The sequence below is a fragment of the Panicum virgatum genome, chromosome 9K, assembly GCF_016808335.1.
Source record: "Panicum virgatum strain AP13 chromosome 9K, P.virgatum_v5, whole genome shotgun sequence".
NCBI lineage: Eukaryota > Viridiplantae > Streptophyta > Magnoliopsida > Poales > Poaceae > Panicum > Panicum virgatum.
In genome coordinates this window covers 52,226,956-52,505,179 of record NC_053144.1, presented here as the reverse complement: position 1 = coordinate 52,505,179, position 278,224 = coordinate 52,226,956, and the positions used below count along the sequence as shown (strand labels likewise).

Here is a 278,224-nt window from a genome sequence, read left to right as displayed (position 1 = left end):
AGCTCTACCCTCCCCCTAACTCTGTGGCTCCCCCTAACACCTCTCCCCCTTTGGCATCAAAGCACCAAAAGGCGAGCTACGGGTCGTGCTGTCTTGGTACGGCGAGGAAGCGGTCTGGGTCGTCGTCGTCGTCGGACGGAGAGCTCTCACCCTCGGTGACAGACGGAAGCTGCTGGTCTGGGTCTGAGCTCACTGGGGGAGTAACTGTCGTGGAGGCTCTCGTGCTGGCACTGCCTGGTAGAGGATCCGTAGAAGTCGTAACCGGGTCAGCAGAAGAAGTACCAATATCTGAAGAGGTGACTGCTGAGGCTGCCGGCTGTGTCGACTGTGGAAGCAGGGACTCCTCTACTGCTCCTCCCCCTGAAGGTGCTGCCTGAAGTGAGGAGGGGAGGGCGACCGACTGAACCGCTGGCGGTGAGTCCTGAAAGAGTGTGGTCGCCGGCAGTGGTGAAAAGAGCGGACGACCGGCAGACCCAAAGAGTGCTGACATCGAGAACGTGGTCTCCGGTGTCGCTGAGGTAGCTGGAGCTGCAGTAGGAGCTGGAGGAGGAGGAGCTGGTGTGACGGCAAGCTGAGGTGCTCCAACACCCTGAAGGCCTGACTGTCCTGGCTGCTGCGGGGCGAGTCCGGTGTGAGAGTAAAGCTGTGAGATCATCCCGAACATCGCCATCATCCCCTGCTGCATCTGCTGAAACTGAGCGTCTGTCCTCTGTGAAACTCTGTCGATAAGCCCGACAAAACGCTCCTCGGTCGCAGCCCGCTCTCGGGCGGCCTCTCTCTGTATAGCAGCAATCTGGGCCTCATGGGCTCTCCTGGCCTCCTCCTGAGCAAGCCTGTCCTCTCTCTGCTGGGTCACGAGCTGCTGTAGCAGTGAAGTGAGCTCGGACGGCTGAGTCACCTGAGACTCAGAGACTGTAGCAGCTGCTGAAGTCGGAGGTGCTGGCTGTCCTGAACCTCCTGCCTCGTGATCGTGACTGGCTGGGGCAGCTGAAGGAAAGTACTCAACGTCGTCGGAGGAGTCTGACTCAAGCTCAGACCAGTGAATCTCATCATCTCCCCCGGGAAGCTGTGCCTCTGCTGCTAGGAGTGCCTCATCCTCCTCTGCCACTCGTGCCTGAACCTCCGGTGACAGTCGAGCCATCGCTGCTCTATCTGCGTGTCTGCCCCTCCTCCTGTCCTGTGGAGCCGTGGGTCGGTAGACAGGGAACCTGGGAGCCTCGTCGTGACGGTAAGGGGCACTGATGGGTGACTCTGCTGGCACTATCATAGAGCATATGTAACTGATCCAGTGCGCATAGGGAAACTGTCGCACCACACCCATCCCATCAGTGATCACATCCTCGATCTCAGCCAAAATAAAGTCAACTATATCAAATGGCTCATGAGTGAGGATGTGTAGGAGCAAGAGCTGCTGCAAACCTGTGAACCCCTCTGGGTAGCCACTCCTCGGTAGCAAAGTCCTCCGGAGGGCCATGTGTACTGCGTAAGCCTCTGGGGTCAGCAAGCTCGGCACTCTGGCGTAAGAGGCTGGGAACGGCTGGCGGAAGCACTGAGTGATCGCCTCGTGAGAAGGAGCAATCCCGCCAACCATCGCCCTGCGGGGTGGATCTGAGTCCCCGTAAACCCTCTCGTGCAGCGAGACGTCGACCAGGTCAACTCCAAGAATACCAGCAATGGTCGCCCTCGACAAACCAAAGTCCTGCCCTCCAAACATGAAGTGTACAGCTCTGCGCTCGGGGGCTATCCAAGCTGTAGCGTAGAACACTCTGACCCAGTCCTCGATATAACGGTTCTGCTCCATCTCTAGCAGTCTAGGCAGACCTCTGAAGTGAGCAAAGTGTGCTCTCACATCTGCTCCCCCTGCGGCTGTCCTCAGTGAGACCCAGTCAAGAACCCTGTGCTGAAAGATCCGGTGGCCCCGCCTCTGGTAGGTCTCGTAGAAACTGGCCTGTAGCAAAGTCCAGAACCTCCTGTCGACTCTGCTGTCTCGGGTCACCGGGAACCAGACCTCCTCGTCAACACTCCACCTGAGTCTCTTGACCTTGGCCGCATTGGATCGGGTCAAGTTCTGGAGCAGCACACCTGGCTCCAGACGCACAACAGTGTCCATACGGAACACTGCGCGCTCGGCCTCTAGGGCCTCGGCTCTACGAGCTGCTGCTGCTGCAGCTGTGGACCTGCGAGGCTCCTGTGGTTGGTGACCTCCTCGCGTCCTCGGTCCAGTGCGACGCTCGGTCGCTGGTGAAGTCTCTGCTGCTGGGGATGTCTGCCGAGTGCGGCCAGACCGTCGTAGAGTCGGTGACTCCTGTGTGCTCTGCCCCTGAGACTGCTCGGACTGCTCTGCCTCTGAATCTGAATCTGCAGCTGTATCTGACTGATCTGACTCTGCTGCTGCTGCCGTCGCGGCTCTGGTGGCCTTGGCACCTCTGACTCTACCCATGCCCCTGCCTCTGCCTCTGCCTCTGCCTCTGGGGTCCTCCCTGATCTGGAACGGACGAGCACGGCCTGATGCCTGCTCCTCGGCGGCCTTGGCCACCATCTCGGCCCTCTCGGCCTCCTTCTCTGCACGAGTCCGCTTGCGAGCGGGCTTCTCGACCACGACCTCCTTTCCCTTTCTCTTCTCGCGACCCATCTCGAACAAGCAAATTGTCGAGCACCTGGTGAGCGCTGATCGGGTGCTGCTGCGGCGTTGCTACGGCTGCGGCGTGGGGCTGCGGCTGCGGCGTGGTGCTGCGGCTGCAGCGTGGAAGGCGTGGAGCACGGCGGCGCTTGGAGCACGGAGGCGCCCGCGGCTGGCGTGATGGCGGCGGCGGCGGCTACGCGCGCAGGCGGCAGCGCAGAGCGTTTGCGCGAGCGGCGCAGGCGCGCATGGGCGGCGCTGGGCGAGCGCGAGGGCGCGGCGGCGGCGACTCGACGTGCAGGCGAGCGGCGGCGAGTGGTGGCGGCGCGGAGGGAAGGCGGCGACGCGAGAGGAGCGAGTCGGGCGAAACAGGGGCCGGCAGCGCGGGCAAGAGACATATATGACAGGCGGGCCCACGATTTTTCTTAACGCCGGTCGATCCGACGCCTAGGTTTTGGTCACCGGTTGATTGCGTCGGTGTAGTTCACCCGAGGCTTCTGCAGATCTGAAACTGAACGCCGGTTGAACCGATGCTGCCAAAAGTGTCCTCGTCGGTTGATTGATCAAAACACCGGTTGATTGCTAGGTCTGATTTGCATTTACTATCATCGGTTGATCCGATGCTCTGACTTTTGTATACGCCGGTTGAACGTCTGAAACTTGACTGAGCTGAGACAAACTTAGTAACGCCGGTTAAACCGATGAAGATGCTCCATTGAACGTCGGTTTAACCGGTGAACCCGAAAACCCTCTCTCAGCTCACTCTTCTATGCTAAGTCCAATTAACTTATAAGATTCAAATAAACTCAAGTTAATGGACTTGTATAGGCGACTTTACCCCTCAAAATAGAATAGCACACTTGCTTAAATAAATTTCTTTTCAAACACAAGGAAAAGCAGCAAGAGAGATAAAGCGCCAAATAAAATGTATGAGCCATGTCATAGGAATATTGAAGATAGAAAACTTCAAACTCATCATGACATTGCTCACTAGGTAATAACGCACCTAACACTTTGCTCTTTTCACTTTTCATGAATTAAGATCTTGTATATGAAAACAAGTCTCATTTTCATCACGTGATCTCCTTTGTGACCCTTACGCATGCAATGATGATGCAAACTACAACCACATGCGAAAGTAGTAAACATGAAGTGCACATCTATATGACAAGAAATGCATAACAAGAAATTAAGATCTACTTGTCAAGTTTGAACCCACGGGAAGCTTCTTCATGATGAGCCTTTCTACAAGCCTAGAGGAAAACTAGTGGACCACCACCTCTAGCTAAACCCTTGCTCATCACTATCTTACCATGGTTAGACAAGTGTCCTATATGTATGCATTTTTCTATATGACATGGCAACTTACATGACGTTTGCCGCATCTAACACATTAAGCTCATTCCTTAGCCTAACAAAGGTACTCTCGTCTAAAGGTTTTGTGAATATATCCGCCAATTGCTCCTCGGATCTCACACCTTGAAGAGAAATGTCCCCCTTGGCTTCGTGATCACGCAAGAAATGATGGCGAATATCAATGTGCTTTGTGCGAGAGTGTTGAACTGGATTCTTGGCAATTTTTACGGCACTTTCATTGTCACAAAGGAGTGGGATCCTATCTAGTTTCACACCAAAGTCCAAAAGGGTTTGCTTCATATATAGGATTTGGGCACAACATGCACCGGCCGCTATATATTCCGCTTCCGCGGTGGACAAAGCCACGGAATTTTGCTTCTTACTCGACCAAGAAACTAGAGAACGCCCAAGCAAGTGGCAACCCCCGGAGGTACTCTTGCGATCCACACGGCTTCCGGCAAAATCCGAATCCGAGTATCCCAAGAGATCTAAACTAGCGCCTTTGGGGTACCACAAGCCTATGCTAGGAGTGTGCTTGAGATACCGAAGGATCCTATTCACAGCCGAAAGGTGTGACTCCTTTGGGTTAGCTTGAAAGCGGGCACACAAGCACACACTAAACATTATATCGGGCCTAGATGCGGTAAGGTAAAGCAAAGACCCTATCATAGAACGATAGAGGGATTGATCAATCGGTTTACCGTCCACATCCAAGTCGAGATGCCCATTGGTTGCCATGGGTGTCTTGATTGGCTTGCACTCATCCATCTTGAACTTCTTCAAGATATCTTTGGTATACTTTTCTTGATGGATGAATGTCCCTTCCTTCATTTGTTTGACTTGAAAACCAAGGAAGAAGGTCAATTCGCCAATCATGGACATCTCGAATTCCCTAGACATCATGGTAGCAAACTCATGGCTTAGCAAATCATTAGTTGAGCCAAAGATAATATCGTCAACATAAATTTGACAAATAAAAAGATCCCCGTTGACGTCTTTTGTGAACAACGTGGTGTCCACCCTCCCGATCTTGAAGCCTTGCATGATTAGGAAGTCACGAAGCCTCTCATACCAAGCCCTTGGAGCTTGTTTGAGCCCATAGAGTGCCTTGTGCAACCTATAAACATGGTTAGGATTCCTCGGATCTTCAAACCCGGGAGGTTGCTCAACATAAACAAGTTCGTTAATAACACCATTTAAGAATGCACTTTTCACATCCATTTGATACAACTTAATGTTATGATGTGAAGAGTAAGCAAGAAGGATACGGATAGCTTCAAGTCTTGCGACCGGAGCAAAAGTTTCACCAAAATCCAAACCTTCGACTTGAGAAAACCCTTTTGCCACAAGTCTTGCTTTGTTGCGTATCACCACCCCATGTTCATCTTGCTTGTTTCGAAAGACCCACTTGGTGCCGATGATGTTCTTGTCTTTCGGAGGAGCTTCGAGGACCCAAACTTCATTGCGGGTGAAGTTGTTCAACTCATCTTGCATGGCCATCACCCAATCCGAGTCCTCAAGCGCTTCCTCTATGCTAGTGGGTTCAATACAAGAAACAAACGAGTGATGTTCGCAAAATGAAGCATGTTTAGAGCGAGTTCTTACTCCGTTGGAAGGACTACCAATGATTTGACCAATTGGATGATCCTTGGAGATCCGACCATGCTTCACTAGCGGTACTTGCGTTGATACTTGTTGGGGTGGATCATGAGTGACTTGTGCTTGTGGTGGAACAATTTGCTCTTCTTGTTCTTGAACTTGGGGTGTTGGCGTTGGCACATCTTCTTGAGGTTGTGTATCATCTTTTTCTTGATCTTCATCCACTTGGGGCGCCGTGGAGGTGCTTGGTGTAGATGAGGAAGGTCCTCCCCCTTGATCATTGTCTTCATGCACCTCTTCCGGCTTGATATCCCCAATGGACATATTCTTCAAAGCTTCATCAATCTCCTCATCACCTACATTCTCATAGCCAACAACCTCCTCTTGGGAGCCATTAGATTCATCAAACTCCACATCACATGTTTCTTCAACTAACCCGGAGGTTTGATTGAATACTCTATATGCTTTGGAGTTTGATGCATAACCAAGAAAGAAACCTTCATCACATCTACTTTCAAACTTACCGAGCCTTTTCTTCTTATAGATGAAGCATTTGCAACCAAAGACTCGAAAGTATGATATATTTGGTTTCTTCCCGGTGATGAGCTCATATGGAGTTTTCTTGAGGAGTCGGTGAGGATATACTCGGTTGGATGCATGACACGCCGTGTTGATTGCTTCCGCCCAAAACTTCTCGGACGTGCCATAATCATCCAACATTGCTCTAGCTAGGGTGATGAGAGTCTTGTTCTTTCTTTCCACCACTCCATTTTGTTGAGGCGTGTAGGTGGCGGAAAACTCATGCTTGATGCCCTCTTCATCGCACCATTCTTCAATCTTCATGTTCTTGAACTCGGTGCCGTTGTCACTCCGGATCTTCACAATTGGGGAGTTGTACTCCCTTTGAGCTCTTCTTGCAAAGGTCTTGAAGATTTCCGGAGTTTCACCCTTATCGCCTAGAAACATAACCCAAGTGTAACGTGAAAAATCATCAACAATTACTAGGCAATAGAGGTTACCACCAATGCTCTTGTATGTAGTTGGACCAAAGAGATCCATGTGAAGTAGCTCGAGCGGCTTGGAGGTAGACAACATCGTCTTGATGGGATGATGTGTTGCAACTTGCTTCCCGGCTTGACATGCTTTACATAGCTTGTTCTTGTCAAAGGTGACGTCCTTCAAGCCGGTGATCATCCCTCTCTTGTGGGCTTTCTTGAGGTTGCTCATGCCAATATGAGCAATTCTTCTATGCCAAAGCCACCCAAGAGAAGACTTGGTGAAGAGGCATGTCATAGTACTTGTTTGCTTTGAAGAGAAATCCACCAAGTAAATGTTGCCATGCCTAAACCCCGTGAATACCAATGACTTGTCTTTTTCATGAGTTACTACAACACCATTCTTGTCAAAGGCACACGTTAGTCCAAGATCACACAATTGAGCAATTGAAATAAGATTAAAATTAAGTGCTTCTACAAACAAGACATTAGAAATAGATAAATCTTTAGAGATTGCTATTCTACCCAAACCTAAAACCTTTCCCCTTGAGTTATCACCATAGGTGACATGTTCATGATCGTCGGGGTCTTCAAGGGAGGTGAACATGCTATCATTGCTGGTCATGTGTTGAGAGCAACCGCTATCAAGTACCCAATGTTTTCCACCGGCTTTGTAGTTCACCTACACACATGAGAATTCACTTTTGAGTTTTAGGAACCCAAACAAGCTTTGGGCCTTGCACATGTGTGACAAGAGCTTTTGGGACCCAAAGTTGCTTGGGGAGCTTCTTCTTTGACTCCTTAGTGAGTTTGCCAATGAATTTGGCCTTCACCTTGCCCTTCACTTTACTCAAGAGAAAATGGTTATTTTCAAACATTGAAGAGTAATTCTTGGGTAATTTAGGAAGAGGACGTGATGGTGAAGTGCACTCCCTAGTGTGGTGCCCGGTGACTTGGCAATGTTGGCAATATGATCCAACTTCCTTGATGAAGCTAATCTTGATCTCCGGAGAAGGAGTAGTAGCTATGTTTGGCTCCGGAAATGAACCAAGACCTCTCTTGCCATAGTCACGGGCATTGTTGAAGAGAATTTCCTTGTGGATGTATTCTCCTTTTGAGAGCTTCTCCACACTACTCTTGAGGCTTGCAACTTGATCCATCAATTCCTTTTCCCTAGAAGGTGCAAGCTTGGGCAAAGCATTAGTAGCATTTGCATTAATGAGTAGGTCATCACATGAAGTAGAAGCATTGACCTTCTCAATAGTTTCATGAGCAAAGTTTTCAAGACTTGGGTCAATTGCTTCATAGGCAAATTCAAGTTCTTGATACTTGTGAGCCAACTCCCTATGCTCTTGTTTAAGCTTTTTGTGGCTCTCTTCAACTTGCTTAGCAAGTACAAGTGACTCATTGTGCTTTTTGAGCAAGTCATTGTACTTGCCAAGCAAATCGGAGTGGGCAAGCTCTAACTTTGCACGAGTGCTCTCAAGAATCTTGACTTTGCCCTTTTCCCTCTTGATGACGGATGTATACTCATTAATGAGGTTAGCAAACTCATTAGGGTCAAGCTCATCATCACTATCATCTTCACTCTCACATACCTTAGAGTTACCTTTGGCCATGAGGCACATTGGAGGTGGAGGTAGTGATGGTTCTTCATTTGTGAGGGCGATGGTGACTATGTCTTCTTCATCACTTGAATCTTCGCTTGATGAGACATCGGTCACCCACTCTTGTTTTTCCACCAAGAAGCTTCTCTTGGTGTGCCCTTTCTTCTTTGGGAAGAGCTTGGTCTTCTTGTCATGGCTCTTTTTCTTCCCAAGTCTCTTGTATTTGTTCTTCCTTTCTTCTTCTTCATCATCGCTTGAATCATGGCGATGCTTGCTCTTGTGATCCTTGTTTCTTTTGTCCGGCTTGGGGCAATTTGGACGGATGTGACCTTTTTCTCCACAATTGTAGCAAATTTTGTTCTTGACATCCATTGGCCGGAACATTCCCTTCTTAGAGTCAAAGTTGAACCCCTTCTTGTTGATCTTGTCATTCAAGCGGGTGAACTTTCTCATCATAAGAGCAAGCTCTCCATCATCTTCAACATCGGATGAGCTTTCATGATGATCATCTTCTTCATTGCTTGAGCTAGAATCTTGCTTGATCATCTTGAGCTTGCGGGCTTTGTTTGCCTTGGTCTTTAGAGCAATTGATTTGCTTGAAGTTGGCTCTTCGGACATACCAAGGATACTCATCTCATGAGCGCGAATTTCGCCCACAAGTTCTCCTACTTCCATTGTGTCAAGATTCTCCTTTTGAAGCATAGCATTGATGATGTTATACTTGGGCTTCGGGAGGAGCATGAGAATCTTGCGATTGATGGAGGCACTGTCAATTTTGGATATTTCAAGTGCATTAATGTCCTTGACAATGACATTCAAGCGAGAGTACATATCATTGCAATTTTCATGAGCTAGCATTTTAAAAGAATCATACTTAGCTCTAAACAAGTGATATTTTTGTTCACGGACTTTTGTGGAGCCTTCATGAATTTCAATTAGTTCTTTCCATATATCACTTGCTAAGTCCATGCCATTAACTCTAGCAAAGACTTCCTCACTAATGGCTTCGAAAATTGCATTTCTAGCCTTAGCATTCCATTTTAATTGTTCGGTGGTGGGAGTTCCGGTGAACCCGGTCTTAGTCGCCAACCATACTTCGGGGGCAATCGCATCAAGGTATGCGGCCATGCGAACTTTCCAATAGGCAAAGTTCTTGCCCTCGAAGTGAGGCGGCGAACCACCCATCTTGGCCATAGCTCTAGGCGGTGAAGCCTAATGATCCAAATGAGCAACGAGGCTCTGATACCAATTGTAAGGATCGATGGACCAAGAGGGGGGGTGAATTGGGCCTTTTTCAAATTCTAAAACAAAGTAAAGCAACCTTATCCTATGCAATGCTAGTAGGGCACCAATTCACCAACCGGATAACTAAGCTACTAACACAAGCTAAGAGAGCTAAAACAAAGTAAAGCCTAGCAAGGTAGAGCTAAGTTATGATCTCTAAGTCAAGCACATGAGTAAATTGCATGAAAGAAAATGCTTGAATAAAAGGAATGGACAAGAGACAACCGGATTTTTTTCCGTGGTATCGATGTGTTGGCACACACCCCTAATCCACGTTGTGACACTCACAAAGAGTATTGTCACCTCCCAAGTCACCGAGACGAGGGCGCTCACTAAGAGTCTCCGTTCACCATCCCGGCGTGGTGGAGATCAAGCCACGTACAATCTTCTTCTCCGGGCTCCCACAATCCTTGGCAAGCTCCGCGAGAAACACCTCGATCACCAAGATCGCCTAGGTGATGCCAATCACCAAGAGTAACAAGCTAAGGCCTTCACTTGAGCAAGAACCGATCACCAAGAACGGATGCACACTAGCTTCTCTCTACTCAAGTCCTTAATCTTGCTTCTTGATTGATTGAATGCACAAGTATGTGAATGATGAAGCTCAAGGTGGCTCTTGACTATGGTATGAGTGTTTGGATGTTGCCTGGTGTCAAGAGTGGGCGAAATGACCCATTGGAGGGGTATATATAGGCAGCTCACACAAATAGAGCCGTTGGAGAAAAGCTGCCAGAAAACTGCGTAGCGCCGGTTAATCCGACGTACCCCCCATTGTCATCGTCGGTTTAACCGGTGAATGTAAACTGCCTCTTCTGAAAACTAGCCGTTACAACTGGGGCAGATTAACCGACGTAGCATCGGTTTAACCGGTGAGTGTAGTTGTCCACTGAACCACTGAAAAAACAAGTCTCTGGACAACTGCACCGACGTTAACTCAAACCTATCGTCGGTTTAACCGGTGAGTACAATTTTTAAATTCCTCTGAAAAACCATCTCACTGGTCAATTGCACCGACGTCTTGATTCAAACAGCGTCGGTTAATCCGGTGAATAGAACTTGAATTTCCCTGGAAAAACCAACTCTGGACCAATGCACCGACGTTAACTTCAGACACGTCGGTTTAACCGGTGTATTGAATTTGTCCAGACTCTGCTGACTTCGTTTAACCGACGTATAGAAAATTGAGAGCGTCGGTTAAACCGGTGTATAGACTTTTTCTGATTTTGTCTTTTCTGATTTGAGTCTTGAATGAAATCCAAATATTCTTGAGATATAGTTTGAGAACCACTTATTTGAACTTCTAGAAACCTGAGTGACCATAGTGTGCATCCATTTTCAAATGATCATGTCCATGCTCAAGTTACTAAGCCTTAACCCCTCTTAATAGTGCGATCACTACAAAACTATAAAACCTATACTAACCTAAGTGTCCTTCTCAACCTTGTGACACTTAGGACTAGAAAGATCCTTAGCCTTGACATATAAAAGTTGAAAACCGAGATCGCCTTTTAGAATAACCGAAATTGAGGGGCCTCTTTTGACATATGACCAAATGAGCGATAATGATCTATTAAGCTGCACAAACTCATTAGTCACAATAATGGTTGTCATTAATCACCGAAACATACCTTGAGGGCCTAGATGCTTACAAAGGATCTTTTCATTTCTTAGAATCTCAAATGATGAACCAGTACCGATTGTGGTTTATTATTCTCTGAGTTTGGAACCATATCATCTTTGAATTTAGAATCATATTTGCTTTTCCGCAGTCTTTTTAAAGCTTTATTTGAGAAGGTCTTTTGCAAGTTAGTGGCTTTGGATTGTGTATAAACCTTACCATTGATCTTAGCTTGTTCATCAATCCATCCCTTGATCAATGTCTTGAATCTATTCCTATCAAAACCATTATTCCTTTTCCTTCATGGCTCCCTGGTTAAGCCATGATGTTTGTTAACAAAACCCCGTCAATAGTCATTCTATTCCTCTTGGTGTTATGCCGGATCTTACTGGCTATTTTGATATCTAAATTCTATATTTTCATTCTTGCTCAGTTAATTTTGGTTAAATTAAAAAGTTTCTTGATAATACAATGCATAGTGTTGACTTTTGAATCTGTAGTAAACTTTTGAAATACAGTCCTTGATGCAATAATCATGCATCACATCATGTTCATGTCATTCGTCAATGCATAGTGTTGCATCATGATAGGGAATCTATAGACTGACTAATGGGTATACGTTTGAGTACCACTTTGTGGGTTGTCTTCGGTTCCTATCTTATCGTTGCTGGCGCTATTGGGTTGCCACTCTTGTTTTCTTTTGTGGTGGAGTTTAGTCATATAACCTTGATGCCGCGACAAAACCTAGACTCTCGTGTGTGCTGCCGCCACATGATTGAGCTACTAGGAGCGCGCTGGTGTCAAGGTATGTGTGACGTAACTCACTGCAATCCCCTTCTATGCAACCTTACTAGTGTCCTAACCCCTGATCCTTCCTCAAGTGTATAGGGCTAACGAGTTTTAGCCGGGGGAATATGGGTACGATATGCGCATTGCGCTGTGTGCATCATCAACTCACCCTTGTGGGCATCATGCTTATGCATTTTCATACATGCATCCATCAAGAGCATCATCAGAGTGTATGCAAATTTAGGTCCGCATCGTGGCAATTACATTGTGTCATAAGCACCGTTTCAATTGTGTATAAAATATTTCGTTATTGCATTGCACCAGCATTGCAATCATATATCTCGAGGATGCATCATTCTCATGGTCATCGAGCATATGCATCTCGCATCATATTGTTTAATCTAATCAACAGTTTGAGCAAAAATATCCTTGAGCAAAAACTCCCCTTGATATCTATTTTATCTAGATTCACCACCAGGTTGAGACCTTGATTCTTCCAGAACTTAGGTCCTCTCTTCTTTACAAAAATCCTACTATATGTTAGTACGAGAATAATCCACCGGTCTTTTCCAGCCGACTTTGATGGTGATTGTGATCTCATGTTTTATCCACCGACTTTTGCTGCAAAGAATGAAATCCTAGAGCCTTTAGTGTGGAAAAAACAATTGATTAGTTCACACAATCGCACAGTTTTTCCCCTCGCTCATAAATTCCTACCTTGTTTCTTGAACTTTCTCTAAGTTCTCAATCCTTATCTACAAAAGATCATATCGTCAACATCAACCTTCTTTATTGTGACTTTGTTCTGTTGGCTTTGATGGTTAGTCTACTCCTCTCTTGAGAGTTTTTCGTTCGGAATCTCGGGACGAGATTCTTTTTAAGGGGGGTAGGCTGTAACAGCCCAGAGTTTTAAATAGCCAATTTAGGGTAATTAGAATCAAATTATGCATCATGTGCTTGAATTGCTTGAAAAAGGATCTTTTTGTAAATATAAAGGTTATATGTGTAATTATGATTTTATGCAAGGTCCTTTCTATAGTTATTTTGAATGGGGTGTGCAATTATCGCTTTTGTGGAGGGTGTTTTTGTAAAATTTCAGTGCATTTATTGCATGGCAGCACATTTTGCTTGTAAGTCTATATTTGAAGTGAAATTTCTTTGAAAAAGACAAATTCCTTGAAATTCCAAATCCCTTCAATGTTTTTAATTTTAGCTCTTGAATCTTTGGTCAAATAAATTTTTGCACAACATCAAAGTTGTAGATCTTGAAAAGTTGAACAACTTTCATGTTGGGCACTTTTTCTTTTGAGCTTTAGTTTAAAAGTTATTGCTTGTTTACAGAGAGGTCCCTGGAACTTTTGGTAATTGCAAAACGGCCCTTTTCTTCCACCTCCACCCCCTGCTCTGCTTCTCGCCGCCGACGCCACCGACAGCGCCGCCGCCGACGCCTTCCCGGCTTTCCCGGCCATTACTCCGCCGTGCGCTGGCGCCCACGCGTCGCGGACGACCTCCTCCCCCTCCTGTTGCTTCGCGCTGGAGCCTCCCGGCCGAGCCACGCGCCCCCGCCGCTTCCAGAACCGCCCCGACGGCCGCCACCGCGACGCCGCCGTGGAGCGCCCCCTGCAGAGCCCGCCGCTCTCTTCTAGCGAGCGCCCGCGCACTACAAGAGTCCCAGAACTCGATTTCGCGCATCCCTTCGCTCTCTCCTCGCTCCCACACCGCAGAACACCGCCACCGCCCCGCTTGAACCCCGGCGAGCTCCACCCCGCCGTGGAGCCGCCACCCCAGACCCGCTCCACCCCTACATCCCCCACCATTAGCCGCGCCTCGTCCTAGCGCAGCTCCCAGGCCATTTTCCCCTCGCCCAAACCTACCGGAGCTACCTCGCCGCCGTGCTCCGAGCCCGCAAGCCGCCGCTCGCCGTCGACCCGCTATCTCCGGCCCTGCTCTCGAGCTCCAAAGCCACCCAGAGGTGCGCCTTGGCCTTCTTAACCTCCCACGACCCTCCACCCTCGCCGCCGGCGCTCACCGTCGCCGGATTTGGCCGGCCATCCTCCCTCTGTTCTTTTCCCCACGGCCAGGGACCCCGAGTTTGAATTTGAAAAACCCCAGGGGGTTGTCTGCGATGTCAGTGACTCAGGGAAATAGTGCTATAAGGACTTGTTTGAAATAGTTTGTTGTGATCTTTGAAATTCAATATCAATTCATAGAAAATTCGTAAAATATCAAATCTAGATGTTTTGGAATCCTCTTGAAGAGCTCTATGCAGTAGAACCATAATATGTTAGGCTTTAGTTACAAGTTTTTGCTGTAGATTTTGTTTTGTGTTATTAGGTAAATAAATACTTGTTCTTTAATCTTTTTCTTATCTGATGCTTGAAAGCTTGTATTGCTCTGAAATTTTTGTGGAGGTTGAATCATGTTACACTAGTTTTGCTATAAAAATTTCATGATCAGTTCTTTGTTGTAGCTATTTATTTGATTTAATCCTTGTTTAGTATACTTTATTTATGATAAATAGTTTATGTTCTTGTTAAATCCTGAAAATATTCCTGAGTGTTCATCTGGAGAATATTAGTTTGTCCAGGAAGTTTGAGCCTTAGTTCATGACTAGAACAGGAGATAAAATTGAATCTTGCTAAACTGATTCTGTGTAGGTAAAATCATGAAAAATTCACGGTAGATAAATCATCCCTGTATAGATCTTCTGTTAAATTTTGAGCCTCTTCTTGGCTCCAGTTTGATCTGTATAATTCAAGCTTGTGCTAGGTGTTGCCTGCATAAATGATTTGTTCTGATTAAATGGCTATATGTCTTGGCATGATTTTTACAGGGTAGCTTAGTATATTCATGTTCTGTTTAGTGTAATTTTGGTAGAATTTTATTAATATTTGTACTCTGAGTTGTTGATTTATTTACAAACCATGACTTAGTTGTATAGGAAATCACCACCACTCATTTTATGAAGTTAGTTAACTTCTTTTGTGCTGTTGATCATGATGCCTTGTGTAGTTAAATGTGTTATTTAACTACTCAATAAACAATTGCCCATGTGTGCTTATAATGTTGTTTTTGCATTACATATAGACACGACTGCCTTATCGGACGGGACGTACGAGCTGATCCCGGAATCTGACGGAGGTGATCTCGAAGCTCAAGCGAACACTGCGGAACTAACTGAAGCCCCGGACCAAAGTTCGGAAGAGCCTAGGGCTGAAATAGTTAGCAACTACCGAGAAGGCAAGCCCCGGACATAACCTATACTTCAAATTAATATCATTTACTGTATTATTTTACTTGTGCATTTACAGTTCATAGGAGTTGAATTGAAACCCTAGATGCATGATCCTAGGAACCTATGTACTGAACACTAGACCTGAGTTCGACTACTTGCTAAGCTTATAGGACCGGTAAAAGTCGAGTGATTGCCTGTCACTCGCGAGCTTTATAGGAATTGATTGTTTACTTTCTGTCATCAATATAAGGACGACGGACGGGGTTGTGTTCGATTTCATGATCTTATGTGAGACCCCGTCTGTGTTGATGAACTTGCTAAGGTCGCGGTGTGTGGTAGTGCCGGTTAAGTTTTTGAAAGTACTAGTCACATGCCGTAAATATGGTACGCGGCAAGCCTAGTAGCCGATTGGACCGGGGAGTGGATATACCTCCCACTCTCTCTTAGGAGTAGGTTTTATTTTTATGTTGCGCAACACTACGACTTCTAGGGACAAGGTTCGGCCTTGGAGCCCTGTAGTCGGGGAGAGTGGCACTATCCACAAGCCGGAAAGAAAGGTCAACGGTTGTTTGGGAATGACCCGACGGTGTTCCAGATGTGTGTGCTAGGTTGTCCTTGCAAGGTTGAATTTCGATTCAGAATCGTCCGCCTCTCACGATGAAATGAGACTGCTTGATTGATCTGCCACACAGAGTAATAAGAGCAACAATATTATGATCAATCTTGATGTTTGCTTAGATTTCTACCATGATTGGTTAGTAGCTGCTTACATAGAATGGTTAATCAACTAGAATCTTGAAGCTAAAACCTGAAAGTAAGGACATACTCTTATTGCTTTTCAGCAAAAAGGAATACCAGAGCCTCACAAAACCTTGCATAGTCTAGTTAAAGTGGGCTACTTATACCCGTTGACGGTTAAGTCTTGCTGAGTATTAGAATACTCAGCCTTGCTGTTGAAACCCTTTTTCAGGTATGAGTTTTGAGGATCAGATCGCTAGCTTGACCTATCCTTGCTCGTTGCCTCCTGGCTGGTCCGTAGAATGGGATACGTCTTCGGCCGGCAATGACTATGACGAGTGATACCATGCTTGGGCTAGCTTGGTATACTTTTGCGACGCGTTGTAGTCATCGTGTTTCATCTTCCGCTGTTTAGACTCTGAACTTATAACCATAGCTTGTTTAACTGTTATTTAAGTTGGCTTTGTAATAATGTGTTTAACTGGTTTGTAATCGTTATTATGCCTGAGTTGTAAAATTGTGGTTGTAATATCTCTGAACTCGCCTTCGTGCGGGGTATGCTTGTTCGATCCGAGAATCGGTGGTTGTATCGGGACGTTACCCGACAGACCAAAAATTGTTCCGTTTGAAGTGCGTTTAAGCTAATGTTGCCTTTATGGTGATGGTTTACGCACTTGAGCCGGGATAATTTAGGCGGTTCTGCCACAGCTGGTATCAGAGCTGCAAGCGTACATCAGAGGTGTTGGAACCTTAAAAACTGGTTTTCTTATAAAATTGAAATAACAAGATATTTCGGAAAACTACGTTGGATTCGTTAAGAGTTGTGCTTAGAACGTAAAGTCCTAGGGAATTTATGGGAATTACTAGGTGGTTATTTCTGTGTGGTTTATGTTATCTGACTTCCAGCACTTTACATCTTGTCAAACCATACTCACAAGCAACTCTTAATTCCTGTAACGACGCACCTACATTGAGGTAAGATGGTAAGGATCCTCAGTCAGCTGAGAGAGTCTGACCTTCCTGTCGGTGATGCGAGCCGAATGCTGCCCTCAAGCAGTGGCTTACTTGAGGTGCTTCCAATATACCGACTGTTAGTTGACTATATTGGAAGTAAAGTGTACTCAGTCAGCTGAGAGAGTCTGACCTTCCCGTCGGCGATGCGAACCGAACGCTGTGCTCAAGCAGTGGCCTACTTGAGCTGCTGCCAATATATCGATCTCGGTCGACTATATTGGGAGTAAAGGAACTTGTGAATACGCCTCTGGGTAGCGTATGTTAACGTTGGCCATACGGCGGAAATTGTATGGCTGCCGCTTCTATAGTGAGCGGTAATGTTTGGGAACGCTTTCATGAGTGCTGGCATGAAAGGTTCATTAGATATATATATATGTTCTGTCAATCTTCTGCAGGAACACTAACCGCGATTCGATAAGATAAGAACGGTTAGAATGTATCGACTAGCTATATAGGGAGAGCCGTATTTATGTATACCACCGTGCTACCCACGTAAGCCCAACCTTAGTTGGCAATTGTTTATCTTGTGAGGACGGTCAGGACGTGCATACATATCTGGTTGATGTTTGATTGGTTTATAATATTTGAAGTTGCTACATGAGCTTGTTAAGGAATTTCTAGTATGAATCCTTATAAGATAAGTGTTAGTGTGCTTAAAACATGAGTGAGGGAAACTCTGATTTTAGTAGCATGCTTGTTAAATGCTTAGGTTTCCTTAGATGCAAAATATGGTTTTGAGTCATGCCTTCCTCCTAAGCCCCATCTTGTTGTTGTAAGGATCTTTTCATTTCTTAGAATCTCAAATGATGAAACAGTACCGATTGTGGTTTATTATTCTCTGAGTTTGGAACCATATCATCTTTGAATTTAGAATCATATTTGCTTTTCCGCAGTCTTTTTAAAGCTTTATTTGAGAAGGTCTTTTGCAAGTTAGTGGCTTTGGATTGTGTATAAACCTTACCATTGATCTTAGCTTGTTCATCAATCCATCCCTTGATCAATGTCTTGAATCTATTCCTATCAAAACCATTATTCCTTTTCCTTCATGGCTCCCTGGTTAAGCCATGATGTTTGTTAACAAAACCCCGTCAATAGTCATTCTATTCCTCTTGGTGTTATGCCGGATCTTACTGGCTATTTTGATATCTAAATTCTATATTTTCATTCTTGCTCAGTTAATTTTGGTTAAATTAAAAAGTTTCTTGATAATACAATGCATAGTGTTGACTTTTGAATCTGTAGTAAACTTTTGAAATACAGTCCTTGATGCAATAATCATGCATCACATCATGTTCATGTCATTCGTCAATGCATAGTGTTGCATCATGATAGGGAATCTATAGACTGACTAATGGGTATACGTTTGAGTACCACTTTGTGGGTTGTCTTCGGTTCCTATCTTATCGTTGCTGGCGCTATTGGGTTGCCACTCTTGTTTTCTTTTGTGGTGGAGTTTAGTCATATAATCTTCATTTAAAGAGTATTTTCTCTGTCTGGTGATCGGCCCGAAGATCCCAACAATGTGCGACTGACAGGCGGGCCACCTATTATGGTGTCCTGCTGGCTAGTGGAGAGAGGCTGGTCTAGACTCTAGAGTGGAGACAGATGGAAGGAAGGCACGCATAATCGCTGGCCCGTACCAAGGTGCCACTACTAGTCTACCTGGCAGAGCTACGCACATGCCCGTGCGTGGCAGCTCGCTCGCTCTCATGGACCGGACCGGGTCCGGGTCCGGGTCCGGCCGCAGTAGCTGCTGGCCGGGCTGGCATGATCGGCCTTCATGATGAGCCAATGCATCATCCGCCGAATCGATCGAGAGCATCGGAGACGAGACGACGCGACGGCCCACCTCCGAGACCCGCCGGACCATCCCCCTGCCCTCTAGCCATCATTCCTGCCAGGACCGGATCGGATGCCCCCACGCACACGTCCTGAATTGCTCTCTCTCTCTCTCTCTCTCTCTCTCTCTCTCTCATCCGTACAGTACGAACTTTTGAAGATCTGGTAAAAACTCCAAAATCTTTCTTGAACAAAGGAACCAATGCAAAAGGCCCCGGCGAGGGTGTGCACAGAAATCTGATATGGATTATGATGATGAGGAGATGCATGCATTCTGCAAACTGATTACTGGCAATGATATGGCACGCACATACTCTGATTCCAATAATAATGCTGCCCATGCTAGCTTAGGCTACCCCATCCATCGTCCATGCATGCATCGTTTCGTAGGTGCAACCAACGGGTACGTGGTTGAACCAACTTACACCTTCCAGTTCCAAGGCCCAAATGAGCTAGCAGCAGCAGCAGCTAGGTGGGAATTAATGAGCTCCCATCAGGGCTCATCCACCCCGTACGTCCGTGCTGCGTCTAAATTAGCGATTATTATTAGCCATTTGTTAATTTGAGCCCATCACCTTCCAATCACTCCGCTCGGCAGCCAGCTCCAGCTCCAGCCAGCTCAACAGAATTTTCCTCTCACACCACTTCAGCCACCAGCTCCAGCCTCTAGCTCCAGCCTGCCGAATGGAGTGAATATATACTGGACACGTGCGCATGATCGATGATCGAGTTCCATCAATAAGAGAGTGATCGACAAGCTAATTAAGCTTTTAGCTCCACTGCATGCTCGAGCTAGAAAGTTGATGATGCGAGCTGTTAATTAAATTGGCCGTTCAGATCTTAATTATATCTGCCTCTGATCTGAGATGGCAAAAAAGGTTTACATGACCTTATTAAGTGTACGTACTATATATGCAGTATATGTTTACACGAAGCTGATAAACATGAGCTAGTGTTCTTCCTTTTTTAATAGAAGCTGATAAACATGAGCTAGTGTTCTTCCTTTTTTAATACAACAGACAGTTCTCCTGCCGTTTCAAAAAAGAAAAAGATGAACATGAGCTAGCTAGATAGCTAGCTTGCCACTAATGGGATATATATATACACAGAGGCGAAGCCACATGCATTTTACTTGGTGCACGTGCACCAGGGTTCAAATGCAAAATCTAAAGGTACTTAGTGAAACATTACTTGATAATTATAGGATTACTATAGACATGAAGGAGTGCACCAGGGTACTTTTGGGTTTAGCTTCGCCTCTGTATATACATCCCCAGCACTCAATTTCTTTCCCCAAATTAAGAGAAGCTCATCATGCTGACCCATCAATTCTATGAATGAACTATCGCGATCGGCTTCTCTCTTTGGAAAACTGCCTTACTTTACCCGGCCCCTTTCTTAGTTACTACGTTTTCACACTTTGCCTTTTTTTTTCTTAAAACCGTACGTCATTAATCTTTTACGAGCCTACCCACAGAAAATCTTTTACGAGCCTTGTTATTTTTTTTCATTTCAACTATAGTTTTTTTATTTATATATACGCAAGGTTTTCTATTAGCTCTGTGTCGCAACCTTTTTTTTGAGAAAAAAGTCCAACTTGTACTTGCTTCAATTTATAGGTTACCTAATATATCATAAATTTTCTGGATGGACATCCAATATAAAGGAACACGTTTATATTTGTAATTAATAATATTCCCAAAAAAATAAAAACGAAAGAGTGATTTCCAGCCATGCAAGAGTCTAATAATGTCCTACCATAAACTAATATATCAAGGGCGTTTTATTTTGAAATACTGTGCCGGTATTAAAGAGTTTGTGCGCCATCTGAACTATTGCCACCTACTTTATAAATGGTGATTTCAATATATTGGGAGTACACAGCATGCCATCTATTTCGAAACCGTACCATTGATCATAAGAGTATTTGAAACACACACATAGCACGTACGAATTAAGGACCGGCGTGTATCTGTTGACTACACGGTCGAGTACAGAAAAAGGAAAAAAATACATTTGAAGAGGAGAACCCTCCCAAGAAAACATTGTAGAAAAGTAGCCACCTGTTAGCTTTACGCAGAGGAGGATGCTGGTTCGTTGCATTGGAAAAAGAAAATTTTACAGAGGTTGGCTGGCTGCTAGGTGCTCGTCGGACGTCTGCATAATGCGGTCACTGTCACTGATGCTGTGCAGCTATAGCCAGTGAATTAACGATCATCATATCTTTCAAAAAAAAAAGAATTAACTGATCATCATGAGGCATACAGATCGAGAGCCAATGCAATACACTGCGCTACAGAGATCATATATAGAGAGGCCTCCAATCCCGTCAGATATATATAGGTGATTACCCGCAAAAAAAAAAGATGTATATAGGTGATTGTTCACACTTGAGAGCGTATAGTAATCAAGCTTATTTTTTTCCTGACGTAACCCTCGCTTTTATGATCGATCTTATAGGCACTGGCCTGGTACGTAATAGACGCCTACGGCTACAAAGCCTTGTCCAAAGCAGTACTACTAGCTATAGGGCCTGGGTCACTACCGAAAAGTCAATTAACTTGTGCTTTGTTGGAAAAATGAGCATCTGATTGATAGGTCATCTGAAGTTCTGAACCACAATTATATACCTACCAGGTAAGCAAAATATAATTATAATTGTTCAGCACAGTTTATCTTAGATCATAGTCCCTCTAAAATTCAATGAACAACTCAAGAAAGTAAGGTGTTTGGCAATAGGGTTTAATTTTGCTGAAAGTAAGGTGTTCGTCCCTCTAGGCTCGAGAGAGATCTACGGAGGAGAAAAAATATATGGAGCTACCTTCCATCCTATGAATGTGTTCTCTGTACGTAGTGAATGAAACGATAGCCCTAGACTGTCTGTTTGAAACCTTGGAAGTATTTCGACAGCAGCTACATGCATGCGTGTCCCGTTCTTCATGGAGAATCTCCAGGAGTATACTGCTGACACTCCTGCAAGCTGCAAATAAAAAATTCAAGGAGTAGTCGCATTGGTTATGCATCGGGCCGGCTAGAGAAAGTATTTCCCTCAAATTGAAGAGGAATAGCTAGCAGAGAACCTTGTTTAATATCATTGATTGTCTCTATACTTTAAATTTATTTCTTGATTTGTACCCTACGCTTATTTCTTTTTTATATTTATATAAAGCATAATCAATAGGGGGGCAACCACTCCTGTTTCATAAAAAAAGTTTAATTTGTTTGGATGGTATTTATCGACATATATAATTTGCAGACACTCTATATATGAAATTTTTGACATGCACATTTTTTGCAACGACGACCGAAGCACATCTGCCCTAATCAAGGAGAAATTTGGACGAAAATGATTCACTGATAACTGAGCCCCTAGCTAAGCTAGTAGTGAGAAAACATACGGTGAGCAAATTAAAGGTACGGTATTAATGTATTATGGACATCTAAATACTTACTGCCGGTACTCGTCAAAACTAGTATATTTATGATCCATTAAAATTTAAAACCCATCATCAACACAACCAATCGATGCGCCGTTAGCTTGTTCATCAGCCCATATCTCCAATCCACCTGCATCATCAAGATCCCCATTTCCCTCAACTAGTGTAGAGCTTCCCCACACCAAACCCTATCTGTCCCTTTATCAGGAGCTCCCACCATTCCACGCCTTCTCTTCGACTCTTCCTAGCTCCCCGGCCTCACCTCCACCGATCCAGCGCCGTCGTCCGCCCGCTGCCCATGGCGTCCACCACCAGCGACAGCCTCCCCTCCTCCCCCTCCCTGCCCACCACCGCAGCGCTCGACGGCGCCGCCGACCAGGAGTTCTCTTCCCAGCACCAGCACCACCATCACCAAAGCCTCTTCCTCCCGTCCTCCTCCCACGCCAGCCTGTACCTCGACTCCTCCTTCCACGGCCTCCTCCGGCCCGCTTCCTCCACGGCCATGTCGTCGCCTTCCCCTCCACCGCCGGTGCCACCGCCGCTCCCTCCCGCCCCGGCGCCCGCCGCCAAGCCGGCCAAGAAGCGCCCCAGGGCCTCCCGCCGCCCGCCCACCACGGTGCTCACCACCGACACCTCCAACTTCCGCGCCATGGTGCAGGAGTTCACCGGCTTCCCGGCGCCGCCCTTCGCCCCAGCGCCGCCCCCCGCCGTACGCCCGCGCCTCCTCGGCGGCACGCCGCCGTTCCTCTTGCGCCCGTCGCCTCTCAAGTACCCCGTGCTGCTGCCCCCCAGCGCTTGCACCACCACCCTAGCTAACACCACCATTAACGCAAGCGGTAGCAATAATAATGTTACTGCCAGTACCAGCTCCCTCGTGGACGCGCTCGCGCTGTTCGCCAAGAGCAACGCGATGCCGAGCGGCGGCGCCGGCGCAGCTACAGCGGCGGCGGCGACGTCCGGCGGATCATCAGGCGCGGCGGCTGATCACTACCACGGAATCGGCATGGGAGGGTTCAGCTTCAACTCGTTCGATGATTTCGATCCACCGGCGGCGGCGGCGGAAGCCGAGAGAGGGGACCCCGGTGGCGGCCATGGTTTCTTCTCCTCTTTCACCGCCGGAGACAAGTACGGCCGGCACTAGCAGTACGTAAGCGATCTCTCCCTCTCTGTTAAATCGGTGTGCTCATCGAGAGAGCGAGTTCGATCTGTGTGGAGGATGGAGAGAAGCAAAGCTAATTCTTGGCTACTAGCTTCTACTACTTGGCCACTACAAATGTTTAATTTTTTTGCATTGGGCAAGCTGCATAATTGTGAGTCTTGATTTCTTGGTTTTGGCATATGATGCGTATGTACATACATAAATCTGGGCCTTTTTGACTTGTTCCTCCAAGTTAATAATTTTGGATTTTTGATGTTGAAATTTTGTTGGTGCAAAATGGAAGGAAAATATATAAGACGCGTAACCGCCGTGACGAAACTTGTAATGGGGGTGAAAGCCAGTTTGTTCGGCTTCCATCGCTATTACTAGCTAGCAAGTGTGTCCTTGTCGAGATGGGATGAAATGATCAAACTCCTTTTAACTTTTCTTTCCTTTCGGTTCTGCGTGTAAATGCCGTACAGTGAAAGATATGGCTCCTTTTTTATGGCTCTTTGCTGATTGAATCTGCTTATTGGAGTTTGATTTTTGGAGGATATGCTTGCAAAACTCATCTCTAAGCTGTTGGTGCAACAGAGAAGCTAGCTTGCTAGCAGGTAGGTTTATCTTTTGCTGCTTGCAGATCGATATGAATTCATGCTTGATCCTGATTTTTTTGTGGAAACCTTTTTTTATTGTAAATCTTATACTACATATTACTAATAACTTCAAAAATTAGGGAGGGATATATAAGTCATATATATACTTGTATTAATCATTCATATATTGTCTTGGTGAGGGACCGAACCTGCCGACCAGAGGGGGTGAATGGGAGCCGATCAAAATTTCCTCCGAAATTTGAAACGTTGGCTTATGTCCCAAAATCACCACAACCCTTCCAACCTAGGTCAGCGAGAATAGCTATGGACAAGCTATCTCGAAGCAGAATACCCAGGTCGCAGCGCGGAAGCACAGCGAGTCGAAACGCAGAACTGGACTGCAGAGATCGGTCAGACCGGTTGCACAGACCGGTCGGGCTGGGAATTCAAACTGCAGACCGGTTGCACAGACCGGTCAGACCGGTCGCTCCCAGACAGCCCGCCAACAAAGTTCCAAATGTCAAATCTCGAGCAAACGAAGTCCAAATCCAACGAAACTTGGAGGAAAGCTTCGCATCTACCCCATGAACATATTCCCAAAAGATCTTTCCCAAAAGATTAACAGATCGTGAGAAATTAAGGGAAGACCAAAGAGAATTGGGGTTTTCTCAAGAACCCAAAAATCTCAATCCGTGAGAACTCGCAATTCCTGCAGGTTTGGCACTAGGCTAGATAGATTAGAATCGTCACAACGAGTCCATCAAACCACGAATCGAAGAACTTAACTCCTCCAAACACAAAACACCTCAAAGGAGGAAAATCAAGTCCAAAACACAAAGGGGAGGGGAGGACGAAAAGCTCAGCACACATGGGTGAATCTCAACACAATTTTATTCATAATTCACGGAGGAATTCACCTATACAAAGGCTAGAGCCGACCACACCATCATCCACCCTCTAAATCGGAGAGATTAGCTATAACCTAACCTCCCTTTGCGTTGGAGACCTTGGCCCTAACCTAGAGCAGGGGCAGGGAGAAGGAAAAACGAAGAGAAAATAAAAGGCTCAAGAGACTCAACCAGCCACGGACTGGTGGGGGGTATTTATACCCGGCTGCTGCGGCCAGACCGGTCAGACCAGTCGGGTCAGCAGCACCCTGCTGTACAGCCTCGATCGACGGCGGAGCTTTTTTCTTCAACTCGAAGTCTTTGCTGCGATGCCGCCACGTCGACGAAGATCCGGTCCGCGGTTTTGGAGGGTCCGCGAAACCCGGGTAGGTGGCCGGTTTTGAGAAAACCCTCTAAACCTCACGCGCGGGAAGATTCCCGCCTCCACGCCGTGGCCCTAGACGCCGTTCCCGCCTCGGCCTCCTGACGGCCCTAGACGCCGCCCGACGCCCGTCACCTCCTCGCCCGCAGCGAGGCCCTATATGCCGTCGACGCCCGTCGCCTCCGTCAGTCCCGAGACCGACGCCCGTGCCTCCACGACTTGGCGTCTTCAACCGCCGTCCGTCTCCTTGGTTTTGTGGCGCAAACCAAGAAACCCGTCTTCCGTCGCCGCTTGCCCCCTTGATCCAGGAGTGGACGCCACAGCTGCCGCCCGGTCCGAGCTCCGGTCCCGGCTGCCCTTCACCGCCATCCACCGCACGGTCCATCGGCTACAGCATCTTCACGGCAGCTCCCCGCCGACACTCGACGCCCGTGTACCTGCAATCCAAAGACCAAGCGCACGATCACACCGCACGGTTGACAATTCACTCATCACAAGCAAGATAGAGTACTCAACATTCCTCACTTGCCATTTTACACAATATTGCTCGACCGCCAGTTTGGGCACATGGTCGATCATCAGTATGCCAAACAGCATCCTGATGTAGTAAAATGGCATATATTGTGCACATAATAATTAGCGCTCAATCCAAGCATACATATACTCTTCACCACAGTTGCCAAGGCAACCAGCTTAAACCAAACGGAGGTTGAACTTTTACCTCAAAGTTGCACAAACTAATTAGTTGAACCAATTACTCTTTTCTAGTTAATCAACAACATCTTTATTCTTCGATTTTTTGGGGTGTTTTATTAACACAGTGCCAACAATGCCTATCAATGTGGCATTAATTTAAAGAGTGATCCAGAACAAGTGACTGCTAAGTAAATCGTGGGTATCTCTTATCGTATTATTAGTAATAGGCAGCCATTTATCATCTCATATGTACTTGAAAGATCATGAAATACTGATGTAGTGCTGGATGCGCATTGGGATCGACGACATTAACATAGTACCATTTGTACCTCTGTCGTCACGTGTGCATACGCGAGACTATTTAGGAGTTGGTGTACACATAGATATAAATATACATATAAATAGTATAGTGCACTAGTACTTGCTTGTTCGATCAGTCTTTTCTTTCTGATCGATCACAGAGTGCGCTACAATGCAAGAAACCAAAACATTAAACTCTGTTTTGCTGCAACAAGCTAATAGTGTTTTTCTCTCACACCAAATTAGCACCAGCCAACAGCACTAGCCAGCCAGCCATACTTTTTCTTACAATAAATCGGCATCAGCCACAAATCACAGCCAGCCGAATAGAGTGATTAAAAATCTAAACGAGTCTTGAACATTCCTAGCCATACTATATTAAAGCCGCTTGGGATCATACACAGTACCGTATCACTTCCATGAGCGCGTGCTGCAACGAGCCAAATGGTGACTGGTGAGATGATATGTTGTACTCTGGAATGATGAGCGCCGTGTTGTCATCATCTGAGCAATTGGAGCCTTCTCTTTTACATAGAGAGGTAATACATCAAAGGTGTACTGTCAACTCAATTGTTTGCACATGTATGTGTCTGTGTGTGGGAACTTCCGGATAATAACAATAGTGCATGTGAAACAGAAAAAAAGGTCGCTGTCTAAATATTAATTAGCCACATGCTCCCAGAGCCAAACATAATTTATTAAAATATATTCATACCAACTAATTAGGCCCAATATTATTGACATGCCTATTCAAAAATATATAATGGACTAGAAGTGTAATAATGTGACCAATATATTAATTACTTGACATTTAAATGCATGGTTTGTAAACTTGAGCCGGTATATTAATTGTAAGCAGTGTGTGCTGCTTGGCTAATTAAAATGGTGTTTACAAGAGAAGTGAGAGCTAGCCTACTTGTCCAATAATCCAAATTTGTAGGAAAAAATTGTGGAATAAACATAACTTCGTGATGTTTTTATTTGATAGACTACTTTTTTAGTTTTGCTTCCAGCATGCGCGCCGGCCCTTTTTTTTCCTACTGTCTTCTCAGATTAATTAACTGATTGACATATATATGATGTTTTTTCTTGTGACATATTTTGGAGGTTGCTTGCTGGATCCATAAGTTACCAAGACTATATTAGTAAAAAATAGAGGGCATGTATAGCATAGGGGGATGCCAGTTTACGGTAGAAAAAATAGTTTTGTTTATATAATATATGATGAGCTTCAGCGCCCAAGGTCAAGATGGTCTTATGTATGCAACATAGCAATTCCGACAGGATAAATATGTCACACTGGAGTAGCTCTTAACAGATATCTTAAGGGTTTCTTAGCTCTATTTATATTATTATTAGCTAGCAGCTAGCTTTATTACCTTTAATAAGAGTCATCATACATGCATGATTCTCCATGGAATAGTGTCTTATATATGTCCCTAGAAAGGCATCATCATCGGCTAGACAACGTACAGATGTGCATGATGGTTACATCATCTTCTTACACATATATAATAATAGGTCATGCCTGCAATGCATACATACGCATGGTCAGATGGTCTCCCCTACCAGACCAACTGATCTCTACTCGTCAAAAGCTAGGGTGGTAATACGAAATCACACAAGGAGATCAGATCATCCGTTGTAAACAACATAGCAGGGACACATAGCAAGGAGATGGATATACCGGGCCACTATCTTCTTTGACATTGTAATAGTAGTCGCCTGATGAAAGGTCGACGTAATAATGGTACAGATAGCAGTTTATAACTAATAATAGCTAGGAAATTAACAGCACAAACCCTAGCTTAATGTAGAGAGAGAAGAGAGAGAAGTTGTAGGGCCCGTACGTGCAGAGCTTATCTATAGCTGTTTAGTTCCAAAATTTCTCTCACCAAACTTCACTATTCACCTATTACATCAAATTTTTTGCCTCATGCATGAAGCATTAAATGTAGGTAAATAAAAAAAATAATTGTATAGTTTTGATGTACACGACGAGACGAATCTTTTGAGCCTAGTTAGATCATAGTAGGATAATAATTACAACAAACAAACGAAAAGTGTTGCAGTGTGCTATAGTGTCCGATGTGACTCTTTTTACCACTATTTTACGGATCTAAACACAACAGATCTAAACACAACCTATATGTAACCATGCATCTAGCTATAGCTAGGCTGTACATGCATAGCTCTGGTAGGCTGGTGGCGCGCGCGGCGGCCATGGTGTAATTTACACGTTGGCAAGGATGATGATGCGGAGCCGAGAAAGTAGAAAGGAGCCGCTGGGAGCGGCCGATCGATCCGACAGATAGAGCTGGGTCGATGGAGGGTTGTCAGGCAGGACAACAAGATCGATCGGAAAGCAGCGCACCTAAAAACTCTTTAGAAAGGCCGGAGCCTTTTCCATCCATCCACGCACAAAGCTAAGGGTTACACCAACCAAAGAAAATCTCTCTCTCTCTCTGCAAAGAGCTAGCTAGCGAGCTCTCTCTAGACTTTGTGTCACCGACTGACTGTGTGATGATGGCCTACTACTACTCCTGAACCCCCCACTACCATACACATGCATGCACAGCCAGCAACTAGCTAAGCCACAGCGAGCGCCGGCCGGCCGGCCAGCAGCATCATATCTTTTGCCTGCCTCTCTCATGCATCCATCTCTTTATTAGATCGATGGAGATCCATGGAAATGAATCCATCTCTGTTAGTTGGGCTGGAGTTGGAGCTGCTGGTTGGAGTGATATGAGAAAAAAAATACTGTTGACTGACTGGTGGCTGGAAGCTGGTGCTGGAGCGGTGTGAGAAGAAAATACTGTTGGGTTGGAGACTGCTGGAGCTGCCGAACACAGTGGATGATGCCCCACGCGCGCCTTGGTAGCACATACATTTGTGCCATCATTTCACCATTTTTTAGACTTGCTCAGCACTAATCAAGTATGATTATTATTGTTTGTGCGCGCCTCGGCGCTCCAGAACAATCCATTCAGTGAATGCAGCAATGCGAAAATTTATTCGGGCTAAACGATAGTTGAAACGGATTAAAACAAGTATTAATAAACAGGTTAAAAATGGTTGATTAAACAAACGTAACGTGTCACAGCGCTTGAACAGCAGGCTATAAACAGCCATTTAGGTGAACAGTGCTTCTCACATTAACCGTCGCCCTTAACTCTTAGGGATTCCTTATTCAATTTGGCCGTAAGAAAGCAATGTGTTCTTAGGCATGCATGTGTTAGAAACTGCACCGACGATGTGCTTTCCCGTGCATCGCCATTCTTGTAATCGAGAAGTTGGGCAATCCAAAACGCGTTTTTTTTTATCTCAAATAGCTAGTGTTATAGAAAGAAAAGAATCGACGTGAAGCATTACATTGTAGAACTAGCAAAAGCTCAAGAAGGCAATATTATATTGTACTGATTTTTTTTATATTCCATGGCACCATCCCTATCACCACACGGTTTGCACTTTGCAGCAGCTAGCTATACTATGGTGCGGTCAAGACAATAGTGCCCGGCAGTGGTTGACGGGCACTACTACAGATCGGGCCATTTGTCTCGGTTCCAAAGGGCTATTTGTCCCGGTTTTGGAACCGGGACAAGGCCGCCGGGACAAAAGCGCTGGAGGCTTTTGTCCCGGGTGGTAGAACCGGGACAAAATGTCTCTCGTGCTAAAAAATATTTGCGCCCTGCGGGATTGGAACCCAAGACCTATTGCCTAGCGCATGGCTTCCTTGCCAACTCAACTAAGTAGTACATGTGACTCAGTAAAGAATAACTCCTTTTTGAACTATCACGTGGAGGGGCCTTTTGTCCGGGTTAGTAACACCAACCGGGACAAAAGGGTCCTTTTGTCCCGGTTGGTACCACCAACCGGGATAAAAGGGTCACCCTTTTGTCCGGGTTGGTGTTACCAACCGGGATAAAAGGGGTTGGACCTTTTGTCCCGGGTGGAGCCACCAACCGGGACAAAAGGGGGGCCTTTTGTCCGGGTTGGTGGCTCCACCCGGGACAAAAGGCCCATGTCCCCCGCTGGCCCGGCTAGCCTTTGGACCCGGGACAAAAGACACCTTTTTGTCCCGGGCCCAAAGATAACCGGAATAAATGATCTGGAACAAAGGCTATTCTGTAGTAGTGGGGTGGGCCCCGGCGCACGCTCTATATTCGCCTGTCAGCCACCCCGGGCGCACGGCTGGTGACACATGTGCCCTCTACGTACTGGCTACACTACTACCTAGAGCTAGTTCGAGCCCCAACATGCCGGCCCGCAAAGCTCTTTGTTCCATTTAGCTATTGCTCTTTTCAGTGAGAGGGGCCCGGACGGAGCACTACAAAAGGATATACATGTGTGGTCGGCTGGGTCGTGGCATTGGTTGCCTTCTCGAACAACATGACGGCACGAGGGATCCACTGAGCGTTCGTCATTTTGTTTCGTTCTTATTATTAGTAGGTTTGTGCACAGTTAAGAGATTGTTTGGAAGGGCTCCTCCAAAACGGCTTCACCTGAGAAGCCGAATCGGGTGAAGTTTTAAAAAAATGGCTGCCTTCACCTAGCTTCTAGTCCATTTTTATCCAAGATTACAAGACGGCTTCAGGGTACAACGTGCTTTGATTTGCGCGAAATAGGTAGAACTCAAGCCGTTAAGAGCCCTCCCAAAAGGGCCATAAGTAAGAACAACTTTTCAAAAGATAAATTGGACTTGAGCGAGCTCGTCTTTTTTCTAGCTGATTGTACAGTTTGCAGTCGGCTTCCCCCCACCCCATGCACTCCCATTCTCTCTCTTCTAAGTTCTAACAAAGATTACAGTAAAGGTTTAATGAGATCGAGATGTTATCCCTTTAATAATGGTTGCATTAAGTGCATGCTTTATCCGGATGAGATGCTAGAAAAATAAAATTATCCTATATATGAATCTACGATATGTTGATTCTTTTTACGTAGCCTTACTGTAGCAGTTTACCTTGTTTTGGCTGATGAGTCATTCGATCGGACAACGACGCCACGAGTGCCATAGCTAGGTAGGCACGTAGGACCTAGTCGAACCCCTAGGGAACGGTTTTCAGAAATCTAAACATTTTTTTGAAATAAAAAGAAATCTAAATCTGAAGAGTGGCTCCCCTCTGGGCTGGGCCTTGTGGACGAAAGCCCTAGCCGCGAGCACTCGTCCACCCGCTGCTGTCCACGAGGAAGCACGCGAACCGCTCGCCGGCTCCGCCCCCGGATCTGACGGCGGCAGCGGCAGGTCACGACGTCACGTCGTCGGGTGCGCGCGGACCAGCAGCAGAGCCGACAGGCGGCCGCCGGGATCTCCGTCCACGGCGCGGCCGTCCCCGTCGGCCCCCAACCGCCCCGCGCCAGCAGGGCACGCGTGCGGTCGGACCAGCAGAGCCGGCAGAGGAGGCGGCCGGGACCCCCCACCCTCCGGCGCGGGGGCCGGGTCTCCGTCGGGCCCCAACCGCCCGCGCCCCGCCAGCGGCAGAGCACGACGCGTACTACGTGTGGTCCGGTGCGTGGTGGCGCGCGACGCGCCGTGCCGTGCCGGCGTGCCTCTCCCCGCGCACGTGATCCGGCGGCGACGGCGATCCCCCACCGCCCGTGTCAACCGTCCGCGCGGCCGCCGCCGGGCTGCTGGTTGGTTCGGACTTTGGGCACGCCACTGTTCCGCGGCGAAGGGCAACATGCCACCGCCACTGTTTTTGTCGCTTGCTTGCTTCAAATCGGATTGGGATTGGAAGCTACTCGCGTTGCATTCTGTCGCATGACAAGGAAGATGGCCACACGGGATCCTGTGATCCCTCGCATCGTTTTATCATGTGAAATGTGATACGTGCACTCTTCCTCGTATTCAATATCAATATCTTTGGGCTTCACAGCAATTAGACGAATTTGACTACGTTGACAACTGTTTGATTGGGAACTAATCTTAAGCAAGATTATTTTAGGTTCCACAAGTCACGTAGAGCGAAAGAAATGATAAGATTTCCGTAGACACGGCAAAAATTCAGCAGGGCTGAACGTAGAAATACAATTGTATTAGTCTAGCAGTCCAACCATATTCCTCTTCCACAAGCTCCTCGGCTCCTCCTACTCAAACACACACACACACCAAATAGGGATGCATGTCGTGCATGTTGTTAATATTTTAGGTTATTAGGTCTATCCAATAAGTTAATAAAATAAACTACATTGATACCCTATGCAATCAATTTAGGAAGAGAAATGTAACACCCCGGGTGTTTACACAGTAATTAAATAGGTGTCTGCACAGTAATTGTGTTTGTTGCTATGCATCTTGTGCTTGAAATGCGTAAAAAGGATCTTTTTGTAATTATGAAAGGTTATATGTGCAATTATGATTCTATGCAAGGTCCTTTTTGCAGTTGTGTTGAATGGGTTGTGTAATTATAGTTTTAGTGGAGGGTGTTTGTGCAAAATTTCAGTGCATTTAATGCATGGTAGTCATTTTGCTTGTAAGTCTACATTTGAAGTGATTTTGCTTTGAAAAAGACAAATTTCCTAGAATTCAAAATCCCTTCAATGATTTTAATTTTAGCTCTTGAGTCTTTGGTCAAATAAATTTTTGCACAACATCAAAGTTGTAGATCTTAAAAAGTTGAACAACTTTCATGTTGGGCACTTTTTCATTTGAGCTTTGGTTTAAAAGTTATTGCTTGTTTACAGAAAGGTCCCTGGAACTATTTGGAAATTGCAAAATCGCCCTTATGACCATCTCCCCCTCCCTGCTCTGCTTCTCGCCGCCGGCCACCGACAGCGCCGCCGTGGAGCGCCTTCCCGGCTTTCCCGGCCATTACTTCGCCGTGCGCTGGCTTCCACGCGTCGCCGGCGAGCTCCTCCCCCTCCTGTTGCCTTGCGCTGGAGCCTCCACCCCTCGCCACGCACCCCCGCCGAGCCCAGAACCTCCCCGGCGGCCGCCACCGCGACGCCGCCGTGGAGAGCCCAAACCAGAGGCCCAGCTCTCGATCTTTCGCGCGCCTGAGCACTGCAAGAACCCCAGGATTCGATTTCACTCGCTCCTTTGCTCTCTCCTCGCTCCCACGCTGCAGAACACCATCGCCGCCCCGCTTGAACCCCGGCGAGCTCCACCCCACCGCGGAGCCGCCAACCCAGACCCGCTCCACCCCTACATCCCCCACCATTAGCACCGCCTCGACCTCGCGCAGCTCCTAGGCCATTTCCCCTCACCCGAACACCACCGGAGCCACCCCGCCGCCGTGCTCCGAGCCCGCAAGCCGCCGCTCGCCGTCGACACCCCCTCTCCGACCGCCCTAGCCTCGATTCCAAGCACCCAGAGGTGCGCCTTGAACCCGTGAGGCTCACGCACCCCTCCACCCTCGCCGCCGGTGAGCCCCTCGCCGGGAAACCGCCGGTCAAACCTCGCCTCCCCCTCTGACCCGACCCGAGGACCTCGGTTTTGAATTTGAGAAAGCTCAGGGGGTTGTCTGCGATGTCAGTGACTCAGAGGAATAGTGCTCTAAGGACTTGTTTGAAATAGTTTGCTGTGATCTTTGAAATTCAATATCAATTTGTAGAAAATTCTTAAAATAGCAAATCTTGATGTTTTGGAATCCTCTTGAAGATCTCTATGCAGTAGAACCATAATATGTTAGGCTTTAGTTGCAAACTTTTGCTGTATAAATGGTTTTGTGTTAATAGGTATATAAATACTTGTTCTTTAATCTTTTTCTTATCTGATGCTTAAAAGCTTGTATTGCTCTGAAATTTTTGTGGTAGTTGAATCATGTTACACTAGCTTTGCTATAAAAATTTCATGATCAGTTCTCTTGTGTAGCTATTTATTTGATTTAATCTTGTTTAGTAGACTTTAATCATGATAAATAGTTTCTATTCTTGTTAAATCCTGAAAATATTCCTGAGTGTTCATCTAGAATATCTTAACTTTTCCAGGAAGTTTGAGCATCAGTTAATGGCTAGAACAGGAGCTAAAATTTAATCTTTCTAAACTGATATCTGTTTTGTTTATTTTCTCAGAATTATTTCTGTATAGATAAAATCGTGAGAAATTCAAAGTAGATAAATCATCCCTGTGTAGATCTCCTGTTAAATTTTGAGCTTCTACTTTGCTATATTTTAGTCTGTATAATTCAAGCTTGTGCTAGGTGTTGCCTGCATAAATGATTTATTGTGATTAAATGGTTACATGTCTTCATATGATTTTTGCAGGGTAGCTTAGTATGTTCATGTTCTGTTTAGTGTAATTTTGGTATAATTTATTTCTATTTGTACTCTGAGTTGTTGATTTATTTGTAAACCGTGACTTAATTGTATAGGAAATCACCCCCACTTGTTTATGAAGTTAGTCAACTTCATTTGTGCTGTTGATCATGATGCCTTGTGTAGTTAAATTTGTTATTTAACTACTCTATAAACGATTGCCCATGTTTGTTTATAATGTTGTTCTTGCATTACATATAGATACGACTACTTTGTCAGACAGGACGTACGAGTTGATTCCGGAGTCTGACGGAGGTGATCTCGAAGCTCAAGTGAACACTGCGGAACTAACTGAAGCCCTGAACCAAAGTTCGGAAGAGCCTAGCGCTGAAATAGTTAGCAACTACCGAGAAGGCAAGCCCCGGACATAACCTATACTTCAAATTAATTTCATTTACTGTATTATTTTACTTGTGCATTTACAGTTCATAGGAGTTGAATTGAAACTCTAGATGCATGATCCTAGGAACCTATGTACTGAACACTAGACTTGAGTTCGAATAATTGCTAAGCTTATAGGACCGGTAAAAGTCGAGTGATTGCCTGTCACTCGCGAGCTTTATAGGAATTTCCTGTTTACTTTCTGTTATCAATATAAGGACTACGGACGGGGTTGTGTTCGATATCATGACCTTATGTGATACCCCGTCTGTGTTGATGAACTTGCTAAGGTCGCGGTGTGTGGTAGTGCTGGTTAAGTTTTTGAAAGTACTAGTCACATGCCGTAAATATGATACGCGGCAAGCCTAGTAGCCGATTGGACCGGGCAGTGGATATACCTGACACTCTCTCTTAGAGATAGGTTTTATTTTATGTTGCGCAACACCACGACTTCTAGGGACAAGGGTGGACCGAGCACGGTTGGACCTTGGAGCCCTGTAGTCGGGGAGAGTGTTCCTATCCACAAGCCGGAAAGAAAGGTCAACGGTTGTTTGGGAATGACCCGACGGTATTCCAGACGTGTGTGCTAGGTTACCCTTGCAAGGTTGAATTTCGATTCAGAATCGTCTGCCTCTCACGATGAAATGAGACTGCTTGATCTCTTTGCCACACAGAGTAATAAGAGCAACAATATCCTTATTAATCTTGATGTTTGCTTAGAAGTTCCACCATGTTTGGTTAGTAGATGCTTACATAGAATGGTTAATCAACTAGAATCTTGAAGCTTAAACTTGAAAGTAAGGACCTACTCTTTATTGCTTTTCAGCAAAGGAAAAACCAGAGCCTTACAAAGCCTTGCATAGTCTAGCTAAGGTGGGCTTCTTATACCCGTTGTCGGTCAAGTCTTGCTGAGTGTTAGAATACTCAGCCTTGCTGTTGAAACCCTTTTTCAGGTATGACTTTTGAGGATCAGATCGCTAGCTTGACCTATCCTTGCTCGTTGCCTCCTGGCTGGTCCGTAGAGTGGGATACGTCTTCGGCCGGCAATGACTATGACGAGTGATACCATGCCTGGGCTAGCCTGGTATCCTTTTTGCGACGTGTTGTAGCCGTCGTGTTTTATCTTCCGCTGTTTTAAACTCTGATTCTACACTTATGTTTTGTATAACTGTTTTACTTAATTTGGTGTTGTAATAATCTTTTGAACTGGTTTGTAATCTTTAATATGCCTGTGTTGTAAAATTGTGATTGTAATATCTCTGGACTCGCCTTCGTGCGGGGTATGCTTGTTCGATCCGAGAATCGGTGGTTGTATCGGGACGTTACCCGACAGACCAAAAATTGTTCCGTTTGAAGTGCGTTTAAGCTAATGTTGCCTTTATGGTGATGGTTTACGCACTTGAGCCGGGATAATTTAGGCGGTTCTGCCACAGCTGGCAACAGAGCTACAAGCATATACCAGAGGTGTTGGAACCTTAAAAATCGCTTTCCATATAAAATTGGAACCATAAAGAATTTCGGAAAACTACGTTGGATTCGTTAAGAGTTGTGTTTAGAACGTAAAGTCCTAGGGAATTTATGGGAATTACTAGGTGGTTATTTTTGTATGGTTTATGTTATCTGACTTCCAGCACTTTATATTTTGTCAAACCATACTCACAAGCAACTCTTAATTCTTGTAACGACGCACCTACGTGAGGTAAGATGGTAAGGATCCTCAGTCAGCTGAGGGAGTCTGACCTTCCCGTCGGTGATGCGAGCCGAACGCTGCCCTCAAGCAGTGGCTTACTTGAGGTGCTTCCAATATATCGACTATTAGTTGACTATATTGGAAGTAAAGTGTGCTCAGTCAGCTGAGGGAGTCTGACCTTCCCGTCGGCGATGCGAACCGAACGCTGTGCTCAAGCAGTGGCCTACTTGAGCTGCTACCAATATACCGACCTCGGTCGACTATATTGGGAGTAAAGAAATTTGTGAATACGCCTCTGAGTAGCGTATGCTAACGTTGGCCATACGGCGGAAATTGTATGGCTGCCGCTTCTATAGTGAGCGGTAATGTTTGGGAACGCTTTCATGAGTGCTGGCATGAAAGGTTCATTGGGGTTATATATTTATGTTCTGTCAATCTTATGCAGGTACGCTAACCACGATTCGATAAGATAAGAACGGTTAGAATGTATCGACTAGCTATATAGGGAGAGCCGTATTTATGTATGCCACCGTGCTAACCACGTAAGCCCAACGATAGTTGGCAATTGTTTATCTTGTGAGGAACGAACAGGACGTGCATGCATATCTAGTTGATGTTTGATTTGTTCCTATTACTTGAAGTTGCTACATGAGCTTGTTAAGGAATTTCTAGTATGAATCCTTATAAGATAAGGGTTAGTGTGCTTAAAACATGAGTGAGTGAAACTCTGATATTAGTAGCATGCTTGTAAAATGCTTAGGTTTCCTTAGATGAAAAATATGGTTTCGAGTCATGCCTTCCTCCTAAGCCCCATCTTGTTGTTATAAGGATCTTTTCATTCCTTAGAATCTCAAATGATGAACCAGTACCGATTGTGGTTTATTATTCTTTGAGTTTGGAATCATATCATCTTGTGAATTAGAATCACATTTGTTTTACCGCAGTCTTCTTAAAGCTTTATTTGAGAAGTCTTGAGATAATTGTATTACTCACATTTGAATCCTTTTTGATTCAGATGGCGACTTGTTCCCAGATCTTTTGGGATGAGGAGGGAAATGCTCATACCGATTGTCTGTACTGGGAGGGTTTTCCGAGGATTCTTTGGGATTCACTTCGTATCTTCCACTACCCAGATCCACCCCAGTACACGGGACGCCAGTTTTCAGAGGATGGAATTAAGAAGAACAGAGTTAAGATGATCATTCCTCAGCACCCCACCTTGGAGTGGCCACCAATTGAGATTGAGGTGATTGGGTATCGTCTTGTGGATGCGTTTGAGAAAGCAGCTCTCAACGCTATCACCACTTTTTGTGAGCACCATCCCGAGGAGGTAGCAGCATATCCTATTGGTTTGTTTCCAGCAGTCAGTTCTGGCAATGCAGAGTGGCTGTTCAGGGTCACACACTTTGGGCACTTGATTGGTGATGTAGCGGATGAGACTATCGAGGCAGTAGTCAGATATATGAATGCCCAGTCTCACTACCAGATACTTCAGCAGCGACACATGGACCAGGTGATAGACTTGGCCCAGAGTTTTCAGCGAGGCCTTCGTTTGAAGGATATTCAGATTGAGGGACTTCAGGATGCCGTTGCTGGGAGGGACACTGCTATTGCACAGTTTGAGCATCAGGATATGGAGTATGATGCTGAGATAGAGCAGCGCAACACAGTTATCGGTTTTCTTCAGGCGCAGGTGAATGAGCTGCAAGCAGATTGGGCTGATGCTTTAGCACATGTTGGTATGCTCCAGGAGCAACTAGATGCCCCAGCTGAGCCGGCAGCAGCAGAGGAGGACCCAGAGGAGATTGAGGGAGTATCTGACTTAGATTCAGAGCACGCACTTGCTGAGCCTAACCCTCAGCCGGACGACTCTTCTTCCGGTAGTGCCTCTTCTGTGGGCAACCTCGACGACTTCTAGGCGACTTAGACTTGTCCTAGATAGTTGTGTTCTCTTGTTGTAGCATATGTATATAGGGAAGATGTTATTGTAAAATAGCCTTAGGAAGGAGTACCACTTGCTGTATTATATGTGGTAAGGTTAAGCGATGTTAGGTTGTAAGAACAAGGCTGCTTTGGATGTAATATAAGTAGCGACTACCAGTTTGGAAATCATAATCTTTCTACTTAACAAATCTCTTTATTTGTGCATCTTCACGCCGTTTGATGAATACAAGAGGTTGCAAATTTTTGTGGCATATGTGCTCATCAAATGTTAGCATGTTGAATCTGTGAGACTAAATTTTAGTCCAACCCCTTCTATGATCTCTGTTGTTTAGCAACATAGTACATAGCGATGAAGAGCGAATTGATAGATTATTTTCTTTACTCTTTGCTCTCAGCATTGAGTCTCTATACGATGAAGCATGAAGCTATCTAGCCGCTGACCAGTTTTGAATTTTTGCGGGTTGCACATTTATGTGTTGTGCACATTGTGCTACACCGCATCTAGTTACATTTTTGCTGATTTTGTTTTATCCAAATGTATGATCATTATACGTACCATTGATTTTGGAAGCGAGAAATATGTATCTAATGGATGTCTTCCATGATTACAGATGGTTGGTCATACACGCGGAACTCCTGATGGCTTCGGTTGTGAAAATGGCAGTGGATCTCAGCAACCACCGCCACCCCCGTCGAATCTGGCCGAGTTAATGGCCATGCAAACAGAGCTGCTTCGCCAGCTAGTCCATGGGCAACAAAATCAGCCACGCCAACAGTATGGAGGAAGGGAGGCACAACCAGCGGGTTACCAGGAATTCTTTGGTACCCAACCTCCACTTTTCAGCAAAGCTGATGACCCATTGGATGCCGATGCTTGGCTTCGTACAATCAATTCCAAGTTTGCTTTGTTAGCGGTACCATGTATTGATGCGAACAAGGCCCCCTTTGCCGCCCAACAGCTTTGCGGTCCTGCACGTATATGGTGGGATAATTATTGTGAAATGCAGCCTGCTGAACATATCATATCTTGGGAGGAATTCAGAACTGCATTCAGATCACATCATATTCCGGAAGGACTAATTGAAAGAAAGTTGAATGAATTCTTGGCTCTAGATCAGGGAACCCGCACTGTTCTTCAATATGCACAGACCTTCAATCATCTGTGCCAATATGCGGGCCATCATGCTGATACTGATGCCAAGAAACGTGATCGTTTCCGTCGTGGCCTCAATACTAAGCTCAAAGAACGTTTAAACTTGGTTCAGCCCAATACCTATAATGAGCTGGTTAATATGGCCATTACACAGGAAGATTGTATTGCTGCACATCGTGCTGAGAAAAAGCGGAAGGCACCAACGGGACCCTCGAGTGCCCAGCCACCGAGGTATCGCCTGGTGCAGAATACTCCACCTAGGCCTCCACAAAGAAATGCCCCAGTGGGTAGGTTTGTCTTTAGGCCGCCTCAGCAACAAGGAGGATTCAGACCTCTAGTGCCTCAGCAACAGCAACAGCAGCAGTTTAGCCCAAGGTCGAATGCCCCACAGTTCAATAGTGGGAATAGTAATAATCGATGTTTCAACTGCGGCAGTGTTTCTCATTTTGCCAAGAATTGTCCACAACCCAGAAGGAATAATCCAGGGCAAAACTCTAATCAGAACAACAACAACAACAACAACAACAACAAGTGCAAGGGCAAGAGGCAAATGGTGCAAGTCCGGCAAGGGCGAGTTAATTTCACTACTCTTACAGACCTTCCAGCAGGAGCACCAGTTATGACGGGTACTTTCTCTATCCACAATAAACCCACAGTCATATTATTTGATTCTGGTGCAACGCATAGTTTTATAAGTGCCAAATTTGGAGCCAGATTAGGATTGGATTTTTGTCATACTAAGGGATCTTTTATGATAACAACCCCTGGTGGGAGGATAGCTTCCAATCAAATCACTACACATGTACCCCTTAAGTTGGGTAGTAAAGTGATAAAGACAGATTTGATTTTGTTGAATTTAGAAGGCATGGATGTTATTTTGGGCATGGATTAGATGACTAAACATAAAGTACTGTTAGATATCTCTTCCCGAGCTATCGAGATAGATTCACCACATCAAGGAGCCACCATACTCTATCTGCCGCAACGAGAGTGCATTAACTCTTGTGCTTATGCCACAAAAAAAATTAAACTTGAAGATATCCCTATCGTGTGGGAGTATGCGGATGTATTTCCAGAGGATTTACCTGAAATGCCTCCTGATAGGGACATCGAGTTTGTTATCGAACTTCAACCCGGTACCGCCCCTATTTCTAAGAGGTCGTACCGAATGCCTCCAAATGAATTAGCAGAATTGAAAGTCCAACTCCAAGACCTTCTTGACAAAGGTTTTATACGTCCAAGTTCTTCACCCTGGGGATGTCCAGCCCTGTTTGTGAAGAAGAAAGACAATAGTTTGAGGCTATGTGTTGATTATCGACCACTCAATGCGGTCACTATTAAAAACAAGTATCCTCTTCCCCGCATTGATATTCTGTTTGATCAGTTAGCTGGAGCTAAGGTTTTCTCTAAGATTGATCTTCGTTCTGGCTACCATCAAATAAAGATCAAGCCTTGTGATATTCCAAAGACTGCTTTCTCTACCAGATATGGACTATATGAATATTTGGTTATGTCTTTTGGTCTTACCAATGCCCCTGCATATTTTATGTACTTGATGAATTCAGTCTTCATGCCGGAGCTGGATAAATTCGTCGTGGTTTTCATTGACGATATCTTGATCTACTCCAAGAATGAAGAAGATCATGCTGAACATTTGCGTATCGTTCTCCAACGATTACGAGATCATCATCTTTATGCCAAATTCTCCAAGTGTGAATTTTGGTTGGACAGTGTGAAATTCTTAGGTCACACTATCTCCAGTGATGGTATATCTGTTGATCCAACTAAAGTACAAGAAGTGATGGATTGGGAATCTCCTATTTCAGTTCATCAAATTCGCAGTTTTCTTGGTTTAGCTGGATATTATCGTCGATTCATTACTGATTTCTCCAGAATAGCCAAGCCTATGACGGAGTTATTGAAGAAGGGAGTGAAGTTTGTTTGGAATGATAAGTGTGAAGGAGCTTTCCAAACTCTCAAAGCAAGATTAACTACCGCTCCAGTATTGTCTACACCGGACAGTACTAAACCTTTTGATGTCTATTGTGATGCGTCGGGTACGGGACTTGGTTGTGTGCTTATGCAGGACAACCGGGTTATCTCTTATGCATCAAGAGCTCTCCGGGATCATGAGAAGAATTATCCAACCCATGATCTGGAATTAGCAGCTGTCATTCACGCTCTTAAGATGTGGAGACATCATCTTATGGGAACTCACTGTAATGTTTACACTGACCATAAGAGCCTCAAATATATCTTCACTCAAGCTGATCTCAACATGAGACAGAGACGCTGGCTGGAGTTGATAAAGGATTATGATCTAGAAGTGCACTATCATCCAGGAAAGGCTAATGTGGTTGCGGATGCACTCAGCCGCAAGTCACAATGCCATTGTCTATCTGTAGAACCATTCAATGAAACTCTATGCCAGGAAATGATGAAGTTAAATCTAGAAATGGTACCCCAAGGAAGTTTGAACCATATATCCCTTGAGCCTACACTTCATGATAGCATCATCATGGGACAATTACATGATGAGGGTATCAAGGTCATCAAGGAAAAGTTATCACAGGGAGAAGCAAAGTATAAATGTTTCAGAGTGGATCATAGGGGAGTTCTATGGTTTGAATCCCGACTGGTGGTACCTAAGGATCATCAGCTTAGAAAGCAAATCCTTGATGAAGCACATCTTTCGAAATTTTCGATTCATCCCGGTGGTACCAAGATGTACCATGATCTCAAACAAAATTTCTGGTGGACTCGAATGAAAAGAGAGATCGCCAGATATGTTTCTGAGTGTGATGTCTGTCAAAGAGTTAAAGCTAGTCATTTGAAAGTAGCTGGTACTCTCCAACCTTTATCTATTCCATCCTGGAAATGGGAGGACATCAGTATGGATTTTATCGTTGGTTTACCCACTACTCCTCATAAGCATGACTCTGTTTGGGTAATCGTTGATAGACTCACCAAGACCGCTCATTTTATTCCTGTACACACCACTTATCCTGCCAAGAGGTACGCAGAGATTTATCTCGATCAGATTGTTCGTTTATATGGAATTCCAAAGACGATTATTTCTGATCGCGGGCCTCAGTTTATAGCACGTTTCTAGGAGCAAATGCAGGAATCCCTTGGAACAAAATTGATTCGTAGTTCAGCTTATCATCCACAAACAGATGGGCAAACTGAACGAATCAATCAAATCCTTGAAGACATGTTGAGGGCATGTGTTATTCAATATGGCAAGAATTGGGTTAAATGCCTAGCACTGGCAGAGTTTTCATACAATAATAGCTATCAATCCAGCTTGCAAATGGCACCATTTGAAGCATTATACGGTCGAAGGTGTCGAACTCCTTTGAATTGGTCACAAGCTGGAGAACGCAAAATTTTTGGGCCAGATTTAGTTTCGGAGGCAGAGGAGCAAGTCAGAATTATCCAGGTTAATCTTAAAGCAGCTCAATCAAGACAGAAAAGTTATGCAGACAAAAGGAGAGATCCTTTACAGTTCGAGGTAGGAGACTTTGTATATTTGCGAGTATCTCCTACTAAAGGTGTTCAACGCTTTGGCTTAAAAGGGAAATTAGCACCCCGATACATCGGACCATTTGAAATTATCGAAACTTGTGGACCCGTTGCCTACCGACTTCGTCTTCCCTCTCAGTTGGCCGCCGTTCATGATGTCTTCCATGTATCACAACTTCGGAAGTGCACCAGGGTACATACTGAAATCCTTGAACCACAGGATATCGAGATTGAATCCGATCTATCTTATACGGAGTATCCAATCAAGATTCTTGACACAAAAGAAAGAAGTACTAGAAGGGAGAAAGTTAAAATGTACAAAATCCAGTGGAATCAGCATACTGTAGAAGAAGCTACTTGGGAAACTGAAAATTTTCTCCAAAGAAACTTTCCCGACTTTCTTAGAACCAGTCCAGGTACCAAGTCGTTGCACCCTTTTCTTACTATAATCTCGGGACGAGATTCCTGTTAGGGGGGAAGGCTGTAACACCCCGGGTGTTTACACAGTAATTAAATAGGTGTCTGCACAGTAATTGTGTTTGTTGCTATGCATCTTGTGCTTGAAATGCGTAAAAAGGATCTTTTTGTAATTATGAAAGGTTATATGTGCAATTATGATTCTATGCAAGGTCCTTTTTGCAGTTGTGTTGAATGGGTTGTGTAATTATAGTTTTAGTGGAGGGTGTTTGTGCAAAATTTCAGTGCATTTAATGCATGGTAGTCATTTTGCTTGTAAGTCTACATTTGAAGTGATTTTGCTTTGAAAAAGACAAATTTCCTAGAATTCAAAATCCCTTCAATGATTTTAATTTTAGCTCTTGAGTCTTTGGTCAAATAATTTTTTGCACAACATCAAAGTTGTAGATCTTGAAAAGTTGAACAACTTTCATGTTGGGCACTTTTTCATTTGAGCTTTGGTTTAAAAGTTATTGCTTGTTTACAGAAAGGTCCCTGGAACTTTTGGAAATTGCAAAATCGCCCTTATGACCATCTCCCCCTCCCTGCTCTGCTTCTCGCCGCCGGCCACCGACAGCGCCGCCGTGGAGCGCCTTCCCGGCTTTCCCGGCCATTACTTCGCCGTGCGCTGGCTTCCACGCGTCGCCGGCGAGCTCCTCCCCCTCCTGTTGCCTTGCGCTGGAGCCTCCACCCCTCGCCACGCACCCCCGCCGAGCCCAGAACCTCCCCGGCGGCCGCCACCGCGACGCCGCCGTGGAGAGCCCAAACCAGAGGCCCAGCTCTCGATCTTTCGCGCGCCTGAGTACTACAAGAACCCCAGGATTCGATTTCACTCGCTCCTTTGCTCTCTCCTCGCTCCCACGCTGCAGAACACCATCGCCGCCCCGCTTGAACCCCGGCGAGCTCCACCCCACCGCGGAGCCGCCAACCCAGACCCGCTCCACCCCTACATCCCCCACCATTAGCACCGCCTCGACCTCGCGCAGCTCCTAGGCCATTTCCCCTCACCCGAACACCACCGGAGCCACCCCGCCGCCGTGCTCCGAGCCCGCAAGCCGCCGCTCGCCGTCGACACCCCCTCTCCGACCGCCCTAGCCTCGATTCCAAGCACCCAGAGGTGCGCCTTGAACCCGTGAGGCTCACGCACCCCTCCACCCTCGCCGCCGGTGAGCCCCTCGCCGGGAAACCGCCGGTCAAACCTCGCCTCCCCCTCTGACCCGACCCGAGGACCTCGGTTTTGAATTTGAGAAAGCTCAGGGGGTTGTCTGCGATGTCAGTGACTCAGAGGAATAGTGCTCTAAGGACTTGTTTGAAATAGTTTGCTGTGATCTTTGAAATTCAATATCAATTTGTAGAAAATTCTTAAAATAGCAAATCTTGATGTTTTGGAATCCTCTTGAAGATCTCTATGCAGTAGAACCATAATATGTTAGGCTTTAGTTGCAAACTTTTGCTGTATAAATGGTTTTGTGTTAATAGGTATATAAATACTTGTTCTTTAATCTTTTTCTTATCTGATGCTTAAAAGCTTGTATTGCTCTGAAATTTTTGTGGTAGTTGAATCATGTTACACTAGCTTTGCTATAAAAATTTCATGATCAGTTCTCTTGTGTAGCTATTTATTTGATTTAATCTTGTTTAGTAGACTTTAATCATGATAAATAGTTTCTATTCTTGTTAAATCCTGAAAATATTCCTGAGTGTTCATCTAGAATATCTTAACTTGTCCAGGAAGTTTGAGCATCAGTTAATGGCTAGAACAGGAGCTAAAATTTAATCTTTCTAAACTGATATCTGTTTTGTTTATTTTCTCAGAATTATTTCTGTATAGATAAAATCGTGAGAAATTCAAAGTAGATAAATCATCCCTGTGTAGATCTCCTGTTAAATTTTGAGCTTCTACTTTGCTATATTTTAGTCTGTATAATTCAAGCTTGTGCTAGGTGTTGCCTGCATAAATGATTTATTGTGATTAAATGGTTACATGTCTTCATATGATTTTTGCAGGGTAGCTTAGTATGTTCATGTTCTGTTTAGTGTAATTTTGGTATAATTTATTTCTATTTGTACTCTGAGTTGTTGATTTATTTGTAAACCGTGACTTAATTGTATAGGAAATCACCCCCACTTGTTTATGAAGTTAGTCAACTTCATTTGTGCTGTTGATCATGATGCCTTGTGTAGTTAAATTTGTTATTTAACTACTCTATAAACGATTGCCCATGTTTGTTTATAATGTTGTTCTTGCATTACATATAGATACGACTACTTTGTCAGACAGGACGTACGAGTTGATTCCGGAGTCTGACGGAGGTGATCTCGAAGCTCAAGTGAACACTGCGGAACTAACTGAAGCCCTGAACCAAAGTTCGGAAGAGCCTAGCGCTGAAATAGTTAGCAACTACCGAGAAGGCAAGCCCCGGACATAACCTATACTTCAAATTAATTTCATTTACTGTATTATTTTACTTGTGCATTTACAGTTCATAGGAGTTGAATTGAAACTCTAGATGCATGATCCTAGGAACCTATGTACTGAACACTAGACTTGAGTTCGAATAATTGCTAAGCTTATAGGACCGGTAAAAGTCGAGTGATTGCCTGTCACTCGCGAGCTTTATAGGAATTTCCTGTTTACTTTCTGTTATCAATATAAGGACTACGGACGGGGTTGTGTTCGATATCATGACCTTATGTGATACCCCGTCTGTGTTGATGAACTTGCTAAGGTCGCGGTGTGTGGTAGTGCTGGTTAAGTTTTTGAAAGTACTAGTCACATGCCGTAAATATGGTACGCGGCAAGCCTAGTAGCCGATTGGACCGGGCAGTGGATATACCTGACACTCTCTCTTAGAGATAGGTTTTATTTTATGTTGCGCAACACCACGACTTCTAGGGACAAGGGTGGACCGAGCACGGTTGGACCTTGGAGCCCTGTAGTCGGGGAGAGTGTTCCTATCCACAAGCCGGAAAGAAAGGTCAACGGTTGTTTGGGAATGACCCGACGGTATTCCAGACGTGTGTGCTAGGTTACCCTTGCAAGGTTGAATTTCGATTCAGAATCGTCCGCCTCTCACGATGAAATGAGACTGCTTGATCTCTTTGCCACACAGAGTAATAAGAGCAACAATATCCTTATTAATCTTGATGTTTGCTTAGAAGTTCCACCATGTTTGGTTAGTAGATGCTTACATAGAATGGTTAATCAACTAGAATCTTGAAGCTAAAACTTGAAAGTAAGGACCTACTCTTTATTGCTTTTCAGCAAAGGAAAAACCAGAGCCTTACAAAGCCTTGCATAGTCTAGCTAAGGTGGGCTTCTTATACCCGTTGTCGGTCAAGTCTTGCTGAGTATTAGAATACTCAGTCTTGCTGTTGAAACCCTTTTTCAGGTATGACTTTTGAGGATCAGATCGCTAGCTTGACCTATCCTTGCTCGTTGCCTCCTGGCTGGTCCGTAGAGTGGGATACGTCTTCGGCCGGCAATGACTATGACGAGTGATACCATGCCTGGGCTAGCCTGGTATCCTTTTTGCGACGTGTTGTAGCCGTCGTGTTTTATCTTCCGCTGTTTTAAACTCTGATTCTACACTTATGTTTTATATAACTGTTTTACTTAAGTTGGTGTTGTAATAATCTTTTGAACTGGTTTGTAATCTTTAATATGCCTGTGTTGTAAAATTGTGGTTGTAATATCTCTGGACTCGCCTTCGTGCGGGGTATGCTTGTTCGATCCGAGAATCGGTGGTTGTATCGGGACGTTACCCGACAGACCAAAAATTGTTCCGTTTGAAGTGCGTTTAAGCTAATGTTGCCTTTATGGTGATGGTTTACGCACTTGAGCCGGGATAATTTAGACGGTTCTGCCACAAGAAATAAATTAAAGTAGCATGCTATCGCAATTAATCAGCTGATTCAGAAAATATAAGAGGATACCTACTTGCATTCTTAGCATCAAATGCCACTAGTGAGCACGAAGGTCAAACCAAGAAGAACAAGACTGAGGAAAGCAGCCAATTAAAATATCGATATCACGTCGGTTGATCGATTTCGTGCTCCAAATCGCTTGATCCCTAACAGTGCTGCCTGTAGATCGGTTGCAACAATCGTGGTACGGGGCGGACCATGGTCGAGAACGAGACAAGATATTCAGCGTCTACTCTGTTTGGCTGGTTCAGAAGCTACTGATTTCGAATAATTCAATAGTATTTTGTGAGAAGAAATAAGCTGAAAAAAGTCAGATGGTGCTACTGCTACTGGCCAGCCGAAGATGATTGCATCTTATTGTGTGGCTAACACAACACGGTCCTAGGGGTGGTAACGGGACCGGCTCCAATGGTCTATTCACAATCAAAGTTGGCCTTTATATATTTTTTAGCTCAAAATGTATAAAATTAGAGTCTGGACATTAAATTCTCTAGGTCAAATTCTAAAGCCCTTTACCATTCTTAATCTCAGACAATGTGCCTCTCAGACTTTAGTCGGCATACTGCGACTATATAAGTCCACATATAATACTCCATATACAACTAAATAAATAGATCTGCCAAGAAAAACCAAATAAACATATTTCTCAAAAAGAATAGTATTTCTTTGGTCCAATGAAAAAAAATGTATTCGAAGTACACGGAAATACCAGTCACATAGGCCTGGGCCCGCACGTCGGTCAGCCTTGGAGGACCGAACCCGACCCCCCACCTGTCAGCGAAAGCAGAGTCATTGATGGTAGCCACGTGCTGCGTCGCCGAAGGGGAAAGGGTAGCGAAGAACAGGGACCCCGCACCTTCTGCTGCCGCTGCCGCTGCCGCTGCTCCAGCTCCACTCCACCTCACGAGTCTCACACCTCCCCCTCCCTTTTTAGAGAGAGAAAGCCACGAAGCGCCTAGAGAGAGGAAGAGGAGCAGTGCGAGCGGGCAGGAGGAGCAGGAGATGGACCGGGCGGCGCCGGTGAGGAGCTCCCACACCTCCACGGCCGACCTGCTCGCGTGGCCGCAGCCCCAGGGCCAGGGCCCCGCCCCCGCCACGCCCCCGCCGCCGCGCCGCCCCGGCCAGGTAGCACTCCCCGTCTTCGCTGTCCTCTTCCTCCTTCTCTCTCTCCCCACGAGTCGCGGCATCTTCTCCGTGGCCTGCCGCTCTGGATTGACCCACTGGGCCCTTGCACGCAGCCGTCGGAGGCGATCAGGAAGGTGGTCTTCGGAGGCCAGGTCACGGAGGAGGAGGCCGACAGCCTCACCAAGAGGTCAGATTGCTTCCCCCCCCCCAATCCCCGCTCCCTTGCTCCTCGCCGAGCTTTCGTGCTCGTGCGTGGTCCTTTGATTCGGATCAGGAGATTCGTTCACTTCGGTTGATCTGAGACTGACCTCAGATGGCCGCTCCTCCAGGAAGCCGTGCTCCGCGCCCAAGTGGAAGGAGATGACGGGAAGCGGCATCTTCGCGGCCGGGAGCAGTGGCGACGCTGGGGAGGCCGCCGCCGCCGCGAAGCCCGCGCGGACTGCCCCGCGCCAGGTGCCAAAATCTGTGCTGAGCTTTTGTTTGGATCGGCATTTCTGCTTGATTTTGTGTGGTTGCGTGCTACATTTGTCTAGAAGCGCTTGGATCCTGCCATTCCTGTCACACCGTGTGTGTGCTCTCTTCGCAATTCAACAATCCAACTTGATGCTTTTATTTATATATATATATATATATATATATATATATATATATATATATATATTCAATTTAAAATTGTATAAGATAAGTGCCCAGCCCTTAGATTATTTAGGCTAAAATTTGAGGCCCTTTACCACAGTTCCGTATGCTGGCGATATACCTTCTGTTTCATACGGCGTCTCAAGAGGAAATTAATGAAGCATATCTGTCACATTGGGTGCACATTTGTTGGGCTCAGTACACACTTCTAGTCCATGTGCAATAATGCTATAAATCTTAGGTGCACGGTACTAGAATTGGAGTTGCGGGACACATTAATTTTGCAGTGTGATGAATTTTAACGACCATGACTTCCATGAGAATAGCTTCACGTTGCTATCATGTTAGTTGGTTTTACATGAAACATATTAGAAATGCAAAAATGATTATAGGACCGATTCTAGAGATTTTAGTGTGTTGCTAGCTTGCTTAATAATTGTTTGATTCAAAAAGATAATGGGTTTTGCTTCCTATGGCTCTTTTAGAATAGTTACAAATCATAATTACCAGGATTAGTGGAGGTATTTTGTACAGAAGATTTTGGTAAATATCCTAGAACATAGATCTCTTTCTTGGAAATCTATTCAATTACTCAATTCATCCCTGCAGCAACTGGACCCAGATAAACACCATGATCCTCGTCCATGCATTTCCGACAAAATCATGGAGCACAAAACGACGCCTATGATAGCAATTTAAATAAATAGTATGAAAATAAGTCTAGTGTGAACCAACCAAAACCTAGTCCTTCATCTAATGAGTATGTATTGATATGCAAAGTCTGCATTCTTTTACAATATATATGCATGGTTCAAACATGGGGGTATTCTTCATATTTGACTTAATCTAAGTCTCACCAAGCTCCAGTTAGCTTTTAACTGTTTTTCCCCCAACATATGGGTTGGAGCCAGCAACTTATGGCATGCATAGTTCACATGGAGGGTTCTTCATCTGTGAGCAGTTCAGGTCTCACCTAGATCGAATCAGCTGTTAACTGATTGTTTTTTTAAATACATGAGTTGGAGCCAGCAACTTACGGTTCCGTATTTGTGGCAACAGTCATTAACTTATAGTTGGTTAATTTGCCCCTTCTTGTAGTGATGGTGTTGTTTTAAGATTTATAATCTTTTCCTATGAGAGGTTCTGGAGCAAAATCCAACTAGGCCTTTGTATTGTTCATGCTTCTTTCGATAGTCATGATTGTGAATCAAAATGCATAAAACAGGGGTAATAGTTTCAGCCATCATACTGTACAATTAATTTTGGTGCTCGGTTCAAAAAAAAATAATTTTGGTGTTCAGTCCTGTTGAGAAGCCTTTTCTTGTATATACAACAGACTTTTGTTGTTTGGCAATTCACATCGTCTAATTTTGGTGTCTAAACCATACTTTAGCAACTTAATAGTTAATGTGCACTTGATTTTTTCTGGCATCCTGATTTTACTGGTAGACTAATTCAGTTTTGTGTTGCACTTAGGCAATCAGTACTGTTAGTCACATCTCATTCGCTGAGGATGGAACTGATCCTCCCAAAAAGCCAACTTCGGTAGCTGAGGTGGCAAAGCAGCGTGAACTTAGTGGCACTATTCAAAGTGAGGCGGACAGTAAGATGAAGAAGCAGATATCAAATGCAAAATCCAAGGAGCTTAGCGGCCATGACATCTTTTCTGATACTCCGGAATCCAGATCTAACAGGGCAAGGAACTCATCAAATGGCAGTTCTGCCTCTGACACACCTGTTAGAAATGCAAACGTACTGCAGCTTCAACATTTCTGGTAGTCCGTTCGCCTTTTGCAGGTCAAAGTGTTATTCAACTAATTTTGTCTTTCAACAGGCGAGCACCTTCTCATTTGGAGAGGCCAACATTGACAGCGCCCCAAAGACAGCAAAGAAGATAACTGGCAAGAAGTTCAACGACCTCTCTGGCAATGACATTTTCAAGGGAGACGCCCCGCCAGCTTCTGCTGAGAAGCATCTGAGCACCGCAAAGCTGAAGGAGATAACTGGAAGCAATATTTTTGCTGATGGGAAGGAACCGTCCTGTGAGCGCCCAAGTGGAAACCGCAAGCCTCCTGGCGGCGAGAGCAGCATCGCGCTGGTTTAACATCCTGAACTGGAATGGGGACGGACCTTGCCTTAACCCAAGTCTATCCCTGTAGAAGTTCGCTGATGCGACAGGCTGTTTGACCGTCAGTTTGATGTGTTGTTTCCGATCGTGGTGCGGCAGTGAGCAGCCCCCATTTTTAGTCCTGATGGTGGTCTAGTTTAACTTTTGGTGTGCTTGTTTGGTTTGGTTGTGAGATACCCATGCCGTTATATCGTCAGTGCGTAGCATGTGTACGGTGGATATGTTTTGACAAATAATAACATGAGTCTGAACCAAGCTCACATCTCGCTCATCGTCAACTGTGTGTGGACGAAGCGTCGCCTTTTTTGCACCGAGAACAAATGCACGGTACACCAACGTGGAAGCTATTTGTATCGACCTCCTCGAAGGGATACAGCGCTATATATCACCAGATAAATGTGGATAGCATCATGAATTTTACTTATTCTATTTGCATGGTTTTGTATAGTTAAAATTACTGGAACAAAGCACAATATGCATGTAATGGAACTTAACGTAGCCAACAAATGAACCTTTCAAAAAAAAATGCAATAGCCCATTTTGAACACATTAGAAAGACCAAACTTATTTTCTACGATTTCAATCATTTGAAAATGTGTTTCACAATTGACGGGAATCCCCCCCCCCCCCCCACCCCCACCCCACCACACACAAAAAATGACAATTGCGAGCTTGCTCTTTTTTCCAAGGCGATTTGGGTTTTGGCTTTGTGTCCTCGGGATTCACGGGATAACAGGCCTTTCCGAGGCGATTTGGGTTGTGGCTTTATGTCCTCGGGATTCACAGGATAACAGGCCAGCCCAGTAGCGGTGACAAATATTAGTACATTGCCACGAGGCAGATTGCCTTTTTTTTTAAAGACTAGTGGATATGCACGTGCCTGGCACGTGTTTAAAAAATAATTATATTTTAAAATATTACATATTTAAAAACTAATTATATTAAAAAAATAATTACATATTCAAAATTGATGTGACAAAGTAAATTCTGGTAAAACAACATAATCTGTGACGTCATAATCGCCAAGCATTGTGACCTGCAGGAAGAACATATATGTTTATAAGATCATGAAAGCACATGTCTATTTGAGTGCATAAATGAATATTACTACATCCGATGATTATATAAAGTTGCTGCATAAAATTTGATTTGACTCTATTGCTACAATACCAGGTGTTTCTCGAGCCATGTTTGCTGCAATTCCAGGTGTTTCTGGAGCCGTGTTTGCTACTAATATCTTAGCCTTTCTTTTATGGTAATTTTCCATCGCCTTTGCATCCGTTGCTGCTTTCTGCTCCTTTGTCAAACTTGTATATTTATCCCTATCCCGTTGCCACTTTAGTGCTCTATGATCAACTTGCTCAATGCCAGGATGGCCTTTTTGAAATAGATTCAATATTACAAAGTGGGATTATGGAACCTAAAAGTAGTAAATAAAAAATAGTGTCAATTAATCAAATCATGATTATACCATGATCACCAGCAGCAATGTTTCTTCTTTCAACTAATGATGTTTCTACTGACCCCGCTCTTGGCCTCTTATATATGCCTGAGATCACTCTCGTTGTTGATTACATTTGTCACATCTCCAAGTGAAACTTGATGAGCCATTAGGATCAAAGGTTTCTAGCTCCGGAAAAAAAAAGATGAATATTGATTATCATAAGCCATGGGACCTCACTGAAAAAGTGAACTACAAATAATTGTTCAAAAGATATCTTTGCAGGATAAGAGCTAATTACATAGCAGATGTCCTATGCAATGATTAGCCTTATTTCTTAGATGATGAGTTATACACAAACATGTATATAATAAATATCAACTCATTTTTTGTTAGATAAAATTTGGAATAAGCTCACTTATTTAGCAATAAGATATAGATGATGTCGTGCAACCTGTATTTTAGATGAATTCATTTTACAATAGCATTGCATAAGCTCATAAACGAATTATAGAGTAATCGATCAATTATGGGAGTCGCATAAATAAACATGTAAGAAAAAGATAATAATGTACTACTAAAAGCAATTGTGTGTGGAGGGTCTTGTCGTCCTCGATGATGACGTTGTGCAGTCGCTACCCCTAGAATCGATTGAGATTGGCAGATTCCATGTGTAAATTTGAAAACATGATATCACCGTGCATGGAAATATTTGTATCAGGGAAAGAAATAAGAGGCTAATTAGGGGAGAGATGATAGGACAAATGATAAAGGACATGCATGATTAAAGGCTGTGTGCGCTAACTGCTTTGGCTTTCCATATGAGATCCATAGGTGGGTACGGTGGGTACATAGGAGAGTTATGGTGAGAAAAATTGGAGGTTTTGAGTGGAAATATTTTAGAAATATCTGTTTTCATCTACCCACCATCTTGGGACCTGAGGTGTGGGGCCATTTGTGAGGGGTATAGGTGGTGCACTTTGGGTGAGAATTGTTTTCAACTATTTCAACTTTTATAGTATAGAAAAGACACCAGAAAGATGTCTCGTATCTGCATGAAAGAAGGATATCTTGACACAAAATGACATAAAAATATAATTACACCGAAGAGTTATCTGATCATTTTTTCAATCGATTGTTCGTTGTCCACTAAATCCACTAAAGCTTGAAAAACGCTGATAGGATCAACTATCCTTCTGCAGCTACGTAGTTCGTAGTGGAAGGAGACCGGAAGCCGGGGTTTGAACCCCGGCGGCGAGACGGCACCGTCGCGCAGGGAGGCGGCGGCATGAGAGGGGGATCGAGAGGGTGAGGGAAGGCTGAAAAGAGTGTGTGTGAGAGAGAAGAGGCAACCACTAGATTGCCATGGGAGGATAAGACATAAGAGTGTGTGTGAGAGAAAGATAGTCATGAGGCAACCACTAGATTGCCATCAGACATGCGATATTGCAACTCCAATGATTTTCAAGAGGCTGAAATACAGCTACTCTCTTAATTGTAATATAGTAGCAAATATGCCGCTGTAACATCCCAAAAATTCACCAAGATAACTCACGCGCTAAAAATAATTTTCAAAATAATTTTCGTCGTTGAGCTCAAATCATCTCTAAACCCTCTCCCGTCCGAGGCTCCTGATCTTCCGAAATCCTTCCCGGCAATTTTCGCCGTCCCGACACCCGAATTCAATTGTCGTCCCATCTTCTTCTTTTCCTCGTTCCGCGCGACGCGCTGCGTGTCGCCCGACCGCCGCGCGTGCTCGACCGGCCCGTGGTCGTCGCCGCGCCTCTCTCTTTTTTTTCTTTTCTTCTCCTTTTTCTCTTTTTCTTTTTCTTCTTTTCTTTTTCTCCCTCCTTCTCCTTTCTTCTTCCCTCTTCTCTCTCTGCTCCCTGACCACGCCGCGTGCGCGTCCCTCCCACGTGAACCACGCGCCGCGCCGCCCGTCGTCAAGCACCGCGCCGCTCGCTGCCCGAGCTGTCCCGTCACCTGTACTCGCCGCGCCGCCCGTCGTCCAGCGCAACCCCGCCGCCTCGCCGCCCGAGCTCACACTGCTCGAGCAGAGCTCGACGCCGAGCTCCGCGCCGAGGAGCCGGCCCATCCACGCGGCCACTCGAGCCCCCCTGCACCGGGCACCTCCCCAGCTACCGCTGAAGCGCCCCGACCCCAAAGATCGAGGCTAAACCATGTATTATTTACCGAATTAAGTCTCCGGCACAATACATGTTACATCAAGTGGAGTCCAGAGTCATACAGAGCTTTATTTAACATGTACATGAGGAGTAAATTGACAATACAAAGCTACACAGAACCACCATAGGATAGCATAACGACATGTAGGACTAGCTCTTCATCCATCACGGCTCCACTCGAAAAGCTTGGGTGCGGACACGACTTACTCGTAATCTTCAAGCACAAAGTCAGGATCCTCTGAAAAAAAATCAACAAGGGTTGAGTACGAGAGTACTCAGCAAGTCCCACCTCACCCTTACGGGGAGGGAGTTTATGGATTAATATGCAAAGGTCCATTAATTGACTAGAATAAATAACAAATGTAATATTAAAGGTAACCCAAACAGTCATCCATCTCAGGGGCTAGGTGGCTCAGCTAGTTGAGATGTCCACACCGTAACCTGTCCAAACCGAGGACACGGACCATTCGAATGGATTGTACACTCTGCAGAGGTTGTACGCTTTACCCACACGCACCTCACCGTCCAGAGACGGCTCCGTCATAGCCGACACCCAGCCGTGGCTTAACCCCGACTAGTCGCCCACAAACCCCCGGGGTCTTGACCAATCCAGGTATCACCCCAAAATATATCCACCCCGGACGACTACTAGGTTAGGCAGTGGGATTAGACTAAGGTTTGCCCATACAAACTCGTGTGGTCGTACTAAAAGTAGGTTAGGTGAGATGGCACCACAACACACGGTCCTTAAGGTTCATCAGGGCAGCCAACAACCATAACCAACCAAACCCGAGATGTCACCACGATAGAGCTCGGTCGCAAGTCTACCACCACGGTAGAGCATGCACCAACACATTCCCCACTGCCCTGGTCTCATTTCCATTCCAGTTTCATCAATTAACAAGATCTGATAATAAGCCAGTCTGACAGTAAATCAATATGCAACATGGCTTCAGTCAATGGTTTCTCTCAATCCCTCAGTGTATTGTCTCATGAAATCCCTAACTCTAGCAAATTTTATATTTAACCTTACTTGGGATCAATCATAGTCGACGTAAGGGATCGATGAGACTTGCCTTCGCTTTCGTACGCGTCGGCGGCGGCGGTCTCCTGATCTCCCGGCTCCTCTGGTTTCTCTTCTGGAATCGGTTCTACTTCGTCATACGCGGCGGAAACAGCACAACCGACGAACGACATAAGCAAGCATAAACATAAAATAAAATGAGCTGGAATTGGAAACAATTTAAGATATGAGGATAGGAATAATATTTCTGGGAAATTTTCTAATGACATGGTCAAAATTATGTTATGAAGGGTGTGGTAAAGTTTCAGGTTGATCGGAGGTTGTTTGGCGCATGAAATGATAGGTTACGGAGAGGTTTAGGGGTTAAACAAGGAGTCAGGGACCTGTTTGTAATTAGTGAAAGAACCGGATTGGAATTTTGGGGAATGTTCGGGTTATTCTGGAAAAGGGTAGGGGTTTATTTATAAATACATTTATATGGTGGAGGGTTTATTTGTGAATAGGAATTTAGCCAGGGTTTCTTATGCAAAAAGGTTTACAAAGGGGTGAGGGCTCTTAAATAAAATGGGAGAGGGGGAGGGGCCAAAGGGCAAAAGTACCCTTTTTCCTCCTCCCTCCCGCGGTAAAAACAGGGGAGGGGGAAAGGGCGACGGCGGCGCCCTGCGCCGGCAAGCCAGGGCGCGTCGGCGGCCGGGAGGAGAGGGGAAAGAGAGAGGGGATCGAGGGGGTTCGACTCCCCCTCTTACCTCGGGCTAGGGTGGAGCGTGGAGGGCGGGCCACAAGGACCGGCGGCGGCGGCGTTAGGCGGCTCTTGCGGCGACGCTGGGGGCAGGGAGGTGCTGGGCTGGGCGGCTCTGCGGGTTGCGGTGGCGATTGCGGAGCTCGGAGGTGAGGCAGGGCCTCTTTATAGCCGAGGGAAGGCGATGGAGCAGCGGGGCGCCGGTGGTGGCCGGCCGGCGGCCATTAATGGCGCTCAGGGTGTCGTGGAGCGGCGTGACGCATGATTCGCGGCTGACCAAGGCGAAGTGACGGCTCGGGCAGGCGCGGCGAGTACTGCAGGAGTGCTGTTCGGGCACAGGGAGGTGGTGGCGAGCTTGCTCCGCGTGGCGGGGCCAGGGAGCAGGGCAGGGCAGCGACGAGCGGCGCGGCGGGCGGTGCGGCGAGCGCACGTGGGAGCAGTGCGTGGGCGGGCCCGGGAGCAGGGGCGAGCGGGACCGAGGTGGCTGGCGAGGCGGAGCGTGCGGCGTGTCACGGCGCGCACGGTGCGGCGTGCCGAGCGTGGCGTGCGTGCGCGCGTGTGCGTGCGTACGGGCAGGCCGGGGCGGTGTTGCGGCCCGGGAGCGCGCACACGTGTGCGCGGGCAGGCCGGAGCGGGATGCGCGCACCGAGGCGAGGTCGGGGAGCCGGAGTCGGGCGTGCGCGCGGGCCGAGCCGCGCTCGGGAGCATAGGAAGGAGAGAGGATAAGGGAGAAGGAGGGAAAGAGAAAAAAAACAAAAGAAAAGGGGAAAAGGAAAAGAAAAGAAAGGGAGAGAAAGAAAGAAAGAGAGAAAGGGAGAGATGCGCCGGCGCCGATCGCGGCGAGCGGTCGCGCGTGGCCGACAGGCAGCCGGGCGGCGCGGGATGAGACGGCGGCGAGGAAAAAGAGGGAGGGTACGGGCGGCGGAAAAAGATGGGGCAACGATTGAAATCGGACATCAGGGCGGTGGAAACTCTGGGAGGTGATTAGGGTTAACTGGGCTCAACGATGAAAAAGTTTTGAAAAGAAATATTTTAGCGCGTGATTTGATTTGGTAAATTTTAGGGATGTTACAACCGCCTCCCCCGCTACACGCCACCGCCCCCCTGCTCGCTTCGACACCCGCGCAGCATAGTCCCACCGCCATTAAAGCTCGTCCTCGAGCTCGCCGGCAGGCCGTCGCGCTCCCCCCTCCTCTCCTGCCCTCCCCGCCTATAAATAGGCGCCCCTCGGAGCTCTCCACCCCCACGACCACCTCCACCACTGCGCGCCCCTCCCTGGCCCCTAGCGCTGCCGCCAGCGCCACCTAGCACCGCCGCGACCGGCCCTCGTGGCCCGCTGAAAGCATCTAGGCCCCTAATTCGAGTTTTGGTAATTAATGACAACGGTCTATGGATTAACGATTTCATTTGAGATAATGAGTATAGGTTGATCCACGGATGAAAGAGATTTAGTTGTGAACATATGGAATTTTGGAGATGATAAGCAAAGCTCGGGCTCAAGGCAAAGGTATAAAATAGGGCTTTTGTGTTTTACCGGTCACAAGACGTTTAGTGGATGAAAAGTGATCGGATTTGTTGGATAGATAGCCGTACTATCAAGAGGGGTTGTATACTCATGCTTGACGGGTCTCTAGTGCCATTTTGCTCAAAATGGCTAGCTGCATGCATGAGGGCTAACAACGTTTTGAAAAGATTTGAAAAAGACTAAGTTTGAGAGCTGACTGAGTAACTGCGGACAGTCCGCACCATAGGGTTGGACGGTCCGATCCCGTTCCAGAGAGCTTGCAGAGGCTCTGGTGGGCTGGCGGACAGTCCGCACCCGAGGGGCGGACCGTCCGATCCCGTTCCAGAGAGCTTGCAGAGGCTCTGGTGGGTTGGCGGACAGTCCGGCCCAGGTGGGCGGACGGTCCGCCACTTTTACTCAGAATTTGTACCAGAGAGGTTGTTTCTCTGGTTTGGGCTAAAAAGTGAACTGCGGACGGTCCGCTCCTGAGGCGCGGACAGTCCGCAGGCTAACTTCAAAGTTGTTCCAGAGACGTTGTTGGTCTCTGGTGGTATGGAACACATAACTACGGACGGTCCGCCAGGGCTTAACGGCTAGTTTTGACATGCATTAAATGCACTCTGACTCACTGGTTTATAACGGCGGACAGTCCGGTTTTTGAAATGCGGACGGTCCGCGATTTCGCAGAAAAGAGTGTAACGGCTAGTTTTTGGAGGGATGTCTATATATACCCATTGCCCGGCCTTTGGGAGGCTCTCTTGGCCATTTGGACTGCATACTTGACATCTTAGAGCTAAGGCATCCCTCTCTCACACACACTTACTTAGAGATTGCATTCTTGAGAGTGTGAGAGCTTCCTAGTGCATTGCATCAAGAGTTTGAGCTTTGTGGCATTAGCGAAACTTCAAGCAAGCGTCATCAACTTGTTACTCTTGGGAGTTGCCGCTCCCTAGACGGCTTGGAGAAGAGGATTTCGTGGAGCTCCTCCAATGAGATTGTTGAGGAGCCCCGATTTCGGTTGTGAGAGGTCTTGTGCTCACCTCACCAGAGTGGTGAAGAGCAACTCTAGTGGAATCGAGGTGTGGAGCGGTTCCTTGATTCATGCCGGCTCAAGATCAAGAGGTTCTTGATAGAGGAGCGGTTGATTCTTGGAATCCACCTCAACGTGGATTAGGGGTGACCGGCAAGTCATCGACACCACGGGATAAACTCTTGTGTCAAGCTTGGTTACTTCTCTTGCTCTCGTTAATTCTTGTTTTACTTTGAGCAATTTACTTTACTAGAGCTTATTTTGCATCTTGTCACCCTAGGTTGCAAACCCATCTAGAGATAGTAATAGCTTGACATAGGGCTTTCCTTTGGTACTAATTAAATTTATCTAGTATTGTTGACTTTAGATTTTAAACCGCCTATTCACCCCCCCTCTAGTCGGTGTTCTTGATCCTACAAGTGATACCAGAGCTAAGTACTCCATTAATTGCGGATTTAACCATCTTGGAGTAGAACAATGACTAGTGATAATGGGATTCATGTTAGGAAGCTACCGTTCTTTGATGGAAACAATTATGATTATTGGAAGACTAGGATGTCGGCTCATCTCAAAGCCATGAGTAGAAAGCTATGGAGAGTAGTAAATGATGGATATGTCATTTTGGACCCAAAGAGTTTGACACCCCTAGATGAGGAAAATGAGACACTAAATGATCAAGGGGTTAATGTGCTCTTTAGTGCTCTTGATGTGAATGAATTTAATAGAGTCAAGAGCCTCACAAATGCAAATGACATATGGAAGAAGCTCATGAAAATTCATGAGGGCACATCAACTGTGAAGGAGACCAAGTTATATTTGCTTAAAGAGAATTTTAGTGAATTCACCATGAAGAAGGATGAGAGTATAGCCGAGATGTTCAACCGGCTAAATGACATTGTGAATGACCTCAAGGGACTTGGATTTGAGGTACCGGATGGGGATTTCAACCACAAGTTTCTTAGATGTCTTCCGGAAAGATATGACACAATTGTGACCTTACTTGTAAGGTCAAATGTGAAGACCGCAACTCCCACACAAATATTGGGAGAAATTCTCACCCATGACATGTTCAAGAAATCTCAAGATGAAGCTCATGTTGGAGAAATTGATATGAAAAAGAAAAGTGTGGCATTCAAAGCTCAAGATAGCAAAAATGAAGAAGAAAGTGGATGCCAAGAAGAAGAATCGGATGAGGAGATGGCTCTCTTTGTCAAAAGATTCAATAGAATGATGAGCAAGAAGAACTTTGGCAAGAGAGATCAATCATCAAGAAAGAATCCTTTTGTGGACAAGACTTGCTTCAATTGTGGTGAAGTAGGTCATATCATTGTCAATTGTCCAAACAAGAAAAAGGACAAGCAAAATGATGAAAAGAAGAAGAAGAAGTTCATCAAGAAGAAGAAGAATGGCCTAGCTTATTTTGTTGAATGGGATTCCGATGCAAGCTCCGATGATGATGATGATGATGATGATGACAAGCCATCCAAGGGAGTTGCCGGGATCACCATCAAGGAGGCTCCATCACTCTTCTCTACATCACATTATCTTATGGCAAAGGGTGGTGCAAAGGTACAACAAGATGGTAAACTTGATGAACTTTCATATGATGATCTTGTTGAAATGCTTAATGATGCCGATGAATTCATGACAAAGGAAAAGGCTAAGTTGAAGGACTTGAAGTTGAAGTTTACTTCTCTTCAAGATTCCTATGAGGAGCTAAAGACTTCTCATGAGAATCTCAAAGAAACTCATGAGAAGCTTGAGTAAGCTCACAATACCTTGCTTAATCATGAAAGAAAAGCAACATTGAGCATTGGTGTTAGTTGTGATTTAATTGATGATAAATCTTGTGGCTCTAGCTCTACTAGTACTTATTGCACCAAAATTGATAACTCATCTTGCAATGAATCTCTCATTATGGAAAATGATTTGTTAAAAAAAGAGATTACTTGCTTGACTAATGATTTGAGAAAGTGCTATGATAGTAGAGCCAAATTTAATCATTGTTGGGCAAGTCAAAAGTTCACCTTGAACAAGCAAGGGTTTGGATACATTCCTAAGAAAGGGAAGAAAGCTTTTGTGCAAACCAAAACTACTTTTGTGAAGAGTAGTGGTAAGCCATATTGTGAAAAGTGCAAGAAAGTTGGTCATGTTGAGAAGAATTGCACCAACAAGAAAGTCGTATCCTTTGATTCAAGTTACATTCTTATGAAAAATTCAAATGGCAATGTTAGTGCAAAATTTGTTGGGATACCTATTAATGGTGCTAAAAAGAATGCCATTTGGGTGCCAAAAGTCTTGGTCACTAATGTGGTCACTAACATTCAAGGACCCAAGAAAGTTTGGGTACCTAAAACAGTTACTTCCTCTTTGTAGGTGAATTACAAGTCCGGAGGAAGACATTGGGTGCTTGATAGTGGATGCACTCAACACATGACCGGAGATCCAATGATGTTCTCCTCTCTAGATGAGAATGTGGGTGGCTATAGTGACATCATCTTTGGTGACAATAGCCGGGGCAAAGTCAAAGGAGTTGGTACAATTCCTATCTCAAGTGATCATTCTCTTTCAAAAGTATTGTTGGTTGATTCTCTCAAGTTTAATCTCTTAGCGGTCACTCAACTTTGTGATTGCGGATATAAGTGTAGCTTCACTAAAGATGATGTTGTAGTGACTAGCTTGGATGGAAAAGATCACATCTTTACGGGATTTAGACATGAGGATGTATATCTTGTGGATTTTGCTACTAAAGAGGCAAATTTGTCTACTTGCTTGTTCACTCAATCATCCTTGGGTTGGTTATGGCATAGAAGGCTTGGTCATGTTAGCATGAAGCAACTCAACCGACTTTTGAAACATGATTTAGTAGTTGGGTTGAAGAATGTGAAGTTTGAAAAAGATAAGCTATGTAGTGCATGTCAAGCCGGAAAGCAAGTTGCAAATACTCATCCCACTAAGAGTGTCATGTCAACTGAGAGACCATTGTAATTATTGCGTATGGATTTATTTGGTCCTACAACATATAGAAGTATAGGTGGAAATTGCAATTGTCTTGTGGTAGTGGATGATTACTCAAGATATACATGGGTTTTCTTTCTTCATGACAAGGCCGATACATATGACACATTCAAGAAATTCTTCTCAAGGGCCGAAAATGAATTTGAGCTCAAGGTGAAGAAAGTGAGGAGTGACAATGGAAGTGAGTTTAGGAATACAAGAGTTGAGGAATGGTGTGATGAGAAAGGAATCAAGCATGAATTCTCAACCAAGTATACTCCGGAACAAAATGGTCTTGTTGAGAGGAAAAATAGAACCTTGATTGATATGGCAAGATCAATGCTTTCCGAATACAATATTTCGGATAGCTTTTGGGCCGAAGCAATCAACACGGCTTGTCATGTCTCTCATAGATTGTATTGCCATAGATTTCATAACAAGACCCCATATGAGTTGCTCATTGGAAGGAAGCCAAATATATCATATTTTAGAGTGTTTGGTTGCAAATGTTATATTCTCAAGAAGAGAACTCGGTTATCAAAGTTTCAAAGCAAATGTGATGAGGGTTTTCTTCTTGGATATTCATCTAGTAGCAAGGCGTATGGGGTTTACAACAAGACACATGGCATTGTTGAAGAAGCATATGATGTTGAGTTTGATGAAACCAATGGGTCTCACAATGAACAAGAAAATCTTGATGATGTGAGAAGTGATGGTTTGAGAAATACAATGAAAAACATGTCAATTGGTGATGTTAGACCAAGAGAAGAAGATGAAGATGAAGATGAAGATGGTCCTTCTATCTCTATTAGAGTTAATCCTTCAACTTCTATCTCAAATGATCAAGCACAATCAATTGTACAAGATTCAAGTAATGATGTTTCTCAAGTACAAGATCAAGTTGGTTCATCTAGTGCATCTTCTTCATCAACTCAAAGAATTCATCATGTTCTTGCAAAGGATCATCCGGTGGATCAAATCATGGGTGATATTAGTAAGGGTGTCCAAACTCGATCTCGCATTGCTTCATTTTGTGAACATTATTCTTTTGTATCTTTTCTTGAACCTAACCGTGTAGATGAAGCATTGAGAGATCCGGATTGGGTGAATGCTATGCATGAAGAATTAAATAATTTCACCCGGAATCAAGTTTGGGATTTAGTTGAGAGGCCCAAGAATTATAATGTTATTGGCACTAAATGGGTTTTTAGAAACAAGCAAAATGAAGATGGAATGGTTGTGAGAAACAAGGCAAGATTGGTAGCTCAAGGCTTCACTCAAGTCGAAGGTTTGGATTTCGGTGAAACTTTCGCTCCCGTTGCTAGATTAGAAGCTATTAGAATTTTATTAGCTTATGCTTGCTCTCACAACATAAAACTTTTTCAAATGGATGTGAAAAGTGCTTTCTTGAATGGCAAAATTAGTGAACTTATTTTTGTTGAGCAACCTCCCGGTTTTGAAGATCCAAAGAAGCCAAATCATGTATACAAAGCTCTCTAAAGCTCTTTATGGTCTTAAGCAAGCTCCACGAGCTTGGTATGAAAGATTGAGGGACTTTCTTATATCTAAGGGCTTCAAAATTGGTAAGGTTGATACTACTTTGTTCACTAAAGATATTGGTAAAGATTTGTTTGTTTGTCAAATTTATGTTGATGATATTATTTTTGGTTCAACTAACCCAAGTTTTTGTGAGGAATTTGGTGAAATGATGTCTAGAGAATTTGAGATGTCCATGATTGGTGAATTGAGTTTCTTTCTTGGACTTCAAATCAAGCAACTCAAGGAAGGCACCTTTGTGTGTCAATCAAAATATGTGAAGGATATCTTGAAGAAATTTGGTATGGAAGATGCAAAACCAAACAAGACTCCTATGGCCACAAATGGGCATCTCGACCTAGATGAGGGAGGTAACCCGGTTGACCAAAAGCTTTACCGTTCTATGATTGGTAGTTTGCTTTATTTGACCGCATCTAGGCCCGACATCATGTTTAGTGTTTGCATGTGTGCACGATTTCAAGCCGCACCTAGAGAATGTCATTTGACCGCCGTCAAAAGGATCTTAAGATACTTTAAATATTCTCGTAATATTGGTTTATGGTATCCCAAGAGTGCTCATTTTGATTTGGTTGGATTCTCGGATTCGGATTATGCGGGGTGCAAGGTTGATAGGAAGAGCACTTCCGGTGGTTGTCAATTTCTTGGAAGATCTCTTGTATCTTGGTCATCAAAGAAGCAAAATTCCGTGGCTCTTTCAACCGCCGAAGCGGATTATATTTCGGCCGGAAGTTGTTGTGCACAATTGTTATGGATGAAGCAAACTCTTCTTGACTATGGTGTGAAATTTGATGAAATTCTCTTGTTGTGTGATAATGAAAGTGCCGTGAAGATTGCTTCTAATCCGGTTCAACATTCAAGAACCCAGCATATTGATATCCGCCATCATTTTCTTAGAGATCATGTGAACAAGGGTGATATCAAGATTGATGGTATTGGCACGGATGATCAATTAGCCGATATATTTACCAAGCCTTTGGATGAATCTCGGTTTTGCAAGTTAAGAAATGAGTTAAATATCATTGACTTCTCAAATGTGGCTTGAAAACTAGCACATGTGGCATATGGTTATTTCATGCACTCTTTGTTTCTTTTTTCTGATTTTTTGAGGTATTTTTGAGCCAATTATGAGTTTTCATGATTTTATTCGATTAATTTTTGAATTCTTGTTGAAACTTGCTCATATGAGTCTTTTGAAGGTTTTCATGCAAGATTTGAGATTTTTGGATTTTTATATGAGCAATGATCCCAAATTGGAGTTGAAATTGAGAAAGTTGGCAGAATTCAGACTTGTCAGATTTTTTGTAGCGCGGACGGTCCGCGGGTAATAGGCGGACGGTCCGCCGTTCATGAGACTTGACCACCAGAGGCTCTGCAGAGAAGTTGTCAACCGAAAAAAATTACACAGTGGACAGTCCGCCAAAGGACCGCGGATGGTCCGCCAGAGGCTGTGCAGTATTTGCCAGAGGCAGTGTCAGTCGAGTTGCAGTGAATAAATTCAAAGGCGGACGGTCCGCCAGGAAACCGCGGACAGTTAGCGACTGGACAGAATGGTGGGGTCGGCCAGACTTGACTTATAAGGGGTGTCCCTCTCACAATCCCCCACCAAACCGCACACATAGTCAAAAAGCTCTCTTTCTCTCTCAAGCACGTGGGGGAGACGACATGGTCAAGGCTTTTTGGCGTGGTTCCCGTACGGTCCGAGAACATCCCCGGACTCTTCTCAAGATTGTGCATCATGTCCTCTCGGTATTTTGACGAATCCCTAACTCTTGTTCTTGGATTTCTTTATTGGAAAGAGTTAGGGTTAGATGCTCCGATCTGTTTTTGGACCATGGATTCTTGAAAATACTTGGGGGGTCTTGTTCCTAGTGATGAGGAGATGTTATGCTTAAAATTTGGTTGGTGGATTTCAATTGAAACTCAAAATATGGGTGAATCAAAGATGAGAGCGATTTTGTGTTCCTGCGCAGAACAGATGGGTCGCGGACAGTCCGCCTGCTGGACGCGGACGGTCCGCAGTGGTAGTTCAGGAACCGCGGACAGTCCACGTTCAGAAGAGCAGACGGTCCGCCAGTGTTAGTTTTTTCAGATAAATGCTGAATCGACTTATAACATTATGGATTGATCCTATTGCTTTAGTAATTGTTCTTATGGTTAAATCCTGATCTCAGGCCGCCCCGGAAGATCATCAAGGTAGTTTCTAAAATCAAGAAAGCTATGTCTTCCAAAAGACAAAGAGACAGTGATGACTCGGATGATGTGGACTATGCTCCAAATGTCAGTGAGATGGCTGCAGCTTCTTTAGTAGGAGATGCAGGTGATGAATCTTCAGAGGAAGAGACTGAGGGCGTTGATGATGATGTTACAGATTTGATGGGGCTAGATCTACCTAGCCGTCAGTGGACTGCAGAAAGCTATGCCAATGTTAAAGCAGTGGATCAATTCAGCTTGCCTCGTGACACCAACATTCTCTTCTTCAAAACTGAGGTACAAAAAGATGTTTACTTTGGTCATCTAGTTAAGAAGAATGTTTTCAAACATCAGACTATTGACCTAGGCTATATGAGACAACAACAAGTCATGTCTGATCTAGTAGATAGATTTCAGCAAATGGGGTTAGCAAATTTTTTGCAACATAGGTGTGATTGGAATGAAACTGTGATACGTCAGTTCTATACCACTCTAGAGATCAACATGGTTGAGGAAATATTTAGGTGGACAACTGGCAAGAGAACATATTATGGTACATTTGCATAGTTTGCTGAGGCTAACCAGTTGGATTATAATTTCATCACTAGTGAGCAAAGTATGAATGTTGTGTTAGAAAACCCTCTAGATGAGAATGACTACCCCATGTTCTATGAGCCTGCACATCTTGGAATTGCTAGAAGTTTTGGGGGCACTCAGGGTCTGAGGCATCATCCTGCAGTGATCAATAAGATTGCTAGAGTCACATTCATGCCTAAGAGAGGCAACAAGGACAAGATTAGAGGACACTATTGGAATGTGATATCTCATGTCATGAATGGAAATAGGATAAATGTCATTGCTCTTATCATGGATCAGCTTGCAGATTTGAGGCTTAACATGGAGATGAACTTGTATTTTGCTCCATACATTATTGTAAGCATCTAGGCCCTCAAGGTATATTTCGGTGATTAATGACAATCATTATTGTGACTAATGAGTTTGCGCAGCTTAATAGATCATTATCGCTCATTTGGTCATATGTCAAAAGAGGCCCCTCAATTTCATTATTCAAAAAGGCGATCTCGGTATTCAACTCAATTATATGTCAAGACTAAGGATATTTCTAGTCCTAAGTGTCATAAGGTTGAGAAGGACACTTAGGTTAGTATAGGTTTTATAGTTTTGTAGTGATCGCACTATTAAGAGGGGTTAAGGCCAAGTAACTTGAGCATGGACATGGTCAATCAAAAATGGATGCACACTATGGTCACTCAGGTTTTCAGAAGTTCAAATAAGTGGTTCTCAACTTATATCTCAAGAATATTTGGATTTCATTCAAGACTCAAATCAGAAAAGGCAAAATCAGGAAAAAGTCTATACACCGGTTTAACCGACGACTCCAATTTTCTATACGTCGGTTAAACGAAGTCAGCAGAGTCTGGACAAGTCAATACACCGGTTAAACCGACGCGTTTGAATTGAACGTCGGTGCATTAGTCCAGAGTTGGTTTTTCCAGGGTGTTTTAAGGTTCTATACACCGGTTAAACCGACGATGTTTGAATTGAGACGTCGGTGCAATTGACCAGGGAGATGGTTTTTCCACGAATTTCTGAAGTTGTACTCACCGGTTAAACCGACGATGGTTTTGAGTTAACGTCGGTGCAGTTGTCCAGAGACTTGGTTTTTTAGTTGATCAGAGGACAACTACACTCACCGGTTAAACCGATGATACGTCGGTTAATCTGCTCAAGTTGTAACGGCTAGTTTTCAGAAGGGGCAGTTTACATTCATCGGTTAAACCGACGCTGACTATTGGATGTACGTCGGATTAACCGGCGCTACGTAATTTTCTGGCAGCTTTTCTCCAACGGCTCTATTTGTGTGAGCTGCCTATATATACCCCTCCAATGGGTCATTTTGCAACTCTTGACACCAGGCAACATCCAAACACTCATACTATAGTCAAGAGCCACCTTGAGCTTCATCTTTCACATACTTGTTCATCCAATCAATCAAGAAGCAAGATTAAGGACTTGAGTAGAGAGAAACTTGTGTGCATCCGTTCTTGGTGATCGGTTCTTACTCAAGTGAAGGCCCTAGCTTGTTACTCTTGGTGATTGGCATCACCTAGGCGATCTTGGTGATCGAGGTGTTTTTCGCGGAGCTTGCCAAGGATTGTGGGAGCCCGGAGAAGAAGATTGTACGTGGCTTGATCTCCACCACGCCAGGATGGTGAACGGAGACTCTTAGTGAGCGCCCTCATCTCGGTGACTTGGGAGGTGACAAGACTCTTTGTGAGTGTCACAACGTGGATTAGGGGTGTGTGCCAACACATCGATACCACGGGAAAAAATCCGGTCGTCTCTTGTCCACTCTCTTTATTCAACATTTTCTTTCATGCAATTTATTCATGTGCTTGACTTAGAGATCATAACTTAGCTCTACCTTGCTAGGCTTTTCTTCTCGTTACCTCTTTCTTAGCTTGTGTAGGTAGTTTAGTTATCCGGTTGGTGAATTGGTGCCTTACTAGCATTGCATAGGTTAAAATTGTTTTATTGTGTTTTAGAATTTGAAAAAGGCCCAATTCACCCCCCCCTCTTGGTCCATCGATCCTTACAATTGGTATCAGAGCCTCGTTGCTCATTTGGATCATTAGGCTTCACCGCCTAGAGCTATGGCCAAGATGGGTGGTTCGCCGCCTCACTTCGAGGGCAAGAACTTTGCCTATTGGAAAGTTCGCATGGCCGCATACCTTGATGCGATTGCCCCCGAAGTGTGGTTGGCAACTAAGACCGGGTTCACCGGAACTCCCACCACCGAACAATTAAAATGGAATGCAAAGGCTAGAAATGCAATTTTCGAAGCCATTAGTGAGGTAGTCTTTGCTAGAGTAAATGGTATGGACTTAGCAAGTGATATATGGAAAGAGCTAATTGAAATCCATGAAGGTTCCACAAAAGTTCGCAAACAAAAATATTACATGTTTAGAGCTAAGTATGATTCCTTTAAAATGTTAGCTCATGAAAATTGCAATGATATGTACTCTCGCTTGAATGTTATTGTCAAGGACATTAATGCACTTGAAATATCCAAAATTAACAGTGCCTCCATCAATCGCAAAATTCTCATGCTCCTCCCGAAGCCCAAGTATAACATCATCAATGCAATGCTTCAAAAGGATAATCTTGACACAAGGGAAGTGGGAGAACTTGTGGGCGAAATTCGCGCTCATGAAATGAGTATCCTTGGTATGTCCGAAGAGCCAACATCAAGCAAATCAATTGCTCTAAAGACCAAGGCAAACAAATCCCGCAAGCCCAAGATGATCAAGCAAGATTCAAGCTCAAGCAATGAAGAAGATGATCATCATGAAAGCTCATCTAATGTTGAAAATGATGGAGAACTTGCTCTCATGATGAGGAAGTTCACACGCTTGAATGACAAGATCAACAAGAAGGATTTCAACTTTGACTCTAAAAAAGGAATGTTCCGGCCAATGGATGTCAAGAACAAAATTTGCTACAATTGTGGAGAAAAAGGCCACATCCGTCCAAATTGCCCCAAGCCGGACAAAAGAAACAAGGATAACAAGAGCAAGCATCGCCATGATTCAAGCGATGATGAAGAAGAAGAAAGGAAGAACAAAAACAAGAGACTTGGGAAGAAGAAGAGCCATGACAAGAAGACCAAGCTCTTCCCAAAGAAGAAAGGGCACACCAAGAGAAGCTTCTTGGTAGAAAAACAAGAATGGGTGACCGATGTCTCATCAAGCGAAGAGTCAAGCGATGAGGAAGAAGATATCGTCACCATCGCCATCACAAATGAAGAACCATCACTACCTCCACCTCCAATGTGCCTCATGGCCAAAGGTAACTCTAAGGTATGTGAGAGTGAAGATGATAGTGATGATGAGCTTGACCCTAATGAGTTTGCTAACCTCAGTAATGAGTATACATCCGTCATCAAGAGGGAAAAGGGCAAAGTCAAAGTTCTTGAGAGCACTCGTGCCAAGTTAGAGCTTGCCCACTCCGATTTGCTTGGCAAGTACAATGACTTGCTCAAAAAGCACAATGAGTCACTTGTACTTGCTAAGCAAGTTGAAGAGAGCCACAAAAAACTTAAACAAGAGCATAGGGAGTTGGCTCACAAGTATCAAGAACTTGAATTTGCCTATGAAGCAATTGACCCAAGTCTTGAGAACTTTGCTCATGAAACTATTGAGAAGGTCAATGCTTCTACTTCATGTGATGACCTACTCATTAATGCAAATGCTACTAATGCTTTGCCCGAGCTTGCACCTTCTAGGGAAAAGAAATTGATGGATCAAGTGGCAAGGCTCAAGAGTAGTGTGGAGAAGCTCTCAAGAGGAGAATACATCCACAAGGAGATTCTCTTCAACAATGCCCGTGACTATGGCAAGAGAGGTCTTGGTTCATTTCCGGAGCCAAACATAGCTACTACTCCTTCTCCGGAGATCAAGATTAGCTTCATCAAGGAAGTTGGTTCATATTGCCAACATTGCCAAGTCACCGGGCACCACACTAGGGAGTGCACTTTACCATCACGTCATCTTCCTAATTTACCCAAGAATTACTCATCAATGTTTCAAAATAACCATTTTCTCTTGAGTAAAGTGAAGGGCAAGGTAAAGGCCAAATTCATTGGCAAACTCACTAAGGAGTCAAAGAAGAAGCTCCCCAAACAACTTTGGGTCCCAAAAGCTCTTGTCACACATGTGCAAGGCCCAAAGCTTGTTTGGGTTACTAAAACTCAAAAGTGATTCTCATGTGTGTAGGTGAACTACAAAGCCGGTGGAAAACATTGGGTACTTGATAGCGGTTGCTCTCAACACATGACCGGCAATGATAGCATGTTCACCACTCTTGAAGACCCCGGAGATCATGAACATGTCACCTATGGTGATAATTCAAGGGGAAAGTTTTAGGTTTGGGTAGAATTGCAATTTCTAAAGATTTATCTATTTCTAATGTTTTGTTTGTAGAAGCACTTAGTTTTAATCTTATTTCAATTGCTCAATTGTGTGATCTTGGACTAACGTGTGCCTTTGACAAGAATGGTGTTGTAGTAACTCATGAAAAAGACAAGTCATTGGTATTCACGGGGTTTAGGCATGGCAACATTTACTTGGTGGATTTCTCTTCAAACCAAACAAGCACCATGACATACCTCTTCACCAAGTCTTCTCTTGGGTGGCTTTGGCATAGAAGAATTGCTCATATCGGCATGAGCAACCTCAAGAAAGCCCACAAGGGAGGGATGATCACCGGCTTGAAGGACGTTACCTTTGACAAAAACAAATTATGCAAAGCATGTCAAGCCGGGAAGCAAGTTGCAACACATCATCCCATCAAGACGATGTTGTCTACCTCCAAGCCGCTCGAGCTACTACACATGGATCTCTTTGGTCCAACTACATACAAGAGCATTGGTGGTAACCTCTATTGCCTAGTAATTGTTGATGATTTTTCACGTTACACTTGGGTTATATTTCTAGGCGATAAGGGTGAAACTCCGGAACTCTTCAAGACTTTTGCAAGAAGAGCTCAAAGGGAGTACAACTCCCCAATTGTGAAGATCCGGAGTGACAACGGCACCGAGTTCAAAAATATGAAGATTGAAGACCCGGAGTGACAACGGCCCCTAATTCGAGTGACAACGGCCCCTAATTCGAGTTTTGGTAATTAATGACAACGGTCTGTGGATTAACGATTTCATTTGAGATAATGAGTATAGGTTGATCCACGGATGAAAGAGATTTGGTTGTGAACATATGGAATTTTGGAGATGATAAGCAAAGCTCGGGCTCAAGGCAAAGGTATAAAATAGGGCTTTTGCGTTTTACCGGTCACAAGGCGTTTAGTGGATGAAAAGTGACCGGATTTGTTGGATAGATAGCCGTACTATCAAGAGGGGTTGTATACTCATGCTTGACGGGTCTCTAGTGCCATTTTGCTCAAAATGTCTAGTTGCATGCATCAGGGCTAATAACGTTTTGAAAAGATTTGAAAAAGACTAAGTTTGAGAGCTGACTGAGTAACTGCGGACAGTCCGCACCATAGGGGCGGACGGTCCGATCCCGTTCCAGAGAGCTTGCAGAGGCTCTGGTGGGCTGGCGGACAGTCCGCACCCGAGGGGCGGACAGTCCGATCCCATTCCAGAGAGCTTGCAGAGGCTCTGGTGGGTTGGCGGACAGTCCGGCCCAGGTGGGCGGACGGTCCGCCACTTTTACTCAGAATTTGTACCAGAGAGGTTGTTTCTCTGGTTTTGGCTGAAAAGTGAACTGCGGACGGTCCGCTCCTGAGGTGCGGACAGTCCGCAGGCTAACTTCAAAGTTGTTCCAGAGACGTTGTTGGTCTCTGGTGGTATGAAACACATAACTGCGGACGGTCCGCCCATGGGGCGCGGACGATCCGCCAGGGCTTATCGGCTAGTTCTGACACGCATTAAATGCACTCTGACTCACTGGTTTATAACGGCGGACAGTCCGGTTTTTGAAATGCGGACGGTCCACGATTTCGTAGAAAAGAGTGTAATGGCTAGTTTTTGGAGGGATGTCTATATATACCCATTGCCCGGCCTTTGGGAGGCTCTCTTGGCCATTTGAACTGCATACTTGACATCTTAGAGCTAAGGCATCTCTCTCTCACACACACTTGCTTAGAGATTGCATTCTTGAGAGTGTGAGAGCTTCCTAGTGCATTGCATCAAGAGTTTGAGCTTTGTGGCATTAGCGAAACTTCAAGCAAGCGTCATCAACTTGTTACTCTTGGGAGTTGCCGCTCCCTAGACGGCTTGGAGAAGAGGATTTCGTGGAGCTCCTCCAAGGAGATTGTTGAGGAGCCCCGATTTTGGTTGTGAGAGGTCTTGTGCTCACCTCACCGGAGTGGTGAAGAGCAACTCGGGTGGAATCGAGGTGTGGAGTGGTTCCTTGATTCAAGCCGGCTCAAGATCAAGAGGTTCTTGATAGAGAAGCGGTTGATTCTTGGAATCCACCTCAACGTGGATTAGGGGTGACCGGCAAGTCATCGACACCACGGGATAAACTCTTGTGTCAAGCTTGGTTACTTCTCTTGCTCTCGTTAATTCTTGTTTTACTTTGAGCAATTTACTTTACTAGAGCTTATTTTGCATCTTGTCACCCTAGGTTGCAAACCCATCTAGAGATAGTAATAGCTTGACATAGGGCTTTCTTTTGGTACTAATTAAATTTCTCTAGTGTGGTTGACTTTAGATTTTAAACCGGCTATTCACCCCCCTCTAGTCGGTGTTCTTGATCCTACACCCGCCCTCCACGCTCCATCCCGACCCGAGGTGAGAAGGGGGATGGAATCCCCTCGCCTCCCTCCCTCTTTTGACCCATCCCCGGCCGCCGCCGTGCCCCAAGGCGCCGGAATCGGCGCCGGCGCCGAGCGCCGCCCCTGTTCTGCGCATGAGGAGGAAGAAGAAGGGCATATTTGCCCAAAGACCCCTCCCCTTCCTTCTATTCTTTAAAGAGCCCTCCCCCTTTATTTTATTTTCCAAATAAACCCCCTTCATCTTTTATTATTCCAAATCAACCCTTCCATCATTCAAGATAATTACCAATCGGTCCCTGCACATTTCCAAAATAGTCCGGATGTTTTCCAAAATTATAATCAAGTCCTTTTACTCTCAAAACTAATTGCAAACAAGCCCCTGGATTCTTATTTAACCCTAAACCCCTCTCCGACCTATCATTTCATGCGCCAAAAATTCCCCAATCACCCCGAAACTTTACCATGTCATTTCTAAAATAGTTTCAGCCAAGCCATTAGGAAATCACCCGAAAATATTATTCCTATCTCCATATTTTAATTTTCTCTTATTCGAGCTCAATGATAAAATATTTATTTCTTTGTATTTATTGTGTTTTGTTTGTGTGCGCCGTAGACACCGGTGTGAACGAGGGAGAACCTGTCGAGGAGTTCGCCGAGCAGTATCGCGAGCCGGAGCCCGAAGAACCGTACTGCGAGCAGGAACTCCCGGAAGGATTCGAAGACGGCAAGTTCAATCTCATCCTTTGATTGCATATTTTGACCCAGTTTTATAAACACAACCTATTGGCCTGTTTTACTAAATTGCATATGCTTTGACTGCTGAAAACATGGTTGGATAGCCACCCCTTGATTTGTTATAACTATTCCTTGACCACCTAGATTAATGTCTAAATATGATTTATTCTAGTTGGATGTTGATCGCTGCGAAAGCGCCGCTTAGGACCCGGTACTCGTTTTATTACACTCAAAAATAGTTATAACATGCTTTATAGAAAGAAAAATGCGTGAGTATTGAGGAAAGGGAAGTTGGGTTATAAAAAATAAAATGTTAAGATGGGATGGATGAATGACATTCCCTGGGTGGATTGTCATGCGTTGGAGGCTCGTACCGTTGTGGTAGAGCAAGAAGGTTGGGAGAAATCCATCCTGTCACAATTAAGGACCGAGTTGATGTGTCATCTTGCCTAACTCAACTATCGTGCAAACCACTCGCCCGTTGTATGTGGCAACGGCTTAACATAAACCCCACTAGTTAGTCTGATAGCCATCAGGAGAGCTGAGAGCAACGGATGACCAAGATCATGGTGACTTATGCCCCGGTTAAACCTCAGTATTAGGTCAATGGCCCCTTGGTGGAGTCCGTGTTGGCTAGTCAGGTCTAACTAAGGTGGGTAACGGCTTTGTTGGGATCTGCACCGACACTAAGGTGATCGTGCTGTGGTACCCCACTTGTGGATAAAGTTGCACACCTCTACAGAGTGTAGAACCTATTCGAATAGCCGTGCCCACGGTATTGGGTGAGTTACGGTTTGGTCACACAACTAGACTTTTGGGAGGGATGTTTTCATGGCGTGAGTTGTTTTGGGAAGGTGTCCGGCAGTTGTGCCGTGAGCTACTGCGGATGGGGAGTCCAGTAGCATTAAAACTTGGATTCTTGGTGTATGATCAACCCCACTCATTGTCCAGTTAAGCAAGAAACGGCTTTAAGGAAACTCTTTTCAAAAATAAACTCCTGCATGTGTAAAATCTAGCTTTACTGCAAATAAACCTCAGCCTTATCCTTGATTTATCCTGTGCATATCTGTGATACCCCCTCCGTGGACGGGGTTGGACTTGTTGAGTACTTCTGTACTCACCCGATATATATTTGTGGTTTTTCTCCAGAAGAAGATCCGGATTTCGTTGTTGAAGATGTTGAGTAGAGGTTGCGTCCGCGCCCAACTTTACCAGTGGTGTTGGTCCTCTACAAGATGTTTCTGCTAGCGCATCACTCTGAGCCCGAGCTGGAGACCGTCTGGGTCGTGCTTTGGTGTATTACCGTAGCTGTTTTACTATTTATTATCGTTTGTATCGAGTGTCCGCCTCCTCGGAGGTTTGTACGGTGACTGTACCATCTATTGAATAAATGTGTTATCAGTCTCCTAGGATTGATATTTGTATCACATTTAGTCTCTACTTATATGGGGACGCTTCAGCCGCAGGTCGCTACGGAAAGTCATATAAATATATTGATTAGTATATAAAAGGTATATGTTATACACTATATGTATTCTATAATAACATAGTATGTGTCGGTGAAGGACTTCAGGTTTTTCTATTGCAAAAAGTCCATATTACCTACCTGAAATAACATCAAGGTCTGGATAGCACCTAACTATTTTTTAGTTCAATTTAATCCCTAAACTATCATTTAGTCCAAATTACACCTTAATAAGATTTATCTTTTTTTAATTTTTCCAAGCACAAGTGAAGTCTTAAGTTAAAATTTTACAAGATGATAGTGGACATCACAAGGTATTTTAGAAAAAAATATTTCAAGAATATTTCATAATTTTTTGATAGGATCTAACATTTAATAATAAATTAACCTTTATGATACAAAATAATAAGACAAATAATGATGAAAAAGTTATAATATATTTTTGTGATATGAACTACAACCCTGCAAAATTTTAGATTGAGATTCTACTTGTTTGTGAATAAACAAAAAAGATAAATTATATTATAGGGCAAATTGAACCAAGAAAATAGTTAAGGGGTTATGCGGACTTTGCCCATACTTCAAGGGAGTAATTTGTACTTTTCTACTTTACTCGCCAAATGCTAATTCTAAATGATTTCGAACCTTAACATACGGTCAACCGAATTCCGATTAGGACCATGATTGATTGATGAACAAAAAATTATTGTTTATTTTAATAATAATAGAGATTTAAAAATTAAAGAAAGATACCCTCTTCCCAATTGTGCCTATCTATATCTTCTTTTGATCGAGCTGCTCAACATACTTTGTCAGCAACAGGTCAGCTACTCGTAATCGTTACCCAACGACACACTTATTGTTATTAGCTACCAATGGTGCTCACATCATAACAACCAAAGTGCAAGAGCAGAATCACAACAAAAAGGATAGCGCAAACAAATTCAGGGTCGTGCTCCATTTAAGTTCCACCAAAATCCAAGTCTCACGGATATTCTTCCTAATCTTCTTATATTAGCAGAGGCAGCCCAGAAGCAACTTTTTTTTTTTGAAAAGATCAGAAGCAACTTTTAGAGGAAGAGCTTTTCTGTACTGCTTTGGAGACCCGGCCCGGATCACCTCGTGCTTGATTGCACTTTCGGAGGACCTTTCAGGTAAAGTTACAAAAATAGCCAAATCTCAATGACAATCTAAGTTTTTGAGGAAAAGACAATAATCTAGTAAGTTACAAATAAACCCGCACAAGAAAAAGTTGATAACTATGGGACCCCGTTGCAAAGTCACGTGTTACGGGTTCTAGCGATGCTAATCGCGCGTCAGGTTCGGCTGGATGTGATGGTACACTATGGCAGGTTCTCTCGGCCCCTCGAAATGGTAGGTCAGGTAGGAGATTTACCGCTAAGCGAGGGCATCCGTGCGGAAGAAAACGAGTAGCCACGAGCCCACGAGCACTGGTGTGCTGGATTCAGACGCTCAACCGGTCTGCATTGTACCTACACATTACGTGCGCGGAAAAAAAAAACAAAAAAATGTACCCGTCACCAAACCGATAATCTAGCTCAACAGTTCAAACAACCAAACAAATAAATAAATGGCTTTAAGTAAAATATACGTAAAATGCAAAAAAGGATTTGTTTTGCATTAGTACCATCGTATAAAATTATTTCATTCATGACCCAAGCTCGGCGTGATCTGAACGCCTCTGAGATATTTGCGTTGCCAGCGTGATTATACCTGGGGCCTCTACCTCTTCATTTCAGTGAGGAGGATAGCTGAACGATCCAAATTTCTGTCCCCACCTCTTTCACGAGTCGAAGCCTCCCTCCCGGGACGACGCGCTTCGCCATCACCGCCTCCATTCCCGATCCCTCCCTTCCTTGGCAGCGCGGGCGCGGGGGGAGATGGAGAGGGCGGCCCCGGTGAGGAGCTCCCACACCTCGACGGCCGGCCTGCTCGCCTGGCCTCACCCCGATGGCGCCGGGCCGCTGCCGGCACGCCGCCCTAACCAGGTGACGACCCAAAGCTCCACCGCTCTTCCTCCTCCACCCGCCCCGTGCGTGCGGCGCGCCGCCGCTTCCGATCGGACCGATCCTTGAGCTCTACCTTGCTCGCCGTGCAGCCGACGGAGGAGTTCAGGAAGGTGGTGTTCGGGGGCCAGGGCGGCGCCGAGGCGGCCGACGGCGTGAACAAGATGTGAGATAGCTTCCGCGCCTCCGAGGCCGGATCCCGCTCCGCTTCCTGTGTTCCGGATCAGGCCGTTCGATGCGATCGGCGCCTTGTATGTGTGCGTGCTTGATCCCCCAAGTGTGCCTGCTTACTGATTACGGCTGCTGCTGCTGCTGCTGCTCTGATCGTTCCAGGAGGACGGGCTCCGCGCCCAAGTTGAAGGAGATGACGGGGAGCGGCATCTTCAAGGCCGGGAGCGCCACCGCCGCCGCCCCAGCCGCGTCCCGCGATCGCCAGGTTCGCAACTTTTGGATCTGCATTCTCTTGTTTGCTACTCACCTTCTGTACTTGTGTACCCGTTGTGTATGCTGGAGAATGGAGATAGTTCCTTTTGTTTCACGCGGCGGCATGTCGGTAGAATCAATGAGGCATGCCTGTCAGATTGGTTGCTTAAAGTGTTGGGAACTTGGGACCGGTTTCCGGTTTTGTCCATATTCAGCAATGCTATAGATCTTAGCTGCATTTTACTGGAAGTGGAGTTTGCAGTGTTCGCAAGTCCTGTTACTGCCTTAGCTGGGATTCTTTATTGGGCGAAGTGGGATGCAAATCTGATCGACTGAACAGGATGTGGAGATTCAGCATTGTCACCACATGTCGTTCTGTGGTATTCTTAAAAATATCAGGTCTGTTGCGAATCAAAATGTGTGTAGAGCAGAAGTCTTATATGCTGTTTTCAGTTCTCCAATTATCCAAAAATTATGTAGGACTCGCTTTCGAGTAAAAGAAAATTGTCTCATTATGAAACGGAACATATAAAGCATCGGCAGCTAGAGTTCCAACCATCATACTGTGTGGTGATCAACTCATTTTTTTTCATGTAAGGTTGATCAGCTTTCTTTATTAGCTTTCATGTAACAGACTACAAACTCATGGCCAACAGTTCACATCTGGAAATCTTAGGTACCTATGCCATAATTTGGTGACTTGGTAGTCAATTATGCTCTTCATATTGTCTGCCAGTTTCTCTCTCTAGACACGAAAGCTCCCCCGTCGGTGACCACTCCGGTCCCGGCGGCCACAGCCACCCCCGCCGCCGGCCATCCAGGTCCCGGCGGCCTCGTTTCCCGCCGGTGGCCACCCCGGTCCCGGCGTCCACCGCCTTCCTTTCCGTCCCCACTTCGGATCCAATGTCGGACGGCGAGTTCGAGCAGGGGGCGGATGGGGAAGAATCCCCACTGTCGGAGCTCCCTCCTCTGGCTGCCGCTGCTGTGGCGGCAGATCTGGCCTCCTGCCGGATCTCTCCCGCCGGGGGACCATCCTCCACCCCTGCCCCCCGGTCGGGATCTGCTCCAAGTGGAGGGATGTCGGATTGTACCCCCTCTTGGCTACATTTCTCGGCATCGTCAAGTGATGGTGACTCCCCACGGTCGTCCTTGGCGAGGCGGAAGGGGAAGCAGGTCGTGTCCCCTGATGCCGTCGCCCCTCACCCCTGTGGCTTCATGGCAGATGCTCAACGCGCCTCCACGGGGCTCATGGCGGATGCGCGACGTGCCCCTGGGGGGTTCATGGCGGATGCACGCCGTCGCCCCCCGGCAACCTCGGCGGACATTATTGCTGTCCCTCGTCCTGCCCCTTCTTCTGGTGTGTTGGAAGATGGTTGGGTCGAGGTCCGCCGGCGCTGGCGGCGACGCGTCCGGCACTCGAGACCCCCGTCTCGTCCTGTGCCAGCTGACCTCGTCGGACGTTGCTTCAACTGCTTGGCCAGAGACCATGTTGCTGCTGCATGTCGCAACCCCTCCCGTTGTCTCAAGTGTGGTAGGGAGGGACACCAAGCGAGGGTCTGCAAGCACGGCCGTGCTCTCTGGGGTGGTGCGCCACGGCCACTGCTCGGCCGTGTTGCTGCTCCTCTTCGTCCGCTTCGTCCGTCGATCGCCGCCACCTCTCACGGTGCGGGCCCGTCTAGGCGTGGTCGCTCGCCGGTTTCGGACTCCACGCGGTTGGCAAGGTCGCAATCTACGGGTCGGGCGCCATCGCTGCCTGAAGTGTGTGCCCCGTCTCCACTCCGTGAAGATGGCCCTTCATCTCCACTGCCGTCTTCGCCCCCTTCCCCGAGGCCGATTGGGGACCCATCTCGCCGTCCGAAGTCAGTGATCTGCGTGATCCCACGCTCGCAGGAGATTGATGCTGCGGATGCCCGGCTCTCGTCGTGCGCCCTGGTCGCGGTGGTGGGCGGCACCCGTCCTGTCGTCTCTCTACTTCAGGTTGGCATGTTACTTGAGGAATTCTTTTCTGTCCAACATGGGGAATACGTTGTTTCTCGATTCGATCCGGAGGATTTCTTGGTTGAATTTTCATCGGAGGCTGTTGCATACAGAATTTTACATGCTCACCACCCTGATGAGGCTCCGTTTCAGTTGATTTGGAAGAGATGGTGTAGACAATCCATGGCGTCTTTTGCCTCTCTGCATTTTCGGATCCTGATTGAGTTTCGTGGGATTCCTGCTCATGCTAGAAACATCACCACTGCTAGGATCCTACTGGGCACCTCCTGCTCTGGCTTGGTCGAAGCACCACCTAAATTAGCTGGGGATAATAGAAAAAAATTCTTTGTTTGTGCCTGGTGCATTCATCCGGATTTGGTACCTCAAGAGAAGGTGATCTTCATCCAAGAGCCATCAGAACAATATGTTGAGACTGGATTGTTCCTGCGACCCCACGAGATCATACACTCGAAGCATGATGGATTGTGGTACAGGGTTCAGATCAGAATTGTGGAAATTCAAGATTGGAATTTATCCAGTGATTCTTTAGATGATGGAACACCGCCTGACAACTTTGATAGCGATGAAGATGAGTATCCTGGTTTTGAGCAGCGTTGCCGTTCGAAGCCATGGCCAAAAATAACGAGATTTGATGATGGTGTTGGCTCTAGCAGCGATCCACAGCTTGGACCAGGCTGGGGGCCTCCGTTTAGGTCGCAAGGACAGGCGATGGAGCGTTCTCTGATGGGGAATTCTTGGCAACCGTGGTCGTCCTCCAAGCATCTCTCATTAGGGGCCGATCAGGGGATGAATACTGCTACATCCATGGTGGGTACTGTTCGTGTCGTCGACGAGTGTCCACTTCTCAAGCTTCCGCTTCGCTTTGGTCGCTGTTCGTCGGTGCGGCAAGGTGCCCCGGAGATTTGTCATGGCGACCGAGCATCTCTCTCCGGGGCTGGTAATGCTGGTTCACGAGGCGCGCCTCCCACGCCATTACCTGACAGTGCCACTGTGCAGGTCACATCAGCTGTAATGGGCCCCGTGACCAAGACTTTTGAGCCCATGCAGTTTGAATTCAACGGGCGGAAAGTTGCACTACTCTACCGCAGCGGACAGGAAGAAGAAGACAAACGGCTGCTGCATGGCCCGTTCATCGTTGAAGATGACCGTTATGACCCCATGCTAGAGGAAGTGTCTGGTAGCCTACTTGGGCCGGTTCTGGGCTGCCTATCGCCTCGGCCTCGTGTTGTGTCACCTGCTGGGGAGGAAAGTCAGGCCGCATGCCGGTCCAGGCGCAGAACGTGATGATGCGGAAATTGGGGCTCACCTCGGACATCCACCCTCCGGATGCTTCGTCATTTCAACAGTTCACGGATACCTTCACCTCCACACTCACTGTCTCACAGTGTGAAGCTCTAGATGCTTTGTTGCCAGCAGGAATGGGCTCCTTGGCAACACAAGAAGTAGCACCGGTGCTGGTGTCTTGAGCCCGTATTTGCTCTGTTGCTTGGTCGCTAATTCTGTTATCCATGTTAGGTGAAAGTTGTCTTGTATGGAATGTTAGGGGTCTCAACTCCAGAGCCCGTCGCAATGTTGTTCGTGAACTGGTCGCTCAGGAAAACATATCCTTGTTCTCCTTACAGGAGACTAAATTGGACACTTGCTCGGTGAGCATGCTTTTGGATATCTGTGGTGCTGGGTTTGATTTCGTGTTTCTACCGGCATCTAATACATGTGGGGGCATTTTACTTGCTTGGAAAATTAACATTTGGTCGGTAACTACCGTTTTGACGCGGTCGTATAGTCTCACTGCCAAAATCACCATGCTGGCCACGGATGAGACCTGGTGGCTTACTTCTGTATATGGGCCACAAACGGATCAGGAAAAAATCCTCTTCTTGGATGAGCTCAAGGAGGTATGTGATTGTTGTAGTGGTTCCTGGATGGTTTGGGGTGACTTTAACCTTATTTATCGTGCTGAGGACAAGAGCAACAACCGGCTTAACAGAAGGATGATGAGCCGCTTTAGACAATTCATTAATGAGACTGATCTGCAAGAGCTGTACCTAAAGGGAAGGCTCTATACCTGGTCCAATGAGCGTGACACGTCAACGCTTGAACGACTCGATCGTGTCTTCACCTCTGAAGAATGGGCTCTTGCCTTCCCAAATCATGAGCTATCGGCGTTGGCAACTGAATGCTTCGATCATGTGCCGCTTCTCCTCAAAACTGACTGCACAATCACGCACTGCATGCGTTTCCGCTTTGAAAATTTTTGGCCCAAATGTGAGGGATATCTGCAGGTCGTTGAGGAGGCTTGGAATGCACCTCTGCCGTGGTCTACCTCTGATGCTGATGCCTTTCGTTGTCTTGACTTCAAGCTACGTAACACGGCTAAAATGCTAAAGAGCTGGAGTGCTAAGAGGGTTGGCTCAGTGCGACTTCAGTTAGCAATTGCAAAAGAGATTACCCTAAGATTGGATGCAGTGCAGGACACTAGGACACTGATGCCGCATGAGCTTGCCTTACGCAGAAAAGCAAAGCTTTGTTCTTTGGGATTGGCCTCGCTGCAAAGAACGCTAGTTCGACAGCGTTCCAGGATCACATTCCTTGCTGAAGGGGATGCTAATACAAGATTTTTCCATCTACAAGCCTGTCACAGAAGCCGTAAGGGCCATATCTCAAAACTGAGAACGGAAGAAACTGTCCTCTTTAGGGAGGACGAGATGGCTGATGCGGTTTTTCAGCATTTTGAGAACATGCTTGGTACAAGGGGAATACAGAACAACTACATTAATTTTGAGGAACTTGGTTTGCCTTCTGTTGGTGCCTCTATGCTCGACCATTGTTTTAGTGAGGAGGAAATCTGGCAGGCAATTGGAGAAATGCCAAACGACAAGGCGCCAGGGCCGGATCGATTTACAGGTCTTTTCTTCAAAACGGCGTGGCTGATAATTAAACACGACATCCTGCGTGCTTTCCAGGCCATCTGGGCGCTTGACGGCCGAAGCTTCTACTTGGTGAATCAGGCATACATGGTATTGCTTCGCAAGAAAAATGATGCATCCTCCATCGGTGACTATAGGCCGATTAGCCTAATACATAGCTTCGCCAAGCTTCTGACTAAGGTACTTGCACATTGTCTTGCCCCGCACATGAAGGATCTTGTCAAGCTAAATCAAAGCGCCTTTATCCAGACTCGTCTCATTCATGAGAATTATAAAGTAGTGCAACTTTCAGCCAAGTTCTTGCACAGAAAAAGAGTGCCTTCAGCTCTTATCAAGGTCGACATCGCCAAAGCATTTGATACTGTAAACTGGCACTTCTTACTCAGCTTACTTCGGCACCTTGGTTTCTCAAGGCGCTGGCTTGACTGGATCTCACTGATTTTATCATCCGCAAGCACAAAAGTCATCTTGAATGGATCACCTGGGAGGAGGATCTGTCATGCTAGGGGGCTACGTCAAGGTGACCCTCTATCTCCTTTGCTGTTTGTGCTAGTCATGGAAGGTCTCAATGCCCTGTTAAGCCTGGCCGATACAAGAGGGCTCCTGCAGACACTACTCCCCATGGTAAAGGAAAGAGCTTTCATGTACGCGGATGATGTTGTGATCTTTCTGTCCCCGGCTCAGCAGAACCTGATACTCACAAGGGCAATCTTGGAGATCTTTGCTGGTGCATCTGGCCTTACAACAAACATGTCCAAATGTTTGATTTCACCCATCCAGTGTGATCTTGAGGCTACTGTAAACCTTCTAACTAACTTTCCAGGCAAGATTGATCCATTTCCAATTCACTATCTTGGTATTCCATTGGGCATAAGACGATTAAGCAAGGCCGCTTTACAACCATTGGTTGACAAGGTTGCAAACAGACTGCCATTCTGGAAGGCTGGTCTTCTAAATCGCGCTGGAAGAGCTGTTCTTATCAAGAGCACCTTATCTGCAATTCCTACACATACTGCCTTTGCTGTTAGCCTCTCTTCTTGGGCCATCAAATGTATTGACAATATCAGACGGGCGTTTCTCTGGAAAGGAGCGCAATCGGCCAAAGGGGGACATTGCTTGCTTGCTTGGCCTAGAGTTTGCCGTCCTCCGGAACTTGGAGGCTTAGGCATCATTGACTTGCAGCGCTTCGGATATGCGCTGCGCATGAGGTGGTTGTGGATGAAGCGTACAGATGTTGCTCGGCCATGGCATCTACTACCAGATGAGAAGGAGCCCATTATAGAAGCAATGTTCCAAGCTTCGATATACGTTGATTTGGGGGATGGCCACACTGCCTTGTTCTGGTCTGATCGTTGGCTCGATGGGAAGCCGCTGGCTGAAGTGGCACCTTGTCTCTGTGCTACAGTGGGTCCTCGAATCAAGAAAACGAGGACGGTGGCACAAGCATTGCACGGCGATCTTTGGACTACAGATATTTCTGGGGCTCTTACTGTCCAAGTCATTTTCGACTATCTTCTTGTATGGGACATGACAAGGACAATTCAACTACAGCCCGATCAGCCGGATAGAGTCTGTTGGAAATGGACTCCAGATAAGATCTTTTCCACCTCCTCTGCTTACAAGTCATTCTTTATTGGACAGCAACCAGTGGAAGGAGCCACATTACTTCGGAAGGCGCGGGCGCCGCCCAAATGCAAATTCTTCATTTGGTTGGTGCTGCATGATCGATGCTGGACCGCGGCTAGGAGGAAAAAACATGGGCTACAAGATGATGACTCGTGCTCTTTGCTCACAGGCACATGAAACAATTGAGCATCTGCTGTTGTGTTGTTCATTTTCAAGGGAACTTTGGTTCCAATTATTCCATCGGATCGGCTGGTCGGCTGTCTCCCCATTAAGTCATGATCAATGGCTGGTTGCTTGGTGGACTCGAGCTAGGAAACACATTCTGAAGGAGGAACGGCGCTGTTTTGACTCAGTGGTAATCTTGATTTGCTGGATGGTATGGAAGGAAAGAAACAAGATAATTTTTTACCGTCAAATTAGGACCATGCATGAGATACTGGACTGGGTGTTTGACGAGATCTGTGCTTGGTTCCAGGCAGGTTTTAGTAAATTAGAACCGGTCGCTCGAGCTTTAGGTAGGTTGCCGGGTCGCGAGTCAGCTAACAATGTAATCACTTAGTGTGCATGTTGGGTCGTCGGGTTGGCTCGTCTCTCTGGAACCAACTCGAAGTTTGTATTGTACTCTTTTCTCCTCTTAATGAAAAACGTGCTCAGTCATGGTCGCGAAAAAAATATTGTCTGCTGAGAGAGCAGGAAACATAACAAATATTCCCCTTCCACATGGCCTATACATTACTTGAAAGAAATCAAGAAAAACTAACCATATATATACCACGCTGCATGATATGGTGAGACTTAATCATCTTTCATAATCTGCAGGCGAGCCAGATCACTTTCGCTCAGGACGGGAGCATTGCGAAGCCAAATTCAGTAGCTAACGCGGCGAGGCATCGTGAGCTTAGCCACACTGTTGAGAGCGAGGGAGACGGTAAGACGAAGAGGCCGGTCTCCACTGCAAAATCCAAGGAGCTCAGCGGCCACGACATCTTCGCCAATCATGAGGACCCCAAGCCCAACAGGTCAAGGAGATCGGACTACACCAGCTCCGCCTCGCTCTCACAGGTGAAAAACGCAAATGCACTGCCCCACCTTGTCTGCTCTGGCACCATTCGATCGATGCGTGGTGGCTCAAAAAAGTCTATTGAACAACTATCGTCTCGCTCATGGGCAGGTGAGCACCTTCTCGTTCGGAGAGGCCGACGCCGACATCACGGCGAGGACGGCGAAGAAGAAAGGAGCCAGCAACAAGCCCGCTGATCTGAACGGCAAGGCCATGCTCGAGAAGGATTCGGCGCCCGCGGTGAAGCAGCCTCCGAACCGTGCGAAGCTGGAAGAAGCGGCTGGTAGCAGCAGCGCTTCTGCGGACGGGAAGGCCCCAGCGACCGGAGAGCACGCTGGCCGCCGCACCCGGCAGCCTCCCGGCGGCGACAGCAGCATCTCGCTGGCCTAGCTGCCCGTCTTGGGACGCGTCATGCTCTCGGCGGCCGCAAGGGTGGGTGGCAGTTTGCGGCCTTTGTTTCGGTGATCGGGAGATAAGTCCATCCATCCCCTCCGGGTACGACGATCTGGTTTTACGTTTTGTTTGTCGGTGTGGCTTGGGTTGGTTGCGAGTTGTGACATACTGGGTAGTCGGGTACCCAGTGGACCGGAGCAAGAGGTACCCATGGCGTGTGGTGCCCGTTTTGTTGTGTGTACGGTGGTTATACATACTAGTACATGTTTTTACGGTGGTGGATCATATATGTTTGGTAAATAAGAAACCGGTGGTTATCTGGTACCTTGAGTCCGGACCGAGGTCACCTGCTGCAAGACGCGAAGCTGCAAATGTTTTTTTTTATTTTAAGAAAACAAATGTGTTGCATTTGCCTGCAAATCTCATCCAGGGGTGGTGGCACGCTCAGGCCGTCTCAGTGATGAAAGTGTGAAGCGAGGTGGCACAGGAAAGGAAGCAAGAGCATCTTCAACAGATTTCTCATATTCATCCCTAATACCTAAAAACTACAATTTGAGAGATTTTGGAGATAAGATCAATTTCAACAGATTGATCTTCCCCTTTCCTTTTTTTCACCATATAGGGAAAATCTCCTTTCTCAATTTCAACATATATAGAAGAAATGCTCTAGTAGATTGATTTTTCCCGTTTCTATATGGAAAGGGAGACACGATGTCTTTTCTTTTTATTAGGAATTGGAGAGAAATTATTGGGGATTGAGAAAAAATAAAGGGGAAAGGGAGATGGAAAATCAATCTGCTGGAGTAGGTTTTTTCAACATCAATCCACTGTATTGAGAAAAAGTGGAAAGGGGAAATGGGAAGATCAATCTGTTGGAGTTGTTTTAAAAAAACTCCAACAGATTATAAATAGATTCCTCAATATCAAAAAAATTTAAACAATTACCAAAATATTACCTCCTCTCCCCTACATGTTGGGGGAGAAGCAAGCTGTTGACGCAATATCTCCGATCGGCAGTTGGCTTTGCGCGCCGGACCTTTAATTCCGCTGGCCAGTGTCGCTACTCCACCCCGCAGCCCGCGCCGGTGACCAAGCGTAGGCCTCCGGCCGTGCCCCGCCTCTGCCTCTGATTGCGTCATCCTGCCTCCGCGCCACCCCTGCGTCCAGCCGCGCCACCTGTCTCCGCGTCACCCTTGTGTCACATTGCATGTTTAGACATCAATTAGAAACACTAAATATAAATTTATTATAAAACTAATTTCATACGACGTGACTTAATCATGAGACAAATTTATTAAGACTAATTAGTCTATAATTTGACCACTAATTGTTACAATAATCATTCGCTAATTGTACATTAATTATACTTAATAGATTCATTTAGATTAGTTTTCTATTAAGTTAGCATCCGAATATTTGAATTCATATCTGAACATTCGATGTGACAGCTACTTAACAAACCAAATGAGGTATGAGTTGTGTATTTACCGGCTAATCCATCAGTCAGCACTCGCCTGATGCAACGTGCCTCTTTGGAGCTCCCCACTGTTCGCCATCGATCGCAGACCTTACCGCTGTAGAGTCACACATATACAGCGTCAGCCGAAACAGGACTACAATAACCATCCGTGAATCAACAGCTAATTATAAATTAATTAGGCTCGTTAGATTCATCTCGCCATTTACAACCTATCCTACATAAAATTCTATAAATAAATTTTATTTAATAATCCAAAATAGCATAATTCCCGTTTGTTTATTTTTTTGCCAAAACATCTAAACACGCCTGTGTGCGAATTCACAATGCAGTCGTACCGTACGTAAAGCCATGTGGAAGTGGATTAGCGGAACGCACCCAAAAATTTGTTGAGACAGATAGACGGTTGGTGTGTTTACATCCCAAATTTTTTCAGCGCTACAGCAACTTTAAATGTTTGACCATTTATTAGAACAACTAAATATGGATAACTAACAAAACTCATTCTATAACCCCGAGTGTAATTGCGAAATAGATCTTTCAAGCCCAATTAGACCATGATTAAACACTATCGTGCTAAATAAACAACCTCTAATAATAGATTAATTAGAGTTAATAGATTCATCTCATGGTTTTTCGTCCATTCGTGTAATTAGTTTTATAATTAGATCATTCTTGGTCCTTCTAATCTTCGGTTGAAAATTGGTACAGTGAATTTCGTCCAAATTTTTACAGGATCTAAACACATTCCTCGAGTCGTGATTTATCATAAATGTAAACTCTTACAAAAATAGGTAATCTTGTTTTGCAGATAGTCGTCAGTCGGCTAGGCACGGGCCGACCCGCTGGGACATAGGGTCGGGCTAGACACGACCCGGTAAAAGAACGGGCCAGGGCGGGCGGCTCGAATGGCCATATAGGGAAAAATTGTAAATATCCTAAACATCTTTCACACCGCCAGGGGGTACTGTTACCATATCTAGAAGCCATCCATTACAAGATCAACGATCAGATCTGCATAAACAATTTTTGTAATATAGTACCAAACAGTATTCGTGCAATCGTGTTTTTGCTACAATAGCTGCTATAGTCCTACTATCACAGTGTTTTTCTTGTAGCAGGTAAGTAACTGGGTCCTTCCCTGGCAAGAGTGGCAACTAGCTTATGAAACGGAAAAAATGGCACTATTGCAATAAAGGATGTCGTTCAATTTATGAGCTCAAGCTAACTCTAAATGACGTGACGCTAAAGAAACCAATAAAACGAGCCCCTCCATCAGCACTAGTCTAGCGACGCCACCCACGCGCGATTGCATACACGTACAGATGTACGAGCCTTATAGCACTCTTTTTAACGGAACGGGGTGAGGCGGCGGCGGCGGCGGCGCGCGCGAACTGTACCACGGAAATACTACTGTAGAAACACACGCTTGCCGGCTTGCCGCATTACCCCACCGACCAGGGACTGATTTCTGAATCTGACCCGGGCGGCGACGCGTCGCCCAACCTCGGGCAGGTGCCGCGCCGCGCTCTGGCCTCCCGCCTCGCCGACGAACGCAGGCACGCAGCGAGGCCGCAGGTAAGGATGGATTCGGATCTCTATTCGAATCTCAGATTTTTGGTCATTTTTCTTCGATTATGGACAAATAAGATATAGAATTTACTATGTAAATTCATAGCCTTGTATTTAACATTGATCTTGTAAAGATTCATAAAAACTAAACCTCAAATTTATCATATATATTCTCAAATAATAGATATAAAAATTCGAATACGGATCGGATACGGATACGAATCTTTTTTCACCTTTTTAATTGTAGGGAGCAAATAATACATAAAAAAATTTATACAAAATTTTATTCTTATGTGTAATAATATGCTTGATAATATATAAAAAAGATTAGCATAAAATTTTAAGCATATCTATTTTAAAATATCAAATTTGTTCTAAGAATTCGGATGTTTAGATCCATCCCTAGCCGCAGGGCCACGTCCCGGGTCGCCGGAAAGGCGGAAACGACGGAAAGGGATCCGCTGCAGTTCGGCAGCCTGCAATTGGGTCACTGACAGGTAGGCCTGTATGTGTGGGGCCCACGTATCAGGGACACCACTGCAGGACACTCAACTGCAGCGGATCTCGTTCCGGAAACGACGGCGCCTCGGCGCCACCCGGCAAAACAGGAGTCTATTCCCCGCACATGTGGGGCGAGCGATGTGTTACACAGGCGTGCTCGCCACCGTCTTCCTCCGGCTTCGGCGGCCTCCGCCGCCGCCACTAACCACTCCCACTGCCGGGCCGCCCTTCCATCGCTGGCGTCAACACCTTCTCCTTACCTCCGCTGCCGGCCACCGCCCACCAGATGTCTGGCCCCGCCCGGCCGCCGGCGCTCTCGCACCGCCTCGCCCTCCACCGGCCAACCCGCCTCCACCGCCGGGCCGCCGCCGCCCCCTCTCTAGGTCCGGTGGCCATTGGAACCCCGACAACCCAAAATCTAAAGGCCGCCGCCGCCCGCCACAACTCCGGCCGCCGCCGGCCACTCTCCCCCCGCCCTTCCTCGGTGGCCGCCCCTCCCCTCCTCCCCTAGCTTCCGGCGGCGGGTTCTTCTTCCTCCCTGTGCGACACGACGCGTCGTCCCTGCATATGCGGGAATAGATTTTCCGGGCAAAACAGCCCTGGTTTTCCACCTCGGCCGGAGGGAACAGGTGAGGATGAGAGTAGGGATGGCAACAGGTACGAAATATCCGCGATATGCGGATACCAAACCCAACGGGCGCGGATACGGGTTTGAGTTTGTGCCCGCGGGTACGGGCGCGGGTACAACTCTAAACCCAACGGATATCTTCAAACGGGTTTGAAAAATTGATACCCGAATCCGCAAACCCGCAAATAATGACTTTTGTGATGTATTATGTATGAGACTAGTTCATTATTTGCTAAAATTTATTTATTTCTTCAAATAAATGGTGTTGACGTGTTGATTATTAGGTTATAATTTATTAATATTGAGATATAGAGGTGCATATTAATATTTACATGCTATTAAAATGTGCTTGTGTGCTTGATTTTCTAAAACTTGCGGGTATGCGGGCGTACCCGCGGGTATGCGGGTATCCGCAGATAGCGGGTACGGGTATCATTTTCTACCCGTTGCGGGTTGCGGACGCGGGCACGGATTTTAGCATGTGGGTACGGATTTATGAAGTTGATATCCGCGCGGATTTTATCCGTTGCCATTTTTAGATGAGAGCCCCTCCAAGCGAAGCGGCCCACGGCAAGTCGCCCCACTTGCCGCCAAGCAGAGAGATGGTGTCACATGCCGGGCGCCACCTCCACCCACGCAGAGCCGAGCACCCGGTCCAGGGCCTCCAGAAGCCTCCGCCCGCCGCCACGCGGGCCCCGCCGGGTCCGGCCAATGGGGCGCGGGCAACTGATCGGATCGCGCCGGCGCCTCGTGTCCACTACCTAGCCACCGCCCGCGGGCCCACCACGCCCGTTCCCAGCCGCTAGTTAGTAAACTACCCCCCACCTCCGCCGCGGAGGCGGATACGCGCCACCAGGGCCAGAGCCACCAGCTCGCTTCTGGTAATTTCGGTGCTCAAGCAAGGCGCATCTCCCCCCCTCCCCTCTCCTCTCCTCTCCTCTCCTCGTCATCCGTCTGCTAGGAGGAGAAAGATTATTATATTATATTCTACTGCTGGAGGCTGCAGCGAGCGAGGAGGAAAAAAAGAAAAAGGAGGAATTTTCGGGAAGCATCTGGAGACAGCGCGGTCCGGTCCGGCTCGACGAGCGGAGCGAACCAGCAAGGCTTCCCTGCGGCGGCGGCGACGCGAAGCACCGTTAAGATCCACCCGCTCCTCTTCTTTCCCTCTTTTTGTTCGTTCTTTTGGTGAGGCGGAGCGCCGGTTTCGTGCGCCCGAGGTGGGAATTCTCTCCGCACCCGCCGCCGTCCTCGCGTCTTCACGCTTGGGGGAGGGGGAACCTTGGATTTCCCCTGCTTGGGGTGCCTCGGTTCTCCCCGTTTTCTTTTTTTTTCTTGCGACTTATTGTGGGGTTTTGCAAAATTTCGCGTGTTCTTCAAAGGTTGCTGGGGGGTTTCTGCGCTCTGGCTTTGGGTTCCGGTTGCTGCCTGATGCGATTCTACTGATTCCTTTTCCCTATTATTACTTCCCTCAATTTTTTTACTGATTTGGATCTTACCGAAGTTGCTTCTGCCGTCTGCTGATTTTTACAGCTTCTGCCGTCTGCTGATTTTTACAGGTGATTTTCTTTGTTTCTGCAGGCTCTGATCTACAGCTTCTTGGTATCAGCAAGGTGAGAACATCTGCACCTAATTCCCTTGCTCTACTTTATTTTAGGATTCTTGTTGGTGTGCTTGTCGTGGCTCGATTACAGGCTCTTTTGCGTGTTTACGCGTTAGATGTAGACATGGATTTTTTTGTCCTATTTTCTCAATGTTTTTGGCAGCGTTTGATCTGACTGAGCTCCCAGGTACATGTAGGTAACTATGCTTGTGCGTAGCTGAGGTAATTTTGTTTAGACTTCAGACTATTGGCCAATGGCCATAATATTCTGGATGGGAATATGATTACTTGTTCAGTTTGAAGTTTATTTTCAACAATGTATTTCAATTCCTGTCCTTCTTGTCTGCAGGAGTTGATCAAGAACTGGGGATCCTGAGTTGAATATGATATCAAATCCCGTGGATTGGTACAGTTTCGGACCCGGATAGAATTTGTAGGGATGCCAGATTGGAGGGTGGGCGAGGTAATCTCAGTTTCATGAATTTCTTAATGGCATAGCATCTCACTACTTTTTATAGCCACAGCATTTGGTACACGAGATTATAACCAATGATATGTCATGTAGTTGTTTTGGGACTTAGAGACAGATCTAGAAATCCCAGTGATTTAATAGTTGAGTAGAAGCGAAAAAATTGAGAACAAGTGAACAACAGTCTCTCTGTGTGTTCTCTTGAGGATAATACTATTCAGTTTCAAATAATCTGTGTAGGTGTATAGATTGATAAATTAGCATGCTTTGTCCAGTGAGAATATTCCTGGTACACTATACTTCTTTACTCTCTTTTCAATCAACTGATGTAAGAATGAATAGTATATTTATATTCTAGCATTCAAGGCTTCAAACTAATTGGGTTCAGTATCTAATGGTAATGCTTCAAATCAATGCCTTGCTTGGTTAGCTTGAATGGGTTAGCCTTATTTATTGGTACTGAGCTTAGCATGTTGAGGAGACAGGTTATTTCACTGAAGTGCGCATGCCACCTGTAATAGATCTGCATTTGCTTTTTGGGTGTGGATGGATGAGTGGGGATTTAGTGGGCTAACCCCTCATATGGGGCAGTATCAGGTGTCAAATACAGAGAGTTTGCTTTGGTTGAAGCAAATTGACCACTATTAAAATTTTATGGTTTTGATCTTACACACTCCCACTCTAGCATGAATCAACTTGATGCTGAACTCTGTAATGATCGAACCCTAGTTGCAATCATATGTTGGGTGTTGTCTTGGACCTTGGCTAATAACAGTGCGTTGTTACGTTCACTAGACCGTGTCTTCTCTTGACATTCCATTAGAGGTTACTGAATTTGTCTGCTTCAGGTCTATAACTAACAGTGCTTTTACAGTTTGAAGGTAAATTCACTGATGACTTTGCCCAGAGTAATAGAGGCGAACATCAAAGTGGAGTTGAGGCTCCTGGTGTCGCTAATAGTAAGAAGTTGAAGCATGCAGTTGCCAGTGAGAAAATCAACCAGGGTGTCATCTCTGGAACAAATAACTCAGATTCGCCGAAATGTAATTCAGAGCACATCCAATGTGCCAATGGGATAGTATCCCAGAATATAAACAGTACTGGTGACTGCAAAGATGGCTCAAATGCTTTTACTTTGAGAGAGGAAAATACAATTGCCGAAACCAGATGTCCAACAGATAACTGGAACTCCTGTCAGTTTGGACTGAGCAATGGTTCATCCATTCTCAATAATCACAGTACTCTGCAGGACAGCCTCGCTTGTGGAGATAATGATTTAAACTATATTGATTGGCCTGGCATTGACAATTTTGAGGATGTCGACACATTATTCAGGTATTCAGAACTTCTAGCTTGTCGACTAAGATCTTGTGTAAAAATGTCATTATGATAACTATACTTCTTCTTTTCTATTTTTTTATTTTTGTAAAAAGGAGGTCTGATTCTACATATGGTCAGCAGCAGCTGGAGAACACAGATAGCCTATCTTGGATTCCTTCTTCAGATGCTGTTTACTCTTCTGATGTTGCTTTGCAGCAAGGGTTTGAGTCATCTTATTCAGATTATGGTATTCTGGATGATCTCTCAGCATTCCAATGTGCAGAAGATAAATCACTACCTTCGGTTGATCCTTCAACTGCTCTATGCGACAATCAATTCAATGATACCTACCTGTTCGGTGAGCAAAAGAATGTAAACACATATGGTGAACAGGCAAGTAAATTTGTTCCCTTATTTCTAATCTGTATTGATTGACCAAATATCTATCTTCTATTATCTTCAATTCTTGTATCTCTTGTCAACCATAGATCTACCAAGAGGATGTGATGGAGTTGTTGCCCACCGAACAAATATCCAATGGACATGGAGACATGGTATGGTAATTTCTTCAGGTTATTTCAATCATTCACGCCAAAATTCATGGTCTTCAGTGGCATAAGGGTATACTAAATGGATTTTGGTTTATGGCCAAATCCCTTAAATGGACATATAGTTGATTTGATGCTCTACTACAAAACAGTAGTGGAAAAGTAAATTTAAGTACAACCATGCTACTGTGTTGCTGTTATCTATTACTGTTATGTTTTTATGTTTGGGACCACAAGATCTTGGTACAATTCTCTCCTGCTTTTATATATTTGTATTGGGTTTACCACTGGAATTTGTGTTTCTGAGGATGCGTACGTAGTGCTGAATAGGTTGTTCCATAAGGTTGAGACTTGAGAGATAAATTATCATACGGATAGATCATTTATGCAATCAATCTCATGTTTTCGACTTACTGTCATGGTTTTTGTTGCAGGTTGGAAATCAGTTTCCATCTGAAAATGCCATTCAAAGTATAGAAGACAAGAATTTTTCTATAGCCTCAACTTCTCAGCTGAGCTCCTCTCAGAATTTACTGAAGCAAAGGCACAACTTAGATTCCAGTTCACCAAGCAACATCACTTCTGAGTCCTATCCAGAAAAGTTCAGTCCATCTGGTGGTTCGCTTGCACAAAGGAATTCAAAAGGTAGCATCCAAGTGAAATTTCAGATGGAGTACTTTCGAATTGTTCTTCTGAACATGTTTGTTTTTCTTGTTCTCTTGTGGTATGATTAGCTGATGTGACCCTTAACTCTACAAATGCAGCGCAGAAGAAAATTGTGAATATACAACCAAGACAGATTGCAAACGATAATGTGGTGAACAGACATCCTCAAACAATGACAAGAAGAGCTTCATATCCTTGTGAGAACTATGGAACTGAAGAAAAGGGGTTAGGGAAAAGAACTTTGGGGGATCCTCGAGTTACAATGGGCACTTCAATGGTAGTGGATGGCTCATTTGTATCATCTATGTCCTCTGATAACTCAGTTGAAGAAAGCAGCTTTCGACAACTGCAGGATGCCGTTAGTCAGGTATCATGATTTACTAGCTTCTTTTTTTAATGTCACTTGAAGCATAAATTTCATAGATAATGTACAGCCCCTCCATTTTCTTATTACAAATTCACTCTGTTTCCACTCATTTTGGTCTTGGCTTTCTGATTTCACAATGTCATAAAACTTGATCAAAGGCAGGACCTTTAGCTTTGGTACAACCAAAGTTCCTGTTGGCATCCTTCCTCCTAGAGAAAATTAAACTAGTTTTAATAATCTAGTTTTATTAAAATTACTTTGCATTTCTGCTTCAGCTGGATGTCCAAACAAAATTGTGCATTAGAGATGCTTTATACCGATTGGCACGAAGCGCACAACATAGGCAAGTTTTTCCAAATACGATGAACAGCAATGGAGATAGCCAGGATGTAAAGGATGCAGAAACTTTGCGCAAGTACGTTGTTCCTAACAAAAGATGTTATCTAGAATTTCTCAACCATGAATCAGTTTTATGGTTTTGAAGACTGAATTGTAGATTTAAATACATTTTCCTTATTGTTTAATTACAAACTAAATAGTGTTGTCTGATTGCTCGTAATTCAAAGCCTTTTGCACTGCCTGCTATCTCTAAAATTTCTCTGTAATTTTGAACATTGTACCTTAGGAACTATTCCTTGTATCTTAGTCCTTGAGATGCTAATCAATTAAGGTTTTTAGCTCTTAACTTAATTTGATTCAAGGTTAACCTTGACTGTTAACAATGAGTTATTTGTGATGCCATGATATAGGCCGTTATGTGTAGTAGTTTTTACCAGAACAGAGGGGTCGGTTCCCCTACTAATGTTGAATTTAGTTGCCTACTTTATCACAAAAAGAAAGAGACAAGAAAGGAGGCAGTTGCTCACCTGGTGCAATTTCTTAAGTTGATCACGTTACAATACTTACAATGCAAGGGAAGCATGAAAATGGCTCTGCCTGTGTGTAGCCTTTCCACTTTGATGTTTCTGTTTGGCAGGTTTGCTGATCCTCGGAGCATTGAGACGCAGACCAACCCGATCGACCGGTCTATCGCTCTGCTACTTTTCCACCAGCCATCAGACCATGCGGCTGGAGCTGTGGACGACGCCTCATCGCTAAAATCCCCTGCTAGCGTATGTTGTCCTCCCTTCCCTGTCGTACAAAACCATCTGGCGTTATAACTTTTGAAACATAACCAGCCTTCTACTTTTGTGGTGCAGAAAAAACAACACCAGGGCCCTGCTGGAAACCAAGCCGTGATGCCGGCTTCATCCTCTATATATTCACCAAGAGGGAAGGTTGGGCCCAAGGATGCACAATCCCGGGACAATTACTGAATATACGATGCTTCTCTCCTTTGACCGGGTTAAAGCCACATGATGTGGGAGCATCCAACGTCTGTGATTGTTCATAGTGTAATATCGCCGCAGACGCATGGGGGCGTTCACATGATGTTTCTTAGCTATGATCTGTCAAGCAAGCTTATTGTGTACCCAGTAGTCTCTAGTCAGTCCCAATCACATTGGTTTTGACATGCGTGTACCCTATTGTGAAGACTACTGCTGTGACCCTAGTAGTCTGCTGACTCACATTTCGTGTAATCTCAAAACATAGTTCCTTCTTTTTCAGAGTTTTACCTTTTTTTTTTAAGTGCTCAAGTGTGCAGATGGTCTCTAGATATACCTTTGAACTGATACAGAAGATGGACAGGGTTAGGTTTTAAACTAGTCTCAACAAATGCCATGCTAGTAAAATGATGGCGCGATCATGCTGCAGACCATCACTGCATTATTGTTGTTTATTAGCTGCTGCAGACTTTGTTTGGTGTAGGAGGGAGACAGGTGGGACCGAGCAATAAGACAGTGGGTCCAGCAATGCATTAGCGGTTGACCTCTCCTTAAAGATTGTGAAAAGATTGGCAGGCATCTCAATCATTGCGAGCTCTACCGATACAAAATTTGGTAGGTGCTTCGGCAGCCGAAAGTTCATTCGCTGGCTAGCTTGGCGGAAAGGAGATGCAATTTGCATCAAATGGAAGTGAGCAACGTACTTAGTAGCATCACGCGTGACAAATTAAAATGGTAAGTACATGTACACACACATACGTGAGCACATGGGCAGTCGCCCTCGCGATGAATACGTGTCACCCTTCCGATGAACGTGTCCTGAGCTAGTTCATCAGCTTGAATCTAGTAACCGGATATCCTTTTGCGTTTAATGCTTCTACTATCTTGCTTAGGCCAGTCTCAGTGGGAGTTTCATGAGCACAGTTATCTAGACCGAGAACTAGGTAACTGTGGCAGATGAGTTTATGGTGACGAAACTCTCCTCATATATCATGAAACTCTATTATTCTTTCTCTTTGCCATGTCAGCAAAAATGATAATATTTAATGTCGGTACCCCAGGACTGGGGTACCCACTCTTGCTGTGTCTAGGCAAGGGCCTTATAGTTATCCTTGATTACGTCCAAACAGCCGGACCCCTGTGGTCCGGAGTCCTGTTTCTCTCGGCAACGGTCCCGGACCTGTCTCACGACTGGGAAAGGTCCAGGAACGCCGCGTGTCCCGGAAGAGGCAGGCGCTCAGCCCGAACAGCCGGGGCTCCGGACCTCCCGAGGGGTCCGGACCCCCGCGGAAGTCCCGGACCCCTCATGGGGTCCCGAACCCCTTGTATGGTAACCGGACCCCTCGCTAAGGGAAGAAGTCGACGCCCTGCCTCGGGGTGGTCCGGAGCCGTCACGTGTCTACCAGCACGGACACGTGTACAAGGCCGCTTGATCTCCATACTAAACCTCACCTACCACTGCATTCATTGTGGTAGGCGGACGCCCGCATTGATGTAGTGGAAGCCGAGGCGATTCTTTGACCAGGGGGCACTATTGATCGCGTATTACCAAGATAGTGGAGCTGCTGGCGCCGCCCACGCCGCGCCTGCCAAGTCTGCCATAACAGATGGATACGACGGCTCGGCTTCACCCATTATGACGCCTACATAATAGCCTCCACAGGCTACGCCGCAAGCTACGCTCCCCCAACGGACACCTTGGTGACGGGACAAGAGAAGACCACTGTAGCGCTAGCAGGGCGTGGGAGCATATCGGAGGAAAGATTCGTAACCACTGTACCCATCTAAATACTCTGCGTAGTATGCTGCGCAGTCACATTGGGCCCACCTGTCGGGGCCCCAACGTCCTATGTATTCGTCCCCTTGGTCTATAAAAGGGGGCGCCCGCTAGAAGGAAGACTCAGGCTGGGTGAAAGCCAAGGCCCGGCAGAGGATAGACTCATACACAACAGAGATCAAAACTTCTCCCAGTGGACGTAGGGTATTACGCTCTGGCGGCCCGAACCACTCTAGATCGTGTGTTCTTGTGTGCTTACCTCAGGGCTAGATCAGCCCAATCGCCTAGTACCTCCCCGAGCACACCCTCTCTGGGAATAGGCGGGTGCGTTCCGCCACCCGGCTGTGGGTACCCTAGAAATCCCACGACATTTGGCGCCGTCCGTGGGGAGGATCAGGCGCTGGCTGGATCTTCAGGCTCCTGGGGCCGTGTTCATCCTCTGCAATGACGAACGAGAAGATGAAGAGAGGCATGGTGGCACCTACGCCGCATATTACTACGCTGTGGCACCAGCGCCCTCGGTGCGACGGTGCACGGCAGCGGCGCCTGCTGTGCGTCGCCACTGCGACGCCTCAGAGCCGGCACGGTGGTGCGCGGGGGCAACGCTTGTTGCGTGCCGCCCCGCGCCATCCCAGTGTCGGCTCAAGGTTTTCTCTCAATCAACGGTCATGCTTCCTCTTCGGCGGCATGACGTCGGTTCAAGGCTTTCACTCAACATGGAGCCTGGAGCCGACGGCCATCCCGGAGGAAGTTGGCCGTGTCGTCCTGCCGTCGCCAGCACCGGAGATCCACCTCAGCGTAGCTCGGTGCTGCTGCAGACAAGGCCCGCCACCAGGCGCGAAGGCCCCTGGCGCTAGCACCAAGGACAAGCCGGCGAACGACCGCACCTCTCCGTGCTTCGCACCGGTCCTTCTGCTGCGCAAGGGCGTCTGGCTTCCATCGGCAGACGACGGCGGCGGCAGGGGGGCCACTCCCATTCAAAGCCAAAGAATTTGTCTCATGCTACCTAAGCATGTGACAGCTCTTAGGCAAGGAGTGGCCCCCCGAGCTCCCGAGGTGATGCTGGATGATGCAGTTCAGGCACATCTAGGGCGCCTTCGCCTCCGACGACTATGAAGAATTCAGGAGTGGCCGTACCACTTCCAACCAGAGAAGAACACGCTGTATAGCATGCAGCCGTAGGTTACTCCTAAGAAAAGATTAAGAGAGTCCTCCTTTGTAATAACGTGGCGCCTATGTGTGTGTCCAGAGCGGTCAAGGTCTGACCTTGTAAACCCGTCCTCTGGCCCTATCACACAAACAGGCAAAAAGCGGTCCGGAGCGGTGGAGGTCCGACCTCGTAATCCCGACCTCTGATGTATACCGTGATAACCACAATAATAAAGGAGAGTTATTTTCTTAGTCTTGTCTCGACTCCACTCTAATTACATTCATTCGTTCTGGTTGGCTATTTCTTGGTTAACCGTCTCTCCCCCCCCCCCCCCAAACAGAGTCTTTTCTTTTGTTAGCGATCCAAGTTAAGTAGCCGGCTTGAAGTCAGGTGAGGACGCCCCTTCTAGCTGGAAGGCAATCCGGACCCCTAAGGACCTGCTCTGGAGAAGTGGTACTCGTATCCTGGGGTAGAGGAGCTCCGCGTAGCTTAGCCTGGTAATGTATCCTAAGCTCACGTACTTCACTACCTTGTTACAAGTACTCTAGTATCCGAGGCTGCTGTCTTTAGAGGTCCCGGGATCCCTTCTAGTATAAGGCTTGGTTTCTTGCACCTTACTGTTAGGTCCGGTGACATTTTTTTGGTTCGTCAGCAATAACCCAAGTCCACTCCGGTGGCCCGCTCCGGCGGAGACCGCTCGCCACGGTCGCTCCAAGTCCACTCCGGTGGCCCGCTCCGGCGGAGACCGCTCGCCACGGTCGCCTCAAGTCCACTCCGGTGGCCCGCTCCGGCGGAGACCGCTCGCCACGGTCGACTCAAGTCCACTCCGGTGGCCCGCTCCGGCGGAGACCGCTCGCCACGGTCGCCTCAAGTCCACTCCGGTGGCCCGCTCCAGCGGAGACCGCTCGCCACGGTCGCCTCAAGTCCACTCCGGTGGCCCGCTCCGGCGGAGACCGCTCGCCACGGTCGACTCAAGTCCACTCCGGTGGCCCGCTCCGGCGTAGACCGCTCGCCACGGTCGCCTCAAGTCCACTCCGGTGGCCCGCTCCGGCGGAGACCGCTCGCCACGGTCGACTCAAGTCCACTCCGGTGGCCCGCTCCGGCGGAGACCGCTCGCCACGGTCGACTCAAGTCCACCCCGGTGGCCCGCTCCGGCGGAGACCGCTCGCCACGGTCGACTCAAGTCCACCCCGGTGGCCCCCTCCGGCGGAGACCGCTCGCCACGGTCGACTCAAGTCCACCCCGGTGGCCCGCTCCGGCGGAGACCGCTCGCCACGGTCGACTCAAGTCCACCCCGGTTGCCCGCTCCGGCGGAGACCGCTCGCCGCGGTCGCCTCAAGTCCACTCCGGTGGCCCGCTCCGGCGGAGACCGCTCGCCGAGGTCGCCTCAAGTCCACTCCGGTGGCCCGCTCTGGCGGAGACCGCTCGCCACGGTCGCCTAGAAACAGGTCCGGGAGGTGGTGCGTGCTCCCTGCGCGATCCGAGGTCTGTGAAGCCGCTTAGCTTGGTTCTGCACCATAAGCCTACACCTTCGTCGCCCTGTGGAGAGCACTCTAGAGCCTGAACCTGGCAACCGGTGTACCGGCCTCAGGGGTCCGGAGCACCCTCTCTCTCCATGAGCACACCAACGCAATCAAATTGCGTAGAAACACATCACGATAGAGGCCCCACCCGCGGGTTCGTACCTCTCCCGAGGTGGGCCCGGGGGCCACTGTCGGTACCCCAGGACTGGGGTACCCACTCTTGCTGTGTCTAGGCAAGGGCCTTGTAGTTATCCTTGACTACGTCCAAACAGTCGGAGTCCTGTTTCTCTCGGCAACGGTCCCGGACCTGTCTCACGACTGGGAAAGGTCCAGGAACGCCGCGTGTCCCGGAAGAGGCAGGCACTCAGCCCGAACAGCCGGGGCTCCGGACCTCCCGAGGGGTCCGGACCCCCGCGGAAGTCCCGGACCCGTCATGGGGTCCCGGACCCCTTGTATGGTAACCGGACCCCTCGCTAAGGGAAGAAGTCGACGCCCTGCCTCGGGGTGGTCCGGAGCCGTCACGTGTCTACCAGCACGGACACGTGTACAAGGCCGCTTGGTCTCCATACTAAGCCTCACCTACCACTGCATTTATTGTGGTAGGCGGACGCCCGCATTGATGCAGTGGAAGCCGAGGCGATTCTTTGACCAGGGGGCACTATTGATCGCGTATTACCAAGATAGTGGAGCTGCTGGCGCCGCCCACGCCACGCCTGCCAAGTTTGCCATAACAGATGGATACGACGGCTCGGCTTCACCCATTATGACGCCTACATAATAGCCTCCACAGGCTACGCCGCAAGCTACACTCCCCCAACGGACACCTTGGTGACGGGACAAGAGAAGACCACTGTAGCGCTAGCAGGGCGTGGGAGCATATCGGAGGAAAGATTCGTAACCACTGTACCCATCTAAATACTCTGCGTAGTATGCTGCGCAGTCACGTTGGGCCCACCTGTCGGGGCCCCAACGTCCTATGTATCCGCCCCCTTGGTCTATAAAAGGGGGCGCCCGCTAGAAGGAAGACTCAGGCTGGGTGAAAGCCAAGGCCCAGCAGAGGATAGACTCATACACAACAGAGATCAAAACTTCTCCCAGTGGACGTAGGGTATTACGCTCCGGCGGTCCGAACCACTCTAGATCGTGTGTTCTTGTGTGCTTACCTCAGGGCTAGATCAGCCCAATCGCCTAGTACCTCCCCGAGCACACCCTCTCTGGGAATAGGCGGGTGCGTTCCGCCACCCGGCTGTGGGTACCCTAGAAATCCCACGACATTTAATATCATGAAATCCTCTATGAAACTCCCACTAAGATTGGCCTTACGCACACTGTCGGCCGATTGCATTTTATGCTATCCTACAAGCCGACCAACGGGCTGTCTAATTAATAGTTCCCCTTTTTTTTCCTGGTAAGCAATCAATAGTTCTGGAGATAACGACTTCAAATATATCTAGCTCTCTCGACAACGACTCTGACAAGTTTAGCGATGAGTAGCAGACCCCTACTTCTATTCAGTATTCAGTAATACATCCAGCAACTGAATTGACACAATTTTCTGGAATCCCAGAAAGAGAACAGAAGTAATTTGTTACCCCTCTGTTCTCTTTTTTTTTTAACAGAAGTATCAAAAAAAGAGAGAGAAAGAGAACAGAGGGGTAACAAATTACATCCGGGCTGGGGGCGTACAGCATAACCGCATACGAATCTTCCACCTCCAAAAGGTGCCCTATCAGAGGCCGGCCAACCGGTGCCATTCGACATGCCTTGAAAAGAAACATGTGCGCAACCACAGCTGCGAGGTCAAACAAATATGGAGCATGTGTAGAGAGCAAAAAAATGAATGATTTGTCTCATCTGCTCTGATCCTATATAAAGTTATCTGGAATACAAAACCTCGCCCTATGCCTTGTGCTGATCGTATAAGGTGCACAATTCTGGGGTTAAGTGAAAAGACCCATATGGTTATAGACTTATAGTCCTGGCATCAGAGAATAAAAAGGAATCTATAATTCTACATTGCCATTTGGCATATAATGCACCATGTATGAATATATGAACATGTAGTGACCTAATTACTACCTAGATAATGACATTGACACCACAGACATCAATAATACTGGATATGTTCATACCTAGAAATGCCATGTTACCAGAATATTAAGATGACTAAGATTCTTTTAATGCTGGCACTCTAGGACCTGTCCAGGTGACTTGCACAATTCCATAATCAAAATGCTTTTGGAATCTGCCAGTCGAACCAACACGACAATTAGCAAACAAATACTACCAGCAGAATCCGTGCTTGATAGATGGTTTAGAATGATTAAGCAATCTGCCAGTCGAACATCTCACTTGACATACAGCAAAGGATGCCAGTGAAATCAATGATCAGCCAGTGAAATCAATGATCAGCATCATCAGCACCCCCACTGTCAGCATCCAAGGAGAACCAGCAGTACTATTGTCAAGCGTCAACTGCAAGGACATGTCATCAACTTGCCTCCTGACCCTTTATCCAAAAGAAACCCACCTCTAACATGTAACTAGAAATATACAGGTCACAGGCTACAGACTACAGTAAGCACGCCGTATTGAGATGACAATAACTAATATGTATATAGTTCTCAAAAAGTGGCGCAGGTGTTCACAAAGAGCAGTACTGGGAGTCAAATGCCCATGGAATATTTCCCCATCGCCACCATATAGCTCAAGCAACCAAGCAGACAAATCTGTTTTTTTGACAAAGCTCCAGTCCACGCACCATGCACTGTAGCAAAGGTTATCTTAGTAACATGCCAGTAAAAAGTAACAAAATACAAATGATGAGAACTGTCAATAGGCACCTCAAGCTGCCTTATGAGAAGCTGTGTATGATATTTAGCGTGGGCTCAGGCATCCAGAATGTGGAGAGCGGCCATCCCTGGGCCTGTTAGGAGTTACTTCACGAGAAGGTGCCCTACGAGGAGAGTGGCTTTTGCCATGACTAGGGCTTCTACGTGCAGGAGAGCGACTGCCAAAAATTTAACAACAGGGTAAAATTTAATGCATTCAGATATGGCAATACAAAACAGAAAAATAGTACAAGTCCAGCGCGCAAACCTGTATCTGGTATGTTTCCTGTCATAATCAGGGCTAATACTGCGAGTTTCGCTACGGCGACGATAATCATTATCTCTGTATCTTTTCTGTTCATACCGTTCCCTACTTCTGCTCCGGCTTTGCCTTCTATAATCTCTGTCCCGATAATCAGCTTGATACCTTCAGATTAAAAATAAAGTTGATTCTTCAGAAATGTTATACCAAATTTGAAAGTACGAGTAACAGGGCTATCAGACCTGAAAAGACTTAAGCTGCATTGTTGGACTATGTGTACTTACAAAACTGCATATCAAGGGTTTGCATCAGCATATCATGGTCACATGTCCAACTAGATTCCTATCACAAGCTTATTAATATCATCAACTTTGGTGGCACCATTTGGACACTTGAGCAGTGATGTGACCAAACACACCACCATTTTGCAGGGTTGGCTCTAAATCACAAGGGCAAGCTACTTACATTCATTTTCATTTCATATTTTTGGTACTGGAAGATCATTCCTCTTCATTTGGTACCATAGTAGTTCAAGGAGCTATAGCTATATCTTACTAAAGTGCACCAGTTTCATTTAGTGCAGGCTAAACTTTTGAAGACTCAATCTCTTTATTTATTGGTTGCTATGACTAAATATGAGCAGTTTAGGAGACAAATGAATTTAGCAGGCAGCAAGATAAAGAAAGTCAGTAGGGAAATAAGGTCATAGCTTGCTTTCCCTCCAGTGTGTGCAATTCTGAGACATCATATACTCATGTCATTGAGACATCATGAATATTGCAGACCATATTTTACCTCCGTCTCGGACTGCGGCTTCTGAAATGACCCCTTGGCTTTGGAGTTTCTTCTGTAATCCTACCCCTATGACTGCAAACACAAACAAGAAAGTAATGCATAATAATCTTTGAGCTGTATACTTAATCAATTCTCTGATAGCAAGCAGCGTTCCTGTAATTGATTTTCTTAAAAAAAATACAATACAAGTTAAATTGGCCATGTAAGCTGACTTTTAGGCTTCCTTCTACAAGACGAGTAAACAAGTAGTTCGGATTTGTATGCATACCATATAAACTCTTAGATGCCATTTCTGAGGTTCATTCACATATATAAGTAGAGATAAAGTTCTTGACTATGAAATTTAACCAACCAACAAATGCACCTACCCAACCTAAGAAAAAGACACATGAAACCAACAAACACAAATGAAATGGGTAACAGGTAAAAACCTAAGCACAATTCACACAATGAACACTGTGTATCAACAATTAATAGTTAAAAGAAATCCATTGCAAGCAAGTGCAAGAAATGATTTCCAACCATTGAATTATGAAAGTTAATAGAAGTTAACAATCTTTTAATTGTGAAACTTAACACCAAGAAACACTCCTTCGCACGAGTATTAGTCTCACGTAGCCATATCCTTATGTAGACATGCAATTTCCTGTCTACTTCTAAATACTCTTTTTCAGGCATGAAACAACCTAGCTTAAATTAGGTGGTTAATCAGTTAATGTTTATAATTCATTGGCATTACCATCGATGGCTAACATTTCAAGCACACTAGAAATTACAATGCATTTTTCTTGTATTTAAATAAACAGGGCCTAGGTATGACGGAGAGGGGGGGGGGGGACAAAGGACAACTTGATAACAGATCAAGTAACTTGAACATCCAAGCAGGAAACTGAAGTCGAACTTGTAGGCATCAACACCTCATTCAACTATAGAACCATCTAAATGACTAAAACCACAAGGTCTAGTACCCCTTAATCTCTCAGATGCTAAAAATACATACATTACATCTATTTATTCGTTCTACTGCAGGGCATCTGTTATTGCTACACATGTGACCTAAATAACCCAAGCTTCTGCTGCGTCAATATAATTCAACAAATAATTTAATCATTACATAAATAGGATACTAGAGTGTCTTACATCTTTTGAGCATTGGGCCCGTACTTTGCGAACTGCACCATGATCACCCTCCCATCCACCTTCCTCCCTGCACCAGAAATAATATTGGAAACACAAGTCTTAGATAAGAAGAATCTCAAGGACTAAAATCGATGGAAGTTTTCCCTACCATCAAGCCCGTCGACGGCCTTCTGCGCCTCGTCCTCGTAGTTGTACCTCACGAACGCGAAGCCACGCGAATCTCCAGTCCTGCAGGCGAGAACAAGCAGGCATGAGCATCCTCCCAAACGCACAAAACAACTCCAAAACCAGCCTCCCGATATGAGGCGGAAATTACAATGGCGTCCACCTGCGGTCGCGCGGGATGAAGATGTCGACGACATCGCCGTAGCGGTCGAAGAGCGGGAAGAGGTCGTCGGCCGTAGTGCCTGCAGCAGGGGTTCACCGGAGAGGTGAGCGAACGCGGCGTTTTGGGAGTGCGCTGCAGTGGGGAGCCGGGGAGGGACGGGTAGGGGAGCGAGGTTGCTTACGGAAGGAGACGTTGAGGACGAGGAGGGAGAAGGAATCGCGGTTCTCCGGTGCCCCGGAGCGCCTGAAGTGCGACATCGCCGGAGACGGTGGCAGTCAGGAACGGAGGGCGGCGGCGGGGGGTTTTGGTCAGGGTTTGGGACGGGGTGAACGGTCAGGTGGTCTCTGCCCCCTGGCCCTAGAAAAATAGATTTTGCCAAGTAAATTTATTCGCCATGTTTTCACTTTCCAAATTTGCAAAAAGAAATCTATAATTTTACAGATTGTGATATCCGATATATTCATCAAAATTAATAAGATGAGACTGGAATTATGGGTGCCGTACCGACTTTTATTATTTATGTCGAAATATGCTGAATTATTTAGTTGTATCCGATTCACTAGTTCTTAAAATAAGTTCACTTAAGTTCTCAGAATCCTAGCAAAACACACACACACACACACAGAGAGAGAGAGAGAGAGAGAGAGTAAATTCTGAGAATTGTTTTCCGGTTGTTGAATCTCATTCCAGGGATTCGATTCGACTGTCCAAAAAGTCATTTCAAACCCTGATGTGATTTTCCAAAATTACTATGGTAAAATGGCACCATCAAATACATTTTGCAAATGTATAAAATAGAGGCGAAAAAACTTTTGCATGCTCGTTGATTGAAGTAAGAAGAAATTTCTGCAAATAAACTCTTTTAGTCACAACCGTCTCCTGAAATCCTACTACTGCTTTTGGATTGACAGTTGACAATTCAAATAATGAAATGTCTGTGGTTCAGGATGGAGGAATGCTCTGATAGTTGCTACTGCGCGTAGAGTACAAGCATAATAATGTTATTTAGAAGGACCGTATAACTCTCCGTCAAAATGTACTAGTATTTCGTAGAGCCGCAATGCCGCATACTCGAATACAGAAGGACCCTGCCCCGATGGTAAGGACTTCGGGCACTCGTTGGCAAGTGCGTAGGTCAAGAATCAGTCTGTTCAGCTTCGCCTTCACCTGCAATGACCAAACGGCAATTGGAAAGACGACACGCTTCAGTTGACAAGAACAGCCTTCACTGTAGCTCTGCGTCAAATAAATTATGGGTTTCTGTAAATGGATTGAAGGGTAAAAGTGAAGTTTATCACCTTGCAGATGAGACTGGAATCCGCAGGTGGTGAGGTGATTCGCGAGTTTCTCGCCCAGTTGCTTCTGCCAATCTTTGGTAGCCTTCGCTTCAGGTGTCGTCCACACAAGGGCGGTCGCCTTCTCAACATCAACCGTGGCTGAAGCAACCTCAGGCTGCGAAAACGGCCAGCTGAGTTTCAGTTACATGGTGGTGGTAACCTGGAGACGCCGCTGATAAGGGCGTCCAAAAGAAGGTAGCTACAGACAGATTGGCTCGGGATCACAGAGCAGAACTGATGGATTAGCAGCACATACGAGACTGATCTAAGCATGCAGGCCGAAGCCGTCTATGCAAGTGCGAGTTTTACAGATCCATGATTCGCATCAAATTATCCACAATGCGCAGGACATCATTGTTCTACTCTGCCTGAAAACACGAGCAATGCGCGACACCCTGAACGATTCAAAATTTGAATTCCAAGCACCGCATGTAGCGCAGTGTACCTGGTTCTCGAGGATCCGCTTGACCTTGGCAGCGCATCCGCCGCACGACATCCCCTGCACGCGAACGCAGCAGCTCGTAACATGGCGCATTACATCACCCATGGGAACAAAAATGTAGCAGCAAGCGGTGGCAAATGAACGAACATTACCCCGACATGGAGTACGATGGCGTCGGCGTCGGCGTCCGACGAGTCGGCCTCACCCAGAGCCGCCACAGCCGCGGCGGCCGCGGCAGCGCCGGCGCCGGAGTCGTCCCCGCCTCCCCTCCCGCCGCCGCCGCCGCCCGCAGAGAAACGGCCCCCGCAGCCGCCGCCGCCGCCGCTGGACGAGGACGGAGCGGAGATGGAGGCGAACCAGCCGCGAGGGCGCGCCAGCAGGACGGGCCTCCCCGCGGCGGGGAGAAGGAGGGGCGCCCTCGTACCTACCGCAGGCTCCATTGCTGCTCTGCTACAACTACAAGCAGCTGCTACGACCTCCTTAACTACGGGAGCGTCGTTGGTAATTAATTAACTAATCCTCGTGGCGCTTCTTGGCAGCGGGCGTTGCGTTGCGCTATATCCACTCGGTTCGATTTGCTACCGAACCAGATAGGGTGGGTCGTGGTCCACGTGTTCCCGATGGCATTCGGGGGTCGCGGCCCATCGCATGCCAACAGACAACAGAGCATGCAGGCAAACCGTCCTCGCAGGAAGCTCATATCAGCCTATGGAGCAACTCGTAGCAGCAGTATAGCACACCGGATGGAATCTCATAGCAACAGCCAACTAAGAAAAACAGGTGCACAATCTCTATAATCAGCAGGAGTACTAGTCAATCAGCAGATGACAAAGAGATCTCAAAAGGAACTTTTGACCGCAGCGGCTCGGCAGGACTTTCAGCAAAACATGCATCAGCCTCAGGCAGGCATCTAAATCACATCTGCATTTTTCGTACAGAAGGCACAAAAAATCCTTCCAGATTTCTTCAACATTCGGTGTTTTATTCGGTAACTTAAAGACAAGGCGGATCTGCCAGAGTAGTCATTGATCCACTCTGTCTGCGTGGCGCTTCATGGCCGGATCCTCTCAAGGTCGCAGCACAGCCGCCCAATTCAAGTGCTATCAAGCTTCCAACTTCTTCGAGCGGCGCTGAAGAGACACCTTCCGTGACTTCTGCTTCAACGCTATACCCACCTTCTTCGGGGGAGAGTGTCTCACCCTCCTACAAGAAAGAATCATGAGTCAGAATACAGCATATACGAGGATATCATACATACAAACAAGCCTGCCATATGTTGCTATTAAGGATGCAAGATTCTTTTCTGTGTCATTGGATCCACAAAACTCTTCTAAATCCACTAATCCGGATTTCAAAGCAAGAAAAGGAATTGCATTTTGGGTAGCCACTTGCATCCTTAGATGCCATTCCTTCTTGAGTTCATTACAGATGCAACCAAACATATATAACCAATTCCAGAAAGGCAGAAAGGCACCAAGAAAATGTAGAGGTGTTCTCTTACTGAGTATCAAACATTATAACCAGCTATATCCTCAGGTACCAACATCAGAGGTGCAACAACAGACTCGCTGCTGCAGCAAGGCCAGGTCGTCAGTTCAGTTAAATGGTGCCACTAAGCCCACTACCACTTGCATCTTATTTACTGAGGTGCATCGCATTTTGTCCAACCATATTCGAAAGCAAGAAAAAGAATCAGAGCTAGAACAGTAAAGCTTGTTCCTGCGAAATGGCCACAATATGCCTGCTACAAAAACTAATGTTCTGTTCTCACACAGCTCAAACTGAAGAGTTATGCTTCCTTTAGATTTTGGACTATAAATCTTAATATTAGATGATCATCTTGCCATGGATGGTTAATCTAGCATAAAAATAGGGCAAAACTCTGCATCTTGCCAAGGATGGTGAATCTAGCATAAAAATAGGGTAAAACTCTGCATCAGGTTAGTATGAAGGCATAAGTCTTAGAGCTCCAGCAATTTCATCCCCCTATACATGTCAAGTGAATGTCATTTAAACTAAGTTAATTAAAAATATCTGGCTGTTTTAAACACAACACTAGAAAGAACAGATGCGCTTGTAAAAATCAAAAGGATATAATCACACCAGTTAGTCACTTATGCAAAACTCAAACTACCGAGAAAATGAGACTCTGACCAAATTATTCAAAAATTGTTTATAGGATAACTCAGCATGGTATCATAACACCATCATGTGGCATCAAGATCAACAAAAAGGCACACATGGGACACAAATGGTGAACTATTCTTGGATTTGGATCTCCAGCCTTGACAATTAAGAAAAGAAAACACTTTGGAAGTGGACTACAGTGAAGGGTGATAAAGGGACAAAGTGACTAATTTCCCAACTTGATTGCATAATACTGTACTTATCATTTGTGTCCATTATTATGGTCTATTATCCTACACTAGGAATGTACGACTTCGACAATTCATATATGCAACAATTGTCTCCAGACATGGAAGAATCCCCCAGATAGAAAGGTTGGGATAGCTTCTTACAAAATTGCATTTGATTAGCATGGGTACTCTCTGAGAAACAAAATCTTCCACTAGTGCTTTGAGTTCCATTTTTCAAACTCTACATTTAGTTGAATCTAATATTTTGTGATAACTACCACAAGTGCCACATTGCATTTCATATTCTTGCAGATACATCTTTATTGTTTGATCCAACCAAGGACTGATTATGCCAAGGAAGAGACCAGTAACCTAGTGAATCAACTTATTATTTACTTTGAGCTTCTTCATTGACTTGTATTGTTTTTTTTTCTCTCTCAATAGCAGTGATCACTTATCAGATGCACACTTTGAAGAAGAACCTATGCAATTTTACACCAACAGAGTTGGCTTTGATATTTTAGTACACACCAAAAGCTAATAATGGCTATTAAGAAATTCAGTAGTTATAATAATATTACATTGTATTTGCCTATTTCATCTTCATGTGGTATACTGTATACAGCTGTGGCAAACCATGGCAGGAAAAAAACTAAGTTCAAAAGAGTGTGATCGCAGCAACCAAAGAAGTTAAATTTGTGATCCTTTGACTGACCATATAAAAAACTGCACTAAAATGGCATACGCATCTAAATCTTATACCCCCTTCCCTGCTGAAAAAAAAAAATCCAATATAAAATAATTCATGCTGGCGTAACATTTTCTGCTTATAACCATTTTTTACAGCAAAATGCACCTGTTTCATTTCCACTTCCAGCAAGAATGGCGGCTGCATGCACTTGACTAATTTCACGAGTGCCCTCGTGCTCACAGTGCCACCTTGAACATGCTTGTGTGCATACATGTGGAAGGGGGATGTGGGTGTACAAAATTGAGAGCAACTGAGCAGCCAAGCCCTTCATGAACTTTGAAGCATCGTAAAATGAGTGACAGATAACATCATTATTGCATCAGCATCTGTTACTTCATATGATCACAACATGTGCAACTTTGCCCATATAATATTCTAGATTTCTACATAAGGGGAACAAGAACCAAGTGATGAAAAACATTATTTCTGCATTACCCTTCGAATCCGTTATTTCTAAGATTCTAGGAACACAAACATTTTACTAATCACTAAGAGTCTAGGAGTCGAGTGACATAGAGATGCTCACCTAGGTTTCTCGGTAGCCAGTTGCATTCCGGTCCACGGGAATTTGGCTCCCTCCTCCCCAGCTCCGTCCTCAGTTTTTGCGCGTCTTGTCCTCCTCTGGTTCAGCCTCCCGGGGTTCCCGTACACGACCTTGCCACAGCCGGCCCTGGAGAAGCCCTCCCTCTCGTCCTCCATCCAGTGCTTCCCCTTCCCCTCCCTCTGCCCCTCCATCTCGGCGCCCTCCACCGCCTTCCTCCTGGCGGCGGCGGCGCTGGCCTTCCGCTCCCGCTCCCCGAGGATGGCCCCGATGGGGAAGAGGTCGGGGGCGACCGCGAGCGGGGACCGCAGCGTGACGTAGGCCTTCTTGTAGTCGGGCTTGGCGGCGAGGAGGGGCCCCCGGCGGCGCTTCTTGCCCTCCATGTTGAGGGTGCGGACCTCGGCGATGGAGAAGCCGTACATGGACTCGAGGCAGCGGCGGATGTCCACCTTGGAGGCGGAGGGGACGGTCCGGACGGCGAACTCCTGCACGGACGAGAGCGGGGCCGGGGGCAGCATGAGCTTGAGCGGGAGGTTGGCGAAGTGGATCACGCGGCGGCCCAGCCGGCTCGCCATGGATGCCGGCGGCGGCGGGGGCTGGGCGGGGCGCGGCGCGGCGGCGGGGGCCTTAGGCGAGCGGCGGCGGATCGGTGGGAGGTAGAGAGAGGAGGGGTTTCAGGTTGGTTCGCCTCCAGCAGGCCGATGGACGAAATGGTTGTGGATCGTCGAAGCGCGTTCACAGGAGGAAACCAGAAAGCCCAACTAGTTCCAGGGCCAACTAGGAAGCTGCAGCCTGCAGCCCTCCTGGGCTGGTTGGGCGCGCGCTGCAAAAAAGGTCCATTTTGTTGGAAGAACGGCAGCCTACGGCCCACTCCTAAACAAAAAGAAAACTCTGTCGTCATAGGTCCTAGCTCCTAACTCCACTCTTCTTTTTCTAGTTTTGTTTGTCCTTCTTTCTATCTCTTTGTTTTACCTAGTTATAAGATGATGTCTTTGATGCCCGATGTTGAATCTCGACCGTAAGTTTCAAAACTCATGATCGATCCGTCTCCCCACTTTCCCAGGATATTTTTCTTGCCTTTTTTATTTTTATTTTCTTTTACCTAGTTCTAGCCGGTGACTAAGTTTGTTCCTGATTTTTTTTCCAAATTAGATATTAAATTTTTCTTCCAAAATTTTTACTTCTTAATTTTTCTGCAAAAGTTATATTTAAAATTTTGTCTACCAAGTCGATGTTGTATTTTTGCTTTTCAATTTTTTTTCTTCTGAATTTTTGTTCCCAAAGTTTTTTTCTCCCAAATTTGTTCTTAAATTTTGTTTTCCAAATTCTTTCTCCTAAAATTTTGTTCCAGATTTTTTTTTGAAGTTTCACTTAAAGTTTGTTTCTAACTTTTTCCCAAAAAAATTTCCCCAATTTTTTTACAATTTTTTGTTTCTGAAATTTTATGTATTTATTCTCTTTCTACAATTTTGCCTTTGCAATTTGATTAAACTTTGTGTATATAAATGTTTGTATGTAATTTATACGTATACAGTTTCTTATGAAAATAGAAAAGAAGATGGATACGTGAAAACTAGACACGGACGGTAGTCCTAGTCAGAAATCGACCATACGGAACGCTCCATGCGGTCATTCATAAATTAGATAGCCCCACTTTGATGAGGACTCGATGCCTCTTCTTCCATTTCCTTTAGTTTCTTTTATTTATGAGATATTCTAAAATGCCTACTTTCTGATTCTTTTAACCCTTTTCTCATTTTTGAGCTTCACATTTTGGTTCCATAGCTTTCGTACCATATATCCATATATATGTTTGGACTTGTCACATGAAAGCGATGTTAATTTTGTTATCAACCTTTTTTTGTATGAACAAGACTTTTGGAGGTCATGCATGATGTGGGTGGTACAGTATGCATCTTTATATTAACATGTGCTCAAAAGACCGTCAAACAAACTGGTCCAGTATGAGATATATTCTGATACTAGATTGAAAAGACTACTGTTTTTCTTCAAACAAAACAATAGGATGCCCCCTGATTCTCTCACGCAGAAAAAAAAAATGGAAGATGGACAGGGCAAGATGGACAGTTTGTGCCATGGGGGTGAACATTCCGAGCAATTACCATTGTGTCCCTAGAATAAGTTTTGAACCTAGGTGCTAATTTTCATCGTTACAACTTACAAGAAACCTAACTAAATGGATGAGTGTTCGCCCCTTATAATTGGACATTTGGACATCCAGACTTATAGTTGAACTAGTGGATTACATAAATGTGTCGTGCGTGTAGCAAAATTCAATGTAAAATAGTTTATTGGCTTAGAAGTGTCAAACTAAACATTTCTGATTACCATCTCACGAATGACCATCTCATAAATTCTTTTTTCGGTGCATCATTTTTAGATGCCAAATAATCCTCAAAAGTATTATCATGTAGTGTTCATGCTAGCTAGCATTACCTTCTCTTTTCTAAACAAAAGAAATCCTACGTTCATACACCATAAAAACACTTTGGTCATTGTTCGGGAAATAAAAAGAAAGCAGCTTGGTGCATTGCCATTTGATTATGACCACCTCTTCGACACTTTCAATATTTTTTCAACAATTGCATATAATTTTTCAAACCAAGAATCATAAGAAAGGTAGCCTACATAAAGCAACAAGGGCCTTCTATATGATATATTTCTTTGTTGCTTCTAAAGCTTGCAAGTTGCAAGTCATGCAAATTTCAAAAAGAAATTAAACAAATATACATGAGGCTTTCTGCTTTGTACGTTGAGGGCTTTTTGCACAAACCCATTTCCTCCCAATGCATTTGGATTGCATGAAAAATAGACCAATTCTCACTTAATACTTCCAATACATGTGACTTCTGCTGTTGTCCTGGAGAAAACAATTGAGACAACCATTTGGTCCAAAGAGATTTAAGGATCCACGAAGCAACTTTCCTGTGTCTTAGGAACTCTTGAGGGTCCCGCAAGAAGAGGGTCCAAACAACCGTTGACCGGAGCTTGCTGCGTTTCATTGTAGCGAGCCCAAGTAACCATGTATAAACCAGCAATTATGAAGACTCCCCCAATAATGCTGAAAGGAGCAGAATGAAAGCGTGCAAGGTTAGGAACAATACTACTTTGTTACCTAATAAGTTATTGAGATTATAAGGAGAGAGAGAAAAAATATCAACACTAAATCATATTAGTAAAAACGTCGCCAGTTTTGTGTTTCACCAAGCACCATATACTATATTGTTAGATCATTTGAAAGAGTATCATGCAACAACTAAAAAAAATCATACATGCCAAAATTTTAAAATAACATAACGATGTTTGAACAGCACATTTGGGTAAATTTGATATGGCAGTGTTTGAATCAAACCTTCCGACATAAACTGGGTCACCAAGAAAAATAGTTGAGCTGATAGCGGAAAATGCTGGTTGCAGTGGATTATAGAGAGCAACTAGAGAAGGTCCAAGTATTTTGTTTGCCCATGTCATAATTGAGTAGCTTAGACAAGATGCAACAATTCCCTGAAGGTACAAGTAAGAAATCTGATTAGATAACTAAGTGAGGCTCCAAATCTTAGCATCATTGTCATGCAAGTGATGCAGTCTACGCAGAAAGGCACATGATATACTTACGGCATATAGAACAGCTATGATCTCTGCTTTTGTAAGCGCCCACTCATGGAGCCCATTGGTTGCAAATACTCCAGTCAGTACCATAAAGATGGCGGCAAAAAAATATGAATAAGCTGTCAAGGATATGCTTGCAGAATATCTTATTGTTACAGGAGCCTGTAATAATAGCCACGGCCGAAAATGACACTTGTTTGTATCAATCATGAACATGGTCAAGAAACATTAAAAACCCACAAGGGAGAGTGAAGGATTAAGCGCAAGCTCTGAAATTTGCATCACCTGTATGACTAGATAAGCAGACGCCATGAGACAGTTCCCTATAAGACACAAGACACCAAGATGCCATGTTTCCACACCATATTCGAGCATGGTTGATGTCAACCGCTGGGCCGGATAGGGAGTGTTACTGCTCCATGTGCCTGGAGTAACGATACCACTGATGAAAGCAGCATCAACACCCAAATTTGTGGCAAAGCAGTGGGTGCAAGTCAGTGACAGTGTGAGACAATGGACGTCGAATCCTGAATTGGCAATCAAATTTAGTGTTATGATATGGTAACCGTACCCTACGATCGCAGCCAAGACAAATGTGATCACTGGTATGGAGGGCTGCAGAGCCGCCGCGTAGGCAGCGTCGCCCGTGTAGCGGAGGCCGACGAGGAAGAGGAGGGGGTTCGCGTAGAGCCTGCAGAAATTGAGCAAGTGTCGCTGAGATTTCCAGGGGTTAAACTGAATTTCTGCCTCCATGATGTGCAATTGAGCAGAGCAGAGGAAGGAAGGAATGAGCTGATTGTACCCAGTGAAGCCAAGAAGAGCAAAGGATCCGAGGAGCTGAGGGGTCACCGGAGGCCTCACCCTTCTGCAGCAGCAACGGCGGACATGGATCGAGGTGAGTGAGATTAGCGTGCGGAGGATCAGAGCAGAGGGGGAGGAGCAGCAGCAGCAGCGGGGAACCACCTTTCGCGGAGGAAGGCGACGGGGGCGAGGACGGCGAACGCGAGCAGGTCACGGTAGACGCAGAAGACCACCTGGCTCATGCCGGCGTTGAGGAGGACGGGCTTGGCGATCAGGACGTGGTAGCCGCTGCAGGCTAGCATGACCAGGACCATCCCGGCGTGCGCCAGCCACGGCGTGCCGCCTGTTGGAATAAACCACGCCATGGTGTGTGCGTGGCGTGCGTGTCGTGTCTGCGTCGTGTGCGTGCGGGCGTTCATGGCAGCTAGCTTGTCAGGGTTGATCAAGTTCAGGTCTAGGGAGTCAGTGGTGTCCGTGGTGCACGAGTTCGAGCTCAGGGTCGCGCCAGGGACAGCGTTCAGTTTGGAACTCGGTGTGGCCGCGTTCCAGATCGTGTGTCAAGCCAGGACCGTGTATGTGCACGTTCTGGCAAGTTTAGTTGCAGGTGCAGGGATGGCCAAGTCGTTGGCCGGGGCGACAATAGCGGAAGGCGATCTGGCGTGCGAGTGGAGCTGAGGACCGGTTCTTGCGGAGGAGTTTGAGCTCGGAACGCAGAGGAGGCCGGGTCGGCCGGGGGTGGTGCGTTAGTGCGCGCCAAGCTCGCCGTGGTAGATCGTGTGGGCGCTGTGACGCCGCTAGGCTATATATGGCCATGTAATCCTTGTGTACGAGTCGAGTCCATCAGAGCTATAGAGTGCCAACATACAGGCCGTTCGAGCGGCCGGGGCGTTCGTCGCCAATTCTCTGTGTGTACTGTTCATCTTAGCTTGTACTGTTCATCGTCTTCCTCCTCCGTCCGTGCGTGAGAGAGAGAGAGTGAACAGAGGGCTCAGCTCCAACGCCCCGCTCATCAGCGGCCAGCCGATCACACTCCACCGGCACCACGACGACACGCACCACTTGAGCAGCGCAGCCACCGGCCCATCGCCATCGCCGCCGTCCCCCATCTCCACACCCCCCCCCCCCCACGTTACTTGGCTTGGATTTGTCAGAAACAATCGCTGGGGGCGGAGAACCACCTCATTTGTTTGTGCTACAAATGGACACGCCACTGCACCAGGAGGATGTTTTGTTTGAGACTAACCCATACGAGGGGCGTCTTACACTAGTCACCTCAATGTCTCGCTTGGCTGGCAAGCCATTTGTTAAGACCCTGCTTCACATGCCACACTCTCTTACAAGCAGCCTGTTCGTTCGAGCTGGCTCCTCTGCATGCAGCCAAGTAGCCAACCTGCAGCCGATTCGTAACAGTAGCAATTCAAAAAAGAAAAAAAAATGGCGGGAACTAATAGCAAATGTAAAGACGCGCCAAACGGACCAGCGCGCCCGCACACAAGTGCACAAGAAGGCACGGAAATGCATATTTCACTCAGGACGTACCAGGCGCAGAAATGAGCCGTGGACACAATTTCTAGTTTACAAAGCAAATTTAGGTTACATTTGCGCACCAGTTTTCAAACTATGAGTCAGATAACAAAGATAGCCTACACAAGGAACTAGGGCCTTCGTGCGTGACATGTTTCTTTTGTTCCGATCTATTCAATAATTTTGCATTGAGTATATGCACGCGCTAGGTGCCAAGGCAAAATTCAGGGCAATTTGTTGTTGCTTGTGAAGCTTCCAAGTCATGCTGACATTAAAAAGAAATTAAAAAAATATACACGGGGCTTTCCTCTTTGCACTTTGATGGCTTATTTGGATAAATTCATTCCCTTGCAATGCATGCAGATTGGAGGGGAAAATTAGCTAATTTTCGCGCTACTCCCTCGGCCCCTCCCAAATCCCAATGCACGTAGATTGGAGGGGATTATTATTATGTTGTCAACAAGGTCCGACTGCAAGTGGAAACCGTTGGTAGCATTCTGGAAAACAATGACTAAGTATGAACTAACAACCTCCCAATCAATGTGCAACGTACAAAAGAAATTGTCACAATATATTGTATTTTAGGGTGACTGGTGGTTTAAACAGAGGCGAGAGCAAAAGATAATGGCATGGACTACATGCCTTCAACCTACTTTGTATATTAATCATCTCATGATTAGAAAGACAAATTAACATAAGATTATTAAAAAGGGGATATTTAAGTTGCATCCACTAGATTTCAAATTTGCCTAGTATGCGCCCTGAATTATTACGTTACTCAATTCGCAGCTATAACTCCCATGACCTTACCTCTCGTTTATTTTTTTTTTTTTTTGAAGAACCATTTACCTCAGCACCAGGGCTGTCGCTAACTTGGTGAGAAACATGGGTTGTTTCATTATAGGGCCGGAAAAACATGTATTGCAATTATGGATCGGTCGGTTGAGGGGATTTTTTTTCGAACAACTTAATTTTTTTTTCAAACAATGAGCAGCGAGCAGATGAGTCCGGTGGCAATGTCGTCCTCTCAAAAATATTTCATGACTTATTGATAATTTATTTTGATTTAGTCTGAAGCACAAAATAATTTCCTAGCATTTTCCAGAGGAGAAGGCAATGCGTGCCTTGCTTGTCGATGGAGGGGCAGCGATGATGAAAGTTTCATGGGTAGATGATTCGATGGTGTTTGCCTTTATATAATACCCTCAGCTGAAAAACGCTTGATCTGGGCACGATAAAGTTTCCCATCCATCTCAAAAAACGAGTCATACTTCGTTTCAATAGGAGTTAGGACAAGAGACTCTGACTAACAACTATCTTTTAATATGTCATTTTTGTGATACAAATTTCTAATCAAAGGTAAGTACTTTTGAATAGAATCTAAGGACACCAATTTTTGTATCACAAAAGTTATATACTAAAGTAACCGTTGGTCAAGGCTTACATTCTTGGACAGAGGGAGTATATGAGACTACAAAAGTATCTTTCAAGATAAATCTATACATGTGAATTCTGTTGTTGTCCTGGAGAAAACAATTGAGACACCATTTGATCACATTGAAATTTAAGGATCGATGAAGGAACCTTCCTGTGCCGCGGGGACTCCTCGAGGACCCACGAGAAGAGGGTCCGAATAACCATTCGTCACAGCTCGTTGTGCTTCATTGTAGCGAGCCCAAGTAACCATGTATAGACCAGCAATTATGAACAGCCCCCCAATAATGCTGAAAGGAGTAGAATAAAAGTATACACGGTTAGGAATAATTCTACCTATTCAGTTTTCATCACACAAGTTCATTGAGGTTACAAGGAGAGAAGAAATAAAAGAACATCAACAACTATATCTGTAAAAAATTACCACTTTCATGTTTCACCAAGCACCACAAATGTCGTTATTTCTCTTCATAGACTATCATGCAATAACTAAAAAAACATATATGCAAGAGCTACCAATTCCAAGGAACCAAGATTTGAAAAATAACCCAATAACAGCATATTTTGGCAAAATTATATATGGCAGTGTCTTGAATCAAACCTTCCGACATAAACTGGGGCACCAAGAAAAATAGTTGAGAGGATAGTGGAACATGCTGGTTGGAGTGGATTATAGAGAGCAACTAGAGAAGGTCCAAGAATTTTGTTTGCCCACGTCATAACTGTGTAGCTCAGACAAGATGCAACAATTCCCTGAAGGTACAAGTAAGAAATTAATGTCATCAGATAACCAAGTGAGTTCCTATATCTTGCCATGCAAGTGATGCAGTCTAGGCAGTAAGGCACATACAGATACTTACAGCATATAGAACAGCTATGATCTCTGTTTTTGTCAGTGCCCACTCATGGAGCCCATTGGTTACAAGTACTCCAGTTAACACCATAAAGATGGTGGCAAAGAAATACGAATACGCTGTCAAGGATAAGCTTGCAGGATATCTTATCATCACGGGAGCCTGTAATGGTCATGGCAGAAAAGGACACTAATTTGTATCAATCATGAACATAAACAGTATATTGGCATTCCTATCTTGTTGATGTGTAGGAACACATTAAAATATGATCTGGTCAATAAAGATTAAACCCACAAGCGAGAATGCAGGATCAAGTGCAAGCTCTGAAATTTGCATTACCTGTATGACTAGATAAGCAGCCACCAAGAGGCAGTTTCCTAAAAGACACAAGACACCAAGATGCCATGTTTCTACACCATACTCAAACATGGTTGATGTCAACCAGTGGGCTGGATAGGGATTGCTGCTCCATGTGCCCGGAGTAACAATACCATTTGATGTATTGTTTCCTCCCAAGCCAATCAAGGATGGACCTCTATACAAAGCCATCAGAATGGCACCAGAGACGCATACAACCGTGCCGAGAACTTTGAGGATGCCGTCTTTCGTGAAGATGTTGATCGCTTCAACGCTGAAAGCAGGATTAACACCCAAATTTGTGGCAATTCAGGGGTGACAACTGACAAGTCAGTGAGACGATGAATGCCAAATCCTGAATTGCCAATTGAAATGAGTGTTATGATAGTCACCCGACGATTGCAGCCAAGACAAATGTGAATACTGGTATTGAGGGCTGGAAAGCCGCAGCGTAGGAAGCATTCGTGTAGCGGAGGCCGACGAGGAAAAGGAGGGGGTTCCCATAGAGCCTGCAGAAATTGAGCGTCACTGAGATTTCCCGGTGTTAACTGAATTGCTGCCCAATGATGAGCAAAGGAAGAAAGGAAGGAAGGAACTAGCTAGTACCCTGTGAAGCCAAGAAGAGCAAAGGAAGCAAGTAACTGAGGGGTCACTGGAGGTCTCACCGTTCTGCAATAACGGGCACCAAGATCATGGTAAGCATAAAGGGCAATAATTATCTATTCCTTAGTCCTCATCTGCAGTTAGTATATCATAAATTATGTAGGAGCATTCCTTATCTGCTGCAATATCATCGATCTGGAGTCAAAGATGCTGTTTAATTCGATTGATTTCTACTCCTTATTCAGTTCAGTAGTATAGCAGTCAGCGCACTGAATTCTTTAGTGCTAACCGTTGACAAGATGTGGATTCAGAAGAAAAGGAAATTAATTGAAGCGAGACTAGCAAGCGGGGGTGTTCGAGAGAGAGAGAGAAAAAAAAAAGACTAGCAAGCGGAGGAGCGGAGCGGAACAGCGCGGGGCACCTCTCGCGGAGGAAGGCGACGGGGGCGAGGACGGCGAACGCGAGGAGGTCCCGGTAGACGCAGAAGACGACCTGGTTCATGCCCACGTTGAGGACGGACTTGGTGAGGACGTGGTAGCCGCTGTAGGCGAGCATGACCAGGACCATCCCGGCGTGCGCCCGCCACGCCTCGTCGCCCGCCCCGCTCAGCAGCCGCCGCCCGCTCACGCTCCACCGCGATGGAGAGCAGCGCCGGAGCAGCGCCGTCTTCCGCCCACCGCCGCCGTCTCCCATCTGCACACTCCACTCCCTCGTTTGGATTTGTCTAAGAAAAAAAGCCTCCCGCTACGGACTTCCAGGTGCTTTTGGGAGACGGGACACGCAACGGGCGAAATCGATGGCCCAACTTCTTGGGTCGTTGCTAAATTTAAAATTTTAAATCTATCACATCAAATAAAAATCTTACAGCACCTGAATTTAATACTCACGGATTTGAGTATTAAATCTAAACGAAATAAATAACTAATTGCATAGTTTGTTTATAAATTACAAGACGAATCTAATGAGTCTAATTAGAACATTATTAAACACTAAATTGCTACAGTAACCATGCGCTGATGATGAATTAATTAGTCTTATTAAATTCATCTCGTAGTTTACAGACGAGTTCTGTAATTAATTTTATAATTAGTCTATATTTAGTACTTCAAATGTGAAAGGTTCCATTTCAAAAATATACTATGGCACTGTTTAGTTTCCAAAAATTTTCAAGATTTCTCGTCACATCGAATTTTTAAACACATGCATAAAGCACTAAATGTAGTTTAAAAAATAACTAATTACACAGTTTAGCTGGAAATGATGATATGAATCTTTTGAGTCTAATTAGTCAATGATTGGACACTAATTACCAAATAAAAACGAAAATACTACAATAGCCAAATCCAAAAAAATTTGCGAACTAAACACGCCTAACTAAACGAGGCCTTGATTTGCGGCGCAGGCCGGGCCGGACGTAGGTCCACCTCTCAGTGACCACACGTGTCAGAGGACCCGTGTTCGTGTGGCGTGCATGTGCATCCATGCTGCGAGCAGCGAGTTGAAAACAGAACAGCTCTGTGGGGGCGGGGAAGAGAAAATTTGCAACCGACAAGACGTCACGACGTCACACGACGAGCATGTCTCATTCCCGACTAATCAAGGTAACGACTTGGACGCTCCTCGCATGTTGATTTTCCAGCGTGGGGGAGCGCATGTGTGAATTAGATGGGCTCTCAAAAAATGGAGCAGCGAGGACGTTGTGGAAGTTCTGGTAAGTAGTACTTCCTTTGTTTCAAATTGTGGATCATTTTGATTCTTTAATATACATGTAGATTTTACTATGTAGAGATATAATGTAGGTCTACATGCGTATACATGCGTAAGTAAAAGTTATGAATTTTGAAAACTAAAAATGTTCTACAATTTGAAACAGAAAGAGGATACCAATAAACGATTTGGTAGTGTGTAACATTATATATCATATTCTTAGGCTGAAAGGTACTTAGTGTTTTAAAAGTCTCCTATATGTGTGTCTAGGGGTGCAAATTGGCATCTTTTAGGTGCACCTCCAACCTTTTTTAGTTTAAATATTTGTGCCATTTTGTGAAAAATATATAAAATTATAAAAACATTTTTAACATAAACATATAGTACATATTACTTATGTATGATGATATCTTGGAGAAAACAATAGGGAGGACAACCATCTGATCCACTGAGATTTAAGGATCCACCAAATAACTATCTTGTGTCTTGGGGACCCTTGGAGGATAACCCACAAGAAGTGGGTCCGAATAATAACCATCCGTCAGTGCCCGCTGAGCTTCAGTGTAGCGAGCCCAAGTAACTACGTACAGACCAGCAATTGTGAGGACTCCTCCAATAATGCTGAAAGGAGTTGAATACATGCATACACAAGTCAGGATCAGTGTTACCCTGCTATATTTTTCAATTTCATTTCTTTTAGATCAGGCAAATAAAGTTCGTTTCTACATGTTCCAATTATATGGTAGTGTGTTGAGTGTCAAAGTGTCAAACCTTCCGACATAAACTGGGGCGCCAAGAAAAATCGTTGAGAGGACGGTGGAAAATGCTGGTTGCAGTGGATTATAGAGGGCAACTAGAGAAGGCCCAAGAATTTTGTTTGCCCACGTCATGATCGCGTAGCACATACAAGATGCAACAATGCCCTGAAGGTAGAATACAAGTAAGAAATTTGATCAGAGATAACCAGGACAGGTTTCTGAATCTTTGCATGCAAGTGATGTATTCTAAGCATGAAGGCATGTGGAAATACTTACAGCATATAGAACAGCTATGATCTCAGCTTTGGTCAGTGCCCACTCGTGGAGCCCATTGGTTGCAAATACTCCAGTTAACACCATAAAGATGGCGGCAAAAAAATAGGAGCAAGCTGTCAAGGATAAGCTTGCAGGATACCTTACAATCACAGGAACCTGTAATTATTGTGACAGCAGAAAAGAACAGTAATTTGCACCAATCATGACCACAAATTAGCACCCCTATTGCCCTATCTCTACCTTGTCAGTTGGGTTAGAATATGCAAAAACAAAAAAAAGGACCTGGTCAATGAATATTGATCACACAAGCAGGATGAATCCAAAATTTGCTTTACCAAAACTCTAAAAAAATTGCATTACCTGTATGACTAGATAAGCACCCACCAAGAAGCAGTGTGCTATGAGGCACAACACACCAAGATGCCATGTTCCTACACCAAACTCGAGCATGGTTGATGCCAACCACCGCCCAGCGGGAGTGACGCTCTCACTTGCAGCATCGCTGCCTCCCGGGCTGATCAAGGACGGGCCTCTGTACAGAGCCATCAGAACGGCGCCGGAGACGCACACAACCGTGCCGGCAACTTTGAGGATGCCGTACTTCGTGGAGAAGTTGATCGCTTCAACGCTGAAAAAACAAGTTTCAGATTCTTATTCAGTCAGAGTAACACCCATCTAGATTCAGTGAACGCTCTCATGGAATTGGGTGCGTTACCCTGCGATCACCGCCAAGAGAAACGCGAACACCGGCACGGAGGGCTCGAACGCCGCGGCGTAGGAAGCGTTGGTGTAGCGGAGGCCGACGAGATAGAGGAGCGGGTTCACGAAGAGCCTGCAGCAGAAATCATGGTCGGAGAGATCAGCCTGCGTCGCCGCCGGCCGACGGAATGCTTGTAGATACTCGCCATGAAGTATGAACTGTTCCTTCAACAGAGGATCGGAGTCCGTACCCAGTGAAGCCGAGGAGAGCGAAGGACCCGATGAGCTGAGGGGTCACCGGAGGCCTCAATCCTCTGCAGCAACGGCGCCGAAATGGATCGAAGCGAGATTAGATAGCGGAGGAGCGGAGCCAAAGAGGATGAGGAACAGCGCTAGCGGGGCACCTCTCGCGGAGGAAGGCGACGGGGGCGAGGACGGCGAGCGCGAGGAGGTCGCGGTAGACGCAGAAGACGACCTGGTTCATGCCCACGTTGAGGACGGCCTTGGTGAGGACTTGGTAACCGCTGTAGGCGAGCTGGACGAAGACCATCCCGGCGTGCGCCCGCCAGGCGCCCTTGTCGTCCGCCGGCAGGGTGCCCAGAAGCCGCGGCCGGAGCAGCGCCGTCGTCGGCCCGTCTCCCTCCTCCCCCATCTCCGTTCTCCACTGCGGCTCTGAATGAAAGTCTAGCGCTGCACCCGCGCCGCTTCGCTCTGACTTGCTGCTTGCCTGAGGGTGTGTTTAGATCCCCAAACTTTCCATCACATCGAAATCACATCGAAACATTAAATATAACAAATGACCTATGCATGGAGTACTAAATGTAGGTAAATAAAAAAATTAATTGCATAGTTTTGCGTTGCGAGACGAATCTTTTGAACCTAGTTATGTCATGGTAGGACAATATTTATCACAAACACAACATACAATACTACAGTGTTTTTTCGGTGCTACGGTATTTTTTCATGGGAACTAAACACAACACAGCCTGAAAAAAAAATCTCTCTCCTTCCGGCCTTTTGGGAGCCGGAGCCCGGAGGCCACCAATCAAAAGCCGAAGAGAACCTGTGAGACAGGGCAGTCACCAAGAATTTGGGACCGGTGTGAAATGCAAAAATGAGATTTTCAAAATTTGACAAAATTAAACGACATTTTCACACAATTACTTCAGTATCTCATTTCATAAAATACTAGGCGTATAGCCCACGCATTTGCGCGGCAGTATCGAAAATTCAAAAATTTGCAAGTCGTTGTATCCTTATTTAAAGGTTATACTAATTTTTTTTACCATACATCATCCTATTTATTATCATAAATTATGCCTTATTGTTGATTAAAACAATTCAACTATGATCTACCTATAATAATAATTTGATTTGTTGAGTTTTAATAATATTATGCAGATAATTGTTCTTATTTTCATTTTATTTTGATTGATTGTTGTTAGCTTTAGTTTTTATTAATAGTATATATTTTTAACTAATACATAGCTAAATGGTATTTTATATTTAATTTTTCATAATGGCATTGGTGGGTGATTTTTAATTAGGCACAGGGGTATTTTAAACTAATTTTTATTATAATGGCAGTGGTGGGTAATTTTTATTTTTCTATTTTTCTCCGATTAATGTGAGAATTTCTATGCTTTGAGAGCGAACGTGGAGGCTCCATTTGTTGGCCAAATAATAAGATAATAAATTTAGAAATATATCAAATATCAAACGTCTATTTGATCGATCAAAGAAAGCTTAGTTCATCAATTGAATTAATTGATAAGGGACCGAAAAGGCGACCAGAGGGGGGTGAATGGGAGCCGATAAAAATTTGACGCAATCTGAAGCTCGACTTAAGATCCCAAGTACACACCCAACACTAGAGTCCTAGGTGAAGTGTAGAGTAGCTATAGAAGAGCTACACTAACACAAAACAACCCTAGGACAAACGAGCAGTAGCACGGAAATAACCAACGAGAAGAAGCAGCTGAAACAACGCACGGTATACACGCCGGTTGAACCGACGTGCACAGGGAAAATGGCCAAGAAGCAGAAGCGCGGCGTTTACTTTCTCACATCCCGGCAGCGAACCGCTCGAACTCGATCATTGTTTCCCATCGCTGAGGCTTCCCTACGCCGCTGTGTCCACTTCTTGGTTTTGCTCCACGCTTCCATGGCAAGATGCGCCATGTGACCTGCTTTCATGCAGGGACGGGCCCAAAATTTAGGAGGTAGATATTCAAAATTTTAAATAGCACAAAAAAATCTGATAGCCCAAAGTACATTTAGTAGCACATAATTGAGTATCAAAAATACAAATTGTCACAACCTGCATCTAGCTCAACAGAGTATATCAAATCAGTCTAGAGCTAGACAAGTTCTAGGTGCATGTTTCAAACCATAAAGTGCTTTCTGAAGTTTATAAACACGGTTTAGAAACTTGGGATTTTTGAAACCAGGGGGTTGTTTCACATAAACCTCTTCTTCGATAAAACCATTTAAGAAGGCAGATTTAACGTCCATTTGGAAAACTTTAAAACCCTTAGAAGCAGCAAATGCAAGAAAAATCCGAATCACTTCCAAACGAGCAACAGAGGCAAAAGTTTCCTCAAAATCAATCCCTTCTTTTTGGCAAAACCCCTGGGCAACAAGACGAGCCTTGTTTCGAACAACCAACCCATCCTCACCCTACTTGTTTTTGAAAATCCACTTCTTTTTGATGGGATTACAAGAAGGTAGAGGCTCGACTAAAACCCAAACTTGGTTTCTTTCAAAATTTTCGAGTTCCTCATGCATGGCATTGACCCAATTAGAATCAGAAAGGGCGTGTTCAATATCTTTGTGCTCAAAAAAGCCAACAAACGCTGAATGAGTAAAACCAACTGCTGAAGGCTGAGTCACCTACTCGACTGGCCCCCGGAAAGTTGACGTAGTAGGATCGGGGCCGTCATCATCGTCCGAGCTCGTGGCGGAGGCGACTGGGTCCACAGCACGCGTGGTAGTCTCAGCATCACCCCCCGCAGCTTCTTCATCCTCATCTTCAAAGATGGAGGTGCCGAGCTCATCTTCTCCTGCAACTTCAAAGACAGAAGCATTGCACGGTGCAGTCTCGTCGAAAGTGACTTCACAAGTCTCTCTGACGATGTTAGTATCAATAATCAGCACACGGTACGCTCTAGAGTGAGAGGCATAACCGAGAAAAATGCCATCAGACGAGCGAGACTCAAACTTATCAAGATTTCCATCTTTCAGCACAAAGCATCGGCAACCGAAAACTCTGAGATGGTCAACACGGGGCTGGCGTCCAAACCGCAACTCATAAGAAGTCCTGTGCATGAAAGCACGCAAGAAAATGCGGTTGGACACGTAACAAGCGGTGTTAACCGGCTTAGCCCAGTATTTGCGAGGAGTCCTATGCTCATCGAGCATCATCCTCGCCATCTCAACCAGCGTCCTATTCTTCCGCTCTACAGCTCCATTCTGCTGTGGAGTGTAGGAAGAAAAATACTGGTGTTCAAGCCCTTGATCACTGCAAAAGGCGTCAAAATGAGCATTTTTGAATTCTATGCCATTATCGCTGCGAATCGCTCGCATGGCCTGGGGTAGCTCGTTTTTCAACCTCAAGATCAAGTCTCGAACAAACTCGAAAGCCTCATCCTTGGTTCTCATGAAAAAGACCCAAGAATAGCGAGAAAAGTCGTCCACGATGACAAGAACGTACCACTTCCCACCAACAGACATCACCCTAGAAGGACCAACTGTGTCCATGTGTAGCAACTCTCCAGGGTGAGCGGTCATCACCTGATTAACAGGTGGATGTGAAGTAGCAATCATCTTCCCGTGGCGACAAAGATGGCAAACAAGATCCTTTTCAAACTTCAATTTGGGCAATCCTCGGATCAGACCAAATGAGCTGAGTCAAGACAACAAATTGAAGCTCAAATATCCAAGTCTCCTATGTCATTTCCACAAATCAGAAGAAGGACCAGCCAACAAGCAACGAGAAGGGCCAAGAGGAGTTCCAGAGAAGTCAACCAAGAAAACCCGATCGCGAGGTGTAATCTGGCAAACCAAATCTCCTCTGGAATCCAAAACACATGAACAACCCTCCTTGAAGCGAACTTCAAACCCCTCATCAAGAAGCTGCGAAACAGAAAGCAAATTGAACCCAAGATTCGAAACCAAAGCAACCTCTATCAGGGTAAAGCGATCAGAAACTCGAACAGCGCCAAGTCCACGTACCTTTCCTCTTCCATTATCCCCGAACACAATGTACTCCTTTGAGCGCATCGGGGTGAGGCTGGAGAACCATTTGTTATTCCCGGTCATGTGGCGCGAACAACCGGAGTCCATGATCCACCTGTTCTCCAAGCCTCCGACCTGCACATCAGTAGTGAGACAAAGGGTGAGCAAATGTCTCAACACTGGGGTTAGCAAAGTGAGAAGCAAACCAGTGTCAAGCCATTTGCTCTACAGAAGGGTTAGCAAAACCAGGCAAAGTGTATCCCCCGTCCCGTCTACCGCGTGACTGACGAACACCACCGCGAGGAAAGCGTGGAGCCTCAAAACCTCCTCCAAAGCCTCGGTCCCGTGGTCCATAGCCGTACTGAAAACGACCAGGAGCACAACCGGCAAAGCGACCACCCGCTGGAGCACGGTAACCACCACCGTCTCCCTGTCCTCCAACTACACGGCGCGCTCTAGCATCTTGCCTACCACCACGCCGAGGAGTACCATGCACCCGAGCAGAGTACATGTCCGAGTTGCGTCTCTCCTACTCACGCCTCACAGCCCGCTTCCTCCTAAAGCAAAACTCCTCAAGGTGATCTTCTCTGTCACAGTACTCGCAGTGGTACCTCACCTCTCTCTTGCGAGGTGGAGGCCTCGCCTGCGGACGGGGAGGAGCAGCCCCTTCTTATGGGCAACCTGGGCTAAGGCAGCAAGGAGCGTATCGAGGGGATCCTCAGCTCATTGGGCTTTGAAACCCAAACCTGCTTCTGTGGAGGTGCTTTCGATGGTTCTTTAAGCACACCATCCACGGGGTCAACAAGCGAAGGTTGCGTGCTCGTGCTAGCAGTGTTTAGAGCACTTGGAGCTCCAGTGGCCTTGCCGATCTTACCATACAGCTTGTCAAAGTCTGACTTCGTGTATGTGTAACCGACCCCAAAACTATCACCACGCTTAAACTGCTTAATCATCATGCCCAACTGCGGCTCACTGCTAGAAACCCAACTCAGAATCGCCCTAAGATATGTATTCTCATTCTCCAAGTTGGTTTTCTCTACCGCAAGATTATCCAAATCAGAAATCAAACCAGGGCAAACATGACAATCATTAGGTGGGCTAGACTTCACGACCTTAGTCTTCCCTAAAGACTTAATCAAGGCATTCTTCTCATCTAGCTCCGACCTAAGCGTGGGACAAAGCTTACATGTACTAAGCAGAACATGCCTAGATCTAAGCTCCTCTAGCTCACAAACAACAGTGGTAAACTTAGACTGCAAAGAAGCTAGATCAGATTTAAAAATGGGACACTCATCGCATTCAAGAACATCACTAATAATGAGAGCATCCTTAGTCAGTTCAAAGTGGGTGAGAGATCTAGGCCGGTCCGTGGGCCGATTTTTGGACTGTTTGGCCCATTTCAAGAAGGAAGGTGGGCTAGATGTTTTTTTCTTTTTTTTTTCAATATATATACATGTATATGAATACCTTTATTTATGGCGCCTACCGTGGACATGTAGGACCAATGGCTCCTACTGTAGGGTGCTCGGCTAGCGAGAGAGATGATATAAGACAAGTCTCAATGGGAGTTTTATAAAAAATTTCATAACGTTAAATATTATCAATTTTGCTGACATGACAAAGAGGGAAGGATAGAGTTTTATAGGATGTGAGAAGAGTTTCATTACCATAAAACTCATCTGGCACAGTTACATAGTTCTCAATCTAGGTAACTGTGCTCATAAAACCCCTATTGAGACCGGCCTAAGAGTTGACCGTTGCTCCTACGAGTGACAGGAGGTTTTAGATAATTTTGAGGCTACTAGTGCAAATTTGGCTTGTCCAATCGAGCTAATTCTAACCTTATATCTACCCGAAAAAAATTTCTTACCTTATATCTAGCTACTTGGTTTTGTGAGCCAACAATAAATTGATTTTGGCAATCAGTGGCTAGCCACGGTGGAAAATCAATTTAAAATAATTTTATATTTTTCTAGAGCTAGAAAAATAAAAGAAATATAATTTTACACCTAAAATAAAGGGTCTCGGGTGGACCCCATCTCAACCACAAGTGACACAATTTTATTACGAACGAAAAGCTCATCGCGTACCCCCAATAACTCCATCTGTGCCATATGCTTCATTTGTGAAGATAATTAGATGTCTTGAGAGGATTAACTAAAGGTATGAAATAAGTTCTTTAGTATAGGAATAATAATTAATGATTTACAATACTGTTAAATTTAATGTAGATCTACCCCTCTCATGAAAAATATGTTCAGACACGGTCGCGAAAAAAATATAAATATACCCATACAATATCTTCATATTTCTAAACTAAATACCAAATTAGATGCGAAGGTTTTATCGACATCATATAACAAACGTCAATATTCTTTTTTAATCACTTTAATATTTTATTATGATCAAACGGTACATAGCACGCGAAACTTTGCAGCTCACTCTCTCCTTCCGGGCCAGCGCTACGATCAAGCACTCTTTATTAGTTAGTCTTTTTTTTGAATTACTTTATTATTAATTACTCTTTATTAGTTAGTCTTTACATAAAATAGTTCGTCGCACACGAAATTCGCATGGTTTCCTTCCTCCACCGAAAACATGTGCCCAAGCGGTAGGCCGAGCTGGAAGCCTGAAACCAGAGCACGGGCATGGAAAAGCGCCGATCCGAAAACGGCGGATTCCCTCCGCGCAACAATCCAAGTGTCCCACCCCACAGCAGCGAGCGACGACGCTACCCACCGCCGCCCCCGGGGCTCCCTCACGCTCACCACCACCCACCCCCAGTCCCAGGGTCAGCCCCGTCATTTCCGCCCACGCCCCCCTTTACTTTTCCGCCCTCCCTTTCACACCCACTGGGTCCGGTCACTGGCTCCCCTCCCATCTCCTCCCCCTCCCCGTGCCCGCGGCCAATAAATTTTCCCAGCGCGACGGCGCCCCCGCCCTCCCGCTCCGTTCCTCCTCCCTTCCCCGAACCTTCCCCGGCCGCCCCGATCCCTCCTGCCTGCACCCCCCGTTTTAAGCCCCGCCTCCCGACGAGCCGCCACGGGAGCGAGCGGTCGGGAAGAGGAGGAGGGGGGTTTGTCTGTCTGACTCTGATCGGGGGCGGCGGAGCCATGGCCGAGAACCGCAACTTCGCGCTGCCCGGCCAGCCGCCAGGTACGAGCAGCTCGAGGCCCGTCGCCTACTCGCCTCTGCTTGCGGGTTTGGGGTTTTGGGCGCTTCCCGCGGGGGGGAGAGCGCGGAGAATTCGGTGGGTTTCTGAGGCGATTTCGTTCGGATGCGTCGTTTTTTTTCTGGAAAAAAACCCAGCACGTTGTTCTGTCGATCGATCGAGGACTGGTCGTCTTAAATGCTTGCATCTGGAAACGGCCGTGCGATGCGGTTCCCTGAGTTCGTGCGAAATTTCCACTCCCCCTTTTTCGTTCCCCCCGTTTCATTTCCGGCTTCGCAATTTTGCTTTTTATAATCGCCCTGTGGAAGTCGAGCTAAACCGAAATCTCCTTGGTCGCCATTTTTTTCTGGTTTCCGAAGGAAAGCGATTGCCCCGTCCCCGGCGTTTTCCTAACTTTTCCGCGCAATAATTCAGAGCGGACAAAAGGGTTTTCGGTACCAAACAAAGCAGGCCCCGTGTGCTGAGTGGTGGGAGCAGTTGGTGGCGTTGACTAACTGGTGACTAACTCAGCCTCGTGCTGGACCTGCAGACTTCTCGCAGATGCTGCAGGAGGCTCAGAAGCGCTGGCTGCGGCCCACCGAAATCTGCGAGATCCTGTCCAACTACAAGCTCTTCTCCATCGCGGCCGAGCCGCCCAACAGGCCCATGAGTATGGCTCCTTCCTTGCTCTGCGAAATTTCCTTTTGTTTCATGTTCTCTTGAGACTTGAGGTACTGTAGCTTCTGAACGCTGTTATGAAAGATGGTTGTTGTTCCGTTGAGGCGTTGATGATGATCAAATGTTGGCGCTGTTATCCGTTCTGGTTGGCTCAGTAGCTAGGGGCACAACCGTGGTAGGATTTTTGTTCTGTCACTCAGAAATGGTTTTGCATTCTGAAACGGACAACGTGATGTGTTGTTGGAAAAAAAAAGGTCATGGTGGTTAAATTCATGGCGAATAGTATATGTGATTGCCACTAGGCAACACCTCCCAGGGTGATTTGCTTTCGAGTCATTGCTGATCATTCATTAACATTAACAGTGCTCAGTATGCCCATCTTTTAGATGCGTAGAGGAAACTAATATTTTTTCCCTTACAGAAAACATTAGTTAGGACAGTTACATTAACTTAAGAGCTTGATTGCTTGATTTGATCAAAGCTATTCTTGTGGTTTGTATGTGTTACCCTCAACTTTGTCTGAAAAGAAATTCATTGGCAGTTGGCACTGATTCTCCTTATTCTCCTTAACTTTCACGTGACTGCAATAGGTGGCTCTCTCTTTCTATTTGATCGCAAAGTACTGAGGTATTTCAGAAAGGATGGGCACAACTGGAGAAAGAAAAAGGATGGGAAGACTGTCAAAGAAGCTCATGAAAAATTAAAAGTAAGCAAATGGTTGGAAGCTCCATATATGGTTGTGACTGTGGATGATGGGATATTCTGTATCATTTTGGCATGAGAACTTGTTATTATGTATTTTATACCATTTTGATATTGTTAGAAACCTGGGCATGTGCCGTTGTGGTTGTATAATACTTGTGTCCATACTGCCTAAGGAGTCAAATTTGGAGGTGGTGGGGGGGCTCACGCCTTATTCTTCTTCCATCTCCACTCCTCTTTCTTTTCTTCTTGTTTTTCCCTTTCTTCCCCCTTGCCTCCAATGAAGTTCTTGGACAGTAAGGGGGGCTCCAGCACCCCTAAATCTGCCCCTGATCATAGACTGCTGTGTCCATGTACTTGTGGTACTGCTAACAACTAGAAGCTTGCACAGCTATATTCATTTTAGACTTATACAAGCAATAGGCACTGCATTGGCCCCTGTTCCGCTAGGCGCTCGCCTAGGCGCGATTCCACGCGATTAATCGCAAGGCGAGGCCCGTCGCCTGGCCTAGGGGGGTAGGCGGACCCCTAGGCGGGCACAGCTCGTCGGCGGCGCCGATGGGGGTAGAGAAGTGTCCGGCGGAGGGCGCCGGTGGAGGAGGAAGCAGGGGACGGGCCGGCGGAGGTACGGGCGGCGGCGGAGGAGGAGGAGGAGGAGGCAGGGGCAGGCGCGGAGGAAGAGGCAGGGCGGCAGCAGCGGCGCAGAGGAGGCAGGGCGGCGGCGTCGGGAAGGGAAGGAGGCAGGGGCGTCGGGAAGGGGAAGGAGAGGAGGATAGGGGAGGAGATAAGGTGGGAGGTGGGCTGTTGGGCCGTTGGGCTGCTTTGATGGGCTTATTTTTTGACTCTAAGGCTTAGTGGTCCTCTGTTTTTTTCTTTTAGAGGTATATATGATGTATATAAGAATGTATATGTACGTATATAGTACCGCCTAGCAAGCCGCCTAGAAACGCCTAGGCTCGATTAATCCCGGCTAGGCTCTAGGCTGCGGGTCACCGCCTAGAATCCGCCTAGCGCCTAGCGGAACCATGGCATTGGCAGAGAAGCTAATGCATGAAGTTGCAAATGTTGGCTGGGGCATAGCTCCATCATCTCACATACGGAGACCTGTCAACTCATACTTACGCGGAAGATGTGTTTCGCTACTCACAGTTTTTGTACAACCATGAAGTGAAGGAAAACACAAATTCTGTTGCATTTACTGGCTTACTGCAAGCACAAGTCCTACTTCTGCATTATTTAGTTCCAGCGTGCTGGAATGTACTGCTAGGCTGAACCATAATGCCCATATATTTTGATTTTGTCCTATTTCTTTTGTTCTTTAACTTGTCCGCAGTCCGCTAAAGCTGAAGCTTGTTATTTTAGGCTGGCAGCATTGATGTACTCCACTGCTACTATGCCCATGGAGAGGAGAATGAAAACTTTCAAAGAAGAACATATTGGCTGTTGGAAGAGTAAGTGTTGAGTGTTGCGTCAATTCGATTCCACACTCGTTGGGATGGTACACTGGTCGTCCCAGAGGAAAGTGTGACCATGTAATCAAATGAATTCTCTTATTTTTCAGGGATTTCACACATATTGTTCTTGTACACTACCTTGAAGTCAAGGTACACTCAATTTCATGCCCCAGTAACCTTCTTTTGCATCTGTTCATTTTTTATGTGTTTTCTCATGGTGTCGTGTCACTGGAAAAATGGCTTGTGGAGATTTTTTGTCACCAGCGCACATTGGCATTTATTGACTGTGTTACGGAATGTGTCTAAAAACCTATGTTCACCAACTATATTAGGAGATGTGTAGATCCTATGTTCACCAGCTGTATTAGCAAATACCTCAAATACTATATGAGCAAATGTCTGCATAATTGCGGCATGTACCATTTGGCCTTTGTGAGTAGTGTTCATCACAATTTCCCTTCTGACTTATACTTGATGCTATATTGTACTTGCGATCCTCTTCCATGTTTTGCGGTGACCACACTGCCACTACAGACGACACTATACACCCTATTCTATTTAGCTAGGGTACAATACACACTGCATTATAATTATACACCTTTCTGAAGTGCATGCACATAGTCTATGATTTGTATAAAGTCATTATTTGCTAATGGTCCCTAGCGATTTTGTTTTATACAGAATATAATAGTAATAAATAGATAAATTTACGAATACAAATATAAGTCTAAGGCATTGCTTTTGAGTGAGTACCGTGTACCTATTTCTACTTGACAAAAAAAAATTAAGACTTCTTGTTCATTCTTGTTTGTGTTTAACTTTCCAGGGATGCAAACAAAGTTTCAGTCGTGTGAAAGAAGAATTTATGCAGTTATCCAATGTCGATAGTCCTTCATGTTCAAATTCTATCACTAGTCAGAACCAGATGGGCCCACAAACCATGGAGGCTGCTGAAAGCCCAATAAGTAGACAAACTTCAGATTATGAAGACACTGAATCAGGTATTACAGTTTCTCAATCTTCCTTCTGCATCATCTACACTAAGAATAGATTAACTGATGCAGATTCAATTATGCACCTTCTTTCAGTGTATCTAAAGCGAAATTCGGTGCAGCAGATAATTTCCGAGCAAGCTCCAGATACCACCCTCTCGCTGAGATGCAGCAGCCTGTGGATGGATTCATAACAGAAAACATGTTTTATGCTTCTTCTTCGACTGTTGGTAGTAGACAAGGCAAGAATCACTTCTCTGTATTTGAGACCTTGGGTTTCCATGCTAATACTGTGCTCTAAATCATTTTATTTTTTGCCGGACCACTTCCAGGATATCATGGTGAAATGCTGCCAACAACAGCTAACGTAGATAATCATTCACTTTCTCACCATGACATAGCTAGAATGTTCGACGATTCCAACACTGGGCTAAGCAGTGTTTCCAGAATTCTGTTTGATTCAGTTCCATTCAATGAGCCTTTCACAGATTATTCAACTGGGTTCACGGAGCCAACACTTCATTCTTCATTTGCCTGCTTAGAGGCTAATAATCTGGATGATAGCTCTCGTTTGCAGACATTTACATCTGAGGCTCTGTACACTAACCACCTCAGCAAGGAGGAAGCTGATGCACTGAGTTTTACTGGCATACCATCATCAGAGGTACTTTATTACTGTCTGTTAACTTTCTGAGAGCCTGCAGAGTTGGATGGGACTTTACTTTGTGTGTTAGTTGACCCAAGGGATGTATATAGACACTATCGATTTATAAAGACAACTTAACAAAGCACCCATTTGGTTACATGTAATTACAACTTGGTTGATCCTTATTTTTGAATACCTGTTGTGTAAAAAGCAGTGCAGTTCAGATGTACTTCCAATTCACAGCTAATGCTTGTACTGATCCTTATCAGAAGAATGTGAGCATGTGTATGTCAATTTGATGGTGTTACACCTGATTATGAAAAAAATAATTTATAACAAATTTTCAGGTAAACGGAAGTAGATATACTGAAGGTAGCATCAAACATCCACTCTTGAAGCAGTTATCATTAGATCTAATGACGATTGAGCCTACTGGTTTGAAGAAACACGACAGCTTTTCAAGATGGATGAGTAAAGAACTCGAAGAAGTGGTTGATTTGGGTATCAAATCCACTTCTGATGCTTTCTGGAGTAACATTGAGACAGTTAAAGTTCCTGATGGTTCCAATGTGCTGACTAATGAACAGCTAGATGCTTATGCAGTGAGCCCTTCACTTTCTCAAGATCAGCTATTCAGCATTCTCGATGTCTCACCAAGTTGCATATATGTTGGTACAAATACAAAGGTATGTAAGCTGTTTTATGTTCTTAATTGCTTCCATTCTTACAATATGTATGGTTTAGGCCTCCATAGATTGGTATTTGTACTTACTCCCTCCGTCCCAAAATACAAGTCATTCTACGAATTCTAGGACAAATTAACAAGAAGGTAAAATGATCATGTTTGCCCCTATTTATTATCCATATTTGGCACTAATTGATTCTTGCATGCACATGCACTTTCTAAATAGGGTACGATGACTTGTTTTTTGGGACTAGTTTTGAATCCTAGAATGACTAGTTTTTTGGGACGGAGGGAGTAGTTATTTAGTAGTTTGCAGTACTCATGTCACTTTTCCAGTTGCTAATTATTCTAACGATGCAGGTTTCGGTTACTGGCACATTCTTGGTAAATAAAGAACACGTGGAAAATCGTAAGTGGTCATGTATGTTTGGGAATGTTGAAGTACCAGCTGAGGTTTTAACAGATGGCACCCTACGCTGCTATGCACCAGCAAATCAATTAGGAAGAGTTCCATTTTATGTGACCTGTTCAAACAGGGTGGCTTGTAGTGAAGTTCGAGAATTTGAATATCGGGATCCAGAAACTCAGTACATGGAGCCTTCTCATTCCCAAGCCAATGGTGTAAATGAAATGCACCTTCATATTCGTCTTGAGAAGCTACTCACTTTGGGGCCAGATGACCATCAAGTGCATGTTTTGAGCAGTGGGAATGAGAAATATGAGCTAATAAATGCTATTAATTCCTTGATGCTTGATGTGAAATGGTCAGATCAAGAATCGGCTTCTGCCAACAAAGTGGTTTCCACTGCTCGAGATCAAAGTTTAAAGAAATTGGTAAAAGAGAAGTTGCATCATTGGCTTATCTGTAAAATAAATGACGATGGAAAGGGTCCCAATGTTCTGTGCAAGGAAGGTCAGGGTGTAATTCATCTTGTAGCAGCACTGGGTTATGATTGGGCTATTAGACCAATAATTGTTGCTGGTGTAAATGTGAACTTTCGGGATGCACATGGATGGACTGCACTTCACTGGGCTGCATCTTTAGGAAGGTATGCTCGCACATTCTTCATAAAACCGTTCCTACATGGGATGCCCACGGTCACTGGAAATTTTTGTAAAAGAAGTTACCTTATTTCTTTTTCACCCCTCTGTCTTGCACTTTATATTTTAATAGAGACTTGGTCCCTTTTCTATTATTGAAATCTATATTTATATTCTTTTTAGAGAGCGGACAATTGGTGTCCTCATAGCAAATGGAGCTGCAGCAGGTGCATTGACAGATCCGACTTCTGAGTTCCCTTCGGGAAGAAGTCCAGCTGATTTAGCGTCAGTAAATGGACACAAGGGGATTGCTGGTTTTCTCGCAGAATCTGCTTTGACAAGCCATCTGTCAGCACTTACTATTAGAGAATCAAAGGATAGCACTGCAGAAGTGTGTGGGTTACCAGCTGTTGAAGATCTCACTGGCACTGATTCTACCCAGCTTGCTGGAGAAGATTCTCATGCTGAATCACTTGAAGGTTCTTTAAGTGCTGTTCGTAAATCCACTCAAGCTGCAGCTCGGATATTTCAAGCCTTCAGGGTGGAGTCTTTCCACAGAAAGAAAGTTGTGGAATACGGAGATGATGATTGTGGATTATCTGATGAACAGACACTTTCGCTTGTTTCTGTTAAACCAGGACATGATACACATCTGCATTCTGCTGCTGTTCGTATTCAAAATAAATTTCGTGGATGGAAGGGAAGAAAGGAGTTTATGATCATTCGCCAGAGAATTGTCAAGTTACAGGTAATGCTAACAACCAATTAACGATGTTTTGTGTTATTATATGCATGTCTACTGAATGTACCTGGCTACATAGCGTTGCTAGTAATTCCACTTAGTTGACCTACAATATTGATACTTAAACATTCTGCAATGACTTGCATGAGTTAGCTTATAAGTTATAACAAAAGCTTGATATCTTCTTTTTTTTTAGAATAGATCATTTATTTGAAATACCACAGCAGTATTGCTCAAAGATCCTTATGCATGCTACAAATAACATTCATCAAACTAGTATGCCAGCGAACATGTTATTAGACAATTTGTAGCATGTCTAAAAACATAGGAATTTGGTGTCTTCTTGTGTTTGCGCACCCCCCCTCCCCACTCCCCAACATCGCACACGCACACGCACACGCGCACACACACGACCCCTGTAGTCTCGATACTAGAATTTTGGTCTTAAATCATGTACCAGCTCAACCTTCAGGGACATGGTAGTGCACATCAAAATCCATGTCTAATAAATCTGCATATTGGCTCCATTTTAGGATTTATTTGCTATATTCAATGCAAAACTAATCAGTTCTGTAAGCTGTCAGCACTTTTTTATTTGAGCTGCTAAATCTTTAGTTTATCCTGACTGAATGGCATACCATGAATCATTGAATGGCGTTTTACAAACTATCTAAATGAGGACGGTCCCTTTCGAACATAAGATTTAACGTAGTCTTTGTTTGTCATCAGGCACATGTGCGAGGACATCAAGTTAGGAAAAGCTACCGGAAGGTAGTCTGGTCAGTAGGTATCGTTGAGAAAGTTATACTGAGATGGAGGAGAAAGAGGCCTGGGTTACGCGGATTTCGACCTCAGAAACAACTTGAAGGTTCATCACAAATCCAACCTGCAAAGGCCGAGGATGAATATGATTTCTTGCACGACGGCAGAAGGCAGGCTGAAGCCAGGCTACAGAGAGCGCTTGCCCGAGTGCACTCGATGTCGCAGTACCCAGAAGCAAGAGAACAGTACCATAGGCTTACAACCTGTGTTGCTGAAATGAAACAGTCCAGGGTATGATATGATTACTGCCACACTTTGGAAGCTTGCCAAAGGCTGTGATTTTTTGGTTTGATCATGCTTTGATGTCGGCTATTTTGAACAGATGATGCAGGATGAGATGCTAAACGATGCATCTGGCGGTGATGTGAACGATTTCATGTCTGGACTGGAGGACTTGATCTGCATGGACGATGCGGCTATGCCTGCCATTTGGTGAAACTGAACTTGTTAGATCAGTTAGGCAGGGAGGCGGTTGCCTTGTTACCCTATGGTCCTATGTCAGTGTCAGTCTAGTTCTGTAAATTCTTCAGCTAGCTTTTCACCTCTGACTGTTTGACTCGCATTCTGCTAATATTATGTAACTCAGTTTCAGTGCACTGATTACCGGTAGAATAATCGCCCTCCTGTTTTTGATACATTTTCCCAACAAATTATCGTTTCTCATCTTAGTTAATATTTATCCATCGATGCGAGTGTCTGAATGGGCAGTGCTACGAGGTTATTGACAATGCGAGGTGCTTATGTGTGGATGCTTAAAGTTAAATTCTTCGATGCAAACTGGTGCTTGATAGGCTCAATTTCCTTGTTAGCACACACTACATTAAGCATGTGGTGCAAACTGCATATGACTTGATAAATATAAGGTTTTTCTTAGTTAAGCACATCCTCTATTGTAAACTCCTGCGGTTTAAGTTGTACGTTAATTTAGACATGAATGGAGCATCCTGGTGCAAATTTGCAGCATCTAACATGCCTCAATGATGCACGCGCATCCTGTGTTCACATGTCGGATCACTTGTTGTCGATCAGTATGCTCGGAGCTAAAAAAAGATACCCTGGTCACTGTCCTTTCATGGACTGACTTGAATTGTTTATTAATTTCTTAAACCATTTGGTATTTAAGTAGTAGTTCAAAGGCCATGAATCATCATGGGGACGTAGATGATAGAGTAACTATAAGTTTAGAACAAGCTAGTTACCACCGACACGTGGAACTTCCAGTCTTCTCCTTCCTGGACGGCTGGACCAGTGTTTCACTAGCGGCCACCGAAAGGAGGAACCAGAGGAGCGCTGAATCAGCTGACCGGAATCATCGTAAAGCCCTCTTGGGCTACTAGCAAAAACGAATGTGGCACAACACAAGGGAGCAAGCATCTCTCCTTACGAGCAGGGCCCCGTTTATGACACGTCAAATCCATACCAGCAGGAATCTAGATCGAATAAAATTTTTTCCAACCTTTTTTTTTTGTCAAACTTGTTTACGTGGACGAATCTCAAGTAAAAAAATGCTACAAATATTAGGAATTGTTCAAATCATAAAAAGCCACTAAAAGTATGGGAGAAGCAAAAGTGCCTGTAGTCTAGTGGTTATAAGTGTCTCGGTAGCATCTGAGGTTCTGTGTTCGACTCCCCATGGAAGCGAATATTCTGGAATTTAACGGCGTTGTACATACAGTGATAGGCGACGTTCCCGGGTATAAAGCATGCTTTTAAAAGATAATCTCGCTAATAGGTTTGAGATTCGGCTTCCAAGAATGTAAAACATAAACTCACATATTTCTTTTTTTTATCTTTAAGGTACAAGTATTAATGAATTTACACAATATTTAACGATTGTAGCAATTTCACTGGAAGCAAAATGCACAAATATGCCACTGATTGGCCTTTCTTTTGAAAAAAAAACACTGATTGGCACGGTAAGACCATGTTTGATACAACCCTAAGAATTGTTGGAGTTGGAGTTAGAAGTGCACGAAGGATATTTAGGTGAGCCATCCGATCCTATCTAGGACTAAACATTATACTATTTTATTTTATATAATAGAAACTTCAGATCTAACGTGCATCTACAAACAGGTCCTAACTCTAAATCTCTAATAGAATCAGTAATTATAAATGTCACAAGAAGACTAACTGACGAGTTCCAAGCTGTTTCAATCACATCGTGAAAACTAAATGACGAGCTCTTAGCTATTCACTCACAATCTAAACTTCGACTAGCTAGGTAGGTTTAGTGTTTTTAGACGCAACCTACACCTCAATCTAAAATTACCAACACCATCAACCGCCTCTGCCTCTTTTCAGGTTCCTATTTGACCTCTCAAGTTTTTTTTAGAGCAAAATCTCCCAACTTGGGAATGGGGGTCAACGTGTCGCGCTCAACAACGGATGGAGCCCACGGCCCGGCAAAAATAGCAACGCCATTTAAACCCGGGCCTCCCCGCCATCGATCCTCGCCTGCCCTGCCCAGCCCAGCCCACAGCCACAGGCCACTGCAGCCGATCGGCGATCGCCGGAGCATCCCCTCGCGCCGGCGATCGCCAATCATGGCTGCGATCCCAGCTGAGGCGCCGGCGCCGGGGCTGCCACCTCCTCCTCCCATGGAGCATCCGCGGCGGCGGCGACCGTGCGCCCTCTTCAGCTTCGCGGCCGCGCGCGACCGCTTCCTCCGGCACCGCTTCTTCTCCGCGGGCCTGCGCCCCTTCTCCGTCCGCCTCCCCTCCCCGGCCGGCACCAGCACCGTCGTCCACCTCTGGGCGCCCCCGCGCTCGGCGCGGCGCCCCGTGCTCCTCCTCCACGGCTTCGGCGCCTCCGCCACCTGGCAGTGGGCCCCCTACCTCCGCAGCCTCCTCGCCGCCGGCCTCGACCCCATCGTCCCGGACCTCCTCTTCTTCGGCGCCTCCTCGTCCACGCTCCCGGAGCGCTCCGAGACCTTCCAGGCCAGGACCATCAAGGCCGCCATGGACGGCATGGGCGTCCGGCGGTTCGCGGTGGTCGGCGTCAGCTACGGCGGCTTCGTCGGGTACCGGATGGCGGCCATGTACCCGGAGGCCGTGGAGCGGGTGGTGCTGGTGTCCTCGGGGGTGTGCCTGGAGGAGCAAGACCTCGCCGAGGGTCTGTTCCCCGTCGCCGACGTCGGGGAGGCGGCCGAGCTGCTCGTGCCCCGGAGACCGGCGGAGGTGCGGCGGCTCGTCAAGCTCACCTTCGTCCGGCCGCCGCCCGTCATGCCTTCCTACTTCCTCAAGGACTACATCAACGTCCGCTCTGATCCCTCTCTTGTCGATTTCACCGTCAATTTCGTTCTCCTTCTGCTCAGTTGCATCTTGCATGATTTCAGGTGATGGGCTCAGATCATATTCAGGAGAAGACGGAGCTTCTGTATTCTCTCATCAACGAGAGGAAACTATCAGATCTTCCGAAGATAAGACAGGTAGTTCTAGTTTCTTCCTCGAATTGCAAGAAACTCTGAAAAAACCTTCAGTGATTGATGCCCTGATGGCGTTCTTGGATCAACTATGCCTGCAGCCAACGTTGATCATCTGGGGGGAGCAGGATCGGGTTTTTCCGATGGAGCTGGCGCATAGGTTGGAGAGGTCAGTTTGGTGCTTTCCTCTGATTTTAAATGGCAGGCCGATGCGTCAAACAAATTATCTATTGCTAAATTCTAATCCAAAACATTCTGCAGGCATCTCGGGGATAATTCTAGATTAGTAGTGGTAAAGAACGCTGGGCACGCGGCCAATATAGAGAAGTCCAAAGAGGTGTGCAAGATCATCGTCGACTATTTCCAGGAACCGGCCGATTCAAGTGTTTCAATGGGAGGCAGGTACATAAAGTGATCGATCTCCTCACCTGTAGCGTGATCGTTATTTGTTAGTGAAATTCAGCAGTTTAATTTCAGCAATTTTAATTGAGTTGCTGTTCATCCATATGCTTTTTGGTGGCCAATAGACTTTATAATCTGGCCTAAGGCCTCTACGACCGACTGGTCGGCTGAGGCTGGTGGCACCCCCGCGGCGCGGGTTTGAGTCCTGGAGGATGTGAATTTCTGATACCGCGGGGTAAAAAATCCCCATCGCTGGTGGGCTAGGGTTCGGGAGTTTCTCGGTCGGATTAATAGTCAAGGCTGTCGCTTCGTCTTACCCCCCACCCGGCCACCCCCCCTCGAGTTTTATAATCTGAAGTGCCTTTTGATTCACTAACATGTACCCCTTCTATTGAACTAGGACATCTGATGGCGGGAAGTCTCAGTTCTGAACTAGGACATCTCGTCCTCGGCTCACAAAATTTTGCCGTTCCCTTGGCTCTTGAACAGCTGTAATCCTAACACGACCTTTTTGTAACTACACTACATGTGCTACGAACATCTCTTGTAACATGTCTGAGGACCTTCTCTATTAATGAAGCACGTTTTTGACCTGTTAAAGAATTGGCTGGTGTCCTCCTGCTTTAATCTATATATTCTATATAGATGCAACCCACTAAGTGTCATAATTTCTATTTCTCTCAGTCATGTTTTTCAATATGTTGCGGTTCATCAAAAGTATAAATAAAGAAGAAGCCCAACAGCCAAATTTTTTATTTATCAATTAAATATTACTCTATGCAACATACATATGTTAAATCCCCTCCCTTTATTTTCTTTTATTATTGTCCCATGAACATTATTTTCATTTATCAATTAAATATTAGTCTATCTAATATTAATAAATAAATCCACATTTGTTTCAAAAAAAAAAACAATTAGTCTCCTATGGTATTTCTGTCTTCTAAAATTGATACATCCCACTAGGAAACGTTAACAAAAAGAAAAATAATTAGTCTCCTATGGTATTTCTGTCTTCTAAGATTGATGCATCCCACTAGAAAATGTTAATTTATATTTCTCTCAATCCCCATTGAGCCACCAACAATGGAAGAAGCACTCCTTCATCCACCTTACTATGTCTCTTCATTTCTCTCATGTTTGTAACTTGATCATCCAAGCTGTCATTTCCTTAAGTCTCTCTATCTAACAATACACTATCACCACCACCCCTTCCACTTCTCATGATCTGTAGAACCCAACGCTCTATATATTTTGCTTAGTCGAAGCCATCGTAGCGTTACACACACTCTCGACTCCATTATTCCATTCGGTTCTGGTAGCTCCTTGCCTTCCCTCGCTATTTTGCTACTCTTAAATTTTGTCTTGCGTCACTGTGGCATGCAGGAAGAGCACCGTGAAGGATTGTTCCAGGTCTCTTCTCTTCAATGTTACACATTAATTCATTATGTTCTGATATTGACACTATGTTTGGTTCCTGCTTAATATTTTACTATTTGATACAACTATATTTGTACAACTATATTTCCAATTATCAACATTTCACACACAACTCCATTCCTCACATTTCATTTTAAAAAATATTTGCATAAATTTCACTTAGCCAAAGAGTCGATACAAAGTCGAATCACTTCACAAAATGATGCAGATTTTTTCCATTTTCTCCTAGAATAAAATTAAAGCGATCTTACCATACCAATTATGATTCCTCTTTTTATCAGTTTCATCAACTTGAATTTTTTATATGTACTTCAATTTTAGTATTTAATCATATCTTATATACAACCATGCCATATATCTCCAATGTTAAAATTGACTACAACTTCATATCTCCATCTTTTCAATACACTCAACTTCAACATTTTTATCCACAAATCCCACAGCAACGCGCGGGTATTCAACTAGTTTCTCTGACAAGCTAATGCCAAACACAAACAGGGGGGGCGACGGCTTCAGTTGGACCGATAAAACGTCTGTTTTCATGCCGTTCGATCTCATAAACGCCACGAATTCTGCTCGTTTTCTCCCTCTGAATGTTGAGATGAAACATCATATAAAATTAAACACCTAGTTAAATTTATTTGAGACTTGAGAGAAACAAACATGCCTTATTATAGTGGGCATTGGGCAAGAGGTACATCAGGCTTGGGAGGAGTGGATGAAGATGACCAAGTAACCAGATGTCCAGATCCCCTCCACAAGCTGTACATGAGCCCCGATCAGGGGTGGTGACACATCACACAAACACACACATATTAGCAACCTGTAAGCATCATGCTGCTTAAACTCGTCGGTTGATTATTTAGATAAGTCGATTTAGTAGTCCCGATGGCAGTAATCTGTATGGGCAAGTCCGCCATGGGAGCTCACAGCGCGAAGGGCTTGCGGTAGATGTCGAACATCTCCGAAGAGGACAGGTTTGTCTCCTGCAACACGAGTCACGCACGATTTGTCAGGAACAACAAGAAGGACAGGGAAGCTGCACGCGGTGGCCGGAGCCCTCACCTGCACGCCGCTGAAGTTGGCGACCTTGCGGACTGGGGCGCCGATGGGGCCCTGCAGGTCGCAGCTCCCGCCGCCGTTGGTCATGATGGCCTTCATGGTGGTGAGCAGGCGGCCGTAGGTGACCCCGCGCGGCTCGCACTCCACCGCCTTGATGAAGCTGTGCGTCATGGCCCCCACAGAAGCGCAGGCCTCCGGGTTCTGTAAGGATGGCCACCGATTGGGCTCGATCGAGTAAAATTAAGATTTCAGATGATGAGATGAGAGTGTGTTGGTACTAATGATCACTGACTGACCACGCTGAACTTGCTCTTGCCGTCGCTGTAGCCGCTGATGAGCACCGCCTGGCCGCCGCTGGTTCCCTTGCAGGCGCCCGACGGGGGGCGGTGGTCCTCCCACTGCCAGTTCCCGCTCCGGGACATGTGGCACAGGAAGGGGAGGTCGAGGACGGTGGCGCTGTGGCAGGCGTCGACGACGGCGTGGAGCTTGGCGCCGTGCACGAGCGGGCGCACCATGGCCTCGTTGATCTCGTCGTCCAGGATGGGGCCCTTCTGGAACGAGTCCATCGGGCAGATGGCCTCGTCGTAGCCGTCCGCCTCGTCGCCGTCCTCGTCGGGGACCTGCGCCCCCAGGCCGGAGAAGTGGAACACCAGGGAGTCGCCGTAGCTGCAGCCCTGCACCAGCCACTGCATCGCCATCCGGATGTTGTCCTTGGTCGGCAGCCTGAACGGGTCCTTCTGGTCATCTGCGTGCGTGCACCCGGCGGCCCGGTCGTCGATCGTCAGAGCACATAGATCATGGATCGGAGCTCCATCTCCATCATTATATTAAATAATTCTTGAGAGAAAAAAACATGGATCGCTAGCTATGCACTTGCCGGTGAGCATGATGATGCAGTCGCTGGGGAAGCAGAAGCGCTGGCAGAGGAGCTGCCTCATGCACTTGACGTCGTTGATGGGGCCCCTCAGCTCGCCGCAGCCGCGGCGCGTGCCGGCGTAGGTGATGCCGACCAGGACGGCGCGCTTCTTGCCGCGGGTGCACGGGAAGGCGGCCGCCGGCGGCGCCGCCGGCAGCGGGAGCCGCATGGAGCGCCGGATGCGCGTCACGCCGCAGCATTGCGCGCACTGGATGGCGCGCTCGCCGGGGGCCACGGTGAGGCACGCGCTGCAGTACTTGCAGCGGATCGTCGCCGGGGACCTTCCACCGCAGTTCATGGCGAAGCCGGGAGGCCGCGGCTGGAAGCTAGCTTGCTGGCTGTGCTCACTACGTACGCGTTGCTTCTTTGCTAGCTTGCCCTCACACTCCTGCGATTCTCCCCTTTATATAGCAAACCAAACCACTATTACCAGATGCTGGTGCCAAAAAATTATCCTCCTTTTCTAGAGAAGGTGGCTCATATATATATAATTGTTCTTGGTTATTGCTTCTGCGTTTTTATTCTCCACATATGCACACATGGTGGCTCATATATAATTGAGAAGTGGGGTCAAAAAGATTTGCATGAATTGATCTTTAAAGTGGGGCAATGATTTGAGTGGAAGTGGGCATATATTGTCTTGGTTGGATCATTTATTGTTTTTTCCCGGAATGTGGCATGATGCTTGTATCTTAGGCCCTGTTTGTTTTCATAGACTTTTTTTTTAAATTCTGTCACATTAAAAGGAATCTTACTATTTTAAAGTATTAAATAAAATCTATTATAATTTTTTTGATAGCTGAGTGCTAATTCGCGAGATGAATCTAATGAGCCTAGTTAATACATAATTTGCTAATGTGATGCTACAGTAACTATCCGCTAATCATGAATTAATATACCTCATTAGATTCATCTCGCTGTTTAACCCTAGGGTTCTGTAGTTAATTTTATAATTAACTTTTATTTAATACTTCTAAATACTAAGATTCTTTTTGATGTAATATAGACTAAAGTTTAGCCCCTGGAACCAAACAACCCCTTATACTAGTACTATGTGAATAGATGACCAAAGTTTCAATTTGAGATGGGCTAACCATGATTGCCAAGCCACCTATGATTCTACTAGGTGGACGCCATGGAAAAGAAGAGATTTTTTTTTTGAAATTCTTAAAAAAACAAAATATCTGACCGCCAATCAATATATGTAATCATCACCGATAATAAATTAATAATAGCATTGGATTTACTTTGTTTCTAAAAGTTACCCACCTATGCCATTATGAAGATTAGCCTAAAATAAACCCTTGTATCTATGTCTTAATTATCAACATATGCCAACCTAATTTAGTTCCAATATCTATAGCTTAATTTAGTTCCTATATCTATAGATTAATCTCACATCTGTCATTAAAGAAGAATTAGATCCAAATTAATTTAGATCTTTCAAATTTTAAGTCTATAAAATAGTACAGAAAAACTTAAGTCTATAAAATAGTACAGGTCACATCTACCCTAACTATCCTTCTTAATCTATTCTCCTTATTTAAATCAGACAGTTTATCATCCCAAAAGGACTAATCAGATATATGTGTACATCTGTCTATGTATAAATAGAGCTGCCGTCCTTTCCAAAAACAAAATTCAACGCTTTTGTGAGCATACCGTGGTGTTGAGTTAGATGACTGACACGAAAATAGAGATGGACTTACCAAGGCATTAGTCATGATTGTGATGTATACAAGTGAAATTATATTTACTCACAAAAGAGTTAAATATATTCAAATTATATGTATTATGGTGTATAAATAAAAACTCTACTTGCCTAATCAATCCGTTCTAAACTATAAGTTATTTTAGTTTTGTTCCAAGTTAAGCTTTTTATGTTTGATCAAATTTATAAAAAAATGCATAAATAGCTAAAATATAAAAAAAAGGTTCACTAAATAGACTAAAATATGTCTCGGTCCATATTTTTCACAAACTTTATCAAAATTAAATGAAATTTCTTTTAGAAAAAGATAAAACAAACTATAATTTAAAATAGAGGGAGTGTTAACTAGAGATATATAACTATAAATAACTTGTGCATTGCACGAGTTGATAGGCTAGTTTCGTTAATTAGGGAAAAGCTATACATATGCTTCAAAATTTATTGGTTTATTGTTTGGGTGACGGTATCACCGTTTGATTGCAATTTAGTCTTGTTCAGTTATGCAGAATTTATTTCGGAACAGAAATAATAGGTATAATAAGAAATTATCATCTTATAATATGTACAACAACATATTAGAATTTATTGTGGTTCTTCCCACCCGTCTTCATCCTTTACCCATGCGATTTTTATATTTTTATATTTTGTTTTTTACAAAAATATATTTTTGTTTTCGAAATTTATAGGAATATACCCCGGCCGCCCCGTTGCCGGGCGGCAAGGGTTTTTCTGCAAAAAGTTTTGCGGAAAATTTGTGCCCGGGCCCCTGGAGGACCGGTCGCCCGGCAGCGGGGCGGCCGGCCCCAGGCCGTTCGGCAGCGGGGCGGCTGGATCTGGCCGCCCGGCTGCGGGGCGACCACCTCCCATTCCCTTCTAAAAGGGCTGCCCCCTCATTTGGGCTGCCCCCCTCATTTGGTTCAAAAATTCCAGAAAAAATACTCGGTTCGTCGTAACACTATTTATACACTATATCATGGTCTAACAGTTCATTAGTACTGTAAAAGTGTGCTTGCATTGCAAGGTAGCATAGACGAAGTTTGAGTACGGAATATGAAAACCAAGACGACAGGTCCATAATGACAATAGAGAAACAAGTGGCAACAACTAACCACCCCTGCCATGCCGACCTCTCTTACGTTGTGCGTGTACGTGATTTGTAGGGTAGCTATGACGGTCCGGTGGCCTCACGTCTCTGACAGGACGGCGTAACAGAGCCACAGGTGTATGCAAGCTGGGATTATCATCCTGGGCAGACGTAGCAAACAATCGTGTAAAGTCGTCGAAGTTGGCCTTGTCGTTGTCTTGAGACCACCCTACAGATCACCAAAAATTTTTTTAAGCAACGTTCAATAGGTGAATGCAATTCCGTACAAATTATTGTGCGTACCCTGTGTTGGAGGTGGTGGATAGGAAGAAGCTCCTTCATATTCTCCTGGTGGCGGCATAGGGTGATACGAAGAAGGCCCTGCTCCGGTGAACTGTTGTGATCCTGAATGTAAATAATAACGTATGAGCCTTCGACCATAAAATATAAGCAAATAAAATTATGCACCACATATTTACCTAAAGTCCCTGCAGCTGGTGTCATAGAGGTAAACTGGGTTCCTTGAAATGGAGCCCCTTGCGAGGCACCTAGCCCTCCATAGGGTTGAGAACCGGGGTACCCGTATCTTGTGTGGAGTCGTATTTAAATACTGCCTACAAACATACGGATCGGTAGATATCACACCATACCTTCGTTCTGTCGGTGGTATGGAGGAGGCTGCTGCCATGCGGGACCACAAGGAACTGACGTCGACGCTTGCGACGATCCGTAGGAATCCTCGTACTCCGTCCGCGTACCAAAGGCCTGAAGGATGCCTCGGGCTCTATCACGTTGAGTGGTCCAGGCCTCGAGTTGCGCCGGCATGCTCATCGTAGACCCGCCATGAATCCTCATTACATTCAGTGAGCAATCTAATTCAAGCAACCTACACATTTCGAACTGCAACCAAGAAAACTTAGTACACAAATCTTAAAAGATCGAAAGTGCCGTCAACATTTACTCACTGCCCCAGCTAGTGCCTCATCCCTGTGTCGTGCATAGCCATCCTGCGAAGTCGCAACATGCGGCTGTGGATGCATGTCAGCATACGTCAAACGGCAATGAGTCTTTGGTTCATACCAGGTCAGGTACGCCTGAAACGAAGCCTCAGTGTGTGGACCGGTATCCTCAGCTAACTGCTTGTCTGCATCATCCCACGCAGCCACCCATGGTTGTAATTTAGTGACCCACATTGTCGAGAAAGGATGTCCAACCCTTGATAAACTGCACGTTAAATAGAAATTAGTTACACGTTATTAGTACATGGGAAAGACTGGCGTTGACCAAACTGCCTCATGACTCTGTCTGGGCAGTGGGCCTCAACTGCAACGTCGTACACCAAAGCTGCAGTAGTCATCCATAGGCCCTGGTCCTGTGTGCACACCGAATATATCCCAAGCGGTGCACGTGTAGCTATAGCCGAAGGACTGTATGGCTCCCACACAATATCTTCTGGGGTCAATTGATTAAATTTCGCAACAAACTCAAGATAAGACCGTCGGGTCTGTACATGTGCCCATGTTTTCAGTAAAAATAAAAATTATGTGTCCATAAGGAAGGTATTGAGGGAACAATGTATGATCATAGTATGCATAGAATACAAACTTTTATCGGGTCCATACCTGTCGAGAGTACCAGAGAGTCCCCATGGTGGGCCTGTCGTCCTCCGTGTCACCGTACATATCCGGCTTGTATGGTAACTGGTCAATCATGGGACGACCGATAGCAATCCTCTCGTAAGACCAAAGCTGTAGCAGAATTGGGCACCCCGTTAGGATAGCATTCCTATCATTCTGCCGTGATGCCTTGCAGAGTCCACGATATGTGCATACAAGAACCGCTGATCCCCAACTATATAAGGGTATGGCATCCTCATCTGCATCGGCGATCTCCTGTGCGTAGGGCACAAGCACCCTATCCACACAGTGGCCGTGTGAGTTGTTGAACATGATGTACCCAAACAACCACAGCAGGTATGCCTCGAGTGATCTAGCCACGCTGTACTCATCAGCATCGGCTGCCAACAGATCCGGCTGCAATGAAGTACGAACATTGAGAATAAGAAACACATAAGGTATTTCAAAGCCATAAAATGCATCAACACATCGTTTTGTAGGAACTTGTACCTAAAACTGTAGGAGCCATGATTTGGAAGGGCCTTTCGACTATGGGTGCTCATTGAAATCTTCAGGATCAATCGTGGTGGTAACACCTGCAAAATGTTGCTCAAGATCCTCCAGCCACGTAGAAGGTACCACGTGGGCCCGACAGCGTCTCCGGTGATAGGAAGACCAAGCAGCATCGCAACGTCCTGCAGAGTCGGTGCCATCTCCCCACAAGGGAGGTGGAACGTGTGTGTCTCAGGTCTCCATCTGTCAACGAGAGCTGAAAGTAGAGACATGTCTAGCTTCACCAAGGCACTCTCAGCAAGACGAGCCACAGTGAGAAGACCTGCCTCGCTCAGCCTGCATCATACAGTGCACAAACATTAGTACATTATATAACGAAATGTATAACGGATAAAAACAGAAAATAGATGACATATCACCTGGGCACCCATCGTGGGTCTACAGGAACCAACTCTGCAGGTGGACGTGGACGCAGCACGTTGAGTTGTTGGTGCTGAACCACAGCAAGGAAGGACCGGTGACCCGAGTCTATTGTTGGGTCCAGCAACGCAGGAGTAACCCCGGCCATACCTACCACGTAAGATCAAAACAATGCAATACAATCACACACATCTAAATTAAATAGTATCATCGTACAATACTATATGTCCATACATAATAAAATTATATTGTTACATGCTACCAGCTAGTTCAACTACACATACATACATAATAAAATTATATTGTTACATGCTACCATCTGGTTCAAATACATATCCATACATAACCGTACCTAAATCCTTAATCTAATACTAATCACTACTAACATTAATTAATCAGATTGCTAATGTACTGTATCAACGCTAATCACTACAAGTAACTACACATAAACTTGAAAACTATATTTTTACCTTAACCACTATAGTCTATTTCTAAAGTGTAGAAAATTTTGATTACCTGCAGTCGCCAGCTTGAAAATCTGGCAGGGCTTCGCCGCTTCTCCTCTCTCCCTCACCATTCCTCTCCCTCCCTCCTCTCTTTTCTTTTTTTCTGGATTTTTAGTGAGGCAAATGAGAGGTGGGGTGGCAGCCAAACCCTTATATAGTGGAGGGGGAGGCGGTCGCCCCGCAGCCGGGCGGCCTGGGGGCCGGCCGCCCCACTGCCGGGCGACCGGTCCGCCAGGGGTCCGGGCGCAAATTTTCCGCGAAACTTTTTGCAGAAAAGCCCCTGCCGCCCGGCAGCGGGGCGGCCAGCTGCCGGCCGCCCGACAGCGGGGCGGCCGGGGTATATTCCTGTAAATTTCGAAAATAAAAATATATTTTTGTAAAAAAACGAAATTGAAAAATAAAAAAATAAAAAAATCGCCTTTACCCATGACCGGTGGTGCTCTGCATTTTGGGCCCATCCGCCACACACCTCATCCTCCGCTGGCACACACCCCCAAACTCTAAAAACTGAATCCCTATCTCTGTGACGGCTGAAAGCGGCAATGCTTGCTGCTAGTAACGATGGGCTCATATCGGATATGGATGAAATCGGATCTGGATGTCATCTTTTACCACATTTTAATTCAAATACAAATATAGATATGAATCTTATCAGAAACAGATAGTTTGGATTCGGATTCAAATCCAGATATCTTGTCAATTCGAAACATAGCGCCATCGTGAATATCAATTTATTTTGTCAATGATTTTGCAGTAGACCAGAATCTTTATACAAGCAAGTAGAAAGTAAATGATTAGAAGATAGCTAATAAAATTAACATACTTATGTATGTATGGCTTTTATAATTAAATATATCAAACATATTTTAAATCTAAATTAATATTTAAATACTTAATAAATAATTTGACACATATAATATATTTTTATTTAATAAATTAAAATAATCAATATTTATTTCTATATCATTAATAATATTGTGATTAATATTATTATTCATCTAGCTTTAAAATAATTTAAATGGTGTACATCATTAAGTAATTAGCTATATAGATAAGTTTAAGATGACCTCACTAGTCATTTCTTCATTGCGATTACTGATATGGTTGGACATTCCACATTTATTTCGGATACAAATATGGAATCGTAGACAAAAAAAAGTTGAAAATTGGATTCGGATACATCCATGTTAGCGTTTTTGGCAGATACGAATCCGGATATCCATGTTAGCGTTTTTGGCAGAAACGAATCCGGATCATTCGGATGTTCAATCATCCATATCCATCCTTAGTTGCCAGTCTCCAAACTGATTTGTTGTTTTTAGGCATCTAGAGGGCAGGAGGTATCTGATTTCATTAAAAAGGATCACTTATTGTTTTGCTTTAACTATCTGTTTTTTTACATGAGTGAAATTTGTTCTGCTTATCCAAATTTGTGTCAAACCAGATTTGCTTTGAGATCGATTTACTTGTATCTAGTTGACAGGTAATACAACACGAGCATCGAAAGCGATAGAATTGTTAGCTTTCACTCAAAATGTATCTAGTGAAAGAATGTCAACTAACTATCAAACTGAACATTAGAAGTTCTAAAGTTTCTTCTTATGAAATAGACTGATGTGAACGGTGGAGATCTTAGGGGAATCATGTAATAGCGCTGTGATGCTTTCTGCATATATATACTCCAGATGACAAGTTGAAATGGGTACATGATTCTTTCTCCTTTCCCTTTTCCTCCCTTGAAATGGCTGCCAGATTCTGTTAAACACTGCGCGACTTGATTCTTCATCAAAATTTTAAAATATATTTCTTGAGAATGTGAAAAGGGATCCTACTATTGCATCTGTATGGACACTAAAAAAATTGTACAAATATAAGAAAGAAATAAATTATGCTAAAGGGCACTAGGGTTGTGTTTGAGTGGAAAATTGAAATATATATGAACCTTTGCACGTCTTGTGGATAACACTGTAGAGCCACCTAGAGCTTGTGTCGCGGGTTGCCATGTGCACCTGCCATGTAGAGGAATCTCTGGGTGTCACATGCAGTGCACGGACACACGGCTACACGGCACTCTGAAATCTTAGGGTGTGTTTTAGTTGGTGAAATTTTTTGGATTTTGGTACTGTAGCACATTTTGTTGTTACTTGATAAATAATGTCCAATCATGATCTAATTATACTTAAAAGATTCATCTCGTGCTAATTAATTAGACGGTGTAATTAATTATATTTTTTAGTTGTATTTAATGTTTCATGAAGATTCGATATGACATGTACTATGCAAATTGGAAACTAAACAGTGCCTTAGAATTTGTGTTCCAATTCGGTAGCCTTTTTTGACATCCATATCACAGTGACATGTGGGATCAATTGATCAGTCATTGGCTGGCATGCTGGCGCTAGACTCAGCTCCCCTGTATGTGTTATCATTCATCCGTCTTTTCTCCCCTGCTCTTGTTTCAAGGGACTTGCTGCATTTATGCTGTTTGGTACGTTCTTGTGAATTCCTGGAAACTTTTGATTTTCAGCAAACCTGCAACCGCAATACATTCGTTACTACTTTAATTTTGTACTTTATGTGCTCAGTCCTTTTGGATAGGTGGATAGTTTGCAACCGTCTTAGAAGATCTAGATGCAGAAGTTATAATCTAACATGTAATTCTCTCTGCCCGTCTTGTCAGTTTCCATTATTGTCGATTCGTTTGATTTTTTTTTCCAAGAAAAACAGCTCCTACTTATACTGCAAGAAGTTCTAGATATGATATACTCTTTTTCATGACATCATTTCAGTCAATAGCACTATAGCAGCTAGTAGTCCTAGCAGTGATACTGCAAGATAAAACAAGAGTTAGCAAAGTAATTCAAGTTCAAGCTAATCTAGTAAAACTTTTAACAGTGTTTAGGTTTAATATTTTTACAACAAATAATTTCAGCATGTGATAATCTTAGTTATTGAGCGTATTCATCTAAGCAATAACATAGTTATAATTTGGCAAAATATTATACTTTATTAGGCAATGCCATTGAGCATATTCATCTAAGCATATGTGTTCCATATCTTATCTGTTGCATGCAAGCTACCTGATTTTGATCATCATCCGAATCATTCCAAAAAGCAATGTCACATGTCTAGTTTCCTTATCTGATATATGCACTGGAATATGAGAAATCGTGTGCACAAGAGTTGTTGTTTCCGTGCTCTGAATCTATCTGTTTTTGGATGCTTATTTTTACTGTTTTTTTAGACAGAGAAGACATCTCAGCCTACTCCTTGACACTCAAGTCTGCATCCGTGGTGATCTCAATGGAAGCTCTCAACTACCTAACCGGTGGCCATGGCGTTTTGTACCTGTGGGTAACGGTAGAGAACTGTTTTCATTTTTCACTTGCAGTTTCTGTAATCTGGCAAGGTAGCTTGACTAAGCAAGTGCACAACTACATATTGGATGTCTACGATTCTCAAACTTATCTATTATCATTATCAGAAGCATTTTCACATATTTTAGTAGGCATTTAAATACTATTCAGATAGCCTTTTAAATGTTTAGGTAAAGCAATTTTTTAGCATTTCATATATCTTAGTATTTCATTATTTCCCAATAGGCAAATACATCAAATACTAGAAGCATTTCAATATTTTTCAGTAGACAAATACATCAAATACTAGAGGCATTTTCAGAACTAGGCAATAATATTGGTAGGAATTAGGCAAATTTTGTTCTTTGATAGTAATATGGGTTACAACAGGTATTTTTTCTGCAAAAGGTTACATGGGGCTTTTGCATGCTCAGCTGCAGAAGCTGATGAATCATCATGAGACAGCTGCTATAGCATAAAGTATTGTAATATGGATAGTTGGTGTACATGTAGGAGCAGTTGCATCAGCACAAATTGTTGTGCTTGCGCCACAGCTGCAACTGCATCATTAGATACTAAATCAACTAGCAGATGTTCACCATTCCTATCTCGTGATTGTACATGTTCATTATGTATTATATTCTTTTCTTAAAAGCATTGCAGGTCATGAAGGGAAGCAAATGTGTAGTCATTATTGGTGAATTGCTTGTAATGTAGTGTGAATGCACAAATATCATATCATAGTCTGCATATTAGAATTAATTATTTGCAAGATCCGAATTAGTTATGATAATTGCATTTGCAGGTCATATGGTTGTGTGTAGAGAATACAAATATTTGAAATTGTAATGGGTGTTAGTTAAGAAAACCAAATCAGGTTGCTTTTGTACAGAAAACTATGAGACAAAATAACTTAAAGTATAGATAAGGCTGCCAAAGGATTTGCGAGATGTTGCTTGACCAGAATTTATGAGCAGTTTAGGTGCAAATATGTATGCGTGCAGTGTGCAGTGTTTGAATTTTTTTAGACAAATTATGTACATCTCTGTGGAATTGTTAATTTTTCTGGATTACGTTTTGTTGGGGTGTGCGGTGGGGTGGCAGAAAATAGTATGCCTGCAGCGAGTGCGACATGAGGCTGATTGCTTAAAATACAAAGAAAGCAAATCAGTTTTTGCTTTCCTAAAACGGTGTGGCCGAACGACTAGCTAATTTACGACCGTAAATTAGCTGTGTCCTATAACTTATATCCATGACATCATTAATAACTCCAAAGTTTCGAACATATATAAATATATGGAATTTATAAGAAAGGCTAATTAAATATTGGATACTATATATAGGCAATGGTTATTTTTTTGGGATTAATAAATAGGTAATAATGGTTCTTACCAATTCAATTACAAAATCTATATCTATACTATAATCTATACTATAAAGGATAAAAGAATTGGATTGCTTTCTCACCAACATTAACCCAACCATCCCTCTAATAAATTCCCACTTGAAGGCCTATATGGAAGGGCTAGGTGTTTGACAGAATTTGGTGAAAGACAAAAACTACATAAAAAATTGTTTCTGCCAAAATTCGCTGTTTTTTTACACCACGGCGACGCATACCCGCCCGCTGTACCCGCCTCATCCTCGCGATGCCCCTAAAAAAAAAACGACGCCGCTTCCCCCGCCCGCCCCCCTGTAGTGCCGCCTCCCCGGCAACGCTCCCCTGACGCCGCGGCGCCGCGCCCCCTGCGACGACGCCCTACGAGGGGAGGCATCGTCCCCGACGCCGCCGCCCCCGACGCCGCGCCCACGATGCCGCCGCCCCCGCCACCGCGCCCCTGACGCGCCGCCGCTGCCCCCGACGTCGCGCCCCACACTGCCCAGGAGGCACCCTGCCACGCCGCCGCCCCCGATGTAGGTGCCTGCCTCCGCCGCCGCCGCAACCTGCTCAGATGACACCCTGCCACGCCGCCGGTGTCTGCCATCAACGTCCTGCTCAGCGTACGACGACGCCTACAATCTGTTCGACAAAATGTGGATCAAGGGCCGGAAGCCTACAAGCTGACGACGACGCCTACCACCTGAACTGAACTCTGCGTTGCCGGAAGGCCGGAGCAGCCTTCATCACCTGCAAAGAAGCTGGGCTTGGTGGGGCTTCACGAACAGGGCGTGCGGGGAGCAACTCGCCGGCGGCTGGACCACCTATCTCTTCACTGTTGCCGGTGAGGCCATCAACAGCTAGACCCGCACCACGGCAACTCCTTTGAGATGACCGGCAAGGTATGCTTGCTTGCTTCGGCCCCCTCTCTCCCGTTCATTCCCTCAAGCCCGCTTGGGTCCCGTATGGAAATCATTTATTTGCTGCTAGATTGGTAAATCTGGGGTAACAATTAGGACATAATCACTTGTCTACTGATTAGACATGTATGTGATTCTTCTAACAGCAACATTGATGTGTCTTGGTGCCTTGTCCTATGATACGGAGATCATTGTTGAAATGATTGGTTTTGCAGTTAATTCAAGTTTGAGTTCAAATGATTGCTAACTACTAATTCTTTGTCACCTCTGCTTCCATGGATGCTTGTATGAAATAAATTGTAATGTACATCTCTGTTTCATGTTCATTTGAATATTGTAGAAATTAGTTGGGAATTTTTTACTCTGGTTGCACGCAATTAAAAAGAACCAATTGCAATTGAGCCCATGACTAACTGAATGTACTTTGTAGGCACATCTAAGACAAGACGAAGTGGAGGATTTGAGTTTTTGGTTGCAAGGGGCATCCACCGTGACTCTGTGCATCTGATTAATGGCTCCACCATAAATCTTTGAATTAAATTTACTGCATACATGGCATTTCAAAAAATTGTAGGAATTACAGCTCTAGACTGATAATCAATGAACAGAAGGGCATGCTGTGCTGCTAATCAAGTTGCCCGGTGCTTCTGCAGCCTCCTCATGGTAGATATGGTGGCCAGCTTTCTTCTAATTGACCATGCCTGTGTCAAAGGCTCGGTCATCCAGATTTTAATCTCAGCTACTCTAGCCTCCGTGGTAAGACTCCACCGTTCCTTTATTTATTTTACAGAAGGGATGCAATTGTACTGCTCATCATGTTAGATGACCAAATACTAATAATTAGTTTTATTTATGTACTTTCCAGTCTAGACTTGAATATATTTCGATCCGCAACACAGGCTGACTAACAAGTGAAGTGCAGTGAATCCCTTTTCCCTACCATCCATCATATTCATAGTTTTTTTTCCTATTTTATAATTGAATAATTCATTTTTTTTGTAATTCCTAATTGTGCAGCAAGTTGTGCTTTTGTGGCTCCGATGAACTTCTATGTAGCTGTGTACACATCTAAAAAAGATTCAGTACATGTTTTGGTGCTTAAGGGCTGCTATGATAATTGAAAGAATCCTTCTTATTTGTGCAAACTAATTTAAATTAGGTATTACATCCATTTTTTGAGATTCAATACATGTTTTGATGCATCTGTAGCTCGATTTGGCGAACGTTTATTTGAATTTTGTGAATATGTAGTTTGTTTTGGTGGATAATAGTTCGATTTGGTTATCGCGCTGCTGGTCAGCTAAGCTTATTCAGAGTGGACCTTATTTCACCATAGATGGATGTTAGTGGAGTCAAGGGCCTATTGGGCCTTAGCCCATTAGAATTAATTAGTCGCTTGCTTAGGGGTCAAGTAAACCTCTCTATATAAGAAGAGGAGATGTATCAATCTAATAAAGCAAGAGATTAGATGGAAATCCCTTCTCTCTTGCCGGCCGTGGGCAAAGCCCCGCGGCCGGCGTTTCCAACGCCCCTACAGCCCTAGCCACCGCCACGATCCAATCTGTGAACAGTACCCGGGGGTACTGTAGCCCCGCGGGTTCTATAGCGCGCCAGCAGCCACCGCTCTCTCCCTCTCTCACGATCTCAATCCTAACAACAGCCATAACAATCTGGTATCAGCTATGCCAGGCGACGAAGCGAAGGCCCCTCCACCACCGACCATTGAAGGACTGGCGGCCATGATGACCAAGGTCCTCAGCCGCCTAGACGCCTTGGTCGACATCAAGGCGCGCCTGACGGCGGTGGAGTCGCTGCGCGCACCGACATCCACCGCGCCCTTCTCCTACGGGATGCCGGGGTATGGATCTACTTCGTTGGGGAGCCCTTCCTTCACGGCCGCCGCCACCATGGCCACGACCACCTTCCTGTCGTTCACCGCCCCCAGCCCCGTGCCAGGTTCCGCTGCAGATGTGCGACTCCCAAAGGCAAGAGCGTCTTCTGCAGCGATTGTTCCATCATTCACCAAGGATCTGTGCGCCGACACAAGGGTTACAATAGTCCAGATACAAGCCGCTCTCCAGAAGATGATACAACTTGAGCGAAAGAGAGAGGCGGCCGTGCACCTACAAGCGGCAACACGCAAGTTCTTGGCGCGACGGCTCGTCCGCGTGATGCGCAAGGAGCAACAGGACCAAGCGGCTTCATTCATCCAGGCGGTAGTGCGGCTGCAGGCTGCAGCATGCCGTCTCCTTGCGCGGAGACGACTACAGGAGATGCGCCGGAAGATGCACGAGGCAGCCTTGATGGCGGTTGACCGCTGGTACTGTTCAAAGATTGGATCGTGGCGGTGGCTAGGGCTGCAGGGGCGCTGGAAACACCGACCGCGGGGCTTCGCCCACGACCGGCAAGAGAGAAGAGGTTTCCTTCTAATCTCTTGCTTGATTAGATTGATACATCTCCTCTCCTTATATAGAGAGGTTTATCTGACCCCTAAGCAAGCAACTAATTAACCCTAATGGGCTAAGGCCCAATAGGCCCTTGACTCCTCTAACACTACACCCCACCTGGACATGCAACTCGTCCTCGAGCTGCAACCTAACAATGACTCTACCAGACACAAATCGAACACCTAAGAACCAACCTTTTACATCTCGGCTTATTTTAAATAAACTGTGGCTCTTTATTTTTGAGTCCTAGAGATACGACGGACATCCTCCGCATGATGGATCTGCACGTATGTCGCCGCCTGGATCCCATGGAGACCATCGGAACGAGAGGGGTGCACGGGTACGGCCACTTGGAATTAATCGGGATTGCGACCAGCGGAGACGTCCTCGCGGCGGCCGGTAGCAAAAAGCGGTGGCGCTAGGCAGTGCATCTCCGCCTGCGGCAAAGAGGAAACCGCCTCCCCTATCGCCGCTGCCGCAGAGTTGGAGTTCGCCGATCGCGGAAACAACACCTTGCTCACGTATGAAGACAACAGAACATCAGCGTGATTGCTGGTGGCCGTCTGACTGGGAGAGGATGCGCTCCCCTTTGCCAAGGTCGACCGCCAGGCTGCCTCGTGCATCTTCCGGCGCATCTCCTGTAGCCGTCTCCGCGCCAGGAGACGGCGTGCTGCAGCCGCACTGCCGCCTGGATGAATGAAGCCGCTTGGTCCTGTTGCTCCTTGCGCATCACGCGGACGAGCCGTCGCGCCAAGAACTTGCGCGTTGCCGCTTGTAGGTGCACGACCGCCTCTCTCTTTCGCTCAAGTTGTATCATCTCCTGGAGAGCGGCTTGTATCTGGACTATTGTAACCCTTATGTCGGCGCACAGATCCTTGGTGAATGATGGAACAATGGCTGCAGGAGACGCTCTTGCCTTTGGGAGTCGCACATCTGCAGCGGAACCTGGCACGGGGCTGGGGGCGGTGAACGACGGGAAGGCGGTCGTGGCCATGGTGGCGGCGGCCGTGAAGGAAGGGCTCCCCAGCGAAGTAGATCCATACCCCGGCATCCCGTAGGAAAAGGGCGCGGTGGATGTCGGTGCGCGCAGCGACTCCACCACCGTCAGGCGCGCCTTGATGCCGTCCAAGGCGTCCAGGCAGCTGAGGACCTTGGTCATCATGGCCGCCAGTCCTTCAATGGTCGGCGGTGGAGGGGCCTTCGCTTCGTCGCCTGGCATAGCTGATACCAGGTTGTTATAGCTGATACAGTCTGCGGCCGGCGTTTACTGTTCACAGATTGGATCGTGGCGGTGGCTAGGGCTGCAGGGACGCTGGAAACGCCAGCCGCGGGGCTTTGCCCACGGCCGGCCCCGCGGCCGGCAAGAGAGAAGGGATTTCCTTCTAATCTCTTGCTTTATTAGATTGATACATCTCCTCTCCTTATATAGAGAGGTTTACTTGACCCCTAAGCAAGCGACTAATTAACCCTAATGGGCTAAGGCCCAATAGGCTCTTGACTCCTCTAACACGCGGGTACTGTAGCACCATGGGTACTGTAGCACGACAGCAGCCACTGCCCTCTCCCTCTCTCATGATCTCAATCCCAACAACAGCCATAACACTGGACTTGGCCATCAAACGCCCATTTGCACTTGAGGATGTTAATTGTTGTTTCTTAATTGTTTTGGCAGCGCTGATTCCAGCAACACGATGTGTTGTTATGGGTGGGGGGGTGTCAGAAGGAGCATAGTGGCAGCGCTCGTCACTCAAGTTCTACCGGATCATGAATTTCTTTGAGCAATTGTTATTTTACTTGGTTGCGTTGCGAAAGAAGTGAGTACGAAGCAATTAGTTTCTTTGGCCATTAGTTTAAATATAATGCTGAATTTTACTTTGAGCAAGTGTTATTGTTTTGCTCGACACGTGCCTTACTTGTTTACTTATGTTTGAATTATTTATTTAATCTTAGCCTTGTATATCACACCATCTACATTTGGGTTTGATGTTTTATTTTTGATAAAATGGTCGCGTTAAAATGTTTCTTATGGAGCAGCACATTCACTTGATCAAATAGTGTGAGAATAGACATCAGATGAGATGACTACAACATGTGCATACAAACTGACCAGCATAGAGATTTGCATATATTTTGACATTGATCTTTTGACATGCTTTATGCAGTTCATGGCCGCTCTAAGAGGTCTCTCACTCTCCAATGCTGGGCGCAGTGGAAAGCAAGGTTAGAAACTGAATCACACACAGTAATCATAGTTTATTTGCCATTTAGATAAGATGCATATTTCATTTGGTTAAAAAAATAAAATCCTTTATCAGTGAATGAGATAACAATTTACAAATATAATAATATGCAAATCGAAGAGAGGTAAGATATGTAAATTGTCTGCTTCAATTATGGTGTACTACTTTATTATTTTCTATTTCTTGGCAATAAAAGCACAGTAGTAATTGTATTATATTTCGTCAAATGTTTTACTTGATCTCTACCTCAATAAGTGAAATGGACGAAAATTTACTTTCTTTGATGCAGCGAACAACTATATTGGGAGGAGGAACTATATACACAACATTTATTCTATCCTATTTACTCAACATTTATTATACTTCCCAAAGCTTCTAGAGTTTGGCAAGTGCTAATTTGCTGTTGCTGACTTGCATTGGATGCTGGTTATAGAGGGGAGGTGCTGACCACCATGGTGATGAGAAGAAGATTATTGTATTCCAGGAATTGATTTGAAGTGCCTAAAAAAGCAATTGATTTGAAGTGCCTAAAAAAGCATCTAATCACATAGTAGTCTTGGGGTTTGAGAAATACAAAAGAAATATCAATTTCTTGTGGTTACTTTTTCTTTTGGAAAAATGTAGTAGTGCTTCATCACTGTTTGTTGAATAATTGATAATTGATACTTAAGGTTTGCGTATATTCTAGAATATTTGAACATCCATTGCATTCCTGACCAACGAGTTGGATGAGAGCTGTTTCTTAATATTCTCCTTGGTGATTAGTAATTTAGTTTTTTTAGGGAGGATTATTAATTTAGTTGGTATTCTAGATTTCATAGACCACAACACCATGGTCCATGGTCCATGGTGCACTATCAAAATAGAACTATGGAATTTTGAGATTGATGATGAATTGTTGAAAAATAGATTGTGTTAGGTAGATTATTTATGGTGTATTCTTATGCGTTGCTTGGCTGGTAGAATAAAATAGAGATGGATAGATGGAGAGGGAAGGAGAGGAACATAGAAAAATCATAGGGTATCGAGTTAATCTAACAACTTAAGTCTTAACAAAAGCTAGAATGGAATGCAATATTCTGAGATTAAGTTTGGTTATTCCTAATTTAAGGTGGAAGGTTCAATATCAAAGATGTCAATATATCTTTTTCCTTACTATAAAGAGCAAGGCCCCAAAATAATAAGGATATATAATCAATGTTGCTTTCCTATGGTTGGTTGCTGATTGGACTTGATTGCTCTGAGCAAGTATGGAATATATATTGCTTATTACTCTTTCAGTGGAGATGATCGGTGAAATCCCTTATAACATGGACTACAATAGAGGCTATGTACATTGATATATATGACATTTATTTATGATATCCTTTTAATTATTGATACTACTTTTAAACACGTGCATCCCAACTAGTATAAATAAGAGCAGAACAGGGCCTGGGCTACGGCTGCGATCATGCTTCAAGATAGCCCATAGGAGGCATGGTAGTAGCCCACTAAAATACACGATCCATGACCGGGAAACTGGACCTGTGTATGTGCCTAGGCCATGGCTGTAGTTGATCCAGGCCCCAGATCAGCCCCAAAGCATGCAACAAGAAGCTACCATTGGAGCAACAAAACAGTGGACGGTCTGTTTTTTTGTAGTGATTTAAATTATTGAGTATATCTCGAATCCTCATGAAAAACATTACTTGCGAATCGTTAAAGGAATGAACTGCGAAAACCAAAATCAACAAGATGTGCGGCTGCACTGAAGCTGCAAACTTCTGAACATGGGTTGAATCTGGTGGTTTCTTGACACAGGAAAAACATAAAACTTCTTGAGATTGAGTAAAGATCTGAGTCTGACATTTTGTTTTTGGATTGAAAATGTCAAATTCAGTACATAAATCTGACTTCAAATTCATGCAAATGTACTACTACGACTACTATATGTCGTGCTGTTGTGTGACGATTTTCAATCTCAAGAAGATTATCAAAAGTACCAGTGTACCACAAATGGAATCAAATCACATGAAATTTGGCATCCATAAAAGTTCTGAATCTGACTTCTTGAGACCTCTTGCATGCATATCCAGATCAGAAAACAGAAGTTTGTTTACATGACTGCACAACATAGAGCAGTACATTTTCATGTAGTTTGATTTCAGTTTGCATACATAGCTGCATAAGTCTCACAGCTTATGATGCCTTTGTGTTTGAGATGCAGCAGCATATATAAGAGACAACAGTGGGAGAGGTGTAGAAAGGCAGAGGAGGCACGTATGACCAACCAAGCCCTCCACGACCTATGAGCTAGCTACGTTGTTTTCTTGATAATCATTGCAGGGGACACGTCACGCTCTTTCAGACGAAGCTTCAGAGCTAAACGCGTGTCGACCGATTATTCCGTGACTACGACGATACATATTATGAAGTGTCACGTTCTGGAAGCACAGCCACCAATGGTGCTCATCACAGGACGAAGGGCTTGCGGTAGATGTCGAACATCTCCGAAGACGACAGGTTAGGCTCCTGCAGCATCATACCAACGGCAGAAGGGAAAAACTTCGTGAGGGCACGGAGAGGTAGCATCGTGGATCCGATCGAGAGGCTATTGTCGGACAAGATCGTCGGAGCCCATCACTACTCACCTGCACGCCGCTGAAGTTGGCGACCTGGTGGTGTTGCATCGGCGCGCCGATGGGTCCCTGCAGGTCGTCGTAGCCCCCGCCGCCGCCGCACTTCATGATGGTCCTCATGGAGGTGAGCAGGCGGCCGTATGTGACCCCGCGCGGCTCGCACTCCACCGCCCGGACGAAGCTGTGCGTCATGGCCCCGACGGATCCGTAGGCGTCCGGCATCTGCGTGCCCGAGCGGATTAGGAAGATGATCGGAGGTTGAATTGTTAACCGGAAGCAAGACAACATTGGGCATCACCGACCACGGCGAAGTTGCTCTTGCCGTCGCTGTAGCCGCTGAAGAGCACGGCCTGGCCGCCGCTGGTGCCCTTCCAGGCGCCCGAGGGGGGGCGCTGGTCCTCCCACTGCCAGTAGCCGTTCCGGGCGACGCGGCAGAGGAAGGGGAGGTCGAGGACGGTGGCGCTGTAGGAGGCGTCCACGACTGCGTGGAGCCGGACGCCGTGCACGAGCGGGCGCACGATGGCCTCGTTGATCTCGTCGTCCAGGATGGGGCCCCTCTGGAAGGCGTCCATCGGGCAGAGGGCCTCGTCGTACCCGTCCACCTCGTCGCCGTCGTCGTCGGCCACCTGCGCGCCGATGCCGGAGAAGTGGAACACCAGGGAGTCGCCGTAGCTGCAGCCCTGCACCAGCCACTGCATCGCCATCCGGATGTTGTCCTTGGTCGGCAGCCTGAACGGGTCCCTCTGGTCATCTGCAGCCATGATCGCACCACGATCAAGATGATCATGGGTCAGATTTCTTTGAGATCGAGAGAGAGAGAGAGAGAGAGAGAGAGAGAGAGAGAGAGAGAGAGAGAGAGAGAGAGAGAGAGAGAGAGAGAGAGAGAGAGAGAGAGAGAGAGAGAGAGAGAAACACATGGGATGGGAGGGCGATTATTAATCAATAATCACTTACCAGTGAGCATGATGATGCACTCGGCGGGGAAGCCGAAGCGCTGGCAGAGGAGGTTCCTCATGCACTTGACGTCGTTGATGGGGCCCCTGAGCTCGCCGCAGCCGCGGCGCATGCCGCCGGCGTAGGTGATGCCGACCAGGACGGCGCGCTTCTTGCCGCGGGCGCGCTGGAACGGCGCCGTCAGGGGCCCCATGACCGGCAGCGGGATGCGGTCGGCGCGCCGGATGCGCGTCACGCAGTTGCAGTGCGCGCACTGGATGGCGCGCTCGCCGGGGATCACGCTGAGCGGCGCCCGGCAGTACTTGCACGGGATCGTCGCCGTCCCATGGCCGCCATGGGGCCGCCCACCGAAGTTACTCATGGCCGGGAGCGCTGGGGCCGGGGCTAGCTTGCGTTCCCTAGCTAGGCTGCTGCTTCTTGCTCTGGCTTGAGCTCACCTCTCACCTCCCCCGCGGCCCTTTATATAGGCAAAGGAACTGATACTGTTACCAGATACCAATGCCAGAGATTTTAGTAGTGGTGACCTTGACAGGGAGGAAGAAGGCATTTTAGTGGATGTGGGCATATATTGTCTTCGCCAGAACATTTCTGCTGCACACTGCAAAAACACAAAAAAAAAATCACGCCTTTTTTAAATGAAAAAACACAAAAAATCCGAGGAAAGAATATTTTGCTGCTGCTACGCTTCCTTGTGTTTGCTAGCACGATTGATTCTAACCTTCGAATTACATCCAGATGTGATCCAAATACACAGGAGAGTTGCACGTCTTCACAACGAGAAGACTAATTTTGCTAAAATGTTACATACTAAGTAGGCTACTGCAGCGGATCTTATATTAGTTCCCTAGGAATGATAATTTGCTGACGAGTAAAATGCATTTTCGGTCCTTAAACTTGGCTCGTAGTGTCATCTAGATTACTAAACTTCAAAAATGCACATTTAGGTTCACAATTAGTAAGTTTGTGAATCTAAATATGCATTTTGGAAGTTTATGGATCTTGATGACACTATGAGCCAAGTTTGAGGACCAGCCAGCCGTACATTTTACTCAACTATGACCATCTTTAGAGCAACTCTAAAAGCTCCCTTAAAATTACCCCAAAACCAAATTTAGAGGGAAAAACAAAAAAAAATTAACCTCCAACAGTTCCCCTATACTTGCCGCAAAAATACGTGCTCCTGTATCCATCCTCCGGTGCCGCGCATATTTGCGTGTGCATGCTCTTCCCCCAATCGGCCTATCCACCAGTGCCTTTCTCGCGCAGTGCACAAATCCGGTGATCAGATGGACCCTGTGTGGCGAAGTGGAGCCAACAAGGGGTCCACGTGATGACGTGGTGAGTTTTGAAATATTGGGAAGTTTTTTATTAGGAATCTGCTGTGGGATGATATAATTTTGGGGAAATAAATTTTTAGTAGAGCCCCCAATGAATACTTTTGGGGAAGATTTTTTGAGAAGACTCGTGGAGTTGCTCTTAGTTCATAAAAAATTTCCTACAGTATATGTCACATTAAATCTTTGAACACATGCATAGAACATTAAATATAGTTGAAACAAATAACTAATTACACAGTATCACTGTGTCGTACGAGATGAATCTTTTAAGCTTAATTAGTCTATAATTAGACATTAATTGTCAAATAACAACGAAACGTGCTACAATACCAAAATTCAATTTTTTTTCGTTGTATTTCATCTAACATCTCTCTCCCTCTAAAGGAATCGAACGATGTGACGCGTGATGTTGTATGTACGTGTATATCAGTGCATACTCCAGATGACAAGTTGAAACGGGAACGTGATTCTCCCTCCCCTTCTTCTCTCGAGGAAACGGTTGCATGATTTGTGATGTGAGTGTGATACTACGACTCGCGTCTCATCCTTTTGTGGGAAATTCGTTCACAGCCTGAACGGAACCCGACACGTTGTTCCTCTGCAGGGGAAGACCGATCTCCTGGCTCTCTCGACGCAGAACGAGATGCCTTTTTATTATGTCCGTGGTGATCCGGGAGCTGTCATTTTGTGACGGAATATGTGCGCAAGGCAAGCCCACGTGGAACGCGACGATATGAATATGATTGGTGCGCACGCGAACCTCGACCATAGCGATCATCTTAGCTTATTCCCCGGCCATCATCTAGATAAGAGGCGTGCCGACACACCACACTACCACAGGCGAGCCAGAAGCGAACGAAGGGGATCGGGGGGGGGGGGGGGGGGGGGGGGGGAGAGATGCATGCATGCTGGAGATAGGAGGGAATCGATCGGCCGGCGATAGATACTGCGTGGTTTGTGGTCCGACGTGGTACGTATCATTCCCGTCGTTCCATACTGCCTCTTTTTTTTTTGGCTGACGACTTCATCATTCGCCATGCCGTCCGGCGAGATGGGGAGGAATATGCACCCACCGCCGGGCGCCGCCCGGCTGGGCCACCTGCCTGATATGGCCGCAGCGGCATCCGCATCTCCGGCACCGGCCCACCCGAGTTGGCCGCCGAACCGAATGTCCGCCTGCCAAACCATTGCTATCCAGAGGTGCACGGTTCCTGCCTGATGACCGGAATTTGCATTGGAATCCTCACCTGCGCCGTCGCCGTCGCTCCTCGGCTAGCTGCCCGGCGTCATCTTTGACGTGGCCGGCGGGCATATCTACCGCCGCGCACTGGCCTGCTCCGGCGGGAGGTAGCGCCGGGGCAACGCGAGTTGTTCTGGACCGCGGACAGGGACGGCCGGGCCGGCCCCGCGCGGGGAACAGGAGCAGCCGCCGGCGTGGAGCTCCTGCAATAGTGGGCCGGGCGCGCGTGCGTGTTGGGCCGTGTCTGGCCCGCGCTCTCACAGAAAATTCAGCGGCGCGCGCGGACCGAGCAAAAAAAAAAAAGGAAGTCGAGGCCTGGGAGAAAGCAAAGGCAGGCCCTAATTGGACCTTGGTCGCAAAAATCTGGCGGCCCAGAAGAAACCTCCTCAAGCTAATTAGACGTGCCTCAATGAATGCTTTCCTTTTCAGCGCGTGAAATATGGATAAACTGCTTGGATGTGCTAAAATTGGAGCAAGTTTAGCTCTAGCCTCTAGATATGCTAATGGAACGGAAAATAACCACAAGGGCTACTGAGAGCTGGTAACCAAAGGGCTACTGTATTCTAATGACCAATTAGACATCATCTCTGTAATTAGATCAGCAATTATCCTGCTATTTTGCTTGTAAATAAGTGGGTTAAAGTTTATCCTCAAGATCCAAACACCGTGAATCGGACTGAGAACAAAGTGCACAATTTTATTTTTCAGAGGTCACCAATGCAAATTGAATCCTCGAGTAATTCAGATCATTGCTTCGAGGTCCCTGTTTTCTAGTGGTGGGTCCAGGTCGTCCACGACGTAATTTCTCGCCATCTAATCTGGAGTCTGGACATTACCATTTCTCGCCATGCACTCTGACAGGACGTAAATTCCATTTCGTTGTAACATACTGTATGTTCACATGCCAGCTGAAGTACAGTACACATCCAAATAAATCAAGTTCCGAATTAGCCGTCGGCGACGAACAAATCAGAGGAGGAATGGCTTCCGGTAGATGTCAAACATCTCCGACGAGCACAGCTGAGGCTCCTGCGTACACGGATTCAGTGTCCACAGTGAGCAAGACGTACACAATTACCAGCCCGGATCGATATGATTGGAGGCTCACCTGCACGGTGCTGGACGGGATCATCCAGCGGACGAAGGAGCCGAGCCTTCCGGGGAGGCGGCGGCTCCCCTGCCCGTCGCGGATCCTCGCCCTCATCGCGCTCAGCAGCCGCCCGTACGTCGTCCCCGGCTCCGCCTCCACCGCCTTGATGAAGCTGTCCGTCATGGCGCCGATCGAAGACGACGACGACTCGGAAAATCCCTGCACAGTATCGACCGGGAGTAATTAATGGGTGGGCATCGTCTAAACCGAGACGGAGCAGAGTTTTTTTTTCTTGGTTCGGACTTCGGAGACATACGCTGGCGTCTGCGGACTTCTGGTCGTCGCTGCAGCCGCTGATGGAGATGGCCAGGCCGCCGTTGGGGCGCTTCCGCGCGCCGCTGGGCCGGTCGTGATTCTCCCACTGCCAGTACCCCGTTCTTCAAATCAAATCCAGAGAGATCGATCATGTCTGCTTAGTCGCCGGCGCTGTGATTTTAAAAGATTTGGTTTCGGGTCGCAGCAGGGCGCGTACCTGGAGAGGCGGCAGAGGTAGGGGAGGTCGAGGATGGTGCCGCTGTGGCAGGTGTCGACGACGGCGTGCAGCTTGACGCCCCTGCCCAGCGGGCGGACGATGATCTCGTTGATCTCGTCGTCCAGGATCTTGCCGCTCCGCTCGAAGTCCGCCGGGCACAGCGCCTCGTTGTACCCGTCCACCTCGTCGCCGTTCAGGTCCAGCTTCTGCACGCCGTGCCCGGAGAAGTGGAACACCAGCGAGTCGCCGCTGCCGGAGCCCTCCACGAGCCACCGCATCGCCCGCAGCAGGTTCGCCCGAGTCGGCACCCTCGTCGGGTCCCCCTCGTTCTCTGCCGCAACCACCACAGCAACCGACGATTAATTAGTTCCCTCCTTGCAAATTGGATCCTATCCGCAAGGAACAGGATGGAACACGATCGAGGTTCTTGATGAATTCCTTGTTGCTGGTTAATTACCTGTGAGCTCCAGGATGCAGTCGCCGGGGAACCCGAACTTGCCGCAGAGGAGGCGCCGCATCTCCCTGACGTCGTTGACCGTGCCCCTGAGCTCGTGCGCGGTGCCCCTGTAGCTCACGCCGACGAGGAGCGCGCGCTTCTTGCCGCTCACGCTGGGGAAGTAGCCCGCCGGGATCTCATCGAGCCCCGCGGGGACGGCGGCGCCCCGCGGCGGCGAGGGGGCCGCGAGCGTCGTCACGCCGCGGTGGCGCTCGACGCGCGTCAGCCGGTGGCAGAACGCGCACCGGACGCTGGAGGAGCCGGGCCCGGACGGCGGCGCGGCGATGCTCATGCCGCAGTGGCCGCACCACGACGCCGCCGCCGCCGCCCTCGCGCTCGCCATGCCGACCGGCCTCGTGTTGCCCATGAGGGTGAAGATGTCGGCAGAGATATGCGCTCTGCGCGGCATCGTGCATGGTGGCCCGTGGCGCACTCGCTTGTGGCATGAGTGACAAGAGCATATGCCAACATGGTAAGCAAAGCAACAAGGCTCCTTTATTCCATGGCCCTTTGATCTGTGCTGTGGTTAACACCGAATATGATTCGTGTCAGGTGAAGATTAAACGAAATTAATTTCGAAAAAAAGATTCTATATTAACAAGGCACGTGTGAACTCGAACGAGAATCTTGAAAATGTGTTCGCACCACTAACAGGCAATTGTTTGCAAACAAGAGAGGTTTAACATAAGGGGATCGAACCACTTTCAAAATTTAGCATTGTCGTGGATATGTTATTATCAATTGCTCAAGCTAAAGAAAGGTCAAATTCCATGCATAAATTAAATACCGCATTTTTGGGTGATGGACTATCTATACTGATATACTCCCTCTGTTTCAAATTGTAAATCATTCTAATTTTCTTGGAGAGTCAAACTATTTTTATGTTTCACCAAAATTATAGAAAAGATTATAGATATTTATAGCACCAAATAGATATACCATGAAAGTATATTTAATGGAGAATCTAATGTTAGTAGTTTATTGTATAAATTTGGTCAAATCTTGAAATGTTTTAACTCTTTAAGAAAATTGGAATGACTTACAATTTGGAACGGGGGGAGTAGTTTTCATGTATGCTCTTTTTTAATTTCCCCTCTTAAAAAGAATTATTTTATGAAATATAGGCTTGAATAGGCAAAGCATATGAAGCTTCTTCTTTGTGCCACTAAGCAAATTAATGAAGATAAAATTTCACAAAACTTTGAGCTGTGGTAAAGGAAAAGCGAACACTCAATGGTGGTTGATTAGTGTTGATAATTTCAAATTTCACTAGCTTAGCTATGCTCACGTTATCCCTTTTCTCTATATATCCATAAGAAATTGAAAAGCTGCATTATTACAGGATGAATTTTTTTTGGCAGGCTAAGAAAAACACACATATAGGTTGGCTAACCAGAGTGTATTATACCAACCAAAAGACCAAGGGAATTTGGGTGTAGCGAATCTAGATATCTACTTATCTAGAATGAGTGTATTCTCAGTGAATGACTTCTTAAGCTTGTAAATGAAAGAGTTTGGAAAAATCTCTTTACAGAAGAAATACCTGAAGGAGAAAAAGATCCATAACTCAAGTGGAAGGGAAATCAGGTGACCTATGTTTTTATCAGGGCTTATGAACACCAAGAATCATCAATCCGTAAATCTTGGTAATTTCCAAGTAAATAATGGAACTCAGAACTCGTCTTAGGAAGATAAATGGCCCGGTACTTAGGAGTCAGACTCTAAAAGATCCGGCCTCTAATATTATATAATTTTAAACTAAAAATGTAAGGACTAAGTCGGATTGTAAAGGAACCACTAGGACCGCAACCACTGGCTGTACCCAACCTCTCATCGAACAATACCGACCTCGTGTTGCTCGTGAGGGTGAAGATGGTATGGCTTCTACCTTTCCTGCAGGCTGCAGTCAATTTTATTTGACGTTTCTGACAGCTTAAGCTAAGGTTCTTTGACTACGAAGAAGCCTTTTTTTCCCTGCGATAGGAAATATAATCCTTTTTTTTTTGTTTTTACCAGCAGGGAATACGGAAGTCTTATAATTGGAAAGTCGAATCCGACATGGCGACATATACCATAACATGACATGATGCGAATCCCATTCAGTTGCAATATGATCACATGCCAGAGATGCATTGGTTTGAACTTTGAACTGAAACAAGAGCAGGCTAATCGAGCTGCACACCACAATAACATTCAAATCAAGTTTGGGATCAGCAGCCGGCCTGTAAATCAGAGGAGGAATGGCTTCCGGTAGATGTCAAACATCTCCGAAGAGCACAGCTGAGGTTCCTGCATCATGTTTATGCAGTCCAGAGTGAGTGACACAGGACTGTCTGTTGAGCAACAAATAAAGCCGTGGCAGACTAGCTAGGCAGAGCAGAGGTCACCTGCACGCCGCTGGGCGGGATCATCCTGCGCACGTACGAGCCGAGCCGTCCGGGGAGCAGGGTTACCCGAACCGGTGGGAACCGGTCCGGTTTGACCGGTTACCGGTCAAACCGGTGGGAACCGGTCCGGTTTGATCGGTTACCGGTCAAACCGGACCGGCCCGGTTCCGGTTCTGACCGGTATGAAACCGGCCAATATTCAAAATTCAAATTTGAAATCAAAAAAATGAAAAATTCCTAAAAAATTCCTAAAAATACTTGAAGGTGTGAAGAATCTAATGGTGTCAAACTTTTTCAAAAATTCGCTCAATAAGTATAGTTTGGGACATTTTTAATTAAATCGAAAAAGAAAAGAAAAAAAACGGACGGCCCATTAAGGCCCATCGCAAATGGGGACCTTAATAGCGCCCACACCTGAGCTAGGGGGGTCACGGGCCACCCCAGAGTCCTCCCCACCCACCCCGAGCCCTGTCCGCAGCATCCCCTTGGCGACCGGCGTCGGAAGCCGGCAAGCCGCCTCCACCGCGCGGCCGGCCGGCCGGTAGGACCGGTAAGCCGGTCCGATTGCGGATCCGGAGCGCCGCCCCGAGAAACCGGCACGGAGGCGCGGTAAGCCGGCCTGACAGAGCGGCTAGCCGGGCAGAGGGTCCGGTAAGCCGGTCCGACGAAGGCAAAGGTATCAAATTTTTTCCCCCTAGGATTTAGGTGAATTTAGATGATTTGTTTAAGGATTTAGGTGTATGACTTAGGTATATTTAGAATGTAGGTAAGATTTAGGTAGATTTAAGATTTAGAATGTTTTTGGATTTAGGATTTTTTGCACCATGTAGTAGATTTTTTGTAGATTTGATTTAGGTGTATTAGATGATTTTTGACACTATCACTTAGGAGTTAGAATATTAGATGATATGTTTTTGTTGTCCATGTATGCAGATAGACAATGGCAGGCAGAGATGTTGTATGGGAACACGGTGAAAATCTGTATCCCGGATGGCGATGCAATTATTGTCGTACGCAGAAAGGAGGAGGTGGTGCGACTAGATTGAAACAACATTTGGCTGGGCGTGGGGCGGAGGTGGTCCATTGCAGGAATGTGCCACCTGATGTGCGGGAATTCTTTCAGCGTGAGTTGGATAGGGCAAAGAAGGCAACTGCTGACCGGGCCCGAGAGAAGTTGAGACGGGAGAAGGCTGCAGCGGAGGGAAACTATCCCGGTGATGAAGAAGATGAGGAGGCCCAGGTGCAGCGTGCCTTGGATCTATCGAGAGCGGAAGCAGAGTTTCGACGGGGGGTGGAACAGAGAGGAGGTGCATATGAGCGTGGAGGGGGTTGTGGTTCGACGAGGGGGAATGTTATGCAGAGGATGTTTCGAAGGTCCACTTCGCAGAGGGAGAGTCCTGTGGTGGAGGACTATAACTTGGCAGCTGATGGGAGAAGAGGAATGACGCAACCAAGGATTGATACAGGCTCCTGGACGCAGAAGGGTAAGAACGCAAAGGAAGCTATTGGTAAAGCTTGGTCAAAGTTTTTCCATATTGCAGGAGTTCCTGGAAGATAGGCTGACAGTCCATACTTTATCAGCGCGGTCAGGGAGACACAGAAGTGGGGTAAGTTTTCTTTCATTGCAATGATACCTATGAGCTTACATTCTTGTATCTCATGATTTTCATATGGTTGCAGGTGAAGGTATCGCATCACCCACTGGACGGGATATTGATGGCAAGTACCTTGATTTGAACGAGCAAGACTTGAAGACGAGGTACGTAAAGTTTCAAAAAGACTGGCCCTTATTTGGCGTCACGTTGATGTGTGATTCATGGACTGGTCCGACGAGGATGAGTGTCATCAACTTTTTGATATATTGCAATGGGGTCATGTGGTTCCATAAGTCTATTGGTGCGACTGGAAGAACTCAAGATGCTGCATATTTGTTCAAGGTAGTCCCTAAACATGTTTTGACATTGTGTATGTTTTGACATGATACTAAACAATCTGTCTTCCATTGCAGGAGATTCGAAAGGTGGTGGAAGAGATTGGACCGGAGAATGTCGTGCACGTAGTCACCGACAACGGCTCGAACTACAAAAAAGCATGCAAGGAACTACTAAGTGACGTGTATGACCACATAGCTTGGACACCTTGTCTAGCACACACCATCAATTTGATGTTGAAGGATATAGCTCGAAGACCTGAACATGGTGTTATAATCAAGCAGTGCAAGCGAATTTCAAATTGGTTACACAATCATGGTCAGTTGAATACAATGATGAGAACCGCAATCGGTGGTGAGTTGGTGAAGTGGAATGCCACTCGATTTGGAACCAACTACATGTTCCTAGAGAGCATCTATCGGAAACGTGATCGTTTCATGCAGTGGATGGCATCTACTGAGTTCCAACACAGCAAATGGGCGAATACCGAAGATGGTAGATTTACTCATGCAAGTTTTTCAAGTATGGAGTGGTGGGATGCAATGAAATATATCATCGACACGGTTCAACCAATATACAAGTTCCTCCGCTTCGCTGATCAGGACAAGAAGCCGAACATGTGCGAAGTCGTGATGGCCTACCAGACTATGAAACAGGAGCTGCGTTCTTTCTTTGGAACAAATGTTTCCACACTGAAAGAGTATATTGAGGTGGTGGACGAGAGGTTGGGTGACGTGTTCATAGGCACGTATGTGGGTCCAGGTAAGCACACACGAGTCATCTATTTTTAAAGTCTATTGACCCAATGATTATTTGAAGTGATTTATATTTTGCAGCTGCTGTCCTAAATCCGAGGTATGCATATACGATGGATCCAACTCAACAAATGTTTCGTGGACTCAAGGATACATTTCAGCGCATGACGGATCTCCAGAGCGCCGTCCAGGCATTGCAGGAGTTTGACGTGTTTCGGCAGAAGGTTGGCGAGTATAGCAGTGACATGGCAATGCGGATGGCGATGGACACAAAGACATCCCCATGTAAGAGTTACTCCGTATGAAATTGTTATTTTCTCTATTCGAATATATTGCTTACATACTCGGTTGCACATGCAGCGTCCTGGTGGATGATGTTCGGATCAAGTACTCCAAAGCTGCAGTACCTTGCCATGAGGCTTGTTTCACAATATTGTTCGTCCAGTGGATGCGAGCGGAACTGGAGTACTTTTGCCTTGCTGCATACAAAGATTCGCAATCGGTTGTCGCACAAGAAACTTAATAAGCTTGTCTATGTCAACTACAACCTTCGTCTCCGACTTGAGGAGGTCTCCGGCCCACAGATGCGTGAAGAAGGTGATTTCATTGACCAGCTGGCCCATCTTTCTTTCTATGATGAGAACAATCCGGTGCGGGAATGGAAGGAATATGGTAGATCTAACCGGGCTCCAGTTCTGGACGAGGACGACGATGACGGCGACATCCCTCTCCCGTCCCATATTGTCAGAGATCAAATAAACGTGTCAGATCTACGTGAGGCTACGGGGAATGATTCCATCAGCGATTGGGCACGTACAAATATAGGTGACACTCACCTAGGGAAGAGAAAGTTGCAGAAGGGGCCTAAGCAGGGTGACCCGAAGCGTCGAAAGGGCAAAGGAACAGCAAAACCAGTGAGCAGCGACACCGAGACTGATGATGGCGAAGGTAAGCGTAGTCCTCCGTATCAGGAGTCCGAGGATAGCAGCTCGGCCGATGATGGTGATGATGGTGACGGTGCTGAGCCTGATGCTGGTGGTGGTGGTGGTGGTACTGGTGCTGATGCTGCTGCTAGTGGTAGTGGTCGTGCTCGTGGTGTTCGTTTCACAGGTATATATTGCACATACAAATAGACACATATTTCTGACTATTGACTACTAATTATGAAATATGGTTGATTGCAGGGGAAACTCAGTTCACACATGCTACTCAGGACACCGACCATGGAGCACCGCAATCGCAGAGGAGAACAGGTGGACCGACGGACTATGACAGTCCACAGAACTCTTCTTCCTCCTACAGCGATTCGAGGCACTCTTTTCACTATCTCATTCCTGACATCAGCATGCAGCCACCGACGAGATGGGTGTACGAATGGGAAGACCCCCATTTTTACACTATGTTAGTTCAGGAATGGCAGACAACATCGGCGTGGACGGGCCAAACTTGGCAACAATACAAGGCTGAGCTGCTTAGAGTGCGAGGTATCGCTTTGATGTCCACCGCCGAATACCAAACCGCGTCCCAAATGGGGGTCTTCCCATTCCTACGTTGAACTTTCATTTCATGTGTATAGGTGTATGACTCCGTATTTATATGCACGCTTATTACTATTGTATTTATGCATGGTTATAATTTATTGTTTTGGTAGGGTCATTTACATTAAAATGTGCATAACTCATGTCGAAATTTCCTTTTATTTCACAACAAGGATCCATTTTCCAAGTGTCGGAAAACTACTCTAAACTACCGGTATACCGGCCAAACCGGCCGGTATACCGGTCTAACCGGTCAGTTTACCATTAAAACCCGGACCGCCGAAAACACCGATATACCGGCCAAACCGGCCGGTATACCGGACTATCCGACCGGCTTACCGTTGCGTACCAGTATAACTGCTGAATTTGAATTCAAAAAACCTTTTGCCCGGTTCCGACCGGTATCCGGCCTAACCGGACCGGTAAACCGGTACCGGAGCCCGGCGGTTAGGCCGGTCCGGTCGGGAATGGAAACCCTGCCGGGAGGCGGCAGCTCCCATGGCCGTCGCGGATCCTCGCCCTCATCGCGCTCAGCAGCCGCCCGTAGGTCGTCCCTGGTTCGGCCTCCACGGCCGCGATGAAGCTGTCCATCATGGCGCCGATCGATTCCGACTCGGGAAATCCCTGCATGGACCAAGCGGATGCGGATCGTATCCACCCCAATTCCCAACACGCATAATCAGATTCAGATCAGAGCAAGGCTGCAGCTGGACTGAACATCATACAAGATGCAAATTAAGTTTCATCGGAAGACGAAGCAGATCGAGTCTGGGGGGTTCAGGACGCACGCTGGTGTCCGCGGAGTTCTGGTCGTCTCTGCAGCTGCTGATGGAGATGGCCAGGCCTCCGTTGGGGCGCTTCCCCTTCCCACCAGGGTAGTGATTCTCCCACTGCCAGTGCTCCGTTCTTGAAACGCAGAGAGATTCTGTGGTCAGAGCTGAAGACTAAGATTGGCTCGGCTGTGCGTGTTGTGAGTACCTGGAGAGGCGGCAGAGGTAGGGGAGGTCGAGGATGGAGGTAGGGGAGGTCGAGGATGGTGCCGCTGTGGCAGGTGTCCATGACGGCGTGCAGCTTGACGCCCCTGCCCAGCGGCCGGACGACGGTCTCGTTGATCTCGTCGTCCAGGATGACGCCGCTCCGCTCGAAGTCCACGGGGCACAGCGCCTCGTTGTAGCCGTCCACCTCGTCGCCGTTCAGGTCCACCTCCTGCACGCCGTGCCCGCAGAAGAGGAACACCAGCGAGTCGCCGGGGCCGCACCCCTCCGTCAGCCACCGCATCGCCCGCAGCAGGTTCTCCCGCGTCGGCACCCTGCTCGGGTCACTCTCCTTCTCTGCCACCCACCACCACACGATTATTGCATCAACCAACTAGTATAACCTGACGCAGATTACTTCGTTCCCTTGTCAGAAAAATCTGCGACGAACAAACGACACGAGGTTTTGGTTACCGGTGAGCTCCAGGATGCAGCCGCTCGGGAACCCGAACTGGGCGACGAGGAGGCGCCGCATCTCCTTGACGTCGTTGACCGTGCCCCTGAGCTCGTGCGCGGTGCCCGTGTAGCTGACGCCGACGAGGAGCGCGCGCTTCCTTCCGCGTATCTTGGGGTAGTCCGGCGGGATCTCGCGCCGCGCGGAGAGCGTCAGCGGCGGCGAGGTTACGGCGAGCGCCACCGTCGTGGGCGTGGCGCTGTCGCCCGCACCGCGCTGTCGCTGCCTCTCAATGCGCGTCGGCCGGTGGCAGAACGCGCACCAGACGCTGGAGCCGGACCCGGACGTTGTCGGCGTGGCGAGGCCCGTGGCGCCGCAGTGGCTGCACCACGCCGCCGCTGCCGTCGACCTTGAGCTCGCCGCGCCGAGCGGCCTCGTGTTCCCCATGGGGATGAAGCTCCGATCCGCCGCTCCGGCGACCGGTGGCGTTTGCCTTCAGCACGCACGGTGTTCTGTAGACGTCGAAAGTGCGCCGTAGCTAGAGCGATAGCCAATAGTGATATATGCAGCAGCAATTTTGTTGGCCACGTGGCTAATAACGAATCTCAAAGCAAAGAAGCACAACGCCAATGTGGTGAGTAAAGCAGCGGATCCTTTTATTCCAGGAACCAAACGATCAGGGGCTACTGGCCGCTGCTTTTGGTGTGTGTGGTTACCAGAGAATATGATTGAAGAGGCACCATGATGCGTTCGGATGGCGGTAAGTCATAGGGGTGGTGCAATGACGCTGCCTAGCAAGGTTCGAATTTTAGCGGACGTCTGTTCAAATGTAGGCTCTGTTTAGATGTAGATGTTGAAGCTAGTGTATGCATCTTAGCTGATGCAGAGTTCATACATTATACTTCCCTCATCCTTCATCAAAGAAAAGAGGATGCTTGGAGGAAGAATCTTGAAAATCCGAGCTGGGCTAGGTCGGGCCGTTGGGGTCCATGGCGAATGTCAACAGTTGAGGAAATGGAAAGTTTTGTTTAGCTCTGAACCTTACTATTACTAATTGGAGGCTCATTTTGAAACCTCCAGGTGAATCCACCTAAGATCCTAGGTGGACAGTCTAAAAAAATAAAGAAGTCCTAAAAATTCTCACAAAAATCAGAAACATCCGGCCATCAATTCGACAACTCTAATCATAATAGTCATTCGATCCGTTATCCTTTTTTAATAAATTACTCACCTTTGCCATTATGAAAATAGACTAAAGTAACCCCGATCTTCATGTAAATTACTCACTTATGCCATTATAAGATAACATCAAATAACTCCTAAATTTTCACACACACACACACACACACATATAATCCAATAATAAGATAATAAAAGTTAAAATCAACCCCAAATCTGAAACAAAATTATGTTATTATAATAAAATCTTAAAGCACATCAATATAAAATTCTAAATTACTATTCCTATCATTATTAATACATTATTTATGTTATTATTTATATAAACATATATACTAACCATAATGTGTTTGTCACCATATATCATGTACAAGAGAAGTAATAAGAATACCAATTTTTATGTTATTCACGTAGCTCAAACAAAGTGTTCAATTAAACTCATATTAAACATATATGGAGGTGTGATGCAAAGTGAGAAAATTGTTACTAACTAAACCTATAACATTTATTACAATTATATAATAATAAATATGTATCTTTGCAGTACTAGATTATATTAGAATATTTAATTGATTAAAGAGAGCGTGAGATAGATAATTATTAGATATCTCTAACTAGCTCGTGCGGGAGCACGGGTTGATAGACTAGTTAGACCTAATTAAGGAAGTCACACCAAATGGCAATAAAGATCAAATCCAGTGGAAATGGACGGGGCTGATGGTTATAAATATAACTCTAACCCTGTGACGCTCACTTTCAAAGGATCAGCAGTATGGCAAGCACAAGTATGAAAACGATTGGGAACGGTCGGTAGCGGTATTACAATACGAAAAACGAAAGCGGTCGGATTGGGATTTTCCTGTATTTATGAAACTAATAAAATCAAATACGAAACTATAAAATTAACAGTAAATGATAACTTTTATGTTTTTCAAAAAATGGGAACAGTCAGGAGAAGTATCATAATACGGAATACGGTGTCGGTCGGTATGGAGATTTCCCGTCCCGGAGCCGACCGGGTAGTAACTACCGTCCGTGTGTCCTCCATTCCCCTTCACGGACACCCGCAAAGTAAATTAGCTCATCGCAATTTCCAGAGCCAAGTTGTCAACAGCTAATCACCAGCCAGCCGTGCTCTCAAAGAGCATTTTAGTTTTTTTTCCCAACACCCATATTATTTTCCATGTATCCCTTTCTCTTTATATTTTGATAGGAAACTATACATACAAAAATTAGATATAAAGATCTCTAGACACAAAGTTTGGTCAAATCTTAAAGATAGAAATTGTAGAAAATAGAAAAATTATATAAAAGGTAAGAAACAAAACTCACTATTTTTTCTGAAACAACCTTTCGGTGAAATTTCAAAAAAAATCTGGAACAAAATTTTTAGCAGAAAAAATTGCAAAACAAAACTTAAGAACAAAATTTGGGAGAAACAATTTCGGGGACAAAGATTTAGAAGCAAAAACTTAAGATCGAACTTGGAGATAAAGATTTTTAGAATAACTTTTGGAGAAAAAATATTAGAAGTAAAAATATTGGAAGCAAAACTTAATACCTAGTTTGGGAGACAAATTTCGGGAACAAACTTAGTCACCGGCTGGACTTAGGAAAGGAGGAAAAAATAAAAAAAAAGGAAAGGGAAAAGAGTTGGAGATAAATGTTTTGAGATCGATAAATTTTGGATAGAAAAGTCGTTGTGCAAAATTTTTATACAAGAAAAATTTAGGAGCCAAAAAAGTTTATGCAAAAGATTCTGAGATAGAGAAACAAAGTTCAAAGAAACAAAAAAGTTGAAGATAAAAAATTAGAACACATGAAGTTACAAAATAGAAGGTGAAACTGAAGCCGGGAAGGGCACAAACAGCAAGTGGTAGCTGTGGTCCGCAGCCCACTGGCCCCACATGCACGGGCAGCGCGTTGACTGCCCGGAGCACTCTGCCGCCCAGAGCACTCCGCGTGGTCGACCGCAAAATTAGTATCAGGCAAACATAAGTTTTTTGCATGGCTACTAATATAGAGCAAAATATTGACAGCTGATAATTTGATGAAGAGAGGATGGCAATGCAATCTGATCTGCCCATTGTGGCGAATGAGTCAGCGCTGCACTTAGTTAATTTATTGTTGTGCTCCCAAAATATATCCTACTCGCATAGTTAAAGTGTATAGTACCTCCGTTATAAAATAGAGTAACTTTTACACTTAGTAGAAGTCAAACTTTTTTAATCTCTAACCAAATTATCTTCAAAAGTAATTACTTTGAAATAGAAAAAGTTACATGTTATGACAGTTGTTTCCATTATAAATAGATAAACTAGTATCATTTGTATGTTGTTAATCTTTATGTTTTTTTAGCATATACGATAAAAGTTTAAAATATTTAACTTGAAAAAAAACTAAACCTAATTATATTCTAAGATGGAGGTAGTATTGATTAAGTTTTATAATAACCATTGTATTAAATTTAAAATTTAAGCATGTTTTGTAATATAATGCAACCCTCCTCTTATATTTATGAGGAGTCTCGAGTTACAGAGTTTGATATAAACCGTCTTTATATTGCTAATACGACTCAAGTCAAATCATAACCAGTACTATCATACAATATCTGACACATATTCTAACACGTATGATGCCTAAAAGGCCACTACTGTTCGACCATAGCACATATCAACATACGCCATGTTTAAGATGTATGTGCATTGATCAAGTTCTACAAAATTCCAGCATGCATGGTTATATATAGCCCTTAATTTCAAACCACTTGATTACACAAGAAAATCTATCACTGTTCACTAGCTAGCACAGAAACAAGAAACGAGAGACAAACGAAAACACCTACAAATTAAACTGTGCCAATCATAAATAAACTCGTTTGTAAATTGTTGCAAGCGGCCGGCCACATGTTCAACTTGAATCACAATAGGAAGGGCTTCCTGTAGATGTCGAACGTTTCCGAAGCGCACAGCTGGGGCTCCTGCACGCACGCGAGACCAATCCAGGACACAGGCAGGGGATCAGACAGCACACAGCAGGGATCAGGCATAGGCGTATAGCTAGCAATGCACGTTGACGACGGCGAAGTAGTACCTGCGCGCAGCTGAAGGTGATGACCCGGCGGAAGAAGGTGCCGATGGGACCGGGGATGCCGAACTCGCCGCCGTTGTCGCGGATGGTAGCCCTCATCGCCGTGAGCAGGCGGCCGTAGGTGGTGCCCGGCTCCGACTCCACCGCCTTGATGAAGCTGTACGTCATGGCGCCCGTCGAGGCGGAGCCCGAGAACGCCTGCAGGGTGAACTACGGATAGATCAGAGAGACGATCGGTTCAGCAGCAGGGCAACAGTGTGGCTGTGCTTATTGGCCAGCAGCAGGAAGATTGCGTCTCACTGACCGTGGTGTCTTGCGAGGTTTGGCTGTCGCCGCAGCCGCTGATCGAGATCGCGAGGCCGCCGCTGGTGCATTTCTGCTCGCTGGAGAGCCGGGTCTGCTGGTTCTCCCATTGCCAGTACCCGGTCCTGGAGAGAAGACGAGGAATTGCACGAACTCGAGCATCAGGCCGACGGGATTGTTTGGTTGGTCTGAGGGGAATGATCGTGTTCGAGTGATGTGATGCAGGGATCGGAAGACTTGTACTACCTGGAGAGGCGGCAGAGGTAGGGGAGGTCGAGGATGGTGCCGCTGTGGCAGGTGTCCACGATGGCGTGCAGCTTGACGCCCCTGCCCAGCGGGCGGACGATGGTGGCGTTGATCTCGTCGTCCAGGATGACGCCGCCGCGGGGGTCCTCGAAGTCCAGCGGGCACAGCGCCTCGTCGTACCCGTCCGCCTCGTCGCCGTTGTTGTCGAGCTTCTGCACGCCGTGCCCGGAGAAGTGGAACACCAGGGAGTCCCCCGCGGCGGCGCCGTCCACCAGCCACCGCAGCGCGAGCATCAGGTTCGCCCTCGTCGGCACCCGGTACGGGTCCCCGTCCTCCTCTGCACACCACCATTGATCAGCACGCCCGGATGAATTGAAACGCCAGCAGGGAGATCGATCATCGATCTCGATCTACGTACGTGTGAGGACGAGGATGCAGTCGGCCGGGAAGCCGAAGCGCTCGCGGAGCAGGTAGCCCATGCAGTGGGCGTCGTTGACGGCGCCCTTGAGCTCGTACCGGGTGCCGGCGTAGCTGATCCCCACGAGGAGCGCGCGCTTCTTGCAGCCGCGGGCGCGCGGGTAGCTCGCCGGCAGCTGGGCAAACGACGCCGCGGCGGAGGAGGGCGGCGGCGCCTGCGGCGACGCGAAGGCGTTGATGAGGCCCTTGATGAACCCCACGGCGGCGTGGTGCAGGCCGTGCGGGCGGCGCTCGACGCGCGTGACGGCGTGGCAGAGCGCGCACCGCACGGAGCGCGCCCCGGGGGCCACGGACAAGGACGCGCCGCAGCGGGCGCACCGCGCCGCGCGCGCCGGCGGCCGCGCGCTCGCCATTGCTAGTTTCTCCGCGCGGCGCCCCCCGGAACGGGCGACGTGTCGATCGGACGTACACGTCGGACGACGGCGGATCGGAGAACAGCTACCACTACAACGACAAGCCAGCAAGCGCGGCAGCCATGGCTCAGGTGACAAGTGCCAGGTGCCGAGTAGGGCGTAGGTAGGTCTCTCGGAGCGAGCATTGTTTTTCTAGACGGCAAGGAATTCGCGTTGGGGACCGGAGAAAGTTTTGTGCCTTGCTTTATTCGAGGAGCAATTTGCTTGGTGCTTTATTCGACGTGTGGGTAAGCCAGAATGGGATTCATATTCTGGTTTTTGGATGAGTGCCTTGAAAGTTTCTCGAAGGAAAATGCGTTTCGAGGTTCTCCGCAAAGGGTGGGGGGGGGGGATACAATTTGAAATAAAAAATGAGGGGGAAGAAGCATCCTGACGAGCTGCACAGGCAAGAAAATGGAAGAAGCTTCTTGATGAAATGGGGGAAAAAGAGGAAGAAACAGCTCGGGGAAGTTCAAAAAAGAGTGAAAAAGCAGAGGGAAGGAGACGAAGCTTCCAAAATGAAATGGGAAAAAAGAACAAAAAAAATTGGGGTGAGAGAGGCTCGAACTCTCGACCTCAGGATCACTCACTTAGCTATGAGACCTACGCGCTAGCCAACTGCGCCACCACCCCTTTTGAGGTTCTGTCTGGAGTACACCTTTATTATTCAAAATTACTTGCATAGTCGCATGCTTCCCAGAAGAAAAACAATTCGTGCGCGGATGGAAAACAACCATTTTCACTGTCCGTTACCGTAGACTTTTCACCATCCACATTCCACAGGACCCCGAGTGCTTGTTTGAGCAGTGATCGTAACAGCGTAAGTAAATGGAAGGCGTAGCAGCCATGATTAATCTAGATCGGTGGGCCTCGATTAAGGCCAGGCGCCCAGGCCGCCTGTGTCATGATGGGCCAGGCTGGGCTTGTGCGCAATCCATATATATAAGGAAAAAGTTCTTTTTGCCTCTTTGGGCTTTGGGCCGAGTCCGCTTTTTTCTCCTTTACTTTGAAACAGGCTGACCAGCCTCCTCGAACTTCCGAAACCAGTCACACGACCTCCTTGAGCGGGTTTGAGGGCGGTTTTACTATTTTTCTTTTATGTTTATTTTAACTGAATTTTTAAAAAATTATAAAGAATCATAAAATAGAAAATCTAATTTTGTTGTACTCCACATAAGTAGATATATGCAGTGAACATATTACATGATACGCGCCGGTATATCTGTTTTGTTCGCCGGCGTGCTGGGGATGTCGGTGTTTTGAGGCGACAGGCTCCCTATTATCCAGCAATGTGATGGCTGATGGTGATCTTGTTAGGTCTGTGCGTTCAGCGGGGCAAAAGCATGTTGGTGCTGCCAGTATGCTGCTCTTGGTGGTGTCGCGACTGTTGCGGCCGCTGGCGATGAGGATGACCAGGAGAAGCTTACAGAGATCTAAATGTAATTTTCTTTACTTTCAAAAGGTGTCGTTGCAAGTGTACAAACCCGTTTTCTAAAAAAATAATGAATTCCTGGGCTCCCCCCCCCCCCCCCCCCCCCCCCGCCCCCGCCCCCCTGATGGTGCCGGTCATCTTCATCCATTTTCCTCTTGTTGCAGTCTCTAGCATACGTGGGCAGCCAAACGGTCAACGCAGCAGGGTGAAGAGGCATATTCCTCCCCAAGGTTTTGAAACACAGCTACAGCGAGGAGCTGTTTAGGGCAAGGTTAATAGATCCGTCCGCTCGCCGGCTGCAAGAGGTTGGGTCCTCCAAACTGCGTAGCGGACTCTACCAAAATTTATTGTTCAGCTATAACGTGTATGTATGAGATTGAAAAAGAAACAGCTACAGTGCATTTCGCCGGCTCTTCATCGGCGTCTCGCGAGACGCCGGCCTCCCGTTTCTCTCTTCTCGCGGTTGGCTCTCGCCGGCTCCCGGACACTTATTATACCTGCTCTTATAAAACATAGCAGCTTTCTAGAAGGAGAATATAATCGTCCCTACTGTCGTGAGCCGTGACTTGACGAGCTCGAGCTGAGGCAAGTGGTACGCTGTATCTGTATGCCCACCGGTCTCGGCGGCAGGCATAGGCACGGGCGCAGGGAGGGACCACGGCGCTAGCGAGTCTCGGCGCGATCGACCGGCACCGACCGGCCGGATCTATTGCGCGACCAGCCACGCAACCAACCACCACGAGTAGAACTTCTTCAAAAAAAAAACTACCACGAGTAGGAGTACTGGAGTAGTAGGCAACAAAAGTGCAATGATTTGGAACTTGAGAAATGAGGGATGATGGTGCCATTGCGCAAGGACGACGGGAGCTGCGCTGCACTACAGGCAGGCCTCTGTTCCGCGACCGCGACAGCGATAGGGACTTTGATCGAGACTTTCAGGACCAGAACATGTCGCCCGTTTCAGTTTTCGTTCAGTATACGTGCGCCAACACGAGACATGCCAAGTGTCCAACGCATGGGTGCAAACAGAATCTAGCACCGTGAAATGGTAGCGTTCTTGTGTCCTCGCAAGCTTGTGTGTAGGTGATCTCTGCGGGCTAGTACTGTAGCATTTTACCCCCATTTTCTGTTTCTCGTGCTAAAAGGAAACTTTAAAAATTACTGCTGGCTGTAGCCGGTGACTGGTGCTGGTTTGTTGTAAGAGAAAATTATTACTGGCTGGTTGATGGTTGGTGATTGGTGCTTATTTGGTGTGAGAGAAAAATATTATTAGTTAGCTGAAAAAACATTCAGAAACATAGTGAGAAAAAAAAAGGAGCGGCCGGTTCCACAGTTTGAACCTCGCCCGCCCGTGCGCGCGTATGTGCTGCTCCGATTCACGGTCTTCTCGTTGACACAAGAGTGGTTTTTTTGCTGATCTGTCTCGCGGCCAGAATTAAATCAATTCTTTTTTTCCTCTGGTCATGTATGTACCCAACGAGTTCGCCGTGTTTTTCGAATGTGAGGAACGGCTGATATTTTTCGAGGTGCGATTTTTAATTGTGCGCTTGCGCACGCGTGCACGGCGACACTGACGTCTCTGGCTACCTGCTGCTTTGTTATTGTTATTGGACGCAAGCGCGCGCCGTGACTAATTGACTTGACCCGCTGCACGGTAAAACGACGACAGCTAGCGGCACGGGCGGAAACAAGAAACCTGTACCGCGCGGGATAATTAGCGCCCTTGAGCAGATAGGATTTGGATTCTCTGGGGTGGTTCGTGTGCTCTGAGTCTCTGACTGTATATGGTAACTCACCTTCCAAACAGAACACAAACACATATAGTAAACTTTTACTAAAATGTGTTAAAAAACAGACACAAAAATTACCTCACTACTACAAAAGTGTTCTCATTACTTCCTCTGTTTCAGAATATAAGCTTTTTTAGTGTTAACATAATTCTCCGATCGGATTAAATTTTCTAAGAAAATACAGTAAACAATTTCAGCTCTGCATTATTCTGAAATCTTTGTTGTTGGTTCGTGTAGCCAAGGGTGGAGGAGACTCAGCTCAGATTCCTGTTTTCAATAGTTACTGGTTTTGTTTCATGATGAAGTTATGAATGGCCATATACTAGCAAGATTCTGCTCAATTTTGATCGAAACAGGGATTTTAGGCATGCGGAGGCCAGGTCGCGTGAATTTTTCCATGGGTCGACGAAATCTTGTGAGGGTAGCTGAGAGAGTCGAACGAGTGGGTTGGGTGGTGGTGTGCAATGTGCTGCTTCTACTCTGTTGCATTGGTTGTGTGGTAGGTGGGTTTTCTTGCAACTTCTAGTGAAACAAAGCAGCAAAGGGTAAGGAAATGCTCAAACTCAAAGGCACGCACACTCGCCATCCGCCTGATTTGGATTTGGGTAGGTGAAGTTTGAAAATCAGGTGCCTGGTGGTGGCGTTGAAAGTAAATAAGCAAAGCAAACATCGTTTTGATCTCCACCCTTCCTTGCCGGGACAGAATTTTTTTATTTTTAACCTATTTTTCAATTTTATTTTAAAAATAACCCACCTGGATATATATTTGCAGATCTTATCCTTTTGGTCGCGCCGGTCTGTGTGGTGTGACAAAAACACGCTGTCGCGCCACATGCATTGGCGTGACAAGATGTGCCACGTTGGCACGCTTCGGAGCGCTCAGAAGTGGTCTGTCAGCTCATATTCCACATGTCAACCTTATCACGCCACTACGACCGGCGTGATAGTACAGCCTTGTCACGCCACCCCGCTGGCGTGACAAGGTCTGACTTTAGAAAAATCATATCTTTTTCATACGAACTCGGATGGAGATGATTTTTATATAAAAATTGTAGCTCTCAACGAGATCTACAACTTTTTAGTTTTGAATTTTTTCATTTGAAGTCATTAAGATGGTTAAATAATTAATTTAAACTTTTGACAACATATTAACCACTTTACCTCTATCGGATCATCTCTAACTTGACATGTTTATCTTGGTTCTACAAATTAAGTTCTATATAATATTTGATATATGAAATAATATGGACTAAATAATAATAGTTCGATAAGAGATACAATGAGAAATCAAACTATATCATCATTGAGTACGGAATATAATGCAACAAGGATGATATATTTTAATTATTAATAATTATTAACAATGCAACAAGGATGATATAGTTCGATAATAGTTTAATTATAGTTTAACAAGGAAGACACCCTAAATAATTATTAATATCTAGGGTGTTGCATTATATTTCATACACAAGGATGATATAGTTTCATTTCTCATTGTATCTCTTATCGAACTATTATTATTTAGTCCATATTATTTCATATATCAAACATTATATAGAACTTAATTTGTAGAACCATGATAAACATGTCAAGTTAGAGATGATCCGATAGAGGTAAAGTGCTTAATATGCTGTCAAAAGTTTAAATTAATTATTTAACCATCTTAGTCACTTCAAATAAAAAAATTCAAAACTACAAAGTTGTAGATCTCGTTGAGAGCTACAATTTTCGTATAAAAATCATCTTCATCTGAGTTTGTATGAAAAAGATATGATTTTTCTAAAGTCAGACCTTGTCACGCCAGCGGGGGTGGCGTGACAAGGCTGTACTGTCACGCCGGTGGGAGTGGCGTGACAAGGTTGACACGTGGAATATGAGCTGGCAGACTCCTTCCGAGCGCTCCGAAGCGTGCCAACATGGCACATCTTGTCACGCCAATGCATGTGGCGCGACAGCGTGTTTTTGTCATGCCACGCAGACCGGCGCGACCAAAAGGGTTAGATCTGCAAATATATATCCGGTGGGTTATTTTTAAAATAAAATTGAAAAATAGGTTAAAAATAAAAAAAATACGTATGCACACCAGGTCTCATCAGGGTTCACCTTACCGACGGTAAAGCGATTTTCGCCAACTAGCGGTATCGGTAAACCGGCGGTAAATCGCCGGAAACCGCTAGAAACCGCTAGAAATGACAATTCAAATTCAAAAAACCGGTAACCGTTGTTTACCGACCGGTAATCGATGTTTACCGACCGGTAACCGTCGTTTTTAACCGGTAAACACCGTATGACTTTGGAAAATTAAAAATTTTGGCAGCATTTCACCGTAATTTTATAAATATCATTACTGATGGTTTATATCAAACAATTATATAACATTTACACATACATAGAATAGAAGTTCATATCCATAAAAATAGAAATTCACATCCATAGTCCATATAGATCATCACAACAATAGTCCATGCAAATCATCACAACCATAGTCCTCACAAACCATCATCGTCAATATATATAATACATAGTAGTGGTTTCTGGTCCAAATGAACAAATGAAAATATATGTACATATTTGAAATATGAACACACATATATACATATAGCTAAAATGAACAAATTAACATCCAACTACCATGAACAAATGGATCCATATAGCTAATATGAACACATGTTTTTGAATATAGCTACACAACAAACATCTAAAAATCAATGTAAAATCAAGAAATACTCACAATGCAGTGGTTTCCGGTCCAAACGCGCCGATTTCTGCTCGGAAAACGCCGAATACCGCTCGGGATTAGAGGATACCGCTCGGGATTACCGGTCCGAAAGTTTTTTTTATTTTTTTGAGTGCCCAAACAGTCAAATATTTGAACATGTTCTATATTAGAATGATGTATGTCATCTCTACTTTCTTACCATATTTTTTCCTTTTTTATTTCAAATATTTTTGAAAATTTTAAATTCGGGCGAAATTTTTCGAAATTTACCGCCGGTATGGGTTGCCGCCTAGTAGCGGTATCGGTAAAAATCGGCGGTTACCGGCGGTTACCGATCGGTAAGAAAAACACTAGGTCTCATTCACCATTGGAGGGATAACAAGTTAAGGAATTTAGATGATTGAATTACTATAAAAAATATTCATGATCTACGCGACTACACATATGTTCCATGACGTACGCCATTGTATTAAAAGGTACATTATTTGTTTGAACCCCAACAGCATACCGTCCACCAAAACTTCTCATTGCGGAAGCTTAAATGGACTCATTTCTTTAACCGTAGTAGTCAACTTTTGGGTCCAAATTTACCATAGAAATGTTGTGAGAAATCATCCTGATGTACCTTTCATTTTTTTTTTTGGGTCAGATCATCAGCATTCAGCAATCAGATTGATGGCCTATTCATAGAGCTGCTTCAACTGGAGGAAGCGTACTTGCATGTCCCATAAGTACATTTTTTTACATATACATTAGGTAGTACTCGGTAATATAGAACCTGTAAAATGAACAAGGTTCTGAATAGTCTACTATAGCCTTTGAGAGAGGAGAAAGTTAGGATATCTATCTCTTAGTTCTAAAAGACTAAATCCGCTAATAGCCGGCAATATCCCGCTGTAGCCACAAAATTAAGGGTTATTTAGCCAGCTAAACCATATAATTAGTCTTTATTTATTGTTTGTCTAGTATTTAACTTTGTCATTTACAAAATTTAGTATTTTATCAATGATGAAATGAGGGAATGAAGCCCAAGTCGTACTTCAGTACATGAAATTTCTTAATTTCATGTTTATATGCAAAATTGCTCATAAAATTATGCATGATGTTGCAGTAGAAATGCATAATTCTGAGATGCTTCTAGAAGATTAGAGAATATGCATGAACCATGGTTACCATGCTTTATGGCGAAATATGGAATACTCTAGAAATTAGATATTGGTACCGTTAGATAAGTATGAGGAAAATTATAGAATTAGATATTTTTGTAAAGAATTGTATAAAAGATGGAGACATGACAAAACTATATGAGCATGGAGTCCTAAAAATAGGGTTGCTCCCCCCCTTCTTGGCATACTATGGCATAAGAGGTCTGAGACAGGAGATGTCAAGATTACCATGTAGTGTAGTAGGGTTATGGTAGGTAGCTAGATAAAGAATGCAAAAGTCTTAGACATAAGTAATGTTTGCCCAATTGCAGACGGCGATGCATCTCAATGAAATTTAGAGAGAAAAAAATAAATTACTATATTCTATATGCATTTATAGCACTATATAACTTTATGCCTATTTTCTAGCTGCATTGCTGCATTAGAAGTATAAAAATTGTAATCCAAGTAGTGGACTATCGGTGACAAGCGATAATTGTGGATCAACAAAGCTTAAGAGTAGCATATTCCATGCATGTAACAAGTCACCATGCAACCATGTCCATTTTTATCCATAGAACACTTAGTCCGAGATCCACTGACACTAAAATTAGTACATGGCCCACAACAGTGAAGGTATATCCTATCCACTTTTATCGACAGAACACTGATCCATTACTACTAAACATAGCATTATTGCTAGAAAACCTGGATGCATAGCGGAATCTGTTCATCCAATAATTGCACCGAGGTTGGATCCCACCCCTATCCATTTGTACCAACAGAACACTACCTGGTTCATTGTTACTAAAATTAGCACATGGACGGCAACTTTGGAGGCCTAGGAAGCGGGAAATATCTCATCCAATAATTTCATCAAGGCCGGATTTGTTACAGAACCGGGTCGATATTTACTATAAAAAGTGATTTACGACTCCCAATAGAAACTTTGGAGGCGTAGAAAGCAGAGAATATGCCATTGTCTAGGTCGGCTTTGTTATAGAAGGCGTCGATATTTACTATAAAAAGTATTTACGACTTGTAATAGAAACTTTGGAGGCGTAGGAAGCAGGGAATATTCCATCCAAGAATTTTGTCAAGGTACGCTTTGCTACAGGACGGTGTTGACATTTAGTGATTTACGACTCCTAATAGTAACCTTTAGTGTCCTTGCAGAAAAAAGTATAACCTTTAGTATATATATCTGATGTTTGTTCTACAGTGTCCATGGAAGCAAAGCAATACTCATACCAATATGAGCAAAACAAAACCGTTTCTAAAAATTCTATTATAAACGTCAAGAGCTGCTTATAAAAAGAAACCAAATAAAACGAGAGCGTCAAAAGATCAACTTCAGGCTACATCACCTTTGCAACATATCATGCGACCGTACGCTTGCTTCCTGGCCACACAAGTCCCCTCAGCAGATCTGATCTCATGGGATCAGGCCATAGGAAAGTGACACGCTAGCCCTATCTATAGTAATTAAGCACCCTCTATACTCTGGTTCAACAGCTCTGACACTTCGCGGTGGTCCAACATAGCACCCTCGTGAGAGAGGTAGGTGCTCCTCCACTACGTTGTGCCATCGTGGAGGTGGTGGTTACAACAGTTACTCATCCCGTCATCTTGTGGTGGCTCCCTTCTTGGCTTGACCCGGCTTGCTGTACGACTAAGTGCAGTGCATGTAGAATTCTCTGTCAGTGCTAGTAGTATGACACTAGTGGTTAGATAATGGTGGTTATTGTTTAGTGATTAGGGAGATCCCCGTAAGGCTATTTGTGTAAAAGTTTAGAAGCCTTCTCGGCTCTTAACTTGTTGCTCACCAACTACGATAGGCAAATCAAAAGAAGACGAAGCGGGACTCGCACACCTAACGATCTATCAAAACTACTGCTCTGGGTGCATGAACGGATGAAACTCCTGAAAAAGAATCGAGATAGATTTCTTAAGTATAAGTGTATTATGCGCCAATGTTCACGATAAAACCATCGGGACAACTAAGGTTAATTATTGACGCCACGGTAAAACCATGTCGGCAAAGTAAGATTAGTTAACGAGGAACCATAGTCCTGTCATTAGGATACAATTAAAGATGTATGACAATGACAATATTTTTCCATCACCCTAGCAGCATCAACACGCAAATTGACAGATAATACGACACATGAATTTTCGAGAACTTTGAATGTATCAGCGGATTCAAGGGAAAAACACTTGTGCTCGACTTAAGTGTCTAATAATGCTCAAACCAGGAATCACTAGCATACACAACCCGCAAGTCTGCTGGCGGGTTAACATCACCCGTATAGTCCATTTTTTTTCCCCTATCATCACCCACCATGTCCAGATCATCATCACCCATCACCGTAGATCAGCAACACCGGTCCCACCGGTCATCCGCTTACCTAACCTTCCGGCCCCGGTTCCAAGTGGAGGAAAAACCGCGAGCAGCCAGCCCAAACAAAAAACGGGGAGGCAAAAAAAAAATCAAATCCGGCCCCCTCCTTCACTCACGGGTCGCTTCGTCCACCAACCGCGCGCGCCACCACCTCCCCGCCCCTGCCACCCCCCGCGGCCTCGCTCTCACCTACCGACCTCGCCCCGGCCGGCTCCGGCCGCGTATAAGTAGCCCCACCCGGCTCCCCTCCGACGCAGGAGACACAGCGCCCGCCACACGCACGCATCGCCTCTCCTCCACTACCCAAATTCTTGACATTCTGTTCGCAATGGCGCTCGCCACGAACGCCGCCGCTGCGGCAGCCGCCATGTCCGGCGCGGCCGCGCCGCAGACCCGTCCACGCGCGCCAGCGTTCCTCCCGCTGAGGCGCCGCTGCGCCGTCCGCGCCGTGCACGCCGCGGAGCCGTCCAAAGGCCACGGCGTCCCGGCGGCCGCGAAGACCTCGTCGCCGACGGTCGCGCCCGAGAAGGAGGCGGCCCCAGTCGCGGCCCCGGCCCCGGCCCCGGCCTCGAAGGCGCTCCTGAAGTGGGCGGTGGACAGCTGGATGGCGAAGAAGGCGCTGCAGCAGCCGGAGTACCCGAACCCGGCGGAGCTCGAGGCCGTGCTCAAGACGATCGAGGCCTTCCCGCCGATCGTGTTCGCTGGGGAGGCGCGCCACCTGGAGGAGCGCCTCGCCGACGCCGCCATGGGCCGCGCCTTCCTCCTCCAGGGCGGCGACTGCGCCGAGAGCTTCAAAGAGTTCAACAGCAACAACATCCGGGACACCTTCCGCGTCCTCCTCCAGATGTCCGTCGTCCTCATGTTCGGCGCCCAAATGCCCGTCATCAAGGTACCTACCACTGCCATCACCATCTACATCTCGACTCCAAAGAGGCCAAAAAAAAAACTGATTTTGACCTGGCATCTGTTCGAACGATTGGTGCATGCGCCTTCAGGTTGGTAGGATGGCCGGACAGTTCGCCAAGCCGAGGTCGGAGCCGTTCGAGGTCAGGGATGGAGTGAAGCTGCCCAGCTACCGCGGCGACAACATCAACGGCGAGGCGTTCGACGAGAAGAGCCGCGTCCCCGACCCCCAGAGGATGATCCGGGCGTACACCCAATCCGCCGCCACGCTCAACCTGCTCCGCGCGCTGGCCACCGGAGGGTACGCCGCGATGCAGCGCGTCACCCACTGGAACCTCGATTTCACCGAGCACAGCGAGCAGGGCGACAGGTGAAAACATCTTCCGTGCACTGACGAATCGATTTGCGCTTTCTGTTGTGAAAAACGTGGAGCAGAGTCACTGTCGAGTTAAAATTGCTGGTCTGATTTAACAGCAGCTAGCAACCCCCGCGTATATCTCCCTGTCAAGATAGCGTAAGATTGTGATTTGAAAAGGGTAGAAAAGGGAGTGCTGCAGGAACTTGTTTGGGGTATCCAAACCTGTTCGTTTGTTCTAAAAAAATTTAGATGCTGGAGTGACAAATAACTATCACAAATTTTCATTTTTATTTTTCATCGCAAAACGCACACCACTCAATTATAGATGAATCTTCTGAAGTTAGACTTGGTAATTATCATGGTCGCATCGAACTGTACCCTGCAACCTGTTTGATGGGACTGTCTTTGTCCACACCCTTCATCAGTCTCTCTCCCACACTTCTTTTTCATCAACCTTTTCAAATTGTTCTCCTTTTTCCGAGGTTAATTCATGGACCACAAAAACTTTCATACGTACTATGGTACTGTAAATTGTAGTGTTGATTTTATATCTTGAATTTGAGGCCCCACCAAGGCACTACAGCCTCATCGCAAGTTATTAGTAGTTCACTACTACTGTGGTAGTGGAGGACAACAAATGATCAGTCCCTGTTCAATAATAGCTAGCTGTAAGCTGTTCAATATTAAAAATGTTCTAGAAATATAATAATCATACCATTTTGGTCAATTGTGATGTTGCCTAATGACCTACTAAACCATGAATTGTCGGTATGCTGTAGGTACCGTGAGTTGGCACATCGCGTTGATGAAGCACTGGGCTTCATGTCTGCAGCTGGGCTAACAGCGGACCACCCGTTGATGAAGACAACCGAGTTCTGGACCTCACACGAGTGCCTTCTCCTACCCTATGAACAAGCTCTAACCCGTCAGGACTCCACCTCTGGTCTCTTCTATGATTGCTCTGCCCACATGCTCTGGGTTGGTGAGCGCACTCGCCAACTTGACGGTGCGCATGTTGAGTTCCTCAAGGGTATTGCCAACCCTCTTGGCATCAAGGTGCGTCGAAACCAACTTCTTTCACAAAACTGAAATATACTATACATGTTCTCAAATGGAAAAAAAAATGTGGATTTCAGGTGAGTGACAAAATGAACCCTAGTGATTTGGTGAAGCTGATTGAGATACTGAATCCATCAAACAAGCCTGGGAGAATTACCATCATTACGAGGATGGGGGCGGAGAACATGAGGGTCAAGTTACCTCATCTTATCCGTGCTGTCCGCCAGGCTGGACTAATTGTCACCTGGATCACTGATCCCATGCACGGGAACACGATCAAGGCTCCTTGTGGCCTAAAGACTCGTCCCTTCGACTCCATCTTGGTATGTTCCACTTTTCTATTAGTTGTGTTCATTTTATGCCTTTCACAATGATGCGGCCTGATCGATTTGCATTGCTTGGCCTGAAAAAAGCCCCAAATTTCTTGCACATTGATCTAGTACATGTGATTTTTTAAAATTTATCATCGATATATATACTACACCATTAGGACGAAGTTTTCTTTTTTTTTAAGAAAAATAAAAGAACCATTGTTTGGGCATATATGCTCAGCTGTGCATCCATGCTTAGAAGCAATATGGAGTAATTTTGAGGGAACAATGCAGTGAGCAAACTAGCCAACGAACTGACAAAGTTGAAACTGGCACTGTCCTGTACCACTTGCTTATTCCAGTCCATATGAATCATGGTGGGAGTTGCTGTTGCAACTAAGTCGTTTAACTAGTTGGTGCCTACCTTCCACATTTAACATTTTTTTAGTAATATACACAGTAAGGAAGTTGTCTGCTGGTCAATGCTGTCACAATTGTTTTGCTAAAAAAAAATGTTGTCACAATTGTTGTATGCTCTCGGAAGAATCTAGAATTCTAGACTCGATCCCCCCACCCACCCACCCACCCCACATATGGTTATATAATGTTGTGATAGGTACTGAACTACGTACACAGATGTTCATCAAAAGGTTTCATGATTGTCTTGGTCCCTATTAGATTGATACATTGCAATAGAAAATCTTATTATAGTCGCTATCCTAAGTGGTCAGAAGATAGCACATGCTATATTTTCAAGTTAAATAATATGATATTGTTGATGCAATAGGTTCTACTGAACTCAATTGTTGATGTGGGGACTAATTGGTTTGAAACTTTAAATATTAGAGGTTAGATGGTCTTGTAATTAAAAAAGTCTTAGCTGTGGTAACTATGTAATGTAACTGTGGTTATTAAATAGGCAATATGTTTTTGTTAGTAAGTCCAAGAGTAGAGAATGATGACAAGACAAACATTTATCAACTTAAATTGTTTAGTTCAAATGATGTATATAGTCTCTAGAAAAGTATTTGTAAGCTTTCCATAAAGATAGAACTAATTGTTAATTATAACATATAAGATACTGCGAGAGTTTTTTTAGAATTGACAAAGAATTATAGTAATCCTTTGCCATAGGAAGATAACTAATATTTAATTAGGAAAAATTATAAATTCTAGATACTATTGTATTAAAAAAAATACTTCTGCTTATGTTCAACTGCAAAAGTTAATAAAATAATATTTTCAATGTTAATTGATTATAAGCTATATGCTTAGTGATAACCACATAATAAATAATTTAAATTAGTTAGATATGATGAGTTGTCTGCCCTATTCTTGTTATTTGATTGAAGTGCGTCATAGGGATCATTGGATAGTATAAGTTAGAAATATTTCATTTCATTATAGAATATTCTTCAAAATTTTACATTTATGTGAAAGTACTAATCGTGAGCTTTCATTGTAACAGGCTGAGGTACGAGCCTTTTTTGATGTGCACGAACAAGAGGGAAGTCACCCAGGAGGCGTTCACCTTGAGATGACTGGGCAAAATGTAACTGAATGCATTGGTGGATCACGCACCGTAACTTTTGATGATCTGAGCGACCGCTACCACACTCATTGTGACCCAAGGTTGAACGCATCCCAGTCTCTTGAGCTTTCATTCATCATCGCTGAGAGGCTGAGGAATAGGAGGATCCGGTCATCATCTATGCTCAGCAACATCTTATCCTTGCCACATTTTAGTTTCTGAATGGGTAGAAAATGCTAATAAGAGAGATGTGTGTATTCCATTTGTTGGAGATTGCTCTTATGTAAAACTATATGCCTATGAGCTATCTACGCTCTGAGGTGGATTTGTTTGATTTTTTTATCTTTTGCATGGGTAAATACTATGTAATGATACATATGACTGCACTCGCCGACGCTAAGTTTTCTATTTGTACCATGTATATGAGAATAATCATGCAATATAGTTGAGTTGGCTTTGTGAATAAGTTATTGGCACTTCAACTCGCATTCAGTCTTCCATTTGATATATCCTTTATAGAGTTTCATATGCGGTTCAATAATGAGGAGCCAAGCACATTCCAAGGTCGAATAGAGTACACCAAGAATTTTGTAGAATGGTACGAGGGAACGACCTGCATTTGGACTTGGAGGATAGTCTTTTGTGATGGAAGAATAACCTGAGAAAGAAAAACAAGGTTAGATTTGAGATCATGCTCATTTCTGAAGAAGAGCTTGGCCGATGCAATCAGGTCTATCATGGCTTCTAACGGGAGACGTTAATATAAAATTGGGCCAAATGTTCTTTTCCTGGTTGTCCAATGGAAGGGGTAGAAAGACATTGTCAACAAAATGTTGTTGACTGGTTATTTTTACACTAAACAGCAAGCTATGACACGGTTGAGTTATGGTATCTTTTACTTTACTTCAAGGGACTTCCGAATACCACAGAAGCTGCACGAATTCAGCAACGAGAACCGATATGCGATATGCATGGTTCCGTATGTAAACTAATACCAAGATCATGGAAAATAGGTTGGGCCATGGTAACTCATAACGTCATGATTCAAATGTTAAGTAATATGAGGGGGATTGACTGTGCACGTTGCGGAAGTGAAAAGGGCAGCATTCGGGCATCATAGATCACATTTATTTTGAACAATATCAGGCTCGCCATGTTTGGAATATTAGCCCAAGGCTAATTTTGAGAGCTAATGTTTAGTCTTGAATTGGTAGGCTAAGAATTAGCTCAAATTAGGTTGTTTGGATCCATGGGAAATGCCCACCCTCTCTCTCGTTCTCATGTCTAGCTGTGTGTGCATACTCATATTTTTGTGGAGACTATACAAAATTAGTCTCATTATCACCTCTTGGAGGGGCTAAGAATTTTGGGAGGGATAATCCACTTTAATCCAAAATTATCCCACCTGTTTCGATGCATGAGAAATAATTTAGGGCTAAAAGGCGAGAGATAAACATTATCTCTATGTATTCAAACAGGGCCCTAGTCCGGTAGTCCCTCTTTGATCATCCGATTCAAGCAAACTCTTAGATTCTTGACATGCCAGATAATCAAATCTGGAACTAAAATTGATGTCAGGCTCTAGAGGTGTAGCATACTAAGGCACCAGAAATTTCACTTTGATGTAACAATAAAACATCGTGCCATCATAATGCTGCGCATACACATTTCGCTTTAAGACATCTTCATCCGCTTCAAAAAGCAACGGAATACACATCGAGAGGCAAATCCAAGATTCCACACTAACCAGAAAAAGGAGAATGTGATTCGACCACAAAGTATATATATATCTCGTGAGACACATGTACGGTGGTGCTAGGTGGGGAAAGGATAGCATTTATTTCTGCACCCGAAAGGATAGCATTTACTTCTGAGTCGAAGGGTCCTTGAATTGTAGTAAAACATAACTCACACCTACAAGGCTACAACCCTTTTATTTATTTTATCTAAATACAGATCGACATTTTTGTACCCATATTTTTGTAGTTCCCCGTTCTAAATTATAGATCGTTTGACTTTTTTATTCTAAATTTAACCACCCATCTTATTCAAAAATTTATACAAAATATCATTTCTTTTGTTATGTCTTACTTTATCAATACAAGTTTTTCAAAAATAATTTAAATTTGACTATGCTTACATAAATTTTTTGAATAATACAAGTTGTCAAATTTGAGGTCAAAAAAATAAAATGACCTACACTTTGGAATAGATGGAGTACCTGTCAAAACATCATCTCTCTCTCTCATTTGCTAGGCCTGTCAAAACATCCTCGGTTTAGTGAATAATTGAATATGCAGCATGAATGAATCAATCGAAACAGGTAGCGATGGGCATGCGTGGCTCATCGTGTTGGTTCATGCCAAGTTCGCCGTTTCCTCCGTTGGAGATCACGCGTGTTTCCACTTTGCAGACCTTTGCTTCATCAAATTTGCAGTACGATTTCGATTTGTGTACTCGGGGGGCAATTACGCGTTGCAGAAACGCTTACGCCTTTCGACGGCGTTTCGTGGCGCCAACGCACCACCGGAAGCGTCCAGGGCCCGAATCCGCGGTTCCCCAGACCCCAGCTATAAATAACCACACCGCGTGGACGCGTGGTCCACCGCGTGCATCCCTCCCCTCCCCTGCTTTGGCATTTTCGCTTCGCTTGTCCCCGACGCGCAATTCCCACCGCGATCTCAAGTTTTCAACAGCTCTGATCCCGCCCGCCCCGCGCCCCCGCCTCTACTCAACGCGACCCACCGACCAGGCCCCGGCGGGAGCGATGGAAGCGGGGGGCGACGGCCGGAGGGAGGCGGCGCTGGGGGCTCTCGCCGTGCTCCCAGACGAGGTGCTCTGCGCCGTCGTCGACCTCCTCCCGCCCGCCGACATCGGGCGCCTCGCCTGCGTCAGCAGGTACCCCCACCCGCCAGCATGCTGTCCCCCCTCTGCTGCTTCTTCGTCCTCGACGCTAGGAATCGCGGTTTCTCTCGCGGGGCGCGAGTCCCTTGCTCTCAATTACATGTCACGATTGGCAGAATTTTGCGGTGTTGAAACCAGAGTGGGGTTTGTAGCTTGGTGAGACGACAGCATCGACCGCGGAATGTGCGGAAGTCGCAGGGTTCTGGTGATCGGTGCCCTTCGGGCTGAATTTTTCTGAATTCTAGCTACGGTTAGAGCAGCCTGCTTGCTTGCTGTGCTACAGAGTCCTTCCCGGACAAGATTTGCTACAGTGCGTGCGCTAGTAAGAAACAAGGAGTTTCAGTGCAGCGAGTCATTTTTCATACGCTTTGTGCTATACTGAATCGATTAATTGGACGCATTATGAATGATAAATGCTCCTGGAATCTGTTTGGTGGCAGTTAGCTGTGCATGAAAAGAGCACAGTTTATAGCCTTCAGAAACTGGCATATTAGCAAGGGACAACTGGAGCCTGTGGTAGCAGCAGCAGCTATGCAATAAAATAGTTATCATTCTGAATAGATTCGTCACAAATTTAAACAGTTTTGAAAACAAATTCAGAGAAGGTCACCCCCACAAACAAATATAGAAAATTAGAAACTTACCATACCATTTCCTCCCAGTGATGCACACAGACTATGCCAGGATTCACTATATAAGTGTATTACTTCCTAAGATATACTTGTAAGCCTTATCTCCAGGGTTTAGGTGAGTTGATTCTCCTGACCATTCCCCCTGTAGTCTTGACCACAAATTACAAAATTGTGGAGGTTTGTTCCATTGAGGATCAATGAAATGGATCCAAAGTTAAAGAGTTCAAAATTCCTCTCTTGTCACAGATAGTATAAAAAATGCTTAGCAAGCATGAGCCTGAAAACTTTGCTTCTGAGTAACATTTGTTTTTGCTAGTATCTCTTTCTTACATCGTGTATTATTTGACACTATATTAAATTTTAATCACTTGTCAGTGTCATGTACATACTTTGTAATGAAGAACCTCTCTGGATGAGCAAATGTCTTTCAATTGGGGGTCCTCTTGAATACAAAGGTTCTTGGAAGAAGACAACATTGTCCAGGTATGACAGTCATTTAAAATTTGGTAATGTATTACTCATTTATGTTAAGCCCATTCTACTGGGTTACTTTTGTTGTCTAAAATATCATCCTTATTAATCATGTAACCATTTTGAAAAGGTTAGACACTGATTTCTTCATTTTCAGGCTTGGCCTATATTCAGGAAATGATGAGAACTGGCAGAAACCTCGTCAGTTTGATGGTAATTGACATGTACCTTATGTTTCCATTTCTTGTATATATTGGTTCTGCTCATGTTCTCTACCTTTACACTTACGACTTCTGTAGGGTTCAGTTCTTTATATCTATACAGGAGATGGTATAGATGTTTTACTAGTTTGAGTAGTTTTTCATTTGATGATGGACACGTGGAAAGGAAAGATGACCTTCTATTGGACCAATTTCGTTCTCAATATGATGGAAAAGGCCCAGTAAGTTCTGTCAAACTTTTTGTTTCAATTCAGATTAAAAAACACTTGAATTTCTGCATTTTATTCCTCTATTTCCCCCACCCCATGAAAGCGTCTTATTGGTAGGTTTTGCTTACTAAGTTGGCTGAAACCTGGCCTGCAAGGACGAAATGGACATTGCAGCAACTGACAAAGGATTTTGGTGAAGTTCCATTCAGAATATCACAAAGAAGTTCTCAGAAGATAACTATGAAACTAAAGGATTATGTTTCTTACATGGAACTCCAGCATGACGAAGATCCTTTATACATATTTGATGATAAGGTATTCTGTATTCATAACTTAATTTCATTTGCTACAGAAGTTACCAGTAGAAAACACTCATTTGACAAATGATTGCAGTTTGGAGAATCAGCGCCAGCATTACTGGAAGATTACAGTATCCCTCATTTATTCCAAGAAGATTTTTTTGATATTTTGGATTACGATCAACGTCCGGCATTCAGATGGCTTATTATTGGACCAGAAAGATCAGGTGCTTCTTGGCATGTTGATCCAGGACTGACAAGTGCATGGAATACCCTTCTTTGTGGCCGAAAAAGGTTTGAGTGTCCTTTTTTTAACTATATTAAATGTTACCTGCATTATTTCTGATTTTTGGTACCTGTAACTGAATGGGTCTTTACTAAACTTGCGAATTGTAACTTCTAAACTAGTAGTACATTAAGGTCATGAAATGTTTCTCTATCACCGCTTGTTTTCATTTTTTTTCAAAACCAGAGGGTCTGTTTTAGTCATTAATTCATAACTCATATTGAATAGTTGTATTAACCAATCATCACACTTCTATGTTGGATAAAACAATTTGTATTTTAAGATCGACCGTTACCACTTTTGCTGATTGTCCCCACACTGTCAATGCTAACTGTTTAATGATTGAATCTTGATTTACCACTTACAATATTGATCATATTTTTCATAGATGGGCATTGTACCCTCCAGGAAGAGTTCCTGGTGGGGTCATGGTACATGTAAATGATGAAGATGGTGATGTTGACATTGAAACTCCGACATCATTGCAGGTAAGGCACTTAATACTCTATTTCTTTTCTCAGTTTTTTTAATTATTTCCATAAAATTCAAGATTGATGTGGCATTTGCAGTGGTGGCTTGATATCTATCCACATCTTCCTGAACATGAGAAGCCACTGGAATGCACACAATTGCCAGGAGAGACTATTTTTGTTCCTAGTGGATGGTGGCATTGCGTTTTGAACCTTGAGACAACAGTTGCAGTGACACAGAACTTTGTAAACCAGTCTAATTTTCAGCATGTATGTCTGGATATGGCACCTGGTTACAGGCACAAAGGAGTTTGCCGAGCTGGTTTACTTGCTGTCACAGGAATTTCTGTTAAAGATAATGAAAATCATCCATCTGTCCCAATGAGCGGATGGAACCACCCTGACATGAGCCGTAAGGAAAAAAGGTTCAAAGGTTCAGAATCGCTAAGAACCTCAAATAGCATAAATCATTGTTCTGCATTTGAGTTCTCAGGTGTCCAGGAAAGTTTGGAGAATCAAAAATTCTCATATGATATAGGTTTCTTGTCACAATTCCTTGAGAAAGAAAGGGATCATTATTCTTCTATCTGGAGTCCAACGAATTCACTAGGGCAGAGAGAAGCAAGAGAATGGCTGCGCAGGCTTTGGGTTCTTAAACCTGAACTGAGAGAACTAGTATGGAAGGTGTGTTTCGCTTTGTCATTTTTAATTTTTTTTACTGGATTCAATTTTCAGTGCATGTAATGAATGTGCAGTTTTTTAGTTTTAGTAGATTTTATCTGTTTATTGAGGATGTTCTTTTCGTTGTTCTAACTGATCTGCCTGTTCCTACAGGGTGCATGCCTAGCAATAAATGTTGACAAATGGTATTCATGCTTAGAGGAGATATGCGCATGCCATAGTTTACCACTACCCACAGAAAATGAGAAGCTTCCTGTTGGCACCGGTAGCAACCCAGTAAGTACTTTCTCATTTGTTTAGTGTCTAAAAGTTACTGCTATCAAGAAACTATTATAGAATTTCAGCTTATCTGTTCATAGATGACAATGAAATATTTTGTAATATTTTGTTGATTTTAAATCTTTGTAAACATATGTGTTGCACGTTGAAACAGAATCATGTTGGGTGTCATGCAACCTAGTTTACTTGTTAATGTGTCTGACTTCAGCTTAGTAAGCTTCAGCATGTCGATGGGTGCTGCATAATTGCTCCCTGATGTACCATGAAATCATCTGAACTATGAGATTGAAATTTAAATACTGTATTAGAATGAATAATTTCATTTTGAAGCCGCAACATATGTTTGTAGGTCTGTTATTGATGTTATATGTAACATATGATACAAACTTTATTTTCAGGTCTTCATTGTCTCTGGTAATGTGATTAAAATATATGCTGAAGGAGGATTGGCTTATTCTGTCCATGGTTTGGGCACAGAGGTATTGTATTGCTTTTTTCTGCAACTTAGTGTGGTTAAAAGTGACATTTCTGTTATAGTGATAATTAATCTTCCTACTGCAGCTTGAGTTCTATGATCTCCTGCAAAAAAGTGGTTCACCTTTGATCAATCACGTCCCTGAGATAATTGCTAGTGGCTTTCTTGAATACGAGGATGATATCTACAGGACAGTTCCATGGGATGGAAAAGGGATGCCAGATGTTTTAGTTAAACACTACCCACTGGAGGTTTCTTATGCAAACAGCTGTTTTCCTCTTGGGCTTTGGAGCAAGCAACGCTTTGGAACGAGCAGTTCACCTGATTTTTCAAACAGACCGATTTGGCCATACATGGTTACGAGAAAGTGCAAAGGAGATATTTTTGCTCGCGTGTAAGTAACTAAGTATATGAATTTCAGTTCTCCCAAACAGATAAATATGGTTTTGTAATAATCACAATTTGAATTTACTCCTTTTCAGCCGTGATGTGCTGTCCAAGATTGATATTCTTCCTCTTGCGTCATCCTTGGGAGTTCAAATGCGAAATATACATCTATTACCTCTTCCACATATGGAGCATGTACCCAAATCTGGGAACAGTGATGTGAAAGAAGATGATGCCACTGTTCTACCTGAATGGCAGCAACTAGTCTCTACTCTAAATAGGAGAATGAAGAATGTAAAGAAGCACTTAGCTAACTCGTGAGTGCGAATCATGTGCATATTTACTCAGCATTGTTTTGAAAGGGGCACTAAAACACTATGGTTTCTTGCTCTGTTTTTAGTTTGTGTAGATCATGTCATGTTTCAATCATACATTACTATCAGAGTGAAATAAAAATTTAATCAAATATAAGAGGGCCCGTGAAAACTTAAAATTTGTTACCCACTGACCACTGTGCTTTGGCTTTCCAGTAATAATCCTAGAGTTATGTTGGATAGGTCTTCATTAAATCATGGAATATTGCAAATAGCTTGTTTTTAACAGTTCAAAGTTTCCACAAAAGTAAAATCATAACCGCAATAAATTACATGTTAATTTGCATAGACTTTGTTTAGCCAGTTATGCATCCACAATGTTTATGTTGCTACCCAATTTGACAACAAGCTTTTATACCTGAACATTTTTTTTTCACTATTCCGCTTAGGGGGAGCTCTGTCCCACAAGTTCTAATTGAGAAAGCTGAAGGATATCTACCTCCCAATATGGATTTCCTCATCAAGTTCGTTAAGGTGACTTTGCAGTTTTCTTTTCTTTATATTTAGCTTGTGTCAAATGTTAGGCTTAATGTTTGCTTATTAAAATAACAGGATGATGGTGATCTAGTGCACCCACTTCCCTCTTGGATACATTCAGATATAATGGATGATAACATTCTCATTGAGGGGATCACAGAACCGAGTTCTTTCAGTGACAGCAATGGAAGTTACGAAGCAGATCCGGAAAAAATGAATGCAATTCACATTATTGATTTCAGTGATCTGTCCATTGGTGAGCAGCCAATTAACTTTGGCTCCTTAGTAGTTTAACATTGATTACATTTTATTGTCTACATAAAAAAATTGAGTATACTTTTACAATGATTGAAAAAAATGAGAGCTGTCTATCTGATAAAATAGTACGGTCGTCAAGGTAGTAAATACCTAGACTAAAGTACCTGGTGGTACAAAAATGTGGGACCAAACACCAAAAAGAGTGGGACCGAATACTAATTTAATTTAATTTTCCATAGATCAATGGCCAGGAAAAATTCAAGGGAGAAGTACATGAAAGTACCCTCTGGTACTTTACAATCATTGTAACAAAGCTCGAAAAAATTATCTTGTGACATGCATCACTGACTGATAAAATTAAAGATGTAATAACCGGAGTTTACATGAGTTTACATAACTGTTTGTCGAGAAAAAATCTGACTGTTCAAAATTCTGATCTGTGGCCTGTTCCTTGCATAAAATTTTGAATTTTGAAATTGCATTTTTTGAATAGATATTAGAAGTTATGCTAAGCTTACCGATAGATAAAACAAGATACCCACATTTGTCTACCTTTTATTTTAATTCCAGTGAAGTTTATAATTATCTTTGAGATCTAATTATGCCTGTGTTAGCAGGGGATCCTCTATGTGACATTATTCCATTGCACTTGGATGTTTTCCGGGGTGATACTGACCTTCTCTGGGAATTCCTGCGGAGCTATCAGCTTCCTTTACTGAGGGGGGAATCAAATACTGATATATACAAGTCAGTGCAAAATTCAAAGTTCAGCAGGGCATCATATCGCGCAATGTAAGCATTGTTTTGAATTACATATCCTTCTTCTATCTGCTGTATCCCAAGTTAATGGATTATTACCAGTTTCTTTGCATTTTAAAACTTGCTCGCATTGACATAGGATTTGAGCAAAGATCTCACCATGGTTCCTTATTTGTGATTTGCCACAAGGACCATACAAAGCCGGATGCAGTATCCATTCTGCCTTGACAAGATATAACAGCAACATTCTCGCCTGGCATTTTTTGCAGGTGCTACTGTATGCTACACGAGGACAATGTCTTGGCAGCTATATTCAGCTTGTGGAAGGAGCTAAGGGCTGCGACTTCTTGGGAGGACATTGAAAATTTCGTATGGGGAGAGCTGAATCGCTACCAGGAATCCTGCACTCCGTAGTCGGCTCTGCTTAACTAACACCGGCGAGACCCGGAAAAAAAATGTTCGTATAATGAAGGACCATCAACATATGCAGCTTCAAAGAGCAGAATATAATGAAGGCCCATCACATCCATTGCATGTTCGTATATCCTGGAGCAGTCGGCGATAGCCAATAATCCTGGGATACGTGGAAGTGCCGTCGGATGATTTTTGTAACTTGACATACATGGCCACGTATGGTCATCCGTAGCGTATGGTAACACCTGCATACAACCCCCAACTCCCGTACAACAGATTAGCCGTATGGTAACCTGCTACTTAATGATTTTGGGGGTGATCTAATTGTTCTGAGACCTAAATGGATCGCAAAAGGCAGGTAGCATGATACACGACGATTCATTTCCATCTGCATTGGTCTCAGAACAAAGGCAATTGTACCTTTATCGACACATGTCAATTGGGAGCGTACATTTTCGTCCGGTGCTAGTTGGAAAATGCTATGTACGATTGTACGTTAAAAAAAATACTACTGCGAAATGTTGCAGCGAGCAAGAGAAATGCACTAGTGTAGTTCATCCAGGGCCGTCTCCCAATTTGAGGCCCCTGGACGAAAATGTAAAGTGTGCCCCAAAAATATATAAGAATAATATATCGAATATAACTAATATTTTTTTATACAATTATGTAACTTTAGTATAATTCCGCACTGGAAGACTTTCTCGAGTCGTCTCAACATAGCCGGTCCCAAGCCCGGGTAAAGGAGGAGGGTTGCGATAGGTTTGGCGAACCAGTGTAAAAAATAGCCACTCTAATGGATATGAAACCCATAAGAAACTCGTTGGGGCGTAACTCTCTGAGCGACGCGCCACATCGGAACCCGGGTGTGGTGATAAGTGGGCAAGGGCCGGGCCGCCACCCCACCAATGGCGCATCGTATCGTGACCTGGGTACGATGATAAGTGAGCAAGGGTCCGGCCGTCACCTGAGTGGCGCGCTACATCTACGCCCGGGTGTAGTGATAAGTGAGCAAGGGTCTTCGCACTTCCTTCGACGGGTGTGCTAGGTAAGGAAGCTAGCCGAGCCAACTAGGATTCGTATAGATAGCTAGAACGTAGGGTTCCTAACGGGTAAGTTGCGAGAGCTAGTTGATGTAGCAATTAGGAGGCATGTAAATATTCTATGTGTTTAGGAGACTAAATGGAAGGGCCAGAAGGCGAAGGAGGTTGAGGGTACTGGTTTCAAGCTTTGGTACACGAGGGCAACATCGGGTAGGAATGGTGTCGGTATCTTGATCGATAGGAGTCTTAAGGATGGAGTCGTAGATGCTAGAAGGTAAGGCGACCGGATTATCCTGGTCTGGATAGTAGTTGGAGATTCGGCTGTGAATGTGATCAGTGCCTATGCCCCTCAGGTAGGCCTTAGTGAGAGCACCAAGAAGCAGTTCTGGGAAGATCTGGATAGTATGGTCAGTACCGTGCCTGTCAGCGAGAAACTCCTCATAGGAGGAGATCTCAACGGCCATGTGAGTGCGACTTATGTAGGGTTCGAGCGGGTGCACGGGGGTTTTGGGTATGGTAGCAGGAGTCAAGAGGGGGAGGATGTTTTGAACTTCGCATTGGCCTACGATTTGTTGATAGCGAATACCCTTTTTAGGAAGAGAGAATCCCATCTTGTGACCTTTCATAGTGGACAACACTCGAGTCAGATCGACTTTATCCTTGCGAGGAGGGAGGATAGACGGGATTGTTTAGATAGTAGGGTGATACCTGGGGAGTGTGTTGTCCCTCAACACAAGCTTTTAGTGGCGGACTTTCGTTTTCGGGTACGTGTCCACCGGGACAAACGTGCCAAGATTATAAAAACGAAGTGGTGGAAGCTTAGAGGGGAAGCGACGCAAATATTTAAGGAGAGGATGCTAGGTGAGGGGTCTTGGGAAGAAGTAGAAGATGCTAACGACATGTGGCTAAAGATGGCGACATGTGTCCGGAAGGTGGTCTCAGAGGTGCTTGGCGTGAGTAGGGGAGGCAAACAAGAAGGGAAAGACACCTGGTGGTGGAACGACGAGGTGCAAAGGGCTATTAAGGAGAAGAAGAAATGTTTCAAGCGCCTCCACCTTGACAAGAGTGCAGCCAACATCGAGGGCTATAAATTAGCGAAAGGGGCTGCAAAGCGAGCTGTGAGTGTAGCAAAGGGCAAGGCGTACGATGACATGTACCAGCGACTAGGCACGAAGGAAGGGGAGAAGGACATTTATAGGATGGCTAGGATCCGCGAGAGGAAGACATGGGGTATCAACCAAATCAAATGCATCAAGGATGGGACGGATCGACTTCTAGTGAAGGATGACGAGATCAAGGGCAGATGGCGAAAGTACTTCGACAAGTTGTTTAATGGGGAGAATGAGGGCACTACCTTTGAGCTAGATGACTCTTTTGACGATACCAACAGATGTTTTGTGAGGAGATTTCAGGAGGCAGAAATCGGGGAGGCTGTGCAGAGGATGAAGGGCGGTAAAGCGATGAGCCCTGATGGTATCCCCATTGAGGTGTAGAGATGCCTAGGTGACAGAGCGATAGTATGGTTAACTAAGCTTTTTAACCTTATTTTTCGGTCAAACAAGATGCATGAAGAAATGAGAAGAAGTATATTAGTATCGACCTTCAAAAACAAAGGAGATGTTCAGAGTTGTACTAATTACCGTGGGATTAAGTTGATGAGCCATACGATGAGGCTCTGGGAAAGGGTTATCGAGCACCGCCTAAGAAGAGTGACAAGTGTGACCCAAAACTAGTTTGGGTTCATACCTGGAAGATCGATCATGGAGGCGATTTTCCTAATACGATAATTAATGGAGAGATATAGGGAGCAGAAGAAGGACTTGCACAGGGTTTTTATTGATCTCGAGAAGGCGTATGACAAAGTACCGAGAAATGTCATATGGTGGGCCTTAGAGAAGCACAAAGTCTCAACTAAGTATATTACCCTCATCAAGGATATGTACAAGGATGCGATGTCGTTTGTCCGAACATGTGGTGACAGACACCACTGACTTTCCTATTAACATAGGCCTACATCAGGGGTCGGCATTGAGCCCTTATTTATTTGCTTTGGTGATGGATGAGGTCACAAGGGACATACAAGGTGATATCCCTTAGTGTATGCTCTTTGCTGATGATGTGGTGCTAGTGGATGAGAGTAGAGACGAGGTAAATAGGAAGTTAGAGCTGTGGAGACGCACGTTAGAGTCAAAAGGGTTCAGACTTAGTAGGACCAAGACCGAGTACATGAGATGCGATTTTAGCGCATCTAGGCATGATGGTGGTGACGTTAGTCTCGATGGGCAAGTGGTGGCCCATAAGGACACTTTTCGGTATTTAAGTCCGATGCTACAAAAGGATGGCGACATTGATGAAGATGTTAGGCATAGAATCTTAGCTGGCTGGTTGAAATGGCGTCAAACTTCTGGTGTCCTCTGTGACAGGAGGGTGCCACAAAAGCTAAAAAGGTAAGTTCTATAGGACAGCGATTCGCCCGGCGATGTTATACAGTGCTGAATGTTGGCTTAAAAAAGGTGACATGTCCAGCAACTGAGTGTAGCAGAGATGCGGATGTTACGGTGGTTTTGCGGGCACACAAGGAGGGATAGAGTCCGGAACGAAGTTATTCGGGAAAGGGTAGGGGTGGCACCAATTGAGGAGAAGCTTACTCAACATCAGTTGAGATGGTTTGGACATATCCAACGGAGGCCTTCGGAGCCGTCGGTGCGTAGTGGGGTGTTAAAATGGGTTGATAATGTAAAGAGGGGTAGATGTAGACTTAAACTGACTTGGGAGGAGTCGGTTAAGAGAGACCTTAGAGATTGGGATATCTCTGAGGAGTTAGTTTTGGATAGGAGCGCTTGGAGACTAGCTATCAACGTGTCTGAACCATGACTTTTGTGTTTTTTGGATTTCATCTCTAGCCTACCCCAACTCGCTTAGGACAAAAGGCTATGTTGTTATTGTTGTTGTATGTAACTTTAGTACGTATTATTTCAAATACTATTTTGAAATATATCAAACGAGAATGGTAAAACTATAAAAAATACAACTAATCTCATGTTCTACTAAAGAGCAGCATCCTTCTCGTATTCTTAGAAATGAAATTTTCAATTATATCTTCGTAGTTGATCTCCAGTATATCATTGCTATTGTTACTAACACATTGAGTCTTTCTTACGTTAAAGTAGAACGCAAATAGGATTTCAATAAGTTGAGTTTAGAAAAACATTTTTCCGAAGATGCAACCGTAACAAAAATGGTTAACAAAATTCCATATGCAATAATACAATAATAACACGAAAGGATTTTTAGTCTACTGGTTATAAGAGTCTCAGTAGCACCTGAGGTCCTGGTTTCGACTCCCCGTGGGAGCGAATTTTTTAGGATTTAACGGCGTTTGTGCTTTCAGTGGTAGGCGACGTTTCCGTCCACAGCGGAGCGTCTGTGGTGACTTCATCAATCTCGATGATGGCTCAATCTCTTGGAGATGCTCATAGGAGTGCTACGTGCGTATTTGTGAGCGTCTGCGCCTGTACTATGTTTCTGAAAAATAACATAATAATAACAACAGTAATTACTTTGGGGCGGAGGACAGTTCACGGATGGTGGCTGCCGGGGCTCGAAAGTCAAAATGTAGGCACAGCATGATTGCGGGCCAGCACCCGGAAGCCCTGGTGACGCGGCGTGCCTCGCGCGCGCGGGGCACCGGCGGGGCGGCGGGCGGCGGCGGCTGCCGCTGCCGGGTGCCGACGTGACGTTAGCAGGCGCGCGACACGGGTGGCAGCCTGGCAGGCGGCCTATCTTGATAGTTCCCGCGGATAGAATTAAAATTCCGATCATAGAAGTCTATATTAAATAAGAAATTATATCAGGGCAAACTAATCTCTTCATACAAACTATAAAATTTCAATCTGTATCATCGGATCAACATTCAACGAGGTGGATCAAACTATTAAACTTGATCCAAGGAGTATTTCCGTTGACAATTAATGCCGTTGCCGTTGCCGCCCACAGAAGTTCGAAGCCGAAACGAACTCGAGCTCAGCGGAGAGCGGACTCCGAGTCCGATCCGCCGCGCCGCGTCCGCGTGCAGCTGCGCCTCCATATAAGGCCACAGAACGCGCGCATAGGCATAGCAGCTCCCGTCGCTCCAGCTCCGTTCGCGCCAAAAACGCCGCGAGCAAAACGCAGCTCCACCGGCGAGCGTCTCGGGCGCGCGCGTCGAGCGAGTCCATGGCGGCGGCGCCCGGCAACAACGACGGTCTCGTCCCCCGGATCATGTCGAGGACCGAGCTGGTGAGGCTGTGGGAGGACCTGTTCGACCGGGACTCGGAGGTCGCCGCGCTGCTGCGGGACGCCCGGGCCGAGCACGCCCGCGGCGCAGCCCGGAAGGGGCACGGGCAGGAGGAGGAGGAGGAGGAGCAACGGCGCGCGCGGGTCTTCCAGCCGTGGGAGCCGCCAGCGCCCGGCACCGGCTCGGCGATGCCGCCGCCCCCGATTAAGCGAGCCGTGGTGCTGGGCCTCCGCGCGCCGCCGCACCTGCTGGCTCGCAAGCACGAGAGGACGCCGTCGGAACCCAAGAAGCGCCGTGCCGGTGCCACCTAGAAGATCTCCGTGTAGCCTCCGTGCACGCCGCGCCGGCCGGCTTACTCATCTGTCAGATCGATCGATTTCTCTTTACGAATGTGATAGTGCCGTCAGCAAATGATAAAGTAATACTGCACATCAGCAAATGAATGCAAGCTATGTTATTGAAACTAGACGATAGGAATGGCAACAGAAATGATGGTCATATTCACTACATCAAATTTTTTTTAAAAAAATATTCAATACATCACTGAGAACGTATCTGATCCAGATGCCAATAGAAGCATAATCCAAGGATCTACATACATCAACAACCAACGGAAGCTCGCTGCTACTCTGCTACTTTACCGGTTGAACCACAAACATGAACATCACATTGCGCAAACAAAGTCGCCACTGTTCTCGATGTCGATGTCGTCGATATAGTCCAAATCAATGTCGTCAAGATCCATGCTCCCCAGGCAGGATACCTGCCCGGCAACCTTCACGGCTTCCCCTGGCTTCCGCGCCTCCTGTATGATAGCCGTCACTTCTTCCAGGCTTTGTTCCGGGCTGTTCATGCCTGGCAGCTGCATGCTCTGTTGGTACTCATCGGTCATCTCGATGGGCAGGTTCTTGAGGAACCACGGGTGGTTCTTGATTTCTGGAATGGTTATTCTCTGCATGAAGCAAATGTCGAGTATAAAAAGCTATTGAAAGCTCATGCAACTTGCAGCCAACAAGCCGAATTATTTGACGAGAAGTACCTGCTCAGGATTTCCGACAAATATGCGGGACAACAGATGTCTGCATTCCATTGAAACTCGAACGTAGTCTGGAATTGAGTATTGAACACTGAGTATCCTCTGCGTAAGACACCAACAAGTTCCTTATCATTGTCCAAATTTGTTGCTAAACTAATTGTTGTCCCCGAACATCGTAAACGCAGGGAATTGGTGTACTCACAGTGATTGTCTTGCGGAAGTTCCTTGGGTCATCAGGGTCCTCAAATGGATATGCACCGACCAGCATCACATACAGTGTTACTCCGCAGGACCAAACATCAGCAACCTAATATGTGACATGGTGTTCTAAGGCTTCAGTCGAAGAACATAAAAAAATATAGCCTTGAACAGCAGGCATTACCTTTCCATCATATTCTTTCTTAGTGAGGACCTCTGGAGCAATGTATGCAGGTGTGCCAACTGTTGACTTTGGTTGAGAGTGCAACACAGAAGACTGAAAATGAAAAGGGCCCAAATGAAGGGTAGTAGTTAGGTGATGAAAACGTCACCTTGTGAGATTATAATATGCACAGGAGTACCTTGGAATAACCAAAATCACAGATCTTGAGCCGAGGTGCAGCACTGCCATCTAAGAGAGTATTTTCTAGTTTCAGATCCCTATGGCATATTTGCTGCACGGAAAAAGAGATAAGAGTGGTACTGAGTTAGTACTGTTCGACTAAAATTGCTATGTGGTAATCAACTTGACAGGATTTGTACCATGGAATGACAATAGCTCACTCCTGAAATCAGTTGTTGGAAGAAGAACCTTGCCTGTTGAGCGTAAGTAGTAATCCGTCAGTGTAGTGACATACAGCCTCACAACAGAAGTCCCAAAAACTTGTGGAAAATATTCTTTACCTCATCCTCAATAAACCTCCCAGCATTGCAAATCCTTTCAAATAGCTCACCACCAGCAGCATATTCCATAACTATTGCCAAATGTGTGGGAGTTAGCACAACCTGAAAAACTGAATACTACTTTAATTTTTCAACCTACAAATGATTTCTGAAGATTAAACTTAGACAATCAGTTAAAAACAGATGTCTGATGACGAATGGAAAGAAATAGCAGACAGTACGACTGGTCATTTAATAAAGTTCTGAGTCGCACAACCATATCAGATGTCTAAAAATGCAGTCACAAGAACATCCTGATATAAAATTGCTAGCACACTACTCAAACGGCTTGTACGAGCCTTGTCGAGCAGGTGAAGAACACAGGAGCCCTGATGATAATTGTGCATGTATATGCTCCTCCTGTGTGGGTATCATTCCTGAATTTCTCACTAAACCAGTTTTATAAGATCAAAATTCCCGCACCGAGGAAACACGCATAACAAGGGTTATCCAGAGAAAAACAAGATCAATACATCTATTAGCTAAGTAATACCAACATTCTAATCTAAGCTTGTTGTTACTCTTGCTCCCAAAATTCACAGGAAAAGGCGGCTGTATTCTATAAAAGCTAGAATATAGCAACTCTGATGTGCTGTAGGACAACTTTCCATTAGTAAATTACCCGCAAAAAAACTTTACATTAGTAAATTAGGTCTGGAGAACAGTAGTAGGAAGTACGGTGAGCAAAACCATCAGAAACACCCAACGAGCTGCAGCAGAACAACTAGCGACTGTAAGCGTGTCAAATGATTTTTGACAGACACCTTTTTCCATTGTTGGTTAATTGCATTACTGCCCATCAATTCATTTACAGAAAATTGTTGAAAATGGCATTGGATTGTCAAAATAAACTTCACTTGAGTAATATGAAAGAAGGCTCCAAGGGGTAAGCCAAACTCAAGTCAAGAAGGCTAATATAATTTTACAGGAGAACCTAAATGGTCCCACTTGGGGTAAATGATAGAAATAACCTGGTTAGCGTATTGACATTTTTCTATCGCACGAGCACACAGCCACATAAACCATAGATACTAGAGAGAAAAATGCAGAACTGGAGGATAATAGTCGCCATCAAAGACCCCTATAAAATCTGCAACTAGACTTTCACGCTACATATTCCATTTGTCCTTGTACTAGAAATAAAAGACTGCAGATAACCATCATTTTCTATCTGCAACAGGTCTTCATGGAGAAGAGAAGAGAAGAAATAATTGAACATTGACATTGCACAAGAATGTTACCAAAGTCTGTCAGTGTACTCTAGCTGTCTAAACCAAAAAAAACTTGAAACCACAAAAACATGACCAGATCTGTATTTTTATTGAATACCACACATATTTTGAACTGTCAAAAGTAACACATGGCATAACTACCAGTTATTAAACTTCGACTTCATATCAGGATAATTGCTTCCCTAGATTTCAGAGAAATTTACCTCCTTGAATCTAATTATGTTTGGATGCTTCAGTGATCGGTGGTTCATAATCTCCCTTTGAACATGCTCATCAATCTATCAAAAAAGAAGAAACGTGTGGAATTAAATAATGAGTTAAAGTAGATAATATTCGCAGTTTAATACATGTATTATAAGGAGCGAAATAAAAGAGGAAACTCTCCGAAGGAAGTATAGATAATCTTCAGAACGTGAGAACAGGGCATGGTATATAATATAAAGTATATAGACAAAGAAACCCGGATACAACTCTTATAATATATTCAGCTCGAGAGAACAGACACAGCCTCACACAAAAAAAAGGGCAATGGACAGCGTAGCATACTAGCAGTAGCGTCAATTAATGAACTCAACCGTGTTCGCGGGCATGGATGAACAGATCATCATATGCTAGAAGCGTCTACCAAAACCAAAAGATACTAATTTAGAAGGGACCATCCAATCAAAATTACAGTTCAAGATATTCAAGTTCAAATAACAAATTCTATGGAAATAATAAAGTTGATAATCGCAAATGATTGATCCGAACAACTTTGGCATTTTTAGATGACGTTATGTAACAGAAATTTACTATTTGTAGAACAGTTCGGTTCTGGTAGCTTCCGTGGGCCAACGTTGTGCGAATAATTTGCTTTATTAAATCACGTGTGATAAAAAAAATCAAGGAGTCTCCCAGCCTAACAACAACGAATTGACAAATTACACAAGCTCGCAAGCTGCATTCTAACCGGGAAAAAAGTAGGGTGCCAAACTACCGGGAAGAGACATTGTCCACCTGCTTTTTTTCCTTGGAATTTTTTTTGCAACAACTAAAATAAACTAAAAAAAAGGACCCAAAAGTAATCAAATCAAACAAAATGAGATGCTAATCAGTACCCGGACGGAAGGGAAAAAAATCTCTTTTGCTGGAAATACTCAAAAGCAATAAAGCATAATCCAAACACCAACACTTATGTATGCTCTCGAACGACAAGCAGAAACCTCCAAAATTTGTCTGAGGAATCTGAAGCCGTTCGATTTGAGGACCTCTGCACCAAACTAAACCCCCAGCATTTTGGAGGGGTTCCAATCAGAGGAAGCAGAAGAGACAAAGCAGGTTAGTGCGCAACAGAGCAGGGAATGATTGATCAGGCAAACCAAGATCTTTCCTTGGCGCCTGTGGCGTGTGGCCTACAACTCAAGAACACCAGCGATCCCCTGTCGCGCACTTGCACCAAGGACCAGACTCCATGAAGGGAGAGAGAGAAAAAAAAGACGATCTTTGAGGGGAAGAGGGAACTAGAAAAGGGCGATAATTTGCAGTTACCATCTGGCCTCTCTCGATGAACTTGACGGCGAAGAGCTCGTTGGTGCTGACATCCCGCACCAGCTTGGCCACCCCGAAGTTGCCCGACCCGATGTCCCGGATCACCTCGTACCGCTCCATGGCAGCGCGAGATCGAACAGCGAGGCCGCCAGGGTGAGCCAAGCGGCAACAGAAGACGAAGACGAAGACGAAGACGACGAGGGTGTGGGATGGAGATCGGGCGCCTGGGCCCGCGTGGTGGCCGTGGCGGATGGGGGTGTGTGGGAATGCGGCGGAGGTCGGCTAGGGAGTCGAGGAGGCGGAGTTGAGTTTGAGGTGGCAACGGGGGAGGAGAAAGAGACGTGCCCCTGTACACCGACCATGTGTCGCTGCGGGAGCCGTCCAGGGTTGCCGAGCCGACGGGTCGCCGTCCAAGGCAGGGCCGTACGTACAAAAGTATTTTATCATTATTTTTTCCTTTTCTGAAATTAATACTATATTTTCTAAAACTAGTCTATGTGTAACAGTTTCATGGCACAATTATCTGGCTGGAAACTAGATAGACAAGTGTGACAGCTGAGTTTTATGGGACGAAACTCTTTCTTCTATGAAACTCAGCTCTTTCTCTTTCCTCAGCATATCGGTCTGGCATAGACTTTAATGCCATGAATTTTTTTATAAAACCTCCATTACGTGTGATCTTATCTAATATGGAGTCTCATAAATTTTTCTTAAATATACACATCACACTCATACATCGCCGGTTATCCCATCGCGCAACTCAAAATAATTACATCGAAAGTACTCGCATGTGTAAATCATGCACACAAAAATTGATCCATGCCGCCTCCACTAGGCGGTTTATAGGCGGAGAAGCTAGCAAGTTGAATGATGTTGCAATGCTTAGAAATTTGAATAACACTAGTACGCTAATATAATTCTGCAGGTACTAGTAGCACAGTTCTTGTGAAACTGAAACTCCAGTGTCACTAGTCTCTTTCGCACAAACAAAAAGAAAAGAAAAGAAAAGGCACTCACCCAAATTCCTTGCATTGAAAACAGCAGGACACTGGACGAGGTCGAGACACATCGGCCGGATCTCGGACGGAATCACAAGAGGAGAATTTTGAATGCGCATCTTGACCATCTGTCGTCGCCACGCCAGACCATGGGCAGCAAAAGGGAGGAACAAACGTACAGGCAGCTGATAGCACTCCTCGATCTCGATCGCTTTTGGGATAGAGAGAACAGATCGGAAGCTCCCTCACCATAGCAGAGGCATGGATATCCAAATCCAGAGAGTTCATGGCTGTTGGCTGATGAATGGCTCGACGAACAGATCGACGTGCAGGCAGAAAGGACGCGTTAGTTAGGCACCGCACTAGCACACGGTACGGTGGCCTTTTCTGAGGGCTTTGGGCCATATTTGATTAGGGGTGACTTCTTTGACTACTAATTAGAGATATTAAATAGAGTTTAATTACAAAACTACCTCTACAATTATAGTATTGTAGTACGTACTGTAGCTAATGAAGTCTTTGACCGTACGATTAGAGGAAGATTACTGTAATATTATTGTTGCAAATCATAGATTAATTAGGCTCATTAGATTCAGCTCGCAAAATTGCATCTATAAAATTTTTTACAAATAAACTTTTTTGAGTTGCGTGGAGACAGCTGATGGCTTCGGTTGCGTGGAGACAGCTGATGGCTTCGGTTGCGTGGAGACAGCTGATGGCTTCGTGGGTCGCATCGTCTACAGTCAGTAACTCGGTATAGTAGCTTTCGACAAAAAAAACTCGGTACAGTAAGTATTTGCAGCAGCAGTCAAGCAGTGCCCGTGGATTAAGCCGGACAGCCTGCTTCGCTGCACGCACGCACGGCAGGTACGGTACTCCTGGACCAACGCGACGTAGTACGTGAAAAAGAAGAGACCAGCGAATCCAGATAACCTTTCCCCCCCATCCCGCGTGCCACAACGCTACGTACGCAACCGAGCCCAAGTAGCAAGCAGAGGGTTGGGGCGCCACCACGACCCGTCGCCCGTCGGAGACTTACGGCATTCAGAAATCCTTGTGGACCAACAAATATTCAGGTACGAACTGTGCGTATGGATTACGGTAATCATCAAGACACCTTCAAACAATGAATTCTAATATATATTCCCTCTATTTTAAAAAAATACGTCTCTCGCATCTCGAGGAGTCAAATAATTTAAAGTTTAATCAACTTTATGTAAAAATTATAAATATTTATGTCTTAATAGATTTAGCATAAAAATATATTATATGATTAATTTAGTAATACTTATTTTATAATATAAATTTTGATATTTTTTATATAAATTTGATCAAATTTGAAGTTATTTAATTTTTCAGGGAGCAAGAGTTGCATTCTTTTTAGGAAGGAGGGAGTATACTGCTACACTATACATTTTATCATACTGCATACTTTCCATAATAATTTATATCTCTGTCTAAACCTATATGCATAAGCTATGCCTCTCTTTGGACACAAGGAGAGGTAAAAGTAAAGAAAATGGCTCCCTCGAAAAGAGATTAAGTGGAAAGCCTTTGAGTGCACAATCCATCCTCCGTGATCATGTAAGTAGATCATTCACCATCATGGTGATGTGACGGTGTGGAGAGAAAAAAAAACCACTCACCAGTTAGCCTAAAAGGAAAGTCATTTTAATTAATTTTATCATAAATCAATCATCTTAAGTCTGATTAAGTTTAAAGAGTTCAAGAGCAACATCATTTATGACACTAGAAGAGTTAAACTATACCCAAGTATCATTAGATTCATCATAAGATATATTTTCATAATATGTCTATTGGTACGATAAATGTATATTCTTCTTGATGAATTTTATCAAACTTAAAATATTTTAATTTAGAATAAACTAGTAGATGACACCCATTTTGAGATAATAGTCCTGACATCATCTTGTATAGGAGACAAGTTGCCTCCTACCACCACGTTTCTCTCCACTGGATCCGACTTCACCGTGCTATTACAGGATTATTATCCAATGCTCTAACGATATGGTTCATTGTTACATCATTCCATCTATTCGCCAGCCATGTTTTTCCGTTACATTGGTTGAAACCTCTATGCCTAGGCCGTTCCAATCACCATTGTCCTCCATCACCAAGATGATCTTCTCCCCAACTACCTTCTAATCCCTAGAGGTCAAAAGGATCATTGCCCTAGATTTTTTTTTTGAGATAAACATCGCCCCTAGAATTACAGTGGATAGTGAAATAGTAAAAAAAAAGAGTCAAGTGTTTTTTTTTGAACGTGAAAAAGAGAGAGTCAAGTGTAAGGCGAGAATAATCCACATCTACTTTCGCTTTCCTGTGTTCATTCGCAAGTTCGCAACTGATCCTTATAATTAGGGCGCGTTTAGTTCCCATCCAAAAATTTTTAGATGTCAAATCAGCACTTTGACCGGATGTTGGGAAGACTTTTCAGACACTAATTAAAAAACTAATTTCAGAACTCACTTGGAAACCACGAGACGAATCTTTTGAGGCCTTTGACTACGTCATTAGCACATGTGGGTTACTGTAGCACTTATGGCTAATCATGCACTAATTAGGCTTAAAAGATTCGTCTCGTCATGTACATCCAAACTGTGTAATTAGTTTTGTTATTTAATTACATTTAATATTTCATACATATGTTTAAAGGGGAGGTGAAAATTTTTGGTAACTAAACGCGCCCTTAGCAAATTCGATTCGTGTCTTCCTATGATTCCATTTCCAAATGGAAGAAGCTCGAAAAGCCGCAGCACATGTCCAGGATCCGCGACGCACCGCCTCCAGCCAATCAGAGCCCAGCGTTCCACGCTGGCGATCCCCGCCGAAAAGACACAAACCCCTCGCGGCCGTCCGATCGGCCTGGAAGAAACACACCCGCAGCCGATCTGGGCCGCCCACCCCCCGCGGACCGGATATCCCACGCGGATGCCGCCCTATATATAGGAGGCAGCGGCCTGGCTTGCTCATTTTTTCCGGCCTCCTCTTCCTCGCGCGGCGCCTGCCCCCCTGCCGGTTCGAAGCGTGCGAAGAGAGCGAAGAAGCAGCGCGGAGAGGTATGCCCGCGAGCCCTCCTTTTCCTCTTCTCTTTCCCCTCCTCGGCGGTTTCGAATTCGAGAAGGCGTCGTTGTTGTCGTGGCTCCTCGCCGCCGTGCGGGTCTCCGCTTGTTTCGATTTCGAGGTTCGTGGGTTGGGGGCTGGGCGGGTTAGGGCTCTCCCCCTAGGGGGGTTGCGCGGGCGGCAGCGGGTATGGGGTGCTAGGGTTTGCTCGGCGGATCTGCTTCGATTCGGGCGGAAGCTGCCTGCTGGTGGTGCCGGTGGGGGGTGCAGTTTGGGTTGGGATTGGCTCTGGTGGTTAGGGATTGTAGCTAGTGTTGGGGCAATTTGGGTGTGGTTGTTACGATCTCGTGCGGAATTGCAGCCCTGATCTGAATTGCTGGTGAACTTTGGGGATTTAGTTCATGCTCGCGTGGTTCCTGGTGTTGTTGGGAATACATCACATGGGTGCTATGATGAATTATTGGGATGGTTTGATTGCTGATATAATGAGTGTGCTGTGGAATAGCACTTCTGATTTTATTTTGTCTGGCGAATTTAGTGAGTTTTAGATTTTGTAGCTGGTTAGGTAGATAAGCTAGGCTACCTCAAATTCTCCCTGTAACCCATTACCCAACAATCGGTAGGCTCGTTGGTGCTCTTAATTTGTACTAGAAATATGTTTGCATAATTTATCTTGTTCTAGTCACAACTGTACTTGCCCCTACCTTGTATTCATAAGTTATCAGTATCTAGCATTATCACTATTGTTGCACATTCTAAATTGAGCACTTTGTCTATGCATATGAGAACAGTTACTGGTTCTATTTAGCTTCTGGTTTGGGGGACCTGAATGTGTCATGATTCTTTTTCTTCTTTTCTTATTGCAGATGGCCCGTACCAAGCAAACCGCTCGCAAGTCCACGGGAGGGAAGGCTCCCAGGAAGCAGCTTGCAACTAAGGTAAGGTTCTTTATATATGCTTTCTTGTTGCTCGGCATTGATATTGGTTTGAAGCCTCAACTTAATGAAACTCTTTGTAATTTGCTTCATAGGCTGCCCGCAAGTCAGCCCCGACCACTGGAGGAGTGAAGAAGCCCCACCGCTACCGCCCTGGGACTGTTGCCCTCCGGTTAGTAAAATAATATCCTTGAATGTTTCTATGTCCAGCCTAGTATCCTGCTGCTTGATTGATTCGCTGTGTCTTGAATACAATTTGATAGTGAGATCCGCAAGTACCAGAAGAGCACTGAGCTGTTGATCAGGAAGCTGCCCTTCCAGAGGCTTGTTAGGGAAATTGCACAGGACTTCAAGGTCAGATATCTATGAATTGAACAAATATGAGATTCTGTCTTGGCACTTTATCTGTTTCTTGATGAGTGGTTGATCAAACTCGGTTCTTGTTTTGCAGACTGATCTGCGTTTCCAGAGCCATGCTGTGCTTGCCCTCCAGGAGGCTGCCGAGGCGTACCTTGTTGGTCTGTTTGAGGACACCAACCTGTGCGCCATCCATGCTAAGCGTGTGACCATCATGCCCAAGGACATTCAGCTGGCCAGGAGGATCCGTGGCGAGAGGGCTTAATCATGATCATGACAATCAAAATCTCGTGTCGTAGTCGTGGTTTAATGTGGTGCCATGTTCGGACATCAGTAGGGCTTGTTTTGTGGATCATAAGTTTCTCTTCTGCAGCACTATATGTTGCGACTACCGTTGTTGGTGTTATTACTAGGGTCGTCGAATACTTAAATTGTCTCGTCTAGTGTTGTTACCGCGTTGACAGTTTGACATTTGTGTGCTTTGTTGCTGCTGACTAGCAGTGCTGTTTGTGCGCTGCTGGATTGTAAGCTTCATTGCTGTTGCTGATCCGTTCGTTAATGTCAAGTATCGTGTAATAGTTCGTGTACATTTTATCCGTTCGTTCAGTTACATTTTGTTGTTGGTCCTGTCAGTGGATGTTTGGGAGAGCTTCCAAAGTAGCTTTGATTTTGGAATTACCGGTAAAACCAAAAATGGCATTAATTTTGGAATTACCAGTGAGGATCCTCTTCTTCTAAATGACTTTAATTTTGGAATTAGCGTTGAAGCAAAAGAGCATTTTCTCCTGTGGTGATACCAACGAAGCCAAAATGCGATACGATTCGACGGTATGTAGCCAATTTCTATTTTATTTTTACATTGGTTTATAAAATAGCTATGCGCAAGATAGATGAAGGTGAAGCTGATAAAAGTCCTCAATGGGCGGTTAATGATGTACGGCTAGCGCAGCCGGCAAATCTGTTTCGATGGAAATGTTGTCCTGATCGGCGCTCTTAATTACTGTTCTCAGCCGGTATGATTTGTTTTTGATCGTATCATTAACATTTGTCCTTTAGATTATTTAGTTTAATAGGGGCAAAATTTTGATCTGAAATCGTTTCTTTACATTTCTTTGTTCCACATTTTCGTGGCCTCGCACTGGCGCATGCAAATTGCGAGCTGAACATGCTGCCTCTCCCATCTTTTACTAGTGCGTGAGGACTCAGATCTCGTAGGATTAAATTCGTCATTTTATAAACCCAAAAACCCTATAAAAAAACCAAACGAAAAGGTGAGCAGGGCAGAGCAAAACCACCTCGCGGAATCTGTGACGAGGCCCGACCAGAACCCCCACCGCCACCGCCACCGCATCCCCGCACCCGCACCCCCGAGCGCTGTCGAGTTGGCCGCCGGCGAGATGGCGACGCCGACGCCACTCTCCGTGGAGGACGTGCTGCGCGTCAACGGCAGCCGCCGCTTCGCCGCCGCGATGGCGGCCGCCTCCCCCTTCGCCTCCCTCGCCGACGCCCTTCTCGCCGCCCGCCGCATCTGGCTCAACGAGGTGGGTTCGCCCTCTCGCCTTTGCGCTGGCCTCCATCCCCGCCCCCTACTTGGAATTCTTTCCCACCACTTCACTTCCTGTGTTGATGATGCTTGCTGCCCCTGCGCGCGCTCGGTTCATCGCTGAATCGGATCAAGGTCGACGTCAACGGATGGCTCGAGGCCTTCGCGGCGCACCCGGCAATCGGAACCACCTCCCCCTCCGTCTCCAAGTCAGTGGAGTGTCTTCCCTCCTTCCTGTCCACTGAATTCCGCTGTTTAGTTTCAGTTCCCGCCATGCTGTTGCGGATCGCCTGTGATTCCAGTCACTGTGGTTGTGACTGGGGGTACTAATTACATGAGACACGAAAGCAACAACATGACATGCTTATGCGTTATGGCGATGGCGAGTTCATGTGTTAAAAAGAGTGATCTGAACTGATGAATCCTTTCACTCAACATAACCTAGGACAAATAAAATGGCACCAGCCAATGTGTTGGTAATCTTTGTTTCCCCTTCTTGTTTAGGTGGAGCAAGGAGGAGCAATCAGCAGCGCTCTCCACAGCCACGGATTCGACTGCTCAGGTGCTACATCAGCTCTCCCCTTTCCATGCATCATACATGATCTGATGATCCCTAGACTTAATTTAATTTGACCTGCTGTAGGAGCTGGCAGAGTGGAATGCCAGGTACAGGGAGAAGTTTGGCTTCGTGTTCATGATTTGTGCATCTGGGAGGTCTGCACCTGAGGTCTTGTCTGAGCTTAAGGTCTGAATACATTCTATTGATCTTTCAGATTCCAGCATCTTTTTTTCCGCACCTGATATTTCTGCAACAAAGTTCTGCTTCCAAAAGGGCTTAAAACATAGAGAATTATGTTTGTATCTTTGCTATAATAGTCTTCCCCGTTGACTTATGAGGTATTGCATTTTATGGCCTTCCAGCAAAGTTAAAATGCCCACGTATTGTTGTTTAGGGAATGATGATACATAATGAGACCATTTCTTCACATATTTGTAGTCTCCTTATTAAAATGAAGCTTCCCGTGAATCTTGAACCTCATCATCAAAACTAGATCCAGATGAAGTTAACGATGTGTTTGACACTTGTCTGGGTGGAATTTTTATTACTTCCTTAGTGTGCTGCATTTTGCAAAGTGAAACTTACTTCATGATTGACGCATTAACTTAAAGATTGAAAATACAGTATTTTTTTTCAATGGTTGTAATGGCCTTGGTATTATCCTCCTATTTCAGAGGCGCTACACAAATAGGCCAATTGTTGAACTTGAGAATGCAGCACAGGAAGAACTTAAGATAACTGAATTACGTCTTGCGAAGCTTTTCTCATCAGAGCCTACTGTTCCCTCTCATCCAACTGAACACCCGACCATCCAATCAGATAAAGCAGCAGGTATCGATTCCATTCTATCTGTTTATAGATTTTTACTTAACATACTTGCGAGTTTTGTTGTATCTACCCATATCTGTATTCATGCTCAGAGGTCCAAACCTTGCATATGATAGTGAGCAGCATGTATCAAGAGATTCTTTGTTTCATTTGCATCATGCACTTTTGAGCGAGAGGCTCGACTTGGCATGTGTTCCTCCCCATATAGTAGAGCACAGACCATTTTGTAATCTATTTTGACTAACAGCCACAATTTACGAAATATTGCATAACCCAGAAAAAATGAATCTATGCATGGATTTAGTGCTAAGCTTTTCTTAATAAACAGAAAGTGAAGAACAATAACAATGAATCTATAAGACTAGGCAACATTTTGCAAGAAATATTTTTGAAAAAAAGGAATCAAATAGTTTCGCATAAACCAATGAGGTAGGGTCGTTGAATGGGCATATGCTCTGGACTCTGGAGGGCATGGATTTTTATCTAGTTTACACTTGATCTTTCCTTAATCATTCTACTCTTCATAATCAAAATATGTACCTTCATTATCATCCTCATTGCTTCATGTACTTTGCTAGCATAATGTTAATTGTTTTGTATCCATATGCAATTTGGATTATTCTGCTTTCTCATCAACTAAATTTTCGAAAGATCGCATACGGATTATTGGAGCACATCTTGGAGCTCTCCCCCAACCTTGTGCCAATAAAGCTCCTGAAATTACAGGTAGCTCCAACCGAAGTCGGCCACCCATTACAACCCATGTGCTGGATGTCGCCCGTGGATCCCCTGCATCTGGAATTGAAGTTCATCTGGAGATGTGGAAAGATATTTCAGCTCCCCCATCATTCAACAAGAAAGATTTCAATGGATGGGCAACTCTTGGCACTTCAGTTACAAACAATGATGGCCGCAGCGGTCAGCTGACGGACATTGTTGACAACATCGCTCCTGGTTTCTACCGCATGAGCTTCAACACTAGCAAGTATGCGCCTGCAGGGTTCTTCCCTTATGTCAGCATCATATTTGAGATCAAGGAGAATCAGACGGCAGAGCATTTCCATGTTCCTCTCTTGCATTCCCCCTTCTCGTTCACCACTTACCGTGGTAGCTAAGTTGCTATGTACGTGTAATTACCTCATGTTGTTGGTATGTTTAAGAACAGCTGTGTAAACTTGACACTTCCGCTGTTATGACTTGTGAATAATCTTGTTCCAAAAGCCAGCCTTTAAACTTTTAATAAAATATTGTTGCTGTTGCTTCCTGTGATCAAATAACAGGTATGGGGTCCTGTCAATCCTTTTTACCGGTTATATTGGTGATGTCTAAGGATGTGATGCAAGTTCACGTAGGTTTTTTTTCTTCAAACACTCGTAAAAGAGCGTGAATAGATGGTAAAACAATACTAGGTGTGATGCATGCCCATATTCCAACTTCGTATTTGCATCACATATTTCGAGTAAAAAGAGCAATGTTTTGACTAGCATTTTCTAAAACCAATCTTTGATGTATAGATCTTTTTTAATCTTATATAGTTTTTTTAGGAAGCAATCTTATATGGTTTAGCATTTTCCGGGCATGGAATGACCGATTTGATTTGGGCCGAAATTTGTTGCCGATCCTCATATATTTGTTTGGGCCAGATTGAGCTAGGGATTCATGGTTGAGATAAACTGAGCCCGGTTTAGTGTGGACCAGGCCATTTGGGCAACTTCAACGCAGAGATAACCCCTATAAAAATGGCAAAGTTGTCATACACAGCGGCGGATGCAGCAAAACATTGGAGGGGTGCTGAGCTCCTTCTCCTCCTCCTCTATCTCTCCATTTTTCTTCAATCCATACCTCTTTTCTCTCTCTAATCCTTCTTCCTCCTTCATGGAGAGGGGGCTCTAGCCCCCTGCACCCCCTAGTAGTCCTTTTTTTCCACTGATCAAATTCTCGATTCCTTTTTTTTTTGCATAAGCAGATACATACACTCACGCATGGAATTTACTCAAAACTAACTCAAAATTTTTGAATACTAAGATTTCAGTCATCTCACAAAAAGTTTTGATTCTTAAATTTCATTGTACATAACTAAGCTGATCGCACGAAAAAATGCAAAAAATAAAGAAGAGATTTATTCGAATAGAGCATGCCCCATTTCAATTCAAACAAATGGAAATTCAAAAGGAAATGAAGAAAAGATAAAACAGGGAAAAAATTCCAACCGTTTGAATTAAAACTAATGTCCTGATATTCATCTGAAGAAAGAAATATGACTCTTCCTCTCCCTCTATCTTCTCATCCCATTGGAACTTGGAAGCTAAAAAGGAATTGCCAAATGTGATCCAGGTGTTTTCAGAAGTTGGGCAAGATCCTAAGAGGAAACGAGCGCACATCTAGGATAGGTGTTGTGCCCGCCATTGTTGGGACAATCCAAGAAGGCAATACCTCGAACCCGTGGCATTGTTCCAAATATGACGTTGTGTGGCAGGAGGCTCTGCTCATGGACTGCTAGCCCCTCACCAAGTCCAAAGAACCTGCTAGGCCTCGATCCGGGCCCGACTTTGTAAACCTTCTGGAAGCCATTGTAGAAGATGATCTCCTCCACCTCGTCGCCCCTGACGCCCCCCATCACAACCCCGACGTTCCCAAGCACGGTACCCAAGCAACCGTCGCTGTGGAGCGGCGATTCCGGCGCCACATGGACCACGTGCCTCCGCCGCCAGTCCTGGGCGTCGTAGTCCTCCAGCACCCACACCTCCACCTCCACCTCCACCTCCACCGCCGTCGACGCGAGGCCGGCGAGTAGGCACAGATTGCCCGCCACCGTGCTGATGGCCTGCTGCCTGACTGCTCCGGCCTCGTGCAGCCGCGGCAGGGCCATGCGTCCGAACTCCTCCGTCGCGGCGTGGAAGACCAGCAGCTCCTCCTCCCTGCCGACTCGCCAGTGCAGGCGGCCGTGCGCGGTCGCGGAGCTCTGGAGCCTGAGACGGCCGGCGACGGTCTGCAGCCTCGCCGTGTCGGCGTCGCCGGACATTGGGACCTCGCGCCAGGCCGCGTCGGGCGCGTCCACCGTCAGAACACGGAAGCGAGGTGTGTGCTCATCGCAGGCGACCATGGCGCTCCCCGACGAGTGCAGGAGGTGGAAGACGCCCGTGACGGGGTTCGAGTAGGCGCCGGCGATACAGCCCCGGTCGAAGCGGCTGCCGGGCTCGCCGCCGCGCAGGGCGGGGGCCGAGGCGACGGTGCACGCCCTGGAGATCGGGTTGAGGAGCAGGTACGAGCAGGGGACGTGCTCCGCGAACGCCGCCGGTGGCGGCGGCCGCACCCACATCTCCACGCACAGGATCCCGTCCCACGATCGCATGCCGCCGGAGATGCTCGGATGACGGGCGGTGAGGACGAGGCGGAGGTCGCAGCAGCGGGATCGGCGGCGGCCATGGTCGTCGTCGCCGGCGGCCGCAGCCTCCTGGTGGATGGCGAGGTGGACGGTGCAGTCCCTCGTGCCGTCTCGTTTGGTGACGGTGTCCGACCAAGTGAGGAGGAGGGGCGAGGCGGCCGCGCGGCGGGCGTGGGCGCGGAGGAAGCTGGGCTCCGTGGCGAGGTCGCGCCAGGACCGGCACACGGCGCGGGCGCGGCAGAGGGAGCGGGCTGGCAGGCGGAAGAAGATCTCGCGGCGCACGTCGTCGGGGAGCGCGGGCGGACGGCCGCCGTCGGCGCCCACGCGGCTGACATCCTCCATTGATGCGATCCTTGGCAGGGAACGGTTTGTGTCTGTTACCGGGCGCTGCAAAAGGGTTTATCGTTGTCGTTGCCTCGTCGAGTCCGTTCCGTTTTCAACTTGCTCATCCTTGCTTAGGATCCGTTCCGTTGTCAGCGTGCTATTTCTGTTTGTTGTTTTCGGAATCAATCAACGCGCGTGCCTGATTTGGGAACTTTTTTTTGATCCGATGACATCTGTCGCGTGTGCGACAGGGAGTCACCCGTCACACAACAAGCCGGTCGCCTCTTGCTTGATGTGCCAGGTGGGCCCGTGACGCTCCTGTTCTTCTCCACGGAGCTAGCTCACGGGTCGCGGCGACCTCAACTCTCAAGGGAGGGCTGCCTAGGGATCATGGCGAAGGGGGTCCTATTTGTTTGAGCTTTTGAAAGGTTTTGTACTACTGGCTTTTTGAATATCCAAAAGCCAGATGCATAAAAAACTCAAAAACTGAAAAAACTCATGGCAAAGTGCTTCTGATTTCTGACTTCTGGCTTTGAAGAGTATTTGACCTTTGAAAATCCTGAATGCCAATGATCCAAAAGTGTCTAGAAAATCAAACAAACATAGGAGCCGTAGGGAAGCCTGGTATTTATCTACATATAAGTAATTTTTTTAAGACACTGCACCGTCGTAATATTAGGAGAGCATTAACAAAAGCTCATCACCATTTTTTTTTGGAACATATAGTACAAACTGAACTTTCATGAAAACCCATACAAACCACGACAAAAAAATCATATAAATTCACGAAAAAATCACACATATAGATGATATGATGATACACAATTTTGAAAAATATCTTGTCCAAACTCAACTTCGTTTGTTTGTGAGATTTGTTATTATCTGGACAACTTGTTGGCTTAAAATTTGTTATTTTTATATCTCACAAACGAAGTTGAGTTTGAACAAGATATTTTACAATATTATGTATCATCATATCATCTACATGTGTGATTTTTTTGTGAATTTAGATGACTTTTTTGCTGTGGTTAGCATGAATTTTCACGAAAAGTGTGGTTTGCACCAGATATGTTTTTTTTATCAACAAAGCTGGGGCGAGCGCACAGCGTGACACCAGCTGCTCAGTGTCCGGCCGGACTAGTCCCAGCTCCCGCTCAGTAGCGGTTTCACGTCGGCCACCTCGCCGAACATCTTGACGAGGTCCGAGCACCCGGCCGCCCGCTGCTCCTCCTCCCCCTGGCCGCCCTCCCCCTCCACCTCCACCACCCCCTCCAGCTCCAGCCCGAGCTCCTCCTCCACGTCGTCCCACGCCGCGACGAGCAGCAGCTCGCACCCCTCGTAGTTGAGCAGGTCCGGCGGGTCCGCAGGCGCGTACCGCCGGCTCCCGAACGCGGCCTGCAGGTGCGCCGGGAACGCCGCACGGCGCTTGCTCTGCAGCCCGCGGAACCCGCCGCCGTCGGAGGCCGGGTCGGGGTTCTTTACCTGCACGAGGAAGGACGCCTCCGGCTCCACGTTGAGCCCCTCCTGCGGCTCCCCGTCGCCGCGGGCGGGGAGCTCCAGCTTGTACACGAGGTGGGTGTGCGGGGCGCGGCCCCGCCCGCCGCCGGACTCATGCCTCAAGATGCGGTACACGCCCTCCCCCAGCGCGCGCCGCCGGCCGCCGGCGCTGGCCCCGCGTCGCCGTGCTGTACTCCTCTGTAAGCAAACGATCGAGCAGAGTGAAACTTAAAGGTGAGCTCAGTTTTTTTCGCCAGCAGGGAGCGGCATGGCGCACCTTCCTTGAGCGCGTCCTTGATGTCCTGGAGCTTGGTGGTGACGAGCTCGACGTAGCCCCAGTACGGGCGGCCGTGCTTGGCCGGGTCCGGCAGGCTCTTCCGTGACCACCAGCCGGAGCAGCGGCTGCTCCTCGACGTTCACCTCCTGTGTGCAGCGAGAGCTAATAAATCAAGGTTGTCGGTACTCTGTAGCAGGGATACCCACTCCTACTGCAGCAAGACAGGACTCGCGTAGTCATCCGTAACTACGCCATAAGGGGCGGAGCAGCCGGGCCCCACGGGTCAGGCTCTTACCTCACTAGGCCAACGGCCCCGGACCCGTTCCCCGCTCTGGGACGGGTCCGGTGACGCCACGTGTCCCTGAGGAGGGGAACCTCCCCGCCAACAGCCGAGGGCTCGGACCCCCCATCGGGGTCTGGGACCTCCCCGTGTCCGTTCGGACCTCCCACGCGCATAGAACTAATATACCGTCGGGGCGGGGTCCGCGGGCGCCACGTGTCCCACAGGCGCAGGCGTGGGCGCGAGTCTTCCGTTGGAAGACTCGCCCACCCACTGCATTCAATGCGGGTGGTTGAGGCGTGCTCTGCCGCGGCGGCACGCGGGGCAACCTTTGTCATGCCTCACTGTAGACCGCATATTACCGAGGTACACAGTACAGCCACATGCGCCGCATCCGCGCATAGCCCGTCTGCCGCATTAAATGGATACGACGGCACGGCACCTTTTCATCATACCACCTACGCCGCAAGCTACACGACCCGTTCAGCTACGCTGCAAGCAACGCCGCAAGCTACACCCTGGCGCCGTTTCGACAAGACTGGGCATGGCTATGCCGGACGGAGGATTCCCACGGGCAGAGCAAGGAAATCCAGGAATGAGATCTCCGTCGCCTGCAATGCCATAATGTCTGTACAATATATCATTTTAAACTACATCGTTGGGCCCACCTGTCGGGGACTCAACAGCCATGTACGCGCCTCCCTTGAGATATAAAAGGGAGACGCTCGCTGCACACTCTAGACTCTCGAAGACTCAGCTGGAGACACGCTAAGACTCTCACAACATAAGCTCGGTTTCACTCCGAACAACCTTGCTCTCAACCTCTCGAGAGCGCAAGCAATACAACACACAGTGGACGTAGGGTATTACGCTCCGGCGGCCCGAACCACTCTAAACCTGTTGTGTTCATCGCGTTCTTCCATCGAGATTGGGCTAATCCTAGCTAACCCCCGAGTACTCACCCTCTAGATTTAGACGGGTGCACTACGCCACCCGGCTGTGGGTTTACACACCACGACAAAGGTGGTGTGTTCCAGCCGTGCATGTGTATGTGGAAATGCCTTAAACATACCTCCTTGCCGTGTCCGCCTTCATGGCCTTGTTCCTTGTCGCCTGCTGCCCCTCCTCCGGATCCTCCCCCGTCGCCGTCGCCCTGGTGGCGGCGGTGCTTGCGGCCCTCCTTGCCGGAGTCTGGCGCCTGCTTCTCCTGTACGGCGGCGGACTCGGGGCGCAGGACGATGTACATGCGCTGGACGTCGTCGGGGCCGCGCGCCTCGTCCTTGTCCACCTTGGGCCGGTAGAAGAAGAAGATCTCGCCTTTCTCCTGCACCCATATCCATGTCGCACTCAGCACACCGCTGAGCTGGTAACGGGGACCGGTCATGTTACGGTTACTGGTTACAGAGCTTGGGTGGCGCACGCACCTGGATCTCCACCTTGGGGTCGGGGCGGGTCTTCACCTCCTTGCCTTGCTCCATGGCGGCGTCCGTCGAGACGCTGCTGGTGTCTACTCCTGCGAACGAGTTGCTTGCGCTTGCGCCGGCAAGTTCAAGTGGGGTCCGGCCGATGGATGGAGACGGAAGCCAAGGCTACCTGCGGTGAAAAATGCGTGGGGGAGGCGAGTAGCCGTTCCCATCTCCCCTGTTGTCGGCGCGTGACGTAAAAATAATAATTAAAAAATTGGACACGTGCCGACTACTGGACGTGGTGCGCGCAGCGAGCCTACACGTGCGCGCGTACGTGGCCGCTGTCGCCGGGGGCGTCTATTCATCGCACGTGCGACTAGAAGTTATACTATCGCACATATTAGTTAGAGGTATAAAAATAGAAATTGTTCCGGAACAAAATAAAATATTTTAAAAATGATAAATTTCGGAACAAATAAAAATGTTCCAAGAAATGTCTAGAGATAGAAATTGTTTCGAAATAAATAAAAATATTTTAGGAAAAATATTATCTAAATATAATCAAGTGTGATAGTATAACTTCTAGTCGCACGTGCGATGAATAGAGGTCACGGCTGTCGCCGGCTAGAAGCGTCCGGTCGGGTCTACCTCAGTCTCCTGACTCTCCTCCACCTCTCTACGGCCCCTGGAGCCTGGAGGCTTGGATTTATCGGGTGAGAATTGCAGGTGAATTGTCTGGTGTGGTTTCAGTAGAGAGCTTAGATTTGAAATTTGATGAGATAAATATTTGAAGAGTGATGCAGTACGGAGTATATGTTTATTTAGCAGGACGGAAGGTTATATTTCAACTTAATTTGTATGCTTGTCCGTAGTACTGTGGCATGCATGGGTATAATGCAAAAAAGGGGGTTATATTTCAACTTAATTGGGAGAAATATGTGGGCCGTTGGGCTGCACGGAGCAACGGCCCAAAAATCATACGCTTTGGGCCATAAAACGCCAGGCTAAGAGGGCTGCTTTACTGTATTGTTGAAGCAAATTTCTGTTGGGTTTGGGTCAACAACTCTGTCTGTGTTGTCGCGGGGCGCTGTGGAAAGATGATCAGATCACCTGCTCTCTCTCTCTCTCTCTCAAAAAAAAAAGGAAAGATAATCAGATCACCCGGCGAATTGTACGTTGCATACGCGATTGGAACCGGACCCGGACGCATCGCATCGTGGAGAAGCCAACTCCCAGGCTAAATCACGAGGCCGCCCAGCCGGCCGCCACTGCCGTTAGTTTGAGGCGACGAATGGCTTCGCCGCACACCCACACGGCCACACACCAACCAGAGCCCAGCTAGCGCGCGCGTACGAGTGGCGCCACGGATCCTGGCGGAGACGTACCGCGTACGTACGGGGATCGGGGGCGGCGCGACGTTCGCGATCGCGCTGCCTGGCTCCGATCCGGTGGTCCATCGTTATCGGCACGCGCTGATCCCATCCCATCTCCCTCCTCGGACACCACCGCCCGCCGCCGCGCGCCTTGGGACCGGACACGTATCGCGTGGAGTAGTACGCCGTGCCGGCTGCTACGCCGTCGCAGGGCACCACGGCACTCTCAGCAGCCAGGAGGAGGACTTGGCTATCTAGATATAGCTCAGCAGTGGTCTTGTATGATAACGAGCTGTACTAGAAGACCATTGGGCCGGCGTCGTCAGGAGCAGCCAGCCACTCGCGCGCACGATCATGCACACATGACACCACCACCAAACGTCGCGGTGCCTCTCCGTGCGTGTGGTCCGGCGGCGCAGCGCGTGGCGGCCGGAGAACGGCATGTTGTTAGCAGCCCCCGCAGGCGCACGACCGACGTGCCCGGGACGGAGGTACGGCGGCCCACCTTCTAGATAGCAGATACACCACCCGGCGGTAATTTAGAGCTGCTTCATTAATTTTGGCGCACTTCTGGTTGAATTCCTTAGGAAAATTTAGCACGCCAAAGTTCAAGCAGGTGCTTGCAAAAGGTGACTCCGGGAAAGAACTCGCAAGCTCCTGCCACGGAAACTGCTCCACGGCCACTGCCTCGTTCGTCTGTGGGCGTTAGTACCGTGCTCGGTTTCGTCCGGTATTAACCTCACATCTAGTACCGGGCGTAAGAAACAGTAGCCATGGGAACTGTTTAGTACCGGCTGGTGGTACTAAATGGCTCCAAGGACATTTAGTATCGACTGGTGGCTCCAGCCGGTACTAATTCTCTTCTATATATTCTAGTCCCTTCTTTCTCCCCGAGCCCGAACCAGCATTTGACCGAGAGCTCGGGTTCTTTTTCTCCTTGGCGACCTAGAGTGGAGGTTCTGCCCATTTTCTCAAGTTTTGTGGGGATTTCACTCATCCAAGTGCACCAAAGATATACAACTTTATCCTCTCTTGTTTGATGGTCTTCATTCTTTGTTTGATGCTGTATAGTTAGAGAAATTTTTTATTATTAGAAATAGTAAGAATGAGTATGATTTCGTTGATTTATGCATGGATTTGAGAGGTATAGAAACCATTACTTGAAATTGGAGAAGGTCTATTGGACAGTTTGAATGTGGATAATTGATAGTGATTTTTTAATTTTTTTCTAGTACCATGGTTAATTAATTTAGTATTTATTATATATTTAATTATATTATTTTGACACTCCGATGTAATAATTCTAGGACGCAAGGACAATGTGCGAGAATGGAGCTTGGCGGCCACCACCACGCGGCCGCCCAGTCCCCAACCACGGAATGCTCGGCCTTTGACTTTGGCCTAACCACAGATGTCCGTCCGCGCTCCGCTCTCCCCCCGCACTAAACAATGGCGAGCTCCAGCGCTGCCTTGGTATATATAATTTCTGGCTCTCCTCAAATGGAAGCTCCGATCCGTTCGACCCCCTACTAGCTCCCACGCCACTCTCCCCTCTCCTCGCGCGCACGTCGTCTCCACTCCAGCTCTCCTCCCTCCGCCTCTCCCATTGTTTTTTGTTTTCCATCGCCGTCGTCACGCGCGCACCGCCCCACTTCCCAGAATCCCAGTTCCCACCGCGCCGCGCTGCGCACCACCTCCCCCGGCCCCTCCCGCTGCCCTCCCGAAGCTTCCATGGCGCCCGCGCCGCCGGCCACCACGTGGCCGCGCCGCGGCCGCGCATTCCTCCGGTCGCTGGTCCTCGCGCTCGCCGTCGCCGCCCGGCCGGCCTCCTCGCAGTACGTCCCGCACCCGCCGCCCGGCGGGGCCGCCGTCTCCAGCGGCGGCGACGGCGGAGGAGGGGGCACGTTCAGCCTCACCACGTCGCTCCTCTTCTTCGTCGGGATCATCGCCGCGCTCTTCACGCTCGGCTTCCTCTCTGCCTACCTCCGCCGCTGCTCCGAGCACACCACGGCCGCGGACGCCGCGCGCCGCGGCGCCAACGCGGCCGTCGCGGCCGCCGCGGCGGCCGCGTTCGCGTCGGCGGTCGGCGGCGGCGGCAGGAGGCGCCCCGCGGGGCTGGACGCCGCGGCGATGGAGGCGCTCCCCGTGCTCACCTACGCCACCGCGCGGGCGGTCAAGGCCGGCCGCGGGGCGCTCGAGTGCGCGGTCTGCCTCTCCGAGTTCGACGGCGCCGGCGAGAAGCTCCGCCTCCTCCCCGGCTGCTGCCACGTCTTCCACACCGCGTGCATCGACGTCTGGCTCGCCGCGCACGTCACCTGCCCCGTCTGCCGCGCCGACCTCTCCGACCCGTCCGTCGCGGACGCCGGCCACGTCCTGGCCGCCGACCTCGCTGCCCAGGCGGGATCGCCGCCCACCGACACGGTTGTGATCAGCCTCGACATGGAGCCGCCGCCGTCCGGGTCGACGCCAGGACGACGACAGGAACAGGACCCCACGTCGCCCGGCGAGCAGCAGCAGGCGGAGACGGCGGAGGAGCGAGTGGACCGGTACACGCTGCGGCTGCCGGAGAGGCTGAGACGGGAGATCGACGAGGCGAAGCGCCTCCGCAGGGCAATGAGCGCGGTGACCGCGTCCACCGCGCTGCCGGGCGCTTCCAGCGGGCGGTTGGCGTCGGCGGCGCTGCGGACAATGTCGGCCGCACGGCCAAGCCGGCGGTGGTCGGGGGTGTTCCGGGCGCTGACGGGGGCGCGGACGAGCGAGGCGGACGATCACCGGAGGGTGGTGCCATTGAATGCCGGCGACGGGGAGGAGGTGGAGGTGGTGGTGGTGCGAGACGACGTGGGGGAGAAGTACTACGCGCACAACCTCACGTTCGCGGGGTTCGTCATCGACGGCGACGTCACGGCCGGCGACTGGAACCCGGAGGTCTTCCAGGTCTCGACGGCCGTTCCGGCCGCGCCGGCAACGTCGCGGCGGTGAACCCACCAGAAGGCACATCTGACTGTCAACTTCTTTTCGTAGTGTTGTTCATTCCAGCGATCCTATAGTCAGAGGTAGTAGAGTGATTGCTCATGGTTTGATTAATTTGACAGCAATTGTACATTTAGAGTTACTAGTTGTCTTGTCGATTGGAACTTGGAAGTGCTCTGTACATATATAATTATAAGGTTTTTTATACCACTATAAAAAATAGAGCCTCATGGAAATATTTCTGGCATGGCAAAGCAAATATGGTTACGGGCTTGCTAGTTTTCTCTAGTTCGTTTTTGCAAAGTAGTGTAACGATTAGGTTGACATGTAAATTTTTCATCAGAGGCTCTACTTCAGTTGATCCATCGTCATCACCGACGATGTTTACCTGAAGCATGCACATGACTCTCTGTCCACGAACCAGTTGGCACCAATCATCATGGGGAAAAAATGGTTGTTTACAATTCTCGAGTAAAGTAGTACAAGAGCACAATCATAAGTAACAGATCCATCTTGGAAATCAGCATCTGCCATGAGATTCTGAAATCATCAGAACACAAACACATGGATGATGTATGCTTGGCAAGCCTGACTTGATCCTCATTAGCAGTAAACCATGAGACTGACACCAAAGTATGCATCTCTGGAAGTCAAAGACTAAGAAGCTGGAACTAGAGGTGTTGTTTATGCGGCTAGAGCGCAATTGACATTGTGGCAGCCCATGATGAGTAGATCCATTCCCCCACACAACAAGGCAAAAAAGGAGGCCACTTGAACTATAACCGTGTGTTTGGTCGTGGAACTAGTAGGAATGGGTTGGCTCCAACCCTCGTTTTAGGATTGGCTCCAATTTCTATCATGTTTGGTTTGTGTTTGGAGTTGAGGTTGGGTTGATTCCATTTTTTGTTTGGTTGGAGGGATGAAAAAGAGGGGATGGAAGATTCATTTAACACCGTGAGCAAACGCTTGACAGGTCCCACCGGTCATTCTCTGGACCCTTTCTTCTTCCTCATCAAAACGGATCGGCCTCCTCTCCTCCCGCAAAAAAAATGGATCGGGCGCCAGGGCCCTCAGCACCGAGCAGCGCCTCCCTGCTCCTCCAGGCGCGCCGCCTGCTAGCTCGTCCAGGTGCGTCACAGCGCTCCTCCCCGCCAGCTCCGGCCAGACCGCAGCGCCTCTCCCTGCGCATCTCCGCCCCCAGGCCGCGGCGGCGCTCCCTCCGATGCTCAGCCGACGACGCGCTGCAGCCCGGCCTCCGCCGCCCGCCGCCGTCGTCCAGCCGCGGACGCGCCTCCGCCGCCCGCCGCCATCGTCCAGCCGCGGACGCGCCGTTGCGCGGCCTCCGCCGGCCCCCCGCCGTCGCCCAGTCTTGGCCCGCTCCGTCTGCTCCGTTGCCAGCCGTCCAGAAAAACGGGTTGGCTTCTGTGGGTTGGCTCCGTCCGTCGTTTTTTGAGGAATGAGATGAACCCGCATATGAGAGGAATATTCTTTCAAGGGACCAACTCAACCCATTTCAGATTGTATCCAAACAGCCGTAGGAGCGGATCCAACCCAACCCACATCGCCCCAACCCTCAACCAAACACACGGTAATGCAAGCAAAGCTTCAGGCTAAGATCATGTAAGGGATGCAGATGCAGAAAATTTCTGTTAAACCATACCGACAGAGACAACTTCAAATTATGGATATTAGTATCCAGCACCTTGTGGTGCAATCCTATTATTAGAAAATCTGTTTGTGCAAAGCACACTATAAGCGTACTATACAAGGCCCCGTTTAGTTCGCAAAAAAGTTTGGGTTTTGACACTGTAGCACTTTCGTTGTTATTTGTCAATTAATGTCCAATCATAGATTAATTAATGTCGTTAGATTCATCTCGTGAAAATCAGTCAGACTGTATAATTAGTTATTTTTTTCAACTATATTTAATGCTTCATGCATGTGTCGAAAGATTCGATGTGACGGGTACTGTACGAAAAATTTTGAGAACTAAACGGGGCCCAAATGTAGCCAGATGGATACATCCAGGTCAAGATTTGACATTTGAGTACCTAGGCTGCAAAATGCAACCAAACAAACCTGTAAGACTCTAATTAAATAAGTCCAAGTGGCCAATGAATACATTATACATAGCCTCCTCTCATCACAGTCAACATAGCAGACAAGATGTCAACATATATGTATTTCTAACAAACTCGAGTGTCAGGCACAGAAAGACAGGTAGTTTTAGTCAGCTCCTGCGTATTTTTCTGTTGTTTCATCGCTGTAAGGCATTGAATCTTATCATCAAACTCCACTTGTGCCAGATGAGTGCAGAAGAGCTAGGAAGCAGGAACTTCAAGTTCTCAACAATATTGTTTCTCAGGTTATTAGAGTCAGCCACACCTCTCTGATTACTGTACTCTACTCCGGCTGGAGGGGGTTTCAATCAGGACGAGCAGAAAATGCATAACACTGTTGGAGAATGGTACATTGGTACCAGCACGTTAGTGCCGGTCCAACAGCAGCCGGCACTAACGTGCATGAACCGTACAAAGCGGGCACGTTAGTGCCGGCTAGAAACTCCAGCCGGCACTAACGTGCCAGCCCCCAACGGTCAGCCCGTCTGCCACAACGGTCAAAAGACACGTTAGTGCCGGCTGGGAATTTTAGCCGGCACTAACTTGGTCAATTGCATATTAGTGCCGGCTGGTAGTTCTAGCCGGCACTAAACGTACACACTTAGTGCCGGCTAAAGCCACCAACCGGCACTAACTTGCCCCGCATAAGCCAGGCACTCCTTCTTCCCCAGCCCGACCATTTCATTTGGCCGAGCTCCTCCTCTCTCTCATGGCGTGTTAGAGGGGAGGTGCTGCCCATTTCCCTCCAAATTTGTGAGGATTTCACCCATCCAAGTGCACCAAAAGTTAGTAGCTTCTTTCACTCTTCTTTCACGGTGTTTATTTTTTGTTTCATGCTTTCTAGATAAAGAAAATAGTGATTTTAGGGTTGAGGAAAAATGAGCATAATTTTCCGATTTGTTCATTAATTTGAGCAAAATAGAATCAATTTGTTACTTTTTAGAGAAGGTTTTCTAGATAGTTTGACTATGACACATTTAGAATGATTTTTTTGAATTATTTCACGGGGACATATATATATATATATATGTTATTATGCAAAATTTTAAGGATTTTAAGGATGAGGGAAAATGGGCATGATTTATTAATTTGTTCATTAATTTGAGCAAGGTAGAATTGATTTGTTGCTTTTTAGAGAATGATTACTATATAGTTTGACTATCACACATTTAGAATGTTTTTTTTGAATTATTTCATGGTGACATGTGTATATGTTATTGTGCCAATTTATTTTGCTATTTAGTTTAAATTTACTAGATAGGTGGACTATGACACATTTACATTTTTTTTGAATTACTTCATAGTAACCTATTTTTACTTTTTAGGGATAATGAGCATGATTTTTTTTTAATTTGTACAGATGGACTGGCAATGGATGCACGGAAGCCGGAGCACCTCGGCGTGGATTCAGGGTTTAGATTCTTTTCTCAAGGCGGCAATGGCAAATAGGTCGCCAAAGGGTTTAATGTGTTGTCCATGCAGTATTTGCGAAAATAAAAAGGAATTCCGAAAAAGAGATACTCTATGGAATCACCTGACCTTGAATGGTTTCATGAGTAACTATAGCCTTTGGACTAAACACGGCGAAGTTGGAGTTATGATGGAAGATAATGAAGAAGATGATGATGGTGATAACAATCTTCCAGATTGGGCATGGGTTCATGAAGCAGGTGGCTTTCAAGATGAACCAATGGACGAGGGTGAAGCAAATGTTGCACAAGAGGAGCCACCTGACGAGCTAGGTCAGGTGTTGCTTGATGCACAGAAAGACAGTGAAACTGTGAAGGAGGCATTAAAGTTCGAGAAGATGTTAGAGGATCACAAAAGGCCGTTGTTCCCTAATTGCAAACCGGAGCAAAAGAAGTTGGGTACCACGCTGGAGATGCTGAAATGGAAGGCAACTAATGGTGTAACCGATAAGGGATATGGTGAGCTATTAAAGATTGTAAAGAACATGCTTCCTGAGGGTAATGAACTACCGTCAACAACATACGAAACTAAAAAGATGGTTTGCCCTCTTGGATTGGACGTGCAGAAGATTCACGCATGTCCTAACGACTGCATCCTGTATCGCGGCGAATACGAGAACTTGGAAGCTTGTCCTGTTTGCAGCGCATTGCGGTATAAGATTAGGCGAGATGATCCAGGTGATGTTGATGGGCAGCCGGTAAAGAAGAGAGTTCCCGCAAAGTTGGTGTGGTACTTCCCTATAATACCACGTCTGAAGCGCTTTTTCAAAAACAAGGATAACATCAAGTTGATGCGGTGGCACAAAGAAGACCGTAAGGAGGATCACATGATCAGACACCCAGCAGATGGGTCCCAGTGGAGAAACCTTAACCGAGAGTATCCTCAATTTGACAATGACCCAAGGAATATAAGATTTGCTCTAAGTGCGGATGGAATGAATCCGTACGGTGAGTTTGGCAGCACTCATAGTACATGGCCCGTGACCCTATGTATGTTCAACCTTCCTCCTTGGTTATGCCTGAAGCGTAAGTTCATCATGATGCCGGTGCTTATAGAAGGGCCAAAAGAACCTGGCAACGATATTGATGTGTTCCTGCAACCCTTGATGGATGATCACTTACTACTCTGGAAAGAAGAAGGTGTACGTGTGTGGGATGAGTATAAACAGGAGTCCTTCAACCTCCGAGCATTGCTTTTTGTATGCATCAATGATTGGCCTACACTTGCAAAACTTTCGGGACAGTCGAACATGGGATACATGGCCTGCACCCACTGTTATGACGAGACCGATAGCATTTATTTGAAACACTGTAAGAAGTGCGTATACATGGGCCATCGTCGATTTCTTCCTACCAATCACCCCCTAAGAACCGAAGGGAAGCATTTCAAAGGAGAGCCCGAAACTCGTCCTAAGCCTCTATTCCGTAATGGAAAGCGTGTGTTCTCGATGATCAAGGATGTGAAGGTAGTATTTGGAAAGGGTCCCGGTAGCCAACCTGTTCCCAAGGATGACCAGGGACATGTTCCAATGTGGAAGAAGAAGTCTATATTGTGGAACCTACCTTATTGGCAAGTCTTACAGGTTCGCAACGCAATTGATGTGATGCATCTATCGAAGAATCTTTGCGTGAACCTACTAGGCTTTCTGGGAGTGTATGGTAAGTCAAAAGACACATTGGAAGCAAGGCGCGACATGCAGCAGCTAGCTGGACGACAAGGCTTGCAACCCGAGAAGAGAGACAAAGGATGCCACTATTTAAAACCTGCCAGCTATAATCTGAGCAAAGAGGAGAAGGAAAGTATGTTCGATTGCTTGAATAGTATCAAGGTCCCGTCTGGGTACTCCTCAAATATACAGGGCATAATAAATGTGAAAGAGAAGAAAATCCAAAACTTGAAGTCCCATGACTGCCACGTCCTGATGACACAATTACTTCCGGTTATACTGAGGGGTGTTCTACCGGAAAATGTGAGATTGGCAGTTGTAAAGCTTTGTGCGTTCATGAATGAAATTTCGCAAAAAGTAATTAATCCAAATAATCTAATAAAGCTTTGTGCGTTCATCAATGAATGTCTTGTCAGCTTCGAGATGGTCTTCCCACCTTCCTTCTTCAATATTATGACACACCTTCTAGTTCATATTGTGACAGAAATAACTATCTTGGGTCCTGTTTTTCTACACAATATGTTCCCTTTTGAGAGGTTCATGGCCGTATTGAAGAAGTACGTGCGCAAACGTTCTCGCCCAGAAAGATGCATTGCTAAGGGCTATGGAACAGAGGAGGTCATTGAGTTTTGCGTTGACTATCTTCCTGATCTCAATCCGATTGGGCTCCCCGTGTCACACCATGAGGGGCGACTAAAGGGAAAAGGCACACTAGGAAAGAAATGTAATATGAACATCTCTTGTAGTGAATTCAGCCAAGCAAACTTCACGGTTCTTCAGAATTCATCCAAGGTGGCTCCATATATTGATGAGCACATGAATATTATATAGTCTGAAAATCCACAGAAGAATCTTGCTTGGATTACACGCCAACATATAAAAACTTTTGACGGTTGGTTCAGACGAAAATTATTGGGCAACAATACAGTTGATCAAGAACTTCAATGGCTGGCTAGGGGACCATCAATCACTGTCCAGCAATACCAAGGGTACGAAATAAATGGATATACATTTTATACGAGAGCTCAAGACAAAAAAAGCACCAACCAAAACAGTGGTGTCCGTATGTGTATAGTAAATAGTAATGGAGAAAAGAACAACTACTATGGTGTCATAGAAGAGATATGGGAACTTGAATATGGACCCATAGTTGTCCCTTTATTTCGTTGTGAATGGGTGGCTGGAGGAGGCGTAACGAAGGACCGGTATGGGATGACCATAGTTGACTTTAAAAAGATTGGATATAAAGATGAACCATTCGTTCTAGCCAAGGATGTGACACAAGTGTTCTATGTGAAGGACATGTCGAGCAAACCGAAGAAGAAGTCGGATAAGACGCCTGAAGCAGACAAGGCTGGAAATGAGCCGAAACGGCACATAGTTCTTTCCGGAAAAAGAAAAGTAGTTGGAGTTGAGGATATTTCGGACAATTCGGAAGATTATGACCAGATTGATAACCTTCCTCCATTCTCAGTTGACGTTGACCCTAGCATCTTCTTATCCAAAGAGGACACACCTTACTTACGTTGTGATCACGCTCAAGGCACTTTCGTCAAAAGGAAGATTATCAATGTTCCAGTAGATAATAATAATGAGTAGTAGTTTTATATAATTTATATATTGATTTATCTCAATCAGTGATGTAATGTAACGTGTCGACGTCGTATTTGTCTCAATTCTCGATACTATTCGTCCAATTAGAACACAATATCATCTTCAGATAATATTATATTTTTGCATGATATAAATATTATTTACTTTCACTAATTTTGCATTACTAGGAGTGTTGAAACATTAAATTATAAACAAATAATCAAGTAATTTGCGAATTGATTACATCATTGTATAGGCTATTACTGAAAAGACTTTTGAATATTTTTGCATGGATCAAACTGATTTTTTTTTGATTTATTACGAATAATAGAAGCATACTAACATATAAACTCTATAAGCTACACATAATTGATAATTGTAGCATATTTGTTAATTTACTTCAATTGCTATTATTATTGTGTAGATATAATTACTATAATTTTTGTTCAGCTTAAAAAATTAAGATATCGTGCCAGATTCAGAGAAAAATTTGTTATGGAAAGAGGTGTCGTTGCACTTCAACTTTCCCCCAGGCAAAGCTGACAAAATAAAGGGATGGGCATTTAAGAAGATGGCAATTCAGTTCGCCTCGTTCAAGAAAAAATTGGTGGCAAACTTTGTCAACAAGGGCCTCACACCAGATTTTGATAAAGTCTGGAAGAAGCAACGAGAGTGGTGGAATGAATTCGTGAATTATAAGCACAGTGCTGACAGCATGGCAGCCTCGATTCAAGGCAAAATGAATGCTAGCAAAAAGAAAAACTTCCATAGACTTGGGCCCGGAGGTTATAAGGTTGCCATTCCGAAATGGGAAAAGATGGAAAATAATTTAATTGTAAAAGGAATCGTACCGCAAACCTTGAGTTGGCCCAAACGAGCAAGGTATTACTTCTATGCTCATGGAGGCACACTAGACCCCGACACTGGAATATTTGTGACTAGCGACGTACTAAGAGAGGCTGCCCAAAGACTCGAGGACGCAATGAGGCGTACCGAAGAAGGAACCTTCCAGCCCAACAGAGAGAATGACGAGCTGACTTACGCTCTTGGGAATGCGGAACACACTGGACGGACCCGAGGTGTGGGCGTAGTTCCATGGAAATATGGCTTTTTCGGAGATCTCGAAACCTACCGAAGCCGATGCAGAAGCAAGGCAGTAGTGGCTGAGAAGATTCATAGCCTAAAAAACCGGATAATGTCACTTGAGGCAGCAGTTGGGCAACGCTCGGACCAACCAGCTGCCAATGTGGAGATCAGCCCCTCTTCTCAGCGTCGTAGCAGTGTTGCTTCTACGGAGCACCCTAATTTGGGTGCCGACAGGCCGAGGGACCCCATTGACGACATCACCGTTAGGACCCAATGTGAGCTTCTGGTTCTTTATGGGAAAAAGCTTAAAGTTTGTGCTGAGGGTTATGCGGAAGTCCAAGAACAGGGCGGGACAATACATTGCCAGCCGATTCCTGAAGGATTCGCCAGAGTCTTTGTTGACCGAATTACTGAAGAACGCTGAGAAGACATGGACCTCCCGATCCCTATAAGTCCTGAAGAAACGGAACTACAACATGCCGTACACACATAGATCGCGTGGCCAAAGCGCGACATAAGATTGGTGCAAGCAGACACAGATTCCGCTCGGTGCTCAAGGCAAAGATCACCAACGCCAGCTGACAGGAATCCTAGTGTTGGCCCACCTTCTCCACCGCCTGCACGGGACCCCAGCATGGATCCGCCATCACCAGCCGCACAAAGTGAGCCAATTCCGGCATCATCACAGGCCGCACAACAGAATCAGAGTCAGCGACAGAAGGCATACACGGTACCTTCGGTCCAGCCATCTCAAAAGCAGCAAAGAAAGAAGAAAAAGAAGGCTCCAGAAGAGGAAGAGGCAGAAGAATCGTTTCAAACCTTCTTGCTGAAGCGCAAGCTACTGAGGGAGGTTGCGAACAAGAAGCCAGAAATAGATCCGGTTGCAAAGGCACACTTTGTTAAACACTTCATTAAAGATCCCACCAAGGAGAAAGAAAGAGAGTCGGATTATGATCGGCAGATCAGAAAGTGCTACAGCAACCCCAAGAATCGCCTGATTAATGCAAAGACCGTTCCCCAGCTCGGAGAGCAGTCCAAACAATCGATCCCTCCGTTGATAGTGCCGCATGAAGACTGTCCCGATGAATCAAGAGATCCGTTGACCATGGCTGGGATGATATTGCAAACTGATCTAACAAGGGCTCAATTGCTTGGGGAGGCCCTACAGAATGCCCGCGGCAGGAAAAAAATTGTACTTGGTGAACCTTTGATATGGCCAGAGTTGCTACCATTCCTACCAACGAGAATGGCCGAGTTACACAAATGGTATGCCGTGCAATCTAAAGCTAGTAAATTAGAGATGTTCCCAGCTCGGATTAAAGATGAGCATTTCTGGCGGGGGGCAGATGATGTATATATCGAGTTTGCATCACTCTACGATTTATACCATCAAGATGCCCTTCACAAGTCCCTCGTCAGTGTATGGTGCATGTAAGTATTGTCTCTCGTTTCATTATTTTAGCCTTGTGTGTTGACTGATCCCCGTTTTTCTTGTGTCTCGTAGGTCAAAAATTCAAATTTGCCGAAAGAAGAACTTCCATAACGTCGGGTTCTTCGACCCCGATATTATACACGAGAAATCGCTAGCGCTAAATCCTGGAGACATAGTCAATGTTATATACAGGGGGTTGCGTAAAAATAGCATGTGTCCCTTCATTCTCTTGCCATACAACCATCAGTGAGTCGTTCTTTGTTAGACTTTTTTTTCAATCCCTTCATATTAATAATACTATTTAATAACTATTATAATCAACATTAATTGGTTATGCGTATGTATATGCACAGCTTTCATTGGATATTGCTTTGTATTCGGATTGATGAGCACAAGGTCTTGGTGTACGACTCGTTAAGGCAAGATAAATCAAAGTACCAAGATATCATCGAGGTGGTAAATACTGCATGGGGTCGCTACCTCCACAAACACATAGGCTTGCCCATAGGTGAAATCGAGCCTCTTCATTGGGTGACTGATTTTCCGGTATGAATATACTCTCGCTACTAATGTCATTCGCAATAAACATCAGAAAAATTCTATATCGTAACTCACGTTTGTCCATAGTGTTGGAGACAGGGCCAAGGAAACAACTTATGTGGATACTACGTATGCGAGTGGATCAACTCTTTTGCAAGTGAAAAAGGGCAAATGACAGTGGAGGCATTCAATGTACGTGAGCACAATCACATCTGCTCATTATTTTAATTCATTATTTTTTATTCTCATGTTTTTATCGAAAAATGTGACAGCGTTGGCGGATGAAAGAAGAACTCATTGAAATCGCTCGGATCAGGGCAATTCAAGAAGCTATATGCGGATTTCTACTCGATGAAGTCATAAATCCTAAGGGCGAATTTCATGGCGATCTCCGTCTAAGCGTCGCCCAAGAAGATCCGACGACGAGGAAGCTGATACGTTATTATAGTTGATGTGCGCAATAATTTGTAATATCTCATGTACTTTTGAATTCCTAAGTGTTCCATACATGACAAATATATATATATAAATATATAATGTTAGTGTAATATTCTGTTCTAATAATACTGTGCAATGCAAAGAGTACGACTATGTAGTCACATACGCTAGAAATACGCATAGCCATATGTATAAAAACGAAAAGAAAAGAAACAAAAAGAAGAAAAAACATTTAGTGCCGGCTAGTAATATCAGCCGGTACTAACCTTGCTGTCAGGAGTCGGGCGGAGGCGGGCACGTTAGTGCCGGCTGGTATTACGAACCGGCACTAACACACGCACGTTAGTGCCGGTCAGAGTAGCCGGCACTAACGTCTGTCATGTTAGTGCCGGCCATTTAGTGCCGGCCACAGGGACCGGCACTAAGCCGTCCTGTGACCGGCACTAATGTGCCGTTCTCCAACAGTGTAAACACACAGGTAGCGGGTAGCCATAGGGGCAGCTGCTGCCCCTCCTCGTCAGCAACTGATCATGGTGTCGGTGAAGAATAAACAACTGCACAAATTTCTTGAACCTTCTCAAGAAATCAGTAGTAGCGTCGCGAATGCGATCTCCAAGATATATTCATCACGCCAAGTAAGATTTTCAGTCACCTGCTTAGCACATGACTTCCTGTGTCCGGAAAGAAACATAATCGTGCCATTTAACTGTCGCCTAATTTCATGGGGAAACCAGTCGAATACCTCCTCCACGTATTACGAGCTTCGGTAACTGTAACAAACATGGCACCATTTATACCATTTCGAATGATTTTGGTGATCGTATGACAACACAATTAATGAGACTAATGTTTTTGTTAAGTGAACATTTTTAGATCCCAAAAATGAAGTAAAAAGACCATACAAAGCAAAACACGAAGAAAGAACTCAAAGAAACGCTGAATTGGACGAGTTCTGCAGAAACCAGTAGCACCGGAAGAACCGATGCCTAAACACCAGTGCATCCGATGGTTGTCGGAAGATCCGACGCCCTCGCTTGGGTACAAGTCTGAGCGCCAAATGGAGATCAAGGGAAGATCGAGTGAAGCACCGGTTGAATCGACGGCTTCAAGATAGGCATCAGTGCATTCAACGTACTATATTACAGAGACGATGTCAAGCGCGCAGAAGCCAAGTCTTCAGCACCGGTTGAACCGATGGTGCGTCGGAGCATCCCATCGGTGCAATGATGTCAGCAGAAGAGAGATGTCCAACAGCTAGTCTAGTTGCTGTGTGTGACCGGTTTAACCGACGCCCTAAGCATCGGTTTAACCGATGGTCCCTGGAGTCGCTGCAACTGTGTCAGAGAAGCCAACGGCTAATTCAGAGCGCAGAGTAACCGGAAGAACCGATGCCCTAGCACCGGAAGTTCCGATGCCTACGCAGAAAAGTGTCCCACGGCTCCTAACGGCTAGTTCAAGTGTGTGGCATATATATATATGAGTTCTCCCGGCCATTTGAAGATTGCTGGAGTCCCAAAATATCACACACACATCCAAAAACACCTCCAAGTCATCCAAGAGCATAAAGATCAAATCTTTAGTCCTTAGTACAAGCTTTGTGAGTGTTAGTGCTAGGTTAGCTCTTGAATGAGTGATCAAGCAAGGTTTAGATCCTTGTGCTGTGGTTCTAGAGTGAACCAAACTTGTATCTCGGTGCGCTGGCCTCCTTGGAGCTTTGGTGGCTCACCGGCAAGTCTACGACCCTCCGGCTTGGTGTGGAACGGCGTCGACAACTTTGTGCGGGGGACGGAGACTCCTCCTTCGTGAGCAATCTCCCTTAGTGAAGATCGGGATCAAGGTGACTGTGATTGTGTTCACGGAAGAGACTTGATTGCCGGGAAGCGATACTCTTCGTGAGTGCTTCAACAACGTGGACGTAGGGGCACCTTTGTGGCAATCCGAACCACGGCATAAATCCTCGTATCGAGAGTTCGCTTTCTCTCATCCCTCTCCTTAAGCTTCCGCATTTCATATTGCAACTTGTGTGTCTTTACTTTCTTAGTGTAGTATCTTGCTATGATTGGCTATAAGTTGCAAAACTCTTTTGGGATGAGGGTTTCACACTAAGGTGAATCGTAGTTGCACATCTAGATAGCTTGATTTAGTTTAAGTTTTGTGCAAACTAGTTGGAGCCATAGGTTAAGATTTTTAGAGTGCCTAATTAACCCCCTTCCCCTCTTAGGCTAGAGCACCCGATTGCTTTCAATTGTTATCAGAGCCGGGACTCACTTCTTTCACAAAGAAAGCCACTTTCATTGGCAAAATTGTGTTTACCGGCTCATTAGATCGGTAGGCTTCACCGCCTAGTGAGTTAGCTTTTAGGGGGAAAGGATGGATCTTTTTAGACCCGCTCCACGGTTCGATGGCACGGGCTTCCAACGATGAAAGATTTTAATGCAGGCCCATCTCCAAGCAACCGGGTTAAATGTTTGGAGAGTTGTGAGTGAAGGTGTAAAAAATAATGATCAACAAGAGAAGCAAAATGATGTCACCGCTAAATGCATAATTTTATCTTCTCTTAGTGACATTGTTTTCAATCGTGTTTATTCTTGCGAAAATGCTAAAGAGCCATGAAAGACTATCATTGAGAACCATGAGGGCACAGAGAATGTTGCCAATGAAAAATGTCATGTTCTCATTGATAAACTTAATAGCTTTAAGCAATTTGATGAGGAGAATGCCGAATCTATGTGCTCACGATTGAATACTTTTGTGAATGGGATTAATTCCTTAGGTGTAAAACAAATTGAAGATGTGGAACTCATTCGCAAGATCCTTCACTCACTTTGAAGGCCGGACTATGACTTGGTGACCACAATTCTATATGAGAAAGAGCTCAACACGTTTACACCAAATCAAGTCCTCAACAAGGTGATCACCCATGAGCTACGCAATGACATCAAGACAAAGGCGCCATCTTCTTCACCAACACATATTGCACTTGCATGCAAGCAATTCAAGAAATTGAAGAAGATGGCCATCAAAGATAACTCAAGTGATGAGTAAGAAGAGAATGCAAAAAGCTCCTCAAGTAATAATAAAGAGCCAATGCACCCCAACCTCTACAAGCAAGTAAAGAAGATGAACAAATATTTGAAGGAAATCAACTCAATGAGGTATAAGGTCTTTCTCAAAGATGGGCCTCACCATCAACTCATGAAGGTTGATAAGAAGTTTCAAGAAGAACAAGGCAAAGAAGGAGAAGAAGCCCAATCATTAATCATTTGTCACATTTGGTGAATGGGTAAGCGGTGGTGAAGAATCAAGTACAAGTTCTAGTGATGAATCAAATAAGAAATTCACCACCCGCATGAGATTATCATTCAACACTTGCTTTATGGCCAAGGGTATGAATAGCGATGTAAGTGATGATGACTACGACTCTCTTTCAATTGATGAACTTTTAGACTTAGTTCATGAGCACCAAAAAATCATTAAGAAGCAATCAAAGTAAATCAAAAACTTTAATGCTCTCAATGATCTAAATGCTTCTTTTGCTACAAATTATGAAAATTTGTTGTGCAAATTCAAATTGCTTAGCAAGGAGTATGAAGAGCTCAAATTAAAATTTGAGAGCATTAATTATACCAATGATTCTTTAGAAATGAAGCAAAGTATCCCATGTGTAAATCCAATATCTAGGATAGATGCTTCAACTTCTTGCATTGATTTAATTGATGAATCCTGCTCTAACCCTTGCAATGAGAGATACTATGAGAATGATGTTGTAGAATCATGTGATGATCTCATTGCCAAGGAGAATGATGAGCTCAAGCAAAAAGTGGAAATGCTCATGAAGGACTTATATAGATTGAAGGGCAAATGCATAGAGAGCGATGTCCAACCTTCTCAAAATAACCGTGAAGGCATGGTGAAGAAGTTTGAGAAGGGGTCCACCGTGACTTGCTCAAAGTACCACAAAGAAGGCCACAAGTCCAACAAGTGCCCTCAACTAAGAAAGAAGCTTCCGGATGAGAAGAACAAGAAGAAGCTCACAATTAAGAGTTCTTTCATCTACACCAAGCCCAACCGGAGGAACAAAAGCAATGGCACCTTCTATGTGATAAAAAAGAAGACCAATGGCAAGGTGGTTGCTCACAAGGTTGGGAAGAAGGAAAGTAGTTGGAACCACTCCATTTGGGTGCCCAAAGACATCATCACCTACATGAAGGGGCCTCGAATGGTGTGGGTTCCAAAGGAGACTTAAAGCCAAGAAGGGTTTCGGGAGATTTGGAGACTTAGCTTACAAGTTCAAGTGAAGGTTTAAGGCAAAACAATCTAAGCTCAATTCTTGGACATAAACTAATGGTAGCTATATTTCAATATAAGGATCATTTAGCTCCATTGCTTTTGCTAGATTGTTTACATACATTGCATCTCCTAGTGTTATATATGGTAGGTTGCTTGTGTCATGATTCTAACCCATGAGCAAACTACATGATTTGATAAGTGTGTAGAAAGCTACACAAGGTTACCCTTCATGGTACATGGACCTCTTGAGGTATGTATTTCATATGTGTACCATGAACACAAACTATAGGGTAAATCTCCCATTGTTGTGAAAATCAATGTGCATACATTAGCTTGGTAATTCAAACACTAAATGCACACATTTAGAGAGAGTTCATTCTATGGTTTGTGATTTCGAGACTAACATATTTGCAAGTTTATCTTTTGTAGTCTCACGATGGAGTTAACACTCTAAGAGAATGTTATTCACGTTCAATGTGAACAAACAACTCTATAAGAGTGATCAGATAAAATAATGTGCTTTTATGCATATTGAGCCATGCTCTATTGACCTTAAATTCTCATATCTAAAGTTTATAGGCTGTGTGCTCAAATATTTGCTTAACTTTGGTGTACCAAGTGCTTATCTTCTAAATACTTCAATTGTTGCAAATCATTTTTAATTGGTACATGCAAGATAAACAAAGGTCCCCCGAAGGTATGCAAGGTTCTAAATTTATTCAATTGATATCATTGTCAATTTCTTATCATTTTTAGAGCTACCTCCGTGCATGATATGATCTAGCCTTTCTAGTTATAACATCTAGTTGTGCACTTGTTTTTCACATTATCATTTTGTGCACATACTTATGGAAAGCTTAGCTCATGTCATCCTAGTTTTGTGATTTTGTAATCCACCGTAGTGAAATTTTTAATTGGTATCTTCATTGATATCATACATTTAGATCATAAGTCATGGAACTAACTCCCTAGACTACTAATCTTCTGTTGAGTTATATTGTTTTGCAAGACCTTTTAGGTGCAAGATTTTTTAGGTGATTTAATTCCAAAGGGGGAGAATTGTGGATCAAAGTAAGATATTTTTCCAAAGAGGAGGGGTATATTCCAAAGGGGGGAAAATGCCAAGTGAATCAAGTCAACTCATTAGGAAGAAGTAGCAAGATAAGGGGAGGAACAAAGGAGGAATCATGGTTTTAGGGGGATGCCAAGTCATCATTGGATGGTGGTAAGTATCCAAGTAAGTGTAAGTGCTTCAATTTGTCAATTTTTGCTTACTTTATGCTTGCTTTGATTGTGTTGTCATCAATCATCAAAAAGGGGGAGATTGTAACGAACATGGCATCATTTATGCCATTTCGAGTGATTTTGGTGATCATATGACAATAAAATTAATGGGACTAATGTTTTTGTTAAGTGAACATTTCTAGATCTTAGGGTTGAAGTAAAAAGGCCATACAAAACAAAACACGAAGAAAGAACTCAAAGAAACGCTGAATTGGACGAGTTCTGCAGAAACCAGTAGCACCGGAAGAACCGATGCCTAAGCATCGATGCATCCGATGGTTGTCGGAAGATCCGACGCCCTCGCTTTGGTACAAGTCTGAGCGCCAAATGGAGATCAAGGGAAAATCAAGTGAAGCACCGGTTGAACCGACGGCTTCAAGATAGGCATCGGTGCATTCAACATATTATATTCCAGAGACGATGTCAAGCGCACAGAATACAAGTCTTCAGCACTGGTTGAACCGATGGTGCGTCGGAGCATCCCATCGGTGCAATGACGTCAGCAGAAGAGAGAGTCCAACGGCTAGTCCAGTTGCTGTGTGTGACCGGTTTAACCGACGCCCTAAGCATCGGTTTAACCGATGGTCCCTGGAGTCGCTGCAACTGTGTCAGAGAAGCCAACGGCTAATTCAGAGCGCAGAGTGACCGGAAAAACTGATGCTTTATCACCGGAAGTTCCGATGCATACGCAGAAAAGTGCCCAACGTCTCCTAACGGCTAGTTCAAGTGTGTGGCCTATATATATGAGTTCCCCCGGCCATTTGAAGATTGCTGGAGTCCCAAGACTTCACACACACATCCAAGAACACCTCCAAGCCATCCAAGAGCATAAAGATCAAATCCTTAGTCCTTAGCACAAGCTTTGTGAGTGTTAGTGCTAGGTTAGCTCTTAATTGAGTGATCAAGCAAGATTTAGATCCTTGTGCAGTAGTTCTAGAGTGAACTAAACTTGTATCTCGGTGCGCCGGCCTCCTTGGAGTTTTGGTGGCTCGCCGGCAAGTCTACGACCCTCTGGTTTGGTGTGGAGCGGCGTCGACTACTTTGTGCAGGGGACGGGGACCCCTCCTTCGTGGGCAATCTACCTTAGTGAAGATCAGGATCAAGATGACCGTGATTGTGTTTACGGAAGAGACTTGATTGTCGGGAAGCGATACTCTTCGTTAGCGCTTCAACAACGTGGATGTAGGGGCGTCTTTGTGGTAATCCGAACTACGGGATAAATCCTCGTGTCGAGAGTTCGCTTCCTCTCATCCCTCTCCTTAAGCTTCAGCATTTCATATTAGAAATTGTGTGCCTTTACTTTCTTAGTGTAGTATTTTGTTATGATTAACTATAGGTTGTAAAATTCTTTTGGGATAAGGGTTTCACACTAAGGTGAACTGTAATTGCACATCTAGATAGCTTGATTTAGTTTAAATTTTATGCAAACTAATTGGAGCCAAAGTTGAAGTTTTTAGAGTGCCTAATTCACCCTCTCTTCCTCTTAGGTTAGAGCACCCAATCGCTTTCAGTAACTCCGGTAAGCTTGAGGATTAAAGCTTTGGCCTTGTTAGGAGCTAGGGACTTGGGGCCATGTTTGGTTTAGGTGTGTAAAAGTTTTGATGAGAGAGAAATGATGTTTTGACCACTAATTAGGGGTATTAAATAAAGTCTAATTACAAAATTACCTCCACAACTATGGTACTGTAGCAGTTGCTCTAGCTAATGAGGCCTTTGACCGCACGATTAGAAGATGATTGAGTGCAATTACTGTTGCATCACTGTAGCCAATTATGATGAAACTTGGATCATTAGATTCGTCTCGAAAAGTTACACTCATTCCTAAAAAGGTTTTGCAAATAAACTTCGTTTAGTACTTCATGCATGCATTCGTCTTTTTGTGAAAAAGTTTTGATGCATTCATCCAAACATGGCCTGGGCGCAAATTTGTGATAGCCGGATGCAACAAAGGCAGGCATCGGGCGGGGCAATCACTTGCCACAGTGGCTGTAGACAACAGGGCATCATGGTCAGAGTAGTTAGATTTAGCAACTGATTGTTATAAATGGCGAATAAGACACAATATTTTGAGCATTTTGTTCTTGATGAACCATTTCAAGCCTTCGGAATAATCGGCTACATGTACGCATTGGGATCGATATGATTTTCACTGCAGGTGTATTCTTTTCCGGTTTCTCGTGAGGCTCGCGATCTGGATGAGGAGAAATGCATTGCCAATCACTTTGTTCGCTGCAACTAGTCAACAGAATTTTTCTCTCACACCAAACCAGTATCAACCAGCAGCTACCAGTATTTTTCTCTCACAACAAATCAACACCAACCACCAGCTACAGCTACAGTACCGCGAACAGAATTATTAAGATAGGCAGATTCTGTCACTCGTCAGCGAATAATCATGGCCTGCTGCTCCTTTTCCGAGGAGAAGTATTGTGCGATCTTCCAGGGTATTCAGCAGATCTCAGGTCAAATTTCAATTCAGTCTCCGGCTCAGCACGACTTTCTTGTAGCCTGGAAGAAAAACGAACTGCACAGTTCAGTCTGCTTCTTGAGGTTGTGTTTAGATTACTAAAATAGTAATAAAAAGAGTCACATCGGACATTATAGCACACTGTAACACTTTTTGTTTGTTTGTGGTAATTGTTGTCCTACTACGATCTAACTAGGCTCAAAAATTCGTCCCGTCGTGTACATCAAAACTATATAATTATTATTTTTATTTACCTACATTTAATACTCCATGCATGAAGCAAGAGATTTGATGTGATAGGTGAATAGTGAAGTTTGAAGAAAAAAATTTTAGAACTAAACCCAGCCTCATATGGGAAACGTGCAGCATCTAGAGAGCACGCACGCATGTTCTGACCGGAGCTGTAAAACCGAAGGGCAAACCCCCAGAATCTGATCGCCAGAACCCTTTGCTCCTTTATTTTCCACATACCCGACGCACCTAGAATGAAAAGCAAGATCAGGACGACGACGCTTCTCGCGAAACCCCTGTCGAAATCCAGCGTCGCCTCGACGACGAACTTCAACTAGCTGATGACGATCGCCGTCGAACTTGTCCTTTACTTTTCCTGCACTGCTCTCCGCGTGCTTGCCAAGTCATGGCAGGATCCCTTGCCGCGATGCCTTCCGGCGGCGAGCCGCTTCCCTTGGCTTCTCAGATTGTTCTTGAAGCAAGGAAGGAGGGAGGGAAAGAGGCAGGTGACTGACCCACAGCATCCTGTTCCTCCCCACTTTAATTTCCTCCCAGTGGACATATAGATATACAGATATCCTTCTCGCACTTGGGGTACCGTGCTGTCATGGGCGGCAGCTGCTTTGTCCGGCGGGAGGGGTAGTATATATACACTGCGCGCGTGCCTTGTTCTTGGCCTCGTCGCGGCTCGCTCCGAGCAAGAGGCAAAGATCGAGGGCTAGCTTGGCGGCGGAAGAGGAGCTCGCTCGACGACGACGACGAAGAAGAAGAAGAAGCCGCCGGAAGCCATGGAAGAGCCACAGACGACGCAGCTGCTGCTGCACGGGGTGATCGACGCCAGGATCGTGGCGGCCGACCTGTCCGTCACGTCAGACGGCCAGCTGCAGCCGACCAAGAAGGTAACACTGCGGTACATTCTTTTTTTTTTTTTAGAGAAAACTAATATCTCACTTGAGCGTTTTAGAGGATCCTAACTCATGGTTTTATCAATTTGTAAAGAAGGCTCAAATAATCCTTAGTCTTCTTTTCCTTCCACTAAAAAAAAAAGATAAATAATTCCTGCGTTGGTCTTGCTGCCCATCGTGACGATGGGCTTTGGGTCCCTTATCATGACCTCGTTCGCTGCTGGGCTGGGCCTACGCACTTTGGGGTCTGACCTTTCCTTTCTTATTACTAACTTTTGCAATTGCTAAAAAGAAACTAACTTTGCAAAACTATGGCCTCGGACAAAACTACAACTAACGCATTTTACCATGTTTTTCTTTTTCTTTTTTCAAAGACACCCAAAGAGTGCATCATATCGGATATTTATCAAGGAAACATTAGGTAGGTATCCAGTACAAAAAAAAATTGATAGCTTACCACAAAACAACCTCAAAAAAATAAATTACACCAAAGAACTTTCTGGAGACCTACTTTGATTGATTGCCACCTGAAATCGCTTCAAGATTTTTTTTCGCGATAGTTGCTTGAAGATTTTGCATCAAGTCGATCACAACAATTATATATTTAAGTCCACATACCATAACTTTTAGTTATGAATATATAACCAGCTACCCATGGATGCTATCCTTATAGTTTCCGTGATGTATGTGTGATTGAAGATAGATTACTAATCCCCGGGCATAAATACCTGACTATTTGATCAAAATCTTGTCATACTTGTAAAGTTTTGAATATCAACAGTTATCATAATATTTAGTTAGGAAACGTAAATATTGTATGTATGCGTATGTTTTTCGTTATCTCAAGATTTATTAGATATATAGCGATACATTTTAATCAATAATTGTCAAAGTTACAGCTTAAAAACCATTAATATTCATAAGTGTCAAGTAATTATGATAGGGAATTACATGCTTACTAAAGCTAAATATGTAGTTTTGTGATAACTGGTTTAATTATTTAGTTTAGAGAAAGAGATGTAATCTTACAAAGTCTAAAAAAAAGATGTATTACCAATGAAAGATGCAACGACCTCGTCTGCAGGCATCCCTTTCCGGTGACGATGCAGGCTCGCTTGAATCTCCCTCTTGCTTCCCTCTCCTCGATCCCTTCCCAAATGAATCCATGTGATCCTGAGAGTGAGCTTGCCATGGCCGATTAGTAGGTCGAATCTAAGAGGACGGCTATGGCCGACACAGCTACGGCCGACCAGGAGGTGACAACCCACCAATACGTATACGCCTCCGTATAGGATTTAAAGCTGGCTGCTAGATTTTGCCCCTGCGGCGTTGTCGCTTTCTCCTAAATGACAAATACTTGTTTTGATCATAAACATAAGTTGTTATAGATATCAGTATTGTCTACGAGGTACAAAAGGCTCGAGTACCGCCGTGGAGACAACATCTAGCGGAGCCATTTATCCATGACATCGGTCATTACTAGTTTTATACTTAACTAGCAATATGCTCGTGCGTTGCAACGGGACGCACAAGGCGACGGAGACAAACTATCACAGTGATGATACGATTGGCATAGCCAAAGGTCCACATGTGTTCATGGCGGTGATATCCAAAAGACAAACACGTGATTATCGTCATTTTTACTCCATGGGTTTCACATCTCGAGTTTGATTTAGGGAAAAGATAACTATAGGAGGTCGTGCACATGTAGGTTTTTTTTCCATTTCATCTATCATCTATTACCATGCACTGTTCAACCTTAAATCTTGTTAGGACCGGCCAACATATATGTAGTTTTGGTATAATGAGAAGAAAACAACTAAATGAGAGTATGAGACACCATCAGAGACAATAAGTACAAATTGCATTAGATTAAACACCTTCCTTCGGTCATTACTATGTGCACTAGTCTATCAACCCGTGCTTCCGCATGGATTAATTAGAGATATCTAATAATTATCTATCTAACGATCTTTTTAACCAATTAAATATTCTAATCTAGTACTGTAAATATACATATTTATTACGCAATTGTAATAAATGTGATAAGTTTAGTTACTAACATTTTTTCTCACTTTGCATAACACATCCATATGTGTTTGATATATATCCAATTGAACACTTTGTTTGAGCTATCTGAACAACATGAAAATTGGTATACTTATCTTTTCTCTTATACATGAATATATGGTGACACACACATTATGGTTAGTATTTTATATAAATAATAACATAAATAATATATTAATAATGATAGAAATAGTAATTTAGAATTCTATATTGATGCGCGTTAAGATCTTATTATAGTAATATAATTTTGATTCAGATTTTGGGTTTATTTTAACTTTTTATTATGTTATCATTGGGTAACACACATAAAAAATTTATGGGGTTATTTGATATTATTTTATAATGACATAAGTGGGTAATTTACATGAAGATTAGAGGGGTTACTTTAGATTATTTTTATAATGGTAAAGGTGGGTAATTTAGATACATGTTTAGGGGTTACTTTAGTCTATTTTCATAATAGCAAATGTGGGTAATTTATTAGAAAAAAAATAACAGATCCAATGGCTATTTGATTGAGTAAAGTCCATTTTTGGCCATCCAACTATCGACTGTGTCCGGATTTGGCAATGTAACTGGCTCGAGTACCCCGCCGTGGAGACAACATCTAGCGGAGCCATTTATCCATGACATCGGTCATTACTAGTTTATACTTAACTAGCAATATGCTCGTGCGTTGCAACGGGACGCACAAGGCGACGGAGACAAACTATCACAGTGATGATACGATTGGCATAGCCAAAGGTCCACATGTGTTCATGGCGGTGTATCCAAAAGACAAACACGTGATTACATCATTTTTACTCCATGGGTTTCGATCTCGAGTTTGATTTAGGGAAAAGATAACTATAGGAGGTCGTGCACATGTAGGTTTTTTTTCCATTTCATCTATCATCTATTACCATGCACTGTTCAACCTTAAATCTTTGTAGGACGGCCAACATATATGTAGTTTTGGTATAATGAGAAAGAAAACAACTAAATGAGAGTATGAGACACCATCAGAGACAATAAGTACAAATTGCATTAGATTAAACACCTTCCTTCGGTCATTACTATGTGCACTAGTCTATCAACCCGTTGCTTCCGCATGGATTAATTAGAGATATCTAATAATTATCTATCTAATGATCTTTGTAACCAATTAAATATTCTAATCTAGTACTGTAAATATACATATTATTACGCAATTGTAATAAATGTGATAAGTTAGTTACTACATTTTTCTCACTTTGCATAACACATCCATATGTGTTTGATATATATCCAATTGAACACTTGTTTGAGCTATCTGAACAACATGAAAATTGGTATACTTATCTTTTCTCTTATACATGAATATATGGTGACACACACATTATGGTTAGTATTTTATATAAATAATAACATAAATAATATATTAATAATGATAGAAATAGTAATTTAGAATTCTATATTGATGCGCGTTAAGATCTTATTATAGTAATAATTTTGATTCAGATTTTGGGTTTATTTTAACTTTTTATTATGTTATCATTGGGTAACACACATAAAAAATTTATGGGGTTATTTGATATTATTTTATAATGACATAAGTGGGTAATTTACATGAAGATTAGAGGGGTTACTTTAGATTATTTTTATAATGGTAAAGGTGGGTAATTTAGATACATGTTTAGGGGTTACTTTAGTCTATTTTCATAATAGCAAATGTGGGTAATTTATTAGAAAAAAAATAACAGATCCAATGGCTATTTTGATTGAGTAAAGTCCATTTTTGGCCATCCAACTATCGACTGTGTCCGGATTTGGCAATGTAACTCTAAAACCAGACATCCGCAGCCATCCAACTCTCAAAACCGTTCACGTTTGGCCATCGAGCTGTTTTGCTAGGTGGTTTTGTTGAGTTGGACGCCACATGGCGGTGGGGCCCACCTGTCAGCACCTCTCTCTCCTTTCCCTCTCTTTCTTCTATCCTCTCCCTCTCTCTTCTCTCCTCTCCCTCTCCTCTAACCTGCGCCGGCCGCCGCCCTTTCCTAGCTCGCTCTGTTCACAGCGGCTAGCGGAGCAGGAGCGAAAGCAAAGAGGCCATGGGCGCCCTCCTGCTCTTCGTCTGCCTCCTGGCGCCGTTCGTGCTCGCCTGCGCCGCCCGCGGCAGGAAGCGGCGAGCCGCCGCGCCGGCGTGCGGCAAGGCGCTGCCGCTGCCGCCGGGGTCCATGGGGTGGCCGTACGTGGGTGAGACGTTCCAGCTCTACTCCTCCAAGAACCCCAACGTATTCTTCGCCCGGAAGCAGAACCGGTACGGGCCCATCTTCAAGACGCACATCCTGGGGTGCCCCTGCGTGATGGTGTCCAGCCCGGAGGCAGCGCGCTTCGTGCTCGTCACGCAGGCGCACCTCTTCAAGCCCACCTTCCCGGCCAGCAAGGAGCTCATGCTGGGCCCGCAGGCTATCTTCTTCCAGCAGGGTGACTACCACACCCACCTCCGCCGCCTCGTCTCCCGGGCCTTCTCCCCGGAGTCCATCCGCGCCTCCGTGCCGGCCATCGAGGCCATCGCGCTGCGCTCGCTCCGCTCCTGGGACGGCCAGCTCATCAACACCTTCCAGGAGATGAAGCTGGTGAGCGGCTATTACTTGCTTCTAGTTCTAGCTGCTGCTTGCCTGCTTGCTCCTGCTCTGCGTCGTGCTCTGTTCCAAAATCAAAATCAGAATCAGAATCGAAAGCGAAATCAAATGCTCCGTGCTGATTTTATGCTCTGCGGCAGCGCGACAGCGACCTCCTGGCCTCCTTCCTGGACCACCCTTAGCGGAAAAAAAAATCCTCCGCAGGGGCCATCGCCTACTCATCCTCGCCGGCCGCCGAAAGGTTGTCTCCACGAAAGCTTGGATCAGAGACGCGTACCCGGCCGGCGGCGGCTGCAGCTAGGCACCCCTATGCAGCTGCGTGCGGGCCAGCTGCCTTCTTGGGCTGTTGCTCCTTGGCCTTGGCCGCGCTCCTCTCCGCCTTCCGCCGCGCCACCCACGGCTTGCGCGCCGCCGCCGCCATAACCTTGTGCGTGCGGCCGCCGGCGGCCGGCCGTGCGTCGCATCCGCCGCCTCGGGGATGCCGCCCTTGAAGACGGCCAGCTGAATGGAGGGCTGAGGCTGGAGTCTGGACGGATCGACGGGAATAATCGAAGCAGAGAAGCCGATGTGCTGGCGGGAGGGGCGGCTGGCCTCCACGGACGCGCCGGCCGCCGGCCGCCGAGCCGATGCGCCGCGTACCACCAGGTGAGTGGTACTTGTTCCGCTTGCATCTGGGACGACGGCCCAACCTTCGTTCCTCACACGTTCCGGGAGGCGTTCCGCGTCGTCCCCGTTCCTCATCCGGGAACGAAGTTCCCGGAACACGGAACGCCGGGTCGTTCCGCGTTCCGTGTGACTAAGGGACGACCGCGAGGCGCTCACCGACGCCCAGATCGCCAACAACGTCATCGGCGTCATCTTCGCCGCCCGCGTCCTCACCTGGATGGTCAAGTTCCTCGGCGACCACCCCTCGGTGCTGAAGGCCGTCATCGTAAGTGCCCATCTCCCCGCCGCCGCCGAACGGTTCGCCGCCGGCAGGAACACGCCGGGCGAGCTCCGCCATGAGCCAGAGCTGCCGGCCGAGCGAGCTCGAGCTCCGCCGTGGGCCCGCGCTGCCGGCCAGGTGAGCTGGAGAGGCGTGCGCGGGAAGGGCGGCGGCCGACGCAGGGTCAGCGGAGTTGGATAGGATAGAGGAGAGGTAGAGGGAGAGAGAAAGAGGAGAGAGAGGAGGGAGAGGAGGGCTGATAGGTGGGTCCCACCGTCACGTGGCGTCCGACTCAGCAAAACCATCTAGTAAAACAGCTCGATGGCTAAACATGAACGGTTTTGAGAGTTGGATGGCTGCTGATGTCCGGTTTTAGAGTTGCATTGCCAAATCCGGACGCAGTCAATAGTTGGATGGTCAAAAATAGACTTTACTCTTTTATAAATATGTAAAGATATTGTTTAATGAAAGCTAACACCAAGATTAACAGGTAGTTATCGATGAAACATCCATGGCTACGCTCCTTATAGGAGTTTTTTACTTCCATTTATCACAAGCTTAGTTTTAACTAATAAAATGATAAAGCTGTATGTATGTCTGAATGCACTGTTCCTCACATCCATCCTTAGCAAATTCAGTAAATGGAAGTCTTTGGATGGTAGGTTGATGCTGCGTTTCAAAATGCAAATCCTATAACGGGCAAGAATGCAAGATAATACAACAATACAATTTGGAATCCTATGAAGGCTGGTTCTTTCACATTAATGAAATGGGTTCCACAGAGACTATTCATTGAATTCTTCATCATTGAAAGTGAAATTAGTTTGGAAACTAATCAATTAAACGAGAGAAAAGTAGAGGGAGAAATGTATCAATCTCAGAAAAGAAAAGTCGCCAAGCAAAGCTTCCAGGTGTGGGCACCGACTGCACCCTGATAGCATACAACATACTCGTAGAGCTCGCTGGCAAGGGAGAAGATGAGTAGCGACCTTGACGTCGCAAAGCAGCGAGAGCTTCAACATGGAAATGATACCTAGCGCCTCACCCGGTCCTTGATGCGTTTAGGCCGCATCAGAACGGCTCGGCACTTTGGCAGCGGTGGTGGTTTACTGCACGCCGGCGAGGAATCCGAAGGAAATAGATACGAAATATTCAACTAGGTTAGTGGGTAAAAAAAATCCCCTCGCTGTGCTTGCCGTAAGGCTTGGCCCTCACGGGCATGTGCCAGGGTTCGGAGATTTTTCCGCAGCCGGGAGAAGCCGTGTTGCTTCCTCTTAATGAAAAACGGTGGGGTCTGTTCACCCCTCCGGCCGCGTTTTTTTTTAAATATTCAACTAGGCAATGTTGGATGTTGTGTAGAGTGAAATGACACATATAACCTTCATCAAATTTTAATAATTAAATTAATATGAACAATGGTTCCACCTTTTCTTGGTACTCTGACCCATCTATTTGGTACTGCGATACTTTTTCTTGGTACCTCATATTTTACAACCATTAGATTACTCTCGATGAACGGCTCTCAATTTTTCCAACTATTGATGATCCCAGTGACGAAACCGGACCATGATTGATCAGAGTTGAAAATGTTTAACGGGTAGAAAGACATGACTTTCCCAAATGCCATTATTCATTAACAAATTAAATGGTTTAAATTTTCATCTTGTCGCAACCAGATTCAGATGAAGAGGAAGGTCTTCTCATGGATCAGGAAGCTGCCCTTCTGCCAATGCAAGGTTTAGCTCATCCTGTGTCCTCTCCTCTATGGCGCTACACCTGCCCAATCCTCGCCATCGTACAAAATCCTGACGCCGCTTTCGCGCTGCAGCAGGCGCTGGAGAACGCCATCGGCCTCGGCATGGACGGCAAGCTGTACGCGACGGTGGACATCGACAAGGCGCGCGTCGGGCGGACGCGCATGCTGGACCCCGTTCACTCCCCGCGATGGAACGAGTCCTTCCGCATCTACTGCGCGCACGACGCCAGCAACATCATCTTCACCGTCAAGGCCGACAACGCCGTCGGCGCCACGCTCATCGGCCGCGCCTACCTGCCCACCAAGGACGTCGTCGCCGGCGGGAAGGTGGAGCGGTGGCTCGACATCCGCGACGAGAAGCGGCAGCCCCTGCGGGGCGGGGACAAGATACACGTCCAGCTCCAGTTCACGGGCGTCGCCGCGGACCCGGAGGGCGGCTGGGGCACCGGCGTCGGCAGCGCCACGTACGGGGGCGTCCCGCGCACCTTCTTCCAGCAGCGCCGCGGCTGCCGGGTGCGGCTGTACGAGGACGCGCACATCGCCGACGGCTTCGCGCCGCGCGTCGCGCTCGCCGGCGGCGGGGTGTACGAGCCGCGCCGGTGCTGGGCGGACGTGTTCGAGGCCATCAACGCCGCCCGGCGGATGGTGTACATCGCCGGGTGGTCCGTGAACACCGGCGTCCAGCTGGTGCGGGACCCGCGGCGGCCGTCGTCGGCGGAGACGCTCGGCCAGCTGCTCATCCGCAAGGCCGACGAGGGCGCCACGGTGCTGATGCTGGTGTGGGACGACCGGACGTCGGTGGGGCTCGGCCCGATCAAGCGCGACGGGCTGATGGCCACGCACGACGAGGACACGGCGGGCTTCTTCCGCGGCACCAAGGTGCGCTGCGTGCTCTGCCCGCGGAATCCCGACAAGGACCGGAGCTACGTGCAGGACGTGGAGACGGCCACCATGTTCACGCACCACCAGAAGACGGTGATCGTCGACGGCGGCGGCAGCTCGGGCCCCAACGCGCCGCCGGGCCTCGTGAGCTTCCTCGGCGGCATCGACCTGTGCGACGGGAGGTACGACACGCAGGAGCACCCGCTGTTCCGCACGCTGGGCACCACGCACAGCAAGGACTTCCACCAGCCCAACTTCCCCGGCGCGTCCATCAGAAAGGGCGGGCCCAGGGAGCCGTGGCACGACGTCCACTGCCGCGTCGAGGGCCCGGCGGCGTGGGACGTGCTCGACAACTTCGAGCAGCGGTGGCGGAAGCAGGGCGGCGGCGACAACCTCCTGGTCGCGCTGGACAAAGGGTGGGCGCCGCGCGAGGCGGCGGCGGCGGCCGACGACGCCGAGTCCTGGAACGTGCAGGTGTTCCGGTCCATCGACGGCGGCGCTGCGGCGGGGTTCCCGGAGATCCCCGACGAGGCCGCGGCGCGCGGCCTGGTGAGCGGCAAGGACCACGTGATCGAGCGCAGCATCCAGGACGCGTACATCCACGCCATCCGCCGCGCGCGGGACTTCATCTACATCGAGAACCAGTACTTCCTGGGGAGCTCCTACGCGTGGCGGCAGGGCGACGGCGGCGTGGCGGTGGAGGCCATCAACGCGCTGCACCTCATCCCCAAGGAGCTGTCGCTCAAGATCGTGAGCAAGATCGAGGCCGGCGAGCGGTTCGCCGTGTACGTGGTGGTGCCCCTGTGGCCGGAGGGCGTGCCGGAGAGCGGCTCCGTGCAGGCCATCCTGGACTGGCAGCGCCGCACCATGGAGATGATGTACAGGGACATCACGCTGGCCATCCGCGCCAAGGGGCTCCGGGCCGACCCCAGGGACTACCTCACCTTCTTCTGCCTCGGCAACCGCGAGGCGCCGAACCCCGGCGGCGAGTATGCGCCGCCGGAGCGGCCAGACCCCGACACCGACTACGAGAGGGCGCAGCAGGCCAGGCGCTTCATGATCTACGTCCACGCCAAGACTATGATCGGTAACTTATTATTGCTTCCTTCATGTTCATGGTCGATTTCAAGACCATCATCGATCTCTAATCTAATCGACGATCGTTTCTGTTGTTCGATCGTTGCTTGCTTACCTCGATGGCCTTGCAGTCGACGACGAGTACGTCATCGTGGGGTCGGCGAACATCAACCAGCGCTCCATGGACGGCGGCCGCGACACGGAGATCGCCATGGGCGCGTACCAGCCGAGCTACCTGGCGACCAGGACCCGGCCGGCGAGGGGGCAGGTCCACGGCTTCCGGGTCGCGCTGTGGCAGGAGCACCTGGGCCAGGCGGCGGCGGGAAACCTCCTCCTCCGGCCGTCGAGGCTGGATTGCGTGCGCTGGGTGAACGAGGTGGCGCAGCGGCACTGGGACATGTTCGCGAGCGACACGTTCCAGGGCGACCTCCCTGGGCACCTCATGGCGTACCCGATCGTTGTGGGCGACGAGGGCAAGATCACGGGGATGACAGAGCAGTTCCCGGACACCAAGGCCAAGGTACTCGGCAGCAAGTCCAACGTCCTCCCGCCCATCCTCACCACATGATCTGGAGTTGGTTGATCCACCATGAACTGCAACCTGGAGTGAAAATGTTGTTGATTGTTGACGTATGTATGCACGCAAGAGTGACGAGATCACAACAGTGTGACTGGTATTGCAACTGTTATCATTATGATGTTGACTGTAATTTATATGTGAATATAAGAAAAACAAAAGTGTGACTCATCTGCTTCCTATTTCTTATATTTCCAACCAAACACTCCACTAATAAAGCAAAAAATAATATTCCAGCTTCCACATTTAGGGAAAATAATGGAAATCTAATGGATCTCATTTTTTAGTTAATTCTAAGCATTCGCCTAAAAAAATTTAATTCTAAGCAACAGTAATGTTCAAAGGATTTCAAAGCAAATTTCTACTCTCAGATAAATCAAATTTGAAGTTTGGAAGGGAAGGGAAAAGGGCTTTCTGCCGCTCGTGAAATATAACATTTGCGTAGAGGGGTTGGGGTGCAAATAATAAACCCAAATAAGATTATGTCGACTTAAAAGGTTGAGTTCTCTGCTGTGATGATGATGCAATTTCACTTAATGAATTATAGTTGGGCAGACTGATTCGAAGGTTTAGGTATATTTTCACGAGAAATGTGGAGGCACTGGCGGAGCTACATGAAGCTCAAAGGGGGGCATATTAATTGATACAAAATCCATTGACCAGCTACTAATTGATGTTTAGGAATAAAAAAATGAACATATTAAGCAACATACCCCTTCTTGATTTGCCTTGGCAGAGCTTCTTAGCAAACACCTCACTTGTTTGTTTTTTAAAATATTTTTCATACTTTGTCTGGGCTGGGCAGAACAAAGGATTGCCAGCCAATTCTTTCTCGGAAAAAGTTCTATCTAGCTCTCTGGACTGTGGGCCGAATTTATATTTCCACCTTACACTCGAAAACTAGATATTTTAGCTCCTTAGACTCGCGATACTAGACAAATGACCTCCTTGACTGGTTTTTCTTAGGCTGTTTCCAGCAACGTGCGAATGCGAACACGCATTTTGGTCTGCATGCGAGACGTGGCCCCACACATAGCCTTCGCATTCGCAACCTGAGTTCTAGCAGACTGCGAGAACGCATGCGCAAAAGGCCTGTGGACCCCACCACGATGTATCTTATCTCCAAGGCTCCAACGTCCAACCGCTGCATATCTTCTCTCTGGTTCTCTCCGCGAGAACCAACGCGACAGGCTGCGGCGGCGAGGTCGGACTCGAGAGGCGATGACGGCCAAGCTCCAAGCTGCAGCTCCTGTAGTTCGCCTGGCTCCGGCTTGGCTCCACTCTGGCGGATCTGGCATGGCTGCGCAGCCACACGCGACGGCGTCGAGGCTCCGCACGGCCCCAACAGTGGCGGCGTGGCCTGTAGCCCGTTGACGGCCCTGGCATGCCTTCTCGGGGTGAGGCAGCAGTGGCTTGGCGGGAGTCGGCGGCCCCATCGCGGGCTGGAGCATCGGGGCGCCGCTCCTCCGTCGACGGCGCAGGCCACATCCGGCAGCCTTGTGGGACTGTGGCGGCGCAGCGACGACGATGCCTCGGTCGGCAGCACAGCTACATCTGGCGGCGGGGCCTATGGCCAGTGCGGCAGCAAGCGGTGGCGGCCCCGACTTGGCGATGGCTGCTAGCGGCGACGGGCTGGGGCGGTGCGGAAGTTTCACCACACGGGACACCAGCTACTACAGCGGGCGTGATGTTTGCGAAGAGGAGAGAGAATACGTAAGGATCCACATTCTCTCTCCTTGCCTCGGGTTTTGCGATTCCACATCCGAGATCTGCTGGACGGAGGAACAATAACTCCCGATCCCCATTTTACACATGCGCGAGACGGGATGAGGGAGCTGCTGGAAACAGCCTTAGTGTGTTTTCTCTTTTTCTTTTATACTTATTTTGGATAAATATTTGAGAAATTATGGTAAATCACAAAAAATATTATCCCGCCAATTATTATCAAGCTTACATGATCCAATGAACATGAATTTTTTTTAAAGATTCATCCAAAATAAATATAAAAGAAAAAGAGGAAAACAACAAAGAGAAATCAACCAGCGAGGTCATATGTCTGGTACCGCGAGTTCATGAGTCAAAATACCCAGTTTTCGAGTAAGGGTGAAAACGTAAACTCAATCCATGGTTTAGAAAGGTAAATAGACTTTATTAAAAAAAGGTAAATATAATTTTTTTTTCTTTCTCCTCCTAGCTGCAGGGAACTGGGCCCTGGCCCATCGCATGCACACCACACACACCGTTCCAAGGACAGATTCGAGCGAGAGAGATCCGAGATGAAAGAAGAGAAGGCAGGGAAGGGCGCCGCGGGCCAGCCGGGCCTAATGTCGAGGCACGCACCCCCGCGGCCACGCCACGCCACGCCAGTACGCCACGGAAGTTGGGTCAATGGCAGCGGCAAGCGAGCGAGCGTGCCGGCGCGGCCGCCGATCCTGCTCGTCGCTCGCATGCCCGAAGAAAGCTGCTCCGGCCGCTGCATGCGCGCTTGCCCACGTCCCGGTCCCAGCGCCTGGGGTGGTGCAGTGGGGAAAGAAATCACGCGCCTATTAACTTCGTCGCAGCCTTTTCACTTGGCCGGCGGGATCTCGTACGACGCCGCCGAGCTCCCATCCCCCGTCGAGGCGGCGTGCGTGGGGGAGGACCCGGGGGGCTCTGGCAGTGGCAGGGCGGAAGAAGGCGCGGCCGCTCTGGCGTCTCCATGATGTCAGGCAGGCAGGCAGGCAGCCGAGGCACGAGCGCGCGACGGGCCATCGATAGCGGGTTGCTGACAGACACCCAAGATCCACGGAACCCCGGGCCTCCCCTTCCATTCCGCTTTGGCCGGCCCGACCCCCCACCTCCCACGTCGGGGCAAAGCAAAGCAAAGCGGGGGGGGGGGGGGGGGGGGGGGCAGGCGCCGGCACTCATGCCCGTCGCGAGGCTCGCCGCACGCGTGCCGCCCACTCGGAATCCGATCCCCCCGTCCCGTCCCGTTCCCCGGCCGGCAGAGCCAGGCAGGCAAGCAGGCGCCTCCCAACCTGGCACTGGCACACAACCACGCACACTCCCAAGGGAAGACTCAAAGCCAATGGCAAAGCTCATGATGCAGCCTCTCCAAGCAATCATGAGCCCGACGCGCGCACACTACTTGATGAACAAGGGGCTCCAACAGGGGAATCCTCGAGGATACTACGTACCATCTGGTTGCTGCTGGGCGTGCACGCAAAACAGCGCCGCATTCCCAGTCTTACTAGCATACATTTCGCTACGACAAGAGGAGACTGCAACAGTAATAATACCGGCGTACAGTACAGCAACAGCAGCATACGCACACCAAAGGTGCATGCATAGCATTGCTTTGGGTCGTCCCGTCCAAGGCAAAGCGAGAACACTTGCTTACAAATATGGTAGTGGCATACTATGCAGCGGAGAACAAAGGAGCGGGTTGGCTGGATGACGGTGCTGAGGCTGAGCTCCGCATCTCAGGCAGGTGCACAGAGAACACTTTGCTAGAGTGCTGGACCGGTTGGTTTGGAGTTGGACTGGACCCCAGGAGCTCAACACACAAGTGGCAAACCTAACCTCGACCCATCTCCGCTTTGGCCTTTGGCTTTGGTAGTTAGGTCAAAAAGGCCATGGAAGCAAACAACACAACAGCGCCCTTTGCTGCTTTGGATCACGCCCGGCGGAAGATGCCTGTAGCTTTGCATAAACATACTTTGTTTGCTCCTATCAACGCCATGAGGGCCTTTTGAGGAAGGTGATGCAGCAGGCACTGAGCCACCTGACAGGGGCTCTCTCTGGGACGGAGAAGAAGGTCCAAGCTCTGTCGCAGAAAGATGGTGGTAGTCTGCTTGGCTAGCTCACCGGAGTGGCATGGCGAGCTATGTGGGTCTTGTGGCCTCCAGGACTAGCACTCCACCACAATGAAAGAAAGCATTGCAGCCTCGGTTCAGTTGAAGTAGCTTTCTTCTGGGTACAAGGGAAGCCAAGCAAGCATCACCGGGTCCTTTTCTTCTTCTTCTTTTTTTTCATTTCAATCCAGTGCGTCTTCATCAAGCACCGAATTGAGCTCCCTTTGGCTTCTTCACCTTATTACTAACACTAGCACTTTATGTATTTAGAAACTAGTGGCTTCAGTAACCCACCCACAACTGTCCAGCAGGAGCTAGAGCGAGGCAGCTCCCAGCGTCTTGACCTTCAGTTTGAGGTACTGCAGGTAGCAGATAGCTTCATCAAGAATAGCCGTGGCATCTTTGGCGATGCCACCAGGGACAATCTTCCTGAGCGCAGCAACAGTCTCTTGGATCCTCTCTCTTCTTCGCTTCTGGTCGTCGGGGCTGTCGCCTTCTACAGCTTCACCTTCCCCCCGAGCAAACTTGTGATCGCTCTCAACTTCACCAATGCAACAGGACTGTGCATCACAGTCATTGACAAGAAGCTTCTGTTCGATGGAATGATCGGGCCTTGCTGAACTGGCCGTGTCCACAACAGACTTGTCAGTGCCAGAGCAGAGCCTTCTCTTCTTGGCCGGTCGCGCAGAACCTGATGCGCTAGCACCAGCACTGGCTACTGATTCCACACTCAAGGTGTCATTCTCAGCAGGAGATGGCCTCCTAATTATGTTGAGTTCTTGCACCTTTTCATACCCTTCATCCGAGTCAGAATACAGGAGTGCATTAATCTCATCTGTGTTCTCATGAATACCCTCGGTTTCTTCTGCTCCAACATCAGTTAGATTAGTCTCATTGCTACCTTGGAGTTCTGGCACAGGATCCAGCGTCCCCTTCCTCACCAGAGGAGCTGTAATAGGAGTATGATTCTCCTGGTAGAAAACCAGAGGTCTCTTGTGCGAGGGATATAGTGAAGACAATTCCAAACTGGGCACCAATGTGGTGACAAATCTCGGAGTCATTGGAAGAGGTCTTTCAGCAATGGATGCTGTGAAAAATGGCACAGGTGCAGCAACTGTGTTCAGACATGTAGGCAATGCCACCAAATTAGTGTCAACAAGCCCAACATCAGGTGGGCAGATATTGCCTGCAGAGCTTTCAGTGTTGAATTTCCATGGAGAATTAGGCCAATGGCACCAAGGATTATCCTTGTCCCCCATGAAGAAACAACCACCAAAAAAAGTACCTGAGATTACCCAGCAGAAATTGAGCATTAGTATACCCATATCAAATAAGAACAGGTAGCCGCAACATGAATGAGAGAAGGATATATATAATTACCAGCAGAAAGTTCAGAAGAACGGGAAATTCTCCAACTTAAATTGTGATGGAGAAAAACCTAAAGCAGAAAATTTCTTCAGCAGCAAACGGAGAGCAGAGCAAAGCTACGTCACGGGCTTGAGGAGATGGCGGAAGTACTCGGCCTAGAGAAAATATACCAAAGCAATGTCAGGATCATCAGGCCAAGAGAGGCAACTCTTAACAACAGCTGACTTCTTTCCGCATTACCTGGCAATTCTGCAGCGGCTGGAAGCAAGCAATAACTCTCACAGCGATTCCGTTCTCATGCTTAAACACGCGGAATCTCGTCTGAGCAGCTGCTTTCCACACCATTAGTACCCCACTCCGTTCTCCTCAAAAGCTTTGGCCAAACAACCACAGCACCTTAACAGCAACGCCAGGATGGAGAGGTTTTGAGCTGCCTTCGCAAGCCGAAGGAAGGTCTCCGATATCCACGGAGGTGATTTAAAGAATCACACGGCAGTAGAGGCTCAAGGAGATCCCCCTGCGGAAGACGTCAACCGAAAGACCAAACCACCGCATGCTGCCACTGCCAGGGCTATGCACTAGTGTCAAGTCTCCAGCCGATCTGATTGTTTTTCACCAGAAATTACCTGCAGGAATGGAATTTCGGTTATTGGTAAGTATATTGATACACAACCACACTGACGTGTGCAGTAAGACGGTGGTATTTCTGCAGAGCAGAAATCTGATCCGAGTAAAATTTGAGAAAATGAGGCTAATAAAGTGGATTGCAATGTACAATCCATTCAGTCTTAAATGGGCAGGCCTGCTCAAAAGATCCAGGTGCCGTTAGAGCGGAGTATGAATCCATAAGCATCTAAACCGTCGGTACGCAAGGTTTAACTAGGAGCAGAATTCACACCGGGGACGGCTGGAGAGAAGGAAATGCTGAGGCTCTCGCACGCTTTTCCTCCCGTTGGACTTGGACACCACACAAATAAAAACCTGATAGTGATTATTGCATAGTAGTATGTACAAACAACGCGATACAGCAAGAAATGGCGGCGCAACAATCCCCGAATGAGCCCGGCAATCAGTAACAAGCCTTGGAGGGCCCGATTCTAGCAAGCGTGCACAGATCGATCTGCCCGTTTAGGCAGACCCGATCGAAATTGAGCGGAAGGGGGCGCAGACGGAACCCAATGCCGAACCCCAAGGGCACCTTGTAAAGATCCCAAATCACCAACCAGTTGGACACCATTCTAAACGACGGCATCGGCGAATTCGGGGCCGAATCTACCAGTAGCCGACGGCACCGCACCCGGAAACCCTCCCTCAGAAAAAAAAAAAACCACACACAGGCAGACCAGGTCACACACCAGATCGAGCGCGGCGAGGTAAGGCGACAGGCCGGACGGGGCGGAGGGGAGGCGGCCGAGTGGGGGTGGGAGTCGAGCAAAGCGCGCGCGTGAGAGGAGGCGGGGGCTGCGAGGACCTCGCAGCGTGCGCGCCTCGGAGTCGGAGGCGAGGCCTCCGTTGGGGGGCTGTGGGGAGACGACGAGGCTGTGCGTGGCCACGCGTGCCGGCTCACGAGAAAGGCAGAGGAGGAGGAGGCGGCGGCTGCGCGGAGCAGGGGCAGGCGCGTGGAGCGGAGTCTTTATTGGGCGAGCCTGGACGGAAATACCCCGCGGCGTGCTGGTATTTGCGCGCGTGCACTGTCCGGCTGCCCGAGCCGTGCCACGAGCCCACGACAGCAGAGGCCCCGGCGGTGGTGGCTTTCCGCTTTCCGGAGGGGGCGCCCGCCACGCGGCGGCCATCATTTCCTCCAGCTCCGCGGCCACTCGAAGATTAGCATCGCGAGAAATTTTCTCTGCTTATCTGCTTAGCTGCAAATGGTACGCTGTAGACGCCGTTGTTATCGCCCCGGAACTTAATTTCCTAGCTTATACGGTGTTATTTTCCATTCCCAATTTTAATTCGATTTCTAGTTGTTTGGCAGCAACGTGTATGTGTCGTCTGCTATACGAATACCATACACATTGATACAAGATGGCCGTGGATTAATTAATAAAGCTGGTGCACGATGGGCTAGCCATCATTTTTCCCAATTCTTAAAGATAAAGAAGAAGGACAAAGATGCGGGCGATGATGCAACGGAATTCGTTGCTTTTCCTCTTTGGAGGAGGAGGTGGTGGACTGGATTTGTTTATTTGGGCTGTGTGACCGAATAGCTAGCTAGGTTTGGTAGTGCTACTAGGTACTCGTAGCTAGCTAGGAGTAGGAGGATACGCATGCTGCACGGCATGAAGTCAGAGGCAAGTTTAAAAATTCCCCGTGGCTCGGCGGCACCAAACCGTCCGCACGCGCAATGGATACTTGTGCGCAGAGAAGGTTGACGAGTTTGCAATACTCGCAACATGATGCGAACCCTGCTGGCTGCTGCCCGGCCCTTCCTTTTGTGCGTGGCAAGCGACCTTCCTTCGTTCTTCCATGCATGCATGGCATGCGTGATGAATTATGGAATGGAATCTTCCAAGGTGCCGGAGTGCCTTACAAGTAGCTAGGATTGGGAGTGTTTGTGCTTTTTTTTTTCCTTTCCGAACACGAAATTGACTTGTGGTTTCATAGCATGCGATCCTCTTTTTATTTGGTCTCAGAATTTTGAGCTGCTGGTGGTAGTATGAGCGAACTTGCTTTAGTGGCTTTTTTGTCTCAGAAAATGGAGCACCCATTTAGTTTCCGTCGTGTCACTCTCAAGAGTCAAGATCAATCAGAATGCGCCACTCCAGTTAAGCTACTAGCACAGCATGCGGGTGGCTGCGACGCTGACGGGAGAGGAGGAAAACACATCAGCAGAAAGAAAGAAAAGGTGAGGTTGGGCGGTGGATAAAGATCCCCCGGCCCGGCCCCAAAGAAGCACGCGTGCAAGCTATAGCCGCGCGCAGCCGCCAGCCGGGTTGGTTTCCGGCACAGGACCATCCACTTGCATTGTATATTTGCATTGCATCGCATGCCCCCGAGGAGATGCCGGGCCTGCCTGCAAGACAACAAGCGCATGCCTCGAGCCTCAAGGCTCCTGCGAGGCCACGCCAAACAAGCCTGCCTGCTGCCTGTGCGTGCGCGCGAGCTCGGCGACGGTGAGGCCACCACGCCACCACCCAAGCATCGATCGAGCATGGAATCATGCATCCATGCCGTGGCATGGCATGCATAGCCTGCACGCTTTCCCACTGTCACTGTGCCATGAGCGAGGAAGTGAACTAGTGAAGTGGGCAAGCATTTCTTTCAAAAAAAAGAAGTGAGCAAGCATGCACTGAGCAAAAGAAAAAGGATAGAGAGAGGTGAATGGACAACTAGGGCGGGAAAGAGCCAGTATTATAAGGCCACCAAAGCGATCTGTATCATGTGCGGTATTATAGTAAGAGTATGTATAATGGGTCGTTTGCTGTCGTAGACATGCAGAAATTTTTTGCAAAGACCTCATCACAACCCGCATTCATTGTCGAGACCCGCCGTCTCGTTCATCCACGGGTGACAGCCCGTGCTCCCAGGCATGGCGACGGGGAAGGCAGCCGTTGAAGGAGATGCTGTGGGGAGACGACGAGGCAAGGATTAGCTGCGCGCGGTGGGGAATTCCTTTGGCGCCAAAAGTTCGCGCCTTCCTCTCTTCCCCGAAAATCACTCCCACGGTTCTTGAAATACTCCTCTGTGCTCCCAATCCAACCCTAAGTCTTGGTCTGGCCACGCGTGAGGCACGGAAGGACGAGGCAGTGGCGGCGGCACGGGATTTGCTAAGACCGAGTCCAACAACGCGAGATATTCTTGCGAGGCAAATCCATGTTTGCCTCACATGAACATTAGTTTGCATCAGTGTCTCAAACCCGTGCCTCCAACAGCCATTGCATCCGGCGGCGATTCCTCGTGCGGCCGTGCCCCGCCGCTGCCGCGCCATCACCTGCCGCCTCGTCGCCGCCGGGCTCGGCCTCCTCCGCCGCGCTCGCCTCCCACCGGCGCTCCTCGGGGCCGCGACATCGCCTTCCGCCTCGTTGCCACCAGGCTCGGCCTCCTCCGCCGCGCTCGCCCCCCCCCCCCCCCCCCCCCCGAGGCGGAGGGAGGGAGGCCGGGAGCCCGAGCCGCTTGGGGCCCCTGCTCCAGCGCCGCCCACGCGCCATGTAAGCTCACCACGGCGGCCGTGAGCGCCCCCGCCCGGAGAAGGGGCGTAGGGCGAGCGCGCGCCGCCGTCCGGGTCGTGCTCCGCCGGCTGCGGAGTCGGCGAGCTCGGCCGCCGGGGAAGGACGGCACGGGAGAGGGGGACCGGGCCACGACGCCGCCAAGCTCGACCTCGAGGGGAAGTGTAACACCCCGGGTGTTTGCACAGTAATTAAATAGGTGTCTGCACAGTAATTGTGTTTGTTGCTATGCATCTTGTGCTTGAAATACTTAAAAAGGATCTTTTTGTAATTATGAAAGGTTATATATGTAATTATGATTTTATGCAAGGTCCTTTATATAGTTAATTGTGTTTATAGCTTTTATGGAGGGTGTTTGTGCAAAATTTCAGTGCATTTATTGCATGGCATCCAATTTTGTTTTTAAGTCTAATTTTGAAGTGAATTTGCATTGAAAAAGACAAAATTCCTAGAATTTAAAATCCCTCTTGTGTTTTCAAATTTAGCTCTCTATCCTTTGGTCAAATAAATTTTTGCACAACATCAAAGTTGTAGCTCTTGAAAAATTGAACAACTTTCATGTTGGGCACTTTTCCATTTGAGCTTTGGTTTAAAAGTTATCGCTATTTTACAGTGGGGTCCCTGGAATTTTTGGAAATTGCAAAACTACCCTTGTCTTCCACCTCCACCCCCTGCTCTGTTTTGCGCCGCCGCCCACCGACAGCGCCCCCGCCGACGCCTTCCCGGCTTTCCCGGCCATTACTCCGCCGTGCGCTGGCGCCCACGCGTCGCGGACGACCTCCTCCCCCTCCTGTTGCCTCGCGCTGGCCCTCCTCTTCCCTTGCCACGCGCCCCGCCGCTTCCAGAACCGCCTCGGCGGCCGCCACCTCGCCGTCGCGGTGGAAAGCCAGCTGCAGCAGCCGCCGGCCTCTTCTAGCGAGCGCCTAAGCACTACATAAACCCCAGAAGTCGATTTCGTTCGTCCCTTTCCTCTCCCCTCGCTTCCCCGCCTCGGAACGCCGCCGCCGCACCACCCGAACCCCGGCGAGCTCATCCCGCCGCGGAGCCGCCACCACAAGCCCGCTCCACCCCAATAGCCCCCACCTTTAGTCGTGCCTCGACCTCGCGCAGCTCCCAGGCCGCTTCCCATCGCCCAAACCTCGCCGGAGCTACCTCGCCGTCGCTTGCCTCCGCCGCCAAGCCGCCCTGCTCCGTCGAGCCGCCGCCTCCGAGCCCCTCCCCGCAACCCTAGACCACCTAGAGGTGCGCCGTGGACCCGTGAAGCTCACACACCTCTCTACCCTCGCCGCCGGTGAGCCCCTCGCCGGGAAACCGCCGGTCAACCGCCGCCCCTCTCTCTGACCCGGCCCAGGGACCTCGGGGTGGAAGAAACAAAACTTCAGGGTGTTATTTGAATAGACCTAGACTCATGTGAATAGTGCACTAAGGACTTGTT

At 46.2% G+C, this 278,224-nt stretch overlaps 23 protein-coding genes, 2 long non-coding RNA genes, 1 other non-coding gene and 1 pseudogene across 45 annotated transcripts; 13 read left to right on the top strand and 14 right to left on the bottom strand.

The window, feature by feature from the left end:
- The first annotated feature begins 22,233 nt into the window (after window positions 1-22,233).
- Window positions 22,234-23,585, top strand: LOC120652180 (WAS/WASL-interacting protein family member 3-like). Its single transcript, XM_039929927.1, has one exon. The coding sequence runs from the start codon at window positions 22,430-22,432 to the stop codon at window positions 23,270-23,272; it is 843 nt and encodes a 280-aa protein (XP_039785861.1). The 5' UTR covers window positions 22,234-22,429; the 3' UTR covers window positions 23,273-23,585.
- Window positions 23,586-48,316: 24,731 nt separating this feature from the next.
- Window positions 48,317-51,621, top strand: LOC120652179. The gene is made up of 5 exons (XM_039929926.1): window positions 48,317-48,584; window positions 48,698-48,771; window positions 48,914-49,037; window positions 50,697-50,972; window positions 51,055-51,621. Exons 1-5 carry the CDS (start codon window positions 48,462-48,464, stop codon window positions 51,322-51,324), a joined length of 867 nt encoding a protein of 288 aa, XP_039785860.1. The 5' UTR covers window positions 48,317-48,461; the 3' UTR covers window positions 51,325-51,621.
- A 25,661-nt stretch (window positions 51,622-77,282) lies between these two features.
- On the top strand, window positions 77,283-86,311 carry LOC120652178. Of its 2 annotated transcripts, XM_039929924.1 has the most exons (5): window positions 77,283-77,542; window positions 77,653-77,726; window positions 77,894-77,996; window positions 85,354-85,596; window positions 85,706-86,311. In XM_039929924.1, the coding sequence occupies exons 1-5, from the start codon at window positions 77,435-77,437 to the stop codon at window positions 85,982-85,984; spliced, it is 807 nt and encodes a 268-aa protein (XP_039785858.1). In that variant the 5' UTR covers window positions 77,283-77,434; the 3' UTR covers window positions 85,985-86,311. The 2 variants fall into 2 exon arrangements, with proteins under 2 accessions (XP_039785858.1, XP_039785859.1); XM_039929925.1 differs by lacking the exon at window positions 77,653-77,726 and having other exon boundaries at window positions 77,294-77,542.
- A 4,647-nt stretch (window positions 86,312-90,958) lies between these two features.
- On the top strand, window positions 90,959-96,762 carry LOC120652177 (protein LNK1-like). 4 transcript variants are annotated; one of them, XM_039929920.1, is made up of 11 exons: window positions 90,959-91,300; window positions 91,722-91,775; window positions 92,115-92,228; window positions 93,109-93,569; window positions 93,668-93,947; window positions 94,043-94,108; window positions 94,537-94,747; window positions 94,867-95,135; window positions 95,411-95,550; window positions 96,112-96,247; window positions 96,335-96,762. In XM_039929920.1, the coding sequence occupies exons 3-11, from the start codon at window positions 92,205-92,207 to the stop codon at window positions 96,449-96,451; spliced, it is 1,704 nt and encodes a 567-aa protein (XP_039785854.1). In that variant the 5' UTR covers window positions 90,959-91,300; window positions 91,722-91,775; window positions 92,115-92,204; the 3' UTR covers window positions 96,452-96,762. The 4 variants fall into 4 exon arrangements, with proteins under 4 accessions (XP_039785854.1, XP_039785853.1, XP_039785856.1 ...); XM_039929919.1 differs by having other exon boundaries at window positions 90,962-91,300; window positions 91,744-91,775; XM_039929922.1 differs by lacking the exon at window positions 90,959-91,300 and adding an exon at window positions 91,316-91,382.
- Window positions 96,763-102,902: 6,140 nt separating this feature from the next.
- Window positions 102,903-108,251, bottom strand: LOC120652175 (serine/arginine-rich splicing factor SC35-like). The gene is made up of 10 exons (XM_039929918.1): window positions 108,198-108,251; window positions 107,565-108,102; window positions 106,448-107,433; window positions 106,267-106,345; window positions 106,087-106,166; window positions 105,939-106,005; window positions 104,799-104,870; window positions 104,010-104,168; window positions 103,754-103,920; window positions 102,903-103,677 (listed from the first exon to the last, which is right to left on the bottom strand). The coding sequence occupies exons 3-9, from the start codon at window positions 106,521-106,523 to the stop codon at window positions 103,788-103,790; spliced, it is 666 nt and encodes a 221-aa protein (XP_039785852.1). The 5' UTR covers window positions 106,524-107,433; window positions 107,565-108,102; window positions 108,198-108,251; the 3' UTR covers window positions 102,903-103,677; window positions 103,754-103,787.
- Window positions 108,252-108,813: 562 nt separating this feature from the next.
- On the bottom strand, window positions 108,814-112,362 carry LOC120652174. Its single transcript, XM_039929917.1, has 2 exons — window positions 111,680-112,362; window positions 108,814-109,248 (listed from the first exon to the last, which is right to left on the bottom strand). Exons 1-2 carry the CDS (start codon window positions 112,267-112,269, stop codon window positions 109,149-109,151), a joined length of 690 nt encoding a protein of 229 aa, XP_039785851.1. The 5' UTR covers window positions 112,270-112,362; the 3' UTR covers window positions 108,814-109,148.
- Window positions 112,363-114,583: 2,221 nt separating this feature from the next.
- On the bottom strand, window positions 114,584-116,490 carry LOC120648112 (WAT1-related protein At3g45870-like). Its single transcript, XM_039924870.1, has 6 exons — window positions 116,288-116,490; window positions 116,127-116,189; window positions 115,610-116,015; window positions 115,331-115,486; window positions 115,068-115,219; window positions 114,584-114,776 (listed from the first exon to the last, which is right to left on the bottom strand). The coding sequence occupies exons 1-6, from the start codon at window positions 116,488-116,490 to the stop codon at window positions 114,617-114,619; spliced, it is 1,140 nt and encodes a 379-aa protein (XP_039780804.1). The 3' UTR covers window positions 114,584-114,616.
- Window positions 116,491-118,944: 2,454 nt separating this feature from the next.
- On the bottom strand, window positions 118,945-121,630 carry LOC120652172 (WAT1-related protein At5g45370-like). Its single transcript, XM_039929915.1, has 7 exons — window positions 121,319-121,630; window positions 120,901-120,963; window positions 120,687-120,803; window positions 120,277-120,568; window positions 119,944-120,099; window positions 119,685-119,836; window positions 118,945-119,373 (listed from the first exon to the last, which is right to left on the bottom strand). The coding sequence occupies exons 1-7, from the start codon at window positions 121,588-121,590 to the stop codon at window positions 119,214-119,216; spliced, it is 1,212 nt and encodes a 403-aa protein (XP_039785849.1). The 5' UTR covers window positions 121,591-121,630; the 3' UTR covers window positions 118,945-119,213.
- Window positions 120,737-125,054, bottom strand: LOC120652173 (WAT1-related protein At5g45370-like). The gene is made up of 9 exons (XM_039929916.1): window positions 124,742-125,054; window positions 124,589-124,651; window positions 124,354-124,470; window positions 123,999-124,266; window positions 123,639-123,794; window positions 123,376-123,527; window positions 122,999-123,225; window positions 120,901-120,963; window positions 120,737-120,803 (listed from the first exon to the last, which is right to left on the bottom strand). The coding sequence occupies exons 1-7, from the start codon at window positions 124,987-124,989 to the stop codon at window positions 123,060-123,062; spliced, it is 1,170 nt and encodes a 389-aa protein (XP_039785850.1). The 5' UTR covers window positions 124,990-125,054; the 3' UTR covers window positions 120,737-120,803; window positions 120,901-120,963; window positions 122,999-123,059.
- Window positions 125,055-131,469: 6,415 nt separating this feature from the next.
- LOC120652171 (calmodulin-binding transcription activator 1-like) lies at window positions 131,470-140,169 on the top strand. 2 transcript variants are annotated; one of them, XM_039929914.1, is made up of 13 exons: window positions 131,470-131,729; window positions 132,275-132,394; window positions 132,993-133,108; window positions 134,467-134,555; window positions 134,666-134,708; window positions 135,385-135,559; window positions 135,676-135,792; window positions 135,883-136,214; window positions 136,544-136,882; window positions 137,242-137,930; window positions 138,106-138,670; window positions 139,394-139,717; window positions 139,809-140,169. In XM_039929914.1, the coding sequence occupies exons 1-13, from the start codon at window positions 131,687-131,689 to the stop codon at window positions 139,920-139,922; spliced, it is 3,066 nt and encodes a 1,021-aa protein (XP_039785848.1). In that variant the 5' UTR covers window positions 131,470-131,686; the 3' UTR covers window positions 139,923-140,169. The 2 variants fall into 2 exon arrangements, with proteins under 2 accessions (XP_039785848.1, XP_039785847.1); XM_039929913.1 differs by having other exon boundaries at window positions 135,673-135,792.
- A 1,792-nt stretch (window positions 140,170-141,961) lies between these two features.
- LOC120652168 (2-hydroxy-6-oxononadienedioate/2-hydroxy-6-oxononatrienedioate hydrolase-like) lies at window positions 141,962-143,914 on the top strand. The gene is made up of 5 exons (XM_039929911.1): window positions 141,962-142,743; window positions 142,824-142,916; window positions 143,012-143,079; window positions 143,172-143,312; window positions 143,713-143,914. Exons 1-5 carry the CDS (start codon window positions 142,033-142,035, stop codon window positions 143,741-143,743), a joined length of 1,044 nt encoding a protein of 347 aa, XP_039785845.1. The 5' UTR covers window positions 141,962-142,032; the 3' UTR covers window positions 143,744-143,914.
- Window positions 143,915-145,366: 1,452 nt separating this feature from the next.
- On the bottom strand, window positions 145,367-166,942 carry LOC120652166 (metacaspase-1-like). 4 transcript variants are annotated; one of them, XM_039929909.1, is made up of 4 exons: window positions 166,497-166,941; window positions 146,111-146,559; window positions 145,818-146,015; window positions 145,367-145,738 (listed from the first exon to the last, which is right to left on the bottom strand). In XM_039929909.1, exons 1-4 carry the CDS (start codon window positions 166,855-166,857, stop codon window positions 145,679-145,681), a joined length of 1,068 nt encoding a protein of 355 aa, XP_039785843.1. In that variant the 5' UTR covers window positions 166,858-166,941; the 3' UTR covers window positions 145,367-145,678. The 4 variants fall into 4 exon arrangements, with proteins under 4 accessions (XP_039785843.1, XP_039785844.1, XP_039785842.1 ...); XM_039929910.1 differs by lacking the exon at window positions 166,497-166,941 and adding an exon at window positions 146,692-147,116; XM_039929908.1 differs by lacking the exons at window positions 145,367-145,738; window positions 145,818-146,015; window positions 146,111-146,559 and adding exons at window positions 164,931-165,435; window positions 165,555-165,764; window positions 165,845-166,293 and having other exon boundaries at window positions 166,497-166,942.
- On the bottom strand, window positions 151,792-152,646 carry LOC120652170. Its single transcript, XR_005666477.1, has 3 exons — window positions 152,591-152,646; window positions 152,074-152,224; window positions 151,792-151,990 (listed from the first exon to the last, which is right to left on the bottom strand). It is a non-coding gene; the product is annotated as an uncharacterized LOC120652170 (long non-coding RNA).
- LOC120652169 lies at window positions 157,610-163,641 on the top strand. Of its 3 annotated transcripts, XR_005666476.1 has the most exons (7): window positions 157,610-158,216; window positions 158,665-158,990; window positions 159,100-159,145; window positions 159,252-159,393; window positions 162,354-162,495; window positions 162,844-162,901; window positions 163,355-163,641. It is a non-coding gene; the product is annotated as an uncharacterized LOC120652169 (long non-coding RNA). The 3 variants fall into 3 exon arrangements; XR_005666474.1 differs by lacking the exons at window positions 159,100-159,145; window positions 159,252-159,393 and having other exon boundaries at window positions 157,615-158,216; XR_005666475.1 differs by lacking the exons at window positions 159,100-159,145; window positions 159,252-159,393 and having other exon boundaries at window positions 157,615-158,216; window positions 163,211-163,641.
- Window positions 166,943-169,746: 2,804 nt separating the features above from the next.
- Window positions 169,747-173,668, bottom strand: LOC120652160 (metacaspase-1-like). Of its 5 annotated transcripts, none has more exons than XR_005666473.1 (7): window positions 173,579-173,668; window positions 173,264-173,480; window positions 171,153-171,711; window positions 170,696-171,026; window positions 170,480-170,584; window positions 170,182-170,382; window positions 169,747-170,102 (listed from the first exon to the last, which is right to left on the bottom strand). XR_005666473.1 is itself a non-coding variant. In XM_039929896.1 (7 exons), exons 2-7 carry the CDS (start codon window positions 173,288-173,290, stop codon window positions 170,043-170,045), a joined length of 1,296 nt encoding a protein of 431 aa, XP_039785830.1. In that variant the 5' UTR covers window positions 173,291-173,480; window positions 173,579-173,668; the 3' UTR covers window positions 169,747-170,042. The 5 variants fall into 5 exon arrangements, 4 of the variants coding, with proteins under 4 accessions (XP_039785830.1, XP_039785831.1, XP_039785828.1 ...); XM_039929896.1 differs by having other exon boundaries at window positions 170,467-170,584; XM_039929897.1 differs by having other exon boundaries at window positions 170,467-170,600; window positions 173,579-173,666.
- A 4,106-nt stretch (window positions 173,669-177,774) lies between these two features.
- On the bottom strand, window positions 177,775-182,872 carry LOC120652163 (metacaspase-1-like). Its single transcript, XM_039929903.1, has 4 exons — window positions 179,251-182,872; window positions 178,781-179,133; window positions 178,591-178,708; window positions 177,775-178,426 (listed from the first exon to the last, which is right to left on the bottom strand). The coding sequence occupies exons 1-4, from the start codon at window positions 179,675-179,677 to the stop codon at window positions 178,125-178,127; spliced, it is 1,200 nt and encodes a 399-aa protein (XP_039785837.1). The 5' UTR covers window positions 179,678-182,872; the 3' UTR covers window positions 177,775-178,124.
- A 119-nt stretch (window positions 182,873-182,991) lies between these two features.
- Window positions 182,992-185,100, bottom strand: LOC120652162 (metacaspase-1-like). Of its 4 annotated transcripts, none has more exons than XM_039929901.1 (5): window positions 184,467-185,096; window positions 184,049-184,385; window positions 183,804-183,927; window positions 183,503-183,709; window positions 182,992-183,389 (listed from the first exon to the last, which is right to left on the bottom strand). In XM_039929901.1, the coding sequence occupies exons 1-5, from the start codon at window positions 184,876-184,878 to the stop codon at window positions 183,330-183,332; spliced, it is 1,140 nt and encodes a 379-aa protein (XP_039785835.1). In that variant the 5' UTR covers window positions 184,879-185,096; the 3' UTR covers window positions 182,992-183,329. The 4 variants fall into 4 exon arrangements, with proteins under 4 accessions (XP_039785835.1, XP_039785836.1, XP_039785833.1 ...); XM_039929902.1 differs by having other exon boundaries at window positions 183,503-183,697; window positions 184,467-185,093; XM_039929899.1 differs by having other exon boundaries at window positions 182,992-183,709; window positions 184,467-185,100.
- A 364-nt stretch (window positions 185,101-185,464) lies between these two features.
- TRNAM-CAU lies at window positions 185,465-185,550 on the bottom strand. The gene is given in 2 exon segments: window positions 185,465-185,500; window positions 185,513-185,550. It is a non-coding gene; the product is annotated as a tRNA-Met (tRNA).
- A 9,111-nt stretch (window positions 185,551-194,661) lies between these two features.
- On the top strand, window positions 194,662-199,042 carry LOC120652159 (phospho-2-dehydro-3-deoxyheptonate aldolase 1, chloroplastic-like). Its single transcript, XM_039929893.1, has 5 exons — window positions 194,662-195,293; window positions 195,400-195,677; window positions 196,445-196,721; window positions 196,802-197,047; window positions 198,504-199,042. Exons 1-5 carry the CDS (start codon window positions 194,733-194,735, stop codon window positions 198,786-198,788), a joined length of 1,647 nt encoding a protein of 548 aa, XP_039785827.1. The 5' UTR covers window positions 194,662-194,732; the 3' UTR covers window positions 198,789-199,042.
- Window positions 199,043-201,176: 2,134 nt separating this feature from the next.
- LOC120652158 (F-box protein At1g78280-like) lies at window positions 201,177-208,702 on the top strand. Its single transcript, XM_039929892.1, has 16 exons — window positions 201,177-201,464; window positions 202,478-202,585; window positions 202,731-202,786; window positions 202,873-203,015; window positions 203,121-203,318; window positions 203,397-203,596; window positions 203,977-204,076; window positions 204,158-204,742; window positions 204,893-205,015; window positions 205,417-205,497; window positions 205,580-205,887; window positions 205,976-206,197; window positions 206,644-206,728; window positions 206,807-206,987; window positions 207,607-207,781; window positions 208,018-208,702. Exons 1-16 carry the CDS (start codon window positions 201,334-201,336, stop codon window positions 208,160-208,162), a joined length of 2,841 nt encoding a protein of 946 aa, XP_039785826.1. The 5' UTR covers window positions 201,177-201,333; the 3' UTR covers window positions 208,163-208,702.
- Window positions 208,703-213,911: 5,209 nt separating this feature from the next.
- On the bottom strand, window positions 213,912-218,482 carry LOC120652164 (serine/threonine-protein kinase SAPK1). Its single transcript, XM_039929904.1, has 9 exons — window positions 218,195-218,482; window positions 216,871-216,945; window positions 215,397-215,498; window positions 215,256-215,309; window positions 215,075-215,167; window positions 214,897-214,989; window positions 214,717-214,821; window positions 214,518-214,616; window positions 213,912-214,430 (listed from the first exon to the last, which is right to left on the bottom strand). Exons 1-9 carry the CDS (start codon window positions 218,312-218,314, stop codon window positions 214,143-214,145), a joined length of 1,029 nt encoding a protein of 342 aa, XP_039785838.1. The 5' UTR covers window positions 218,315-218,482; the 3' UTR covers window positions 213,912-214,142.
- Window positions 218,483-222,149: 3,667 nt separating this feature from the next.
- LOC120652165 (histone H3.3) lies at window positions 222,150-224,174 on the top strand. The gene is made up of 5 exons (XM_039929905.1): window positions 222,150-222,272; window positions 223,143-223,214; window positions 223,307-223,383; window positions 223,475-223,565; window positions 223,663-224,174. The coding sequence occupies exons 2-5, from the start codon at window positions 223,143-223,145 to the stop codon at window positions 223,831-223,833; spliced, it is 411 nt and encodes a 136-aa protein (XP_039785839.1). The 5' UTR covers window positions 222,150-222,272; the 3' UTR covers window positions 223,834-224,174.
- A 673-nt stretch (window positions 224,175-224,847) lies between these two features.
- Window positions 224,848-227,762, top strand: LOC120652157 (uric acid degradation bifunctional protein TTL-like). Of its 2 annotated transcripts, none has more exons than XM_039929890.1 (6): window positions 224,848-225,109; window positions 225,247-225,320; window positions 225,616-225,673; window positions 225,755-225,856; window positions 226,345-226,501; window positions 227,150-227,762. In XM_039929890.1, the coding sequence occupies exons 1-6, from the start codon at window positions 224,966-224,968 to the stop codon at window positions 227,611-227,613; spliced, it is 999 nt and encodes a 332-aa protein (XP_039785824.1). In that variant the 5' UTR covers window positions 224,848-224,965; the 3' UTR covers window positions 227,614-227,762. The 2 variants fall into 2 exon arrangements, with proteins under 2 accessions (XP_039785824.1, XP_039785825.1); XM_039929891.1 differs by having other exon boundaries at window positions 224,850-225,109; window positions 227,225-227,762.
- A 3,582-nt stretch (window positions 227,763-231,344) lies between these two features.
- Window positions 231,345-233,739, bottom strand: LOC120648789 (annotated as a pseudogene).
- A 2,138-nt stretch (window positions 233,740-235,877) lies between these two features.
- Window positions 235,878-238,248, top strand: LOC120652156 (E3 ubiquitin-protein ligase ATL31-like). Its single transcript, XM_039929889.1, has one exon. It carries the CDS (start codon window positions 236,772-236,774, stop codon window positions 238,017-238,019), a length of 1,248 nt encoding a protein of 415 aa, XP_039785823.1. The 5' UTR covers window positions 235,878-236,771; the 3' UTR covers window positions 238,020-238,248.
- Window positions 238,249-257,176: 18,928 nt separating this feature from the next.
- LOC120652155 (phospholipase D alpha 1-like) lies at window positions 257,177-267,596 on the top strand. 2 transcript variants are annotated; one of them, XM_039929888.1, is made up of 4 exons: window positions 257,177-257,526; window positions 264,807-264,866; window positions 264,962-266,855; window positions 266,977-267,596. In XM_039929888.1, the coding sequence occupies exons 1-4, from the start codon at window positions 257,416-257,418 to the stop codon at window positions 267,411-267,413; spliced, it is 2,502 nt and encodes an 833-aa protein (XP_039785822.1). In that variant the 5' UTR covers window positions 257,177-257,415; the 3' UTR covers window positions 267,414-267,596. The 2 variants fall into 2 exon arrangements, with proteins under 2 accessions (XP_039785822.1, XP_039785821.1); XM_039929887.1 differs by having other exon boundaries at window positions 257,183-257,526; window positions 264,959-266,855.
- A 2,979-nt stretch (window positions 267,597-270,575) lies between these two features.
- LOC120652154 (transcription factor bHLH144-like) lies at window positions 270,576-274,228 on the bottom strand. The gene is made up of 4 exons (XM_039929885.1): window positions 273,979-274,228; window positions 272,864-273,249; window positions 272,636-272,778; window positions 270,576-272,540 (listed from the first exon to the last, which is right to left on the bottom strand). The coding sequence occupies exon 4, from the start codon at window positions 272,512-272,514 to the stop codon at window positions 271,570-271,572; it is 945 nt and encodes a 314-aa protein (XP_039785819.1). The 5' UTR covers window positions 272,515-272,540; window positions 272,636-272,778; window positions 272,864-273,249; window positions 273,979-274,228; the 3' UTR covers window positions 270,576-271,569.
- Window positions 274,229-278,224: the final 3,996 nt, after the last annotated feature.

What these genes read in the sequence shown, in the direction of transcription:
- LOC120652159 (XM_039929893.1), top strand. Translation starts at nt 194,733, where the DNA reads ATGGCGCTCGCCACGAACGCCGCCGCTGCGGCAGCCGCCATGTCCGGC. An exon ending in CCCAAATGCCCGTCATCAAG is followed by an intron (nt 195,294 to 195,399) that starts GTACCTACCACT and finishes ATGCGCCTTCAG; the next exon opens with GTTGGTAGGATGGCCGGACA. An exon ending in GTCCCTTCGACTCCATCTTG is followed by an intron (nt 197,048 to 198,503) that starts GTATGTTCCACT and finishes TCATTGTAACAG; the next exon opens with GCTGAGGTACGAGCCTTTTT.
- LOC120652166 (XM_039929906.1), bottom strand. Translation starts at nt 166,857, where the DNA reads ATGAGTAACTTCGGTGGGCGGCCCCATGGCGGCCATGGGACGGCGACG. An exon ending in GCAAGAGCAACTTCGCCGTG is followed by an intron (nt 165,765 to 165,844) that starts GTCGGTGATGCC and finishes TCGGGCACGCAG; the next exon opens with ATGCCGGACGCCTACGGATC. An exon ending in CCAACTTCAGCGGCGTGCAG is followed by an intron (nt 165,469 to 165,554) that starts GTGAGTAGTGAT and finishes GCCCTCACGAAG; the next exon opens with TTTTTCCCTTCTGCCGTTGG.
- LOC120652174 (XM_039929917.1), bottom strand. Translation starts at nt 112,269, where the DNA reads ATGGCGAGCCGGCTGGGCCGCCGCGTGATCCACTTCGCCAACCTCCCG. An exon ending in CTGGCTACCGAGAAACCTAG is followed by an intron (nt 109,249 to 111,679) that starts GTGAGCATCTCT and finishes TCTTTCTTGTAG; the next exon opens with GAGGGTGAGACACTCTCCCC.
- LOC120652171 (XM_039929913.1), top strand. Translation starts at nt 131,687, where the DNA reads ATGGCCGAGAACCGCAACTTCGCGCTGCCCGGCCAGCCGCCAG. An exon ending in AAGCTCATGAAAAATTAAAA is followed by an intron (nt 133,109 to 134,466) that starts GTAAGCAAATGG and finishes TTGTTATTTTAG; the next exon opens with GCTGGCAGCATTGATGTACT. An exon ending in AGAGAATTGTCAAGTTACAG is followed by an intron (nt 138,671 to 139,393) that starts GTAATGCTAACA and finishes GTTTGTCATCAG; the next exon opens with GCACATGTGCGAGGACATCA.
- LOC120648112 (XM_039924870.1), bottom strand. Translation starts at nt 116,490, where the DNA reads ATGGCGTGGTTTATTCCAACAGGCGGCACGCCGTGGCTGGCGCACGCC. An exon ending in GTCGCCTTCCTCCGCGAAAG is followed by an intron (nt 116,190 to 116,287) that starts GTGGTTCCCCGC and finishes TTGCTGCTGCAG; the next exon opens with AAGGGTGAGGCCTCCGGTGA. An exon ending in GCTCTTCTTGGCTTCACTGG is followed by an intron (nt 116,016 to 116,126) that starts GTACAATCAGCT and finishes CAATTTCTGCAG; the next exon opens with GCTCTACGCGAACCCCCTCC.
- LOC120652178 (XM_039929924.1), top strand. Translation starts at nt 77,435, where the DNA reads ATGGAGAGGGCGGCCCCGGTGAGGAGCTCCCACACCTCGACGGCCGGC. An exon ending in CGGCACGCCGCCCTAACCAG is followed by an intron (nt 77,543 to 77,652) that starts GTGACGACCCAA and finishes CTCGCCGTGCAG; the next exon opens with CCGACGGAGGAGTTCAGGAA. An exon ending in CCGCGTCCCGCGATCGCCAG is followed by an intron (nt 77,997 to 85,353) that starts GTTCGCAACTTT and finishes CATAATCTGCAG; the next exon opens with GCGAGCCAGATCACTTTCGC.
- LOC120652172 (XM_039929915.1), bottom strand. Translation starts at nt 121,590, where the DNA reads ATGGGAGACGGCGGCGGTGGGCGGAAGACGGCGCTGCTCCGGCGCTGC. An exon ending in GTCTTGGCTGCAATCGTCGG is followed by an intron (nt 120,569 to 120,686) that starts GTGACTATCATA and finishes TCCTGCTTTCAG; the next exon opens with CGTTGAAGCGATCAACATCT. An exon ending in GCCCCAGTTTATGTCGGAAG is followed by an intron (nt 119,374 to 119,684) that starts GTTTGATTCAAG and finishes TACTCCTTTCAG; the next exon opens with CATTATTGGGGGGCTGTTCA.
- LOC120652165 (XM_039929905.1), top strand. Translation starts at nt 223,143, where the DNA reads ATGGCCCGTACCAAGCAAACCGCTCGCAAGTCCACGGGAGGGAAGGCT. An exon ending in CCTGGGACTGTTGCCCTCCG is followed by an intron (nt 223,384 to 223,474) that starts GTTAGTAAAATA and finishes ACAATTTGATAG; the next exon opens with TGAGATCCGCAAGTACCAGA. An exon ending in AAATTGCACAGGACTTCAAG is followed by an intron (nt 223,566 to 223,662) that starts GTCAGATATCTA and finishes CTTGTTTTGCAG; the next exon opens with ACTGATCTGCGTTTCCAGAG.
- LOC120652179 (XM_039929926.1), top strand. Translation starts at nt 48,462, where the DNA reads ATGGACCGGGCGGCGCCGGTGAGGAGCTCCCACACCTCCACGGCCGAC. An exon ending in CGCCGCGCCGCCCCGGCCAG is followed by an intron (nt 48,585 to 48,697) that starts GTAGCACTCCCC and finishes CCTTGCACGCAG; the next exon opens with CCGTCGGAGGCGATCAGGAA. An exon ending in GCCGACAGCCTCACCAAGAG is followed by an intron (nt 48,772 to 48,913) that starts GTCAGATTGCTT and finishes CCGCTCCTCCAG; the next exon opens with GAAGCCGTGCTCCGCGCCCA.
- LOC120652164 (XM_039929904.1), bottom strand. Translation starts at nt 218,314, where the DNA reads ATGGAGCGGTACGAGGTGATCCGGGACATCGGGTCGGGCAACTTCGGG. An exon ending in GGAGGTTTATTGAGGATGAG is followed by an intron (nt 215,310 to 215,396) that starts GTAAAGAATATT and finishes TACGCTCAACAG; the next exon opens with GCAAGGTTCTTCTTCCAACA. An exon ending in TGAGCTATTGTCATTCCATG is followed by an intron (nt 215,168 to 215,255) that starts GTACAAATCCTG and finishes TTTTCCGTGCAG; the next exon opens with CAAATATGCCATAGGGATCT.
- LOC120652157 (XM_039929890.1), top strand. Translation starts at nt 224,966, where the DNA reads ATGGCGACGCCGACGCCACTCTCCGTGGAGGACGTGCTGCGCGTCAAC. An exon ending in CCACGGATTCGACTGCTCAG is followed by an intron (nt 225,674 to 225,754) that starts GTGCTACATCAG and finishes GACCTGCTGTAG; the next exon opens with GAGCTGGCAGAGTGGAATGC. An exon ending in AGGTCTTGTCTGAGCTTAAG is followed by an intron (nt 225,857 to 226,344) that starts GTCTGAATACAT and finishes CTCCTATTTCAG; the next exon opens with AGGCGCTACACAAATAGGCC.
- LOC120652180 (XM_039929927.1), top strand. Translation starts at nt 22,430, where the DNA reads ATGGCGTCCACCACCAGCGACAGCCTCCCCTCCTCCCCCTCCCTGCCC.
- LOC120652163 (XM_039929903.1), bottom strand. Translation starts at nt 179,677, where the DNA reads ATGGGGAACACGAGGCCGCTCGGCGCGGCGAGCTCAAGGTCGACGGCA. An exon ending in CTGCATCCTGGAGCTCACCG is followed by an intron (nt 179,134 to 179,250) that starts GTAACCAAAACC and finishes GGTGGGTGGCAG; the next exon opens with AGAAGGAGAGTGACCCGAGC. An exon ending in TACCTCTGCCGCCTCTCCAG is followed by an intron (nt 178,709 to 178,780) that starts GTACTCACAACA and finishes CTGCGTTTCAAG; the next exon opens with AACGGAGCACTGGCAGTGGG.
- LOC120652177 (XM_039929920.1), top strand. Translation starts at nt 92,205, where the DNA reads ATGCCAGATTGGAGGGTGGGCGAG. An exon ending in CCAATGGACATGGAGACATG is followed by an intron (nt 94,109 to 94,536) that starts GTATGGTAATTT and finishes TTTTTGTTGCAG; the next exon opens with GTTGGAAATCAGTTTCCATC. An exon ending in TGCAGGATGCCGTTAGTCAG is followed by an intron (nt 95,136 to 95,410) that starts GTATCATGATTT and finishes TTTCTGCTTCAG; the next exon opens with CTGGATGTCCAAACAAAATT.
- LOC120652168 (XM_039929911.1), top strand. Translation starts at nt 142,033, where the DNA reads ATGGCTGCGATCCCAGCTGAGGCGCCGGCGCCGGGGCTGCCACCTCCT. An exon ending in TCCTCAAGGACTACATCAAC is followed by an intron (nt 142,744 to 142,823) that starts GTCCGCTCTGAT and finishes GCATGATTTCAG; the next exon opens with GTGATGGGCTCAGATCATAT. An exon ending in CTGGCGCATAGGTTGGAGAG is followed by an intron (nt 143,080 to 143,171) that starts GTCAGTTTGGTG and finishes AACATTCTGCAG; the next exon opens with GCATCTCGGGGATAATTCTA.
- LOC120652160 (XM_039929894.1), bottom strand. Translation starts at nt 173,290, where the DNA reads ATGGGATTCGCATCATGTCATGTTATG. An exon ending in CTGCATCCTGGAGCTCACAG is followed by an intron (nt 171,027 to 171,152) that starts GTAATTAACCAG and finishes TGGTTGCGGCAG; the next exon opens with AGAACGAGGGGGACCCGACG. An exon ending in TACCTCTGCCGCCTCTCCAG is followed by an intron (nt 170,601 to 170,695) that starts GTACGCGCCCTG and finishes TTTGATTTGAAG; the next exon opens with AACGGGGTACTGGCAGTGGG.
- LOC120652175 (XM_039929918.1), bottom strand. Translation starts at nt 106,523, where the DNA reads ATGTCGCACTTCAGGCGCTCCGGGGCACCGGAGAACCGCGATTCCTTC. An exon ending in CGTCCTCAACGTCTCCTTCC is followed by an intron (nt 106,346 to 106,447) that starts GTAAGCAACCTC and finishes CCCCTGCTGCAG; the next exon opens with GCACTACGGCCGACGACCTC. An exon ending in GGCCGTCGACGGGCTTGATG is followed by an intron (nt 106,006 to 106,086) that starts GTAGGGAAAACT and finishes TTTCTGGTGCAG; the next exon opens with GGAGGAAGGTGGATGGGAGG.
- LOC120652154 (XM_039929885.1), bottom strand. Translation starts at nt 272,514, where the DNA reads ATGGGGGACAAGGATAATCCTTGGTGCCATTGGCCTAATTCTCCATGG.
- LOC120652173 (XM_039929916.1), bottom strand. Translation starts at nt 124,989, where the DNA reads ATGGGGGAGGAGGGAGACGGGCCGACGACGGCGCTGCTCCGGCCGCGG. An exon ending in GCTCTCCTCGGCTTCACTGG is followed by an intron (nt 124,471 to 124,588) that starts GTACGGACTCCG and finishes TTTCTGCTGCAG; the next exon opens with GCTCTTCGTGAACCCGCTCC. An exon ending in TCATAGCTGTTCTATATGCT is followed by an intron (nt 123,528 to 123,638) that starts GTAAGTATTTCC and finishes TTCTACCTTCAG; the next exon opens with GGCATTGTTGCATCTTGTAT.
- LOC120652158 (XM_039929892.1), top strand. Translation starts at nt 201,334, where the DNA reads ATGGAAGCGGGGGGCGACGGCCGGAGGGAGGCGGCGCTGGGGGCTCTC. An exon ending in GAAACCTCGTCAGTTTGATG is followed by an intron (nt 202,787 to 202,872) that starts GTAATTGACATG and finishes CGACTTCTGTAG; the next exon opens with GGTTCAGTTCTTTATATCTA. An exon ending in TCCATGGTTTGGGCACAGAG is followed by an intron (nt 205,498 to 205,579) that starts GTATTGTATTGC and finishes TTCCTACTGCAG; the next exon opens with CTTGAGTTCTATGATCTCCT.
- LOC120652162 (XM_039929899.1), bottom strand. Translation starts at nt 184,878, where the DNA reads ATGGCGAGCGCGCGGCCGCCGGCGCGCGCGGCGCGGTGCGCCCGCTGC. An exon ending in CTGCATCCTCGTCCTCACAC is followed by an intron (nt 184,386 to 184,466) that starts GTACGTAGATCG and finishes GGTGGTGTGCAG; the next exon opens with AGGAGGACGGGGACCCGTAC. An exon ending in AAACCTCGCAAGACACCACG is followed by an intron (nt 183,710 to 183,803) that starts GTCAGTGAGACG and finishes ATCTATCCGTAG; the next exon opens with TTCACCCTGCAGGCGTTCTC.
- LOC120652155 (XM_039929887.1), top strand. Translation starts at nt 257,416, where the DNA reads ATGGAAGAGCCACAGACGACGCAGCTGCTGCTGCACGGGGTGATCGAC. An exon ending in AGCTGCAGCCGACCAAGAAG is followed by an intron (nt 257,527 to 264,806) that starts GTAACACTGCGG and finishes TGTCGCAACCAG; the next exon opens with ATTCAGATGAAGAGGAAGGT. An exon ending in CCACGCCAAGACTATGATCG is followed by an intron (nt 266,856 to 266,976) that starts GTAACTTATTAT and finishes ATGGCCTTGCAG; the next exon opens with TCGACGACGAGTACGTCATC.
- LOC120652156 (XM_039929889.1), top strand. Translation starts at nt 236,772, where the DNA reads ATGGCGCCCGCGCCGCCGGCCACCACGTGGCCGCGCCGCGGCCGCGCA.